Source organism: Tasmannia lanceolata, unplaced genomic scaffold (genome assembly GCF_043159265.1).
Source record: "Tasmannia lanceolata isolate RefF3 unplaced genomic scaffold, GAP_Taslan_0.1 ptg000019l, whole genome shotgun sequence".
NCBI lineage: Eukaryota > Viridiplantae > Streptophyta > Magnoliopsida > Canellales > Winteraceae > Tasmannia > Tasmannia lanceolata.
The window spans coordinates 8,178,181-8,452,287 of record NW_027518696.1 but is presented as its reverse complement, the minus strand read 5'-3'; the positions used below and the strand labels follow the sequence as shown (position 1 = coordinate 8,452,287).

Genomic DNA, 274,107 nt, shown 5'->3' with positions numbered 1-274,107 from the left:
GTTGGGTTCGGGTTGAGGGCTTGGGCAACCAGACCCGAGTTCAACCTGAAATTTTTAATAATTTTTTTAGTTTTTAAGCTTAAAATCTCGGGTTGGGTCCGGTTGAACTCGGGTTCAGGTTGGCAGAAAGGGCTGCTCAGGTCGGGTTCAGGTTGGCCTCAACCCGTACCCGACCTGCCCGAGTTGCACCACTAGGAAGAACCCAAACACGCCCCCTTCATCTGAATTTGTAAGCTAAATCCTCTTAGGCCACATTTGGATACCTCGTGTTTTTGTATTTGGATTTGGATTTGAGTTTTGGATACAAAATACATCAATCATCCTCATGCTCGTGTTGTACAAGAGAGGGAGGGAGGGAGGGAATTCTTGTTGTTGCTGCACCAAGGTTGTGGAGCAGCGAGGGTGAAGGTAATTGCCACAAATATGGATTTCAAACTAATGTCTCACGGAAAAGATTTGAAAATCAAATTTTTTTTTTTTTTTTTTCATTGTTGTAGCTGATTTGGTAATCGAAGGAGCCGATCTAGTTCCAAATCTCAACTGCAAATGTGAGAAATCCAAATCTAAATCTTGTGGGTATCCAAATGTGGCCTTATATTATAATGAAAAACACTTAAAAAACGGAAGAAGGTGAAAATGACAGCTGGTTTGGCCATTTTCACAGTTTTTTGGCATTGGTTGGGGATTAAGCTCTCTTCTTTGTTATCTTGGGTACACGCGATGATGGGGGTATTCTTCTTCTTGTTGTTTTTTTTTTTTTTTTTTGCAAAACTGATTTCCATTTTGTTTCTTTTTTTCTTTTTGTCTTTCCACAATCCTTTCGTGGCCTAGAAACCAACAATCGACTAGAGACCACCAGAAGCTGGCTTACCTCCTCCCCAGCTCCCGTCCCTTCCCCTTCCAATCACCCTGAAACCAGGCTATCGCTCACTACTCTAGGATGGCGCTATCAATGAATAGCAATACCCATATCGAACAACCCAATTAATGTTGCCATAGGTACTAAAGTAAGGGTATGTTTGTCATTTATTGAGAAAAAGATGGATGTTCTTGTCATAATAAATGGTTATTAATATATACTTAGACATTGCCATAAGCACCAAAATAGGGGTATGTCTTGTTGGAGAAATTGTGTGGTGATGACGGTGGGAAATGAAAACGAATGAGATGCATCAACCCGTATTTTTGCTTTCCTTAAGACGATATTCACCCCCACCAATACAAAACTCGATAGCCCTGTTTCAAAACTAAGCACTACGACATGCACCTTTTAAGTTATAAATTGCAAGAAATACAAAAACACCTAATAAATTTCTGTACATTAATAGGAAAATATCCTTAAGTTACCCAGTTTTGAACAATATTTTTACTAAGCATGGAAGCAACTAATAGCTGTGAAATTGCCTTCATTTTTTCATGGAGTTGAAGAACCCAAAAACCTTCCTTTATCTAAGTTTGTAAACTAAAATCCCCTTATATTTTAAAGGAAAACACTACCAAGCTGGAACTCCGTTCTGAAAATAAAGAAGAAGGTGAAACTGACGGCGCGGTTTGGTCATTTTCATGGTGTTTTTGGCATTGGTTGGGAATTCAAGCTCTCATTGTTTTCCACTTGTTGCATGGCCAACGCCATCCCTGTCTCTACTCACCACATGAATATTGTACTTTTAGCTCAGCCCCAAGATTTCAATATCCCCTTCCACTGTCTTTCCGCTATCCTTCATGTTGAAGTGTAAATGATTAAGTAACACCTACTCTTGGGAGCTTTAGTGTTTGGAGTTATTGGTTGTTTTTACGTGGTATCAGAGTTGTTGCCTTATGGCATGTCTTGGATTCAAAATCCAACAATTCCTTGATATTAAAAATCCACGTGTACAGCCAACCCAAAAGAAGGGCCACATGTACCACGCGTACAGTCAACCCAAAAAAATGAGGGGCCACATGTGAGGGGAAAGTTGATGAAGAGAGCTTCGAGCGGCAACACAAGATGGAGATAAACACAAGCCAGCGATGGAGCTAGGAATTAGTTCGAGAAGGGGCAGAGAATGGTTATTATATAGTAGCCAATCTATCCAAACCCATGCATGAGGAGGAACCTATAATTTGCAACTCATATTTTGGAGTTTTATATGGCTTATGCATGTATAGTCCATTATTTTTCAGAAAGTATAGTACTGTATGACCCACACCATAGGATGATCGAAACCTTCCATTTGATGGTCCACAAAGTAAATAGGTTGTGCCCAAAAAGTCATTCCCATGGGATGATCCTAGCCCTTCAATATAAGAGGAATTGTATGTTTTGGAAACCTCTATAAATTGGAGGTTTGAATCATCCTATGCAAACAATTTTTTGGGCACAACCTATTTACTTTGTGACCCATCAAACAAGCAGCAACTAAAATAATCTCGTGGAGATTTGAAAACCCATGCTACGGTTTGGAGAAAACTCCAATATAACAGGAGAAAGGAGAGAACCTCCTTCACCCACATAAAAGAGCCAATTTCACAAGTGATATCTCAAAAATAAACTGTATTCGATCTCTTTTTTTCCTTTCCAGCCATTACAATATATAGATAGCCAAAAACAAAAATAGAAACCCTAAAAGCTTGCTTAACAATTGTTCTTGTTAACTTACCAACTTCTCCAAAAGCTTAAGCTGTTGGAGAAAGGTGTTATTTATCTTTTATACTTTAACACTCCCCCGCACGTGTGGCCTACTTGGCAAACACTTGGCACATGTGGTCCCACTTTGGGCCGACCATCGCATGTGAATTTTTGCTATCCGGGAGGTTTGAACTCGAGACCTTTTGTAATAACCGACCCTACCATAAAAGGTCGATTATTTTAAGATGTCTAATGGTAGCCTCGGATCCTATGATCAATGGTTAGATCTTGAGGATCTTATTTATCCATGATCAAAGGCCTTTATTAAATCTAGGAATTTCTAGGTTATGTACAAAAGATTTCCTAGAAAATATTTCCTTAAATACGTTTTTTTTCAAAACACCCTAATGGGTGGTCAAAATTCCATAAAGGGAAAGTGGACCACACATGTGATCTTACTAGAATGTCTAATTTAAATTAAGGCAACTTTTATTTGAAATCTGTAAAGGAGGGAATATAAATATAGCAAGATCTAAATTTAATCTTCAGTAAATTAGAAAGACAATAAATCAGTTCTAAATTAGGAGGGGAAAAAGGGAAGTAAAATTCAAAATTTAGGAGAGAGGGAATATTGAGCCCAACACACCCTCTCTCTCTCTCTCCCACTCCCTCTTCCTCTATATCATTGCCCAAGTTGTGTTCTTCCTTTCTCCCCTCACACACACATCAACAGTCGTTGGAAAGATAAAGAGAAGCGGAGAAAAGTGAAGACAAGACGTGAACCTTGGTCTCCTTGTTTCAAATACATTCCAAGTAAGTATATGATACTTTTAATAGATTTATTTCTCAACAGTGGAAGCCCACTAAATTTTAAATAAATAAAAAAATGATAATAGAGATTCACTATTCAACAGTTAGTGTGTTTATCAAATGAAATTTATTATTGTTTGTATGGTTTTGATTTCAAATAGTTGAGTGATCATATGTTAATCGAATAAAACCTTTATATGTTTATTTATTTTTCCAACAGTTGAAGGGTCACAAAAGACATTTTTTTTGTATGATCAAATTTGATCTATGGGTTCGATTTTTCTCAACAGTATGTGGACCCATTTATTTAGGATAGAGTCTATTGATAAAAATAAAATAAAATAAAAAATTTTGTATATGCAAAGGATTTTTACATAAAACTTAGACCCAAAAGTACATATACATGTTATTAGTGTTTTGAATTTAATAACATATAAATATAAAATTTCGAATGAAATATTGACCAATCAGTATATATATATATATATATATATATATATATATAGTATTTTGATTCGTCCCAAAACGGGACAGCATCATAGTGTTTCCGTGTGTGTGTTTTTGTCCCAAACGGGGACAGCAACATAATGGTTTGTAGAGTGTGCTTTGGGTCCCAAAACGGGACAGCAAAATGGTATTTATTGTGCGTATTTTCTGCCCAAAAACAGGGCAGTAATAGAGTCTTTCATGACCGTATTTTAATGCCCAAAACTGGGCAGCAATATAAGATTTTGAATGTATAGAATTATGGCCAAAACTAGGCAGCAGTTAAGTGTTCTAAATGTGTGCTTTTGATGCCCCAAACAAGGCAGAACCGTAGTGAAATAGGTGCAATTTCGCTCGAACAGGGCAGCAACTTTGTGTGCAGTGCCAAATCAAATAATTTTCACACAAGTTAATTTATTACATCAATACCTTAAATTAATTAAGTACTCATTGCATAAATAAGCTGAGAAATATATATATATATATATATATATATATATATATATATATGTAAATATGTAAATAAATAAATAAAATTCTAACATCCGAGTAAGACGTAATTAATTTGAAAGACAAACATAGTAGTAGGAAGAAAATGGTTAACGTTGTTGATATGAAATTTATGCAGGGCGTCTCTCTCATTTATTTCTAGAGACTTCGGATTTGTCTCTTAAAAACTTCCTCACACCGTCGGTTGGAAAAGGCAGGTGATAGCTAAACTTTGCTCGTATGGTTTTCAAGTTATACAACAAGAATGGTGAAGTATCTAATTCTTTATGTTTTTCTAAACTAGTCTGTGATAAATAAAATTTTGTCTCTTGTATTCTAATGGAATCTAATTTCTAATAAAGATTTATCAGTTTAATTGTATTTGTCAAATACATGAAGCAGTTTTGAAATATAAGAAATATCCAAAGAGGAAATGGGAAAGGGTGATGGGAAACCTTGAGTTATCCCCGTAATAAAAGTTATACAACTTGGGAGAACCGCGCAACTCCCAGTTGATGTCGGAATCCTACGGAGACCAAGAGTCCCTAGGCGGTATGATCTATCGTAATAAGTCCCCACGGAATCGACCGTGTTGGCAAGGGCAACAAGCAAGTGGGAGCTGGAGTGCCCTGGGTTTAAATGAAATTGTTATGATAAGAATGTGGTAAATTTATCATTGTTCTAAATATTCTCTTTCAGTTATTAGTACATCTGATCATCATAAATGACTTTTCTATTCAGTTGCTGAAGATTTTGGTAAATTATTATTTTGAAAAATTCATATTGTCTTATCTATAATATGGATCTTGAAATGTTGTTTTAAATTGAATTCTCCTACTGGTTCAGTTTCTATCATCCTGCTGACTCTATTTTCTCCCAGGGCTAGAGAATTCTAATGAGGGTGCGTTTGCGCACGAGGACGTCTAGGAGCATAGGATGGTGGGAGCAAATAATTAAGGAAGACGATACCCTTCGTCAACCCCTTTGATTTTATTTTAGATTGACTAGTTCGAGACTTTACTTCATTGAATAAATTGGTTGTAAATTCAAGTTATTGTAAGGAGATATTTTGAAATGGAATAAGAATGGCAGTTGTTTAAGTTTCATAGATGGTTTGTTTTAAAAAAAAAAATATTGTGAGTATTTTGACTGATGTTGCTTGTAGCGATCCGGTCACGGGAATCGGGTCGTTACAGTTGTGGTATCAGAGCCCGGGTTTACGGAGAACCTGGTGCTTGTGGGTTGAGTCGTTAATTTGGGTTAGATAGTTAATAGGTGACATATGATATGTCACACCTTTAAGTTAACCGAGAATTTGAACGAGATAGGAGAACTATCCTAAAAACTTTAGTAAGTAAACATATGATTAGAGACTTCATGGTTCCTAGAAATTTTAGTGGAGAAATAAAGAGATTTCATTCTGACCCATAGTTTCCTCCTCATTCCATGTTATTTTATATTTATAGATGTATCCAAGGAGGAAGCGAACTGGCAGGAATGGCAACACTAACCAAGCTCCTGCACCTGACAACAATACCCAGGGCCCAACTCAGACTCAGAATCATGATGGTCTACAATTACTGGCTGAAATCCTCAAGACAAATCAAGAGGCTAATCAAGCTGCCCTTCAGGCTATTGCAGCCAGCCTTGGGACTCGTCAGGAGCCGAGACCCCGTGACAATGCCTCGCAGGTGCACCGTCAGTTCCGAGATTACCAACCATCCGAGTTCAATGGGACAGGTGACCCCTTAACTGCAGACCATTGGCTTACAGAAATAGAAGGGATCTTTACAGTAATTGAGTGCACCGATGTGCAGAGGATCCGTCTTGCTTCCTTCCTATTAAAAGGAGAGGCGGGTGTCTGGTGGCGGACTGTAGTTCAGAACTATCCCGCAATCTTGTCTGGAACATGGGGACAATTCAAATCCCGTTTCAACGAGCAATTCTTTCCTACGCGCATCAAGGATCATTTGGCGGGACAATTCGCTGATCTAAAACAGGGAGTCTTGTCCGTGGCTCAGTATGGAGCCAAATTTAGAGAACTTTCACGTTTTGCACCCGGCTACGCAGCCACTGAATCTGACAGAGTTCGAAAATTTATTAACGGCCTTCGCCCTTCCATCAGGGCGAGTATTATTAACCTTGGATCACGGACGATGGCCGAGGCATGTGAGAAGGCAGAAGTGGCAGAAGACTGCGAAAAATCTATGCAAGTAGCTAGATCTCAGTCGATTGCTAGCAGAAGCCAACAACCTCCACCCAAAAAGCCGAGAACGGATAGTGGTCCACCATCAAAGAACTTGTGCCCTCACTGTGGAAAGATCCACGCTGGGCAATGTTGGAGAACCATGGCAGTATGTTTTAACTGCGGAGACCCTAACCACAGAAGAAGGGATTGCCCTAAGTCACCAGCCTACATCCAAAACCGCCCACCTCCGCCACAATATCAACCGGTACAAACAAATCAACAGAACCAGGGAAGAAGAAATCAGTACCGCCCTTTGACCCAAGATAAGAACGCACAGCCAGGAACTGAGAAGCGTTTCTTCGCCCTAATCAACGATGACAACGAGGTACAGGATGGGGCAACAGAAGGTCAGAAAACTTATTTATAAATTATTATTTTTATTTTTATTTATCATGTTGGTTACTATCTAAAGTTATAATTGGTTTAGAAATTTCGTTAATGGTATGGATTATGGAAAACAAGGGAAATCATAGGAGTAAAATGTCTGCCTAGAATAGAAGATTAGTAGCGTTTAAGAGGCAGTGCAGGTATGTCAGAAATTGGGATCAGTAAAAGCATACGATCTACAGAGTTAAGGAGCCTAGAGGTGATTTTATCGATCTCGGGAGAAATAGTTAAAACCTGTTGCGCCTTAGATCGCCTAAAAGGGAAAATTTTGAGAATAACTTGAGGAGATCGAAGGTTAGATGGATTTCACAAGACGTTGATTTCTAATCAAAATTAGGACTTACAGAGTAACGGAGATGATCTTAAATTATCATGTGTCGAGATTCTGATTATCAAGATATCTATAACTATCACCATACTATAAAGCAAACCTTGACAAGAAAGTTCTATGTGATGAATCGTAAAGAAAATTTTTATGATTGATTTTAGTTAGTGATTTCAAGATGATGATCATGATGAACAAATATGTGTGAAAATTGATGATTTTGGAGAATGGAAATGCATTAAGATCTTATCGACAAAAATATTTATGGAATTGTGAAGATTTTTCCCTTGCATATGGTGATATTGTGTTTGTATGCTGCGATCTCTGATACTATTGTTATAAAATTCTTGAAATTTCAGGATGGCACGTACCAAACTAACAACCAGGAAATGTATGTTGAAACCAAGACTCTGGGAAAGGCGAAGAAATCAGGAATTGGAAGAAATAGCAAGGAATGAAAGGATTGCAGAAAATGAGTTAGAATTTATTGAGATTTCCTCTGACTCCGAGGAAGAACTGGAAGAACAAAAATCAGAAGAAGAGGAGCCTGAAGAAGAGGAAGACCCGGAAGAAGAGGAGCTTGAAGGAGAAAACCCAGAAGAAGAGGAACCTGAAGAAGAGGATTTAGAAGAGGAGGACCCAGAGGAAGATCCTGAGGAAGAACCTGCTCATATCGAACAAGACATCATCAACATATCATCTTACTCATTCGGCGACCATACGCCCCTACATTCTGAAGATGAGGTCACAAGCAAACGTCGCAGATTGTCAGCCTTCGGTAATGTACTAGATGTATATGAGGACGACGATTACGACAGTGGTAGTAATTGAAAGGTAGGTATGTACCATTATTACCATTCCATTTTGATGCTTAGACACTATGATATCTAGATTATGGGCGTAAGAATTTCGGGACGAAATCCATTTTAAGGGGGGTAGATTGTAATAACCGACCCTACCATAAAGGGTCGATTATTTTAAGATGTCTAATGGTAGCCTCGGATCCTATGATCAATGGTTAGATCTTGAGGATCTTATTTATCCATGATCAAAGGCCTTTATTAAATCTAGGAATTTCTAGGTTATGTACAAAAGATTTCCTAGAAAATATTTCCTTAAATACGTTTTTTTTCAAAACACCCTAATGGGTGGTCAAAATTCCATAAAGGGAAAGTGGACCACACATGTGATCTTACTAGAATGTCTAATTTAAATTAAGGCAACTTTTATTTGAAATCTGTAAAGGAGGGAATATAAATATAGCAAGATCTAAATTTAATCTTCAGTAAATTAGAAAGACAATAAATCAGTTCTAAATTAGGAGGGGAAAAAGGGAAGTAAAATTCGAAATTTAGGAGAGAGGGAATATTGAGCCCAACACACCCTCTCTCTCTCTCTCCCACTCCCTCTTCCTCTATATCATTGCCCAAGTTGTGTTCTTCCTTTCTCCCCTCACACACACATCAACAGTCGTTGGAAAGATAAAGAGAAGCGGAGAAAAGTGAAGACAAGACGTGAACCTTGGCCTCCTTGTTTCAAATACATTCCAAGTAAGTATATGATACTTTTAATAGATTTATTTCTCAACAGTGGAAGCCCACTAAATTTTAAATAAATAAAAAAATGATAATAGAGATTCACTATTCAACAGTTAGTGTGTTTATCAAATGAAATTTATTATTGTTTGTATGGTTTTGATTTCAAATAGTTGAGTGATCATATGTTAATCGAATAAAACCTTTATATGTTTATTTATTTTTCCAACAGTTGAAGGGTCACAAAAGACATTTTTTTTGTATGATCAAATTTGATCTATGGGTTCGATTTTTCTCAACAGTATGTGGACCCATTTATTTAGGATAGAGTCTATTGATAAAAATAAAATAAAATAAAAAATTTTGTATATGCAAAGGATTTTTACATAAAACTTAGACCCAAAAGTACATATACATGTTATTAGTGTTTTGAATTTAATAACATATAAATATAAAATTTCGAATGAAATATTGACCAATCAGTATATATATATATATATATATATATATATATATATATATATATAGTATTTTGATTCGTCCCAAAACGGGACAGCATCATAGTGTTTCCGTGTGTGTTTTTTTGTCCCAAACGGGGACAGCAACATAATGGTTTGTAGAGTGTGCTTTGGGTCCCAAAACGGGACAGCAAAATGGTATTTATTGTGCGTATTTTCTGCCCAAAAACAGGGCAGTAATAGAGTCTTTCATGACCGTATTTTAATGCCCAAAACTGGGCAGCAATATAAGATTTTGAATGTATAGAATTATGGCCAAAACTAGGCAGCAGTTAAGTGTTCTAAATGTGTGCTTTTGATGCCCCAAACAAGGCAGAACCGTAGTGAAATAGGTGCAATTTCGCTCGAACAGGGCAGCAACTTTGTGTGCAGTGCCAAATCAAATAATTTTCACACAAGTTAATTTATTACATCAATACCTTAAATTAATTAAGTACTCATTGCATAAATAAGCTGAGAAATATATATATATATATATATATATATATATATATGTAAATATGTAAATAAATAAATAAAATTCTAACATCCGAGTAAGACGTAATTAATTTGAAAGACAAACATAGTAGTAGGAAGAAAATGGTTAACGTTGTTGATATGAAATTTATGCAGGGCGTCTCTCTCATTTATTTCTAGAGACTTCGGATTTGTCTCTTAAAAACTTCCTCACACCGTCGGTTGGAAAAGGCAGGTGATAGCTAAACTTTGCTCGTATGGTTTTCAAGTTATACAACAAGAATGGTGAAGTATCTAATTCTTTATGTTTTTCTAAACTAGTCTGTGATAAATAAAATTTTGTCTCTTGTATTCTAATGGAATCTAATTTCTAATAAAGATTTATCAGTTTAATTGTATTTGTCAAATACATGAAGCAGTTTTGAAATATAAGAAATATCCAAAGAGGAAATGGGAAAGGGTGATGGGAAACCTTGAGTTATCCCCGTAATAAAAGTTATACAACTTGGGAGAACCGCGCAACTCCCAGTTGATGTCGGAATCCTACGGAGACCAAGAGTCCCTAGGCGGTATGATCTATCGTAATAAGTCCCCACGGAATCGACCGTGTTGGCAAGGGCAACAAGCAAGTGGGAGCTGGAGTGCCCTGGGTTTAAATGAAATTGTTATGATAAGAATGTGGTAAATTTATCATTGTTCTAAATATTCTCTTTCAGTTATTAGTACATCTGATCATCATAAATGACTTTTCTATTCAGTTGCTGAAGATTTTGGTAAATTATTATTTTGAAAAATTCATATTGTCTTATCTATAATATGGATCTTGAAATGTTGTTTTAAATTGAATTCTCCTACTGGTTCAGTTTCTATCATCCTGCTGACTCTATTTTCTCCCAGGGCTAGAGAATTCTAATGAGGGTGCGTTTGCGCACGAGGACGTCTAGGAGCATAGGATGGTGGGAGCAAATAATTAAGGAAGACGATACCCTTCGTCAACCCCTTTGATTTTATTTTAGATTGACTAGTTCGAGACTTTACTTCATTGAATAAATTGGTTGTAAATTCAAGTTATTGTAAGGAGATATTTTGAAATGGAATAAGAATGGCAGTTGTTTAAGTTTCATAGATGGTTTGTTTTAAAAAAAAAAATATTGTGAGTATTTTGACTGATGTTGCTTGTAGCGATCCGGTCACGGGAATCGGGTCGTTACAGTTGTGGTATCAGAGCCCGGGTTTACGGAGAACCTGGTGCTTGTGGGTTGAGTCGTTAATTTGGGTTAGATAGTTAATAGGTGACATATGATATGTCACACCTTTAAGTTAACCGAGAATTTGAACGAGATAGGAGAACTATCCTAAAAACTTTAGTAAGTAAACATATGATTAGAGACTTCATGGTTCCTAGAAATTTTAGTGGAGAAATAAAGAGATTTCATTCTGACCCATAGTTTCCTCCTCATTCCATGTTATTTTATATTTATAGATGTATCCAAGGAGGAAGCGAACTGGCAGGAATGGCAACACTAACCAAGCTCCTGCACCTGACAACAATACCCAGGGCCCAACTCAGACTCAGAATCATGATGGTCTACAATTACTGGCTGAAATCCTCAAGACAAATCAAGACGCTAATCAAGCTGCCCTTCAGGCTATTGCAGCCAGCCTTGGGACTCGTCAGGAGCCGAGACCCCGTGACAATGCCTCGCAGGTGCACCGTCAGTTCCGAGATTACCAACCATCCGAGTTCAATGGGACAGGTGACCCCTTAACTGCAGACCATTGGCTTACAGAAATAGAAGGGATCTTTACAGTAATTGAGTGCACCGATGTGCAGAGGATCCGTCTTGCTTCCTTCCTATTAAAAGGAGAGGCGGGTGTCTGGTGGCGGACTGTAGTTCAGAACTATCCCGCAATCTTGTCTGGAACATGGGGACAATTCAAATCCCGTTTCAACGAGCAATTCTTTCCTACGCGCATCAAGGATCATTTGGCGGGACAATTCGCTGATCTAAAACAGGGAGTCTTGTCCGTGGCTCAGTATGGAGCCAAATTTAGAGAACTTTCACGTTTTGCACCCGGCTACGCAGCCACTGAATCTGACAGAGTTCGAAAATTTATTAACGGCCTTCGCCCTTCCATCAGGGCGAGTATTATTAACCTTGGATCACGGACGATGGCCGAGGCATGTGAGAAGGCAGAAGTGGCAGAAGACTGCGAAAAATCTATGCAAGTAGCTAGATCTCAGTCGATTGCTAGCAGAAGCCAACAACCTCCACCCAAAAAGCCGAGAACGGATAGTGGTCCACCATCAAAGAACTTGTGCCCTCACTGTGGAAAGATCCACGCTGGGCAATGTTGGAGAACCATGGCAGTATGTTTTAACTGCGGAGACCCTAACCACAGAAGAAGGGATTGCCCTAAGTCACCAGCCTACATCCAAAACCGCCCACCTCCGCCACAATATCAACCGGTACAAACAAATCAACAGAACCAGGGAAGAAGAAATCAGTACCGCCCTTTGACCCAAGATAAGAACGCACAGCCAGGAACTGAGAAGCGTTTCTTCGCCCTAATCAACGATGACAACGAGGTACAGGATGGGGCAACAGAAGGTCAGAAAACTTATTTATAAATTATTATTTTTATTTTTATTTATCATGTTGGTTACTATCTAAAGTTATAATTGGTTTAGAAATTTCGTTAATGGTATGGATTATGGAAAACAAGGGAAATCATAGGAGTAAAATGTCTGCCTAGAATAGAAGATTAGTAGCGTTTAAGAGGCAGTGCAGGTATGTCAGAAATTGGGATCAGTAAAAGCATACGATCTACAGAGTTAAGGAGCCTAGAGGTGATTTTATCGATCTCGGGAGAAATAGTTAAAACCTGTTGCGCCTTAGATCGCCTAAAAGGGAAAATTTTGAGAATAACTTGAGGAGATCGAAGGTTAGATGGATTTCACAAGACGTTGATTTCTAATCAAAATTAGGACTTACAGAGTAACGGAGATGATCTTAAATTATCATGTGTCGAGATTCTGATTATCAAGATATCTATAACTATCACCATACTATAAAGCAAACCTTGACAAGAAAGTTCTATGTGATGAATCGTAAAGAAAATTTTTATGATTGATTTTAGTTAGTGATTTCAAGATGATGATCATGATGAACAAATATGTGTGAAAATTGATGATTTTGGAGAATGGAAATGCATTAAGATCTTATCGACAAAAATATTTATGGAATTGTGAAGATTTTTCCCTTGCATATGGTGATATTGTGTTTGTATGCTGCGATCTCTGATACTATTGTTATAAAATTCTTGAAATTTCAGGATGGCACGTACCAAACTAACAGCCAGGAAATGTATGTTGAAACCAAGACTCTGGGAAAGGCGAAGAAATCAGGAATTGGAAGAAATAGCAAGGAATGAAAGGATTGCAGAAAATGAGTTAGAATTTATTGAGATTTCCTCTGACTCCGAGGAAGAACTGGAAGAACAAAAATCAGAAGAAGAGGAGCCTGAAGAAGAGGAAGACCCGGAAGAAGAGGAGCTTGAAGGAGAAAACCCAGAAGAAGAGGAACCTGAAGAAGAGGATTTAGAAGAGGAGGACCCAGAGGAAGATCCTGAGGAAGAACCTGCTCATATCGAACAAGACATCATCAACATATCATCTTACTCATTCGGCGACCATACGCCCCTACATTCTGAAGATGAGGTCACAAGCAAACGTCGCAGATTGTCAGCCTTCGGTAATGTACTAGATGTATATGAGGACGACGATTACGACAGTGGTAGTAATTGAAAGGTAGGTATGTACCATTATTACCATTCCATTTTGATGCTTAGACACTATGATATCTAGATTATGGGCGTAAGAATTTCGGGACGAAATCCATTTTAAGGGGGGTAGATTGTAATAACCGACCCTACCATAAAGGGTCGATTATTTTAAGATGTCTAATGGTAGCCTCGGATCCTATGATCAATGGTTAGATCTTGAGGATCTTATTTATCCATGATCAAAGGCCTTTATTAAATCTAGGAATTTCTAGGTTATGTACAAAAGATTTCCTAGAAAATATTTCCTTAAATACGTTTTTTTTCAAAACACCCTAATGGGTGGTCAAAATTCCATAAAGGGAAAGTGGACCACACATGTGATCTTACTAGAATGTCTAATTTAAATTAAGGCAACTTTTATTTGAAATCTGTAAAGGAGGGAATATAAATATAGCAAGATCTAAATTTAATCTTCAGTAAATTAGAAAGACAATAAATCAGTTCTAAATTAGGAGGGGAAAAAGGGAAGTAAAATTCGAAATTTAGGAGAGAGGGAATATTGAGCCCAACACACCCTCTCTCTCTCTCTCCCACTCCCTCTTCCTCTATATCATTGCCCAAGTTGTGTTCTTCCTTTCTCCCCTCACACACACATCAACAGTCGTTGGAAAGATAAAGAGAAGCGGAGAAAAGTGAAGACAAGACGTGAACCTTGGCCTCCTTGTTTCAAATACATTCCAAGTAAGTATATGATACTTTTAATAGATTTATTTCTCAACAGTGGAAGCCCACTAAATTTTAAATAAATAAAAAAATGATAATAGAGATTCACTATTCAACAGTTAGTGTGTTTATCAAATGAAATTTATTATTGTTTGTATGGTTTTGATTTCAAATAGTTGAGTGATCATATGTTAATCGAATAAAACCTTTATATGTTTATTTATTTTTCCAACAGTTGAAGGGTCACAAAAGACATTTTTTTTGTATGATCAAATTTGATCTATGGGTTCGATTTTTCTCAACAGTATGTGGACCCATTTATTTAGGATAGAGTCTATTGATAAAAATAAAATAAAATAAAAAATTTTGTATATGCAAAGGATTTTTACATAAAACTTAGACCCAAAAGTACATATACATGTTATTAGTGTTTTGAATTTAATAACATATAAATATAAAATTTCGAATGAAATATTGACCAATCAGTATATATATATATATACATAGTATTTTGATTCGTCCCAAAACGGGACAGCATCATAGTGTTTCCGTGTGTGTGTTTTTGTCCCAAACGGGGACAGCAACATAATGGTTTGTAGAGTGTGCTTTGGGTCCCAAAACGGGACAGCAAAATGGTATTTATTGTGCGTATTTTCTGCCCAAAAACAGGGCAGTAATAGAGTCTTTCATGACCGTATTTTAATGCCCAAAACTGGGCAGCAATATAAGATTTTGAATGTATAGAATTATGGCCAAAACTAGGCAGCAGTTAAGTGTTCTAAATGTGTGCTTTTGATGCCCCAAACAAGGCAGAACCGTAGTGAAATAGGTGCAATTTCGCTCGAACAGGGCAGCAACTTTGTGTGCAGTGCCAAATCAAATAATTTTCACACAAGTTAATTTATTACATCAATACCTTAAATTAATTAAGTACTCATTGCATAAATAAGCTGAGAAATATATATATATATATATATATATATATATATATATATATATATGTAAATATGTAAATAAATAAATAAAATTCTAACATCCGAGTAAGACGTAATTAATTTGAAAGACAAACATAGTAGTAGGAAGAAAATGGTTAACGTTGTTGATATGAAATTTATGCAGGGCGTCTCTCTCGTTTATTTCTAGAGACTTCGGATTTGTCTCTTAAAAACTTCCTCACACCGTCGGTTGGAAAAGGCAGGTGATAGCTAAACTTTGCTCGTATGGTTTTCAAGTTATACAACAAGAATGGTGAAGTATCTAATTCTTTATGTTTTTCTAAACTAGTCTGTGATAAATGAAATTTTGTCTCTTGTATTCTAATGGAATCTAATTTCTAATAAAGATTTATCAGTTTAATTGTATTTGTCAAATACATGAAGCAGTTTTGAAATATAAGAAATATCCAAAGAGGAAATGGGAAAGGGTGATGGGAAACCTTGAGTTATCCCCGTAATAAAAGTTATACAACTTGGGAGAACCGCGCAACTCCCAGTTGATGTCGGAATCCTACGGAGACCAAGAGTCCCTAGGCGGTATGATCTATCGTAATAAGTCCCCACGGAATCGACCGTGTTGGCAAGGGCAACAAGCAAGTGGGAGCTGGAGTGCCCTGGGTTTAAATGAAATTGTTATGATAAGAATGTGGTAAATTTATCATTGTTCTAAATATTCTCTTTCAGTTATTAGTACATCTGATCATCATAAATGACTTTTCTATTCAGTTGCTGAAGATTTTGGTAAATTATTATTTTGAAAAATTCATATTGTCTTATCTATAATATGGATCTTGAAATGTTGTTTTAAATTGAATTCTCCTACTGGTTCAGTTTCTATCATCCTGCTGACTCTATTTTCTCCCAGGGCTAGAGAATTCTAATGAGGGTGCGTTTGCGCACGAGGACGTCTAGGAGCATAGGATGGTGGGAGCAAATAATTTAGGAAGACGATACCCTTCGTCAACCCCTTTGATTTTATTTTAGATTGACTAGTTCGAGACTTTACTTCATTGAATAAATTGGTTTTAAATTCAAGTTATTGTAAGGAGATATTTTGAAATGGAATAAGAATGGCAGTTGTTTAAGTTTCATAGATGGTTTGTTTTAAAAAAAAAAATATTGTGAGTATTTTGACTGATGTTGCTTGTAGCGATCCGGTCACGGGAATCGGGTCGTTACACCTTTGGCTCTGATACCATGTTAACTTACCAACTTCTCCAAAAGCTTAAGCTGTTGGAGAAAGGCGTTATTTATCTTTTATACTTTAACAGTTCTCAATCTTCTACCTAAAGCAGTAAAAATAAAAATTAGAAACATGACTAAAATATTCCTAAAATAGTAATCCTGTAATCTACCTATACCTATAACTTAACCAAATCAAGTCCAAATCGTGTAATCTTGGGCTCTTTAGATAGGTAATGGAAAAAACCTTCTAAAAATACCAAAATCAAGCGAAACGGATAAATTTTGATGCCCCAAAAAGGTACGACAAATAAAATGACGAAAATAGAAAATAAAAAGTAAAAGACTTGTTTAATGCTACACGTTCTACGACTGCACATGGTTCGGTCCGGTTCGGTTTTGGGCGGTTTCTTGAACCGAACCGATGCCATCGGTTTGGAAAATTTCCAAACCTTAACCGAACCGTTTGGGGGTCAAACCGAATCGAACCAAACCGATCTTGACCGGATCGGTTCGGTTCACGGTTTATCCGATTTCCTTGAGTTGGATTGCTGCTACTTTTATGCCCTGTTTGGATTACAAGAAAAAACATTTTTGACGAAATTTTACTTCAGTTTACACGATTTAGGGGGTAATGATATATTCAAGCATATCGAATGCAGAAAAAGGGATGCATATTCAAGCATACCTCAAAGAGTAGAGATTTGAGAGAAAAATCCGAATCAAATGCTAGGGTTTTGCCGTTTCGCAGATCGAATGTGCAGCTACCGAATCAAATGCACAAAATCCTTCTTTCGCGAATCAAAAGCACAAAATCCTTCTTAGGCTAGGGTTTTTCCGTTTTGGTCGAGAGAGAGTGGAGATAGAGTAGAGATTTGAGAGAAAAATCCGTCAGCTAGGGTTATGAGGTTATCCCTTTTCAGTTTTCAGCATGTAATAAGTTATTCTTTTGGTCTTTGGTGTTATATTTCCGCCCATTTATTTACTTGGAACCACCCATTTTGGTCGGTCTCTTCTCTTTCCAGTTAAATACATTAGATTTGGGTGTGCCAACTAAAGAAAATTGATACATATATGATTTATAACAAAAAATAAAAAAATGGCAAAAATACCATCGATCCATCGGTTCGGTTCGGTTTTTCCGGTTGAAATTTTTCCTAGACCGTGACCGAACCGATCCAAACGGTTTATGAAAAACCGAAACCGTGACCGAACCAATGCCACTAAAAACCGAACCGAAAGGCCCTGTTCGGTTCGGTTTAGGCGGTTAAATGTGCAGCCCTAACACGTTCTGCATCAAAAGTTTAAGTATAAATGACAATACACACATAAACCATATAAAAACTCCAAAATATGAGTTGAAATTTTAGGTTCCTCCTTATATCTTTCAAAAAAAAAAAAAAAAGTTTGAGCATAAATGATTCAACAACACCTAATCCAAACAAGAGTTTAAGCTCTTGGAGTAATTTGTTGTTTTCCAAGCATCATCACCCAGAAACCAGCTATCATTCACTACTCTAGAATAGTGGTAGCGAGGAATAGCTATCCCCATACCGAACGGCCCTATTAATGTTGCCATATGTACCAAAATAGGGTATGTTTGACATTTATTGAAAAAGACATGGATATTCTTTTTTTTTAATGAAAATATCGTTATTTTAGGACAGGAATAGACCATTTACATAAAGATAGCAGTTAATTTCAAAATTTTTAATGAGCACTTGACCCTGTTCTAATAGAAATAATGAATCCATGAAGCCCCATCATCGGCCATACATGAAGACATGAAGTTATTCAAACTAAATTCCCTACATTCTATTAAGAACAGTAGAATTTACCGTATACATAAGCATTTGCAGATTTATACCATTGATAATTATCTCTTTTCTTCTTCTAATGCCTGCTTAGTTCTAATTTCGAGATTGACAAAGAACTGTTCACAATAGTGGCATCCTTCATGTATCACTGTAGGGGAAAAAATAGGATATTCCATGCCCTCAGGCATCCCATAAACCGTGCCAAATGGCAATTTTTATTTCTTTGCTGACAGTAAAACAACCAATTATGTTTCATCACTCTAGATTACAAAGCAGAAAATTTTATAAAATAGTATTTGAACAGAAAGGTTAATAAGCATGGAGACAACTATTAGCTGTGAAATTGCCTTCATTTTTTCGTGCTGTGGTGGAACCCAATTTAGTTTTAATAACTAACATTGTACAGAAAGCAAAGCATAATAAAAACAATCAATCAAAAAGCTGTTCCGAAAAGTAGTACAATTACTAACACATTATCTAAACTAACACCAGATTGACCTGAGGTTAATAGATATGAAGTTTAAACTCTTTATTACAAGTTGATATCAGTTTTAATACCCTGCCTGGTATAAAATATTTAAGGGGAGTAATTAACAGTAAATCCATCATCTGAAGTAACTAAACAAACCTGGCTTTTCTGCTCGTATTCCATTGCCATCATCAACCTATCTCAAAGAGAAGGCCCGGACTACCCTCGTTTTACGAGTGTTCTTTCATTCACCAATGCAGGAGAATAGAAAACATCCCGACTGTCCATTCAGACTGATGGTCGTTTTACCAGTGTTCTTTCACCAAAACAAGCACTTGCTGTGACCACTCAAATTTCTATCATTAACTGTCCTCGGAGCTGTTAATAACTTCATTTACATCAGTCCCACATCAGAATTCTACTCTAATAAGAGCGCAAATTCAAGATTCTGCAACACATCTCTCATTGTAGGTCTGTCAATGCCATAGTCAGACACACATTTCTCAGCTGTCTCTACAAACTTTGTGAGGCTCTTGGGATTGATCTTTCCTTTGAGATAAGGATCGATAATATTCTCAATGGTTCCTTCATTTTTGTTATGCACAGCCCACTCTGCAAGACTAACCTGTTTGTTATGAAGGGTTGGATCAATCGCAGGCCGTGCACACAAGACCTCGAAAAGAACGACACCAAACGAATAAACATCAGATTTCACTGTCAACTGCTGTCTTCTGAAATACTCTGGATCCAGATATCCAAAAGTACCTTTGACAACTGTACTAACATGGGTATTACTGAAATCTACATGCTTTTTTTACAGCTTCGACAGCCCGAAATCACAAAGTTTAGCAACCAAGTTCTCATCCAGGAGAATGTTAGTAGTCTTCACATCCCTGTGAATGATTGTGTACTCTGTACCCGTATGGAGGTAGTGTAGCCCCCTTGCAGCTCCAATGCAAATGTCCAACCTCTGCTTCCATGAGAGAGGAGGCTTCTTGTTCTTATACAGATGCTGCCTTAGATTTCCGCACATCATGTACTCATAAACCAAGATCATCTCATTCCTTTCATTACAGTATCCAATCAACGAAACCAAATTCTTGTGTCTTAGAATATGAAGTGCTTCAATTTCTGACAGGAACTCAAGACGACCTTGTTCTGAAGATGCTTGTAATCTTTTCATAGCTACTGTAGTCCCTCCAATAACTCCTTTATAGACCGTTCCAAAACCTCCACGTCCAATAACAAAGGCACTGTTGAAGTTATTCGTACCCTGTTTTATCTCAGCAAATGAGATGGCAATACCAAGATATCTTGGATTCACATGTAGTTCCTCCACGGTTTGATCGCCCACTGCTATTGCCTCAATAAATTGTGTATTCTTTGTTTTCTTCTTCCAAAAGAAGATTGACTTGTTGAATAACCATTTCCTGCATAGAATGAACAAGATCAGAACCCTTTGTCCATTCGAAGAGAACTTTCAGTAACCAATGCCTATGTAAGCAATAAAGTAGGAGAGTGAATTAAGAGTGGCTTGAACGTAAATTCAGCCCTGGGCATCTTTGAAAGAATTTGATAGGTTCTTTCTAAAGAAGATGGAATCAAAACCTGCTTTTAGCAAGGTCAAATGTGATGCACAGGTAAAATAAATAAATCAACAGCTACTTGACATGCTAATAAAAGAGCACGGATATTAGAGGTGGACAAATAAAATGCTCTGGTTTCAAAACGTATAGAATTTTCTTCTTTTCATTTTTGTTTGAGGATAAAAATCTATTAAAAACATAAAAAAAATTATGCGGGTCAGAGATTGCCCCTCCATAAGAAGGGTTCTACAGACATGCACCTTTTGAGTTATAAATTGCAAGAAATACAAAAACTCCTAATAAATTTCTGTACATTAATAGGAAAATATCCTTGAGTTACCCAGTTTTGAACAATATTTTTACTAAGCATGGAAGCAACTAATAGCTGTGAAATTGCCTTCATTTTTTCATGGAGTTGAAGAACCCAAAAACCTTCCTTTATCTAAGTTTGTAAACTAAAATCCCCTTATATTTTAAAGGAAAACACTACCAAGCTGGAACTCCGTTCTGAAAATAAAGAAGAAGGTGAAAATGACGGCGCGGTTTGGTCATTTTCATGGTGTTTTTGGCATTGGTTGGGAATTCAAGCTCTCTTTGTTTTCCACTTGTTGCATGGCCAACGCCATCCCTGTCTCTACTCACCACATGAATATTGTACTTTTAGCTCAGCCCCAAGATTTCAATATCCCCTTCCACTGTCTTTCCGCTGTCCTTCATGTTGAAGTGTAAATGATTAAGTAACACCTACTCTTGAGAGCTTTAGTGTTTGGAGTTATTGGTTGTTTTTACGTGGTATCAGAGTTGTTGCCTTATGGCATGTCTTGGATTCAAAATCCAACAATTCCTTGATATTAAAAATCCACGAGTACAGCCAACCCAAAAGAAGGGCCACATGTGCCACGTGTAGGGTCAACCCAAAAAAATGAGGGGCCACACGTGAGGGGGAAGTTGATGAAGAGAGCTTCGAGCGGCAACACAAGATGGAGATAAACACAAGCCAGCGATGGAGCTAGGAATTAGTTCGAGAAGGGGCAGAGAATGGTTATTATATAGTAGCCAATCTATCCAAACCCATGCATGAGGAGGAACCTATAATTTGCAACTCATATTTTGAAGTTTTATATGGTTTATGCGTGTATAGTCCATTATTTTTCAGAAAGTACTGTATGACCCACATCATAGGATGATCGAAACCTTCCATTTGATGGTCCACAAAGTAAATAGGTTGTGCCCAAAAAGTCATTCCCATGGGATGATCCTAGCCCTTCAATATAAGAGGAATTGTATGTTTTGAAAACCTCTATAAATTGGAGGTTTGAATCATCCTATGCAAACAATTTTTTGGGCACAACCTATTTACTTTGTGACCCATCAAACAAGCAGCAACTAAAATAATCTCGTAGAGAATTGAAAACCCATGCTACGGTTTGGAGAAAACTCCAATATAACAGGAGAAAGGAGAGAATCTCCTTCACCCACATAAAAGAGCCAATTTCACAAGTGATATCTCAAAAATAAACTGTATTCGATCTTTTTTTTTCCTTTCCGGCCATTACAATATATAGATAGCCAAAAACAAAAATAGAAACCCTAAAAGCTTGCTTAACAATTGTTCTTGTTAACTTACCAACTTCTCCAAAAGCTTAAGCTGTTGGAGAAAGGCGTTATTTATCTTTTATACTTCAACAGTTCTCAATCTTCTACCTAAAGCAGTGAAAATAAAAATTAGAAACATGACTAAAATATTCCTAAAATAGTAATCATGTAGTCTACCTATACCTATAACTTAACCAAATCAAGTTCAAATCGTGTAATCTTGGGCTCTTTAGATAGGTAATGGAAAAAACCTTCTAAAAATACCAAAATCAAGCGAAACGGATAAGTTTTGACGCCCCAAAAAAGTACAACAAATAAAATGACGAAAATAGAAAATAAAAAGTAAAAGACTTGTTCAATGCTACACGTTCTACGGCTGCACATGGTTTGGTCCGGTTCGGTTTTGGGGGATTTCTTGAACCGAACCGATGCCATCGGTTTGGAAAATTTCCAAACCGTAACCGAACCGTTTGGGGGTCAAACCGAACCGAACCAAACCGATCTTGACCCAATCGGTTCGGTTCGGTTCACGGTTTATCCGATTTCCTTGAGTTGGATTGCTGCTACTTTTATGCCCTGTTTGGATTACAAGAAAAAACATTTTTGACGAAATTTTACTTCAGTTTACACGATTTAGGGGGTAATGATATATTCAAGCATATCGAATGCAGAAAAAGGGATGCATATTCAAGCATACCTCAAAGAAAAAGGGATGCATATTCAAGCATACCTCAAAGAGTAGAGATTTGAGAGAAAAATCTGAATCAAATGCTAGGGTTTTGCCGTTTCGCAGATCGAATGTGCAGCTACCGAATCAAATGCACAAAATCCTTCTTAGGCTAGGGTTTTTCCGTTTTGGTCGAGAGAGAGAGTGGAGATAGAGTAGAGATTTGAGAGAAAAATCCGTCAGCTAGGGTTATGAGGTTATCCCTTTTCAGTTTTCAGCATGTAATAAGTTATTCTTTTGGTCTTTGGTGTTATATTTCCGCCCATTTATTTACTTGGAACCACCCATTTTGGTTGGTCTCTTCTCTTTCCGGTTAAATACATTAGATTTGGGTGTGCCAAGTAAAGAAATTGATATATATATATATGATTTATAACAAAAAAATAAAAAAAATGGCAAAAATACCATCGGTCCATCGGTTCGGTTCGGTTTTTCCGGTTGAAATTTTTCCTAGACCGTGACCGAACCGATCCAAACGGTTTATGGAAACCGAAACCGTGACCGAACCAATGCCACTAAAAACCGAACCGAACCAAACCGAAAGGCCCGGTTCGGTTCGGTTTATCGGTTTAGGCGGTTAAATGTGCAGCCCTAACACGTTCTGCATCAAAAGTTTAAGTATAAATGACAATACACGCATAAACCATATAAAAACTCCAAAATATGAGTTGAAATTTTAGGTTCCTCCTAATATCTTTCAAAAAAAAAAAAAAAAGTTTAAGCATAAATGATTCAACAACACCTAGTCCAACCAAGAGTTTAAGCTCTTGGAGTAATTTGTTGTTTTCCAAGCATCACCCAGAAACCAGCTATCATTCACTACTCTAGAATAGTGGTAGCGAGGAATAGCTATCCCCATACCGAACGGCCCTATTAATGTTGCCATATGTACCAAAATAGGGTATGTTTGACATTTATTGAAAAAGACATGGATATTCTTTTTTTTTAATGAAAATATCGTTATCTTAGGACAGGAATAGACCATTTACATAAAGATAGCAGTTAATTTCAAAACTTTTAATGAGCACTTGACCCTGTTCTAATAGAAATAATGAATCCATGAAGTTATTCCAACTAAATTCCCTACATGCTATTAAGAACAGTAGAATTTACAGTATACATAAGCATTTGCAGATTTATACCATTGATAATTATCTCTTTTCTTCTTCTAATGCCTCCTTAGTTCTAATTTCGAGATTGACAAAGAACTGTTCACAATAGTAAACCGTGCCAAATGGCAATTTTTATTTCTTTGCTGACAGTAAAACAACCAATTATGTTTCATCACTCTAGATTACAAAGCAGAAAAATTTATAAAATAGTATTTGAACAGAAAGGTTAATAAGCATGGAGGCAACTATTAGCTGTGAAATTGCCTTTATTTTTTCGTGCTGTGGTGGAACCCAATTTAGTTTTAATAACTAACATTGTACAGAAAGCAAAGCATAATAAAAACAATCAATCAAAAAGCTGTTCCGAAAAGTAGTACAATTACTAACACATTATCTAAACTAACACCAGATTGACCCGAGGTTAATAGATATGAAGTTTAAACTCTTTATTACAAGTTGATATCAGTTTTAATACCCTGCCTGGTATAAAATATTTAAGGGGAGTAATTAACAGTAAATCCATCATCTGAAGTAACTAAACAAACCTGGCTTTTCTGCTCGTATTCCATTGCCATCATCAACCTATCTCAAAGAGAAGGCTCGGACTACCCTCGTTTTACGAGTGTTCTTTCATTCACCAATGCAGGAGAATAGAAAACATCCCGACTGTCCATTCAGACTGATGGTCGTTTTACCAGTGTTCTTTCACCAAAACAAGCACTTGCTGTGACCACTCAAATTTCTATCATTAAGTGTCCTCGGAGCTGTTAATAACTTCATTTACATCAGTCCCACATCAGAATTCTACTCTAATAAGAGCGCAAATTCAAGATTCTGCAACACATCTCTCATTGTAGGTCTGTCAATGCCATAGTCAGGCACACATTTCTCAGCTGTCTCTACAAAATTTGTGAGGCTCTTGGGATTGATCTTTCCTTTGAGATAAGGATCGATAATATTCTCAATGGTTCCTTCATTTTTGTTATGCACAGCCCACTCTGCAAGACTAACCTGTTTGCTATGAAGGGTTGGATCAATCACAGGCCGTGCACACAAGACCTCGAAAAGAACGAGACCAAACGAATAAACATCAGATTTCACTGTCAACTGCTGTCTTCTGAAATACTCTGGATCCAGATATCCAAAAGTACCTTTGACAACTGTACTAACATGGGTATTACTGAAATCTACATGCTTTTTTGACAGCTTCGACAGCCCGAAATCACAAAGTTTAGCAACCAAGTTCTCATCCAGGAGAATGTTAGTAGTCTTCACATCCAAAGAAATTCCCTCTTCCGGGGAAAGGCGAAAAAAATCAAGGAAAAGAGAACCGTTTGAGGCTTGTTTCACTCCTTTTTATTATTATGAACTTAGTTTCTTCCGTCACGGGAAGAAGCCCTTAAAATATTTCTAAGGTTTGATCTGAATTGGGTTTTTCATGCCAAGCTGGCAGACCTTATTAGTGCTTGGTCTCTCTCCCCTTGGAGGAAGAAAGGAAAGATCCTTTGGAATTTGTCGACATTGGCACTGATCTAGACAACTTTGAAGGAAAGAAATGCTAGACTATTTAAAGGTAACCATTTCTTGGGCTAGATCTCTTCCTAAGTTTAGATTCATCTCGGCTTATGACCTGTGGTATAGTTGGAGGGAGATTAGTGGTGATTGTTCTAACATGAGTGGGCCCCAATGGAGCCTACCTCATGGATTTCTTAAATTCAACTTTGACGGATCCTTCCTGAGCATCCCGGGCCTCTCATGGATTGGTCTTCTTAGAAATGAAGAGTGGGAGACAATTTGGGCCTTCTAAGGATTTATCTAAGGTTATTGTGTAGGGTGACTCGCTTAATGCTATCGGGTGGTGGGTAGCAAGGTCCTCCCTTGGAGATTCACCTGTTGGATTGATGAGATTATGGACCATATTGGAGGATCAAAGGTTTATTTTCACCATGTTAAAATATCCACTAATAAATATGTAGATAAACTTGCTAGGGACGGAGTAGTGAGGCATGATCTAGATTTTTTTTTTCTACCCCCTGAGAGGCTTGTTTTGATCGTCTCTTTTCTTTCACTGCTCATGTGATTTTTTCTCTTTCGATGACTAACTCGGTCGGCATTGTATTCTCTTCTCTTCTTATTAATGATAACTTTGCCATTCAAAAAAAAAAAACATGGGGCACCCAAGAAGAAATGGCTCAAAAATAATAGAAAGTGAAAGGAATGGTTGGTAGGCAAAGTTAATAGAGTGAAAATGAAATGAAAAGGGTATGGGGCAACAACATCTACCAGTATCCGATGAATTGTGATCTTCAGCTGATTTGACAAGCATTAAAGGTAAGAACAATTATGAGAATTGTCTCGTTCTTTTGTACTTGCATTGTAAATGCCATAATGATAATGAGAGAAATGAATCGGAAAAGTATATGATAATGAGAAAAATGAATTGCAAAAGTAAAATATATGGAGTAGAAGAACTTTGAGTATGCAAAGGCAAACTTATCACTTGATGGAAAGTTTCATAAGTGTACAAGTGAAAGAAGGAGTTGAATTGACGAAAGAATGCAAGTACATAGTGAGAACAAGTAAAAAAATGTGAAAATTTATAGGAAAGGGAAAAAAATTAAAAGCAGATTGCCCCAAATTACACGGGAGGTGAAAATTATGAGTAATGAGATTAGAAGTACAGAAGAGCAAATGTTTGCATGGTGGTGTATTCTATATTATCTAAAAGTTAATAAGACAAAAGTGTGCAATGTAAAGATAAAAGGAGAGGAAGAATTATATATGTGAGAAAGCTTTAAAGAAAAAGAAGATTAAGATTAAAGTTTAGATAGTATGGCATTAATGTTTGCGGCAATGTGGTACTTAAGGTAGTACCAGACCATATCGAAGGCAACATGGTAGTTAGGGTCGTACCAGTAAATGAACGGTTTGGATCATCCCATGAAGTGGGCCCACTTCACGTCCTAAAAAATGTTGGATCCCGTGCGCACGAACCCTATAAAATCTCCCTACACAAGCCAATTCTGGCTCATATGTCAGGCCCTAGTGCACTGCATGATCCATTCAAATCAGAAATAAGAGTATAAAATTATCTAACAAATGCAGTGGCTGGGGAATTTTAGTTGTATAAGTTACAGGTTCTGAATACGTGCACTTGTTTTCAAATTTATATGCCAAGAATGGTGACTTAATGTATCCTGATTTTCTTATGAATAACAAACAAAGCACATTTGGTTCATGAGCTTTACCATTTTATTGGCTTTAACTATAATTGATGATATTATTAGTTTTATATTATTTGGTTTTGGCCACTTCCAAAAGGCATGAGGTGCTTGACCTCACTGTCCATTTTGGTCGAAGATTGGTACTTTTTTATTTGTTAAAGTTATGGAATGCATTGCCCAAAAAATTTACTATACAACAAAAGTCAACATTTGAACCATCTTTACTATTCAATTGTTGCACATGCCCACTGATCCAAATTGGGGTTGTAATTTATGCATTTTGATGCTTTGGAAGTTACAAGTAGGTTACTTGGTACATTTGTGATTTTAAACCATCATCTATTTTCTATTAGAAATTGGTGGGTAATTGGCCATACTCTTGTTTAAGAGCACATTGTTTCAATGGAGATCATTTTAGAGGAGACACAGATTGCTTCACCTTTGCAGGTGCCAACAGAGCAGTGGCTTGTTGAAGTTGACTCGAATCAGCCCACTTGCAGGTCTAGTTGATGAACAATATTTTTAGGGAAATGATATATTCACCCCTTTTCGTACTTGGGACAGCCCCCTCTACCGTAAAAGAGTACTTATAAATACAATAGAGGGTATCACGGCTCACCCAAGTAAGAAAAGGGGGTGAATATATCACTTAATAAGCATGGAATGGAAGCAACTAATAGCTGTGAAATTGCCTTCATTTTTTCATGCCGTTTAAAGAACCCAAAAACCTCCCCTTTATCTAAGTTTGTAAACTCAATCCCCTTGTATTTTAAAGGAAAACACTTCCAAAATGGAACCCCATTTTGAACATACAAAAAAAGTGATAGCTCTCTTCTTTGTTTTCTTGCACATGTGTCACCATGGAGGATCCCGTTTTTTTTTTCTACAAAAGGGATTTCAATTTTGCTACCTCCTTGCCCCTTCCTTTCCCTGCCCTTTTCCTCTCTGTCCTGGATATCGCTAAGTGGTCACCTTGAAACCAGCAATCTTTCACTACTCTAGGATACTGCTATCGAGGAATATGTAAGCCCAAGGGTTCCCATGGGTTCAAACATTTACCTTACCTTCTTGTTTTGATGCTAGCAAACCCAAATTAATTAGCATTAATGGACTAATGTGTTGCTTTGAGATGTCGTGCTCTATACAGGAATTTCAAGTGTCATATCGCCATTACACAACTCATATCAACACATAGCTTGCGGATCCACATACACAATGATCAAGAGCTTGCACTCACATTGAAGACATCGTCATTTGAAGATGTTCAAGTCAAGGAGCTCAAGATAAAGATCCCACAAGCATACCTAGCAAGTGTGAAGAAGAAGCTTGGAGATGAACCAACATGGTGACAACTCATGCACCTTTCAACATGCATTGAAGATTGGAGGAAGTCACAAGAGCCAAATCAAGTTGAAGATGTTCACTCACAAGCTGAAGAAGTCCAAGAAAGTGCTAAGGAGCCAAGACATTCCAAGACGACTCAAGGTTCTTATTTTTAGAATGTATTTAGAGTCCTTTTGATTTTATGTTAAATGCACTTTCAAAAGGTTTTCATACTTAAGTTTTTATATCTTTAAAAACCATACACACACTAAAAAATGTGTTTGAAAACCTAGAACTAAAGCCCAAAGACCATGGCCCAAAGCCCATGATTGTTATATGTTAAAAAGGATTTTTAAACATGACCGGTCAACCGGGGTGTCCCGGGCGACCGCGGAAGCAATCCTGGAAATCCAGCATTTGTATTCCAAAGGCGGGCCGGTTGACCGGGATGAGCAGGGCGACTGCGGAAATGGTTCTTTCAAAACAGAACCATTTCAGCATGGTTTGGGTGGGCGACCGCGGATAAGTTTTTGCGCATAATGTTTAAACAAATAGGTAGCCCTCGCCGAGCAACCGCCATAGGCCGGTCGACCGCTACGGTTTGAATTTTGAATTTACAATAGTGAGCCCGATAAGGGCGGGCGACTGCCGTACCTCGGTCGACCGCCGCGGCATGGAGAAATAGCCGTTGGGGCTTGCGGGGCTTGACTTTTTCAACCAAGTTTTTTTCTGTTTTACCCCCAAACGGTCATATTTCCACATGGGCTATATATACACTATCTAAACTTATCTAAGCAAGCTTTTGAACATTTTGAAAGATCAAATCCCATAGTTTTGAGCTAAAACCTTCACATCAAAAGCTAAACCTCTTTGAACTTGTATTTTGACATTCTATCAAGAGGAACTCCATAGGCTTTACATTTGTATCTTTCCTTGGAGCGTTTGTGAGCTTACAAAGTTGTAATCCGCCTGTCAAGAGGCAAAGAGAGAGTTTTATTTTTAGTTTTTCATTTTTTAGGGTCTCCGATTCGGCCCTTTAAGAAAGGCAAATCTTGGAGTTGTTGAGGGTCTCCGATTCGGCCCGGTAAGAAAGGAGAATAGATTGTAAGAGGGAGTGCCCCTCGCTAGGGTTCGTGCAGAAAGGGTTTGTCCCCTTTGGAGATTGAAGAAGGCGTTTGTACGGCTTAGAGGTTTGCCACTGAAAAACCTCATTTTTAGTGGAGAAACCCAAGGAGATAAACTTGGAAGAGTGGAGTAGGTCTTGTGATAGACCGAACCACTATAAAAATTGTGTGTTCTTGTGGTGTGCCTTCGCCTTCTTCTCTTGCACATTTGGTGATTGGTAATCTCTTCCCTTTATTTGCATTTATGTTTTATTGAATAAGGTTAGAGCATAAAAGCATAAAGGAATATCTAAACCCTAGCTTTCATTATATTTGATTATTTGAACAAGGGATAGACTAATTAATACTTAATTAGAAAATTAATTTTATTAATCCACCTAATTAAGCCAAGAAGTTTTAATTTACCAATTCACCCCCCCCCCCCCCCTCTAGGGTTATCACACTTGTATTTCAGAATAGCTATCCCCGTGTGGAACAGCCCTATTAATCTTGTCATATGTACCAAAATAGGGATATGTTTATCATTTATTGAGAAAGACATGGATATTCTTGTCATAATAAATGGTTATTAATGTATACTAGACATTGCTATATGTATCAAAATAGGGGTATGATTTGCATTTATTGAGAAAGACAGGGAGATTCTTGTCATAGTAAATGGTTATTTTAGTAGAGAAATAGATCATTTACATACAGATAGCAGTAGTAGTTACTTTCAAAACTTTGAATGAGCACATGACCTTTTTTCTGATAGAAAAAATGAATCCATGAAGACCCATCATTGCCAATACATGAAGTCATTCAAGCGAAGGTTTCAGATTTTGGTTTCTTAATGTGTTTCAGTCCTCACCGAAACCGAAATTTCGGCCGAAATCCGATGAAATCTATTCCACGACTATTTTTTCTCTGACTTTATTTCAATCGAAAATTTTCGAAATTTCGGTAATTTCGGGATAATCTTTTCTTTTCTTTTTTTTGAAACGGCAAAGAGATATCATTAAAAGAAGGGGGGGGCTGAGATGGACCACAGCCAGATGTACAGGGGAGAAACAGGATAGAAAAATACAAAATACAAAAAATACAAAATAAACTACGGAGGGAGAAAATCAAACAACTCCAACACCGTACGACCAACCCCACTTCTAGGTCTAGCAAACACATCCGCCTCCCCGTTAGCATTCCTTCGCACGTGGTTGAAGGCAATACCCGATCCCGAGATTAAATCCTCAATTTCATCAAAAAAGGATAAGAATCTCCAAGGAGGCAACACCACCCTTTTCAACCAACGAATCACATTGAGTGGATCGCCCTCTATAATGGTGTTATCCAAGCACTCTCTATCTAATCTCTTGATACCATGATATACAGCCTTCACTTCTGCCTCCGAAGCATCACATCTCTCCAAAGGACCAGAATAGGCCCACACAACTACACCCCGGTCATCACGGAACAACCCGCCAATCCTAGTCGGACCCGGATTTCCAAAACTCGAGCCATTAAAATTCAATTTCCACTTCCCATAAGGTGGAGCCTCCCAACGCTGATTAATCCGAGGCATATATTTCCCTACTGAAGCAAACTACCAAGGGCGGAGCCAGGAATTTATGCAAATATGAAAGGGATTTTGCAAGTCTTGGGGGGGCCATGGCCCCCCTCATGCTATATGTGCCTCCGCCCCTGCAAACTACCCTCCACCCCTCCCATAGATCGAATCCCGATACAAAGCGGAAGGACGGAAGACATTGCAGCCAAGATATCGATAGTGCAATAATTTTCATGTAAAGCCAATGAGGCGATTTGGCAATCCCTAAAAAAGTCTAGAATTTCTTTCTTTCTAAATCACCCACCATGTCGCAAGCAAACATATATTCCACAAAGTTTTTCCTTTCTTGCTCCATGGCACTAATTGCCATTGTAGCAGCAAACTTGGAATAGATAATGGAAACACCCAAGCAATACCAAACCTCAGAAAAATGTAAGTCCATATCCGACGGGTGAAAGAGCAATACATGAAAAGATGATCAACAGATTCCCCATCATCCAAGCATAGAGGGTAATGGTCAATAAGCAACATACCACGCTTTCGAATAAAGTTAACCGTTTGGATCCCATCACGACATACTGCCCACCTGAAGAAACAAACTCTAGGCGGACAATGAAATTTCCATACCTTGGTTGAAATGGAGGATACACCATTAGGCATTAAGATAGAATAAAAAGATTTGACAGAAAATATGCCCGAAGATTCCGCGGTCCATATTCTTTTATCCAAACCATTTCTCTTAATGTAACACCCATCGAGAAGCTCAAGAAAACGGGATGCCGACTCTAACTCCCAATCAAAGAGATTCCTCCTGAAAACCGGTGCCCATACTGATACACCCCCAATAAGGTCAAGATAGTCCCCAACTAAAGCCTCTTTATCGGCAGCAACTCTATAAAGGTCCGGGAACAATTCCTTAAGAGGCTTCTCCGCACACCACCCATCATTCCAAAATTTTATCCTGTCCCCCAAATAGATTCTAAACATAATATTTCGGGATAATATTAAATAATTATCAAAACTTCAGATTTTTGGGTGAAATCCCTAAAATTTAGGATGAAATTTTGGGATAAAGTCAAAATTTCGGCCGAAATAAACTACAGTTTTGGGTTTAGTGAATTTCGGTTTCGTTATCGACCGAAACCCGAAATTTCAGATTTCGGTTGAAATTTTAAAACCTTGATTCAAACTAGATTCCCTACACACTATTAAGAATAGTAGAATTTACAGTATACATAAGCATTTGCAGATTATTACCATTGAAAATTATCTCTTCTTCTAGTGAAAATATTAAATTTCACATATCTCCATCCCAAAATTCTTCGGCAGGTTTGAACATAACATCTACAAACACAAAACTCTGGTGCAATTGCTATCCTCTTCTGTAGAATGTGACTAATTTTCTCCAACTCCTCAGTCAACTGCCAGTAAAATATATCAAAGTTTTCTTTCAACTCTTGGGAATCAGTCATCCCTTGCTCTTGGACTGCTCACTGACGCTAGAGACGGCGGAACCACCTGGATGCCTTCTATGTCTTCCCATAGAAGGAAAACTTTAGTTCTATGTCCAAACAAGATTGTGTGAAACCCAATGATTGTTGGCGACAGAAAGAGGCAACCCTACAGGGGCAATTTTTGCTTCAACTGACAAGTAAAATCATTTATAAGGAATTCCTCTGGTGGAAGCCCAAATAATTTCTGGAAATCTGAATTTGCTTGAGGCGACCTCAAATTTATCTTCTTCCCGACCACCTCCTCCATCTTTGTCAAGTAATCTTTAACAATATCAATACCTCTTGCATTATTCAAACAAATTCACAAGTGCTACTTAGATTGGCATGCTTGAGCTAATTTCCTTTGAAGAGGAATCCATATGACTGCTACTTCTGATGAATTAGATTTTACAAAATTGATTTCAGCATGACCAAGGGATGTACCTTCATCAAAAGGTCAAGACTTCCACATCCATTGTAGATTGAGTCTCATCCATTGCATCAAATTCAAATATTTCATTCCATTGGGGATCTAAATATCTGGAACTTTATTGAACTGGTTCTTGTTTTAACATTGCACGTGAACACCACATAAAGATCAGATAAACCAGTTGACTTGAGTCCACAACTGCTAAGCTTCTTCCTTCTATCAAGGCGCAGTTAGCAACCACACATCCCCCTGTGCTTTGACTCAATGATCACAGCCTCTTTGTAATCTAGCTTGCATAAAATGTGATATCATCTGTAGAACACGTTCACCCTGAATAACAAGAATCCCACGCACAACCACTTCCCCAATTGAATCTGGCACGCCCAATCCAACAAATTTAAGGCCTTGGATCGTACTAGGCATGGCTAGAAGGATATGTGCAAGCACATACAATCGACCCCCCCCCCCCCCACCCCCCCAGAAAAAATGAGACTACTGTGAAATTCCCAAAATATCAAAGCTTTTAATCCGACTCATGTTCCATCTACAAAGAAGCCCAAATTTGCTCCTTGCTGGACCCCAGCGCTTTCAAATGAACTGACTTAACATTCTAAGAAACGAATCTGCAAACTGCGCATAGATATCCATAACACCTTGTCGGGCCCCACCTTTGATCATACCTTTCATTATGGTGCTCTGTAGGAAATTCATGCGCCATGATAAAACCAGACGCGAGGATTGATCTCCTGAAGTTAATTCAGGTCCTGGCATTATAAAGAAGAGCAATTCCGTCTTGAAAAAGCTCCCATAAGGAACATCCGGGGTGCTCGTCCCAACTAAAACTGCAAAAACCTTCCCATCGGCTTTCAAATATATGTGCTCCTCTGTAGCTTTCACAGCCTTAATTAATTTAGTTGCACCCTTTGTATAAGTAACCCCTCTTTTTAATCTTGGGTGAAAAGAGAAGAGAATTCAGGTCAGCTGGTGAAATCGGATAGGATTGGTCAAGAATTACTCCTCCGGCTAAATTGCTAGGCACTTTCCCTCCTTGATCTTTTGATTTCATGGTTCGCAATGCTTCATCCAATGTAATGCAAGTGGATGGGTCTCCTGATCGGTTCTTGGAAGCCTTGGGGTTGGGTACATCTGATGGAACAGAGCTCACATTGGTACTGAATATTGTTTCCCTTGATTTTCTAAGAAAAATTTGACAAAGGAGGCCATCAAGATTGCGTGGCCTCATTGATGGGAATTTCATTCTGTAGAGAGAGAAAAATTAGAAGTATTTTTCCACTACAATTGAATGGCCAGGAATTAATTTCAGCATTAGGAGCCTATGTAAGTATTTGATACACTCATTCTAAAGAAGATTGTGTCTAAGAGTGCAATGGCAAGTTGACATGCGACGGATTATGAGTAAAAAATGACAATAGAGCTTCTTGATATGTTACTTAAAGAGCTGCATTAAAAATGAACATTAAAGGTCGAGAAATAAAAAGCTTTGTTTTTCATAACTAGAGATTCATTGGATAGAACTGAAAACACATTGTACCCGGGATAATCAGAAAGAAAATCAAAATTCATATGCACATTTTCTTTAAATTTCAGTTGCAAAATACAAATATAGATAATAGCCTAAATTAAGAAAGATATAAAAACAATGGGTGTGCAAACCAAGTACAAGAAAATAACATCACCTGCTTGCACTTTCTTGTAAACCAGTAAGGGGACTAGAAAACAAATAGCATTCCCTTAACAATTATGAAAAGAGTGCCTGACTACAATATAACTGTACTTCTCTTTTATATGATGGTTAATTGAGGAAATCGAGGATAATTATATAAATTAACATTAGAAGTCTTTGTAAGAATTTGACAGAATCTTTCTAAAGAAGATTACATCTAAGAGTGCAGTAGCAAGTTGACATGTGATGGATTATGAGTAAAAAAATGACAATAGAGAGCTTCTTGATATGTTACTTAAAGAGCTGCATTAAAAATGAACATTGAAAATCAGAAAGAAAATCAGAAAGAATTAAAATTCATATACACATTTTCTTTAAATTTCGGGGGCAGAATACAAATATAGATAATATCCTAACTTAGCAATGAAATAGAAATAATGGGTGTGAAAACTAAGTACAGCAAAATAACTTCACTTCCTTTCTTCCTTGCACTTTCCTGTTTATCAGTGAGGGGAAAGAAACTAGAAATCAAATGGCATTCCCTTAACTACTACCTACCAGAATTTATGCAAGGAGTGCATGACAACAATAAAACTGTACTTCTCTTCTGTAAGATGGTTAATTGAAGAAATCAAGAATAATTATCTATAATAAAGTTCACTAAGAACTATAGTAACTGATTCAAGAACTTGTGAACAAAACCACACACTTCTAGGAATCTGATCTAGATTATGGATGCTGCAGAAACTAAGATCACCAGAACTAAATTGAAATTCTAGAAAACTGTACATTCATTGTCACAATATCGAGTTGAAATCCTTGGTGTGTTACTTTGACTATTCATGTGTTTTAATTGATGATGCTAGGACAAGTTCGCATTGAAGTGAAAAACATGCAGCCAAGAATGACAAGGAGGGCCTTGCCATAGCTAATGTGCGAACAACGATGTCGGAAACACTGGATCTCTAGGCTTCACAGTCGATGATGCCATAGCGATCATATTCCATTCAAGGTGTGTAATGATGTTTTCATAAGCAACATAAGGACATCAGTAATAATTTCTAGACTCATAAATGATATCAATAATCCTTCGTTTAATAATTGTGCTCCTCTCTTCATCTTACACTTTTCTAGGGAGCTGTTAACAGTTGGTATAATTCCAACAAAAAAAAATCTACCAAAAGCCAATCAGATTCATGTTTGATAAACTGAAGAGTGTCATTATTAAAACAAGAATCTAGTTTTCTTTTAGATTTGTTTTTTTATCATGGGTTCCAGCAGTCATTTTTTTGGTAGTCATATCATATCAATATTCTACAACTTCTACTGCCAATACCAAAAGTATTTTAAAAATTCAGTTTCAAAGTCATAGCATACCTGCTGGGAGTTCTTTTTCCCTGGATTTTCTTATTTATTGTGTCCATCATCTGCAGATCCATCTGACAGTTTTCAATTTTTTTCTCTTTCAAATCATCATCTTCTTCTGCAGCTTCTTCTTTTTCTGAAAGGTCTTTCATTGCCTGGGGACTATCTTCATCTAAAACCACTTTGACTCTTCCTAATTTTGGGAGATGCTTCACTTCTTTCAAAAATAAATCTACTTTGTTTCCACCATCCATGGTTTGCATGCCTGAGATCCTTGTAAATGGTACAGTCTCCTCCATTCTTTGAATAAACATTTCATTCATTATCGATGAACATGAAAAGGTTGCAGCAGAACCCTGCTTACCTACCAAAAGAAAGAGAAAACAAACAAAAGCTAAGAGACTATTATTTTCAGTAGTGAACACATATGCTTTCAATGCTGCTTTTAGTTACTTCCTTACCTTTATTCATCCCTAAATTCAGTTTTTCACTATTTTCTATACTTCTGGATATTGCTTTGACGAAGCTAACCCGATTTGATGGTAGCTGAGAAGAAGCCATAATGATTGCCTGATTACTCCCATCTTTATGTTGAATTGCAGGATCTATTTCAACACCCTTTGCCTGACATCTTTCTCCCTCAACATAATTCGGGACAATAGCCTTAGATATCCCACATTTCTCTTGGAAGTGGCAATGTTTTGCCAAGTTACTAGAAAACTTTAAGTCTACTGAATTGGCTAAGATCACGTTACCAAATGACTGTTGACCTCTTAAGTTTTTGGAACATGGCTTTACAACTGGGGAATTCACTTTTGAGATGCACTCCTCAGGGTTGTGGATCTCTATTTGAGTCTTCTGAAGATGTTTGGCATTTGAATGTTGAATTTTTGTATTAAGATGATTGCAGCAAGGCTCTTCCTTGACTGCAGTTTGGGAAGCAGCTTTGTGTCCTTTATTTGCCTCGAGCATTTCAGAATTTTTCCTTTTATTGGGGCTGTTTATTTCTGCATTGTAATTATCCAGTATAGAGCGCTTATCATGAGAATTGCCTGTTATGGCATCATCTTTATTGAACTTGCAGACCACGGCAGAATGCCCTTGCTGGTTACAGTTCAAACAGAATGAAGGTAACTTCTCATAGCGTACAAGTTGCCAAAAGCAACTTCCTCCTCTTCCTCCAATTCCAATCCAAACTCGACGAGGAAGCTTTTTTAGAAGATTGACTTCCACGCATATTTGTGCAACTAGGGGTATAAACGGATCGAATTCGGAGCGGATATGGCTATATCCGAATTCGATTACAGTTTAAACTATCCGAATTCGGATTCGGATTCGACGGATATTTAATATCTATTACCGAATTCGTATCCGCCGGATATTGTTCGAATTCGGATATTATCCGTATCCGTTTATCCGGTAAATTCGAACATTTTATTGCAGCACTTTATCTTTTTTCTCTTTACTCGAATGAATTTTCCAAACTCTAAAACTAGACATCTACATTCTCTTCACAAAATTAGCTCCCAAACCCTAAAATATATGAGATCCTCTTCTTCATTTTAAAACAAAGGCAGAGAGAGGGAGGCGGTGGGGATGGATGATAGTGTTGGTAGTGGTCTTTGGGTATTTCCCTTTTTTTTTTGTATATGATGGAATGGGTTTGGGCTATTTTTGTTTTTCTTTTTCTTTTCTAAAAAGAAAATTCACTTTTCTTTTAGAAACAAAAGATAGTGTGTCATTACTAAAAATAAATATTAATGATGTTATTAATAATAAATAAAAAGGATTTACTTCTCAGATTCGGATGTTAAACGGATCGGATATACCATTTACCAGATTCGCATCCGCTAAGAGCCGGATATCTCATAAACGGATTCGGATAATATCCGCTTGAAACGGATTCGGATAATATTCGCTTTAAACGGATACGGATGCGGACGGTAATCGAATTTCCGAATATCCATTTACACTCCTACGTGCAACATTGGTTCGAGATAGAATTCTTGTTGGAGTATCAATAGCAAGGGCATGCATTCCCAACTAAAGATGCTATAGAGAACAAGGCATCTTCTTCAAAGAAAACTAAAGGGAGTAAAGGGAGCACAATCCAAACAGCAGCCAAAGAGGGTTCTCCTTGTGCCCATTGGAATTCAGGAGTCCATTTAAAAACCTTCATCAGATGGCCATCAATCCACCATCTATTCCTGACCCAAATTCGGAGCATGTCCGAGATGTTATCTAATCTAATGAAAACATGGTGAAGATCTAGTAACGTAACGGAGCAGTTGCCTTTGAGTTTCCATTTCCTACTAACCCATTCTCTAATATGGGCTAAGCTTGGCCATGAATATGGGAACTTCCCAACAAGACAATACTTGAATTTCTCGGCATTTGAAGTGAGCACAGATTCATCAAAGTAAATTGCGGGCTCACCTCTACAAACTGAAACCTGTGCAGGAAACCGAAGTATATGGTTCCCATCCTCCATCTTTTCCTGATATATGTTGCTTTGATTCCTCTGGAGGAAGGATTCTGCACTGGAGATGGAGGGTGATTTAACTGAAGACTTCTGATCATTAGCTACAGAGGAGAAATCTTCGGATGCAGAACTCATCTGACATTCGATGCTTTGGTTTCTTTGGAGCTCCTCCATGTGGGTTTCTTCATGGATTTTGAAGTCCCTGTGCTTGAACCTGTAACTGAGGAAGCAATCTCTGTTTTCCCTTTGCTTGCTGAAATATGAATAGAAAGAAAAATGGTCTTTAATGGCAAAAGGTAGAATCGGTTAGGATATAAGCAAGGTTTTAAATTTCAAGACCAAAACCCAAATGCACCGAAACTGAAATGACGAAATGTACAAACGGAAATTTCGGCCAAAATTTAGGAAATTTCACCCGAATTTCTGAAATTTCGTCAATTTCGGCGAAGTATTAAAAAAAATTAATTTTTTAATGCTTTACCAAATTTCAACAGAAATAGCTGAAATTTCGGCCAAAAAAATGAAATTTTGAGCGCCGTTACCAAATTTCGGTAACGGCCGAAATTCGGTATTTCGCCTGAAATTTCGGTTTCGGTCGGGTTAAATTAACCCCGAAACCGAAGGACTTAGGACACGGTTAGCCATTAATATGGAGATTGAATTTTGTAACATGAAATTTGCTAGGGACTTTCACAGAAAGCCATTTCGCAGCTGACAGTTGCATGAGAGAGCTGCAAACTCAGATGAACAAATGAATGAGACAAAACCTTTAAGCTTGTTCGAATTAAACCGAATCAACCCACTTTAAGTCTAGTTGAGTTAACCCAGTTTTGAACACTATTGACCCCTTTCTTAGATTGGCATGCTTGAGCTAATTTCCCTTGAAGAGGAATCCATATGTCTGCTAGTTCTGACAAATTAGATTTTACAAAATTGATTTCAGCATGGCCAAGGGATGTAGCTTCGTCAAAAGGTCAATCAAAATCAAAACCCTCCACATCCATTGTAGATGGAGGCTCATCCATTGCATAGAATTCAAATATATCATTCCATTGAGGATCTAATATCTGAAACTTTATCGAACTGGTTCTTGTTTTACCATTGCAGGTGAACACCGCACAAAACTGCATAAAACGTGCTATCATCTCTAGAACAAGTTCACCTTGAAGAACAAGAATCCCACACAACCACTTCCTCAATTGAGTCTGACAAGTCCAGCCCAATAAATTCAAGGCCTTGGATCATGCGAGGCATGGCTCGCAGGATACGTGCAGCTGTGCAAGTACATACAATCCCAAAAAAATAGCAGAAACTACTGTAAAATTCCCAAAATATCGAACCACCAGCTTCCAATCCGACTCATGTTCCATCTGCAAAGAAGCCAAAATTTGCTCCTTGCTGTACCCCAGCTCTTTCAAATCAACTGGCCTAATAATCAAAGAAACAAATATGCAAACTACGCACAATTATCCTTGAGAACTTCTTGGGCCCCACGTTCGATCATACCATTCATCGTGGTGCTCTGTAGGAAATTCATGCGCCATGACATAACTAGACGTGAGGATTGATCTCCCGATGGCAATTCAGGTCCCGGCGTTACACAGAAGAGCATTTGTGTCTTCTAAAAGCTCCCGTAAGGAACATCTGGGGTGCTCACCCTAATTAAAACTGCAAAAACCTTCCCATCGGCTTTCAAATATATCTGCTCCTCTGTAGCTTTCACAGCCTTAATTAATTTAGTTGCACCTTCTGTATAGGTAACCACTCTTTTTAATCTATCCCCACCATTTTCAAGTTCCCAAGTTCCCGCTTGCGGATCTGTCCTTCCTTTCAGCTCCAAAGACTTCATAATTTTTGAATTGGATGAAAAGAGAAGAGAATTCAGGTCAGCTGGTGAGATAGGATAGGATTGGTCAAAAAGTACTCCTCCGGATAAACTGCTAGGCACTTCCCCTCCTTGATCTTTTGATTTCATGGTTCGCAATGCTTCATCCAAAGTAATGCAAGTGGATGGGTCTCCTGATCGGTTCTTGGAAGCCTCGGGGTTGGGTACATCTGATGGAACAGAACTCACATTGGTACTGAATATTGTTTCCCTTGATTTCCCAAGAAAAAATTGAAAAAGGAGGCCACCAAGATTGCGTGGCTTCATCGATGGGAATTTCATTCTGTAGAGAGAGAAAAATTAGAGTATTTTTCCACTACAATTGAATGGGCAGGAATTAATTTCAGCATTAGGAGTCTTTGTAAGTATTAGATACATTCATTCTAAAGAAGAATGTGTCTAAGAGTGCAGTAGCAAGTTGACATGCGATGGATTATGAGTAAAATGTGACAATAGAGCTTCTTGATATGTTCCTTAAAGAGCTGCATTAAAACTGAACATTAAAGGTCGATAAATAAAAAGCTTTGTTTTCCATAACTAGAGATTCATTGGATAGAACTGCAAACACAATGTACCGAGGTAATCATAATGAAAATTAAAATTCATATATATTAATACATTTTCTTTGAATCTTGGGGGAAACATACAAATATATATATATATATATATATATATATATATATATATATATATATAGCATAAATTAGCAAAGAAATAGAAATAATGGGTTTGCAAACCAAGTACAAGGAAATAAATTCACTTCCTTACTTGCACTTTCTTGTAAATCAACAAGGGGAAAGGAACAAGAAAACAAATGGCATTCCCTTAACTACTAGATACCAGAATTCATGTAATGAGTGCATGACTACAATACAACTGCGCTTCTCCATTGTATGATGGTTAATTGAGGAAATCAAGGATAATTATCTAAATTAAATCTCCCTTCCTCCAAAAAGGGAACTAAAGGTAAGATCCATACTAACTGATTCAAGAATAATGAACAAAACCACACACTTCTAGGAATCTGATCTAGATTATGGTCGCAGGAGAAACTAAGATCACCGAAACTAAATTCAAATTTTAGATGTCTCAACATTCAGTGTCACAAGATTGAGTGGAAATCCTGGTGTGGTTCTTTGACTAATTCATGTGTAGGGCAGGTTCCCACTGAAGTGAAAAAGAGGCAGCCAAGAATGACAAGGAGGGCCTTGCCAAAGCTAATGTGTGCACAACAGCGTTTGAAACTGTGAAACCACCAATTACTGCAAAAGCTTAAGCTGTTAGAGAAGGCGTTATTTAATCTTTTATACTTTAACACTCACCCTCACATGTGGCCCCTCTTTATAGGTTTGGCCTACACGTGGCACATGTGGCCCCTCCTTTTTTGGGTTGTCATTTACATGTGGATTTATAATATCCAGGAGGTTTGAACTCAGAAGCTTTGCTCTGATACCATGTGAAACAACCAATTACTCCAAAAGTTTAAGCTATTGGAGATGGGCGTTATTTAATCTTTTATACTTTATCAGAAACAGTGGATAGTTTACAACTTCACAGAGATCATATTCCATCCAAGGTGTGTAAAATACTCAATGAGATTTTGTACTATTTGTAATGAACCGGTCTTTAGCTCTGTAACGATGTTTTGCTCAGCAACAGAAATACATCAGTAGTAATTTCTAGACTGAGAAATGATATCACTAATCCTTGTTCTAACAAGTGTTCTCCTCTCTCCACCTTACACTTTTCCAAGGTGCTGCTAAATGTTGTTATAAATCCCAAAAGAGTACCAATATCCCAATCAAGTGCTTGATAAAGTGAAGAGTGTCATTATCACAACAAGATACTGGTTTTCTTTTAGATCTGTCTTCGTGTCATGGGTTCCAGTAGTCTTTGTTTTTTGGTAGGCAGGATCACAACAATCTTCTACAAAAACCATTGCTAATGCCTAAAGTATTTTAAGAATAAAGTTTCAAAGTCATAGAATACCTGTTTCGATGGTTTCTCTTATTTATTGTATTCATCATTTGCTGCTGCCCTTGCTTCTTCTGTTGATCCATCTGACGGCTTTCAAATTCTTTTTCTTCCAAGTAATCATCATCATCTTTTTTTTCTTCGTCGCCTTCTCCTTTTTCTTCTTAAAAAAATAAGTGTACTTTATTTCCAGCATCCATGGTTTGCCTGCGTGAGGTCTTTGTAAATGGTACAGCCTCCTCCATTCTTAGGATAAATGTTTCATTCATTATTGCTTCACATGAAAAGATGGCAGAAGAACCATGCTTACCTGCCACAAGAAAGAGAAAACAATGAGACGCTAAGAGACTATTATTTTAAATGGTGAGCGAAAGTGAGCTTTCAATGCTGCTTTTAGTTACTTCCTTACCTTTATTCATCCCTGAATTCAGTTTTTCACTATTTTCTATACTTCTGGATATTGCTTCAACGAAACTAAACCCATTTAATGGTAGCTGAGAAGAAGCCATAATGATTGCCTGATCATTACAATCTATATTTTGAATTGCAGGATGTATTTTCAGCATGCTTTGCCTGACTACTTTCTCCGCTGGCAGAATTCTGGAGAAAACACCTAGATATCCCACATTTCTCCTTGGAGTGACAATCTTTTACCAAGTTGCTAGAAAACTTTTAAGTCTACTGAATTGGGCAAGATCACTTCACCAAATGATTGTTTACCTCTTAAGTTGTTGGAACATGGACTTACGACTGGGGAATCAACTTCTGATGGGTTGTGAATCTCTAGATGGGTCCTTCGAAGATTTTCAGGTTTCTTAATTCAGCATTTGAGTTACCTTGGATAGAGCTTGTTGCCCTACTATGAGAATTGCGTGGTATGGCATTACGATTATTTAACTTGCAGACCATGGCAGAATGCCCTTGCCTGTTGCAGTTCAAACAGAATGAAGGTAAGCTCTCATAGCGTATATCTTGCCAAAAGCCTCTTCCTCCTCTTCCTCCAATTCCAATCCACACACGACGAGGAAAGTTTTTAAGAAGATTTATTTCCACACAGACTCGTGCGACATTGGTTCGAGATAGAATTCTTGTTGGAACATCAATAGCAAGGGCATTCCCAACTAAAGATGCTATGGAGAACAAGACATCCTCTTCAAAGAAAACGAGAGGGAGGAAAGGGAACGCAATCCAAACAGCAGCCAAAGAGGGTTCTCCTTGCGCCCATTGGAATTCAGGAGTCCATTTAAAAACCTTCATTAGATGGCCATCAATCCACCATCTATTCCTGACCCAAATTCGGAGCATGTCTGAGATGTTATCTAATCTAATGAAAACATGGTGAAGATCTAGTAACGTAACGGAGCAGTTGCCTTTGAGTTTCCATTTCCTACTAACCCATTCTCTAATATGGGCTAAGCTTGGCCATGAATATGGGAACTTCCCAACAAGACAATACTTGAATTTCTCGGCATTTGAAGTGAGCATAGATTCATCAAAGTAAATTGCGGGCTCACCTCTACAAACTGAAATCTTTGCAGGAAACCGAGGTATATGCTTCCCATCCTCCATCTTTTCCGGATATATGTTGCTTTGATTCATTTGGAGGAAGTATTCTACACCGGAGAGGGAGGGTGATTTAACTGAAGACTTCTGATCATTAGCTACAGAGGAGAAATCTTCGGATGCAGAACTAATCTGACATTCAATGCTTTGGTTTCTTTGGAGCTCTTCGAGAAGAGTAATATCTCTTGAATTAGGATGTGCAGTAACAGAAGGATCATGTGAGCTTGCATCTTGATGATAAATTGCAGCATGTTTTGGGTGATTGTTATCAGCAGTTTGGTTGGTGGAATAAAAAGTTCGTAGGACCCACTGCTTAGTTGGCTCCTTTTCATTCTCATCAGTAACGTGTGTCCATTGTTGTCTCTGCTTTTTTCTCCAAATGTGTTTCTTCATGGATTTTGATGTCCCCGTGCTTGAACCTGTAACTGAGGGAGCAATCACTGTTTTCCTGGGACAGCCCCCTCTACTTTAAAAGAGTAATCATGAATACACTAGAGTCCCAAGTAAGAAAAGGGGGCAAATATGTCTCACCTCATTAGAATAGAAGCAACTAACAGCTGTGAAATTGCCTACATGTTTTTCAGGCCGTGGAAGAACACAAAAACCTCCCCGTTGTCTAAGTTAAACTAACATCCACTTATATTTTAAACGAAAAAACTTCCAAACTGGAGCCCCATTATTATGAAAATAAAGTAGAAAGTGAAAATAACCGCCTATGTGGCCATTTTCAGTGTTTTTGGCATTGGTTTGAGATTGGAGCTCTCTTATTTGTTTTCTTGTGCATGTGTCATGTCACGTACAATCTTTTTATTTTTTATTTTTTTACAAAACCGATTTCAATTTTGCTAGCAGCCCTCTATTTTCCGCTTGTGGCATTGCAATAGCCATCCTTGTAACCCACCACATGAATATTGAAATCTTAGTTCAGCCCTGAGATTTCAATATCCCATTCCCTTCCCTTCTTATCTCTCCCTCCTTGTTATTGCCGAGCGATCAACTTGAAACCAGCTATCATTCACTACTCTAGGATAGTGCTAACGAGGAATAACTATCCCCACATCGAACAGACCCATTAATGTTGACATATGTACCAAAATAGGGGCCTGTTTGTCATTTATTGGGAAAGACATGGATCTTCTTGATATAAATAATGGTTTTTTTTTGTTTGATGGGTAATAATGGTTATTAATGAATACCTGGACATTGCCATATGTATCAAAATAGGGGTATGCGTGATATGTATTGAGAAAGGCATGGATATTTTTTTCATAATAAATGGTTATTTTCGTCCAGAAATAGATCATTTACATACAGATAGCAGTAGCAGTTAATTTCAAAACTTTGAATGAGAAATGACCTTTTTTCTGATAGAAAAAAATGAATCCATGAAGACCCATCATTGCCAATACATGAAGTTTTTCGAACTAGATTCCTTACATGCTATTCAGAACAGTAGAATTTACAGTATACATTAGCATTTGCAGATTACTACTACTGACAATTATCTCTCTTCTTCTGGTGAAAATATCACATATCTCCATCCCAAAATTCTTCAGTGGGTTTGAACATAACATCAATGAACACAAAACTCTGCCGCAGTTGCAATCCTCTTCGGCAGAATGTGGCTAATTTTCTCCAACTCCTCAGTCAGCTGCCAGTCAAATATCTCAAAGTTTTCTTTCATTCTACTCTTGTTGTAGCTCTTGAGAATCAGCTATCCCTTGCTCTTGGACTGCTCACTGATGCTAGAGACGGAGGAACCGCCTGGATGTCTTCTATGTCTTCCCATATAAGGAAAAATTTAGTTCTGTGTCTAAACAAGTTTGTGTGAAACCCAATGATTCTTGGCGACAGAAAGAGGCGACCCTACAGAGGCAATTTGTGCTTCAAGGGACAAGTAAAATCATTTATAAAGAATTCCTCTGGTGGAATCTCTGGAATGCTGAATTTGGTTGAGGCGACCACAAATTTATCATCTTCCCAACCTCCTCCATATTTGTGAAGTACTCTTTAACAATATCAGTACCTCTTGTATTATTCAAAAAAATTATCAAGTGCAACTTAGATTGGCATGCTTGAGCTAATTTCCCTTGAAGAGGAATCCATATGTCTGCTAGTTCTGACAAATTAGATTTTACAAAATTGATTTCAGCATGGCCAAGGGATGTAGTTTCGTCAAAAGGTCAATCAATATAAAAAACTCCAACATCCATTGTAGATGGAGGCTCATCCATTGCATATAATTCAAATAATTAATTCCATTGAGGATCTAATATCTGGAACTTAATCGAACTGGTTCTTGTTTTACCATTGCAGGCGAACACCACATAAAATTGCATAAAACGTGCTATCATCTCTAGAACAAGATCACCTTGAAGAACAAGAATCCAACACACAACCACTTCCCCAATTGAGTCTGAAAGTCCAGCCCAATAAATTCAAGGCCTAGGATCATGCTCGGCGTGGCTCGCATACGTGCAACTGTGCAAGTACAAACAATCCCAAAAAAATAGCAGAAACTACTGGAAAATTCCTAAAATATAGAACAAAAAGCTTCCAATCCGACTCGTGTTCCATCCGCAAAGAAGCCAAAATTTGCTCCTTGCTGTACCCCGGCTCTTTCAAATCAACTGGCCTAATATTCTAAGAAACAAATCTGCAAACTGCGCACAGTTATCCTTGAGAACTTCTTGGGCTCCACGTTCGATCATACCATTCATCATGGTGCTCTGTAGGAAATTCATGCGCCATGACATAACTAGACGTGAGGATTGATCTCCCGATGGCAATTCAGGTCCCGGCGTTATACAGAAGAGCATTTGTGTCTTGTAAAAGCTCCCGTAAGGAACATCTGGGGTGCTCACCCTAATTAAAACTGCAAAAACCTTCCCATCGGCTTTCAAATATATCTGCTCCTCTGTAGCTTTCACAGCCTTAATTAATTTAGTTGCACCTTCTGTATAGGTAACCACTCTTTTTAATCTATCCCCACCATTTTCAAGTTCCCAAGTTCCTGCTTGCCGATCTGTCCTTCCTTTCAGCTCCACCAAAGACTTAATAATTTTTGAATTGGGTGAAAAGAGAAGAGAATTCAGGTCAGCTGGTGAGATAGGATAGGATTGGTCAAGAAGTACTCCACCGGATAAATTGCTAGGCACTTCCCCTCCTTGATCTTTTGATTTCATGGTTCGCAATGCTTCATCCAATGTAATGCAAGTGGATGGGTCTCCTGATCGGTTCTTGGAAGCCTCGGGGTTGGGTACATCTGATGGAACAGAACTCACATTGGTACTGAATATTGTTTCCCTTGATTTCCCAAGAAAAAATTGAAAAAGAAGGCCACCAAGTTTGCGTGGCTTCATTGATGGGAATTTCATTCTGTAGAGAGAGAAAAATTAGAAGTATTTTTCCACTACAATTGAATGGCCAGGAATTAATTTCAGCATTAGGAGTCTTTGTAAGTATTTTATACATTCATTCTAAAGAAGATTGTGTCTAAGAGTGCAGTAGCAAGTTGACATGCGACGGATGATGAGTAAAAAATGACAATAGAGCTTCTTGATATGTTACTTAAAGAGCTGCATTAAAAAGGAACATTAACGGTCGAGAAATAAAAAGGTTTGTTTTCCATAACTAGAGATTCATTGGATAGAACCGAAAACACATTGTACCCGGGATAATCAGAAAGAAAATCAAAATTCATATACACATTTTCTTTAAATTTCACCTGCAAAATACAAATATAGATAATAGCCTAAATTAAGAAAGAAATAAAAACAATGGGTGTGCAAACCAAGTACAAGAAAATAACTTCACTTGCTTGCACTTTTTTGTAAACCAGTAGGGGGAAAGGAACTAGAAAACAAATGGCATTCCCTTAACAATTATGAAAAGAGTGCATGACTACAATATAACTGTACTTCTCTTTTATATGATGGTTAATTGAGGAAATCGAGGATAATTATCTAAATTAACATTAGAAGTCTTTGTAAGAATTTGAAAGAATCTTTCTAAAGAAGATTACATCTAAGAGTGCAGTAGCAAGTTGACATTAGATGGATTATGAGTAAAAAAATGACAATAGAGCTTCTTGATATGTTACTTAAAGAGCTGCATTCAAAATGAACATTGAAAATCAGAAACAAAATCAGAAAGAATTAAAATTCATATACACATTTTCTTTAAATTTCGGGGGCAGAATACAAATATAGACAATAGCCTAAATTAGCAATGAAATAGAAATAATGGGTGTGAAAACTAAGTACAACAAAATAACTTCACTTCCTTTCTTCCTTGCACTTTCCTGTTAATCAGTGAGGGGAAAGAAACTAGAAAACAAATGGCATTCCCTTAACTACTACCTACCAGAATTTATGCAAGGAGTGCATGACAACAATAAAACTGTACTTCTCTTCTGTAAGATGGTTAATTGAGGAAATCAAGAATAATTATCTATATTAAAGTTCACTAAGAACTATAGTAACTAATTCAAGAACTTGTGAACAAAACCACACACTTCTAGGAATCTGATCTAGATTATGGATGCTGCAGAAACTAAGATCACCAGAACTAAATTGAAATTCTAGAAAACTGTACATTCATTGTCACAATATCGAGTTGAAATCCTTGGTGTGTTACTTTGACTATTCATGTGTTTTAATTGATGATGCTAGGACAAGTTCGCATTGAAGTGAAAAACATGCAGCCAAGAATGACAAGGAGGGGCCTTGCCATCGCTAATGTGCGAACAACGATGTCGGAAACACTGGATCTCTAGGCTCCACAGTCGATGATGCCATAGCGATCATATTCCATTCAAGGTGTGTAACGATGTTTTCATAAGCAACATAAAGATATCAGTAATAATTTCTAGACTCATAAATGATATCAATAATCCTTGTTTTAATAATTGTGCTCCTCTCTTCATCTTACACTTTTCTAGGGAGCTGTTAACAGTTGGTATAATTCCAACAAAAAAAAATCTACCAAAAACCAATCAGATTCATGTTTGATAAACTGAAGAGTGTCATTATTAAAACAAGAATCTAGTTTTCTTTTAGATTTGTTTTTTTAATCATGGGTTCCTGCACTCATTTTTTTGGTAGTCATATCACAACAATATTCTACAACATCTACTGCCAATACCAAAAGTATTTTTAAAATTCAGTTTCAAAGTCATAGCATACCTGCTGGGAGTTCTTTTTCCCTGGATTTTCTTATTTATTTTGTCCATCATCTGCAGATCCATCTGACAGTTTTCAATTTTTTTCTTTTTCAAATCATCATCTTCTTCTGCAGCTTCTTCTTTTTCTGAAAGGTCTTTCAAGGCCTGGGGACTATCTTCATCTAAAACCACTTTGACTCTTCCTAATTTTGGGAGATGCTTCACTTCTTTCAAAAATAAATCTACTTTGTTTCCACCATCCATGGTTTGCATGCCTGAGATCCTCGTAAATGGTACAGTCTCCTCCATTCTTTGAATAAACATTTCGTTCATTATCGATGAACATGAAAAGGTCGCACCAGAACCCTGCTTACCTTCCAAAAGAAAGAGAAAACAAACAAAAGCTAAGAGACTATTATTTTCAGTAGTGAACACATATGCTTTCAATGCTGCTTTTAGTTACTTCCTTACCTTTATTCATCCCTAAATTCAGTTTTTCACTATTTTCTATACTTCTGGATATTGCTTTGACGAAACTAACCCGATTTGATGGTAGCTGAGAAGAAGCCAAAATGATTGCCTGATTATTCCCATCTTTATGTTGAATTGCAGGATCTATTTCAACACGCTTTGCCTGACTACTTTCTCCCTCAACATAATTCGGGACAATAGCCTTAGATATCCCACATTTCTCTTGGAAGTGGCAATGTTTTGCCAAGTTGCTAGAAAACTTTAAGTCTACTGAATTGGCTAAGATCACTTTACCAAATGATTGTTGACCTCTTAAGTTGTTGGAACATGGCTTTACAACTGGGGACTTTACTTTTGAGATGCACTCCTCAGGGTTGTGGATCTCAATTTGAGTCTTCTGAAGATGTTTGGCATTTGAATGTTGAATTTTTGTATTAAGATGATTGCAGCAAGGCTCTTCCTTGACTGCAGTTTGGGAAGCAGCTTTGTGTCCTTTATTTGCCTCGAGCATTTCAGAATTTTTCCATTTATTGGGGCTATTTATTTCTGCATTGGAATTATCCAGTATAGAGCGCTTGTCATGAGAATTGCCTGTTATGGCATCATCTTTATTGAACTTGCAGACCACGGCAGAATGCCCTTGCTGGTTACAGTTCAAACAGAATGAAGGTACCTTCTCATAGCGTACATGTTGCCAAAAGCCCCTTCCTCCTCTTCCTCCAATTCCAATCCAAACTCGACGAGGAAGCTTTTTCAGAAGATTGACTTCCACGCATATTCGTGCAACATTGGTTCGAGATAGAATTCTTGTTGGAGTATCAATAGCAAGGGCATTCCCAACTAAAGATGCTATAGAGAACAAGGCATCTTCTTCAAAGAAAACTACAGGGAGTAAAGGGAGCACAATCCAAACAGCAGCCAAAGAGGGTTCTCCTTGTGCCCATTGGAATTCAGGAGTCCATTTAAAAACCTTCATCAGATGGCCATCAATCCACCATCTATTCCTGACCCAAATTCGGAGCATGTCCGAGATGTTATCTAATCTAATGAAAACATGGTGAAGATCTAGTAACGTAACGGAGCAGTTGCCTTTGAGTTTCCATTTCCTACTAACCCATTCTCTAATATGGGCTAAGCTTGGCCATGAATATGGGAACTTCCCAACAAGACAATACTTGAATTTCTCCGCATTTGAAGTGAGCACAGATTCATCAAAGTAAATTGCGGGCTCACCTCTACAAACTGAAACCTTTGCAGTAAACCGAGGTATATGCTTCCCATCCTCCATCTTTTCCCGATATATGTTGCTTTGATTCATCTGGAGGAAGGATTCTGCACTGGAGATGGAGGGTGATTTAACTGAAGACTTCTGATCATTAGCTACAGAGGAGAAATCTTCGGATGCAGAACTCATCTGACATTCAATGCTTTGGTTTCTTTGGAGCTCTTTGAGAAGAGTAATATCTCTTGAATTAGGATGTGCAGTAACAGAAGGATCACGTGAGCTTGCATCTTGATGATAAATTGCAGCATGTTTTGGGTGATTGTTATCAGCAGTTTGGTTGGTGGAATAAAAAGTTCGAAGGACCCAGTGCTTACTTGGCTCCTTTTCATTCTCATCAGTAACGTGCCTCCATTGTTGTCTCTGCTTCTTTCTCCAAATGGGTTTCTTCATGGATTTTGATGTCCCTGTGCTTGAACCTGTAGCTGAGGAAACAATCTCTGTTTTCCCTTTGCTTGCCGAAATATGAATAGAAAGAGAAATGGTCTTTAATGGCAAAAGGTCGAATCGTGTCGGTAAGGACACGGTTAGCCATTCACTTGGAGATTGAATTTTGTAACATGGAACTTGCTAGGAACTTGGTAAGGACATGGCTTGCTACGGAAGTCCCTAGCAAATCCCATTTGCCCATTTCATTAGATATTTTGACCACTTATTAGAATAGCTGACCACTTATTTAAGTATAATTTGACCCGACACTAGGAAAATGTCCTTGACTTTTTATGGAGTGAACAGTAGCTTGTTTGAATTGACTGAATCAACCCACTTAAAGTCTAGTTGAGTTAACCCAGTTTTGAACAATATTAACCCCTTTTTTTGTACCCGGGACAGCCCCCTCTATTGTAAAAGAGTAATCATGAATGCACTAGAGTCCCAAGTAAGAAAAGAGGGCAAATATGTCTCACTTCATTAGAATGGAAGCAACTAACAGCTGTGAAATTGCCTTTATTTTTTCAGGCTGTGGAAGAACCAAGGTTTAAAATTTTGGTTTCGGTACCATTTTCAGACCGTGAAATTTTGAAATTTCGGTCGAAATCTGGTACTTGACCCTAAACTAATATTTTATTCAATATTAAATTTCGGTGAAATATTAAATTAATATTAAAAAAAACATATTTTTTGGGTCAAATTTTGGAAAAACCGAATTTCGGCCGAAATAAATGACCGTTTCGGTTTTGATGGATTTTGGTGTCGGTCTCCACCGAAATCCGAAATCCGAAATCTCAGATTTCGGTCGAAATTTAAAAGAAGAAGAGAGAGATGGAGAGACAAAATGTCTTTTGATATTACTCTATAATTAATTTTCTCTCACATACATGCTCTCATATTTATAGAAAAGCAAGACGCTAAATCAACAATATCTCTTTCCCACTTAAGAGATCAACAAAATAGGTAACTAATGCTAGAAAAAGATAAACATCCTAAAAAATAAGATATTAATCCTAGTAGAAAGAAAATAAGGAAATATGCTAATCTAAGTGTCCTACGTCACTTCTTCTCACTGGAGCATCCAAAGACCTACATTGGATATGCCCAAACCATCTTAAGCTGTGCTCTCTCATCTTCTCTTCAATTGGTGCCAACCCCACCTTTTTATTGATGTCTTCATTTTTAATTCGATCTAACCTTATGTGGCTGCACATCCATCTAAGCATTCACATATGTGCTATACTCATCTTATGCACATGCTGCTTCTTGGTGGCCCACAATTCTGAGCCGTACAGCATGGCTGGCCTCATAGCTGTCTTATAAAACTTTTCCTTCAACTTGGTAGGTATTTTACGATCACACAAAACTCCTGAAGCATGCTTCCACTTCAACCAACGTGCTCTTATTCTGTGGTTAACATTCTCTTCAATCTCTCCTTCCTTATGTAGGATTGAACCAAGGATAATTATCTAAATTAAAGATCCCTTCCCCCAAGAAGGGAACTAGAGGTAAGATCCATGCTAACTGATTCAAGAACTTGTGAACAAAACCACAAACTTATATGAATCTGATCTAGATTATGGTGGCTGCAGAAACCAATATCACTAAAACTAAATTCAAATTCTATGTCTCTAAATTCATTGTCACAATATTGAGTGGAAATCCCAGTGTGATTCTTTGACTAATTCATGTGTTAACTGATGATGCTAGGACAAGTGCCTCCTGAAGTGAAAAGAGGCATCCAAGAATGCCAAGGAGGGCCTTGCCAAAGCTAATGTGTGGACAACAGTGTTCGAAACAATGGATCTCTAGGCTCCATAGTTGACAACATCACAGAGATCATATTCCACTCAAGGTGTGGAAAATACTCAGAGTGAGATTTTGTTCCTCACCAACAGAAATACATCAGTAATAATTTCTAGACTGAGAAATGATATCAGTAATCCTGGTTTTAATAAGTGTGCTCCTCTCTTCATCTTACACTTCTCCAGGGTGCTGTTAAAGATTGTTATAATTCCCAAAAAAGCTATCAAAATCCAATCAAGTAAGTGCTTGATAAAGTGAATTGTGTCATTATCACGACAAGATACCGGTTTTCTTTTAGATTTGTTTTCTTATCATGGATTCCAATAGTCTTTCTTTTTTGTAGACAGAGTACGACAATCTTCTACAAAAACCATTGCGAATGCTGTTTCAAAGTCATAGAATACATGTTTGTATGGTTTCTCTTATTTATTGTGTTCATCATCTGGTGCTGCCCTTGCTGCTTCTGTTGATCCATCTCACTGCTGTCAAATTCTTTTTCTTCCAAGTCATCATCATCATCTTTTCCTTCTTCTCCTTTTTCTTCTTTAAAAAATAAGTCTACTTTATTTCCAGTATCCATGGTTTGCTTGCGTGGGATCTTTGTAAATGGTACAGTCTCCTCCATCCTTGGGATAAATGTTTCATTCAGTATTGCTTCACATGAAAAGGTGGCAGAAGAACCATGCTTACCTACCAAAAGAAAGACAAAACAATGAGAAGCTAAGAGACCATTGTTTTAAGTGGGGAGCGTAGGAGCTTTCAATGCTGCTTTTAGTTACTTCCTTACCTTTATTCATATCTGATTTCAGTTTTTCACTAATTTCTATACTTATGGATATTGCTTCAACGAAACTAAACCCATTTGATGGTAGCTGAGAAGAAGCCATAATGATTGCCTGATCATTCCCATCTATATGTTGAATTGCAGGATGTATTTCAGCATGCTTTGCCTGACTACTTTCTCCGCTAGGAGAATTCTGGAGAAAAGACCTAGATATCCCACATTTCTCCTTGGAGTGGCAATCTTTTACCAAGTTGCTAGAAAACTTTAAGTCTACTGAATTGGGCAAGATCACTTCACCAAATGATTGTTTACCTCTTAAGTTGTTGGAACATGGACTTACGACTGGGGAATCAACTTCTGATCTGCACTCCTCAGGGTTGTGAATCTCTAGATAGGTCTGTAGACACCCCATTTTGGCCGTACCTTGAGCCTCCCTTATTTGAACAAAAACCCAACCAAATCAATCAACTAGGGTCCCAGATTTCACCCCGAGCTAGCTTAAGGTTCCGCTAAGGCCCCTGCAAAATTTCATTGAATTCCGAGTGCGTTTGCCCTGCGAACAAGCCGAGAAAAGACCGTTGTGTAAATCAGAAAAGGGGGCGAATTTATCCGAGATGGGGGCGAATTTATTTTGGAAAATGCAATTTAGGCCGAAAAAGACGCGCAATTTCGCGCGCCTATCAAAGTCCGCGCGCTTCATCAAGTAGTAGTGCCATTATCAGCAGATATATTTTTCTATATATACAAAAAAAATCAGAATTACAAAGAGAAAAAAAAATTTCGCAAGAGAAAGAGGAGAGATCCCCAAATTCGCCGAAACCCCTTTCTTCTCCGATCTTCTCCGGCTCATGCTCCGGCTAACCCCGATCTTCTTCTCCGAGTAGTTCATACCATATCTTTCACCCTCCTTTCATTTACAGCCAACGAGCTTAGAGAAAAATACCCCAAAGTTCTGAAACCCTAGTTTAATCATCTTCTCCAAGTAGATCTGACGGATTCCGGTAGGTTTTTTTGGCCGAATTGATTTCTCCGACAAGCTTGAATATCAGTCAACTTTGTTTCTTATTGTATTAAGTGGATCTGCCATTTTTCTCCATTAGAAACCCCCAAATTCCTCAAGCCTTAACTTCATCATCTCCGGCGAGCTAGCCGGAGCTCCGGCCGATTCACATTCTCCGGTAAGAATAATCAATCATAGGCATATCTCTTTCATCTGTTCATTTAGAAACTCCTATTTTCCTCTGTAGATCTTAGAAAACCTAATTTTGTTCATCTTTTCCAATCTGCTCTGGTGAATGTCTACCAGAATCTGGTCATTTCTTCAGCCTTGTCATTATCTGATTAATTCCTTTTGCCTTGCTTTCGTTTATCATTTCTGATCTCCGATCCAAGCTTCATTTTCTCCAATCGTTTTCTTCCAGCAATACTCCGGTTGAGAGAAGAATTTCATATCTAAAAAAAAATGGATATTAGATCTAAGAGATGAAAAATTAAAAAGAGATAAAAATTGAGTAGATCTGGTTCATTATTACTTTTCCTCAGATTTAGATCCCCTATTTTCTCTTCTTCTCTGATAACCTCTGCAAGTTTCGGCAACGCCGTGACTCTGATCGTGCTCCGATCTGTAAAATCCTAACTCTTTTCGGCAGTTTTCGAGAAAGAAGCAGAGGATTTGTTCTCTTCTGCAACTAGAATTTGTGTGAATAAAGAAAAAGAAGATAAAAGAAGGGAGATAGATTCATTGTAGCAGGTATTCTTCATAACTTCTTATTAATTTTTTATATATATGCTTTGAAATATTTGAATGATTCCTTAATTCTTTTTCCTTGATAAATATTCAATTTTCTTCTTGGATTATATAATATGAATGTGATTATTCATTTAAAAAGCAATTCATGTTTTGGATAATATCGGTTCCCCATTCCATTTTCCAAGTTCTGAAATCTTGAACATATCATTTTTATGTCTTGAATTCATTAGAATGGAATACTTCTAATTAGGCTAGAGACATTGCTGTTTAGGCTCATTTCATTTCATATATCTCTTCCTCTCGCCCACTTATTTGAATTTTATAGGCTGTGTCTATTGTGCAAATATGAGGTTGTAATTCTGATCTTTTCATGCATCAAGTTGGTCTTGATTTTTCTCAGTACATAGATATCTCTTCAGTTTAGTGCTGCTATAACCCTGGTCAAACTGTTACATAGGATTAAGTTTTTTTTTTTTAGTTTACTCCAACCAGATTATAGGTTCAGTGGAATTATTTGAATAAAGTTATGTCTTAATATTTACATGTTCATTGGTTATTAATTGCGCAAATTAAATCTGCTGGAGATGTTCTTTTGGTCATCTCATGTTTGAATAAGGGATGGTGTTATTATTATAAAAATGTTTCAGTATTTGTAAACCCATATATTGTCTTTCCATTGAGCAGGTTCATGAGGGCCTTTTGAAAATTGTAATAATATTCTGGATGTTCTATGCAAGGTAGTAGGAGATAATTAATCAAAATCATGATTTTTTATATATGACAGCAATGGTTGTTAGGGGTAATAGTTGGTCTTGACAAATTGAGTAAGAAAAGAAGATGAGGAGTTTTTGAATTATTGCCCAGTCATGGTCACATTTGTAATAACAAGTTAAAAGGGTGTTTATTTTTATTTTACGAATGTTCTCCTTGCAACTTGTCACGTATCTTCAAATCATATTCAGAATCATGTATTGCATGATTTTACTCTAGCATTCATATTGGATAAAAGGTATTTTTTTTTATGATCAAATGTTTTAAAAAAAAAAGACATACTATTAATAGATGTGTAAGACTAGTTATTGTCAAGATGAGCCCATTTGGAATTGTCCCATAGGTTCTATTTTCTAAGATGATTAGAATGATAGTTTGATTTTTTTTTTAGGGTATGTAATATTGAGCTGAACCTATTCCCATTATGTTGTACATTCTAATTATCGAATATTTGTCTCATTGTGCTCTTGTGTTATTTTGATTGTATTACGCAAAGCTGAATAATGTTTCCAATACATTGTGTATTTTAAATAATCAATGAATGCCTTATTGTATAATTTTAAGCACATAACTGCTGTAATTTAGTGTGTATATCTGCTGTCCATTGTTATATAAAACTGCTGTACACTGATTGGTTCACTGCTTGTTGCTCATTGCTTTGTGTAAAAGTGATGTCCATTGTTATATAAAACTGCTGTACACTGATTGGTTCACTGCTTGTTGCCCATTGCTTTGTGTAAAAGTGCTGTCCATTGTTATATAAAACTGCTGTACATTGATTGGTTCACTGCTTGTTGTCCATTACTTTGTGTAAAAGTGTTGTCCATTGTTATATAAAACTGCTGTACATCGATTGGTTCACTGCTTGTTGTCCATTACTTTGTATAAAAGTGCTGTCCATTAATAGTTCACTACTTGCTACACATTATTCTATAATAAATGCTGCCCATTGATTGTTTTCACAAATATATAGCTACTATCTATTGATAGTTCATTATTTGTTGCACATTATTTTATAATAAATGATGCCCCTTGTTTGTTTTTACAAATATATAGCTGCTGTTCATTATGGATCATTGCTTGCTATCTTTTAGAATAGGGCGATGAAGGCGCTAGCTTAAGCCCATTTTTAGATGTTTTTATTTAAATAAATTGTTTAAATAGGAAGAAGGAGATCAGATGACTACTCTATTCGATATTATCGACATGAGTACTGTCTGATTTCAAGGCGGGATGTGGAAATATTATCATGTGTATTATGATATCAGATGATTACTTTAGCATCATCTGATTTCATCCCCATATTGGGGTGGTGTGTGTGGTTGGGAATAGAAGTGTTTGCTATTGTTTACTTTTATTTTATTAGGCTATCCAGCGGCTGGTCTGGACTAATTAATGTTGTTTACCATCTTATGATTACTATGTTCTTAAAAATTCTTCTTTGATTAACACTTGATTTATTTTTATAAGAATAGAATAAAATTTGCGATTATCTGGTAGCCTCTTCTTCTCTTTTTTGATAGACTAACACAGTCTTATAGATTTCTGTTAAATTTCTTTAGATATTAGAATTCCCTCTCGCTGAAAGGGCGATGAAGGCGCTAGCCCAAGCCCATCCTTAGGGGACTTGCTCAGTCCAAGTTGCATACCTCTCCTTTGTATATAGGAGACTTGCCTAGTCTCATTCTCTTACTAACCCTCCTCTTTGTGCGTCGTTTGGTTTTGGGAGAACACCCTACTCGGCTTGGCTTCATACCCCTATCCTATATGGGTATCTGGTTGCACATTTGTTGCACCCTAGGGCTAGGTAGCTGTCCGGCCCGGCTGGGTGTTTTACCTTTGCCAAATATGCACAGGGTCTTTTATTCCTTTTTTACGTCATTTGTGTCTCGGAGACAAGCCTTGTCTCATGTAGAGAGTTTCCCCTTTAGGAGGCTTACCTAGCCTCATGTTAGAGTGGCCTCCTCTTTTAGAGTGAGTCTTTGACTCGGTAGTGTTATTAGAGAGTCTCTGACTCATTTGTTCCTCCTCTCTAGTGTTATTAGTTAGGAGTTTTTCCATTAGAGACTAACTCAGTCATATAGAGCCTTCCCTGCTTAGGATCTTAGATTATTTTCTCTGTTCTTGGGGCACTATCTTTCTTGTTGTGGTTTGTCTCTTTGAGACGCCAGTTTCTTGTTGTGGATCGTCTCTTTGAGGCGTTAGTTTCTTGTTCGGGGTTTCCCCTTTGGATTTAGGGCTTTGCCCTAGTTTGTGGTTGTTCTTGTGTGTTCCCTGGAAGATTGAAAACATTTAAAGGTCCTGAGCATTGGAAAAGCTTTAAAATCCAAAAACATTAGAAATTTAAAACCCAAAAACATTTGAAAACTTTAAAAATATCAAAAACATTTAAAAATATAAAAAACCTTAAAAAAATATAAAGTGTTGAGTGTTTCTTTTAGAAGCGTAGTTTGAGAGTTCGTTTCGAACTACGTTGGCTTGATCCTCTTCCACGAGGTACGTAGTGCAGCTTGAGATTCTTATCTCAGATCCAGCCAAACCTTTGTAAATAAATCATTTACCCATTTTAAGAAAAAATACCCAAAATCTTCAAAACCTTGTTTTCAACAAGATCTTCCTCTAGAGTTAGTAGTTTGTCCTAGATAAAGAGTTTTAGAGTTTTGAGTTTGTCTTTGATGTGTTGTGTGGTTTGTTTGTGTTTGTGTTAGAGTTAGGAGTTTGTCCTAGAGTTATAGGAGCGCCTCCGTCCGGTCAGTTGGCGATCCACATCGCCAATTGATGACTAGGTCTAAGATGCGATAGATCCTACTGTTTTCCTTAGGATATACAGCCTAGCTACACATAGATTATAGGAACCACCTGCATTAGCTTAGGGCTAACCTGCATTTAGTTAAGGCATATAGGGTGTCCTAAAATCTACAATCCATTGGAATTTAAATAATCACATAAGAAGCTTTAAGAACTAGTCCGGTCTTTTAGATCGAGTCTAGGATAGAGGTCTAGATGTCTTAGGCATCATAGCTTAGAATAGGTGCGAAGAACTACGTTGCCTTGATTCTCGTGGAGGCGGGGATACGTAGGCTTCTTTGGATGAACGTCAGATCATCTAAAGACTCGGGCCTAGGTATAGATTAGAGTCTTAGGGTTGTATAGTATCGAGTCATTTTTCTATGTTTTGCAGTGTTTTCTTACTTTATTGCGCAGACCTTATACTTTTTGGTGTGTCGTGCATGTGTTTGTTCATCAGAACTTAGACACCCATTAGGCATGTCACTTATAAACTAGCTATGCTTAGGTGACACATGTTTCTTTTATTTTATCTTGTGTGCCTTTGATTTCATCTCCGAGACATGCATGATTAGATAGACGTCTTCTCGGAGATATTCATTCCCATTCCATATGATTTTCGCCCAAAGCTCTTCAAAATTATTAAGTAAATGGCATAAGAGACCAGGTGTTTGCACTTGGGCGGATGAGGTGCTCTTTAGACCTTCCGAATTCGTAACCAGGCACGAACCTTATTTTATATCTCTGGTTATCCGTTGCAACAGAGCATAGTATGGGATCCAGGGCCCATTTGCCTTTTCCTTGGATGGCGACTCTTCTTTGTTTAAGGTACGCCTCGAATCTGGGTTAGTCCCCGAATCGAGAGGTATCTCACCTTTCATATCGCCACTCATGCTGTGAGAGGCACTTCTTTCGAGAGTTCCTTGGTAGAGCTCTCCATTCACGTGGATGATCCTGAGACTTAGTGTGGGGCCCGTTCCCCGCCTCTCTCTCGGATCGGGGTCCACAAGGTCCTTTGAAGATTTTCAGGTTTCAGGTGATTTAATTCAGCATTTGAGTTACCTTGGATACAGCTTGTTTCCCTACTATGAGAATTGTGTGTTATGGCATTGCGATTATTGAACTTGCAGACCATGGCAGAATGCCCTTGCCTGTTGCAGTTCAAACATAATAAAGGTAACCTCTCATAGTGTATATCTTGCCAAAAGCCTCTCCCTCCTCTTCCTCCAATTCCAATCCATACATGACGAGGAAGGTTTTTGAGACGATTGATTTCCACACAGACTCGTACAACATTGGTTCGAGATAGAATTCTTGTTGGAACATCAATAGCAAGGGCGTTCCCAACTAAAGATGCTATAGAGAACAATACATCTTTTTCGAAGAAAACCGGAGGGGAGAAAGGGAATGCAATCCAAACAGCAACCGAAGAGGGTTCTCCTTGCGCACAATGGATTTCAGGAGTCCATTTAAAAACCTTCATCAGATGGCCTTCAATTCACCATCTGTTTCTGACCCAAATTCGGAGCATGTCCGATATGTTATCTAATCTAATGAAAACATGGTGAAGATCTAGTAACGTAACGGAGCAGTTGCCTTTGAGTTTCCATTTCCTACTAACCCATTCTCTAATATGGGCTAAGCTTGGCCATGAATATGGGAACTTCCCAACAAGACAATACTTGAATTTCTCGGCATTTGAAGTGAGCACAGATTCGTCAAAGTAAATTGCGGGCTCACCTCTACAAACTGAAATCTTTGGAGGAAACCGAGGTATATGCTTCCCATCCTCCATCTTTTCTTGATATATGTTGCTTTGATTCATCTGGAGGAAGGATTCTGCACTGGAGATGGAGGGTGATTTAACTGAAGACTTCTCATCATTAGCTACAGAGGAGAAATCTTCGGATGCAGAACTAATCTGACATTCAATGCTTTGGTTTCTTTGGAGCTCTTCGAGAAGAGGAATATCTCTTGAATTAGGATGTGCAGTAACAGAAGAATCATGTGAGCTTGCATCTTGATGATAAATTGCAGCATGTTTTAGGTGATTGTTATCAGCAGTTTGCTTGGTGGAATAAAAAGTTCGAAGGACCCACTGCTTACTTGGCTCCTTTTCATTCTCATCAGTAACGTGAATCCATTGTTGTATCTGGTTCTTCCTCCATATGGGTTTCTTCATGGATTTTGAAGTCCCTGTGCTTGAACCTGTAACTGAGGAAACAATTGTCACGCCCCAAGCCCCTCACAAACATATTAATTTACAATCACAAGGCCTAGGGGTGCGATAGCGCCACATACCTGCAAAGTCGCCTTCACAAGCATGCAGGGCTAGCAATAACAGAACCATGCTCAAATAAACTAAATCCAAATGACCATCCAACCTCAAAATAAATAAATCCATTACAATCCATATTCAATTTCTCTCATCCCCATGCCCAAAAAAAAATAAAATTAAATGAGTCTAAAGCTCTCTAATACTCACTAGTAACCTAAGAAAGCAAATAAAGAAATCTCCAGATAATCCTCTCTCGCTGCTCTAACGTCAAGCTGGAAATCATGCCTCGGGATCTGAAATTGTTAAATAAGGGTGAGCTAAACGCGCTCATGTTAAGTAATAAGAAAGCTACACTAATAGATATGGCATCAAAAGCAAAAGCAATCAAAAGACGGTAAGGCATTCAATGGTAACAATAATCAGTAATTCAATGGGCATCAATTTCAGAAGTAAGGCATTATTCAATTTCAATATTCGATAAGGGGTCAGAGTTTCTTGAGACATCGATAGTGCTATGTTTATTGATTCGATATCTGTCTACTATATGACAGTAATTACACTGGCCAGTGGTATCTAAGTGCCAAAGGTATTATGCATTCCCCCATTGGCTAAGGGTCCGGAAATAAAATAGCATCTCAAGAAAACTGATTCGATATTCAAAAGGATTAGGTATTCAATAGCATGTAGTTCAAAGAGGTTAATGGGTACATCTCAATCTATAATGTATCATGGTTTTCAATATTCAATAGGGTGCAATAATCAATAATTTGAATGGGTTTTCAAACAGTAAAGCATGCGAACAAAAGAATATTGTCAAAAAGGGTTTGGGGTAACCCATTAGTATAATCCCTTCTTACTCACCTCGATTGTAGTTCGAAATCCTTTTCACAGAACACCTTGGTCACTTACAATCAATATTATCCATATTCCCCATAAGTTCTATTATTAATATCAGTCCTACAAGGCATATATATATGTCCTTTCACTAACACAAGACACCCTTTGGTGCTCGATCGGAAAAGAATCAGTAACCCATCCTATGGTTATTTTTAGTATTTTGGTGATATCATTATTGTAAAGTTTCCAAAACTTATTAAAACTATTTTTAACAGAAAGATGATGTTTTTCGGCTTATCCGTAAAGTACAAGAGCGTCGAAAACGGACAAGAAACGAATAGGTTATGAATTTCCGAAGTTTTGAACTACCAGGGGGAAAAACCGTCGCGCCAGACGTCCAGGAATTCCGGACGTCCGGGAGTCTATCTGTTTGCCAAACTTGGTACATACGGACGTCTGCCATTTTTGCCGGACGTCCGCCCCATGCGCTGACCCAGTTTTCTCCGAAACACGATTTTTCACCGTTTTTGTCACTAAAACGGCCATATCTCCTTCGTTTGACATCTGATTCGTTCGTGGTTGGATCCGTTGGAATCGTATCGACGAGAGGAATCCATCTAATTCCATTCCACGCTCGAAAATTCTCAGATCTAATTACAAAAAATTAATCAAAGCTTTTAGGGCATCCTTTAGATCATCATATATCATCCCGACGTCTTAATCTTATTCTCAATCCTTCGATTTCTTGTTTTAGTTTTCTTTCATTACACCTACGGATTATAAACGTGGGTTTAATTTCTTACCTCGATTCGCATGTCCAATTTCTTGACCTCGATCTTCGTCTCCTTTGATTTGCTGCTCTCTCTCTTCTATGGCTGCAGAAACGATTAGGGTTGGAGTTATGTTCTGCAGAACCATAAATGATGTATTTATAGCTTTCTTATTAGAAGTCCTAACCCTAATGGGTTTTCAAAAGACAAAAACACCCTCCTCTTTCAAAGGGTATGAAATTTTAAGTAGAGGTATTTTTGGGATAAAAATTTCGGGCGTTCACAACAATCTCTGTTTTCCCTTTACTTGCTGAATATGAATAGAAAAGGAAATGGTCTTTAATGTCAGAAGGTAGAATCGGTTGGGACACGGTTAGCCATTCATATGGAAATTTTAAGTAGGGGTATTTTTGTAACATAGAATTTGCTAGGGACTTTCTCATAAAGCCTTTGCATGAGAGAGCAGCAACCTCAGATGAACAAATGAATAAGACAAAATCTGCTGAAAGTAAGCCTATGTGGCTGCTGTCATGCAACAGCCACCCCGCGAAATGCCTTGCTAAGGAAGACCCTAGCAAATCCCATTTCATTAGATATTTTGACTTGAGGGAGTATAATTTTACCCGGCACAAGGACTTGCACCTTTTAAGCTTGAAAATGCAAGAAATATAAAAATATTTATTAAATTTCTGTACATTTATAGGAAAACACTTCCAAACTGGAACGCCATTTTCAGTGTTTTTGGCATTGGTTTGGGATTCGAGCTCTCGTATTTGTTTTCTTGTGCATGTGTCATGTCATGGACGATCCTTGTACCTCACCACATGAATATTGAGATCTTAATTCAGCCCTGAGATTTCAATATCCCATTCCCTTCCCTTCTTATCTCTGCCCTCCTTGTTATTGCCTTGCGATCACCTTGAAACCAGCTATCATTCACTACTCTAGGATAGCGCTAACAAGGAATAGCTATTTCCATATCGAACAGACCCATTAATGTTGACATGTGTACCAAAATAGGGGTATGTTTGTCATTTATTGGGAAAGACATGGATCTTCTTGATATAATAAATGGTTATTAATTTATCAAAATATGGGTATGTGTGATAGGTATTGAGAAAGACATGGATATTTTTGTCATAACAAATGGTTATTTTCGTCCAGAAATAGATCATTTACATACAGATAGCAGTAGCAGTTAATTATTCAGAACAGTAGAATTTACAGTATACATAAGCATTTGCAGATTATTACCACTCACCATTATCTCTCTTCTTCTGGTGAAAATATCACATATCTCCATCCCAAAATTCTTCAGCAGGTTTGAACATAACATCTAGGAACACAAAACTCTGGCACAGTTGCTATCCTCTTCTGTAGAATGTGGCTAATTTTCTCCAACTCCTCAGTCAGCTGCCAGTCAAATATTCTTGGCGACGGAAGGAGGCGACCCTGCCAAGGCAATTTGCGCTTCAAGGGACAAGTAAAATCATTTATAACCAATTCCTCTGGTGGAATCCCAAATAATTTCTCGAATGCTGAATTTGCTTGAGGCGACCACAAATTTATCATCTTCCCGACCACCTCCTCCATCTTTGTGAAGTACTCTTTAACAATATCAGTACCTCTTGTATTATTCAAAAAAATTCTCAAGTGCAACTTAGATTGGCATGCTTGGGCTAATTTCCCTTTAAGAGGAATCCATATGTCTGCTAGTTCTGACAAATTAGATTTTACAAAATTGATTTCAGCATGGCCTAGGGATGTAGCTTCGTCAAAAGATCCATCAAAATAAAAAACTTCCACATCCATTGTAGATGGAAGGTTATCCATTGCACCAAATTCAAATATATCTGGAACATTATCGAACTGGTTCGTCTTTTACCATTGCAGATGAATACCACATAAAGATCAGAGAACCCAGTTGAGTCCACAGCTTCTAAGCTTCTTCCTTCAATCAAGGAGACACTTAGCAACCACGCATCCCCCTTATACTTTGACTCCATGACCACTGTCTCTTGCAATCTAGCTTGCATAAAACATGATATCATCTCTAGAACACGTTCACCTTGAAGAACAAGAATCCCAGACATGACCACTTCCCCAATTGAGTCTGGCAAGTCCAGCCCAATAAATTCAAGGCCTTGGATCGTGCTAGGCATGGTGAGCAGGATATGTGCAAGTGTAACACCCCGACCATCCATGTAGATATTGTCCTGTTCTAGGCTGCAGCCTCCCCCCCCCCCCCCCCCCCCCCCCCCCCCCGCCCACACACACACACACACACACAAACACACACACAAAAAGAGAGTACTGGAAAATCCCCAAAATATCAAAATGCGAGCTTTTAATCCGACTCGTGTTCCATCTACAAAGAAGCCCAAATTTGCTCCTTTCTGGACTGGACCCCAGCACTTTCAAATCAACTGGCTTAACATTCTAAGAAACAAATCTGCAAAACTGCGTGTAGCTATCCATGAGACCTTGCCGGACCCCACCTTTGATCATACCTTTCATTATGGTGCTCTGTAGGAAATTCATGCGCCATGATATAACCAGATGCGATGATTGATCTCCTGATGTTAATTCAGGTCCTGGCATTATACAGAAGAGCACTTGTGTCTTGAAAAAGCTCCCATATGCTTCGTTTGGTTGCACAAAAGCTCGGCAGACGCCGGAATTTGGATTGGATTTGGCATTCCATTCCATGTTTGGTTGCCAAAATAGCATTGGACTCCCTTGGGTCTCTCCCATGTAATGATTACTTGTCCCTCCTTAAAGAAAATCCTTCTAAAAGCAAAGAATTTTTTATTTATTTTTTTGATGGGTAAGCTACTAAGCTGGGGTTAGGCAGGACCCCGACCAGATATACTAAAAGCAAAGAATTTTGATTTAATTCTCCAGGGAATGATGCTCTCTCTTTCTCTCTCTTCCCTCTCTCCCTCTATTGGTAATGCAACCCTACTTATTCTCCTACTCTCAAAGAATTTGTCATGCAACCAAACACTACTTCACTGTTCTCCGAGGCAATTCTAGACAAATCAAAATGCTTGTCTTCTCCATTTGACTCCTTTTGACTCCTTATTCCACTACTCTCTGAGCCAGTCCCGAGCAACCAAACGGACCAATGAGGAACATCCGGGGTGCTCACCCTAACTAAAACTGCAAAAACCTTCCCATCGGTTTTCAAATATATCTGCTCCTCTGTAGCTTCCACGGCCTTCTAATCAATATTCTTATTCTCGTTCCTTCCCTTATATCCCACGAATCGAATTCCCTCTTGATTGCTCCCCACTTCTTTTGAAGAGCGAATCGAATTCCCTCTTGATTGCTCCCCGCTTCTTTTGAAGAGCTTAAATGCATTATCTTTTTTTTTTTTTTGAAAAGCTAGTAGAATAGCAAACCATCATCATCAGAACAGCATTATCTTTAGCTCCAAGTATGAAATCTCAAGTGAGCCGCATGGTTTCCTTGCTTCTTTCTAAATGGCTTGTTGGCACATTATTCATTGTGAGCTTCTCACAGATGAAAAGTTTTGTTACCCACCGTTCCCTCTTAAAGTCCTAAAACATGAGCTTCATCAACCTTATTCCAAAGTCTTCCTCCCCCAAAATCTTTGATGGTTTTAGGCCAATCAGTCTTTGCAACTTCTATAAAATTGTAGACAAAATAATCTCGATCTGCTGCCCCCCATGATTTCTCCTTATCACCAGCCTTTGTTAAAGTTAAGATTGTTATCCGACAACATTTTTTTGGTTCAAGAATTAGCTTATCAATGAAGCATTCTGCATTAAGGTTGACAACACCAAGGCTTCTGACAACATAAATTTTCGTTTATTGTTCGCGGTCCTAAGTAAATGTGGATTTAGTGCCCTTATGGTCAAAGGATCGTAAAATTGTTCTTTCATCAACTCGAAGGCTGGCCTTAAGACTCACCCCAAAGGCCCCAAGAATAATTCAGGTTTTTTGTTAGCTCCGCCACGAACTGGATCGAGCTTAATGTTGATGGAGTTTGTATTCTCAAGAGTGCATGTTGTGGATGCCAATTTTGTGACTATTCAACTAATTCCTTTGGAGGATTTTGTGCAAGGCTTGGCCTTGTCAGCATCATGGTGGGAGAGGTTTTTTCTTGTTAAATGATGGACTTTTATTTAAAAGACGGGGTCACGATCGAGAAGAGGTTTTTTTCTTTTTAAATGATGGACTTTTATTAAAAAGACGGGGTCACGACTGAGAAAGTAATAAACACTTTGGGGCCATTTGGATACGCGAATTTTAGAATCCAGGTTTTAGTTTGAAAACAGTGTAAGAGAGGGTTCATGATCAAGCTGTTGTTTGCTGTCCTGACAGCGTTTCTTGGATTTTGAAGAAATCTAGGTTTTAGAAATCTCTCCCCCATCCTGAGATTTCTAAAACCTGGAAACATGGGACGATCTCCTGCCCTCTTGCTGTCAGGAAGAAGGGCTGGAAATCAGAAAACGACGGCTGGTCTCTTTCTTCTCTCGTCTCCTATCTACAATTTTGAGGAAATCCAAGATTCTAAAATCCGCGTATCCAAACGGCCCCAAAGAGTACAAGAGAAATGGCACAATACTACAAGAACATCCAAGTCAAGCGGTGGGAGGGTTGAACATTTTTTTCCGGCGTTAAAGGTATCTCATTTAGGGGCAAGGATATCTCCTTCAGTTGCTTTTCCTTCCACCGCCGGAAATCATCTAATTATTCGACGAGATGTATCCAACTTCAGTCAATTTCATTTAAAGTAATTATGTACCTAATTGCTTCTTTCATTGAAGCGTCTACTTTTTCCCTCTTAATCTTTTTTGAGGGTAGGTGTCTCTGTTTTTTCCCCTCTCCTTGCCCATTGTTTGGTATCCTATTTGTTTTTATTTTAAATTTAATACTTACCTAGCAAAAAATAGATAAAGCTCCAGTATAGTATGATGGTCAGCATCATCATGTTTGACCCACTTTTGAACTTGAGCCTTCAATTCATCATTTACTTTCACATCCCAGCAACAAAAATGCAATAGTAAGTTGGTGTCTCAAAGTAGTACATACAAGCAATGTTCAAGACATCACCATTCTTAAGTTGCTTGAGAAGATATATAAACTTCTGTTCCCATCTTCGGAACTTCAATCGATTCTCAAAAACCAAAACAAACGGGGCCTTAAACGTAAATTTGAGTCCAATACTTTTGGCCACATATAGAGTGGGACTCGCTTAAAATATGAGCGTCATAGAAATAGCGATTCACATCTGTGGCCAAAGGAATTTTAGCAATGGCCGCTAACAATGGACTACATGTACCATTTTACAAAGCACAGATATATGCCAAATCATTAATTCTCTGTCTAAGGGAATCACTGATTACTAATGAATATTGCATAGAACATTTGCATCTGTTGAATACGAACTTTCTTATGGTCTTCAAGTAGATGGAACTGGCCTAGGAGGCACTTGTAAATCTTCAATGCTTCCTTCCAACATTTTCACCACATCACACATCGAAGGTCGCTTTGCCGCATCCAGCTGTATACACCATAGACCCACTAAGATCATCTTTCTTGCGGTCTCGTCCTCAGCCTCCATCGGAAATTCTCCAGTTCCAATGTCACCTTGTTGATTGTTGCGATCATAAATCCAATGCGGAAAATATATGTCACCAGCATTATCTACCCCTTCATCACAGTTCTTTCTTCCTCCAACCATTTCTAACACCATCATTCCGTAGCTATAAACATCCGACTTATATGAAACTCCTCCATAGTTCTGACAGATAAATTCTGGCTCGATATAACCAGCCGTCCCTCTAATACAAATTGGGTTGATATTTTCCATTGTTGGGCATCTCTTGGCTTGTCCAAAGTCAGAGATCTTTGGAAAAAGTTCTTGGTCTAGAAGAATATTGTGAGGCTTAATGTCAAAATGTATAATGTGTGCACTACATCCACGGTGTAAGTAATCGAGCCCTCGAGCAACACCAAGCACGATTTGGTATAGCTTTTCCCACCCCAAAGGTTGCAATGTTCTTGGTTTGATGAAATTTTCAAGAGACCCATTGGGCATGAACTCGTAGATGAGAGCACTTTTGGACTCTTCAAAACATAAGCCCAACAGACTAACAATATTAACATGGTCAGTCCTGCTGATGCTGGTGACTTCATTAAGGAATGCAACTCCATTACCCTTGCGTTCGCTCATGACCTTAACAGCGACCAGCCGGCCATCGGGAAGCTTACTCTTGAACACACGACCAAAACTTCCTTCCTCCATTTTATCTTCGAAGGAGTTGGTCATTTTTTGGAGTTCTGAATATCTGTATCTTTTGAGAGCAAGGGACTCATAATTCTCTATAAAGGCCTCAACGTCTTGAGTCTTTCTTTTCTTCTTCCAGAAGATGATTAATGAGAATACCCTTCTGCAGAAAAATGGAAACATCTCATTTTCAATTGGAAAATAAGGTGGAAATCCTGTAAAATCACAGAACACATATAGAAATATATGAAAATGATGGACCATTAAGATGAAACTTCTGAAAATGCTAAAATAGGCACAAATACACACTCGAAAACCTTCATAAAAGCAAAAAAACACTACCTAGTGGTATGTGTGATAATTCAATCTATACCACATTTCATATGTAATTCACATACACACATAATACATACACCACATTTTGCTTCCAGTTCATATAAATATAATATGTATGAAACGTTCTAATCTAGTCTGCCATCAATACACTAAATGGAAAGGAAAGATATTTTTCTTTTTTAAAATTCTTTTAACATTTTATAAAAAATTAAAATAAAAACAGGGAGAAAATATAACATAAATTTTATGCATAACATGTCATTTTGCACATGCCTTCATTTTGTTTTGGTTTTTCTTAAAGTTTAATAATTTTTTATTTTTATAATAAAAATACAAATATTAGTCAAGATAAAAGACTACAACAGTATGATTTTTATTATTTAAAAAAATTCTTGTTTATTCTATTTTTTATAAGTTGTAAATATTATTTAATATAAAAAAAAATATTTATTCTCTGATTTTTAAATAAAATAATTAACTTTCTAGGATTTAGGTTGGAGACTAAGTTCTGTTACAATATTTTCCTTTCCAAGATAAACAGGTTAGTAATAATAAGTATCTCTAATCTAGGAAATGATATCAGCAATCCTTGTTTTAATAATTGTGATCCTCTCTTCATCTTACCCTTTTCTAGGTAGCTATTATAGGTTGTTATAATTCCCAAAAGCTACCAAAAACCTCCAGTTTCCTTCCACCTTAAGACCTAACGGCTATTTTTCTTGTATTTGTTCTTTATTTTTGTTTTGTTTTGACCATCCGGTCATGGTTACAGTCTTGGTTTCTTTTTAATAGAATCCTTTTGCCATTCAAAAGAAAATTACTAAAAAGCTACCAAAAGCTAATCAAGTAAGTGTTTGATAAAGTGAAGAGTATAATTATCAAAACAAGATACTAGTTTTCTTCTAGATTTGCTTTCTTATCGTGAATTCTAGCAGTCTTTTTTATGGCAAGCAGAATTCAGTTTCAAAGCCATAGCATACCTGTTTGGATGGTTTCTCTTATTAATTGTGTTCATCATCTGCTTCTGCCATTGCTTCTTCTGCTGATCCATCTGACGGCTTTCAAATTCATTTTCTTCCAAGTCGTCGTCGACATCATCATCATCTTCTTCGTCATCTTTTTCTTCCTCTTCTTTCAAAACTAAATCTACTTCACTTCCACCATCCATGGTTTGCATGCCTGAGATCCTTGTAAATGGTAGAGTCTCCTCCATTGTTAGAAGAAATGTTTCATTCATTATCGATAAACATGAAAATGTTGCAACAGAACCCTGCTTAGCTACCAAAGAAAGAGAAAAGAAAGAAAAGCCAAGAGACTATTATTTTCAATAGTGAGCACATAAGCTTTCAATGCTGCTTTTAGTTACTTACCTTTATTCATCCCTGAATTCAGCCTTTCACTATTTTCTGTACTTCTGGATATTGCTTCGACGAAACTAACCCGATTTGATGGTAGCTGAGAAGAAGCCATAATGATTGCTTCCTTATTCCCATCTTGATATTGAATTGTAGGATTTCTTTCAACGCACTTTGCCTGACTACATTCTCCCCCGACAGAATTCTGGAACATAGCCTTAGATATCCCACATTTCTCTTGGTAGGGGCAATCTTTTGCCAACTTGCTAGAAAACTTTAAGTCTACTGAATTGGCCAAGATCACTTCACAAACTGATTGTTGACCTCTTACGTTGGTAGAATGTGCAGTTTCGACTGGGGAATCAAGTTCTGATCTGCATTCCTCGGAGTAGTGGATCTCTATTTGAGTCTTCCAAATATGTTTGGCATTTGTATCTTGAACTTTTGCATAAAGATGATTGTAGCAAGGCTCTTCCTTGACTGAGGTTTGGGAAGCATCTTTGCATCCTCTATTTGCCTCGAGCAATTCAGAATTTTCCTTTTTATTGGGCCTGTTTATTTCAGCATTTGAGTTAATCAGTATAGAGCTTGTTGCATTATTATGAGAATTGCCTGTTATGGCATCGCATGTATTGAACTTGCAGACCATGGTTGAATGCCCTTGCTTGCTGCAGTTCAAACAGTATGAAGGTAACTTCTCATAGTATATATTTTGCCAAAAGCATCTTCCTCCAATTCCGATCCATACTCGACGAGGGAGCTTTTTTGAGAAGATTGACTTCCATGCAGACTCGTGCAACATTGGTTTGAGATAGAATTCTCGTCGGACCATCAATAGCAAGGGCGTTCCCAACTAAAGATGCTATAGAAAACAAGGCATCTTCTTGGAAGAAAACCAGAGGGAGAAAAGGGAGCGCAATCCAAACAGCAGCCGAAGAGGGTTCTCCTTGCGCCCATTGGAATTCAGTTTTAAATTTCAGTTTCGGTACCTATTTCGGACCCCACTGAAATCCAAAATTTTGGTCCGAAATTTAAAACCATGCTTGAGAGTTTAGTTTCTTTGAAATAAGAGAAGTCTGTTTCAAAGCAAAGTCTACAACGCTGTAAGCAATTCCCGCGAAACTACATAAGCTCTCTCTCTCTCTCTCTCTCAAATGAACGTTTGGAACATCCTATGGAGCGGACCCCACTGTATTTTCTTGAAAATGCATACATGTCCATGCAGAGACCATATAAGAACTCTTGTTTTGTATACTTAAAACACTCATGCCATGGCCTTCACCATTGAGATGCTATTTTTTAATATTACTAAAAGTTAAAGTCATTTTCAGCAAATAATTATTGATTTTAATCTCGTAAACCTTTGTAAAGGAACTCTGGTTTATTTATTAACAACGTGATATCCAAAGAACTCTTATAAAACTCTGGTTTTATGAGTTCCACTTTTTGCTTCTAAACCAAAGAACTCTTATAAAACTCTGGTTTTATGACCGCGATAAGCACTGCGACATGCACCTTTTAAGTTATAATTACAAGTTTAAATTTCTATACATTAATAGATGAAGAGGAATGATAGAATGAAGGGCGCCCTTGCAAGAATAGCTCTAAGGGCCCCCATTGGTGGATTTTTGCAAAGTGAAGTACCAAAAAAGTGGAAAACGTGTTGACTTTGCAAAATTCCATCAATAGGGGCGCTCTTGGAGCTGGGCGCCCTTCATTCTATCATTTTTCTAATAGGAAAATATCCTGGTGTTTTTATTAAGTGACCAATTGCTCGTTCGAGTTGACTCAAGCCGACCCACTTTCAAGTCTAGTTGAGTTATCGAGTTTTGAACAATATAATAGGAAAACACTTCTAAAACGGAATCCCTTCACGAAAATAAAGACAGAATAGTATGCCCCATCGATTTGGTTGCTTTCTGTATGTCTCGCGCCTCAATATTTTTGGGGTATGCACACGTGTCACGATAGAGGATCCCCTGCTTTTTTTTCAGCACTTCCCTTCTTCTCTCTGCCCTCCTTGTTATTGCCAAGCAGTCACCTTGAAAACCTATCATTGACTACTCTAGGCTAGCGCCATCGAGGAATAGCTATCCCCATATCGAACAGACCTATTAATGTTGCCATATGTACCAAAATAGGGGTGTGTTTGGCATTTATTAAGAAAGACATGGATAATCTTCTTCTGTTTTTTTTTGGAAAATGTTATCAGCAGTTCAGCACTACTGTATTTTGATGAGGGCACTCCTCACTTTATTCAAAGTACGGTATGGCCCGCACCATAGGATGATCTAAACCGTCCATTAGATGGGACACAGTCTAAATACGTTGTGCCCTAAAAATCATTTCCATAGGTTGATCCTAACCCTCTGATCTATAGAGGGTTAGGATCAACCCTCTAACATACAGATCGGAGGGTTGGGATCAACCTATGGAAATGATTTTTGGGGCACAACCTATTTAGGCTGTAGCCCATCTAATTGACGGTTTGATCATCCTATAGTGCGGGCCATACCGTACTTTTAATAAAGTGAGGAGTACCCTCATCAAAATACAGCAGTGCTGATAACATTTCCCTTTTTTTTAATGAAAAAATGGCAATTTTAGTACAGAAATATATCATTTACATACACATAGCAGTAGCAGTTAATTTCAAAACTTTGAATGAGCACTTGGCCTTTTTTTGAAAGAAAAAATGAATCCACAAAGCCCCGTCATAGGCCGATACAAGAAGTTATTCAAACTAAATCCCCTACATTCTACTAAGAACAGTAGAATTTACAGTATACATGAGCATTTGCAGATTATTACCATCGATAATTATCTCTTCTCTTCGTCAACTGCCTGATTAGTTCTTATGTCGAGATTTAAAAAGAACTGTTTACAATCGTGGCATCGTTCATGTATCACTGTATGAAAAAATAGGATATTCCATGTTCTCAGTCTCAGGCATCCTATAGACCATACCAAATGGCCATTTTTTCTTTGCTGACAAACAACCAATCATGTTTCATCACTCTAGATTACAAAGCAGAAAAATTCCTAAAATAATACTTGAACAGTATCGTTAATAAGCATGGAGGCAACTATTAGCTGTGGAATTGCCTTTATTTTTTTGTGCTGTGGTGGAACCCAATTTAGTTTTAATAACTGACATTTTTTAGAAAGCATTTTTATCAAGCAGAATTAAAACAATCAATCAAAAAGTTGTTCCGGATAGTACAATTACTAACACATTAACTAAACTAACACTAGATTCACCCGAGGTTAATAGATATGAAGTTTAAAATATCACAAGTTGCTATCAATTGTAATACCCTGCCTGGTATAAAATATTTAAGCGGAGTAATAACAGTAAATCCATCATCTGAAGTAATGAGACAAACCTGGCTTTATTGCTCGTATTCCGTTGCCATCATCAACCTATCAAAGAGAAGGCCCGGGCTACCGTAGTTTTACCAGTGTTCTTTGATTCATCAATGCAGGAGAATAGAAAACATCCCAACTGTCCATTCAGACTGATGGTCGTTTTACCAATGTTCTTTCACCAAAACAAGCGCTTTCTGTGACCACTCAAATTGCTTTCTGTGACCACTCAAATTGCTATGATTAAATGTCCTCGGAGCTGTTGGTAAATTCATTTACCTCAGTCCCATCATCACAATGCTCCTGTAATTGGAGCACAAATTCAAGCTTCCACAACACTTCTCCCATTGCAGGTCTATCAATGCCACAGTCGGACAAACATTTCTCAGCTGTGTCTACAAACTTCCTGAGGCTCCTGGGATTGATCTTTCCTTTGAGACAAGGATCGATAATATTCTCAATGGTTCCTACATTTTTGTTATACACAGCCCAATCTGCAAGATTAACCTGTCCACTATCTAGTTTTGGATCAACCGCAGGCCGTGCACACAAGACCTCGAAAAGAACAACACCAAACGAATAAACATCAGATTTCACTGTCAGCTGCTGTCTTTTGAAATACTCAGGATCCAGATATCCAAAACTCCCTTTGACGGCTGTACTAACATGGCTATAACTGCAATCTCCATGCATTTTTGACAGCCCTAAATCACAAAGTTTAGCAACCCAGTTCTCATCCAGGAGAATGTTCGTAGTCTTCACATCCCTGTGAATGATTGGATACCTAATACCCATATGGAGGTAGTGTAGACCCCTTGCAGCTTCAATGCAAATCTCCAACCTCTGCTTCCATGAGAGAGAAGGCTTGTTGCAGTTATACAGATGCTGCTTTAGATTTCCACACGCCATGTACTCATAAACCAAGATCATCTCATTCCTTTCATCACAGTAGCCAATCAGCGGAACCAAATTCTTGTGCCTTAGCATACAAAGCATTTCAATTTCCGTCCGGAACTCTTGAAGACCTTGTTGTGAAGATGGGTTTCCTCTTTTAATAGCAACTGTAGTCCCTCCAATAACTCCTTTATACACCGTCCCAAAGCCTCCATGTCCAATAACAAAGGCACTGTCGAAGTTATTTGTACCTTGTTTTATCTTAGCAAATGAGATGGCAAAACCAAGATATCTTGGATTCTCATGAAATGCCTCCACGGTTTGATCGTCCACTGCTATTGCCTCAAGAAATTGTGTATTCTCTGCTTTCTTCTTCCAAAAGAAGATTGACTTGTTGAACAACCCTTTCCTGCGTAGAATGAACAAGGTCAGAACCCTTTGTCCATTCGAACAAAACTTTCAGTAACTTATACCTATGTAAGCATACCTTCTAGGAGTTTTCTTTCCCTGGTTTCGCTTATTTGTGATGTTCATCATCTCCGTGAAAACCCGTGTGGATTCTTGTGACTGCTCAAGCAGCTGTGGACAGCTTTTAAATTCCTTCTCGCCCAAGTCTTCCTCTTCTCCTTCTTCTAAAAGGCATTGAGTATTTTCTTCATTTCTGTCGTTCCCAGTCTGCTTATTCAAGGTTTTTGAAAACCTTGGATCGTCTTTTGTTATTTGAATGAATGTTTCATTCATTATCGATAAACTGGTAAAGGTCCCGCCAAACTGCACTTTGCCTGCTAAAGGGCAAAAAAAGAGAGAGGAAAAACTAGTGAATCTGAAAAACTTGGTCCAGTGGTCAGAACAAATGAACATACTATGCTGATCTCATTTACTTTCTTACCCTTCTTCTTGTGTGATTCAACTTTCTTACAATCTTCATAATATTTTTCTATTGCTGCTGCAAGAGTGACTCGATTTGATGGTGGTTGAGAAGAAGCCTCTATGATAGGCTGCATGTTTCCTTCATTATCTGAAATTGTTTGACAAGCTTGAGCAAGCTTAGCCTGGCTATTTTCTCTCTCCGTAGAAGAGACAAAAGCCTCTGATTCCCTGCATTCCCCTTCTGAGTGCCCATCTTCTTTATTTTCAGAATTTGTTGTCATTTCTTCATAATTAGCTGTCACACCATCCGCATCTGAAGCCTCTATGATATGCTTCGTGTTTCCTTCATTATCTGAAATTGTTTGGGAAGCTTGAGCATGCTTAGACAGGCTATTTTCTACCTCCGTAGGAGAGACAAAAGCCTTTAATTCCTTGTAATCCTCTTCAGAGTGCCCATCTTTTTTATTTTCAGACTTTTTTGTTTTTTCTTGATAATTAGCTGTCACACCATCTCTTGTATTGAAGCTACAAATCTTTGCGGAATGTCCTCGCTGATGACAATTCGAACAGTACGAAGGCAGCTTCTCATAGTGTATATCTTGCCAGAATCCTCTTCCTCCCACTACAATCCATATTCGATGAGGTAGCTCCTTCAAAAGATCGACTTCCACACAGACTCGTGCAACATTGGTTCGGGATAGAATTCTTGTTGGAAGATCAATTGTGAGGACTCTTCCAACTAGAGATGCTATATCAGTCAACAAATCTTCTTGGAAGAAAACCACACGAAGGTAAGGGAGTGCAATCCAAACAGGGGCCAAAGAGGGTTCTCCTTGTCCTTGCGCTGGATGGAAATCAGGAGTCCATTTAAAAACCTTCATCAGATGGCCTTTAATAAACCATCTACCTCTCATCCATATATAAAGCATATCAGATACATTGTCTAACCTAATGAAAACATGGCGATGATCTAGTAAGGTAACGGAGCAACTGCCTATGAGTTTCCATTCCTTACCTAACCATTCTCTGATCTGGATCAATCCTGGCCATGAGCGAGGAAACCTCCCCACAAGGCAATATTTGAATTTCTCAGCATTTTCATTGATAGCAGACTCATCGAAATAAATTGCGGGCTCACCTTTGTAAACAGAAATATTCCTCGGTGGAATCTTAAACGCATTCCTCTGATCCTCTGTTTCCTTCCTATAACATTCATTACTTCGATTTCCTCTGACAGCATCCGCATAGGATAAGGGTGGTCGAGTTTCTGAAGGCTTTGGATGGTTTAATACAGAAGAAAATTCAGATGCAGAATTCTGCTGATCCTCTATTCGTTTTTGACACCCATTGCTTGAATTCCTCTTTTGAGTTTTAAGAATCCGCTGATTTGATGAAGGTTTTGAATCATTGCCGAAAGGAGGAATATTTTTAGGATCTGGGTTTCTAGATCTTGTATTTTCATGATGAGATATGGTGGCGTTTTTGTTATCTGAATAGAAGGATCGAATCACCCACTTTTTAGTGGACTCATTTCCATTTTGACTGACTGGTTTCCACTGTAAGTCCTTCTCCATAGAGCGCTTCTTCTGGAATTTCCCAGCCCCACCCCTAATTCCATGAATCTCTTCCATGGCGTGAAAATCAAAACATCCTATTTGAAACAAACAAAAAATTAAGATGTAAGATTTGAGATTTAAAGATGATCAAACACAAAGTTAACTAATGGATATAATATAGATTAATGCATAAACAAGATATAAAGGATTAAATGAATATTCAATAAAATAAAATAAAAAAATATGAAGGAATATGTAAAAGAAAAGTAAGAACTTCTGCGGTCCTTGTGATTCTGACATTCGATCGTTCATCACGAACCAGACGCAAACGAAGGAGAAGCAGATGAGGGTGTGCCACGAAGGCTCTGTGCGGAGATCGTGGGAAGATGCCGAAAATGCCAGCAATTGATGTGATGTCCCGGCCTAAAAGTAAGTGCAAGATGACGAAATTGTAAAGAAAATATGGAACTTTGCCTTTGCGAGAAATGAAAAAACAAAAAATAATAAAGGGAGTGTGGTGAGAGAGGAGTAGTGACTTTTTTTTTAATTTGTTGTAGGAGAGTGTGGAAGGGAAAAAGAAACTACTTCTTGTCGTCTTTTTTTATAGAGAAAGTGGGAGCTTGAGGAGAAGATTTTGTGTTGTAGTAATTGAATGAGAGAGAGAGAGAGAGAGAGAGAGAGAGAGAGAGAGTAGTCTTGAGGGAAGAAACTTTTCTCTCTTTTTGTAGAAGATTGAGAGAGAAAGTGGTGGTTACTGGTTAGAAAGTGAAAAAAGTAGAAGTTTTTCCTTTTTTGGCATTTTTGTCGAAGATGGGAAATAGATGGATGCAACAAAGGGAAAGATTCCTATACCTTTTTTTATTATTATTTGTGTGTCTTTTTCATTTAGGCCTGTTTGGATTGCAGGAAAAGTATTTCTTGAGGGAAAAAAATTCTAGGGATTTTTTTATTCCCACAATTTAGAGGAAACTTATAAAGGGATATCGTTATAAATTAAAAGTCCCCGTAAATAAAACTTCTACTGTGGAGGTTCATGTTACTTTTTTCATGTGTATTCAAACAGTGGACAAGCATGTAATTTTAGAAAAGTTTTCTTCTTCAAACTTTTCCAGAAAATTCCGCGTATCCAAACAGGGCACTCGGAAGAGATAAAGATATTTTTGCTGCTAAAAATGGGGAAGAGAGAAAGAAAAGAAGGATTTGTTGCTAATAGAAGAGAGACATTTGAATGAAAATGGAGAAAGAAAAACATGATTGTCTTCTAACAATGTAAGAAGATTTTGAATGTAACTTAGGTATAAAAGGGGAAAAGGATATCTTTAATATAATTTAATATATGTAAGATTTTTATTTTATTTAAATAAACTCTCTTTTTAAAAAAATAAAATTAGGTGTTTACATTTGCCCGTCTTTGTCACTTGTTATATGCAATAAGGGGCAACGAAGTAAACACATGAATAAAATGGAGGTTTTAGTTTTGAATAAGATGGGGTTAGAAGAAAGGACGCCTAAAGGATGCCCCTCTTGGATGCCCCATGTGGAAACATGGGGTACCCAAGAGGCAAGTAAGACAATGGAGCATCTTCTTTTACGTTTCAAGAGTGCTCCGAAGGTCAAGGGAGAGACTGCATCATAGTTACCGGATTCGCCATTCACCCTTCGACCCGCGATCCGGGGTCGCACGATCCCAAACGTGGTTCGCTAGCGACCCGGATCGCCAAAAATGACGACCCGCGGGAGAGAAAGAGATAGATGCATATGGAGTAAGGGAGAGATGGAGAGAGAGCTACGAATTTTATATATTTTGGGTTGGATTGGAACTAGAGCTTTCTTTTTGAAAAAAAATATGTTGGGCATACATGAGGTTTTTTATTTTGTTTATTAAATGGATGTAGTATGGACTATGGAAGGATATTCATATATTCCAACAGGAACTTTCTTTTTGAAAAATATATACGACATAAATGAGGATTTTATATTTTGTGTATTAAATGTATGTAGTATGTACTATGGAATGATATTCTTGTAAAAATATATACAATTATATGTGTGTGTAGAGAGAGAGTGTGTGTGAGTCCGAATTAGCGCTCCAAACTGACTGCGACCTCGAATAGTGAACCAACATAGCATACCCTCATCGTACCGCATACCGGGCTACCATCGTACCACGTATCCGTTCCCGTACCACATACCTGAACGAACCGCGTTCCAGGTAACATTGGACTGCATCCCTTTCCTTCGGTGGCTCTTTTTGTTTCCCAAGGATAGCAGTAGCTGGGGAAAAGCCCGCTTTCTTCGCTCCGCGAATAAGAGATAAACTCAGAGGAAAAAACATGTTCTCTCTTTGTGAGGTCTGGAAGTGGAGAACTCACTTTTCCGGTTCGGCCATAAGGATCGAGCACCCATATTCTCGGACCATACAAGCCTATTACATGAAATGCGCCAAACCCAAAGCAAGCCACCTCTATTAGTAAGTAGAGGAGCTTAGTACGCGGTTGGTCCAAAGAAATTCCCTCTTCCAGGGAAGGGCAAAAAAAATCAAGGAAAAGAGAATTGTTTGAGGCTTGTTTCACTCCTTTTATCATTATGAACCTAGTTTCTTCCGTCAAGGGAAGAAGCCCTTAAAATCTTTCTAAGGTTTGATATGAGTTGGGTTTTCCATGCCAAGCTGGCAGACCTTATTAGTGCTTGGTCTCTCTCCCCCTGGAGGAAGAAAGGAAAGATCCTTTGGAATTTGTCGACGTTGGCACCGATCTAGACGTTGTGGAAGGAAAGAAATGCTAGACTATTTAAAGGTAACCATTTCTTGGGCTGGATCTCTTCCTAAGTTTAGATTTATCTCGGCTTATGACCTGTGGTACAGTTGGAGGGAGATTTGCTTCAGTGGTGATATTTCTAACATGGGTGGGCCCCAATGAAGCCCACCTCCCCATGGATTTCTTAAATCCAATTTTGACGGATCCTATCTAGGCATCCCTGGCCTCTCATGGATTGGTCTTCTTAGAAATGAAGAGGGGGTGACGATTTGGGCCTTCTAGGGATTTATCTAAGGGACTCACTTAATGCTATCGGGTGGTGGGTAGCAAGTTCTTCCCTTGGAGATTCACCTGTTGGATTGATGAGATTAGGGACCGTATTGGAGGAACAAAGGTTTATTTTCACCATGTTAAAAGATCCGCTAATAACTATGTAGATAAACTAGCTAGGGACGGAGCAGTGAGGCATGATCTAGATTTTTATTTTATTTTTTACCCCTGAGAGGCTTTTTTTTATTGTCTCTTTTCTTTCACTGCTCAAGTGATTTTTTCTCTTTCGCTGACTAACTCGGTCGGCATTGTATTCTCTTCTCTTCTTATTAATGATAACTTTGCCAATAAAAAAAACATGGGGTACACAAGAAGAATAGGCTAAAAAATAATAGAAAGTGAAAGGAATGGTTGATAGGCAATGTTAATAGAGTGACAATGAAATGAAAAGGGTATGGGGCAACAACATCTACCAGTATCCGATGAATTTTGATCTTCAACTGATTTGACAAGCATTAAAGGTGAGAACAATTATGAGAATTGTCTCGTTCTTTTGTACTTGCATTGTAAATGCCATAATGATAATGAGAGAAATGAATCGGAAAAGTATATGATAATGAGAAAAATGAATTGCAAAAGTAAAATATATGGAGTAGAAGAACTTTGAGTATGCAAAGGCAAACTTATCACTTGATGGAAAGTTTCATAAGTGTACAAGTGAAAGAAGGAGTTGAATTGACGAAAGAATGCAAGTACATAGTGAGAACAAGTAAAAACATGTGAAAATTTATAGGAAAGGGAAAAAAATTAAAAGCAGACTGCCCCAAATTACACGGGAGGTGAAAATTATGAGTAATGAGATTAGAAGTACAGAAGAGCAAATGTTTGCATGGTGGTGTATTCTATATTATCTAAAAGTTAATAAGACAAAAGTGTGCAATGTAAAGATAAAAGGAGAGGAAGAATTATGTATGTGAGAAAGCTTTAAAGAAAAAGAAGATTAAGATTAAAGTTTAGATAGTATGGCATTAATGTTTGCGGCAATGTGGTACTTAAGGTCGTACCAGACCATATCGAAGGCAACATGGTAGTTAGGGTCGTACCAGACCATATCGAGGAACAAAAAGTGTGTGCATTATGGTCGCACGAGACCGTTGCATGGTATTTTAGAGTCACCCTTGACTGTAAGTGGAGGATTTAAGGACCCTCTGAACCGTTTATCGTGCAACATAATAGTGTACAGTCATAATAGAATGTAAACATTGCAAATTATCTAGCTAGTAAGTGTGGCAAGTATTTCAAAGCAATCTAACATGGAAATTGCCCCTAGCATAGATCATATGATTATGCAATAAAAAATGTCATAATAAAAAATACAAAAAAGACTATAGTGGTGGTACATAAAGATGGCCCATATGACTTTGTGGATGCACATGTAATGTGTGAGAAGAAAAGTGAGGAAATAAAAATGGAGATACAATTTGATGTAATATGAATGAAATACTAGGCGAATGATATTGTGGATGCACAAACAACAGGAAGTGATGGCTTGTTGTTGCATTGTGCTAGTTGTGTTTTATTGTTGTTCTTTGAATCTTATTAGTATTATGAGAGTTAGCTTTTAGAGATATAGAGTTGATCATATTGGATGGATTTGTTCTTGAAGCTTGTGTACAGATGGATTGAAAATGTTTGTGTGAAATGTGACGGTAGGATATGGATATAGAATATGTGATTGATGTATTTTCTTATGTTGGTGTAATTTATGATATTGTTTAGTATGAAAGAGAGGAGTGCGTATAGTGGTGATGAAGGTGTTGAAATTGGAGGGATGGATTTCAGAATAGGTGTACGGGTGTGTGGCTGCGACCTAACATGGATGCTATTAATTGTAGGGCTAATAGTAAAATTAATCGAAAAATGTGTAATAATTTTTAAATGAGATGGTGTGTTTGTGAGTGAAACCAAAGTGTTTTAAGAGTATGTGGGAAGGTGGAGGAGAGGAATCTTATGAGTTGGTCATTGATTATGCTGGGTAGCTTGTGTGTGGGAAGGTTGTGAAGTAAGCGAGGATGTGATGGTAAAGGATGAGAGGAGGGTGAAGGCATTGTTGACGAGTGATGGTAGTAGGGTTGGGTTGTGATATTATGGATGGAGTGATGCCTATTGTGAGATCCCACATCGGAAAGGGAGGGAAAGAAATTGGGCTTTATATGTGGTTTCCTCTCTCAATGTGCACACGTGTTTTCTGCGAGGAAAACAAAACTGAGGGATGGGTTGCAACCCCGAACTAGACAATATATGCACGGTGTGGGGCCGGGGCATTACATATTGGTATCAAAGCCATACCCACCATCTAGTACGGTGTGCCAACGGGTAAGCTGGGCCCTAAGGGGTGCATCCCAGCAAGGACGATGTACCCTAAGCGGGTGGATTGGGAGATCCCACATTGGAAAGGGAGGGAAAGAAACTGGGCTATATGTGGTTTCCTCTCTCCATGTGTAGACACGTTTTCTGCGCTGGGGCGGGTTGCAACCCGGAACCGGACAATATCTGCATGATGTGGGGCCGGGACGTTACACCTATGTGGTTGGGGCAATTAAGAGTTGATTTTGAGCTTGTGTGGGTGCGAGAGAGGTCCCACCCGACGTGCCAGATAAATATAAATGGATGGTCGTGCAGTAACATTAAGGCCTAATTGTAGGCCCCACCCATATTTTTCAAAATGAAGTGTATCGCCCATACCATAGGATGATCCAAGCCGTCCATTTGATGGGGCCACAACGTAGATAGGTTGTGCCCCCAAAATCATTTCCATAGGATGATCGCAACCCTCAGATCTATAGAGGTTTCCATAATATGCAGTTTCTCTTTAGATCGGAGGGTTAGGATCATCTTGTGGAAATGATTTTTTCGGAAGTAACCTATTTATGATGTGGCCCATCAAATGGACGGTTTGGATAATCATATGGTGTGGGTGGTACTGTTCATTTTGAAAATCATTGGTGGGGCCTACCTTGCTCAAAGTTTTAAACAAATTAATTGTTGATCCCACCAACCTCTCTGAGGAACCAAACCTCATATTTTGTTTTGGTTTGTTTTCGGATCATATGGCAAGATTGTTTGCAAATATCCCATACCAAGCACAAAACAAAATCTCCATAGAAACTCTAAAGGATATCAGGATCACTTACTTGAGATCTTGATGCTAGCTTTTCCGAATTACTATTTCTCCAATCTCTTCTCCTAAGCTCTAAATTCTCCGAACCCCAAGTGGAGTTTCGCCTCTATATCATCTTCTTCCATGTTAAAAAGGCTTCTGTATCAATTAGAAAGAAATTAAAGTCCTGAGAAATCGACCAGAAATGGAGATGAAGGAGAAAGGAAAGCAGATTATAACATAAGAAAAATACCAAAAGTCATTAGCCTGTCGACAAAGAAAGCAGATTATAACGTATAAAAATTAAAGGTGGTTTGAAAGAAAGAAGGATCTCGAATAAAACGAAGTTGTTCCTATAATTGGTGGAAACGAACATAAAAAAAGATTCTGGTCCCACTGTTTCACCAATGGGAAGGGACCAAATTATCCATATGTGGAGCTCTATCACTGGCCTTCATAGTTAGGACTTATAGATTGTCTGCCATGAACTTGGGGAAGTGATATATTCTCCCCCTTTTCTTCCCCGGGCCACCCCCTTAGTGTATTTATGACTACTTTTTTACACTATAAGGGGGTGTTAGTGAAGAAAAGGGATTGAATATATCACTTCTCTAGAACGGGTTCAGTCCAAATCATACAATGGAACCTGGTCTTATACTAAATGGAGTTCCCATCATCTCGATCAGGGCTCACGACCATGATCGACTAGCGGTGCCCAACAAGATGAATGGTCTTGATGGGAATCATGGATCAGGGACCATATAGAAAAAAACCCTAATTATGGTCCTCTCTCTTTTAATGTCTTGCTCCCATTTATATAAATGGGATCTGGATTAGGTCTCCCAATGCATCACACTCCTAATTATCCTTAAGCACGATAATTTGGAATGAATACTGTCAGCAAATGAGCAGTAACATTTTCTTGATCTCCTGAATTTTATTTAAATCACCATCGTTAATCTAGGAATTCTGAGATCAAGAATCGGGGAAAACTTTTATTTCTATAGTTTCTACCGCCACTTCCACTGAGCTTGGATCCCTAGTTCGACTAAAAAGTAGTAGTAGAGCAAACTAGATTGCTGAAGATGTCAGCCAAATGCGTGGACGAATACACGCGCAAACTGCTAACGAGCCATTTTGTACATAACACATCCAGGTCTTTTCACAAATATCCCACACCCATCATATCTGCAATCATTATAAGAAGTTTTAAACACACATCATAATTGATCACTATACCAATATAATAAGAAATTCCAACACTTGCCACTTTACTTGCTTGGGGCAATCTTCATGGACAGCCGTTTCCCATGATGTGGATTCTGCTGCCCCCATCTGCATCTAAGTAATTGACCCAAAAATCAATATGCAAGTAAGTTGCAATGTCTGTTTCCCTTCTTCTTCTTCTTCTTCTTTTTTGAATGGCAATGTCTGTTTTTCGTTACTTGCTGAAACTGAATACAAAGGGAAATGATGTTGAATGACTGATTTCTATTATGTCTAAATGTCGGTCCGACGCAGTAGGTCGGCGCAACTGTGTCCGCGCTCACGGAGCGTGTAATGCGAGTGTAAACAGGCGTGCCACTTCTCTTGAGGTAAGAAATCGAAAATTCAGTTCAAGGGGTTCGAAGACCGAAACATTTTTATCCCCTGGGATTGGATTGGATTTCAGGCGATTGAGAAGAAGTGGGGAACGCCGCTTCTTCCTTAGGCTCATTTGCCTTTGCACAGGTGGAAAGGACTTTTTAGGTGCAAGACGTGTCATGTAGGGGAGGTAGACATGCAAAGGATAAGTGAATTAAAGAGACAGACTCAACTGGGAAGGTGAATTCTGCTTCCTTAATCCGAGTATAGCTATAGCTATGGAAAGTAAAATTACAACTGCTAGAAAAGTGAAGACAAAATGCTAATACATATTTGGATTTGGTTTTGGGACTTCTTCCTTGGAGACAGACGCCTCCTTGTATAGCTTTATTCGGGTAATCGTTCCTCATTAGGCATCACCCTATGTTCTTCTAGGATTGAAACTTTTTGGTAACCACCCATAATGTGTTCCCTTATTCTCACGTCCTCTATTGTCCAGGTAGTTATCATCGACCTTCCCACGATTGGCAACGATGGTTGTGCCACATCCTTGAATCGGCCCAACCAAATGGTGCCTTGATAATTCTATCGCACTTGACCTATTGGCTCTTTAAAGGTAAACATGCTCTGATAAGATCTTCAATAATTGCCCACCTTTATAGGTTCCCATATATGGACATTCCTTCATTTGTATGTTAAATGCCAACATGGCGAGCCCGGACGGGTGTGGCTCTTCGGCATAAGTCTCGGGTTTGCTCCCTGGAGACGTGTGATCGAATCCCACCCGGGCTTACCTGATGCGCGTGGTTTACGGGCTATTGCGCGCATCCGTAGGGAATAGTCCTACTTCCAAAGGGCGTGGGGACACCCCACGTCACCAAAAAAAAAAAAAAAAATGCCAACATGGCACATAACTTTGTTAACCCAGTCCAAGTGGACTACCACTTAATAATTTGGTCATTTATGACCGATTAAACCCCAAAATGGTTGTAAACAATTTCGCCAACCTTTGTTTTGGATTTTGAGAATGATTGTGAGTCCAAAATTGATAATTGGACTCAAATCATTGTTTAAATGACCAAAATACCCGTGACACTTAATGATATGTTTTGATAGGGTGGGTTCCACCAACTCAACTATAACCACTCATAGGGTGGGGCCTACCTTTTTACACTTCATGTTTTGATGGGGTGCGGCCATTTAATGTTTTGATAGGGTGGGGCCCACCATTTTACCTCCAAGTTTTGATGTGGTAGGTCCCACGATATCCACCCAACCCGATGCATATGGTGGGGCCCACTAGTTTACACATCATACTTTGATGGGAGCGTCACGGGTATTTTGAACTTTTTACAAGGTTATTTTCACCTATGTGTGTGTGTGGACATTTTGTTCTTTTTACGCCTAAAAAAATCTACCATATTTTGGTCACAAGTTTATGGCGCGACTTGATTTGCAAAATTCTCTCAAACGTGATGACTCTATTTGCAAATTGTCAAACTACTAGAGGACTCTTTTAGCAAATATATCAGAGTAGGAAGGCTTCTTTTGCAAAAACCCCTATTTTTAATGAGCGCATAGGCAACTAATAGCTGTGAAATTGCCTTCATTTTTTTCATGACGTGGAACTGTGGAAGAACTAGGGGTGCAACTCGGGCAGGTTCAACCCGGGAAAAACTCGGGTTGGGTTAACTTCAAGTCGGGTTGGGTTTTCTCAACCCTGGTTGAGTTTGGGTTGGGTTCGGGTTGAGGGCTTGGGCAACCAGACCCGAGTTCAACCTGAAATTTTTAATAATTTTTTTAGTTTTTAAGCTTAAAATCTCGGGTTGGGTCCGGTTGAACTCGGGTTCAGGTTGGCAGAAAGGGCTGCTCAGGTCGGGTTCAGGTTGGCCTCAACCCGTACCCGACCTGCCCGAGTTGCACCACTAGGAAGAACCCAAACACGCCCCCTTCATCTGAATTTGTAAGCTAAATCCTCTTAGGCCACATTTGGATACCTCGTGTTTTTGTATTTGGATTTGGATTTGAGTTTTGGATACAAAATACATCAATCATCCTCATGCTCGTGTTGTACAAGAGAGGGAGGGAGGGAGGGAATTCTTGTTGTTGCTGCACCAAGGTTGTGGAGCAGCGAGGGTGAAGGTAATTGCCACAAATATGGATTTCAAACTAATGTCTCACGGAAAAGATTTGAAAATCAAATTTTTTTTTTTTTTTTTTTCATTGTTGTAGCTGATTTGGAAATCGAAGGAGCCGATCTAGTTCCAAATCTCAACTGCAAATGTGAGAAATCCAAATCTAAATCTTGTGGGTATCCAAATGTGGCCTTATATTATAATGAAAAACACTTAAAAAACGGAAGAAGGTGAAAATGACAGCTGGTTTGGCCATTTTCACAGTTTTTTGGCATTGGTTGGGGATTAACCTCTCTTCTTTGTTATCTTGGGTACACGCGATGATGGGGGTATTCTTCTTCTTGTTGTTTTTTTTTTTTTTTTTTGCAAAACTGATTTCCATTTTGTTTCTTTTTTTCTTTTTGTCTTTCCACAATCCTTTCGTGGCCTAGAAACCAACAATCGACTAGAGACCACCAGAAGCTGGCTTACCTCCTCCCCAGCTCCCGTCCCTTCCCCTTCCAATCACCCTGAAACCAGCTATCGCTCACTACTCTAGGATGGCGCTATCAATGAATAGCAATACCCATATCGAACAACCCAATTAATGTTGCCATAGGTACTAAAATAAGGGTATGTTTGTCATTTATTGAGAAAAAGATGGATGTTCTTGTCATAATAAATGGTTATTAATATATACTTAGACATTGCCATAAGCACCAAAATAGGGATATGTCTTGTTGGAGAAATTGTGTGGTGATGGCGGTGGGAAATGAAAAGGAATGAGATGCATCAACCCGCATTTTCGCTTTCCTTAAGATGATATTCACCCCCACCAATACAAAACTCGATAGCCCTGTTTCGAAACTAAGCACCACGACATGCACCTTTTAAGTTATAAATTGCAAGAAATACAAAAACTCCTAATAAATTTCTGTACATTAATAGGAAAATATCCTTGAGTTACCCAGTTTTGAACAATATTTTTACTAAGCATGGAAGCAACTAATAGCTGTGAAATTGCCTTCATTTTTTCATGGAGTTGAAGAACCCAAAAACCTTCCTTTATCTAAGTTTGTAAACTAAAATCCCCTCATATTTAAAGGAAAACACTACCAAGCTGGAACTCCATTCTGAAAATAAAGAAGAAGGTGAAACTGACGGCGCGGTTTGGTCATTTTCATGGTGTTTTTGGCATTGGTTGGGAATTCAAGCTCTCATCGTTTTCCACTTGTTGCATGGCCAACGCCATCCCTGTCTCTACTCACCACATGAATATTGTACTTTTAGCTCAGCCCCAAGATTTCAATATCCCCTTCCACTGTCTTTCCGCTATCCTTCATGTTGAAGTGTAAATGATTAAGTAACACCTACTCTTGAGAGCTTTAGTGTTTGGAGTTATTGGTTGTTTTTACGTGGTATCAGAGTTGTTGCCTTATGGCATGTCTTGGATTCAAAATCCAACGATTCCTTGATATTAAAAATCCACGTGTACAGCCAACCCAAAGAAGGGCCACATGTGCCACGCGTACAGTCAACCCAAAAAAATGAGGGGCCACATGTGAGGGGAAAGTTGATGAAGAGAGCTTCGAGGGCAACACAAGATGGAGATAAACACAAGCCAGCGATGGAGCTAGGAATTAGTTCGAGAAGGGGCAAAGAATGGTTATTATATAGTAGCCAATCTATCCAAACCCATGCATGAGGAGGAACCTATAATTTGCAACTCATATTTTGGAGTTTTATATGGTTTCTGCATGTATAGTCCATTATTTTTCAAAAAGTATAGTACTGTATGACCCACACCATAGGATGATCGAAACCTTCCATTTGATGGTCCACAAAGTAAATAGGTTGTGCCCAAAAAGCCATTCCCATGGGATGATCCTAGCCCTTCAATATAAGAGGAATTGTATGTTTTGGAAACCTCTATAAATTGGAGGTTTGAATCATCCTATGCAAACAATTTTTTGGGCACAACCTATTTACTTTGTGACCCATCAAACAAGCAGCAACTAAAATAATCTCGTGGAGATTTGAAAACCCATGCTACGGTTTGGAGAAAACTCCAATATAACAGGAGAAAGGAGAGAACCTCCTTCACCCACATAAAAGAGCCAATTTCACAAGTGATATCTCAAAAATAAACTGTATTCGATCTTTTTTTTTCCTTTCCAGCCATTACAATATATAGATAGCCAAAAACAAAAATAGAAACCCTAAAAGCTTGCTTAACAATTGTTCTTGTTAACTTACCAACTTCTCCAAAAGCTTAAGCTGTTGGAGAAAGGTGTTATTTATCTTTTATACTTTAACACTCCCCCGCACGTGTGGCCTACTTGGCAAACACTTGGCACATGTGGTCCCACTTTGGGCCGACCATCGCATGTGAATTTTTGCTATCCGGGAGGTTTGAACTCGAGACCTTTGGCTCTGATACCATGTTAACTTACCAACTTCTCCAAAAGCTTAAGCTGTTGGAGAAAGGCGTTATTTATCTTTTATACTTTAACAGTTCTCAATCTTCTACCTAAAGCAATAAAAATAAAAATTAGAAACATGACTAAAATATTCCTAAAATAGTAATCCTGTAATCTACCTATACCTATAACTTAACCAAATCAAGTCCAAATCGTGTAATCTTGGGCTCTTTAGATAGGTAATGGAAAAAACCTTCTAAAAATACCAAAATCAAGCGAAACGGATAAATTTTGATGCCCCAAAAAAGTACGACAAATAAAATGAAGAAAATAGAAAATAAAAAGTAAAAGACTTGTTCAATGCTACACGTTCTACGACTGCACATGGTTCGGTCCGGTTCGGTTTTGGGGGGTTTCTTGAACCGAACCGATGCCATCGGTTTCGAAAATTTCCAAACCTTAACCGAACCGTTTGGGGGTCAAACCAAACCGATCTTGACCGGATCGGTTCGGTTCACGGTTTATCCGATTTCCTTGAGTTGGATTGCTGCTATTTTTATGCCCTGTTTGGATTACAAGAAAAAACATTTTTGACGAAATTTTACTTCAGTTTACACGATTTAGGGGGTAATGATATATTCAAGCATATCAAATGCAGAAAAAGGGATGCATATTCAAGCATACCTCAAAGAAAAAGGGATGCATATTCAAGCATACCTCAAAGAGTAGAGATTTGAGAGAAAAATCCGAATCAAATGCTAGGGTTTTGCCGTTTCGCAGATCGAATGTGCAGCTACCGAATCAAATGCACAAAATCCTTCTTTCGCGAATCAAAAGCACAAAATCCTTCTTAGGCTAGGGTTTTTCCGTTTTGGTCGAGAGAGAGTGGAGATAGAGTAGAGATTTGAGAGAAAAATCCGTCAGCTAGGGTTATGAGGTTATCCCTTTTCAGTTTTCAGCATGTAATAAGTTATTCTTTTGGTCTTTGGTGTTATATTTCCGCCCATTTATTTACTTGGAACCACCCATTTTGGTCGGTCTCTTCTCTTTCCAGTTAAATACATTAGATTTGGATGTGCCAAGTAAAGAAAATTGATACATATATGATTTATAACAAAAAATAAAAAAATGGCAAAAATACCATCGATCCATCGGTTCGGTTCGGTTTTTCCGGTTGAAATTTTTCCTAGACCGTGACCGAACCGATCCAAACGGTTTATGGAAAACCGAAACCGTGACCGAACCAATGCCACTAAAAACCGAACCGAACCAAACCGAAAGGCCCTGTTCGGTTCGGTTCATCAGTTTAGGCGGTTAAATGTGCAGCCCTAACACGTTCTGCATCAAAAGTTTAAGTATAAATGACAATACACACATAAACCATATAAAAACTCCAAAATATGAGTTGAAATTTTAGGTTCCTCCTTATATCTTTCAAAAAAAAAAAAAAGTTTAACCATAAATGATTCAACAACACCTAATCCAACCAAGAGTTTAAGCTCTTGGAGTAATTTGTTGTTTTCCAAGCATCACCCAGAAACCAGCTATCATTCACTACTCTAGAATAGTGGTAGCGAGGAATAGCTATCCCCATACCGAACGGCCCTATTAATGTTGCCATATGTACCAAAATAGGGTATGTTTGACATTTATTGAAAAAGACATGGATATTCTTTTTTTTTAATGAAAATATCGTTATTTTAGGACAGGAATAGACCATTTCATAAAGATAGCAGTTAATTTCAAAACTTTTAATGAGCACTTGACCCTGTTCTAATAGAAATAATGAATCCATGAAGCCCCATCATCGGCAATACATGAAGACATGAAGTTATTCAAACTAAATTCCCTACATTCTATTAAGAACAGTAGAATTTACAGTATACATAAGCATTTGCAGATTTATAACATTGATAATTATCTCTTTTCTTCTTCTAATGCCTGCTTAGTTCTAATTTCGAGATTGACAAAGAACTGTTCACAATAGTGGCATCCTTCATGTATCACTGTAGGGAAAAAAATAGGATATTCCATGCCCTCAGGCATCCCATAAACCGTGCCAAATGGCAATTTTTATTTCTTTGCTGACAGTAAAACAACCAATTATGTTTCATCACTCTAGATTACAAAGTAGAAAAATTTATAAAATAGTATTTGAACAGAAAGGTTAATAAGCATGGAGACAACTATTAGCTGTGAAATTGCCTTTATTTTTTCGTGCTGTGGTGGAACCCAATTTAGTTTTAATAACTAACATTGTACAGAAAGCAAAGCATAATAAAAACAATCAATCAGAAAGCTGTTCCAAAAAGTAGTACAATTACTAACACATTATCTAAACTAACACCAGATTGACCCGAGGTTAATAGATATGAAGTTTAAACTCTTTATTACAAGTTGATATCAGTTTTAATACCCTGCCTGGTATAAAATATTTAAGGGGAGTAATTAACAGTAAATCCATCATCTGAAGTAACTAAACAAACTTGGCTTTACTGCTCGTATTGCATTGCCATCATCAACCTATCTCAAAGAGAAGGTCCGGACTACCCTCGTTTTACCAGTGTTCTTTCATTCACCAATGCAGGAGAATAGAAAACATCCCGACTGTCCATTCAGACTGATGGTCGTTTTACCAGTGTTCTTTCACCAAAACAAGCACTTGCTGTGACCACTCAAATTTCTATCATTAAGTGTCCTCGGAGGTGTTAATAACTTCATTTACATCAGTCCCACATCAGAATTCTACTCTAATAAGAGCGCAAATTCAAGATTCTGCAACACATCTCTCATTGTAGGTCTGTCAATGCCATAGTCAGACACACATTTCTCAGCTGTCTCTACAAACTTTGTGAGGCTCTTGGGATTGATCTTTCCTTTGAGATAAGGATCGATAATATTCTCAATGGTTCCTTCATTTTTGCTATGCACAGCCCACTCTGCAAGACTAACCTGTTTGTTATGAAGGGTTGGATCAATCGCAGGCCGTGCACACAAGACCTCGAAAAGAACGACACCAAACGAATAAACATCAGATTTCACTGTCAATTGCTGTCTTCTGACATACTCTGGATCCAGATATCCAAAAGTACCTTTGACAAGTGTACTAACATGGGTATTACTGAAATCTACATGCTTTTTTGACAGCTTCGACAGCCCGAAATCACAAAGTTTAGCAACCAAGTTCTCATCCAGGAGAATGTTAGTAGTCTTCACATCCCTGTGAATGATTGTGTACTCTGTACCCGTATGGAGGTAGTGTAGCCCCCTTGCAGCTCCAATGCAAATGTCCAACCTCTGCTTCCATGAGAGAGGAGGCTTCTTGTTCTTATACAGATGCTGCCTTAGATTTCCGCACATCATGTACTCATAAACCAAGATCATCTCATTCCTTTCATTACAGTATCCAATCAACGAAACCAAATTCTTCTGTCTTAGAATATGAAGTGCTTCAATTTCTGACAGGAACTCAAGACGACCTTGTTCTGAAGATGCTTGTAATCTTTTCATAGCTACTGTAGTCCCTCCAATAACTCCTTTATAGACCGTTCCAAAACCTCCACGTCCAATAACAAAGGCACTGTTGAAGTTATTCGTACCCTGTTTTATCTCAGCAAATGAGATGGCAATACCAAGATATCTTGGATTCACATGTAGTTCCTCCACGGTTTGATCGCCCACTGCTATTGCCTCAAGAAATTGTGTATTCTTTGTTTTCTTCTTCCAAAAGAAGATTGACTTGTTGAATAACCATTTCCTGCATAGAATGAACAAGATCAGAACCCTTTGTCCATTCGAACAGAACTTTCAGTAACCAATGCCTATGTAAGCAATAAAGTAGGAGAGTGAATTAAGAGTGGCTTGAACGTAAATTCAGCCCTGGGCATCTTTGAAAGAATTTGATAGGTTCTTTCTAAAGAAGATGGAATCAAAACCTGCTTTTAGCAAGGTCAAATGTGATGCACAGGTAAAATAAATAAATCAACAGCTACCTGACATGCTAATAAAAGAGCACGGATATTAGAGGTGGACAAATAAAATGCTCTGGTTTCAAAACGTATAGAATTTTCTTCTTTTCATTTTTGTTTGAGGATAAAAATCTATTAAAAACATAAAAAAAATTATGCGGGTCAGAGATTGCCCCTCCATAAGAAGGGTTCTACAGACCCCATCGTTGGCCAACAGTCAGGTACTTGGTTCGCCTCTCTATGAAGTAAAAACATGACCAAAAGTAAAATGACCGGCCCTTGCAAGCTTAACTATCACGTTAACAAGTAACCCAAATGCAATGGTCCCCTACTATTCCCAATCTCCAGCAAACTCTGTTCTGAGGATTGCCTTCAACCAGCAGGCGCCCATCAAACAGGAGTAGAAGGTCCTCAATCCCATCAATAGTGCCCTCACATCCACTTCATTAGAACCTGAACGTCTGAAAAGATTCATGTATTCCCACAAGCTTTCTCACTTATGTTACCTCTATTCCTGCTGATCTGGGTTCCCAATGAACGTCCATCTTTGATGGATTTGATTGGACCTCTCTCTCCATTTTCCTGCATATATATATATTTTTTGAATGGCAAAGGGGGACATCCATTTTCCTCCATTTTCCTGCATAAATTAAATATGAAGACACCCCAAAACTCCTTTCCGCAGGGCCCAGCTCATAATGAGATATTGATCTCCCAAATAAACCTCCTTAGAGACCTGCTTGCATCCTTGAACACACACCTATAAGAGTCGGGTCGGATTTCAGGTTTCAGTTTTCTTCTTTAAACCCGACCCCCGAGATTGGGTCAGATTTTTCAACTCAAACCGGACCCAACCCAAGACCCATGATTTCTAAACCTGACCCATGTTATTTTCAGGTCGGGTCGATGCGCGTCGGGTAAAACCCGACCCAAGTTGCAACTTTACATAATAGCACATCTTTTAAACAATGATCTATTCAAAACCTTATCCCCTCCCCCCTCCCTAACTGATACCTAATCTCAGAAAAGAAAAGTGCACTCCTAATAAAAAAAACAACCGCCATGATCTTGAACCTTTATTTTTATCGAGCGCTGGACACTCCCACCCCTCCCCACATATCCCTACTATAACTTTCGTCCTAAGGGGCATCTTTCTACTGTCCAAATCTCAAAAAACACTTTCCCAACTACGCTTTTTTTCTCAATACAATCCCTAAACATTCTTCCTTCGTCTTACAGACCTTCCACTTCACCACGTGCTAAGTCTTCTCCCATCTTCGTTACCTTTGGGTGACTACTTATTATGTGCTGGAATGTGATCCTGTTGAGCTGTAGTAGGAAGGAGTTTTTTTGGAATGTTATCCTGGATGAGGAAGCCCTCTTTGTCAGATTACAAATTGTCAATAAGATAAACAGGAAGCCCTCTTTGTTGGACAACAAATTGCCATCAATAACTTTGTTAATCTACAGATCGAGGGTGACTTAGCGAAGATGATCAGGTCCCCTATCAGCAAAGCCCGCACAGCGTGGGGCACTTATAACCGATCATGGTTGTGCTTCGGATTTTTCCCATCTATCTCGGTTGACGGCCATTCATACTTAACAGGAGGGAGTTCTCCAAAGAACTGGCCGGCAAGAAAAGCAACAACGTGAAAGGAAAACAGGTTCTGGTAAAATTATCTACGAAAGACGACCATTTTATTAGCTAAAAACAACATAATTCCTCTTTTTTGTATGCAGGGACCTCTTTTGCTGGTTAATAGATCCTTTTTTGTGACCAAAATGAAACACTTTTTGGCTACTAATACCCCATCCAAGATTTGTCTACCCTACACAAAAGCTCCTTGATTGATGGAATAGCCTCTCCTATCACCTTCTTCAACCTAAGGGCAAGAGTCCTGGATAAGATTTTGTATGAGCTACCACTCAAACTTAATTTTAAAGTCATTGACCTCCCCAACACCTTCCCTTTTGGAAATAATGACACAAAGGTCGTCCTGGCATCTCTGTAAATGTGCACTACTAAGAAAGTACATATCACATTCATAAGGACACCCTTACTTCATCCCAAATTTTCTTGATAAAACACCAAAGTGAAATTGTTTGGGCCAGAAGCTTTATAGGCATCCTTTTTTTTCAAAGATCTCATTCCTCACTCTCTCCTCAAAAGCATGCTCAAGCCAATCTGTCGACTTTTTTTCTTTTGAAGTGATAGGAATGATTTTATTAACGAGAAAAGTGGAAGAAACCCAGACGACAGATATGGTCAATACATGGAGAACCACAATACCAAGGGTACAATCCTCTCTAGGAGGGAGAAAAAAAACAATCTCAAGCCTCGCTCTAACAACCCCTTCTATGGCAAGCCTGTCTGCATCTGAATTGTCAACTCTTCTTTCATGCTCGAAGGAGATGGACGATCCTTCCATCCGATCCTTGATCACATTTATCAATGAGAAAACCTCCGGGTATGGGAAGGACCCTTGGAGCCATTTTATGACATTAAGGGAATCCCCTCTAATACTAGGTTATCCAAGAGCCTAGGTTCTATAAGCCTAAGCCCTTGAAGCACTTCTCTAATCTCCACCTCATTTGAGTCCACCGTAGCCATAGATGTCACCCCCTGACTATCTCTAATGAGACCTCCTATTCCAGCAGGCTCAGAATTGCCCAAACTTGGCACGTCGAAGTTTAGCTTTAATTTGGCTAGCTCCGGCGGAATCCACCTACTATTTAATACCTGCACCCATGGTTTCAAGTTTCGGTCCTCACGGAAACCAAAATTTCGGTAATTTCGGCCGAAATTTCAGGAAAATATTAAATAATGAATAAAATCCAGATTTTTGGTAAAATTCCTTAAATTTCGAACCGAAATTTCGAAAATTTGCAATGTTTCTGGTTTACCCGATTTCGGTTTCAACCAAAACCCCGAATTTCAGTTTTCGGTCAAAATTTAAAACCATGCCAGCCCCGCACCTGCTAATTGCTCATGCAAATTTCCTGCTTATCTGAGCTCTATGTAAAGGCCTTCCAAATGAATGCTTTGGATCACGCCAAAAAATATGGGACCCATGTGTTTGTGGCACTCTAGCTCATATATATATATAGAGAGAGAGAGAGAGAGGAAACTGTTGGTGCGCTTAAGCTCCCCAATCACATGGGTCCCACATTTTTTGTGGTGATCCAAACCATTCATTTGCAAGGCCTTATCATAGATAGGGTGTGTACCAAAAATCAGCTCCATAGGATCATCCTAACCCCTCCATTTGTGGAGGACAAAAATGGGCAGATTTGTAGACAAACACTGTCTGTCCATTTTGTCCTCCACAAATGGAGGGGTTAGGATGATCCTATGGAGCTGATTTTTGGTACACACCCTATCCATGATAAGGCCTTTCAAATGAATGCTTTGGATCATCCTAACAAAGTGGGCCCCCATGTGATTGGGCGCTTAAGCGCACCATAAGTTTGGTGAGCTTAAGCGCACCAACAGTTTCCTCATATATATATATATATATATATATAGAGAGAGAGAGAGAGAGAGAGTTAAGTGAAGCTACACATACGTGTAGCTAACTTAGCTACACCGACGGCTTAAAATACAGTGGGCCCACATTGTTTGGGTGATCCAAACCATTCATTTGATAGGCCCTCACATTGATAGGGTGTGCCCAAAAAATCAGCTCCATTGGATGATCCCAACCCTTCAAACTATAGAGGCAAAAATGGACAGATTTGTGAAGGTTTTTACACGTCCATTTTTGCCTCAACAAATCGTAGGGTTGGGATGATCCTATGGAGCTGATTTTTTAGGCACACCCTATCTATGTGAGGGCCCATCAAATGAATGGTTTGCATCACCGAAACAATGTGGGGCCCACTGTATTTTAAGGCGTCGGTGTAGCTAAGTTAGCTACACGTATGTGTAGCTACACTTTTCTCATATATATATATATATATATATACACACACACACACACACACACACACACACACACACACAAATGGAGGGGTTATATATATATACACACACATGTGTGTGTGTATATATGTGTGTGTGTATATACACACACACACACACATATGTATGTATATATCTGTGTGTGTGTGTGTGTGTGTATATATATATATATATATATATATATATATATATATATATATATATATGTGTGTGTGTGTGTGTGTGTGTGTGTGTGTGTGTGTGTATATACACATATATGTGTGTGTGTGTGTATATATATATATATATATACACACACATATATGTGTGTGTATATAAATATATATATACACACACACATACATATACACACTCCATGGAAAGTAATTGCAAAGTGATTCTAACAAAGTTAATCTTCAGCATACCTCCTATGAGTTTTCTTTCCCTGATTTCGCTTATTTGTAATGTTTATCATCTCCGTGAAAACCCGTGTGGATTCTTGTGAATGCTCAAGCAGCTGTGGACAGCTTTGAAATTCTTTCCTGCCCAAGACTTCCTCTTCTCCTCCTTTTTCTAAAAGGCATTGAGTCTTTTCTTCATTTCTGTCATCCGCAACCTGCTTACTCAAGGTTTTTGAAACCCATGGATAGTCTTTTGTTATTTGAATGAATGTTTCATTCATTATTAATGAACTGGTAAAGGTCCCGCCAAACTGCACTTTACCTGCTAAAGGGGAAAAAAGAGAGGAAAAACTAGTGAATCTGAAAAACATGGTCCAGTGGTCAGCACAATTAAACATGCTATGCTGCTCTCATTTAATTTCTTACCCTTGTTCTTGCGTGTTTGAACTTTCAGACAATCTTCATAATATTTTTCCATTGCTGCTGCAAGAGTAACTCGATTTGATGGTGGTTGAGAAGAAGCCTCTATGATAGGCTTTGTGTTTCCTTCATTACCTGGAATTGTTTGGCAAGCTTGAGCATGCTTAGACCGGCTATTTTCTACCTCCGTAGAAGAGACAGAAGACTTTACTTCCCTGCATTCCTCTTCAGAGTGCCCATCTTCTTTATTTTCGGAATTTGTTGTCTTTTCTAAATAATTAGCTGTCACAACATCGGAAGCCTCTATGATAGGCTCTGTGTTTCCTTCATTATCTGGAATTGTTTGGCAAGCTTGAGCATGCTTAGACCCGCTATTTTCTACCTCCATAGAAGAGACAGAAGATTTTACTTCCTTGCATTCCTCTTCAGAGTGCCCATCTTCTTTATTTTCAGAATTTGTCGTCTTTTCTTGATAATTAGCTGTCACACCATCCCTTGTATTGATGTTGCAGATCTTTGTGGAATGCCCTCGCTGATGGCAGTTCAAACAGTATGAAGGCAGCTTCTCATAGTGTATATATTGCCAGAATCCTCTTCGTCCCACTCCAATCCATATTCGATGAGGTAGCTCTTTCAAAAGATCGACTTCCACACAGACTCGTGCAACATTGGTTCGGGATAGAATTCTTGTAGGACGATCAATTGTGAGGACTCTTCCAACTAGAGATGCTATATCAGTCAACACATCTTCTTGGAAGAAAACCACACGAAGGTAAGGGAGTGCAATCCAAACTGGAGCCAAAGAGGGTTCGCCTTGTCCTTGCACTGGATGGAAAGCAGGAGTCCATTTAAAGACCTTCATCAGATGTCCATTAATCAACCATCTACCTCTCGTCCATATATAGAGCATATCAGATACATTGTCTAACCTAATGAAAACATGGTGACGATCTAGTAAGGTAACAGAACAACTGCCTCTGAGTTTCCATTTCTTACCCAACCATTCTCTTATCTGGGTCAATCCTGGCCATGAGTGAGGGAACTTCCCCACAAGGCAATATTTAAATTTCTCAGCATTTGCATTGATAACAGACTCATCGAAACAAATAGCAGGCTCACCACCGTAAACGGAAATATTCGGAGAAGGAATCTTAAACGCGTTCTTCTCATCCTTTGTTTCCTTCCTATAATACCCAGTGCTTCGATTTCTTCGGACAGCCTCCAAATAGGATATGGGTGATTGAGTGCCTGAAGGCTTTGGATGGTTGAAATCAGAAGAAATATCAGATGCAGAATCCTGCTGATCTTCAATTCCTTTCTGACACCCATTTCTTGGATTCCTCTTGTGAGCTTTAAGAATGGGCTGATTTACTGAAGGTTTTGAATCATTGCCCAAAGGAGGAAAATCTTCATGATGAGATATGGTGGGGTGTTTATTATCAGAATAGAAGGTTTGAATCACCCACTTTTTAGTAGACTCATTTCCATTTTGACCATTTTGACTAACTGGTTTCCACTGTAAGTTCTTCTCCTTCATGTTCATAGAGGGCTTCTTCTGGAATTTCCCATCCCCAACCTTAATTCCATGAAACTCTTCCATGGAATGAAAATCAAAACACCCTAATTAAGAACCACAAAAACCGACCCCCATATTTTTTTTATCGTTTGCAGATATCCCATACCAAACACGAAACAAAATTTTCTTGGAAGGTCTAAAGGGTATCAGGATCAATTACTTCAGAGCTCGATACTAGCTTTTCCGACTACTTGACGTGACTAATGGATTAGGGTTTCATCACCAATCTCTTTTCCAAACCCCAAGTGGGGTTTCAACTCTGTATCATATTCTTCCATGTTAAAGGCTTCTGTATCAATTAGAAAGTAACAAAAGACCTGAGCTTCTCCCAGAAGGAAATCGCCTGGAAATGGAGATGAAGGAGAAAGAAAGCAGATTATAGCATAAAAATGAAGTTGCCTGTACCCCTGAAACGTTTTTCTTTTCTTTGCCTTCAAAACTTAACGGGTCGTTGAAGGTAGGGGTGAGCATTATTCGGTTACAACCGAATTACCGCACAGAGCCGAACCGAACCGGTTCGATTTTTTTCCATTTCGGTTCGGTTTCGGTTAGTTTTTTTGGAAATTCAGTTATTTGGTTTCGGTTTCGGTTATCTAAAAAAAATTCGGTTAACCGAAATAATGGATGAAACCATTTTTTTTCCCCATAAAAAAATTGCTTTATGTGCACTCCGTGGGATGATCAAAACCATCCATTTGATTGATCACAACTTAATTAGGTTGTGCTCAAAAAATCATTCTGATCGGATGATCCTAGCCCTCCAATCCAAGCCAAAATTTAACTTTTTTCCCTCTTTTCTTCTCACAATTCGGTTATTCGGTTATAACCGAATTTGTAATCGGTTCGGTTTCGGTTCGAATTTTGGGAAACCGAAATAAATTCGGTTTTAACATTTCGGTTTTTGCGGTTCGGTTTTAACCGAATAACCACCCCTAGTTGAAGGGGGGATTTTATTCGTCAAAGATGGGAGGGGGGTGGAAATATCATTTCCCCAAAAGATTATGGTCCTACTGTTTCACCAATGGGAACGGACCAAATCATTCATATGTGGAGCTCTATGACTAGTCTCGATCGATTAGGACTTAGATTGTTGCCATGAAGTGATATATTCTCCCCCTTTTCTTCCCCGACCCACCCCTCTAGTGTATAACCTCGTTTTATATCAGATAGGGTTCCCAATATCTCGACGAAGGCCTGCAAAGAATCATAAGGTCCTAAGTGGGGGCCCGCCTAGGTATGTGACTAGGTGGGACCCAGCTTGGTATGGGACAAGTTTAAAGGACCTTGCCTAACCCGAACCTTTGGCATATTGGTAAGGTATGTGCGGCCACACAAGGTTAGATAGAATTAAAAATGAAGACATCCGTAAAAAGGTGGGGGTGGCAACAATTGAGGAGAAGATGAGAGAGCACCGCTTAAGATGGTTTGGGCATATCCAATATCGGCCTTTGGATGCTCCAGTGAGAAGAAGTGACTCATACCAAGTTGATGGAGTAAAAAGAGGTAGGGGCAGACCAAAAACGACTTAGGTAGAAACAGTGAAGAAAAACTTGATGGCTAAGAACATAACAGAGTACCTTGGATATATAGAAGAGAATAGAAGAAAATGATCCATGTAGACAAACCCAACTAGTGTCAGGATTAGACTAAGTCAATTTGAGCCGGATAGATTCTTTTACCTTCTTCATGAAAATTTTCTAAAGGATTCATTAGCTGACCCCAACTAATTTGGGGCAGAGGCTTAGTTGAGTTGAGTTTTTTGCTAGGCAGATGGGAATTTATTAACGATTTGTGGTACCCTACTTTTGCTTGTCGTTTCATGCTTTTTGGTTTCTTGAAACCCAAGGTCGATTAGAGACTTTTTTTTTGACAAGTTCATTGTGGGATTCTACCATACTTAATGCTGTTTTGCAATCTCACTTTCATCAAGCATCTTTCAAAACATTGTTCCTTTTTTATACCTTTTTCACATCAATGTAAATTAACTAAACATTAACACCTTCATCGCCTCAAAACTTACAGTGGAGAACTTTCAAACTACAACAAAATATATGAGTACAAACATCCCAGCCATAATAATTACTGGCCTGCAAAACGGCCAGTGGAAACATAAAATGGCTTTATCAAAGTCGTTCATTTTCAAGCCATGGGCACTTTGGACCAATCAATCAAAACAATTTTGGCCCACCGCATATTCACAATTACAACAGTTGAGTTCATTCAATAGGTTCACAACATTTCATCCTTCTTGTTGAATAATTGAGGATACATTGTCATCTGCTGGAGAAGAACCTTCATGTAGCACTAAAGGAGAAGATGGAAAAGGCTTAGGAGGGATTGGCAAGCCTTCAATGCTCCCTTCCAACAATTCCAACACTTTAAACATCGAAGGTCGATTCGTCGGCTCCATCTGTATGCACCATAAACCAACCAAGATCATCTTCTTTGCAACCTCTACCTCTTCACCAGTATCAAATTCTCCTAGTCCTATATCTCCCTGTTGGTCAATACGCCTATAAATCCAATGTGGGAAATATATTTCACTAGCATTCTCTACTGTCACATCAATGTTCTTTCTCCCCCCAACCATTTCTAAAATCATCATTCCATAGCTGTAAACATCTGACTTATAAGAGACACCCCCAAAGTTCCTACAGTATACTTCTGGCGCAATATAACCCGCCGTCCCTCTAGCACCAAGCATCGATACTGTACTGGCATTCGTCGGGCATAGCTTAGCTAGACCAAAGTCCGATATCTTTGGACAAAAATTTTGGTCTAGAAGAATGTTATGAGGTTTTATGTCAAAATGTAAAATCCTCATACTACATCCTCGGTGTAAGTAGTCGAGCCCTCGAGCAATTCCAAGCGCGATTTGGTATAGTTTTTCCCATCCCAAAGGTTGCAATGTTCTTGGTTTCTCATCATAGATGAACTTCTCAAGCGATCCATTAGGCATGAACTCATAGACAAGAGCTCTTTTGGAGCCTTCAAAACAGAAACCTAGAAGACTAACAATGTTAACATGGGAAGTCCGTCCGATACTGGCGACCTCGTTGATGAATTCTTCTCCAGTACACTTAGCCTCACTTAGGACCTTAACAGCGACTAGACGGCCGTCGGGGAGCTTGCCTTTGAACACGCCACCATAACCTCCTTGGCCTAATTTATCAGTGAAATTGTTGGTCATCTTCCTAAGATCTGAGTACTTGAATCTTTTTGGAGTGAGGGCTTCATAACTCTCTAAGAACTCTTTCACCATTCTAGTGTTCTGTCTTCCCTTCATCCATAAGGAGATTGGGTTCTGTAAAGAAAATCTCTTTAAGTAGAGGATAAAAAGGATTAGTAGTACTGCTGCCATTAGAGTGGAAGTGATGATCGCAATCAATGCACCTGTGAGTAAACAAGAGTGGGGATTAAACCTATGTGTGTTGGGAATCAATGAACAGTTTTAGAATGCAGGTTGCTGTGGGTTTGGAGATATACCAGTGGATAATTTTGCTGAAATTGAACCTTCATCTGTGCAAGATAGAGATAGGAAAAAATGAGAAACAATGGCTAGTATACTGCAGAAATGCTGCATGTGACATAAGTGATGACAAAAGAAACACAACATTTCTGTTATAAAAAAGGGTATTATGTAGAATAGAGGACTCTTTGTCACAAAATCAAAATTCCCACACCTCTAAGGGGCCGTTTGGATACTCGGATTTTAGAATCCGGGGTTTCTTCAAAATTGTAGCTAAGAGACGAGAGAAGAAGCGGACCAGCCGTCGTTTTTTACTTCTCGCCCTTCTTTCCATGATTCTCCCATATTTCCAGGTTTTAGAAATCTCAGGTTGCATGAGAGATTTTTAAAACGAGAAGTTCTCACTTAAAATCCAAGTAACGCTGTGAGGACAGCATACAACAGCTTGATCATAAACCCTCTTTTACACTGTTTTCAAACTAAAAACCTGGATTCTAAAATCCGCGTATCCAAACGGCCCTAAGTATTCGAACTTCTCCGTTTATTTTAAACTCCTCTATTTGGCTGTTGACAAAGTCTCACAGCTAAACAGCCACCAATAATTGGAAAGTTTAAGGGCCTCTTTACAAATCTTGAAAAATAATGTGCACATACACAAATGGCTTTGAAGTTGAATATTATATATTTGCAAATTAAGAATATGGTTATAATAGTTTTACAAATATATAATTAATGACATCCAAAGATAATTTAATGTGCCATTCGCCAATAAGGGGACTGATAAATCGACTCCCTAATATCTTAAATCAACTCCCTATGTGTCTTTCTCTCTCTACTGTTTCTCTCTCCACTTTCTCTCTCTAATCCAGAGGAGAGAGAAAGACACATGGGAGTCGATTTAAGATATTTGGGAGTCGATTTATCACTGCCCTAATATTAAATTAAAATCAGGTAAATGATATTTCCACCCATTTTTATTTTTCTTGAAAACGACTGCCTTCCTACTCGGTTTGGTTTGACTTTCCTAATATCTTAAATCGACTCCCCATGTGTCTTTCTCTCTCCACTGTTTCTCTCTCTAATCCAGAGGAGAGAGAAAGACACATGGAGTCGATTTAAGATATTTGGGAGTCGATTTATCACTGCCCTAATATTAAATTAAAATCAGGTAAATGATATTTCCACCCATTTTTATTTTTCTTGAAAACGACTGCCTTCCTACTCGGTTTGGTTTGACTTTCCTAATATCTTAAATCGACTCCCCATGTGTCTTTCTCTCTCCACTGTTTCTCTCTCCACTTTCTCTCTCTAATCCAGAGGAGAGAGAAAGACACATGGAGTCGATTTAAGATATTTGGGAGTCGATTTATCACTGCCCTAATATTAAATTAAAATCAGGTAAATGATATTTCCACCCATTTTTATTTTTCTTGAAAACGACTGCCTTCCTACTCGGTTTGGTTTGACTTTCGACTCATACTAAAGAGACAGACAAAGGAATGGGGTGCAAATAGTGGAAAACGGGGTGCAAAAAAGTAGTAGACATCTCCCTTAGTCTCGGTTTCTTACCACGTAACTGGGGTAAATTTTGTTTTAGGCTCATTTTTAAGTTTACGTAGAAAGAAACAGAAAGATAATCATAATTGCAATTAAGGACAAATAATATTAAATAACAAATTTAGATGATATTTGCACCCCTTTTATTTGTCTTGTCTTGGAAACAACTGCACTTCCACTCTTTTTCGTTTGACTTTTCCTGAAAGTTTGACTCGTATTAAATGAAAAGACAAAGACATTGGGTGCAAATGGTCGAAAAGGGGTGCAAATATCATCTCCCTTAAAATAATCTAAATTGACTAATCTTGATGGTATTCAGAGAGCCCTAATCCTCCATTCCTCCGCCATCTAGTTGTTTCAGGATCCATACATGACATTGCCATGAAAAGGAAATGGTACATTAATATAATAGGAGAAATTATAAGGTGCACGGCCTTGCATGGACGTGCAGCCCAACAATACATTGGTTCCCACATTTTTTGGGTGATCCAAACCGTTCATTTGCATGGGCACTGACATAGATAGGGTTAGCCCAGAAATTTTTTTGGGTGATCCAAATCTTCTCCATAGGATGATCCTAACATGGAGAAGATTTTCTGGGTAACCCCTTATCTATTATGTCAGGGCTTAAGAAATGAATGGTTTCGATCGCCCGAACAGTGTGGCCCCACTGTATATTTGGGCTGCACATGCATGGCCGGTCGGCTCATATAATAGAAGGATGGCAATATCAAAAGGGGAGTGATAAATCGACTCCCCAAATTGATAAATCGACTCCCCATGTGTCTTTTTCTCTCCTCTAGGTTAGAGAGAGAAAGAGGAGAGAGATAGACACATGGGGAGTCGATTTATCCATTGGGGGAGTCGATTTATCACTGCCCTATCAAAATAGTAGTTACCAAAGCTCATTCAGTAGTTCAGAGTTCAGACAACTTACTTGAGTCCAAATAAGGAGAGAGATCAGTAGACCGATTATTAGTAAAGAACGCCTTGTTGGAGTACCTCAAAAAACAACCCCAATCTGCCGCCCTCGCATCGGAATCCGGCAAACACCTCTGTATATTAACACAAGCACGGTTCAAGCAATCCTCACACCCCAATTCGCTCAGCGTCGGCACACACTGAGCCACCCCATACACACCGTTAGCTGGAGTGGCCGCAAAATACCGATTCATTCTTGGCGTGGCCGCACATAGATCGGTCACCAACCCACGAACTGTAGTACTAAAACTGGGTCCATCCAAAACCCTACGATTCCCACAATACGTAACATTTCCGTTCTTCGTAGTTTGGTCGAAGAAATCGTAGGTGTCGTATCTCATACAGCATCCATCGTAGATGACTCTACCGCCGTTGGCTGGAGAACAGGTTTGGAGGTTGGAAGCCGCGGTGTCGAAGCAGGAGAGACAGTCGGAGAAGGAGAGGTAACGTCGGCATTGTGCGAGGGCGTACACGGGATCGGAGGGGGAGAGAGCCTGGGCTGTGGCATAGTATAAGTTTTGGGTGAGTTGGGATCTGATCTTTGATAAGACTGTGGTGAGATTTGATGAGAGGATGGATGGGTTTGTGGAATTGTATTGGCTGCAGTTTCTTAGTACAAGATTTGTTTGGGGGTCAGATGTTGCGGGTTTTGAGAAGATGAAGATGGAAATTGAAGAGAAGAAGAAGAAGAAGATGAAGCAGGAACTGGTTGTTTTGATTTGCATCTTCCTAGTTTCTGGGTTTCTGTCTGAGAGAGGGGAGGAAGAAGAAGAAGAAGAAAATGAGGAATGTTAGACTTTTGGAGGGGGGAGAAGAGTAAGTATGTATTGTGTTTATTGACTGAGTTTGTAGGTCAGAAGTTTGCTTGCATTTATGTTAATCTTTCAACGATCAACTCTTTAGAATAGAAAATAGAGAATGACTAGGAAGATAGTAGAGTCAGGATCAACTGTGAGCATCTATTCCGTATCCAAACTTAACGGTAGCCAAATTCGGTCCATTGGATCAATGTCCTAAGGTCCATCTGGATACAAATTGTGTCCATTGGATCGATATCCTATGATCCGAAATTATTTTGGATCCTAATCGGGATGTGCTAGATCCAAATGAGGGCAACTATGTACGAAAGTACCCTTCATATTTTCGTTCATTTACGTCTCAGTAAATGGTTTTTTTTTTTCATACTTAGAAACCCTACTCAAATCAACAAACAATATTTTATTTCCTCCGCTTTTTTGTTTTAATGAAGATTTTTGTTTTCAGTATCTAGATTCTTTTAGGGCTGCAACTCGGGTCGGGCGGGTCGGGTTCTGGAGAACCCAACCCTACCCGAGAAATATCTCGGGTCGGGTCGGGTTTTTTTTCGGAAAACCCACGATTCCCAAACCCGGCCCTACCCATGATAAATCTCAGGTCGGGTCGGGTCGGGTCGGGTCAGGTCAGGTTTTTTCACGTTGACGCAATTTTTTAAGCAAAACTCTTGTTTGGCAAGGCAACTCAACTCATAGAAGCAGAAATTACACTCATATTACACTTGAATCAAACAATGATGTAATTACACTCACATTACACTTGAATCAAACAATGCTGTAATCAAACAATGTTGTAATTACAATCAAACAATGCTGAATCAAACACTTGAATCAACTCAACTCATAGAAGCAGAAATTACACTCACATACAATAACAGTGGGTGCGTGGGTTTTCACTTCTAACTTTTAACTAACAATAGAAAAAAATGTACATACTATAACTTATGTAACTCGGGTCGGGTCAGGTCGGGCCCCTTCAAACCCGGCTCGACTCGAGATTCATGCGGGCATTTGAATGCTCAACCCGGCTCGACCCGAAACCCATGAAATCTGAACCCAACCCAGGCTATTTTCGGGCCGGGTCGATGCGGGTCGGGTAAAACCCGGCTCGAGTTGCAGCCCTAGATTCTTTCCTCTTCCCTCCCTTTAAGCATAAGCTCTAACTATGTACAACATAAGTAGGACACTAGCAGTGGCGGAGCCAGGATTTATGCATAAGGGAGGCAAGCTTATACAGGCTTATACATAAGGGGGGGCAGGCCTTCAAATTTTAAAGGAGCTGGGGGGCCTATTAAGGATTTGGCCCAACTCAACCGGGGCTACATATAGCTCCGCCCCTGGACACTAGGACCTAGGAAACTCTGATGGATAGTTCGATTCAAAACAGACCCAGACTCAGGAAGTATGATGAAAAATCACTTCAAAATACAGACTCTGTCCAAGACATCGATGGATCCATTGAGACCTCCCACTCTCCATGGTGGTAAATTTTAAGCTTGATCGAGACCCAGAATAAAAACAGGGCCAAATGTTGAGTTGGAGGAGTCTACGGTGACCCTTGGGAGTTTCAATACTTTCCCTTGTATGATAATTTTTGGTTATTTTTCTGCTATTTTGTTAATATTTTCTCTTGATTGTAAATAATTAATGTCAATTGTATATAGTTTACCAACTACAAAAAAGAAACATGGTCAATTCCTTGGATCCTAAACTAGAAATTTTTCATGGGAATGGCCTGTCTTCTAATTGTCACCGAATATCCCACCAAACAAGTCCCACGTGAGTAGTTAATCTAGATATAGTTGATTATATAGACCATAATGACATAACCCAGATTGCCATGGTCCCATGCCGATCCGACGGTTTATCTTTACTTGGCAGGTAGAAACATTATTCATTTAAGTCCGATCAAGATAAGAAACTATAATGGACCGGGCTTATGATCATTGGTCAGATCAACGAATTCAATCCACTCAAATGGCACACACCGATCCAAATAGTGGCTGTTGATAGTCAGAGTTTTTTTTTTGCATTTTTCTTCAATTTTCCATGAGCTTCCATTCAAAGATTCCTTTTATTCAATGGCCCCCCTTCCAGCCATTGAATGAAATTTAGTTTTGGAAGAAAAAAATTGAAGAGTAGGGAAAGGTTCATTTTAGAAGACGTGACCAACCGTGGAATTGACCAAATTCCCACATGCCACCTAACCGCGAATGAATGTCAACAGTTCCTAGGAGAAAATAATAATTCATAGGGAAATGATAAATGCGCCCCTTTTCATTACATGGGACAGCCAATTGCAGTGTACGTGGTAATCAAATCAGTTGAATCCTTCCCATGTTGAGTACAACAGCCCCTTTGCAGTCATAGATACACTGGGTGTCCCAAGTAATGAAAATGGGCGGATATATCATTTCCCTAATTCATAAACCAAATCATTTCCTTCTAGATGGTGGAAAATATAAAATGAGTGACCATGGAAAAAGGGTTGTGAATAGAACGAAAGAATTGTAAGATGGGTGGACTCTGATCGTTTTGTTAGAAAACCTATTTCTCATTCTCTCTAATATAATTGCATAAAGTATCGTTTCAAAGAGATCTTTCTCATGGTTGTAGGAGCAAACGATAAAAACATTCTCATATCTTCTTTGTGGTTCTAATGTAATATGTGGACACCTCTATAGATCGGAGGGTTAGATCATCACATGGAAGTGATTTTTTGGGGCTCAACCTATTTACGTTGTGGCCCAACAAATGGACTGGTTGGATCATCCTATAGAGTGGGCTGCACAGCACTTTTTGAAAAATATTGGACCATATTACCACACTTTATAAATACTCCTTCTTCATAGAACTCATTTTATAAAGGGAATTGCTAGTGTCCATCGCAAAAGGCTTTTCGTGGCTGGTCTGTCACACCTCAGACCAGCCACCTCGTGAATGGAGACAACAGCTGTTATCAGACTAGCCAGCCGTGAATGGTTCACATTTTGTTCAAATGGGATTCCCATTTTCCTAGCAACCCTCTTTTCATTCATGGAGACCTAGAATCGAACCTAAAACGGGACTGCAATGAGAATACGCATGTGTTAAAGAAAAATTTACTTTTTGATGATTTCCCTAAACCTAAGGGATTGCTCACGTCACTAGTGACGTTGTGGCATGAAACAATTTATTTGGTCCCCTTTTTGCCCTGTTTGGTTCTCTTTTTTTGAGAAAAATAGCAGGGAATGTAATTCTACTAATTCGCTGAAGGGTGTTTGGTAGGGAATTTAGAGAAATTCGGAGTTTGACAGCCGGGGATGTCGGGCGCTTGTCGGTTACGTGGAACCCTCAAAATTCGCTGGATGAATTTCTCCGAATCGAAGAAAAAATGGGAGAAATTCTCAGGCAAATTCTTTTTTTCCGTAATTGTCATAAGTTTTTAATTTTGAATTCTTGAGTTTCATGTTTTGAACAGTCATCCTGCATTGGAACAAAATCAAACAGAGAAATCACAGAAGGAATTAAAGATAATAAATTCTAAATGATCAGAGAAGAATACGGTTGCACATCATGAACCAATTTCCAAATGCGGTAGAAAAAAAAGAGGAACGAACAAAAGTAGTTGTCTTTACCTCTACATCCTACATCTCAATCCTAACATCCAAATTACGTAACTTTCTTTTTGGAACATGTATAATAAACAACTACATATAAGCAACGGCTCAAGTCAACTACAAAAAAAATAGACAGTAACATACAAACCCAAGATCATGGTGGGTTTTTATTTTAAGGGACAGATATGAAAGAACCACTAAGATCGAAAGAAACAAAAACAATAAGAAAAAAATTAAAATTTTAGCGTATAACTTACCTCCCTGTCGAATAAACGGCTGAGCTCGCCGGGAATATGTGCAGAAAGTGAAGGGAGTCTAAAGGATATCCAAATGCTATCCAATCATCTAAAGAATACAAATGCTATGTAATTCTATTTTTTTGAAAGTAAACATATTAGTCTCCGCATTCTACAAATCAAAAGATCAAATCAGTTACATAAGTATAATGGAAATTTTACTCAACTACATTTTGAAAGGTAATGCAAGAGACAGTGACCATTAAAATATAGTAATGACCAGAGCAAAATCAACGAGAAAGGCCATATGCAAGAGACAGTAAAGATTAGAAAACAAGAGACAATGAAAGAATACAAATGCTATGGCTCACCAGACAAACCTTTTTATTATGGTTTTGTCAATGGGATCCTTAGGGATATAGGCTCCATGTCAACTTTTTCCTGCCATTGTAAGAAAAACAAATTAGTAGATTCATAGAGGAGAATAAATCTTGCGCTTTTGTGTTTATATAGCAAGCCTAAATAGAATAGCATGTGTAGAAGGTAAGCCTACCATGTGTAACGTTTGGGTTTGGAAAGGCGTGGAAAATAAAGCGTCATAAGAGGAAACGAATTGTTTGTGGGGCAGTTTTCGAATAAAGGCCGGAGATTTAATTGCTTTCTAGTATTTATCAATTACTATTTTATAGGGAGCATTCGATTTAGGTGTGTTTGGCGTACCGTTTGAAATAGCGTTTAAAACGCCGTTTTGTTTTGGTTCAAAACAGTGTTTTGCCAAACAGCATTTTCATGTTTGGTTGGCCAGATCAAAACGGCGTTTTAAACGGCAAACGAAGGTATTGTGTGTTTGGTTGCAAATACCCCAAAATGGAGTTTTAGTGGTAAAATGATCAAAAAGGGCATTGTTTGGTTAGCTTCAATGTAACTCCACTACTCTCTCATTAGGCCCAATATTAAAAGGTCATTAGGATCTCATTCAAACACTATTAAAATTTAAAATCATTGCCAAAAAAAAAAAATGGCTATACCTTTTGGGTTCTTCTCCTTCTTCTTCTCAACGGCCGGATTTGCTGGATTTGAAGGACGAGTGGAGGCGCTGAGGCAGTGAGGCGTGAGAGGGTTTGCAACTTTGCAAAGTAGATGAAGAAAGTAAGAAACTAGGGTTTCTTTTAATTCTTTTGTCTTTAAAAAATTAAAATTAAGAGATCATATAATGATATCAGCAGCCCCTTGTTTTGAATTAAATATGGGAATTGATATTTTCGCTCCCCTTTTAGACCAATCCACTCCAACTTGGAGTGGATTGGTCTAAAAGTGGAGCGGAAATATCAGCTCCCTTAAATATTAACAATTTAACAAATTTGTGTCCTCAAGAATGATATTAACACCCCCACTTTTTTTATATTTGACGTAACGCATAAAATCCCGCGCATATACGTATAAATGGGTTTTGGTGAGGGCAAACATGTAAAAACCCATCGCCCAAAAACTCCGTTCAAAACGGCATTTTGCAAACGGACCTCCCCCCATTCGTTTTCAAAACGGTGTTTCAAACGGCATTTCAAACGGTGGCTGCGCACCCAAACACTCCCAAACGGCCGTTTGGCCCCAAAACGGTGTTTCAAACGCCAAACGGTGTTTTAAACGGTACGCCAAACACGCAGAATGAGATGCGTTGCCCAAGACCCCCTAATTGCGTGTTAATTGCGATTTTAAAACCTTTGGATAGAGAGGGGGCTGACACGTGGCACGACCACGGCTTAGAGGATTCCGCTTTACTTATATATATATATATATATATATATATATATATATATATATATATATATATATATATATATATATAGGATTTGGCCACTTTTACACTTAATCCTAAAAAGCAATTTTTAAATCCCATATTAAGGGGCACAGGGCAGATTTTTTTTTTGAGATCGAGGCTGTTGATCTTGTAGAACATCATGAATAGACCCAAATGGTCTCGGTCCCATTCGATTGAACATCCTCAGATCCTCTGTATAAGATAACTGACTAAATAAATCAACGGAGTAGAGTCTCTCAATCCAAGCATGATGGATCAAGGGCATACGATGATCAGATCAAGAACCCAAAAGAGATTTCCCATATTAGAAATGGGATATTTTGCAAACTTTAATTTAGGTCATTAATTCATATTGAAATATCTACAGTGCCAAGCACATAATTTTCATTATTTATTTCTCAATGGTATTTATTGTCTATACTAGATGATTCTGTTAATTAGTGAATTCGTTCGGTTAGTGTGTTTATATTGACTGAACAGAGTTGAGATTAGACATACATCTAAAATTTTGTCCGCTATGTGAGGTAAGTAAGTCTAAGTTATGACAAAATGCCCAAAAGATGATATCGATTACTCCCCTTTGGCCTTTAAAACCCCCCTTCAAATATTAAAATAGAAAATGCAGGTAACGCAAAGTTGAGACCAATTTTCAGTCCAAAGTGAGGAACTGTTCAAATCAATGTTCAGCAAAGGATTCCGCTATATAATCAACTTAAGCATATATAAACTTCATTGTTTTCATCAACATTTGTAGTTCCAACAATAATTTCCATTAGAACTGAGTCATACATTTGTGGCTCCTCATATCTTATGCTTTTTCTGTGTCATACATTTCAAAAATTGTATTAGCACCATACTTGCCTTTGTTGCTTAAAGATTATTATTAAATTCATATGTCAATTGGAATAGTTCATTAAGACGCTGCACGTGCCGTTTTACCAGTCATATAAAAAGTGTGAATTGAAGTCCATAGAGAAAATCTCATCTCACCAACCTTATTTTGTCTCTTTTAAATCTTTGCCTTGTTTCCTCTTAATTTCTTTTGTAGCGTCTGTCTATTTTATGCTATGACCCATATAAAACCCCAAAAAATTGCGCAGTGGTATATTCGCCCCCTTTTCCTCTCCCGGTCACCCCATCAAGTGTATCTATGAGTCTACTACTGCTCTTTTTACAATGCAAAGGAGTAACCCATGGAAGAAAGGGGGCTAGTATATCATTTCCTCTCCCGGTCACCCCATCAAGTGTATCTATAATAAGTCTACGACTGCTCTTTTTACAAGGCAAAGGAGTAACCCATGGAAGAAAGGGGGCTAATATATCATTTCCTCAAAAATAAGGGAAATGATTTCAGCCCTCCAATGTTTTGATAAACATGCACTCTACTTGTTTGTGGCGTAGAATGTTAAGGGCTTTAAGAGCTTTTTGAGAACCTTAATATTCCTTGACAGCCTTTTAAATACCACACGACAAAAGTTGGAGTGCATATTTATCAAAATATTGCAGGGTAGAAATCATTTCCCAAAAATAAATTCATATGAAAAAGCTTAGTTTGACAACTAACTGAGGTGAAGAGTGGTCATAGAATGAAGAAAAGAAAAAATGGTAATGGCCAGTGCTAGTAAAGATCAACGAGTAAAAAGAAAAGAACCTTTTTACACCTCATTCCATGGCATGGGTGGGGCCCACCGTTCTTCAACAATTGGTAGGGCCCATCATTTTATAACTGATGTTTTCTGATAGGGACCCTCCATTGTACACCATTTTTTATGGGGTGGGCCCTCATTTTTTGAGGTCAACCAATCAAAATTTCTTTGCTTTTTGCCCAAATGGCAGACCCATTATTACTGTAGATAAATTATACTTCCACCTCATTTCTTGCTTTAGCGAGAAAACACCATTTTCCACATCATTTTTCCAATTTTCTACCTATGTAATGTTAGTCTCTCGGGAAAACAAGTGAACATCACTATTTTAGCTTTCTCGGGAAAAAGAGACGTGTTTTTCCGGGATTTGATTTCTTGAGAACATAAGTGAACAGAGCCAAAAGGGTTTTTTCTAACAACTGCCCTTAGGGCACCCCGTTAAGGTAGATTTGAAATGATATTTTACAATCATTTTACACGCTCTTTGATAAAAATACTCATATTGTGTGAATTTATTATCAAAAGATGTGTAAAATATCATTTCTAATGCACATTAACGGGTGCCCTTAGGGCAACGTTAGCAAAATCCATGCATTAAATATTAAATTATTAAATTAGTTACTGTAAAATTATATTTCTTACTGTAAAAAGCTTTTGCATAGGCTAACTTCAAGAACTAATAAAGAAAATCAATCCCAATTTCAAGCATTACAAGAAATAATTCTACTATTTCGTTGACTAATTGGAAGATAGTTCTACCATTAGCTTCTTTGGTGGTCTTGCAAGCGGAGATTTTACTTGTAGGGTGCATTTGGATTGCCGGAATCAGGCAGTATCGTTTTCTGATTCCTGCAGTTGGTTTGAGAAATGAATAGAATCAAGGGGCAGAAATGACACCTTGATGGAATTAAAAAGGGAAAAAACTGTTAGAATCCAGGGGTTAGACCTTTGTATCTCAACCTTGAGGTTGCAGGTTCAATCACACCTTTCCTACCAAAAATAAAAAATAAAAAATGCTGGAATCTGTTCCCTATCCCGAGAACTGGTATTCTGATTCCTCCTCGACCGGAATGAAATATTTATTGAATGTTATGTTTTGAATTAATCGGAATAGCATACCGATTCCGACGTTCTAAACACAGACGTAGCGCGTCGGCTAGAAGTTTTTTTTTTGATGGGTAAGCTGGGGTTAGGCAAGACCCCCACCAATTAAGGGAGAATGTATCTCTGTTTTGGATCTCCCTCGGGAGCTGCTTCGTACTGTGGCTTCTGATTCGGGAGTCCCCTATGTAAGGATGTAACCTTCTTTGATGGGTAAGCTGGGGTTAGGTAAGCTGGCGTCGGCTAGAAGTTAATAGGTTATATACAGAAAGCCTCTTTTTTTGATACGTACACCCTTCTTTATCTATTTTATAGCTTTTTTTTTTATTCGTCCCCGTTAAGCAACCGAATTTTGCAATTCCATCTCTCTCTCTCTCTCTCTCGTATTCGACGAGGTAATTACAGATATCTCCTTCAATAAAACCCTAGCCTTACTCAATCCCAGCTCGATCGATTCTATTACCGTTCGCAATCTTTGAAACCCTAGGCTCGATCTTAATCTTCAAGGCACGTTTCTTTTCGCCCAATTTTTTAGGTTTGTCATATAATTCTCAATTTCTTCCTCTCTTTGATAGATCTTTTGAAGAATTTCTTGCAATTCCTCCATTCAATATTAGGATTAGGTCTAGCGTTTCTGGGATCATTAGTTTCCTTTGTCTTATTGCAGAGGCGAGGATTTCAGCAGAGAGAATCATGTTTACGAGGCTTTTTGGAAAACCTAAACAGGAAACCAATGCCTTAGCTACTCTTGACAAGTTGAATGAGGTGTTGTGATTTTTTCCTTTTTTTTTTTTGTTTTTTTTGTTTTTTTCATTTTTTGATGTGGTATTTATTTAATGTTTTTGATGATTGGTTTACCTTTTGTGATTCACGATAGGATTTATGTTAGAATTTGGATTTTTTTCTGTCCTTAATTTTTATTATATGTACTTGGCGGCTATGATTTTGGTTCAATTTCTATGTGGATTGTGGACTGTTCACTCAAATTTAATTTATCCCATTATTTTGGCTTTGGGGTGGTGCGCTAGCATTCGTTAGAGGAATTTCCTTTTGAAATAATGGAAAAAAGGAGTAACTAGTCACTTATCATATTGGGTTGGAAACCCGTTTGCTCGACTTTAGATTGATAACATTCTTTCTCTACCATTAAAAAAACATGCTTTCTCAACTTCTCTATCTGCTTACCCTTCAACAATTTAACTCACAAGCAGTTCTTTTGAATGTGAAACAGAAAAATTATAGATGATTTCCTTTTCTTAAACCAGGAGTATTTTGGCTACCTATTACTCGTACTGACATCCAAACTGAAGCTCCCCGCTTGGTGATTGTGATAGCAGTAATGGTGATCATAACAAAAGTACAATACACACACATATTGTTCAAATTTTATAGTATTGGATTCATTGACCCCAACTGCTGCAACTTCTACTACTGCTTCATTCCTAGCGAGTGGTACGCATGCCTTCAAGTAGATTAGGGATTGGGACTATAGCACGCCCTCAAGTAGATTTTCTTATAATGATGGAAAAATGAATATTTCATGGCTTATGATAATTGGGCAACTCCTTTCTATGTGGATGGATTGTTCAAGTAGAAAACATGAAATTCAACTGAAAGTACTGTCGGTCTTTTAGGCCTCTTATTCAACAATAGTTTGTGGACCCTTTGATGGATATATTATTTCTCATTTCATTGTGTGTAGGTAACACGTAACCCTCAAACATCATTGAGGTTCAATTCAAATGAGTGGGACTTATTAGCAATGCATTCTATTTGTCTGAACCGAATATGTCTGATTCACCTTGATCCTTATTTTACAAGGGAAACATGATGCACCATTATTGGTGTAGATTCTATGTAAAACCAGAATAATTTTCTCCACTCATCGTACAATCTCGAGAATGTTAGATTCCTTTTTGTTATCTGTTTTCTTTGCGATGAAGATTTCAATTTCCTTGTACCCTTGCTCCCTCCCTCCCTGTGTGTGTGTGTGTGTGTACACACACACACATATCTATATGTATATGATACCATAACTTTAAATATTATGTATATATAATACCATAACTTCAAGTATTTAAGTTCACTCTGAAGTTGTCATATATTGTTTTTGGAAACACCTAAGGATTGTGGGAACCACATTTCCTACAGAAAACATTTCGGAAACAAAAACGAAACATGAAAATAATATTTGCTTTAACGTTTTGGAAATGTGTGGGATACAAATTGGAAACATTTGTTAAATACATAAGAAACATATATGAAACATTTGGGAAATGTACGGGCATGTGAGAAACATAAGAGAAACGCATGAGAAATGTTCGACAGATGCAGGATGAAACATGTGAGAAACATAAGAGTTAAGGCGGTTTCTAGAATGTACGGTTTCTAGAATGGACAAAGAGTTAGTGAGACTAGAACTCAACATTAACTGTGAGGGTTGTTATGGAATAAAACTGCCATGTGATAGTGCTAAGAGCTTTACTAGCCTAGTGAGGGGTGAGTGCTCCAGATCTGGTTCCTTATGAAGATGCAGTTGTGGAATGTAAGAGGGTTGGGCTCTGTTCACGAATGAGTCTATGTGGAGGAGGTGATAATCAAGAATAAATTGGTCATCATCATTCTCCAAGAAACTAAAATCCAAGATTTTTTGTCTGTTATCCTTCAGGATCTGGTGTGCTCATCCTCTTTTAAACTCTCAGACCTTGATGCCCAAGGCAACATTGGAGGAGTGGTAGTGGTTTGGGAGAGACTAAGTTTTCGGCAGTGGAGGAATTTGTGGACTCAAATCTCGGTATTGGTCAAATTGAGAAGTGTTTATGACAACTCCATGTGGACTTTTTTCAGGAGTCTATGACCCTTGTGATTCCTCCCTCAGGGATTGCACGTGGAGTGAATTAAATTCCATTCGTGATAGATGTGATACTCCATGCCATTCAGAAAAAGACAGATATGATACTTTATAGTCCCTCGGGGGTGATTTTAACATCACTAGGTTCTTGGGAGACCGAGTTGGGAGCTTACGTATAAGGTGGGATATGTTAGTTTTCTTGGACTTTGTGAGTAGGTACATGTTAGTTGATCTCTCGTTGACTGGTGCCAGATACACTTGGGAAAGGAATAACAACAGAAGCTAACTAGATAGATTCCTCATCTGCTTCCTTTGGAACACTGGGCTTCCTAGAACCATCCAGATCGGCCATCCTAGGCCGGTGTCTGATCATATCCGTATCGTCCTAGATCCGAATCAATGATCTTGGGGCCCTTACCCCTTTAGTTTCGAACTAACTTGGCTAGAGGAACCATCAGTAATCGATAATCTAAAAGCCTGGTTGTCTATAGTCTGCCGCGGGGGGGGGGGGGGGGGGGGAGGATTTGTTTTGGGCATGCACTATGATTTATAAAATTCTAATTGAGATCTTGGGCTAAGGAGACTTTTGTTGAAGTCTACCAGCGGAAAGCCTCTATCCTAAGTCGCATGGGTAGGCTTGAGTGCCCGAATGAAGAAAGACCGCATTTCCCTGACGAACAATTTAAGAAAAATCATCTACAACACCATTTAAAGAAAAAGAACACCGCATACTTCCACATCATTGTCAATGTAAGAAGACGCAGTAGTAAAATTCTGGCCCCGAGAGAATGACAAAAGAATTGAGTTCCGGGATTCGATTTCCTAAGAAGTCTTATCATTTTTTGAAAAACTATAATCCTTGAGAACCGTTTCCCCCCATAGATAAAAAAATTTAAGTTTCTCGGAGTTGAATGAGGAATCTAGATCTCAGTGAGAAAGCCCCTCTTCAGGGAGGGAAGTCAAAGATGCAATCTTCTTGAAAAAGAATATAGCTCCAAGCGCATATGGTTTCTGCATAGCGTTCTTTCATGTGGGCTGGGATTGGCTTAAATAAGACATTATAGAATCTTTTGAAGAATTCTATAGTGGTGGTGCTATCAATAGGTGCACTAGAGCTACTTTCATCACTTCGATTCCAGAAAAGGATGGAGCAAATTGGTCAGTCGATTTCAGGCCTATCAGCCTAATAGGGAATCTACAAAATATAAAGTCCTCGCTGACAGGTTAAGGCGCGTGTTGGGAGAAATTATTTCGAAGGCCTAGAGTGCTTTCATAAAAGGTGCATCAATTATTATGCAAAATGGGTGCAATAATAGCAAATGAGTGCATCAATTATTATTGCAAAATGTGCAAACTTGGACTCCTCTGTAAGGTATACATGGAAAATGCATGTGATGGAGGGGATTGGAATTGCATTGAACCTTTTCAATGGGATGGGCTTCAACAGCATTTGCGTAGGGTGGATGATGAAGTGCATATTGTCTACATGGTGCTCGATTTTATTTAATGGAACCCAAAAGATTTTTTCAAGACTTCGAGAGGCCTTCGTCAGGGAGATGCTTTTTCAATGTTCCTTTTTAGTTTTTACAATATTGGCAGAGGGTCTGAGCCGAATGATAGACAGTGCCAAGTTTAAAGGTGTAATCTGGGGTTGGAATATCACGCTTGGAAAATGTAGACAACACCCTCCTTTATCTCCTTATTTCTTTTTCCGACCTCGATAATGTATAGAATGGGACGACTACAAAAGAACTTTTTGTGAATCGATAAAGCAGACAGTAGATATACCATCTGGTGGGAGGCCTCAATTTAAGGAAACTGGACCTGGTGAATAAATCCTTGTTGGGAAAGTGGCTGTGGGAATATGGAGACGATAGAAAGCAAATTTGTAGGACCATGATAGACTCTGAATACAGATCAGATTGTGGAGTCTGGGAACTGCTGAACAGCTATAGTCTTAAGGGGCAACACTTTGGAGAGACATCATGAAATTAAAGGTATGCTTCCAGAAAGGAGTCCGATTTAGAGTGGTTTAGGGAGAGAAGATCCGATTTTGGTTGGATAGGTGGTGTGGAACGAGAACTCTTAAAGAGGATTAGCCATCGTTCTTTAGAATGGCTATACTTAAAGAGAATTGGGTTGGCCACAACTTTGAAAGATCCAATGGAAAACTGGTCTAGAACATTTGTTTCCGAAGGATGTTCTTTGATTGGGAAATAAACTATGTCACTTTGCCGACTTAATTTAACTTACTTTAAAAGGCAGATTAAGGACAATAATCTGGATATGGGTCACCTACTGGCTTTTTCTTGGTTAGAACATTCTTTAAGAGTCTGATCACTCCTTTTCCCCCATCCCTTGTTAGGCATTTTTGGTGGTTTTAATGCACCATTGCGAGTTATTGCCTTCTATCAGTCTGCCTGGTCAATAAATTTCTTACTGTTGACTAGTTGCGCATTCGCCAGAAGATCATTATCAATCATTGTGCCTTGTGTCTTGTGGATGGTGAATCTATAGATTGTCTACTTGTTCACTTCATATTTACTAGTAAGCTCTAGCAGTTCACATTTTTTTTTGAGAGTTTCTTGGGTTCTATTTGGTCACATTGATGGCCTTGTTGAGTCGTGGGTGTTCTCCCCTTGGACTCACCGAGGGAAGATTCTTTGGAGGTTTTTCTTTGCTGTTGTTTTTTTTTTTTTGGGGTAGATCTGAAAGGAAAGAAACACGTCTCTTTAAAGGCATATCTAAGAGCGAAGAATTTTTGCGGAGGAAGATCTTTTCGGGGTAGCCAATGATCTCCAGTCCTTCATGTTTTTATATGAACTTCAGTGATATCTTTCCATAGATCTCGAGAGGAAATCAGGAAGAGCAAATGCATTGAGGGCCCACAACCTAAATGGGAACCCCCTCCCTAGGGAAAGCTGAAATTGAACTTTGACGGCTCCAATTTCGGCAATCCTGGACTGACTGGTATTGGGGGTCTGCTGAGGGCAACTGACATGGGTTTGATTTGGGCTTACTCAGGACTGATCGGCATAAATGACTACTGAAGCCGAGATGCATGTTCTTCTACATTGGATCTGATTGTTGGATCCAATTCAGTTGGACTAACTTACTATCGAGGGATATTCTTGGATTAGATGGTTGAGAGATGGTGCTAGTTTACCTTTGGAGATTAGCAGATGCTACTGAGGAGACACACGATACCTTGGAGGGCTACTGTATGGGGGTTCAACATCTTTATTGATTTGCCAAATCAGAGGGTGACACTAGCACTTGCTGGGCCTTAAGCGAGATAGCTATTTTGCTTAACCAGTTCTTATGAGTTTGTTTCAATCTTTGATTTTTCGGGCTTTAGTTATTTTCTTGACAACCCTCAACCCTCTGTTGTCTCTTTGCTGTTTTTGTTGTACCTGACCACCTTGATGATTTGTGTACGCCCTTTTTAAATAAAATTTAGATCATTCAAAAAATTAAATAAAATGCCATTAAAAATAAAATTCACAAAACTTAAGAAAATAACCGTTGCATGCTTATCATTGACCATTGTGCTCTATGAGTGGTCAGGAGAGACCATGGACCATATGTTCCTTCATTGTAAGCTGGCTAGAGTGATGTGGATCCGGGTTATCAGTAGAATTGGTTTGGTACGGGTGTTCTCCTGCTTGGTTTATTAATCTATTGGAGTTCTAGTTTTACATCCCTTGCCGGAAGAAGGGGATGACCCTTTGGAATGTGGTTATGTTAGCCACCATTTGGGTTCTATGGAAGGAATGGAATGCTCGGGTCTTCAAAGTCAGAAAAGTACTCGCAATTCATCTTTTCGAAGGTGATTGCCTTGACCATATCTTGGGGAAAGATCCTTCCTAGATTTAGGTTCGTCTCTGCCTCTGACCTTTGGTATGGTTGGAGAGAGATCTCTGTTAGCAGTATGCATGTAGAGTTACCTTCCTTTGGGCGGAGTCCTCTTGAGCCAGGTCAGCTGAAGCTGAACTCTGCTGGATCTAGCATGGGCAACCTAGGTCCAGCAGGAGTAGGGTGGTCCTCACTCCTCAGAGACGAAAATGGCTTCGACCAAATTTGTGCATTCCCGGGCCCAATTGGGTTCACTCATTCTAACAAAGCGGATGTGAGGGTGGTTCTTCTGGGAATCATGACAGACGAGTGACGTGGGTAGGCTGATAGTGGAGGGAGACTCTCTCAATGTTACAGGTGGTTGGGGGGATGTTACCCCGGTGAACCAACCAGTTACTCCAAAAGCTTAAGCTGTTGGAGATGGCGTTATTTAATCTTTTATATTTTAACACTTCCCCTCACATGTGGCCCCTCGTTTTAGGGTTAGCCTACACATGGCACATGTGGCCCCTCTTTTGGGTTGGCCATTGCATGTGAAGTTTTGAACCCAGGACCTTTGCTCTGATACCTTGTGAAACAATCAATTACTCTGAAAGCTTAAGCTGTTGGAGATGGCGTTATTTAATCTTTTGTACTTTAACAACCCTCATCCTTGGAGATCGACTCACTTTATCGACGAGATCAAGGACCGTCTGGCCGGTTTCTGCAGTTCTTTCCAACATGTTAGAAGATCGACTAATAGTGACGCCGATAGGTTAGCCCGATTGGGTGTAAGCAGAGATGGTCCAGAGATTTTTTTTCCTTCCTCCTTGAGGGCATCTATTGCTTTGCCTCTTCCCTTGTATTTTTATCCTGTTGTATGTACCATCTCTTTCCGTTATCTTCTTGATAAAATCTTTCATCATTCAAAAAAAAAAAAAAAAACAGGAACAAATTCAAACGGAAAAGAAAATAATCATTCTAGGATGTTCTTGTAGTTGATCCTAACTTGAACAATCGAGAGTGTTCTAATGGTGGCCACACATTTTAGGTGCATTTTCCACACACCACGTGTGTTTCCCTCAATTTTCGTAAACATTTCCCTCTCATTTCATATGTGCTTCCCTTGATGCTTCTCTATCACTTTCTAAACATCTTAAGATGTCTCTCAATGCATCTCTCAGACAATTTTTTTATTGCTTTATTGTTTCCCATTTCTCCTTTAGCTTTTCCCCATGTTTTCCACTTCTGTTTCAAGTTTTGAATCCCGAAGCCATTTTCTAATCTGGTAACGATGTAAGAAAAACAAAGGGGTGTGCCAGCTAGGCTGCTATATGTGCATGGGGCTTAGCTTCAAATATGCGCATGAATTAAATTACTTTATTTAGCATGTATCATCCACCCTACAAATGCTTTTATTCTGATATGTATTGGAGATTATTATGTGAACCTTTGCAGTGGAAAAAAATTAAAAAATAACTAAAACTGTGTTATGATAATATTATTTTTATATCATAATTATTGCAATATGTAGTTAGCTACTTATATGTAAAAATCCATTAAGAAACATGTGATCATCCATGGAGAGATTTGATACTTACTACCTGGTACGAATACAGAGAATTTTTTAATCCATGTACATGCATTTTGATGTTTTTTATTGTAAAGTATGCGGATTATGCGGCTGTTACTGGTACTGTTAATGTTATTGTTTAATTTTCTACTTGGCAATACCCCTCTGCTACATGAAATTTGCAGACACTTGAAATGCTGGAGAAAAAGGAGCACGTCCTTCTAAAGAAGGCCGCTGCTGAGGTTGAAAAGGCCAAAGAGTATTCCAGAGCAAAGAACAAAAGGGGTATGCTTCGTAACTGTGCTTCCAATTCTGTGCATTATTATTCATAGAGTAAGCATTTCTTTCAGGGTAACTATTCATTTTTTTATTAGTTACATAGAATCCATTTCTTTCTCTTCCACCAATAAAATTACATTTCAATCTTTTGTTCTTGTCACCAAATTCTTGACGGTGATGTCTATATATTATATGAGCTTGAAATCTGGCATATCTGCACGACTGCACCATATGGCTTTGTAGTACATACAACTGGCATATTTCTATTTCTTACTGTTTTACATACTAGAAGTTCCTGCTACTGTTAGAAACTGTTACTTGGATGGTTCTCAGTAAGTGTGCCCATTTCAGAGTTAACAAACAGGTCCACATCTGTCGAGCTGGGCTAACACAAATGGAACCTGTTAAGAAGCTTTATGTGCCTCTTAGTTGGCTACAGTAACCTTATTATTCTACAAGTTGAATACCGGTTCCTTGTGTCTAGCACATATTTAACACATGGTCCTTGAGCTATGTCATTCGAAAGGCGGCATTGGAGAAACTGTTTTTGCACCCTCACCCATTCCATTTGAAAATGATCATGATTCTCCTCTAAGTTCTTGGCATTTGCCTGGATTGAAAATCGTCATCTTTCAAAATAAAAAATAAAAAAAAAATCTCTTTGAATATAATTATGATTCTCCCTATAGGCTTCTGCAGTATGCTGAAGAGCGTTTGATCTTTAACATGGTTGGTGAAGGTAAAATTATGAAACCTTTTTTTAAAATGGGAAGATATTTTATTAGAACCCCACAACTGAGGTGGTCGAATACGAAGAGCAACACAACAAGAAAAAAAGGAACAACAAACAAAACTTATCAAGGAGGAAGAATGTCAAACAACTCCAATCTCAATCGGACGAGCCGATCTGCCTCAACATTAGCCAATCTTAACACATGTTGAAACCGAGCTGTGTGATCCTGCACCCAATCCTAAATCTTATCAACAAAATCTGCAAACCTCCACAAATGTGGTCGCCTGCCATCCATCCACCTAATGACATTGAGGGAATCGTCTTTTACTATAAGTCTATCCATGTCTCTGCTATCAGTGGTCTTGAGTCTTGACTCATTGGAATCATTGACCCCAATGGGTCCCGAAAAAAAAGCCCCCCTGGTGGACCTCGTTTCATCCTCTGAGGAACCCCCCGCTATTCCTGCGGGGCCAGGATTGCCAATCCTAGATCTGTCGAAATTTAGCTTCAGCTACCTTGGATCTGGAGGGGTCCATCTGTGGGAGACTGACTCCACCCTATCCCTGCTAGAGCAAATCTCCTAGCATCTTCAGAGGTCTCTGTTAGAGTAAAACTGGAAGCAAGGTAGAATCCCCACCCAAAAGATAATAATCGAAAGAGTCTTCTTATAAATAATTATAAATAAAAAATAAACCTTTGGAAGGATTTTTGAAAATACGAGCATCCCTCTACTTATGTAGAATCCATATAGTGGCTAGCATCTCAACCCTCCAACCAGCTGTCCAGCAGATCAGATGACCGGTGAGGGTAACCCCACACCATCCCAAACCTCCCAAAAATACGGCACCACACTTCTCTAGCGACCCTACAATGAAGAAATAATTGGTCTACCGATTCACCCGCCTCCACACAGAGCGCAATGATCCACAATAAGAATCTTATGGATTCGCAAGTGATCAACCGTCAGAGTTTTTTCCTAGAAGGCTGTTCACCTGAAAGTGCAAACTCTAGGCGGTGTAGGGATACTCCAAACTCTGGATAGGTGCGAGGAAGACAGACTAGATACAATCGATGTAGGACTTTACTTTACAGTAAAAGTCCCAAAGAAGTTCCGGATTCAAACCCTTTTATCGCTGCCGATGGGATCATAAACTGTTCCCCTGCCCTCTTCCAAAGCAATTAGTTTGGGCTTTATCATTTCCTCTTTGCTCAGAAGTGAAAATCGTTCATATGGATGTCACCAGAATCACAATACAATACATTTGCATGAAGCGATATTTCAGTGGTCATGTGATGTGAACTGATATATCATTTATCTATTTAATAATTTGGATTTTTTTTGCTGAAAACTTCGTGTTGTGTTATTTAGCTGCAATACAATGTTTGAAGAGGAAGAAGCTTTATGAACAGCAAGTTGAGCAACTTGGAAATTTCCAATTGCGTATTCATGATCAGGTAAGATTCAAATGTTAATTTTTCCAATAATGCTAGTAATGGCTTTAGGAGTATCTGGTGACTTTCTTGAGCATTGGCCATGTGTTGCTTTCTCTATATTAAAATGCCTTTTTGGGTTTACGCTGCAGATGATAATGCTAGAGGGGGCAAAAGCTACAACAGAAACTGTTGATGCATTGAGAACTGGAGCATCTGCAATGAAAGCTATGCAGAAAGCAACGTGAGTAGCTGCCTGCTTTATTTAGGGCCTGTTTGTTTGCGATTACGACAACAGATTGTCGACTCCCCAACCAATTATTATTATTATTTTGAATGGTAGTCCCCAACCGATTATTGGAATCAAATTTAGTGCAATTTTCGGTCCAATAATCGGTTGGGGACTCCACAATCGGTTGTCATAATCTAAAACAAACAGGGCCTTGCTTCAGCAAGATTATCATGCTTCGACTGCGGTAACAGTCAGTCTGGTTAACCGCTCAGTCTGGTTAACCGAGTAACATGCTACATGAATTATTAGCAGACATCTTTAAACACTTTATGGACCTCTTTGTATGCCTCTAAAATTTAATTGCATACTATCGTATATGCCTATACAGTCTTATTTGCATATAATCTTAGTCAATGGCTTCCAATGTGTCCTTAATGTCCCATGTGCAAAAAAGAAGATTAACTTAAAGTAAATCTTATTTGAAAATAAGGACTGATTTTGGTGGTATCCAAATAGGCCCTAAATTTTCACACACACACACATGCATTTGTGCACATATGTGTACACACACATATGCATGTATTTACTGATGTGTATATTATCTTTAGTTTTTGAAAGTGAACAGAACCGGCAGCTTACCAGAACGAAATGACTTAAAACAGCTGTCTTTATGCATTTTTTTTTCATTTCTACGTCATTATGTATGTAATATCTGAAATTTCCCCTCTCTCTAATGCAAAAGATGATGTTTGGGCATCACTTTTTTAATCATAATCGGAGGGCTTACAAGATCTCCTTACTGTACTTGATTCTGGAACATAACTTGGGCAGCATATATGGAAACTTGGTGCTTCTATTTGCTGCTATGCTGTCACACACTAACGTGTAAAGAACATATCACTGAAGTTATGTATCCTGGAGTTGAAGTTTGAGACTTTGAGACCATCAACCTAATCTCGACATTTTGGTATTCGTTTTGCTGCCACAATCCCCTGGGATTTAGTCCTATGTCGCATCAATTCATCAAGAATTAATGTTAAAAGAAAACGTCAAACCACAAATTTAGACATTTACTCCATTGTTTGGGTAGAAGACTTTTGTTTAAATACCCAATCTTGGACTACATTATTCAATATCAAATTCTGAGGCAGCTCTAATTGTGAAAACTGCCCGCACCCTTAGAAATCAAGTATTTATCGAGCACACCAGTGAGAACTCTAACTTCATTGCGTAGATGAACACTTAATGAAAACTAAATGGAAAAATTCAGAAAACATTGCCCTTGTTTGTATTAGTAAGGATATATTTGGATACTCAACTCAACTTAACTAAGCCATTGTCCCAAACTAGGTGGGGTTGGCTAAGAATATTGTTGGAAGAAATTTAAATTTATTTTCTGAACCAATCTTGGGGAAATGAAGCTTGTCATTTTTGCTTTACCAAAACGTGTCTTGGCCTATAAGTAAGCAAACTAGTTGGCTTTGTTGACTAATTAGCTGGATCTGCTCTGACATGGCAGTACACCATCCATTTCTAATCTAAAGATGGTGATTTGTCAGTAGTGCTTTATGCCCTTGGTAGCATTAGTTCTCAGCAAACTTCTTAGTGGCTCATGCATATCCTTATGGTATTTATTTTACAGAAACATTGACGATGTGGACAAGACGATGGATGAGATCAATGAGCAGACCGAGAATATGAAACAGATTCAGGAAGCATTATCCGCTCCTATTGGTTCCGCGGCTGATTTTGATGAAGTACTCGCCCCTCTTAGCAATTTTCATTTCTGTCATATGCTCTCTTGCTCAAGTTTCTAAACTTTTTTTTTTTGTCATGGTAGGATGAATTGGAAGCAGAACTTGAAGAGTTGGAGGGAGCTGAGTTGGAGGAACAACTTCTACAGCCTGCCACAACAGCTCCTGCGGCTCCGGTGCAATATGTTCCAGCCGGCAGGCAGCCGGCTCGCCCTGCCCCTCGGAAAAATACTGCCGAGGAAGACGAACTGGCAGCATTACAGGCAGAGATGGCACTCTAGTCAGGTCTTTTTATGATTCCTTATTACATATCGTTGTCATAGACCTTAAGGCCCCTCCTGCACTTGTTATTTCAAATCAGGTAATGTGTGCGATTGTATTGATTTAGTTTGTGCAGATCCTCAGTGCCCAGAGAGTGAGTTGGAAGGTATTCTGTAAAGATTGGCTGTGCTGTATGTATGATGGAGATGTTGCGTTTTCTCCATGCGCATATTACTTTTTTTTTAGTGTGTATACATTGGTAAGGCAAAAGAAAGCGACCTCGGCCTTTTAAACTGGTTATTTTTTTTGTTTTGAAAGGTAATTTATGGCCAGATGTTTCTCGAAAATTGTGTTTGTTGATGTATTGGGGCATTTTGTGTTGTTGGAACAAGCTTTTTGATTTATCTAAATCACCGTGCAATTTGGGTGGGATGTAGTCGAGCTTTTGCTAAAAAATGAATTAGAATCAAACCAAACCTAACCTTATTTTATGGTAAAAGCTCAACCCGAATTTCAAAAAATCGACCCAACTTAGACCTGGTGTTTGGCAAATCCGATCTGTTTCTCCCAATTCTGATTCAGTGGTTTTTCGAGTGGATTTCCCCCGTTTCCTAGAAAGCTGAAAAATGAAAATCCTTGAAGAATGCAACTGTATTCACGTTTGAATGAATTTGAATAGGTTTGAGTCCCTCGTTTGATAAATAATTCGAATGGTTCCTATCAACGCAGGCCCACAGAAGATGCCCGATTAGATTCAATCATAACCCCACAATGCTTTATTCAACGTATGCCCCACCAGGTCGAGAGTGATCAAAGTTTGGTTCCTCATTCATTGCCTCGATGTCATTAGTGTAGGTGATGGGACCCACAAGATGATGGTTTCCATCACAACACGCGTCCCTGCCGTGTATAGTGGTCCCAGTCAAATCAAGATTGGCAGTTAGGAAGTGAAATATTTGCCCCCTTTTCTTTCCCCGGCCACCCTTCTAGTTTATTCTTGGCCACTTTCTGATCTACTTTCTAAGTCTGGTTAACGAGTCCAGGTCCAACCGACCATTGAACTGTCCTGAGTCCTTCTTATCCCCACTTAAATGCTTTGTCGAAGTTGCCACCCAACTTCCTAGTTTTATTTCAGGGATGTTATCAGTACTACCATATTTTGATGATCGCACTCCTTTATTAAAAAAGAACAGTATAGTCCGCACCATAGGATGATCCAAACTGTCCATTAGATGGGCCACAGCATAAATAGGTTGTGCCCAAAAAATCATTTCCATAGGTCGATCCTAACCCTCTATAGAGATAGAGGGTTAGGATCAACCATCTAAGATTCAGTCCCTCTATAGATCGGAGGGTTAAGATCAACCTATGGAAAGGAAATGATTTTTTGGGGCACAACCTATTTAGGCTGTGGCCCAATGGACGGTTTGGATCATCTGATAACATTTCCCTTTAAAAAACAAAAGACAGTGAAGAAGAGCCTATTCTCTTTTATGAATTCAAAACGGTACTTCGAGGTAAACGTTTTCAACTACAGCTAGTTTCCTCTGCAACATCTTCTCCCTTTCCACCCAGAAAACTAGCCCAGAAAACAAATGGGTTTTGTGTACTAGGTGTCTTTGAATATGATGGTGGGGGTTTTACTCTATGGGGGAAGTTCATGGAGGTGAGGAATCCCCAAACACCACACTGCTGCTGCTGAAGAAGAGATTGCAGTGGAAATCCTTTTGAAATGATGAGAATGAAAAAGGATTCCACAAAGGATTGGGTGATTGGAACCTTTTATTCCCAAAACAACAATAACCTCAAGGTCCCCAACTTCTTATCTGGTGCTGAACATCTTCACATGGCAAGTTTAAGTTCCAATGATACTGTTGCTAAACGTATTCCTTCTGTTGCCAATTATCCAAATTCTTCAACAAATCTACCAATTCTCAAAACCCACCAGAAGAAATGGAGAAATGGGTGTCAGAAAAGAATGAATTGTACATCCAATATTCCTGGAGAGATTTCTTCTCTAGCCAATAATGATAAACTGTCTTCATCAAATGGACCAATTCTCAAAACCCATCAGAGAAATTGGGAAAATCGGCGTCAGAGAAGAATGGAGGACCAGACGAATTGTACGTCAGATATTGGTGGAGACATTTCTTCTTTAGCCAATGAAACAAAGTCTTCAATGAATCAATCAATTCCCAAAACCCAGCAGAGGAATTGGGGAAATGGTTGGCAGAGAAGAATGGAGGATCAGACAAATTCTTCATTCTGTATTTCTAGAGACATTTCTTCTCTAGCCAATGATCCAAAGCCTTCAGTTAATCGACTCCGTTTCTCTTATGCTGAAGCTCTCCTCCAGAGAAATCAAAGTCATGGATATAGGAAAACAAGACAGGATCAGATGAATGGACCCCACAGTTCTCCGAAGGTTTCTCTTTACAGAGGTAAGCCTGCCATTTACTTTGAAGAATCTGTTATTGAGTCAAATGCTGAGAAACTCAAATATTGCCTTGTGGGGAAGTTTCCCCGCTCAAAGCTGAGCTTGGCCCAAATCAGAGAATGGGCTTCTAGGAGATGGAATCTCAGAGGCAATTGCTCCATCACTTTACTTGATCTTCACCATGTTTTCATTAGATTAGACAATGAACTAGACATGATACGAATATGGGTCCGAAATAAATGGTGGATTAAAGGCCGTTTGATGAAGGTTTTTAAATGGACTCCTCAGTTTCGACCTGCAAGAGAAGAACCTTCTTCGGCTGCTGTTTGGATTGCGCTCCCTTTCCTCCCTGTGGTTTTCTTCCAAGAAGATGTCTTGTTCTCCATAGCATCTTTAGTTGGAAGAGCCCTCGCAATTGATGATCCGACAAGAATTCTATCTCGAACCAATGTTGCACGAGTCTGTGTGGAAGTCAGTCTTTTGATGAAGCTCCCTCATCGAGTGTGGATTGGAATTGGAGGAAGAGGTTTTTGGCAAGATATACACTATGAGAATCTACCTTCGTACTGTGCAAACTGTTGCCAGCAAGGGCATTCAACAAGGATATGCAAGTTTAAAATGAGTGACATCGTAACAAGTGATTCTGAACAGAAGACAACAGATTGTAGCACTGAAAATTCGAATTCTGCAGGCCATTTTAAAAAGCGAACAGAATCTAGCCCTGAGAATTTGAATTCTGCAATTCAAGGAGATAGGCATGTGCAAGAGCAACGTGCGGTATCTGAAGCTTCTCTCCAAAATTCTGTGAATGGTGAAACTAGTAGTGGATATCATGCTCAAATTCGTCCTGCAATTCAGTATGAAGATGCAATTAATAAGCTTGCCACAGAGGCTTCTTCTCAGTCACCATCACCCCGAGTTACTCTTCTAGAAGCACTAACTGAACATTTCGAAAGTAGCCAGAAAATGAGATCAAGCAAGAACGAGGGTAAGAAGAAACTGACAGCAGCAGAAACTGCTCATTTGTTCTGACAACTGAACTGAATAAAATCTTTCAGATTCTCACATGTTCTTTTCATTTTTTTTTCCTTAGGCAATCTGGGTTTTGGAGGAGCCTTCACAAGTTTATCAATAATGAATGAAACATTTAAAGAAATGGAAGATGAGCGGGATACAATGACCTTGAGAAAGCAGACACTTAATGGCAAACACAAAAAAGATCTTCTGGAGAAAGAAGAGCATGTGCTGGAAATTGAAACAGAGAATCAGCAACAGCAGCAGAAGCACGTGAAAGATTCCACTCGGGTAATGATGATGAATGATGAGAATAAGAAAAGCCAGGAAAAGAGAGCCCCTCCTACTAGGTATGCTGCATTTACTCTGTTTACATAACTTTTCAAGTAGTTTTCTTTTAGCATCATAGGAATTGACAATGACCCCTATATAAGATATCTGGAGTTAATGCATAAAGAATATAACATAAATAGAACAAACTCTTGCACTGGACTATTATACACACCTTAAATGACATATGATCTGTGTGATGCATATAAAAAATTAGAGATCCCAAGTATTCCACATCCTTGCTCACTCATTACCTTTGGTTAGGACTCCTGTCTTAGTTGGTTCCCTGTTTTGCACTTCAATAAGGATTTATGCCAGAATGCATTATTTACACTTGAGTTTTGGCGAGAGGAGTCAAAACAACACCTCTGCTACTTCCACCCATTAGATGGCATACACAGAGACTCATCTAGAACTGAAATTTGGTTATCATAATCCTAGTTTCTGCACCCGCCTAACCTATAGAAAATGGAATTTTGTTGGATCGAATTTGGAGAACTTTCACAAGTTCTGAAATTAGTTAAGCATAGATATTTGGAATTTTGGTCAATCCACTTTAACGCCAAGGTGAGTTTCCAAATCCAGTACATAATTGTTGAGGAAGACATTTCTATCAGGATTTTTATCCTTGATTTCGTCAATTAAACATGATACATAAGAAATTACATTTTTATTGTAGTTGTTACTCCTTTTGTAATTTCAGAACCATAGATCTTTCCATTAATTGGCACTTTTAGAGAATTGCATTTGCTTTCTAGTTCTATTTCCAATGTTGCTTTGCAAAGAAGTGTAAGGAAGAAGTATAGAAGTGAACTTATTTTTTTATACTATGTCTTCAGATCGTTTATTTTTATTTTTTGGTAATATAATTTCTTTAAAAATTGGCAATAATCAATTCATTTTCATGAATATTGATGTTTTACCCAATTGTCCCAAACTCCCAATACATTGAATTTGCATCCCTATTGAGATTCTTTGATTGTGGAAATCAAAGCATTTCATTTGTCTACATCTAGTATCCTTCTCTGATGGATCTCTTTATGTAGAGCATGTCAACTACCTGTCAATTTTTTGCTTTTCATTCATAAATATATCTCATTTGAACTTGCTAGTGCAGGATTAGGTTCCATCTTCTTTAGAGAGAACCAGTCAAGCACTTACAGAAACTCGCACTATTGAAACAGCCATTTCTAACACTTATGATTTAGTCACTTGCTTTCTTTTCTTAGATAGGGATAAATTCATGGACGGTTGATTATAGGGGAAAAGCGGTTCTAATCTTATTCTTTTTTTACAGAAGGAGTTTCTTAGCAAACAAGCCAATCTTCTTTTGGAGGAAGAAAACAAAGAGTAGTCCAACTGTGGATGCATTTCTAAGGAATAATGGATACCCCGGTCTGAACAGATATAAGTACTTAGATGTCGAGACCATGACCCGTTCATTTAGGTATAAAATAGGTGAAGGAGGTTTTGGTCCTGTGTTTAAAGGGATGCTCCCTGACAGACGTTTGGTTGCCATTAAGGTTCTGAGAGACTCCAAGAATGGTGAAAAAGAATTCATTACCGAGATTGCAAGTATCGGGAGGACTAACCATCTTAATGTCATTAGTCTCCTTGGTTTCTGTTCAGACGGATCCAAAAGAGCCCTCATCTATGAGTATGTGCACAATGGATCTCTTGATAAGTTCATCTATACCAGTGAGCTAAGACCTATTTTGGTGTGGGAGAAACTATGCCAAATCGCGGTCGGCATTGCTCGAGGGCTTGAGTACCTACACCATGGGAACAGCATTAGCATTTTGCATTTTGACATAAAACCATCCAACATTCTTCTAGACGAAGACTTTTGTCCTAAGATATCCGACTTCGGGCTATCTAAGCTATGTCCAACAAGAGATTTTAGCTCGCTGAAGATGAGTTGTCCCAGAGGAACAATTGGTTATATTGCACCCGAACTAGTTTTATTGGGAAGCGCCTCTGATAAGTCAGATGTGTTTAGCTATGGAATAATGCTGTTAGAAATGGTTTCAGGGAGAAAGACTATGGATCTAAGAGCAGAAAGCTATAGCGAAACACATATACATGACTGGATTTATCAGCGTCTCAGTGACCCTCAAGATATTGGACTGGGAGGATCTGCATGTCTTGATGAGGAAGAAACCGAAAAGAAGATGACCTTGGTCGGTTTGTGGTGCACACAGCTAAACCCCGATTGTCGGCCTTCTATGAGTATGGTGTTGGAGATGTTGGAAGGAAGCATTGAAAGCTTGAAACTCCCTCCTAGACTTTCTATATAATCCTTTTATATCAACAATTTCAGTTTCAGAAGCCTCAGGTGCGGATCCTTTAGTTTCTATTACAAATTCATTATAAGGAGAATGATCTTAGAAATGTTGTGGTGTGTACAGACTGGTGACAGATCAACATTAGACGTTGGAAGGAAGCATTAGACATATAGATACCTCTGAAGCCTTTTCTATGTACTCCTTCAAGGTCCTTTGTTAATGTCCTCAGGAGTGCCGATGATCTAGCAGATTGGTTGGCTGGCCAAGTCATGGGCTTTGAGGGATTCAGTTTAAACCGGGCCCTCTCTCCCCACAGATGCGAATATGTGCTCTTTTTCTGCTTTGAATACAGTTATCTTTCTCATGTATTTAACTGTGTGTGTGTGTGTGTTGCTATGCAATTCTGTGGAAAGCTCTTTCGCGGATAACTTTTGCCGGAGGGAACAGCTACAGAGGCTTATTTTTGGAAGATTTTGTCTTATTCAGAAGCTGCATCTTCAGTACGCGGGGACGTGAATAAACTAAGCTACCATTTGTGTAAGATGTCATAATTTATAGCAATCTGTTTTCCTGTATGTACTGTCCTATATTGAGTATTATATTGAGCTTTAGTCCTCCATTTGGTTTATGAGAAAAAATTTAAGACCCAAATTTCTGCCTTTATTTAAGAGTTGGAGTCTTGTTTTAGTGTATTGGAATGAAGTACACAACTCTTCTTGTGCTGACATCCTGTGTAAGAAATATTCATTGCTCAATTGACTGGTCTATTAGCAAAAACAGGCACTGACACAGAATTTTCATGGAAGAATATTAGTGCGCTCAATATGCAAGAAGTCATGATAAATTGGTGTCTCCAAGTGGAGATGAGGGTGAAGTCGCTAAAAATCAGGAAACAAAAAAAAGAAAAGAAACTAGTGTCTCCGGTGATGAGAAGTGGCAAAAAATCAAGAAAGAAAAACCTCTACTTAAAATCCTATCGGCTGTTTTTAGCCACTTCAACCACTTGGAGACACTAGTTTCTTGTATTTTGTTTCCTGATTTTTAGCCACTTCACCCACTCAACCCCTCTCTCACTACTTGGAGACACTGGTTTATCATGAAAATAAATAAATCATGGTAGCCAAATGTGCACTTAACAGCTAATTAGAAATTGTGAAGAACAAAGATTAAAAAACCTGTTTTTAAGTTGGACTAATCTCAGCCATTGCTGAAACAGCATCTAGAAAGATTGAAGCCACAAATTCAGCGATCAATGGGGCCTGCTAATGAAGGATTTGTACGAGCCCCTTGTTAGGCCCCACGGATCACAATCAAGTTCCCAGAATCTTACAATTTTTCATGGCTCTAATCGGTGGGGTTTCAACAACTCAACAGTCATTAGGCTTTGAAGACAATCTAAGGCCCTGTTGTTTGTTTGGGACATACACATGCTTTGCTCCCCTTGTCTTTTCATACAATCCCTTGGCTCGTTTATGATTTTAAACTCCAAGAGATTCTCCTTCAAAGTCCCATTGCTCTCCTAATTGTGGAGATGCTAGTGGGGTATCTGCCCACTATTTCTATTGTCTTTCATTGGTTTTACAAGGTTTGCATCTACATTTTTTCAACATTTCTTGTTATGATGTCATTTCTTCATAGAAAATAAACGGAAAAAGAAAAAAATACCAATACCCTTGTTTCCATTAAAGAGGGTATATTTGGATGAAATTTAAATTTATTTTCCGAACCAGGCTTGGAGAAATGGCTGAGCATTTTTGCTTCACCAGAAGGGATCTGCTATGACATAGCTGTATGCAAAGTCCATTTCTAATGTACAGATGGTGATTTGTTAGCAGTGCTTTATGCCCTCGGCAGCATTAGTTCTCAGCAAAATTCTTACTCATATAGATAGCAGAATGTGGCTCTCATGCATATCCTAATGGTATTTATTTTTACAGAAACATTGACGACGTGGACAGGACGATGGATGTGATCAATGAGCAGACCGAGAATATAAAACAAATTCAAGAAGCATTGTCCACTCCTATTTAGGGGTGCAACTCGGGTCGGGTTTTCCAAAACCCTACCCTACTCGAGAATTATCTCTGGTCGGGTTGGGTCTAATCCGAGATTCGTAAACCCGACCCTACCCAAGATAGTTTCTCGGGTGCTCAGGTTTTCATTTTTTTAGCGTAGGATAGTGACTAATTTTAAAAATTTTAGAGATAAAAACAAATCTTCACACCAAAAATCTCTAAATTTATGTTATCGAGTGTATAAAATTAAGAAGGACAATATATTTTCACATAACAGACATAATCACCTCAACGAAAACAATTGTAATCCAAAACCCAACCCTACCCAAAACCCATGATTTCTAAACTGACCTATGTTATTTTCGGATCGGGTCGATGCAGCAGCTGTACTCCTATTGGTGCAGCAGCTGATTTTGGTGAAGTTGGTGAAGTACCCAGTCCTCTTAGCAATTTTCACTTCCTTTCGTACACCCTCTTGCTGAAGTTTCTAAACATTTTTTTTTTCACATCTCCTTTTATTGTAAAACAAATAACAATAGCTTCCTTTAAATAAACTCTCATCACATTTTCACACTTCCCAATTCCTACGAACAAACTTTACAAGATAAATTCTAGAAAAGAACAAAACAAACACAGATAAGAAACTAAAAGATAAAGCTAGCTTAGTGGGCCCAGTTTGTATGACATATTTCAACAAAGGTTGGCTGTGCTGTATGATGGAGATGTTGCTTAGGTAGCTTTTCTCCATGCACGTATTACATTTCTAAGAAATTGAGGTTGAGCTTTCTCCATGTTGCTTAGGCAAAGAAAACGACCTACGCCTTTTATATTGGTAATTTAACTTTTTTGAAAGCTAATTTATGTCCAGATGTTTCTCGGAAATTCTGTTTGTGGATGTATCACGACATTTTGTGTTGACGGGCTTTTTGACTTACCTAACTCACGGTTGGGCCTGGTCGGGTTGAGCATATGCTAAGAAATGAATTAGAATAAACCCTATCCTCACCCCATTTTATGGTAAAAGCTCAACCTCAATTCCCAAAATTCTTAAATGTGTAATGCCCACAAAAAATGCCACCGCAGCAAATTCGACCCGGTTCGCCGGTTTCTTCCAATTCTGACTCTTGAGTGGCTTTTCGAGTGGATTTTGGCTGATTTTTTCTGCCCGTTTCCGCTTTTCCCCCGCTCGTTTCCGCGCTCTGGAAAGTCGAAAAGGAGAAGCCTTGAAGTAGGGGTTGCAACTCGGGTCAATTTTTCAGAATTCAGGTTGAGCTTTTACCTTAAAATCGAGTCTGGTTCGGGTTGATTCCAATTCATTTTTTCGCTAAAGCTCAACCCTGCCGGACCCAAGTTGCACCCCTGCCTTCCTTGAAGAATGCAATTGTAATCACTTCAATGAATTTCAAAAGTTGAATGAGTCACATTTGATCAAGAGCCCACCTTTGATCTCCATGGCCCACAAAAGATGACTGATTAGATTCAGTCATATACCCACAAATGCCAGATGAAAGGTGGGCTTCACCAAGTCCAGAGTATCAAAGTTTTGGTTCCCCATTGCCTCAGCGTCGGTGATGGGGCCCACAAGATGATGGTTTCCAACTTTCCATGACCACTCGTGTCCCTCCTGTGTATGGTGGGACCAGATAAATGCAGGAGTCACCCAACTGACCATTTATTTGACTGTCCTGACTCCTCCCACTTTTGCCGAAGTTGCTTAGCAACATCCTAGTTTTTTTTTCAAAAAGCGTTAGAGCGGGGAAGAGTTTCTTCTCTTTTAGGGCGCTGACCACCCCCCTGGGACGGCTGGCTAACGTTTTCCCACCATTTGACCGGTCTCTCTCTCTCTCCACACACACACACACAACAATAACAGTTGGTGGGCCCAATGGAAACCGTTGGTAGAATGGTGGGCCCATCTTTGTACAACGTAGGCCCCGTCCATACCACACCATAGGATAATCCAAACCGTCCATTTCGAGTGAATAACCCCCGGGTTAGAGCTAGCCCTACCCTAGCCTATTGGAGTAGAGGCCTTCCCCTTCGGTGGAAGACTCCGTTACTCAGAAAGACTAGCCTGGGAATGAGAAATGATCCGCACGATTGTGAAAGCTAATAGATATCGATCCACTTATGACCGATAGATTAAGTAGTCAACTGTAAGCCATGGGCTTTTTTCCATCCATTGAGTCATTGATAAACATACAGACTCACGATCGTTCGAATCAAGAGTGCTCGTAGAAGCCTCCGTTGTTGACGGAAGAAATGATGGTATACTAGATGGAAGCATCCAATGGAGACACTCGCGATCGATAGATTGTGTACGGTTTTATAAGTGGACGGAAAAAAGGGCGGTCAGTCTAATTAGAAGAAATATAAAAGTGATGTAAGATACGCGGAAGGACGAAGAGAAGAACACAGAGGGAAGGAAGCGGAAGCGACTCGTCCTATAGAATGAATAGTTAAGCGAGGAGAGGAAGCTAGGGTATCCAGGGATTCAGGTATGTCGCCCGGTTTTTCTTGTGTTGTGAAGATGCCGGAAAAATTAAGGACGCCTGTTTTGGCAGGCGGGCCTTCAATGAGGTTCTCCGGGGGCGTTCCCGTTCGAGGGGCCCGTCTGGACGGGGAAACAAGGGTCCTGGTAAACTCCTCCCAAAGCAACTATCGGATAATCAAAAGGCAATCGTAAGAGGTCGAGGACGGCGTCATAATAACCCATGAGCTAATTCATTCGATGAAGAGAAGAAAAGCGGGGGGGGGGGGGGGGGGCTGGTGTCTTAAGCTCAAGCTCGACATGCTAAAGGCGTATGCGTATGACTTACTAATATAGGGCTAGAATGGGGCTTCCTGGAGAAAGTGCTCAGTCTGTATGGATTCAACCAGACATGGAGAAACTGGATCTGGCAATGTATATCCACTGCCCCTTTCTCACTTCTAGTTAAAGGCCAGCCGAAGGGTCGCCAGCTCTCGAGGTCTGCGCCAAGGTGATCCCCCTAGTATATGAAAGAATGAAAAAGTGCTTTCGTTGTTGTGGAATAAGAAGCCTTCGTATCTTAATGCATGTATTTAATTTATTCAGAGCTATTAGAGCGGGATCCACTTTTTGGGGAATATGAGTCGAAGCAATAACAAGAATATTTCTAGTGGAACATCTTTCACAATCTCTGGAGAGATAGTTCACTAATAGACCGAGGGATAAGTAATTCGACTCATTCACATACAGATCATGAATGTTTGGAATCCATATTATGCAAGGGGACATTGCTTTTGCTAATTCTAATTGAGGGGTGATATCAAATCGGTCTATTTTCGGCGTCATATACATAGTTAGCCATAAACGTAAATAGGTTGCATCCCAAAATATTATTTCCATAGGCTGATCCTAGCCCTCCGATCTAAATAGAAACTACATCTTATGCAACCTCTATAGATTGTAGGGTTGTGATCATCCTACGGAAACGATTTTTGGGGCACAACCTATTTACATTGTGGCCCATCAAATGGACAGCTCGGATCATCCTATGGTCTGGACAGTACACTTCATTTTCAAAAATATGGGTGGGGCCTAAATTGGTACGAACCACACCATAGGATGATCCAAACCATGAACGGTTGGATCATCCTATGTTGTGGACGGTACGCTTCAATTTGAAAAAATATCGGTGGGGCCTACGATTGGGCCTCAATGTTACTGTACGACCAACTCCATAGGATTATCCAAACCATGGACGGCTTGGATCGTCCTATGTTGTGGACGGGCCTTAATGTTACTTTACGACCAACTCCATAGAATGATCCAAACCATTCATATGATGGGCCACAATGTAAATAGGTTGTGCCCCAAAAATCATTTCCATAAGATAATCACAACCCTACAATCTATAGAGGTTGCATAAGATGTAGTTTCTATTTAGATTGGAGGGTTAGGATCAGCTTATGGAAATGATATTTTGGGATGCAACCTATTTACATTTATGGCCCATCAAATAGACGGTTTGGATTATCCTATGGTGTGGTATGGGCGGGGCCTACGTTGTTCAAAGATGGGCCCACCATTCCACCAACGGTTTCTGTTGGGCCCACCAACTGTTCCTGTTGTGTGTGTGGAGAGAGAGAGAGAGAGAGAGAGGTCAAATGGTGGGAAAGTGACGTATACGTTAGATCCTAACGTTTAACGTTAGGAAGCCGTGGGGGAATATCAGCGCCCCTCTTTTATTTCAAAAGAGAAACTTCGATGGGAACGTTATCAAAGTATCGCTAGTTTCCACTGCAACATCTTCTCACCTTTAAACTGCAACTGACCAGTATACTGGTTCTTTTGAAAAGAACAAATGGGCTTTGTGTATTAGGTGTCTGTCTTGAAGAGGATGTTGGAGGTTTTATACTATGAGGAAAGTTCACGGAGGCGACTCCCCAAACACAACACTGCGGCAGAAGAAGTGATTGAAGTGGAAACACTTTTTCGATGAGAATGAAAAAGAATTCCACAAAGGATTGGGTGATCGGAACCTTTTATTCCAAAAACAACAAAAATCCCAATGTCCCCAACTTTCTATCTGGTGCTGAACATCAACAAATTGTTAGTGATTTTGCATTTTCAAAATCATGTATATTACATGTTATAGTGTTTTGGAAAATGTTTTATCAAAAGCGTTTGGGAAAAAGAAAATGTTTTCTTGGAAATATTTGCTTTTACAAAAGGATGAAGAAGTGTAGCTGAAAAGATAGTTCCACATCGGATGAGAGAAAAGAAAGAGAAGGGCTTATAAAGCACTACCTTTTCTAACTCTTGTTGATTGCACATTGGGTTGAACCCATGGTTGGACCCGCGGGACGGTGCAACGCACCGTTTGCGCACGCGCGCGCGCGGCGTGGGCAATGGGCTATAGGGCGCATAGTGGCGCTTTTTTAGGCGCACTTTGCACTTCGTGATCAAATGGGTTGTGTCCCTTCCCCCAACGGTCATGTGCCAAGGGGGTGCGATCCACACCATAGATGGTTGATCTAACGATGACTGGGTTGGAGAGAGGATTTACTCAAACCAACAGTCACCTCTAGAATCGATCAGGGCCATTCAATATCAATGGGTGCGATCTAACGGTCAGATTTCAAACATTCTGGAAAGGTGCCCTGTAGAGGTGTTTTTCACACTGAAAAGACACCAGATGGTCTATAAAAAATGTGCAAACTTCTTATTTCAGATAGAAATCGAATTGGCAATTCTGACTGATTTTACACTCTCTTCTACACTCCTACAAAAATCCCCAAGTATTTCTACATACTGTTTTTTCTTTTGTTTACTGTTCTAGATACTGTTTTTCTGCAGAAACAGAATCTAGAGATTTCTCTAAGGCTTGAAATTTCGGAAGGGCATTTCGGGTTTGATTCCGCTAGTGCTACGCGTCATCAAACATTAGTAGGGCTTCCCTACTAGGCTTCATTGTATCTTGGAGGCAATTCGCGGATCCCCTTTGCACACTACTAGTGGGGGCGAATCTTGTCTTAAGGAAAGTGATATCACGCCTTGAAGCAACAAGTTTCTGTTTTCTATCATCAACAGTACCCTCAACAAATTTTCCAACAATCTTAAGACAAGATTTTACTACTGTTGTTTCAATGGCACTTTATTCAGTTCGTCAAATGACCCAAGACTTTGTCAAACTCGAACGTTTCGACAAAGGAAATTTCAAGCGCTGGCAGAAGAAGTTGCACTTCATTTTGACATCACTCAAAGTGGTCCATGTTCTCACTACTCTAAAGCCGTCAGCAAATGAAAATGAAACTTTGGCGGAGGCTCGTGCAAGGATGAAGTGGGAACAGGATGACTACATTTGCAAAGGGCACATCCTAAATGCTATGTCAGATACACTATTTGACATATATCAAGGCATGGGATCAGCAAGTGAAATCTGGAATGCACTTGAAGCCAAATACTTGGCGGAAGATGCCAGTAGCAAGAAATTCACTGTGAGTCCATTTTTAAATTTTAAAATGGTAGATGATAAGTCTGTTATTGATTCATTACATGAAATACAACATGTAATTAATCAAATTCATTTGCAAGGCATCCTTCTTGATGATTCCTTTATTGTCCCGTCAATTATTGACAAACTTCCACTAAATTGGAAAGACTTTAGAAAAAGTCTAAAACACAAGAAAGAGGAAATGTCTATTGAAGACTTGGCTCAATGCCTCATGATTGAGGAAGAGTCAAGAATCAGAGACAAGAAAGAAAATGAAACTGTATCCTCTAAGATCCATTTGGTGGAAAATGTCAAGAATTCGAACCAACAAAGAAAAGGCAATTGAAAGAGAAACAAACACCCTGAAAAGAATACTAATAAGAATAAGAAAAGAAATGGTGCTTGTTTCAACTGTGGCAAACCAGGCCATTACAAGAGTGAGTGCCGACTTCTTAAGGATAAGAAGTCGGGTGCACCAACAGACAAAGAAAAGTTTGTCGCCAATCAGAGGCAAATATGCTTGAAGATGGCAATGATTGGTGGATTGACTCTGGTGCGACGATGCATGTCTGTAAAGACAGGAACCTGTTTTCAACTTATGAAACAGTTGAAGATGGAAGCGTGTTATACATGGGAAATTCGTCGACAGCAGAAGTAAAAGGGAAAGGCAAGGTGGAACTTGAGTTCACATCCGGCAAGCGACTCACTCTAACCGGTGTCTACCATGTACCAGAAGTTAGAAAGAACTTAGTGTCTGGAAGCATTCTCAACAAGAATGGCTTCAAACTTGTATTTGAATCTGACAAGTTCATTCTTTCTAAGGGGGGTACTTTTGTTGGGAAGGGATATATGTATGAAGGGATGTTCAAACTTAATATCAATAAAGTGAATGTCTTTGCTTATGTTTTGGATTCTTCTTTATCTTTATGGCATAATCGTTTAGGACATGTAAATACTAGGAAAATGAATGATATGGTTAAGTTAACCTTAATTCCTAAATATGAAAATGACTTAGTAGATAGATGTAAAACATGCATGCAAACCAAGATAATCACTAAGTCATTTCCTAAAGTAGATAGAACTTCTAACTTGTTAGATTTAATTCATAGTGATGTATGTGACATACATAGTGTTCCCACAAAGGGAGGTAAAAAGTATTTTGTTACATTTATTGATGATTATTCTAAGTACTGTTATGTTTATCTACTTAGTCATAAAGATGAGGTTTTAGAAAAATTTAAGATTTATAAAACTGAAGTAGAAAACCAATGTATAACAAGTATTAAATGTCTCAGATCAGATAGAGGTGGTGAATATCACTTTCCTCATTTCTGTGAATCAGTAGGCATAGTCCATGAAACTTCTGCCCCTTATACACCACAACAAAATGGTGTAGCAGAAAGGAAGAATAGGACACTTACTGAAATGATTAATGCTATGCTTGTTAATTCTGGTTTAAATAAAAGTTTTTGGGGTGAAGCCTTACTTACAGCTTGTCACATTTTGAATAGAGTACCAAGTAAGAAATCTGATATAACCCCTTATGAATTGTGGAAGAAAAGGAAACCAAACTTAAGTTACCTTAAAGTTTGGGGTTGTAGATCTATAGTTAAAGTCCCTAAACCTAAGTTAAGGAAATTAAGTGAAAAGGGTATTGAGTGTATCTTTTTGGGATATGCTAGTCACAGTAAGGCCTATAGGTTCTTAGTTATAGAACCCAATGATTTTATAGATGTCAATACCATAATTGAATCTAGAGATGCCTTTTTCTATGAAAATAGGTTCACTGCAATTCCTAAAGAAATTGAACCTACAACTTCTGTAGATCATCCTTTAGAATCACAAACAGAAGTTGGTGAACCTAGTGTACAACCTAGTAAAATAAGAAGAAGTTCAAGAGATAGAAGGGATAGGAGTTTTAGCCCTGACTTTGTAACCTACCTGGTAGAAGGGACAAGGGAAAAACTCCAAGGTTCTGTCTTGTTAAACTTAAGCATAGAAAGTGACCCTCAAACCTATGGAGAAGCCATAAAGTCACAAGATGTTGCTTTTTGGAAAGAAGCAATTAATGACGAAATGGATTCTATCATGGGTAATAAAACTTGGATTTTGGTTGATCTACCACCTGGGTCTAAACCTATAGGATGTAAATGGATCTTCAAGAAGAAGATCAATGTAGATGGGACCATAGAAAAGTTTAAGGCAAGGTTAGTTGCCAAAGGGTTTACTCAAAAACCCGGTATTGATTATTTTGACACATATGCACCTGTTGCTAGGATTTCTACCATTAGAGTGTTGATTGCCCTTGCTTCCATATACAAACTTCACATTCACCAGATGGATGTTAAAACCACATTCTTAAATGGTGAACTTGATGAAGAAGTGTATATGGAACAACCTGAGGGATTTATTCTGCCAGGCCAAGAGCATAAAGTATGTAAGCTTATCAAATCTTTGTATGGGCTTAAGCAAGCCCCTAAACAATGGCATGAAAGATTTGATAAAGTCTTAGTGTCAAATGGTTATAAGATACATGAATCAGATAAATGTATATACAGTAAATTTAAGGGCAGCAAAGGTGTTGTTATTTGTTTATATGTTGATGACATGTTAATTTTTTGTACTGATATTGTAAGCATTCAAAGTACTAAATCATATCTTTCTCAAAACTTTGATATGAAAGATATGGGTGAAGCTGATGTGATTTTGGGTATTAGAATCATAAGACAGGACAATGGTCTTATTCTAACACAATCACATTATATTGAGAAAGTTCTTAAAAAGTTTAACCATTTTGAATGTTCACCCATTTCAACACCTTTTGACCCAACTATAAAGTTGTATCTTAATACTGGCAGGACTATCTCTCAACTAGGGTATGCTAGTGTAATTGGTAGTCTTATGTATGCTATGACTTGTACTAGGCCAGACATAGCATATGCTGTAGGTAAACTTAGTAGGTTTACCAGTAATCCTAGTTTTTCTCATTGGAATGCAGTCTATAGAGTTTTAAAATATTTAAAGAAAACTATAGACTATGGTTTATGTTATAGTGGGTATCCAACTGTAATAGAAGGATACTCTGATGCTAGTTGGATAACTGAGCGTATAGACCATTTATCAACCAGTGGGTGGATTTTCACCCTTGGTGGGGGAGCAGTCTCCTGGGCCTCTAAGAAACAGACATGCATAACAACTTCAACTATGGAAGCAGAGTTTATAGCTCTGGCAGCATGCTGTAAAGAGGCGGAATGGCTTCGGAATTTGTTATTGGAAATTCCGTTATGGTCTAAACCAATGCCATCGATTTATGTCCATTGTGATAGTCAGGCCACACTATCAAGGGCATATAATCATGTTTATAATGGTAAGTCCAGACATATAGGACTTAGACATAGTGCTATAAGAGAGTTACTTACTAATGGAGTAGTAACTATTGATTTTGTGAGATCGAGCCAAAACTTGGCCGATCCATTCACTAAAGCTCTTGCAAGAGATCTGATGTGTAAAACATCATTAGGGATGGGGTTAAAGCCATTAACCAATAGTCACCAATGATGGAACATCAACTCAACACTTGAATAAACATCAAGTCTTGAGTTCAATGAGTCCAAGTACATCATATGGAGTGATCGCAAGCACTATAATCTGTTTTATTTGCCATCCCAAGGTAAAGTGCTTGGTACCTGTAATGTTTAAAATGAGAAGGCTGAGTATTTAAACTCTTAATAGGCTTATAACATAGTGTTGGAGTGTTTTAGTTACAGGGGCACTCTTGATAAGCCTACCTATGTGAGTGTGGAAGTGGTGCCGCTTCCTATGAGACCTGGCTAGTCTCTAGAGCGCTCATGAAACCAAGATATAGACACAAGGCCAGTACATGTGTCGGTTTTAGAAATTGCCCAAAGAGGTGAAATCTTGTGTGTGAGACGTATCCGGTTAACCAAATAGAATAGCTAGTTCAAAGATACGTCTACTATGCAATTCTGGTTAACTTTGATATGTCCTCACTAAGTGAAGGTTCAAATCGAGAGATACCTTCATCTATGCATAAGATTTCCAAGCCTGATGAGAAAATTTTCTTTGATTTTGAAAATGGTGGGGGATTGTTAGTGATTTTGCATTTTCAAAATCATGTATATTACATGTTTTAGTGTTTTGGAAAATGTTTTATCAAAAGCGTTTGGGAAAAAGAAAATGTTTTCTTGGAAATATTTGCTTTTACAAAAGGATGAAGAAGTGTAGCTGAAAAGATAGTTCCACATCGGATGAGAGAAAAGAAAGAGAAGGGCTTATAAAGCACTACCTTTTCTAACTCTTGTTGATTGCACATTGGGTTGAACCCATGGTTGGACCCGCGGGACGGTGCAACGCACCGTTCGCACACGCGCGCGCGCGGCGTGGGCAATGGGCTATAGGGCGCATAGTGGCGCTTTATTGGCGCTTTTTTAGGCGCACTTTGCACTTCGCACGTACGCAACGTCGCGAGGAGCGATTGGAGCCTTTAATTTTTCCAGATTTGATCTGCACCGTTGGATCAAGATGAAGGTGGACCGGTCAAATGGTTCCCAGGCCCATCAAGCCGAATGGTTCAGTTGGGTTGGGCTTCGGTTCGGGCCTAACGGTCGGCCCAACGGGCCCATGACTCCAACGGTCAAAGGGTGTGATCAAATGGGTTGTGTCCCTTCCCCCAACGGTCATGTGCCAAGGGGGTGCGATCCACACCATAGATGGTTGATCTAACGATGACTGGGTTGGAGAGAGGATTTACTCAAACCAACAGTCACCTCTAGAATCGATCAGGACCATTCAATATCAATGGGTGCGATCTAACGGTCAGATTTCAAACATTCTGGAAAGGTGCCCTGTAGAGGTGTTTTTCACACTGAAAAGACACCAGATGGTCTATAAAAAATGTGCAAACTTCTTATTTCAGATAGAAATCGAATTGGCAATTCTGACTGATTTTACACTCTCTTCTACACTCCTACAAAAATCCCCAAGTATTTCTACATACTGTTTTTTCTTTTGTTTACTGTTCTAGATACTGTTTTTCTGCAGAAACAGAATCTAGAGATTTCTCTAAGGCTTGAAATTTCGGAAGGGCATTTCGGGTTTGATTCCGCTAGTGCTACGCGTCATCAAACATTAGTAGGGCTTCCCTACTAGGCTTCATTGTATCTTGGAGGCAATTCGCGGATCCCCTTTGCACACTACTAGTGGGGGCGAATCTTGTCTTAAGGAAAGTGATATCACGCCTTGAAGCAACAAGTTTCTGTTTTCTATCATCAACAGTACCCTCAACAAATTTTCCAACACAAATATCAAGCTCCATTGATCCTATTGCTAAACGTGTTCCTTCTCTATCCAATTATCCAAATTCTTCATCAAATCGGCCACTTCTCAAAACCCACCAGAGGAAATGGAGAAATAAGTGTCAGAATAGGATGGAGGATCATACGAATTATACATCAGATATTGGTGGAGACATTTCTTCTCTAGCCAGTGACACAAATTCTTCAACCAATCAACCAATTCCCAAAAGCCAACAGAGGGATTGGGGAAATGAATGGCAGAAAAGAATGGAGGATCAGACCAATGCTTCATCCTGCATTTCTAGAGACATTTCTTCTCTAGGCAATGATCCAAAGCCTTCAGTTAATCGACCCCGTTTTTCTCATGCAGAAGCTCACCGCCAGAGAAATCAAAGACATGGATACAGGAAAACAAGACAGGATCAGATGAATGGACCCCACAGTTCTCCGAAGGTTTCTGTTTACAGAGGTAAGCCTGCAATTCACTTTGCAGAGTCTGTTATTAACTCAAACGCTGAGAAATTCAAATATTGCCTTGTGGGGAAGTTCCCCCTCTCAAGGCTGAGCTTGGCCCAGATAAGAGAATGGGTTGCTAGAAAATGGAAACTCAAAGGCAATTGGTCTATTACCTTACTAGATCTTCACCATGTTTTCATTAGATTAGACACTGAACGGGACATGCTATGAATATGGGTCAGAAATCGATGGTGGATTAAGGGTCATCTAATGAAGGTTTTTAAATGGACTCCTCAATTTCGACTAGCACGAGAAGAACCTTCTTCAGCTGCTGTTTGGATTGCGCTCCTTTCCTCCCCGTGGTTTTCTTCCAAGAGGATGTCTTGTTCTCCATAGCATCTTTAGTTGGAAGGGCTCTCGCAATTGATGGTCCGACAAGAATTCTATCTCGAACCAATGTTGCACGAGTCTGGGTGGAAGTCGATCTTTTGATGGAGCTCCCTCGCCAAGTGTGGATTGGAATTGGAGGAAGAGGTTTTTGGCAATATATACACTATGAGAAACTACCTTCGTACTGTTCAAACTGTTGTCGGCAAGGGCATTCCACAAGGATCTGCAAGTTTAATACTAGTGATGTCGTAACAGGCTATTCTCAAGAGAAGACTCCAGAATGTAGCACAGAGAATTCGAGTTCTACAGGCCATTTTCAAGAGAAGACAACAGAATCTATCCCTGAGAATTTGAATTCCGCATTTCAAGAAGATGGGCATGTTGAAGAGCAATGTATGGTAACTGAAGCTTCTGTCCAAAATTCCGTGAAGGGTGAAAGTAGTAAGGGAAATCATGCTCAAATTTGTCCTCCAATTCAGTATTAAGAAGGAATTAATCAGCTTGCCACAGAGGCTTCTTCTCAGCTGCCATTTCCCCGAGTTACTCTTGTAGAAGCACTAACCAAACATTTCGAAAGTAGTGAGAAAATGAGATCAAGAACGAACGAGGGTAAGAAGCAACTGAGAGCAGCAGAGACTGCTTATTTGTGTTGACAAATGAATAGGATCATTCAGCTTCTGACATGTTTTTTTTTTTCCTTAGGTAATCTGGGGTTTGGAGGCACCTTTACCAGTTCATTAATATTAAATGAAGTGTTTCTTTAAGGAATGAAAGAGGATGATGTTTCTACATTGACATTTAGAAAGCAGACATCAGATGAGAAAAACAAAATAGATCTGTTGGAGAAAGAAGATGAGCTAGTGCTGGAAATTGAAACCGACAATCTTGTTTTGGATGACGAAAGGCCCCAGCCTGGTGATATTATTTTAGAAGTCACTAAAGAACATGAATATGAAAGCTATCACCAGGATCAGCAACGGCAGCAGGAGCAGGTGCATGATTTCACTCGGGTGGTGATGATGAATAACGAGGATATGAAAAGACAGGAAAAGAGAACCCCTCCTACTAGGTAAGCTGCAGTTACTTTGTTTATGTAACTTTTCAAGTAGTTTTCTTTTAGCATAGTGGGAACTGACAATGACCCCCTATAGAAGGTATCTGGAATTCATCCCGAGAGAATATAATATAAATATACTCATTGTAGAAGAAAATGACAATGACCCCTATGTAGAAGAAAGAGATCAAAACAAGAAGAAGAAAACTAGAAAATAATTCAAGAACACAACCCACAAAACCAAGAAAGGGAGAAAGATTTTCTATTGAATATACAAAGGAAGTTTTTTACAACAACTACATGCCTCTCATGTTTTGCACCTCTCCTCTATTAATAACAAAAAAGAGATAAAGTCCTACTCTAATTTGTCCACTTACTAACCAATCAAAACTAACCTATTAAAAGTAGATTTCCTATTTCTATTCAAAGTCATCCACATCCTAAAAGATAAACATAAACTTATCCCAAGATAAGATACATCCAAACCTAATCTTGTTGAAACCACAATGCCAATCCTAACTCTAATCTAACTAATCTAATGATCTAATGGGTCCCACCAGCCCAGCCCCTCTGATGGTAAACGTTAAGAGTCACGATGACTCTCAACACTCCCTCAGTGTTGACTCTTTAAGTTGCCATCGGAACTTGAAGAACTTTGGATAAGATAATCCTTTGGTGAAGATATGTGCCAGCTGCTCATCATTGTTAACTGGGAGAAGACTGATGTCCCCTTTCAGTACCTCCTCACGAATGAAGTGGTGATGCACTTCAATATGTTTTGTACGAGAGTGAAAGACTAGATTTTCTGTCAGTCGAATTGTGCTCTCGTTGTCGCAGTATAGCCCAACAAAATAGTTTGCCTGCTGCTTCATGTCTGACATAAGCTGCTTAAGCGACTCCCATTCTTATGCCGCCAAAGCTGTTGTGTTGTACTCGGCTTCAGTTGCAGAAAGCGAAACCATTGGTTGTCTTTTACTGCACCAAATTACCACTCCAGAACCTAAGCTGAACACAAACCTAGTATTTGATCGATGCGTTGATAGATCTCCTGCATAATCTGGGTCACAGAATCCCACTACCTCACATGAGATTCCCTTTTCATAGAGAATCCCAAACTCTGTTATGCCTTTTACGTACTGCAAGTGTGGCTTCCTCAGACTCTACATGAACCTGCTTACCACTCAAACTATACAAGCAATATCTGGTTATGACAATGCTAAGTAAATCAAGCTTCTGATCAACTGTCGGTACATGGTTCCATCCTCCAGTAGCTCACCAACTTCTTTTCTCAACTTCCCATTCACTTCCGTCAGAGTTGAGATTGGATTGCAGTCCTCCATGCCAATCTTGTTCAACAAGTCTTAGCATACTTCTTCTGACACAAAAATACTCCCTTATCACTCCGGTCTGCCTCCAGACCAAGGAAGTGGTTAAGCTCGCCGAGCTTCTTCATCTCAAACCTCACTGAGAGACTCTCTCGAGTTAGCATAACTTCATCATTGTCATCTCCAGTGACAATGAGATCATCGACGTAAATCAACACCATTGTGATTTGTTTGTCTTCTGCTTCAGAAACAAACTTGAGTCTGATGGTGCTACAGCATAACCATTGAACACCAAGAACTCCACAATCTTGTCGTACCATGCTCGTGGTGCTTGTGTTAGCCCATATAGCCCATTCGTAACTTACAGACATACTCTGACTTCTATTGATCTTCAAAACCATGTGGCTGCTCCATGCAAATTTCGTTATCAATTTCACCATGAAGAAATGCGTTTTTAACACCCATCTGCCAAAGCTTCCGTTCTTTCCTTGCTTCGATAGCAGTCAACACACGTACAAAGTGATCTTTGCAATTGGACTGAATGTGTCATCAAAATCAATTTCGTACTTTTGGCTAAACTCACACGCTACCAAACACACCTTATAACTATCAATTGTCCTGTCTGATCGTCTCTTCACCTTGTACACCCACTTGCATGTCATTGGCTTCACTTCTACCGAACATGGAACCAGGTCCCAAGTTTCATTCTTGATCAAGGTAACGATCTCCTCTCGCATTGCAACTTGCCACTCCTCAAGCCCTTATGCAGCTTTGAGTGAAGTCTGTTCTTCAATTGCATGGGTGACCGAGATATTGCATAGAATCTCCTTCCCCTCGTTCTCTTCTGCGAATGCTCCATCTATGTACTTAGGATTGGGTTTCCGTACACGCGAAGACCTTTGCGGATCTCTCTCTCTCTCTCTCTCTCTCTCAACAGGAACAGTTGATGGGCCCCCAAAATTCTCCTCCTTGGTTATGACAGTGTACCGTCCAGGCCATAGGATGATCCGAGCCGTCTGTAACTTCGTTCTCATCATCAAGCTGTGAAGGATGCTTCTCCTTCGGTGTATGCTCTTATGGTGAACTAACACTAGTCTTCCAAGGACTTTATGGTTGCCTTGGAGAACTTCCAGGTTGAGAAATATCGCCCTCCGACGATTTCCCTTAGTCTCTTTAGGACTTGATCCAGCCTTTAACCGATCATCTCCCCCCCTGCTTCGATTCCTCTTCTTTAAGACGGCCGTGCACCTCATCTTCAAGTTCAAATGAATCTGGTAGAACAACAACATCAGATGACCACCACAATGATGCTTCGTCGAAGACTACGTCACACGAGATGTGGATCTTCCCAGTAGTTGAATCACAATACCGTCAGCCTTTGCGTCGTTTTTCATAACCCACAAAAATGTATCTTAGTGCTCAAGTTTGCTTCTATGATTCTCTGTGAGAAACATGAAGCAGACACACCTGAAAACACGAAGATGCTTGACAGTCGGCTTGCCTCCATGTAACTTCTTGTATGGAGAAACAAATCCGAGTCGAGATTGGGGTGGCCAATTAATCACGTACGCTGTTGTCGCCATACTCTCGGCCTAAAACTATGGTCGCACATTTTTGGCGTGTAACATGCATCGACACGTATCCCCAGATGTCGATTCTTCCTTTCGGCAACTCTGTTCTATTGTGGTGTGCTGGGACAAATGAGTTGCCTCTTGATTTTTTCTCTTGCATATATTTGTCAAACTCCTGTGATGTATGTTCTCCTCTGTTGTCTGACAATGCACTATAGATTTCTTCTGACCAACGTCTGATTTCTTCTGACCAACGTCTGTGCTTGGGCATAAATTCTTTAAACTTCTCAAGTACTCTAATTTTTCCTTCATGAATTACACCCAAGACTCAAGAATACCTTGAGTCTTTACTCTCCTAAACATGTCAATGTGTGCTAATTCGAAGGGTTCCTTTGTCGAATTTTGATTCTTGGAGTGGTAGTCTATGTGCCTTGCCGATTAAACATCCCATGCATACCGCATCGGGATGAAACTCTATCTTGGGAAATCCGTTCACAACTTCACACTTTGCCATCCCGTAAAGCTTCTTGTATTCAGCATGTCATAGATGGGGATGCCAAAGATCTGGAGTTTCATTATTTCATGTCTTCTCCACGTACACTTATTCTGCAGACACCACGTATATGGACTTCACCCTCTTCCTGCCCATCACAAGAATCACATCAACTTTGATCTTCTGAAAAACCTTGACGTCGTCGGGTCCAAACAAGACATAATGTCATGTTTCTGTTATCCGTGAGACAATCACAAATTCTTCGCCATGCTGGGGACATGGACATGGTAGACTCCATGCAATATGCGGTCTTTGCTGAATCTCGCCATGATCTCCACCTCACCTATGCGCTTCACAGGGTGTTATGAGTTATTGGCTGTCACAACACTCCGGTTGCCACTATGTGAACGCATGCTTTGGAACTTCTTCTCATCTTTCGTCATGTGGTTTGAACAACCTGAATCAACAATCCATCCATTCGCGTAGTCAACAGTTGCTCCCCCTCCGATCATGCAACTTGTGAATGTTGTAGTCGCTTCATCGTGTAAGTACACATCGCAAACAGTGGTTGTCAAGGCTAGCTCTCCGAGCACCTTTGTCGTTTGCATTGTGACATAAGCAATAGATGTATAATTGGCTTGCAGGTCCCAGTCCTCCTCCTCATCGGCTCCCCCTTGCTCACTAGCTCCAGCACGTCGTGACTCCTCCACAGCTGAATTACCTTCAACAAGAACAAGTTTCGCTTTGCAGTCGTGTGTGAAGTGACACGGCTTTGCACAACGACAGCATGCCTTCTTTATTTGCTTATCATGTGTTTTCTTGTTGTCTTTGTCTTTGCTGTTGTTGTCTTCCTTGGATCCGCCTTTCCCGTACCTTGGCTTGGACTTGCCTTGCCGCTTCCCTTTGGCTCTCTTAGAGAACATGATCTCCTCCTTATCTTCAATCTTCAAGGATCCAGTTTTGACGAGCACCATCTCGTATCTAATGAGTAGACTCTCTAACTCATCCTAGAAGGATGCGTCGCCCAACCGGCAATGGCTGCGTGCTTTGATTGTAGACTGTTGATCAAGAGTCTTCACTGCTCCGCTTCTGAAATCTTGCTCTCTGGATCCAACACGGACAACTCTCTGCAGGAGACCTTCATCTTTTGGAAATACTCAAATATCGAGGATTTCACTTGATCCAAGCTTCTCCAAGAGTTGAAGCTAATTTGTGTTCTTCTTCACGAACAAGCCAGCAAAAGTGTCACATGCCTCCTTTGGTGTCTTTGAATCTGAGATGCGAACAAGCATGTCATCCTCGACCGATTGCTTGAGTGCGTAGGGTTCTCTTCCGGCCTTGGCGTTCCACTTCATCTTCTATCCGGCATCAGCTGGTGGTTTCGTGCTTGCTCCACAAGTCATGTCCCACAACTCGTGCCCTTGCAAATACGACTCCATAAACGATTTCCATAAATCATAGTTGGAGCTGTTGAGCTTTCTTGAAAACGAGAAACCCGAATCACTGGCCATCTTATCCTTCTTTCAGGTCTCCTTTCGATGTGAAAAATCAAGATTGCCTAGTAGTGAATCCTTTATCAGATCTTCAACGAACGGTCCTCCCAAATTTTGCTTTGATACCAATTGTAGAAGAAAGAGATCAAAACAAGAATAAGAAAACTAAAAAATAATTCAAGAACACAAACCACAAAAGCAAGAAAGAGAGAGAGCTTTTCTATTGAATATACAAAAGAAGCTTTGTACACTTCCTACATGCCTCACATTTTGCACCTCTCCTCTATTTATAACAAAAAAGAGATAAAGTCCTACTCTAATTTGACCACAAATCCTATGAGATAAAGATAAACTTATCCTAAGACAAGATAAATCCAAACCTAATCTCCTAGGAACCACAATACCAATCCTAATTCTAATCTAACTAATCTAATGATCTAATGGGTCCCACCAGCCCAACCCCTCTGGTGGTAAACGTTAAGAGTCATGATGACTCTCAACACCCTGTAGAAGATATCTGGAGTTCATCCATAGCGAATATAACATTAAAATACTCATGATAGAAGAACCAAACTTTTCCTATTCTGCGGGAGAGGAAACATAGTTACAGAACTTGGGTTCAAGGGGTCAATTCCTTATAAATAGAACAAATTCTCGCACTGGACCATGATATGCACCTTAAATGGAGTATGATCAGTGTGATTTATATCAACAATTACAGTTCGCTAGTATTCCGCACCCTTGCTCTCTCATTACCTTTTGTAAGGACTCCTGTCTTTGTTGGCTGCCTGTTTTGCACTTCATTAAGGACTTGTGCCAGAATGCATTATCTTCACTCGAATTTTGGTGAGAGGAATCAGAAAAACACCTCTGCTACTTTCACCCATTAGATGATATATATATATATAAAGAGTCATCTAGAACTAGAATTTGGTTATCATAATCGTAGTTTCTGCAGCCACCTAACCTAGAGAAAATGGAATTTTGTTGGATCAAATTTGGAGAATTTTCACATGTTCTGAAATTAGTTAAACATGGATATTTGAAATTTTGTGAATCCACTTTAATGCCGAAGGCAACTTCCCTAGTCCAGTAGACAATCGGTAAGGAAGAAGCTTCTATAAGATTTCTTATCCTTGATTTCCTCAAATAACCATGATAACAAAAGAAATTGCATTCTTATTGTAGTTGTTACTCCATTTGTAATTTCAGATCCTTAGATCTTTCCATTATTTGGCACCTTAAGAGAATTGCATTTGCTTTCTAGTTCTATCTCCAATGTTGCTTTGCAAGGAAGTGCAAGGAAGAAGTATAGAAGTGAACTTATTTTCTTAGGGATTCTTTAATCATGGAAACCAAAGTATTTCGTTTCTCTACATATATTATCCTTCTTTGATGGATCTCTTTATGTAGAGCATGTCAGGTACCTCTATGTTTTGCTTTTCACTCATAAATCTATTACATTTGAACTTGTTAGTGCAGGATTATGCTCCATCTTCTTTAGAAAGAACCACTCAAGCACTCACAGAAACTCCCACTGTTGAAACTGAAATTTGTACACTTGTGATTTAGTCACTTGCTTTCGTTTCTTAGATATGGACAAATTCATTGAGGCTTGATTATAGGGGAAAAGTGGTGATGATCTTATTCTTTCTTTACAGGAGATTCTTAGCAAACACGCCATTCTTCTTTTGGAGGAAGAAAACAAAGAATAGTCCAACTGCTGATGCATTTCTTGGGAATAATGGATACCCCGGTCTGAAAAGATACAAGTACTTAGATATCGAGACCGTGACCCATTCATTTAGGTATAAAATGGGCGAAGGAGGTTTTGGTCCTGTATTTAAAGGGATGCTCCTTGACAGACGTTTGGTTGCCATTAAGGTTCTGAGAGACTCCAAGAATGGTGAAAAAGAATTCGTTAGAGAGATCGCAAGTATCGGGAGGACGAACCATCTTAATGTCATTAGTCTCCTTGGTTTCTGTTCAGAGGGGTCCAAAAGAGCTCTCATCTATGAGTATCTGCACAGTGGATCTCTTGATAAGTTCATCTATACCAGGGAGCTAAGACCTATTTTGGTGTGGGAGAAACTATTCCAAATAGCGGTTGGCATTGCTCGAGGGCTTGAGTACTTACACCGTGAGTGCAGCATTAGTATTTTGCATTTTGACATAAAACCATCCAACATTCTTCTGGATGAAGACTTTTGCCCAAAGGTACTAATGCTCGAGGGCTTGAGTACTTACACCGTGAGTGCAGCATTAGTATTTTGCATTTTGACATAAAACCATCCAACATTCTTCTGGATGAAGACTTTTGCCCAAAGGTACTAATGCTCGAGGGCTTGAGTACTTACACCGTGAGTGCAGCATTAGTATTTTGCATTTTGACATAAAACCATCCAACATTCTTCTGGATGAAGACTGTTGCCCAAAGATATCCGACTTCAGGCTATCTAAGCTATGCCCAACAAGAGATTTTAACTCTCTGAAGATGAGTTGGCCCATAGGGACACTTGGTTATATTGCACCCGAACTAGTTTTAATGGGAAGTGCCTCTGATAAGTCAGATGTGTTTAGCTACGGAATAATGCTGTTAGAAATGGTTTCAGGAAGAAAGAATATGGATCTCAGAGCAGAAAGCTATCGTGAAAAACATATACATGACTGGATTTATAACCGTCTCAACGACCCACAAGATATTGGTCTGGGAGGATTTGCATTTGTTGATGAGGAAGAGACCAAAAAGAAGATAACCTTGGTTGGTTTGTGGTGTACACTGCTAAACCCCGCTCGTCGGCCTTCAATGAGTACGGTGTTGGAGATGTTGGAAGGAAGCATTGAAAGCTTGCAACTTCCTCCAAGACTTTCTATATAATCTTTTTATATCAACAAATTCAGTTTCAGAAGCTTCGGATGTGGATCCTTTACTACTCTTTTATTTCTGCCCTGTTCGTTTGAGATTATGATAACTGATGTTGAGGCCCCTAACCGATTATTGGACATAAAATTAGGCCCTGTCTGTTTTAGATTATGAGAACCGATTGTGGAGTCCCCAACCGATTATTGGATAGAAAATTGCACGAAATTTGAGTCCAAAATCGGTTGGGGACTCCACAATAGGTTGTCATAATCTAAAACAAACAGGTCCTTAAAGTAATTTGAGTCCAATAATAGGTTGGGGGCCTCAACATCTGTTAGCATAATCTCAACCGAACAAGGCCTTAGTTTCTATTACAAACTCATTATAAGGAGGATGATCTTACAAATGTTGTGGTGTGTACAGACTGGTCACAGATCAACATTAAGTGGGTCGGGTGGTGAAGATGTTGGAAGGAGACATTAGAGACTTACAGGTACCTCTTATGCCTTTTCTATGTACTCCTTCAAGGTCCTTTGTACAGTCCTTAGGAGTGCTGATGATCTAGCGGATTGGTTGGCTGGCCAAGTACCAGGCTTTGAGGGTCTCAATTTACGCCGGGCCCTCTCTCGCCACTGATGTGAATCTGTAATCTTTTTCTGCCTTGAATACAGTTGTCTTTCACACACACACACAGAGGCTAATTTTTGCAGGAGAGAACGGCCACAGAGGCTTACTTTTTAGCAGATTTTGTCTTATTCAGAAGATACATCTTCAATACATGGAGACGTGAATAAACTATAAACTAAGCTACCATTTGTGTAAGATGTCATAATTTCTAGCAATCTGTTTTCCTGTATGTACTGTCCTATATTGAGTATTATATTGTAGGTTTAGCCACTCATTGATTTATGAGAACCCAAACTCCTGCCTTTATAGAATAGTTGAAGTCCTTGTTTTAGTGTATTGGAATGAAGTCCACAACTTCTCTTGTGCTTACATCCTCTGTAAGAAATACTCATTGTTCAATTGAATGGTCTATTAGCAAAAAGAGACACTGAAACAGAATTTTCGTGGAAGAAGATGAGTGGGTTCAATATGCACGAAGTCGTTTTTTCTTCAGGCCACACATCCCAATGTTGCTCTTATCTGATTCACTGTCAATCAATCCGGACAATCGAGCCAAATCAACAGACATTAGGCTTTGAATGACAATCTAAGGCCCTGTTGTGAATTTAGTACACGTTCTGCCTTGATAAGCTCGAAATTTTCAACTATTTGGGTTCAACGTATGTATTTTGCTAATTTCAGTTCATTTGTTTTCCCAAAATTGAAATTAACAAATACGAGATTTCATACGGTGTAAGCCCTTATAGTCCCGTATTTTTCAAAAAGTACTGTAAGGACGAAATCATAGGATGATCCAAACCGTCCATCTGATGGAACACAATGTAAATATGCTGTTCCCCCAAAATTATTTCCATACGATGATCCTAGCCCTCCGATCTATAGAGATTTCCATAATATGCAATTCCTCTATAGATTGGAGGGTTAGGATGATCCTATAGAAATGATTTTTTGGGCACAACTTATTTACGTTGTGGCCCATCACATTGGACAGTTTGGATCATCCTAAAGTGTGGTCCATACAGCACTTTTTGAAAAATACGGGACTATAAGGGCTTACACCATATAAAATCTCAACAAATATATGAATTTAAAATTTCATACCGTTTTTCTTCTATTTCTACCCGTATTTCAACTTCCTGCATATTTCAAATTTTCAACATAACAGGGGTACTGTGTGTTTTTGCCCCTCAATTACACTCATGTCCTTGATAAATACTTTTCTGATGGCCATATTTACCCTCCTTTATTTTCAGAAAAGGGATTCCGTTTTAACCATAACATCCAATCAGAAGTGTAAATTGAAGAAATAATTGCTATTGTAAAAAGAGAAAAGTGCGCTGCAGCAGCGCAGGAACACTTTCCTCTTATGAAAAATGGAGGTGAGGATATTAGAGATTTTATATGGTTATAGTCCCTTATTTTTCAAAAAGTACTGTACAGACCACACTATAGGATGATCCAAACCGTCCTTAATGTGCCCGAAAAATCATTTCTATTGGATGATCCCAGCCCTATAGATTTGAGGGTTGGATCATCATATAGTGTGGTCCGTACACCATATAAAATCTCGGGATATCAATCCCATTTTAGCCGGTCACAGCCTTTTCCATCTGCATTAGTCAGTCAATGGTCAGTCAAGTCAAGACATCACTGCGGAACTTTCTATCTAATAATAAACGCGTGAGGTGATTGGGATACATTGCCACCTGAATTCAAAACAAAACTTCCAAGAGGACCAAGAGATTATCCTTCATTGACCATGGGTGAGACGAGTTTTCTACTTCTCTGATCTGGGTCATGGAGTTGTGATGAAAACCTCGACAACCACTTGACATTTCCTGCGCCATACCTTCACGACTCTCCGGGTTCTTGAAAAGAGCAGATGGGATTTGTGTACAGTGTGTATTGAAGTTTAATGCTATGAAGGAAGTTAATGGAGCTGAGAAATCCCCAAAGAGAACCCCACTACGGGAGAAGAAGAGGCTGCAGGCTGAGTCCACCAAGGATTGGGCGATTCAAACCTTCTATTCCAAAAACAACACTGCTGATAGCAACAATTACAGCTACAATCCCAACTTCATCTCTGCCTCTGAACATCAACAAATAACAAGCTCCAATGATCCTATTGCTAACCCCATTCCTTTTCTACCCAATGATACAAAGTGTTCAACCAATCGACCAATTCTCAAAACCCAGCACAGCAATTGGAGAATTGGGTGTCAGAAAAGAATAGAGGATCAGACGAATAATGCAGCCCATATTCCCAAGGACGTTTCTCCTCTCGCCAATGATCCAAAGCCTTCAGTTAATCGACCTCGTTTCTCCTATGCAGAAGCCATCAGTAATCAAAGCAATGGATATCGAAAAACAACAGAGGATCTGAGGAATTCACCCCACAATTCTCCAAAGGTGTCTGTTTACAAAGGTGATAAAATATTTTTTAACTCAATTTTGAAGGGAAGATTCAAAATTGTTGTGAAAACCCCAATAGCAATATGTGATTTCATTGGCAAAGTAAAACAAAAGAATAAACACAAGCAATCACACAAAGACACAAAGATTTACATGGTTCGGCAAAAGCCTACTCCACGGCAGAGGCGACGAGAAAATCCACTATAAGATTCAGAGATTACAAGAGAAGATCGGTCTCTCTCTCACCAAACCCTCTACAAACCCTAGCACACCCTTTTCCCCTTTCTTTAGAGCTCTCATCCCTCTTTACAAGACTTGCTCACGAAATAAGCCCTAAAAGCCCCTTTATATAAAGCATGCTATAAAGATTTGTATTCAAGACACCCAACTCAACAAAAATAAAGAATCTTCCTATTACTTTTTAAACTCTTTTAGTGTTGTCTTAAAACTTGAACCCAAGACCATGTGTGTTGTGGGACTGGGTTTGAAATCTAATGCAAGATTTGTTGTCCCACATTGGGAAGTTGAAGGAACTTTTGCCTCCATATATAAGAGGTGGTGTGGAAACAAAGGCTTGGCCCTTTCAAGGAGCATTGGATTTGTTTGGGTGAGCTTGTTTCAAAAAGAGCCAAAATACATAATAAACACATGGGTGCGCCGGGCCGGCCCGTGGTCCGAAGTCTGGGCTTGGGTTTGGGTTTTGGTTTTGGTTTGGGTTCAAACAAAAAATTATCTTTTTATTTAAGAAAATAGTTTTTATTTTCCATCTTAAATAGAGTGTTTACTGTTAGGCCTAAAATCGGTAACAGATACGGCAGTGACGTAAGAGCTGAGCTGGAACACCCGAGGAGCCGAAGTGAAGGAGCTGAGCCCTGCACAGGAGCACACGAGGTCAGAAGGCCAACCCGGAGTCGTTACTCCGGACAGGCCCTTCGACACACCGGATTGCCCCTGGGCCGACGCTGGATGCCTGGATTTGTGGTGGGCCATCCTGGGGCCACGTGTCGACAGCTAATTAGCTGCTGTTTTTCATACCCATCAGTTGCCCCCCAGTTTTCCAAGTCATTGTAGTGATTTGGGGAAGTGTGATGAGTTATATTCCTGAACGGGGGGAGTCTGTTCGGAAAATCTGTTCCGGCGAAGCCGTTTGTCCGGCCTATGGAGTCTGTCCGGCTAAGCCGTCTGTCCGGCCTGTGGAATCTGTTCGGAAAACTCTGTCTGTCCGGCCTGGGAAACAGTCCGGAAATTCTGTCTGTCCGGCCTAGAGATCAGTCCGGAAATTTTGTCTGTCCGGCCACGAAATCAGTCCGGAAATTCTGTCTGTCCGGTCTGGAAATCAGTCCGGAAATTTTGTCTGGTAAAGCCGTCTGTCCGGCCTGAGAAATCTCATTTTTGTCATCTAGCGGACGCGTCATATTCTGTTCGGCCAAGCCATCTGTCAGGCCAGGAAAATTTGTTCAACCAAGCCGTCTGTCCGGCCCGGAAAATCTGTTCGACCAAGCCGTCTGTCCGGCCAAGCTGTCTGTCCGGCCCGGAAAATCTGTTCGGCCAAGCCGTCTGTCCGGCTCGGAAAATCTGTCCAGCCAAGCCGTCTGTCCGGCTCGGAAAATCTGTTCGGCCAAGCAGTCTGTACGGCCAGGAAAATCTGTTCGGCCAAGCCGTCTGTCCAGCCCGGAAAATCTGTTCGGCCAAGCCGTCTGTCCGGCCTGGGGAATCTGTCCAGAAAATCTTTCCGGCTAAGCCGTCTGTCTGGCCTGGGAAATCTGATTTTTGTCGTCTAGCGGACGCGTCATATTCTGTCCGGCTTGGGCCGGACTGATTTTTGTCATCTAGCGGACGCGTCATATTCTGTCCGGCTTGGAAAATCTGTTCAGCCAAGCCGTCTGTCCGGCCCGGAAAATCTGTCCGGCCTGGGGAATCTGATTTTTGTCGTCTAGTGGACGCGTCATATTCTGTCGGGCAGGACTGATTTTTGTCATCTAGCGGACGCGTCATATTCTGTCCGGCCAAGCCGTCTGTCCGACCTGGGAAATCCGATTTTTGTCGTCTAGCGGACGCGTCATATTCTGTTCGGCCAAGCCGTCTGTTCGGCCTGGGGAATCTGATTTTTGTCGTCTAGTAGACGCGTCATATTCTGTCCGGCTTGGGCCAGACTGATTTTTGTCATCTAGCGGACGCGTCATATTCTGGTCAGCTTGAGATGACCAGATTTTGTTCCTGTAGCGCATTGCGCTATATCCTGGTCGGCTTGAGATGACCAGAATTTTGTCCTGTAGCGAATCACGCCTAGTCCTGGTCGGCTTCAGATGACTAGAGTTTTATCCTGTAGCGCATTGCGCTTAGTCCTGGTCGGCTTCAGATGACCAGAGTTTTTTCCTGTAGCGCATTGCGCTATATCCTGGTCGGCTTCAGATGACTAGAGTTTTGTCCTGTAGCGCATTGCGCTATATCCTGGTCGGCTTGAGATGACCAGAATTTTGTCCTGTAGCGAATCACACCTAGTCCTGGTCGGCTTCAAATGACCAGAGTTTTGTCCTGTAGCGCATTGCCCTTAGTCCTGGTCGGCTTCAGATGACTAGAGTTTTGTCCTATAGCGCATTGCGCTATATCCTGGTTGGCTTCAGATGACCAGAGTTTTGTCCTGTAGTGCATTGCGCTATATCCTGGTCGGCTTGAGGAACGGATGAACTGGAAACTGATTCAGGTCAACCATTTCAGGTCCTCCATCTGAGGTATGCTGAAAAACAGATGAGCTACAACTTACCCTTCTTCAGGTTAAGTTTTACCCACGCGTTATATCCAGTTTGGCTGGAGATGTTCTGAACAGCTTAGGATGACTAAGTTTTATTGAACTTGGGTTTTTGCAAGGGTTTGGTTTTCTGCCCGGGCCCGTTCCTGACTAGGAGTGCGCTCCCGGTCTTTGTGGAGACGAGCCGAAGCGAACCAAGCAGCGAGCACCTAAGTTTTAGTGAACTGGGTTTCTGCGACGGTTTGATTTTTCTGCGCGGGCCCGTTCCCGACCAGGAGTGCGCTCCCGGTCTTTGTGGAGACGAGCCGGGGGGAACCAAGCAGCGAGTACCCAAGTTTTAGTGAACTGGGTTTCTGAGAGAGTTTGGTTTTTCTGCGCGGGCCCGTTCCCGACCAGGAGTGCGCTCCCGGTCTTTGTGGAGACGAGCTCGGGCGAACCAAGCAGCGAGTACCAAAGTTTTAGTGAACTGGGTTTCTGAGATGGTTTGGTTTTTCTGCAAGAGCCCGTTCCCGACCAGGAGTGCGCTCCCGGTCTTTGTGGAGACGAGCCGGGGCGAACCAAGCAGCGAGTACCCAAGTTTTAGTGAACTGGGTTTCTGAGATGGTTTGGTTTTACTGCGCGGGCCCGTTCCCGACCAAGAGTGCGCTTCCAGTCTTTGTGGAGACTGTAGACACCCCATTTTGACCGAATCCTTTTACATTTTGTTTTAAGCAATTGCCCTAATAAACTAGTGTTCTAAGGTCCCAAATTGTGCCATAGGTTAGCTTAGGGTCCCACCAGGGTCCCTGTAAAATTTCGTCAAGATCCGTGCGCGTCTGCCTAATAAACAAGCTAAGACAGTGTCGTAGGGCAAGTTTAGAAGGGTGGCGATTTAGCCAGAAAAGGGGTTGTGCTGGAATCTGAAAAACCAGTTCAAATTTGCAATTTTGGGCTGTCCAGGAGGATATGTGGGTGCGTAGATTAGTGTACAACATAATTTAGGGGTGCATTATCCAGGAGCTGGGCAATTCTGTAAATAAGAAAGATTCTTTTCTTTCTTTTCAAGTAATGTTTAAAGCATAATCTAGATTAAGGGAGGTTAAGAGCTAGGATTAGTTGAGAGAGCATCTTAGGAAGCTTCATTGGAAGCTTCCTAGGTTGTTAAGAAACCCTCGATCCCAACCCTCCATCCATAAAGGTGATTTGGAGGGTTGAGATCATTTGTCAAGAGATATTTGTTGCAAATTTTTTCTCCTCTGCTTTTACCCCGGACCACCTTCCCCATGTTTGAAGAGTAGCCAAAATGCATAGGTGGGGGTTGCCCATGAAGCAGGAGGGGTTGAGTATATCATCTCTTTTTCTCACTCGAGCCACCCCTCAGCTGTGAAAAGGAGTATGGGTAGATACACTATAGGGGGCTGTCCAAAAGGGGGAAATGGGGGTAGAAAACATCATTTGTCTTTCCCTTCTTCTCTATAAACCCAACGAACAAGGGTTGGGAAGGGAGGAGATTTTTTTATTTTATTTACCAGAGAGCCGAGAGAGAGGAAGAAGGAGAGACCCTTAAAATCCAAACCCATCTACCCCTCTATCCATCATCAACGAACCCCACAACCAGTTCCGGTTCCAAACCTCACCATCTTCAACCTTTTTTTTATTTTAAGAAACCCATCTGCAGAAACAGAGAGAGAGAGGCTCAGCCATTTCTCTCTTCTCCCTTCTCCGGCGAGCCTCATCCCCATCACTGGTCAACCACCACCCCTTTTCTTCTTCTTCTTCTTCATTTTCAGTTTAGAACCCATTTTACCCAAACCTCTCTACCACCACCCTTCTTCTCCGGTGGGATGTTCACCGGAATCCGGCCAGCCACCTATCTTCTCCTCTATTTGGGCTCACATTAAACCCTCTTTTCAAGTCTCCCCAACAGCCACCACCACCATCATCTTCCCCTCTCCTTCTACTCAAGCCAAACCCACTTCAAAACCCAAACTCACAATCTCCGGCAAACCACATTAAATCCGACCTCCATTAATTCCACCTTCTTCTCCTCTGCAACTGCATCCATCCACCGAAACAAAAAAAAAGGGGGAAAAAGGGCAGAGAAGCAGAGAGAGGAGGGTGAGGTGTTGGTGCTTCTCCATCTCCCTATCTCCCCATCTCCGACCATCTCCTTCGGCCGGCAAGCCGGAGCTCCAGCCTCTTCTATCTTCTTCTTCTATCTTCTTCTTCTTATTTTTCTTCTTCCGGCCACAAACCCCATTTCCCTGCAACTTCGGCCGGCCACCTCTGTCACCTCCAACCGCCATCACCGAAATCCGAGCCACCTTCATCCTCCGGCCCTCTTGCCGGAGCTCCAGCCTTCTTCCAACCGCCACCATCTTCTATCTCTGTAACCCACAACCATCCGCAACCCCCTTCTCCGGCTCCATTACCACCTCCTCCACCTACCCCCTTTTCAGGCCGTATCTCAATCTCCATTTACTCCGTTTTTAACCCAAACCCATTTTTACCCAGCTTCTCCCCTATAGTCTAACCCATCTCTATCATCCTATCAAACCCGTTTTCACCAAAGCTTAACCCCAAACCATAATCCATTCTTCATCTTCCTTGGCTAAATTCCGGCTGAATTGCCGGAGCTCCGGTCAGGTAGCATTTCACAGCTTTAAGAGTTCTGGTCAGGTGAATTACATCGGCATATTCAATTTCATTGTTTATATTGGAAGAAAAGAAGGAGGCGTTAAATTCTGCAGTTTCAGGTATTTTTTATTTTTTTTATTTTTTTATTTTTTATATAATTAGCTTGATTATTTTGTTTGTGTTATAAGTGTTGATGTCCTGTTTTAGTTTGATCTTGAATAGGTTTTGGTTTCGATCATTGAAACCTAAATCTCGACTTTGCTTCATATTATAAACGGATCACAAGTTGGTCGATCTGTTATGGGAGATAAAAATTGATTGTAATGCTAATGTTTTCTGGTATCATAAGTTGATTTATGTGAATAGATCAGGTTTAATGCTGTGATTTGGACTCTGTTTTGGTCATTAGCCATTGAAAGCGAAAGGTTTTGGGTTTCCTGGATTAATTTAAATGTCTTATGGATAATGGATGATGAAATTGTCTGTGCCAAATGGAAAATGCTAATGTAATGACTATTTGGACCCATGTCATGCAAATATCTGGGTTATCAATTGACCCTATGTCACGGGTATGGAGATGTGAATCACATGATTTCTCATTGATCTTTTATTTTAGGAGTGATTTGATCTTCTTGGATATGTTTGTTGGTTGCATTCATAGTGAATTAACCAATTGTCCTCATGTGAAATCAGCATGTTTCGCTTAGCTGAAATATTTGTCCATCTTTAATGCTCGTGAATCCTACTGTATCAGTGGGGTTATAGTATAATGCTCTAATAATCGTACCTGCTCTTATAAGCTTTTCAATCAACTGTTCATATGCCTTGATATTGCTATTGCATGTTCTTTGGATTTTTAGTCTTGAACTCTACTGGATAGCAGTGAGTGGAAGTGAGGGTTCCTGGCTTTTTGAAATGGATGGTTACAATTTCACATTCAACCGGCTATTGATGAAATAACTCACAGTGATGGTCCGGCAAGTGTTTGATAAAAGGACAAGCTACATTGATTTTCCCTTGACCACCGTTGCGGTTGAAAAAGTGCGAAGAATTCAGATCTTGTCATAGTGAGCTGCTGCCGGTATAGTCTGAAACTTCTGGTATGTTCAATCAGTAATCTCTTGGGCTTTAGCTTTGTTCCATCAGTTCAGCTTTCCGACAACTTGGGGATGATATTTGGTTAGTTCAGTATACCTACTCTAGAACCATTTGCAGTACACTGCAACAAATCGCGTTTGCTGCCCAAAGTCATCCCAAGCCCATCCTTAGGGGACCTGCCCGGTCTGAGTAGCGCTCCCCTCTTATTTTAGTAGACTTTTCTAGTCTTTTAAGACACCTTTTAGATAGGGTCTTTCCCTCATTGCAGGGGCGATGAAGGCGCTAGCCCAAGCCCATCCTTAGGGGACTTGTTCAGTCCAAGTAGCATACCCCTCCTTTGTATATAGGAGACTTGCCCAGTCTTATCAGAACCCTTGTTTACGTCATTTGTGTCTCGGAGACAAGCATTGTCTCATATAGAGAGTTTCCCTTTAGGAGGCTTACCTAGCCTCATGTTAGAGTGGCCTTCTCTTTTAGAGCGAGTCTTTGACTTGGTAGTGTTATTAGAGAGTCTCTGACTCATTTGTACTCCCTCCCTAGTGTTATTAGTCAGGAGTTTTTCCATTAGAGACTGGCTCAGTCATATAGAGCCTTCCCTGCTTGGGGCCTTAGATTGTTTTCTCTGTTCTTGGGACATTTGTTTACTTCTTGTGGTTCGTCTCTTTGAGACGCTAGTTGCTTATTCGGGGTTTCCCCTTTTGCTTTAGGGCTTTGCCCTAGTTTGTGGTTATGTTTATGTGTTCTTGCGTGTTCCCTTTAAGATTGAAAACATTTAAAAAGGTTCAGAGCATTGGAAAAGCTTTAAAATCCAAAAAACATTAGAAATTTGAAACTCAAAAATATTTGAAAACTTTAAAAATATCAAAAACATTTGAAAAATATTAAAAAAAAAACCTTAAATCATTTGGAGTGTTAGGTTTTAGTTAGAAGAGTTCGTTTCGAACTACGTTGGCTTGATCCTCTTCCACGAGGTACGTAGTGCAGCTTGGGATTTTCATCCCAAGTCCAGCCAAACTTTGTAAATAAATGTTTTAATCATTTTTCTTCAAAACCTTATTTTCAACAAGATCTTCCTCTAGAGTTAGGAGTTTGTCCTAGATAGAGAGTTTTAGAGTTAGGAGTTTGACTTTGATTTGTTGCGTGTTTTGTTTGTGTTTGTGTTAGAGTTAGGAGTCTGTTACGCCTCCGTCCGGTCAGTTGGCGATTCAGATCGCCGACTGATGGCTAGGTCTAAGATGCGTGTGATCTCATTGTTTTCCTTAGGATGCACAGCCTAGTCACACATAGGCTGTAGGAACCACCTGCATTAGCTTAGGGCTAACCTGCATTTAGTTAGGGCATATAGGATGTCCTAAAATCTACAATTCACTGGAATTAAAATAAGCGTACAAGAAGCTTTAAGAACTAGTCCGGTCTTTTAGATCGAGTCTAAGATAGAGGTCTAAGTGTCTTAAGCATCATAGTTTATAATAGGTGCGAAGAACTACGTTGCCTTGATTCTTGTGGAGGCGGGGATACGTAGGCTTCTTTGGATGAACATCAGACCATCCGAGGACTCGGGCTAAATCGTTTGGAGTTTTAGGATTTGTTGTGTTGTTATTGTATGTTTTGATGTGTTTTCGTACTTCCTTGTACTGATCCTATACCTTTAGCTATAGCTTGTATGTGTTTGTCCATCAGAACTTAGACACCTATTAGCATGTCACTCATAACCTAGTTGTCATTAGGTGACACATCTTTTATCTTACTTTATGTGTGTTTATTATTTCATCCCCGAGTCATGCATGATTAGGTAGACGTTCACTCGAGGATATTTGTTCCCATTTCACATATTTTTACCCAAACTTCTTCGAAGTTAATGAAAAATGGCATAAGAGACCAAGTGTTCGCACTCGGGCGAATTGTGGGCGCTCTTCGGACCTTCTCCATTCGTCACCAGGCACGGACCTTCTGTATCTCTGGTTATCCATTGCAAACAGAGCATTTGTTTTGGTTCCATGGCGCATCCATGGATGGAGACTCTGAGTTATTTTAAGATATATCTTGGTTTCGAGCCCTGGCTCCGGATCAGGATGTATCTCTTTCTTTTTATATCGCCACTCATGCTATGCTGTGAGGGTGGCATCCGTTTCGAGAGTTCTTTAGCAGAGCTCTCCTTCACTTTGTGGAGATCTAGAGGATTGCAGGGACCCGTTCCCGCGCCGTCCTCGGATCGGGGTCCACAGAGACGAGCCGGGGCGAACCAAACAGTGAGTACCCAAGTTTTAGTGAACTGGGTTTCTGAGATGGTTTGGTTTTTCTGCGTGGGCCCGTTCCCGACTAGGAGTGCGCTCCCGGTCTTTGTGGAGACGAGCCGGGGCTAACCAAGCAGCGAGTACCCAAGTTTTAGTGAACTGGGTTTCTGAGATGGTTTGGTTTTTCTGGCAGGCCCGTTCCCGACCAGGAGTGCGCTTCCAGTCTTTGTGGAGACGAGCCGGGGCGACCCAAGCAGCGAGTACCCAAGTTTTAGTGAACTAGGTTTCTGAGATGGTTTGGTTTTTCTGCGCAGGCCCGTTCCCGACCAGGAGTGCACTCCTGGTCTTTGTGGAGACGAGCCGGGGCGAACCAAGCAACAAGTACCCAAGTTTTAGTGAACTGGGTTTCTAAGACGGTTTGGTTTTTCTACGTGGGCCCATTCCCGACAGAGTGCGCTCCCGGTCTTTGTGGAGACGAGCCGAAGCGAACCAAGCAGTGAGTACCCAAGTTTTAGTGAACTGGGTTTCTGAGATGGTTTGGTTTTTCTGCGTGGGCCCGTTCCCGACCAGGAGTGCGCTTCCAGTCTTTGTGGAGACGAGCCGGGGCGAACCAAGCAGTGAGTACCCAAGTTTTAGTGAACTGGGTTTCCGAGACGGTTTGGTTTTTCTGCGCGGGCCCGTTCCCGACCAGGAGTGCGCTCCCAGTCTTTGTGGAGACGAGCTGGGGCGAACCAAGTAGCGGCATGATCTGAGGAACTCGGAACTTTGCAAAGAAGCAGTAGCCTTTTTTCATTATCCACACAAGTGTAACTACAATGGCATCCGCTTTTGTGTCGGGCGGCAGGCTATTGATAGTATTTTCTGAGATCTTCGGCGGGTTCAGTCACCTGGCTTCGTCTCTCAGATCAAGTAGCTCAATCGGCAACGATTCCGATGCATTTTTGCCTTTGAGTGCCATGGCATAGCACTCTCTGGACTGTGGTTGATCTCCTCTGACCTCACCCACGCCGTTTGGCGTTATAAACTCCATCTTCTGGTGATACGCTGAAGCGACTGCGCGGATTAAGTTCTGGCCGGGTCGTCCCAAGATAGCGTTATAGACCGAAGAGGCCCTCACTACCAGGAAATTGACCATCGCGAAGGCTTGACAGGGCGGCTCTCCGAGGAGGACTGAGAGTTCAATCTGTCCTTCCACTTTCACGACCTCCCCTGAGAAACCGAACAGATCGGAGTTTGCCGGCCTCAAACGGTCATCACTTATCATCATTTTCTTGAAAGCATGATAGTACAGGATATCAGCGGAACTCTCGTTGTCGACAAGGATTTTCTTCAACTCCCAGTTTGCGACGAGCATGGTTATGACCAGTGCGTCGTCGTGAGGTTGTATCAAGTTGTCGAGATCCGCATCTGAAAAGGAGATCTCATTCTTCGTGTTCATCTTTTTGCTGCATGTGTGCACGGCATTGACTCGGCGTGCATATGCTTTTCGAGCAGCAGATGACGTGCCCCCAGCGGCCGGTCCACCCATAATCGTACCGATGACCCCCCTTGGCTGGGATCGGTGTGCCTCTGGTTGTGGACTGGATGGCAGGGGAGATCGATCCCGGGCAGGGGGCGGCTGTGACCGTCGAGGACTCTGGCCCTGGGGACTCTTCTCTCTGCGCTCTCTTCTGTTGCCGTCACTTCTGACATACTTTTTCAAATATCCCCGGCCGATCAGCAGCTCAATTTCTTCCTTGAGCTGCCAGCTCTCGTCTGTGTCGTGACCGTGGTCCCTGTGGAACCGACAGTACTTCGACTTGTCTCTCTTATTTCCCTTGGAGATCATTCTGGTCGGCCACCTTACGAACTCTTCACCTCTTATTGCGGCCAGTATGTGTCTCCGGGAGGTGTTGAGAAGGGTAAAGTTCTCTTCCCTCCTCTGGGGGGACCTCTCTCTTCTGGCGGCCTTATCATCCCTACGCTGCTTGGTAGGGTTCTTGTCTTCATAGGTTCTCCTCCGATTTGAGTCCAGGGCCGCCAGTGTTTCTTCCACTGCGATATATTCCTCCGCTCCGGCCATCAAATCTGCCAGTGAGTGTGGATTTTGGCGAGCCACTGACCGGCGGAAATTGTTGGATCTAGTGCCTGAGAGGAGCGCGTTCATGGCGGCTGAGAGATCCAAATTCGGCACTTGGAGTGCCTCCCTGTTGAAACGGCTGACGAACACCTTCAGAGGTTCGTTGTCCTCCTACCGCAAGGCCATTAAGGATGCTGTTGTTTTCCTTGGCCTACGGCTGCTCATGAAATGGCGAACCAGATCGTCCCCAAAGTCTTCAAAGTTGCTGATGGTGTTCGATTTGATCCTTGAGTACCAGTCCCGGGCCGCACCAGTTAGTGTGGTCGGGAATGCTCTGCAGAGGAAGCCATCAGACGCGCCGTGGAGGAGCATCATCGTTCTGAACGTTTCCAAATGGTCTACAGGTTAGTGGTCCCGTCATATTGCGGGACGGTTGGCATTTTAAACCCCCTGGGCGCCGGGGCGTTCATAACATCGTCGGTGAACGGCGTCCTGCTTGAGAACGCCCGCGCAGCAGGCCGGCTCTGATCTTTTGCGAGCTCTTCTATACGGTGGTCCATTTCTTCTATCCTTCGTAGCATTGGATCAGCTCTACGGTCTGGTCGGTCCAACGACCTATTTTTTTCCACCGATGGGCTCGCCGCAGAGCCGGACTGACTTTCCAGACTCCTTCGATGAGGCCAGAATTTTTTCTGCGGTGCGCAGTCTCCTTGGGCTCGGTGCTTTCGCGCAGAGCGGGACCGCGACCTCCGACGGTGGTGAGGTTCTGTATGGGCATGCCTGGTTATGGAGTGATGGACTCGCCTTGTGGAGTGGTGGGTCCGGTCTCCACTGGGGTGCGCTGGCTCTCCCCTGTGGGCATTCGACCTTTCCTGTACAGGTCGTGGAGCTTCTGGAGGATGTTGGGGAGGCGCTTGGATTAGTTGTTGGTATTGACCGACAAGGGCCGTCATCTGTTGAAAGAGAGCTTGAACTTGATCCAGAGTGGGTGTGGGATTGAGGTGTTCCGAACGAGCTGGGCTTTGTTCTGCTGTAGCAGAAGTAGCCACCACCTGTGAGGCGATTCGCTCGCTCCGGGTCCTGCGAGGTAGCACGGCTCTTGTAGTTCGTGCAGTTGGTACCCGAGCACTCTTCCGCCCTGCCATTTGGTATAGGTGATTCGAACAGCTTTTAGTTCGTGGTCCCACGGATGACGCCAATCTGTTAGGCCTAAAATCGGTAACAGATACGGCAGTGACGTAAGAACTGAGCTGGAAGACCCGAGGAGCTGAAGTGAAGGAGCTAAGCCCTGCACAGGAGCACACGAGGTCAGAAGACCAACCCGGAGTCGTTACTCCGGACAGGCCCTTCGACACTCAAGTCAGTATGAGCAGGAGTGCAGAGCGAGTTTGTAAGAGTTTTTATTGAGAAGTTATTATTCCTTGATCTGAACCTTGAGAGGCCTTTTATAGAGGGAGACCTGGGGTGGTTGGATTACCTACCCCAGGACAAGTGTCGACCTTTTACGGGTTTAGGTTTACCTACCCTTAGGTAATTACCGGATTGCCCCTGAGCCGACTTTGGATTTGTGGTGGGCCATCCTGGGGCCACGTGTCGACAGCTAATTAGCTGCTGTTTTTCATACCCATCATTTACCATTCTAAACTACAGTCAGTTTCCTAAAAGTTTTTTAATTGCGTCCTTTAATTTTTATTGCCGTTTTGTGACTGTTTTGGTGCGGTTCATCTTCTCTAAACAGCCATGAGAAGTGACTGTTGCAGCGAGACATTTTCTCTTCCAAGGGGCATCTCTCTCTATAAAGAAGAGAAGAGTTCCTCCGCCAGACACACAGAAACATACAGAAAAACGATTTCTCTCCTTAAGTATTGTTTTCCTCTTTGTTCCTCCGTTTTTGTTTCGACTCAGCACAGTTTCAAAGTGATTTGAAGTGGACTAGTCAGCTAGTGCGCATCTACTGGAGCCCGTGAGCTGTTTTATCTTGGAGCATCGATTCGTTGATCCCGATTGCACCTAGGGGGCAAATATGATTCTTAAGGAGAGTGACCAAGTGGCACTACTCAGCCTTCTTTTTTGCATCTTCTTCAAAAATCAGCAAGTGGGTTTTTCACACAATTTTGTCTTTTCAAATCGATACATCTTCCTTAATTTAATTTGTATTCTGATCTACATACACCACTCTTAAAATCTCTAAGTAACCATCATCAGTTTATCTTTATCTCTAATTTTCCAACAGGTAAGCCTGCAATACACTTTGACGAATCTGTTATTAGTTCAAATGCTGAGAAGTTCAAATATTGTCTTGTGGGGAAGTTCCCCCGTTCATGGCCGGGACTAGCCCAGATCAGAGAATGGGTTGCTAGATGTTGGAAACTCAAAGGCAGTTGCTCCGTCACTTTACTAGATCATCACCATGTTTTCATTAAATTAGACAACGAATTTGACATGATACGAATATGGGTCAGAAACAGATGGTGGGTTAAAGGCCATCTGATGAAGGTTTTTAAATGGACTACTCAATTTCGACCCACACGAGAAGAACCTTCTTCGTCAGCTGTTTGGATTGCACTGCCTTCCCTCCCTGTGGTTTTCTTCCAAGAAGACATCTTGTTCTCCATAGCGTCTTTAGTTGGGAAAGCCCTCGCAATTGATGTTCCGACAAGAATTCTATCTCGAACCAATGTTGCACGAGTCTGTGTGGAAGTGAATCTTCTGATGGAGCTCCCTCGTCAAGTGTGGATTGGAACTGGAGGAAGAGGTTTTTGGCAAGATATACACTATGAGAATTTAACTTCGTACTGTTCAAACTGCTGCCATCAAGGGCATTCCACAAGGATCTGCAAATTTAATACAAATGATGTCGTAACAGGCAATTCTCAAGAGAAGACAACAGGATGTAGCACTGAGAATTTGAATTCTGCATTCCATTTTCAAGAGAAGACAACAGAATCCAGCCCTGAGAATTTGAATTCCGCAATTCAAGAAGATGGGCATGTGCAAGAGCAAAGTACGGTAACTGAAGCTTCTGTCCAAAATTCCGTGAAGGGTGAAAGTAGTAAGGGAAATCATGCTCAAATTTGTCCTCCAATTCAGTATAAAGATGGAATTAATCAGCTTGCCACAGAGGCTTCTTCTCAGCCGCCATCGCCCCGAGTTACTCTTGTAGAAGCACTAACCAAACGTTTCGAAAATAGTGAGAAAATGAAATCAAGAACGAACGAGGGTAAGAAGCAACTGAGAGCAGCAGAGATTGCTTATTTTTGTTGACAAATGAATAGAACCATTCAGCTTCTGACATGTTTTTTTTTCCTTAGGTAATCTGGGGTTTGGAGGCACCTTTAGCAGTTCATTAATATTAAATGAAGTGTTTCTTCAAGGAATGCAAGAGGAAGATCTTTCGACAATGACAATTAAGAAGCATACACCGGATGAGAAAAACAAAATAGGTCTGTTAGAGAAAGAAGAAGAGCTAGTGCTGGAAATTGCAACAGAGAATAATCTTGTTTTGGATGAAGAAAGCCCCCAGGCTGGTAATTTCATTTTAGAAGAAGTCCCTAAAAAATATGAACATGATTTCACTCACGTGGTGATGATGAATGATGAGAATAAGAAAAGCCAGGGAAAGAGAGCCCCTCCTACTAGGTATGCTGCATTTACTTTGTTTATATAACTTTTCAAGTAGTTTTCTTGTAGAAATGTAGGAATTGACAATGACCTCCTATAGAAGATGTCTGGAGTTCATCCATAGAGAATACTCAACTCAACTCAACTCAGCCTTTGTCCCAAACTAGTTGGGGTCGGCTAATGAATCGTTTAGAAAATTTTCATGAAGAAGGTGAAAGGATCTACCCGGTTCAAATTGACTAAGTCTAATCCTGACACTAGTTGGGTTCATGTACATGGATCATTTTCTTCCATTCTATCCTATCCAGGCTCATATTCTATACTATCCTGACACTAGTTCATCCATAGAGAATATAACATAAAATACTCATTATAGAAGAACCAAAGTTTTCCAATTCTGTGCCAGAGGACGGAAAACATAGTTACAGAACTTGGGTATGATCTGTATGATGCATACCAAAAAATACAGATCCCAAGTATGATCCGTGTGATGCATATAAAAAATTACAGATCCCAAGTATGATCCGTGTGATGCATATCAACAAACTCTCTCACTGGACCATTATACAAACCTTAAATGGAGCATGATCTGTGTGATCCATATCAACAATTTCGGATCCCAAGTATTCCACATCCTTGCTCACTCATTACCTTTGGTAAGGACTCCTGTCTTTGTTGGCTGCCTGTTTTGCACTTCAACATGGACTTACGCCAAAATGCATTATTTTCACTTGAATTTTTGCGAGAGGGGTCAAAACCACACCTCTGCTACGTTCACCCATTAGATGACATATAGAGAGTCATCTAGAACTGAAATTTGGTTATCATAATACTAGTTTTTCTAGCCATCTAACCTATAGAAAATAGAATTTTGTTGGATCAAATTTGTAGAACTTTCACGTATTCCGAAATTAGTTAAGCACGGATATTTGGAATTTTGGTCAATCCAATTTAACACCGAACGCGAGTTTCCTAGTCCAGTAGATAATTGGTGAGGAAGAAGCTTCTATAAGGATTTTTATCCTTGATTTCCTCAACTAACCATGATAGAAAAGAAATTACATTTTTATTATAGTTGTTACTCCTTTGTAATTTCAGAACCTTTAGATCTTTCCATTATTTGGCAATTTAAGAGAACTGCATTTGCTGTCTAGTTCTATTTCCAATGTTGCTTTGCAAGGAATTGCAAGGAAGAAGTATAGAAGTCAACTTATTTCTTATACTATGGCTTCAGACCCTTTATTTTTATGTTTTCAGTGATAAAATTTCTTTAAAAATTGACGATAGTCTATTGATCTTCATGAATATTGATGTTTTAAACATCAATTGTCCTAAACTCCCAGTACATTGATTTTGCATCCCTATTGAGATTATTTACTGTGGAAACCAAAGCATTTCATTTCTCTACATCTAGTATCCTTCTATGATGGATCTCTTTACGTAGAGGATGTCAAGTACCTGTCGATTTTTAGCCTTTCATTCATAAATCTATCACTTTTTAACTTGCTATAGCAGGGTTAGGTTCCATCTTCTTTAGAAAAAACCACTCAAAACACTTAACGGAAACTCCCACTGTTGAAACTGTCATTTCCGACACTAGTGATTTATTTACTAGCTTTCTTTTCTTAGATATGGATAAATTCTTGGAGGTTTGATTATAGGGGAGAAGTGTTTCTGTTCAAACTGCCATTTCTAACAGTTGTGATTTAGTCACTTGCTTTCTTTTGTTAGATATGGATAAATTCATGGAGGTTTGATTATAGGGGGAAAGTGGTTCTAATATTATTCTTTCTTTACAGAAGGAGATTCTTTGCAAACACGCCAATCTTCTTTTGGAGGAAGAAAACAAAGAGTACTCCAACTACTGATGCATTTCTAGAGAATTATGGATACCCCGGTCTGAAAAGATATAAGTACTTAGATATCGAGACCATGACCCGTTCATTTAGGTATAAAATAGGGGAAGGAGGTTTTGGTCCTGTGTTTAAAGGGATGCTCCCTGACAAAAGTTTGGTTGCCATTAAGATTCTGAGAGACTCTAAGAATGGTGAAAAAGAATTCATTAGCGAGATCACATGTATCGGGAGGACCAGCCATCATAATGTCATTATTCTCCTCGGTTTCTGTTCAGAGGGGTCCCACAGAGCACTCATCTATGAGTATCTGCACAATGGATCTCTTGATAAGTTCATATATACCAGGGAGCTAAGACCTATTTTGGGGTGGGAGAAACTATTCCAAATCGTAGTTGGCGTTGCTCGAGGGCTGGAGTACTTACACCGTGGGTGCAGCATTAGTATTTTGCATTTTGACATAAAACCATCCAACATTCTTTTAGACGAAGACTTGTGTCCAAAGATATCCGACTTCGGGCTATCTAAACTCTGCCCAACAAGAGATTTTAACTCGCTGAAGATGAGTTGGCCCAGAGGGACAATTGGTTATATTGCACCCGAACTAGTTTTATTGGGAAGTGCTTCTGATAAGTCAGATGTGTTTAGCTTTGGAATAATGCTGTTAGAAATGGTTTCAGGAAGAAAGAATATGGATCTAAGAGAAAAAAGCTATAGCGGAAGATATTTACATTATTGGATATATAAGCGCCTCAGCGACCAAGAAGATATAGGTCTGGGAGGATTTACATGTGTTAATAAGGATGAGAACGAAAAGAAGATGGCCTTGGTCGGTTTGTGGTGTACACAGCTAAACCCCGCTTATCGGCCTTCAATGAGTATGGTGTTGGAGATGTTGGAAGGAAGCATTGAAACCTTGCAACTGCCCCCTAGACTTTCTATATAATCCTTTGAAATCAACAATTTCAGTTTCAGAAGCTTCAGATGTGGATCCTTCAGTTTCTATTACAAACTCATTAGAAGGAAGATGATCTTAGAAATGCAGTGATGTGTACAGACTGCTGACGGATCAACGTTTAGTGGGCATGGTGGTGAAGATGGAAGGAAGGACGCATTGGAGGGTTGCAAATACCTCTTAAGCCTTTTCTATACACTCCTTCAAGGTCCTTTCTACATGTCCTTAGGAGTGTCAATGATCTAACGGATCGGTTGGCCTAGTCCGGGGCTTTAAGGACTCAGTTTGCGGAGGGTACTCTCTCTCTCTCTCTCTCTCTCTCTCTCTCTCTCTCTCTCTCTCTCTCTCTCTCTCTGTAGCCATGATTTTATTCTTGTTATTATATTATTATCATTACTATCATTCATGTTTGATAATTTTCTTCCCATGGAATCTGGTTTTTCTTGAGTCTTTTAGCCTACTGTTTAGATGACTGCATGGTGCATGGTAGGAGCAGACAGAGTTTTCCTCTCTCTCTCTCTCTCTCTCTCTCTCTCTCTCTCCACACTGATGTGAAACTGTAATCTTTTTTTGTTTTGAATAAAGTCTCTATTTCATTAAAAAAAAAAAAAAGGCTCCATCAGGGTCAGAAACTAAATCTTCAATAGATGGAGATGTGAAAAAACTAAGCTACCATTTGTCTAAGATGTCATAATTTCTAGCAATGTGTTTTCCTGTATGTACTATCCTATATTGAGTATTATTCCTTGTTTTATTGTATTGGAATGAAGTCATGATGTAAAATTTTCAGCACCCACTACTGTCGTGCTTACATCCTTATTGTGTACGAAATATGCATATTTCAATTGACTGGTCTATTACCAAAAAGTGGCATCGAAACAGAATTTTCATTAGTAGATGTTGAGTGTGCTCAATATGCAAGAACTCGATTTTTCTTCAGACCACACCCCATTGTTCTGATGAAACTCTTAACTTTATTAAGAACTTATCTCATTAGCTATTGGTAGTTTTTTTCCCCCTAGAATTGTAAGAGCCATTAGCAGCTAATTAGAAAAGTGTAATAAAGAGAATGAGGCACACCCTCTGAAACTACCAATTACTCCAGAAGCTTAAGCTGTTAGTGTTGGCGTTATTTAACCATTTAGACTTAAACACTGCCCCTCATGTGTGGCCCCTCTTCAACACGTGGACTTTTAATGTCAAGGAGTTGTTTGGTTTTGAACCAAGACCTGCCTTGAGGCAATAAAGTATAGATTGCAGGAAAGTAAGGAGAAAACCCAGTGCAATCTTGGGTGACCTATGCATATATTTATTTTCTCCCCATTTTCCTACAATCTTAAATACTTTTAGACCATAGACCAAAGACAAGCTAAGGCCGATGACCACTAGAACTCTAGTGTCCATAGGTGCGGTGTTGTATAGATACCTCCATGTTTTGCCTCTCTATGTTCGGCATTATTTTTCAGAATAAGTTGCTTTAGGGAAGGCGGCCAACATAGACAGACCAGGCTATGGTAGACTTCGCTCTGATTTAGCAGAGAAGCTAGTCCGCAGGCGGTGGATTGAATGAACACTCAACTGCGTCATCCTTTCAGCAACTCCATTCTGTTCTGGAGTTGCTAAGCTTGATCATATGATCAGAAGGATCGAGAGGCATAGGATTAAATCCGTTCGAAAAACACTTTTCGATCGCCGCTTCTGGCGGTGAAGCTGTTTTTAAGAGTCCTTCGGAAGGTGGTAAACGTAGGGCTGCAACAGGGTCAGGTTGGACTGGGTTTTTCAAAACCCTAGCCCAACTCTGGATCCCATTATTTGGGCCCTGACCCTGAGTCAGGGCCAACAAACCTCAGCCCAATGCCCGCCCTACAGGGCTCAGCGCGGCCCTAGCCCGGCCCAATCAGGGCCAATAGGGCGGGCCAGGCCGGCCCTAACTGACCCTAGTACAAATACTTGTTAAGAGTGCAAAAATAAAGCAGCAACATATCATACAGAACACAATGATCAATAAACAAAGAAAGGGAACAAAATAAGACAATATGAATTCAACAGCATGAAGGGCCAGCAGAGACAATTAATAATAATAATAATAATAATAATCTAAAGGAACATTCAAAGTAATAGAAAACATTAACAAAAGAAATACGCACAAATGGTTCAATTCTATATTATAAAACAGGGTCGGGCTGACCCGAGGTATCAACCCTGAACCCGACCCTGAGTCAGGGCCTAAAAAATGAACCCTGACCCACCCTCAGGGTTGGAAAATCCAATCCAGACCCTGTTCGGACTCAGGGTGAGTTAGGGCTCACAGGGCCAAAGTTGCACCCCTAGGTAAATGTCATGCTGCGAAGTGGAATTCATTTTATGAACTTCTCGAGAGGCGGAAGTCTAACTACAACGGGCAAGTGGATTTCAACTCCAGCAGAGAGATTGAAGCCACAAAGGGAAGTGATATATATTCTTTTTTTTTTACTTGGGACAACCCTCTCTAGTGTATTTATAAATCTTCTTTTAGACTAGGGAGAGCTGTACTTACTGAGTTTAAAAAGGGGCTAATATGTCATTTCTCGTCGTGGGTCCGGGCATGAAGGAGTTGTAAGAGAGCCATGTTGGGCCCCACCGATCACAATCAACTAATCAAGTGCCTGATTCTTACCCGGTGGGGTCCCGGAGTCAAAAGAGGGTCATAAGAGAAAACCCAAGAACAGAAGGCAGAGCCCATGTCCTAAATCAAAAGGACATCGGATCTTATCTCATTCACTGTCAAGTGTCAACAAACGAGGATAATCAAGCCAAGTCAACAGTAATCAAGCTCTGAATTACAATCTAAGGCCCTCTTTGTTTTGGATTTTTAGAACCGATTGTGAGTCCAAAACCGATTATTAGACTCAAATAGGTTCTCAACATACAAAACAAACAGGGCCCAAGTAAAAGAAGGGATGGGGGAGAAGAAGAAGAAGATGAAGTTGATTAAAAAGACGAATAATTTCGAATTTTTGCATATAACGTTGAGCAAGGGAGGTTCCTTGTAGCTTCGCGCCATTTTTTTTGTCGTCCTTTGAATGAAAAAGACTCCTTTTTTTTTTAATCAAGCCGTTGTGAATTTAGTACGTGTTTTGCCTTGATAATCTCGAAATTTTCAACAATTTGGATTCAACGTTTAAAACAACGAGAGTTCATCTGTTTCCCCGAATTGACATTATCAAATCCTAATGAATTTAAAATTTCATAGCGTTTTTCTTCTATTTCTATGTGTATTTCTCCTGTACAACATCCTCATCACCAAGGCAGGCTCTGATTCTTGAAAATAGCAAATGGGTTTTGTGTACAGGGAATATTGAAGAGGATGGTAGGAGTTTGATGCTATGGAGGAAGTTAATGGAGCTGAGAAATCCCCCAAGAGAGCCCTGCGAGAGAAGAAGAGACTACACTGGAAACCCGTTACTGCTGGGAATAGAAAGGAGTCCACAAAGGAGTGGGTGATTCGAACCTTCTATTCCAAAAAATACACTGCTGATAGCAACACCAACACCAACAATCTCAACTTCTTCTCTGCCTCTGAACATCAACAGATAACAAGCTTCAATGATCCTGTTGCAAAACACATTTCTTCTCTAGCCAATAATACACACTGTTCAACCAATCGACCAATTCTCAAAACCCACCAGAGCAATTGGAGATATGGGTGTCAGAAAAAAATGGAGGATCGGAGGAATGTTGCAGCCCATATTCCTAAGGTTGTTTCTCCTCTCACCAATGATCCAAAGCCTTCAGTTAATCGACCCCGTTTCTCCTATGCAGAAGCACTCCGTAATCAAAGCAATGGATATCAGAAAACAACAGAGCAACAGATGAATGAACCCCACAATTCTCCAAAGGTCTCTGTTTACAGAGGTGAGCCTGCCATATACTTCAATGAATCTGTTATTAGTTCAAATGCTGAGAAGTTCAAATATTGCCTTGTGGGGAAGTTCCCCCGTTCATGGCCGGGCTTGGCCCAGATCAGAGAATGGGTTTCTAGGTGTTGGAAACTCAAAGGCAGTTGCTCCATTACCTTACTAGATCCTCACCATGTTTTCATTAGATTAGACAACGAATTTGACATGATACGAATATGGGTCAGAAACACATGGTGGGTTAAAGGTCATCTGATGAAGGTTTTTAAATGGACTCCTCAATTTCGACCATCACGAGAAGATCCTTCTTCGGCTGCTGTTTGGATTTCGCTCCCTTTCCTCAACTTGGTTTTCTTCCAAGAGGTTGTCTTGTTCTCCATATCATCTTTAGTTGGAAGAGCTCTCGCAATTGATGATCCGACACGGATCCTATCTCGAACCAATGTTGCACGAGTCTGTGTGGAAGTCACTCTTTTGACGGAACTCCCTCATCGAGTGTGGATTGGAATTGGAAGAGGAGGGTTTTGGCAAGATCTACACTATGAGAATCTACCTTCGTACTGCTTGAACTGCTGCCGGCAAGGGCATTCAACAAAGATCTGCAAGTTCAATACAAGTGACATAGTAACAAGTGATTCTCAAGGGACGACAATTAAATCTAGCCCGGAGAATTCAAATTCCACAATTAAAGAGGGACATCCGCAAGAGCAACATATGGTATCAGAGACTTTTGTCCAAAATTTTGTAGAGGGTGAAAGTAGTCAGGCAAAGCATGTTCACAGTTGTCCTGCAATTGAAGATAAAGATGGAAGTAATCAGCTTGTCACAGAGGATTCCTCTCACCAACCATTGAGGCGGGTTACCATTGTAGAAGCAGTGACCAAAAGTTTAGAAAATAGTGAGAAAATCAGATCGAGGAAGAATAAAAGTAAGGCGGCAACTTAGAGCAGCGTAGAATGTTCTTTTGTGCTGACAACTTAACAGGATCATTCAGCTTCTCATTTTTATTTTCTTTATTTTCTTTTTTTTTAGGTAATCCGCGGTTTGGAGGCACCTTTACCAGTTCATCAATAATGAATGAAATGTTTCTTCAACGAATGCAAGAGAACAATCATTTTACATCGAGCTTTAGTAAGCAGACACTGAATGAAATAAACAAAATAGATCTGTTGGAGAAAGAAGCAGAGCAAGGTCTGGAAATTGAAACAGAGAATTTTGTTTTGGATGAAGAAAGCCACCATGTTGGTAATTTCACTTTAGAAGAAGTCATTGAGGAAAATGGATTTAGAAGCAATCATCAAGATGGGCAGTACCAGCAGCCACAGCAGCTGGTGCAAGATTTCGCGCAGATGTTGGAGATGAACGAAGAAATTATCAGCATCCAGGGACAGAGAGCTCCTCCTGCTAGGTATGCTGCACTTATCCTTGATATTACTTTTTAAAGTACTTTTCCTTAGCATCAAAAGAATTAGCGATGACCCCATAGAAGATCTCTGGAGTCCATGCTCTGAGAATATAACCTTGAAATACTTATTTTAGCAGAACCAAATACTTCCTCTTCTGCTGCCTAGTAAAACATAATTACAGCCTTATTCAAGGATCAGTCCATTATAAATAGAACAGACTTTGAATCTGAAGAATTTTGCACTCATTGAATGGAATATGATCTTTGTGATGCAAATCAACAATGGAGCCTTCAAATCCAAATTATTCCACATTGTTGCTCAATGATTAACTTTGGCGAGGACCCCTGTCACCGTTGGCTGCCTGGTTTGCCCTGCAATGGAAACTTGTCCCAGAATCCACTACTGTGCTATGAATTTTGGTGATAAGAGTCAAAACAACACCTCAGGGACTTTCACCCACTGACAGACGTAAAGAGTAATCTATTACTGGAATTTGGTTTTCATAATCCTAGTTTCTTCAGCTACTTAATCTAGAAAAAATGGAATTTAGTTCATCGGATTCCAATAACTTTTACATATTCAGAAATTAATTAGCATAAATCTTCAAGTGTTTGGTTAATTCACTTTAATGCCCAAAGCAAGTTTCCTAATTCAACAGACGCTTTACGTGGGAGAATGAAGCTTCAACAAGAATTGTTGTCCTTGATTTCCTCAAATAGCCATCATGCAAAAGAATTCAATTAATATTAAAGTTTTTACTCCCTTTGGAAGTTCGATTAATTAGAATTTTAAAAGAATATCATTTGAATTCTAGTTCTATTTCATTCGTTTGTTTGTTAGGAAGTGCATTAAAGTATAGAAGTGAATTTGTTTTCTTGTACTATGGCTTCAGACCCCATCATTTTAATTTTTTGGTACCATATTTAGTTAAACTTATTGGGTATTATTATGCAACTTTATAGTTTCTCTAAAATTTAAAGAGAATCCATTCATTTTCATGAGGAATAATTTTTTTTACCCAAATGCCCCTGTATATTAAATTTGCAAATCTATCTAGATTTTTTTAATGGTGGAAACCAAAGCAATTTGTTCTCTGGTTTTAATATCCTTCCCTGATGGAGGTCTTTACATAGAGCATGTCAACTACTTGTCAATTTTCACCTCTGTACTCATAATTTATCACCTTTTATAGCAAAAAACCTCTCTTACATTTACAGACACTCTTTGCTGATATTGTCATTCCTGCCACTCATGATCAATCACTTGCCCTTTTTTTTGTTTTTGGTTTTGCTTAGACGTTGACTAATTCACAGTTGTTTGATTATAGATGAAAAAAGTCTAATCTTATTCTCTCTACAGAAAGAAATTCTTAGCAATCAAGCCAATCTTCTTTTGGCGGAAGAAAACAAAGAGTACTCCTCAAGTGGATGTATTTCCAGAGAATTATGGATACTTCGGTCCAAAAAGATATAAGTATTCAGATATCGAAACCATGACCAGTTCCTTTAGTCATAAAATAGGTGATGGAGGTTTTGGTAGTGTGTTCAGAGGTGTGCTCCATGATGAAAGTTTGGTTGCCGTTAAGGTCCTAAGAGACTCCAAGAATGGTGAAAATGAATTCATTACCGAGGTTGCAAGCATCGGGAAGACTAGCCATGTTAATATCATTCGTCTCCTTGGTTTCTGTTCAGAGGGGCCCAGCAGAGCTCTCGTCTATGAGTTTATGCCCAACAGATCTCTTGATAAGCTCATCTACAACAGGGAGCTAAGACATATTCTTGGGTGGAGAAAACCATTCGAAGTTGCTGTTGGCATTGCTCGAGGGCTTGAGTACTTACAACCATGGGTGCAGCATTAGTATTTTGCATCTCGATGTAAAACCAGCTAACATTCTTTTAGATGGAAATTATTTTCCAAGGATCTCCGATTTCGGGATAGCTAAGATATGTGTAACAAGAGATATTGATTTCGTGATAAGTTGCCCCAGAGGGACACCAGGTTATACTGCACCCGAAATTTGGTGGGGAAGAGTCTCTAAGAAGTCGGATGTTTTTAGCTATGGGATGATGTTGTTAGAAATGGCTTCAGGAAGAAAGATCATGTCTTTTGGATCAGTAAACTCCAGTACAAGATATTTGCCAGACTGGATTTATAAGCGTCTCAATCAACAAGAAGATATTGGCCTGGGCGATTTTGAATGGGTTGAAGAGGAGACTTTAAGGAAGATGGTCTTGGTTGGTTTGTGGTGTACACAGATGATGCCGATGCATCGGCCTTCAATGAGTATGGTGTTGGAGATGTTGGAAGGAAGCATTGAAGGCCTGCAAATGCCTCCTAACCCTTCTCTATATAATAATTTTACGTCGACAAGTCCAATTTCAGAAGCTGGAGATGTTGGTTCTATTACAAGCTTAGTGGAAGGAAGATGATCATAGACAGGTTGCTGTGCTTATAGGCTGCTGGAAAATCTGCTGTGTGAGTAGGGGTGATCATGATGTTGGATGGAAGCACTGGAGGCTTTCAATTGCTCTCCTTTTTACTCCATGGTCAGAAGCTTCTACTTTTAAAAGATGGAGATGTGGGCAAAGTAAACTACCATTTGGGTAAGACACATCAATGTCTAGCAGTGTGTTTTTCTTGTATGTGCTGTCATTTATTGTAGTATTACTGCTTAGGTTTACTCCCACATTGGTTAGTGGGATCAGTGTATTGAAATTGGAAGTGGAAAGGCTGTTTGTGGTGATTGTAAGGGGACTGGGTGCTCTTTCCGGGTGTCCCCAGTATTGTAATATGCTTTACAGATTGAATACATTTTTTTTTTTGAATGATAAATGAAATTTGTAATTTAAAAAAATGAAAAAAATTCGAAGGCCCCAAACCCATGCCTGTATAGAAGTGTAGGAATAACAGTTTTTATGTATTGAATTGAGTTCAACTCCGTGTGGTGCGATCAAGTACTGAGTTGGCCAAGTTATGTCAAAACACGGACTCGAACAAGAATTTGGCCTAGGTAAAAAGTCGGCCACCCAAGCAAGTTGGTGATGACACAGGAGAGTTTTGAAATTACAGTCAAGATATAACTTTTGTAGCACATAGATCTCATGCTGCTTGTGTAGTCCCTGTCTGTGATATTTCCAAAGTTCAATTGGCTCTTCTTCTTTGCAAACGTATAGGTTTTAAAATGGAAAGTGTTCCTTGGAGCTAATGTTGGAAGAGCTTTGCACCCACCCTTGATTAAGGGCATGTTTGGCAACCAAGAAAAATTATTCCATGGAATCTTAGTGGACCCATTTGTAGAAGACGAGTTGAGAAGGAGGGTGGGGGAGAGACTTCAAATTGGGTTTTGCCCCTGTGAGTATGATCCAGATCATTCATCTAACTGGGTCTACCGTTCAGATGTCATAATCTGAAAATCCTTACCATCTAATTGTAGGACTTACTGTGTAAACGTGTCTCTCAATTTTTGTCAAGAGTCTATTCGTAGCCCATGGTTATGGTTAGAATTGTGGGTTGAATTGATTTTAAATCTATGGCATCTTCATGATCGGATATCCCAGATGAAAGTTTCAAGATCCATGCTAAATGAACTTTTTGGATCATAGTGATGTCACAGTGGTGGGTCCATTCTGCTTCTCATTGTATCATCTTCCTTTATCAAAAAGAACAGTCAATGCAAGTTAATCGCATTTAATTTCAAATGACAGCATTACCATGAATTGTTTTTCATGATAAATATCTCCGAGTAGAGATAGGGTGAAAGTGGCTAAAAATTAGGAAGCAAAAAACAGGATGCTGGTCTCTCTGTGATGGGAAGCAGCTAAAACTCAAGAAATAAAAATCTGATCAAGTTTTTCCTGATTTTTAGCTACTTCCCATCACGGCGACTAGCATCCTGTTTTTTGCTTCCTAATTTTTAGCCACTTCACCCTCATCTCCACTCGGAGACATTTACCATGAAAAAAATTCATGGTAGCCAAACTATGGCTGCAACAGGGTCGGGTTGGGCTGAGCTTTTGAAAACCCTAGTTCCACCCTGGGTCCCACTATCTTAGCCTTGGCCCGCCCTGACCTTGGGTCAAGGCCTAAGAAATCTAAACCCAAGCCCACTCTGCCAGGCTCAGCCCAACCTTGGCTTGCCCTGATTGGCCATGATTGGGCCGGGGCGGGGCGAGCTGCCCTGATTGACACTTACCCAAAAGTTTGATCTTGGCCATCCATTTGAGGTGAACCTCAATGGCCTAGATCGATTCACCCAAAGAAAATGTTATCAGCACCAAAGTTTTTATAACGGCACAAACCAAGCTGTCTTTTCTTCTTTAATTAGCTTGTAAGAGCATTTTGGAAAATGTAATAGGTTTTTCATGTACTAAAAGCCAAGATGGGTTGGTGTAAATATCAAAATATGGCATATAGTGTAAACAGAGTCGGGCTGGGCCGAGGTATCATCCCTGAGCTTGACCTGACCCGGCTCGAGCCTACAAAAGTAAACCCAAGCCCGCCCTTAGGGTTGGAAAATCCAGCCCAGAACCTGTTCGGGCTCCAGAAGGGCCCGGGCTCACAGGGCCAAAGTTGCACCCCTAAGCCAAACTGCCATAATATGGCATATAGTGTAAACAGAGTCGGGCTGGGCCGAGGTATCATCCCTGAGCCTGACCTGACCCGGCTCGAGCCTACAAAAGTAAACCCAAGCCCGCCCTTAGGGTTGGAAAATCCAGCCCAGAACCTGTTCGGGCTCCGGGAGGGCCCGGGCTCACAGGGCCAAAGTTGCACCCCTAAGCCAAACTGCCATAATAACCACCTAATATTTAATTGGAGGATGATAATGTCTGTGGCCACTTTTAATAGCACCTGTTCCAATAATCAGTTTTTGGACACAGTCGGCATGTGAAGCATTCTCTTTTAAAAAGTTGTATAGAAGGTCCTAAGAGAGAAGTACTGACAGAATCAGAAATAAGGGTCCTGCAGAGCATATTTGCAAGCAAGCTAGTGGTTATCTTAAGAGCAAACAGAACCCATAGAAACCAGTGAGGAGAGCTTTAATTCTTGAAATTACGCGTCTTGATACTTTTGGATATGGAGGTCTGATCAAGACAGCTTTGACAACCAATGGCCAAAGACGTGTGTAAATGGCTCACTGAGAAATCCACTAGGGACCCACTAGGTGTCGTTCTTCATCACCCAACGTACTCTTTTTCAAAGTTCTTTCCTGTCCTTTTGTATAAGTTGGAATTCTACAGCTGTTTGCATTCGATCCATCTTCCTAATCCTATTATTTTATTTCAAATATATAAAATAGCACCAGGTTCAATGAAATCGATGGCGAAATGCGAAACTTCTGCGTAAAATAGATAAGACTTTTCACCACTTTCATTACGTTTTTCTTCTTTCTTTTTTTAATGCTGTTCTACTTGTTTCTTCCACTCCAGTTTTTTTTTTTTCTCAATATCATCACACCTTTTCATCCCAAAGCCGAGTCTGGTTCTTGTAAAGAGCAAATGGGTTTTTAAAGGGTGTCTTGAAGAGGATGCTGGGAATTTCATGCAATGGAGGAAATTCATAGAGCTGAGAAATCCCCCAAGAGAATCCCACTACGGGAGAAGAAGTAACTGCAGTGGAAACCCATCACTGCTGAGAATGGAAAGGAGTCCACCAAGGATTGGGTGATTCGAACCTTCTATTCTCAAAACAACACTGCTTATAATACCAACAACAACAATAATCTCAATTTCCTCTCTGCCTCTGAACATCAGCAAAAAATAAAGTCCAATGATCCTATTGCTAAACCTATTGCTTCTCTACCCAATGATACAAAGTGTTCAACCAGTCGACCAAGTCTCAAAACCCACCAACGCAATTGGAGAAATGGGTCACACAAAAGAATGGAGGATCAGATGAATTCTGCAATCCATATTCCTAAGGAAGTTTCTCCTCTCACCAATGTTCCAAAGCCCTCTGTTAATCATCCCTGTTTCTCCTATGCAGAAGCCCTTATGAATAAGAGCAATGGATATCAGAAAACAACAGAGGAGAATGTGGTTCACAATTCTCCAAACGTTTCTGTTTACAGAGGTGAGCCTGCTATATACTTCAAGGAATCTATTATTAGTTCAAATGCTGAGAAGTTCAAATATTGCCTTGTGGGGAAGTTTCCCTGTTCATGGCCGGGGTTGACCCATATCAGAGAATGGGTTGCTAGGTGTTGGAAACTCAGAGGCAGTTGCTCTGTCACCTTACTAGATCATCACCATGTTTTCATTAGATTAGACAACGAATTTGACATGATACGAATATGGGTCAGAAACAGATGGTGGGTTAAAGGCCATCTGATGAAGGTTTTTAAATGGACTCCTCAATTTCGACCCGCACGAGAAGAACCTTCTTCGGCTGCTGTTTGGATTGCACTTCCTTTCCTCCCCGTGGTTTTGTTCCAAGAGGATGTCTTGTTCTCAATAGCATCTTTATTTGGAAGAGCTCTCGCAATTGATAAACCGACACGAATTCTATCTCGAACCAATGTTGCACGAGTCTGTGTGGAAGTCAATCTTTTGATGGAGCTCCCTTGTCGAGTGTGGATTGGAATTGAAGGAGAAGGGTTTTGGCAAGATATACATTATGAGAGTGTACCGTCGTACTGCTTGAACTGCTGCAAGCAAGGGCATTCCACAAGGATCTGCAAGCTCAATACAAGTGAGGTAGTCGCATGTGCTTCTCAACGGAATGAAATTAAATCTAGCCCTGAGAATTCGAGTTCCGCAATTAAGGAAGATGCACATCCACAAGAGCAATGTAGGGTATCTAAGACTTTTGTCGAAAATTATGTAGAGGGTGAAACTAGTCAGGCAAAGCATGTTCACAGTTGTCCTGCAATTCAAGATAAAGATGAAAGTAATCAGCTTGTCATAGAGGCATCCTCTCACCAACGACCGAGGCGAGTTACTATTGTAGAAGCAATGGCCAAAAGGTTAGAAAATAGCAAGAAAATCAGACCGAGGAAGAATAATGGTAAGTCAGCTACTCAGAGCAGTGTAGAATGCTAATTTGTACTGACATGTGACCAGGATCTTTCAGCTTCTCAAATGTTGTTTCTTCTTCTTTTGCTTAGGTGATATGGAGTTTGGAGGCATCCTTACTAGATCATTAATAATGAATGAAACTAGTTCATTAATAATGAATGCAACGTTTCTTCAAGGAATGGAAGAGGAGGAGCTGTCTACAGTGGTGAAAGAAGAAGAGCAAGTGCTGGAAATTGAAACAGAGAATCTTATTTTGGATGAAGAAAGGCCTCAAGCTAGTAATATTATTTTAGGAGAAGACGTCGTCGAGGAAAATGAATTTAGAAGCTATCACCAGGATCGGCAGAACCAGCAGCATCAGCAGCCGGAGCAAGATTTCACACAGATGATGGAGATGAATGTTGAAAATAGGAACCAGGGACAGAAAGCCCCTACTAGGTATGCTGCACTTGCGTCGTTGATTTAAGTTTTGAAGTACCGTTCTTCAGCATCATAAGAATTAGCAGTGACCCCAGGCCTGACCCGGAATTTATTTAAAAAGGAAAAAATAGATGAAAAGGCTGAAGACAAGAAACTACTGAAAAAATAGATGAAAAGGCTAAAGACATACTAGAGAAATCCATGCAACTAAAAACCCCCAACGAACCAGAAAGCCCCGATTATTGTGAAGACTTAAAAACCCGAAATTTTTTCGGATCGGGTTTTGACCCCACGAATTTCGTTTCTTCTCTTCTGCCTAGAGGTATTGCTGTCATTCCTCATATTCTTCATTGCTCAAACCTGGTCGCGACTTTGAATTTTCATCCTCTGTATTTAAATCTTGTCGCCATTCAATATAGCCATTGCCTAGTTATAATTGAGCTTTATTTTCATAACTATTCCCACTTTTTTTTTTAACATCTTCTGGAAAAACTATTTTTTATTCTCCTTCGACGAAACCCCGTTATCCTCTACTATAAAGGGCCACCAGAATTTCTAAGACGGTCCACGAAATCCTTTATGCAAATGGGTAATGTAAGAGTGTGGTCGAGAAATTCACCAGCTTGCCATATAAAATTTTCTTCTTGTGAGGTGGTTACATGTGTTGAACTTTTTTTTCACCATCGTCCATGCAAATGACGTCACATGAGGCCCTGCCACCAATTGCCAAATGTTAGAACAGTTAGATCTGCTTCGAAGCTTGATAAACTGTTAAATAAAGAGCCAGCAAAAAAGGAGCCGGAAGTGATAGGGGTCCAAACTCGATGGTCTAAATAAGAGGGTGAATAATAATGGGCTGAAAGGAGACCTAGCAATGAGGAGAGGGTGAATAATAATATGCCGAAAGGAGACCTAACAATGAGGAGAAGCTAACTACCTCGTTATATTTAAGTTTTCTCGTAAGTCTAATATCCCATACCACCTCACCAAGTCCCTTTCTCTCCATGCAGTTGCTCATCTTTGCCTCTCTATAGGTAGCTAATTGAAATAGATCCAGAAAAGCATGGCACAACAAGGACTCACCTAATCAGAGATCTACCCAAAAATGAATCCCCTCTCCTCTCCCCACTCTAAATATGATGAAAGGTTTAAGAAAGGGTTAGACATACGAATAGACTTTCATGCGCCCGAACCATTTCCTAACCCAAGGTTCTTACATTCCCAATCACCTCAACCCTACCTGTATGAAAACTACTAAATTTGAAATTTTAATATTTGATTTAAATTCAATCTTATCTTAGGAGTTTGGGATAATTTTGAGGCTTGAGGCTTCAGTTACTTTCTGCGAGATTTAAGGTTCGGAGTACTAACCTGTTGTGGAGTGCTCAACTTGTCCGTCGAGTTGTGAGGCCAACGATTAATGAGTAGATTTATGTAGCTGTCTTAGCGAGCGTAAAATCGGATTGCACCGTCAACGGGTAGTAGGCTGAAATGTTGCGGCACGGAGAGCTTGTTGGCTGTCGTGACTCGTGAGAGGTTTTATGACAATTCGGCAATGAACCGATGTGACAAATTGCTTTATGGTGCTATGCAAATTTAGAAGCAAACTGAGTTGAAAAGTAACGTTGGTAAATAAAACAAATCTAAAGTAAAAGTTCAGGCCTTCCCTGTTTTGAGAGATGACAGCCAAAATACGCCTTGTGTCCGACCTAGGAGAAGAAGGGATTTAGATGGAGGTTTTGTGGGGATGTATGAAGACTTTGAAGGCGAAGTCCAAGCCGCTGCCCGGCGTAAATGGAGAAGAAAGAAAAATGCAGAAAGTGTAAAATAGAGAAAATGCTAAAATAAAGTGAAGAAATGGAGGAAAATTGAAGCAAAGAGAGAAGGATGCTTGATAGCTTGATAGCTTGAGGTTGTATTTGAGTGGGTTTTCTCTTGTGAATTTCGTGTCTTTGAAGGCTGTAGAGTAGGGTATTTATAGGTAAAAATGAGGGAAAAATACCATTTTTGAGGGGTCAATTATGATCTTTTTGAAATCTGATTTGATTGAATTTTGGGTGAAATTTTGAAATGAAATCAGCATAAAAGGTTGCTTGAAAGGTATTTGGCAAGGTGATGGATCATTTGGGTGGGAGTTAGGGATTTGAAAGAGATTTAGTCATTTGGGGAAGGTTTTTGAATGGAAGAAGATCGGATTTTTTGTGAAAATGAAAGTTTAAAGGCAAGCTTTGAGATTTTGAGTAGATTTGGCTTTTTTTGGGAATGGCTTTGTGTTTGATTAGGAAGGAAATAGCTGACTTTTAGATTTTGGGGAGAAAAATCACATTTTGAATGGAGATTTCGTTTTCTAGGGTTGATGGCATAGTTTTGTAAATTCAATGGATTTTGTGACTATTTGGATATTTAAATGAGGGAGGGCATGGCTTGTAAATAACGGGAGAAGCAAGGGTGCTTTGGGATTTGCTTTTCTTTTTTTAAAAAAAAGTCACGTGCTTACACTGTACTTATTCGCGATGACTTCATGCCATAGTGCCTTCTCCTCCCCATATATCTAGAACCATTTCCCTAACAAGGATTTATTCCTCAATCCTATTCTTCCAATTCCAAGCGCCCCCCCCCCTGCTTTTTATATCTGCGGTCTTTTTTTTTTGAATGGTAAAGAAATCTTTATTGCAAGAAAGAAAGAGAAGGAATACACTGACCAACTGAGATGCTCGAAACAAAGAAAAAACAGAAAGTAAAAATGGAAAAAATAAAGAAACAATGTCCTCAGGGGGGGAAGATTATCAAAGGTCTCCATGGCTTTTCTACAAACACCTGCCGGGGCCAACCTGTTTGCATCACGATTCGTCACTGTCTTCACGTGCTGGAAGCATACATAAAGATCTGTCACTCGTTCGTGGATCTCATCTAATGTGTCTGCAAATCTCCATGGGTGGGGGTGGCTACCATCCATCCATCTGATAACATTGAGCGAATCTCCCTCAACAATCAACCTACACAAATCCTCTTCCTCAGTGGTTCTAATACCTTGTAAGCAACTCCCAATTTCGAAGCTTTTCAATTCAGAGTTTTTTTTTATCTGGAGTTCTACACATCTTCTATGAATTCATAAGATGTTTGAACTTATGGGTCTTTCCCACCTTCCCATAAGAAATCCCTATGGAGCTTGTTAGATGAAGTAGTGTAATTTACATACCCAATCAGTGGTATTCTTGACATTTCACCCTAGCAACACATATATATTATGTTTTATGAGAGGGAGAGCTATTCAACTCTCTCTTCTCTTCTCTCAACTTCTTATGTTCTTCTCTCTTTCCTCTATCCAATGGAGCTTTGAACATCGAACTTGGTATCAGAGCTGCAGGTTCTGATCAGGGTTGAAGAAGCGAAGAATAAAAAAAAAGAGGGGAAAATCAAAAACCCTATTTCGGTTTTCCCTCGTGTGAAGCTACCTCCCTCCATGTTCTTCTTCCATTGGCCGTCGCCCCCCTCCCCACCTTCTTTCATTGGCCGCCACCCTCTCTTCCCCTTGTGAAACCTCCGCACACCCCCTCCCTTGGAGTTGAAGTTGCTCATTCACGTGGCGGAGTATCACTATCTCAGAAAAATATATGTCTTTGATATATAAGAGATAGGATCATTGGGGGTGAAACTAGCTGAGGTCCCCATGGATCCTAATGTTAAGTTCCACCTTGATCAAGGGGATTTGTTAGAGGATCCAGAAAGATACAGATACAGGATATTAGTTGGCAATTGATCTATTTGACCGTGACTCATCCAGATATCTTATTTGTAGTTGGTGTAGCGAGTCAATTCATGAGCTCCCCACATACCTCCCATTGAGCAGCAATTCTTCAGATTGTGAGATACTTAAAGAAGGCTCATGGTAACCCTTTGTTCTTCAAACGGAACAATCATATGAACTTGGAAGGATTCACTGATGCAAACTGGTCTGGCTCTTCTGCAAACAAGAGGTCGGTTCACTCATTTTCATCTATTACTCACTCTCTCTCCCAGCAGTAAGGAAAACAAAGAAGAAAAAACAAAGAAAGAAAGAGAAGAAAAGTTATCAGACCGAGCGTCGGTGGGATTTTTTGGATTTTTCGGTTCTTAGATTCGGCGAGGATCTCCATCACAGGTAGGTGCACTATTCTCAGATTTTTCCAGGATTATTTGGTATTTTTTTATATATTTTTGCATGGTTTTTAACATTTAATTGAATATAATTCAATATTAAATGTGTGTGCTCAAATCATGATCTACATGAGTGTTTTATTTCCGATTCGTCTTGAAATTTAATGCACTGATCTATCTAAATAGAGTAAAATAACCATCAGATCGGATCGGACATTGAATCAAAGGATTTCAAAAATTTGAGTGAAGAGTGGAATTTCATTTAAAATAATGGCTGAGAAATTACAAAATTTTAAAAAATAGCTATCTCAGGATGATTTATTTTGTGGAATTTTAAATTTTCTTGTGTTCATCACATCAGAACAAGGTTAAAGGACATTTTCCGGAGTCGTAATTTTCTCAAAAATCATGTTTTAAAAATAGAAAACTCTTCAAAAATGTCTTTTTGACGAAGAAAAATCAAATATATAATAAATAGATTCCAAAATTAATGAAATTTCGTGGGAAAATAATATGATGCTGATACATTCTATCATGAATTTTTAAGAATATTTGGATTTTGTTTGGTATATTATTTGATGCTTTCTTTGAAAAAAATCAGATTTCAATTCATTTCGAATTCGTTTGCAAGAATCATAAATAGGAGCTTAATGTAGAAATCTGCAAAACTCTTCCAATAAGCTACATACATTTTGATCTTGTTGCTGTAGAAATTTCAATTCATTTCGAATTCGTTTGCAATAATTTCACTTGTAAAATCACTCATATGGTTTAAAATTGATAAAATCCATTGAAAAATTGAAATTAATTAAAAATCATCATAAAGTTTCTAAAGAACCTTAAATTTCTATCACATATTCATTCTTTAATCCATTGAAACAGAAATCTTAGGATCCTTAGATTTCCCTGGTAAAATGGCCAGTGCATCCATGAACGTATCCCAATTGCAATCGATCTTAGACAATTTGAATATTTAAGCTATAGCATGTTATTGGCTCCGAGGTCACTGTCCAAGGAAATCCTGAGATATGCCAGGCAATAAGGTGCTATAACCTAAGTATTAAATTGTACAAGGAAAGAGCGCACGATTCCCTTCCGGGGATACCATCCTAGGCCGAAATTAGTGAACCCTAGAACCTTTGGTATTCCTTAAAGGTCCAGAAACCGAAAATCCTTGAAATCGGAAATTCATTAACTTCAAGAACTTAAATCGATTCATCTCGTGTCTTTCGAAACTGTTGGATTACAGTTTCCATCATAAGAACCATTAGAGCCCAATTTAGGAACACTTACATCAGGTCGTGTCCTAGGTTTCGGAGTCTTAGGTATTGTACTTTTGCTGGGGGGAACTTAGTCTCTTGGAAAAGTAAAGAAAAAAATGTAGGATGTGGTGGCTAGGTCCAGCGCCGAAGCAGAATATCGTGGTATGGCTGATAAATGTGGGGAGTTGACCTGGTTTAGGTCATTTCTCTCTAATATTGGCTTGCCGTCCTCATCTCTAGCATTATTATATCGTGATAACAAGGCCACTGTTTATATTGCTTCCAATCCAGTCTTTCATGAGAGGATGAAGTATATTGAGGCGGATTGCCACTTCATTCGTGAGAAGATTCAAAATGGAGTACGTATTGTTTTCACTAGATCAAGAGACCAGACAGCTGACATATTTACCAAACCACTTTTTTTTTTTTTTTAGAGGTAACTGAATAGCTTTATTAATAATCAGAATAGGGGGACAAGATGTCCCACCAGAAGTTGAATAATATGTGTGCCAAGCTGGGGTTGTATGACATATACACTCCAACTTGAGGGGGAGTATTAGATCAAGCAGTGTAATTTAAATACCCAATTAGGAGTATTATTGATATTTCACATGTAACCCTAGCAAAACACAACACACACACACACACACACACACAATATTTAAATAAGAGTGACCTTCTCTGCTCTTCTTTCTACTCCTCTCTTTCCTCTCTCCAATGGAGCTTCGAATACGGCGGACAGTGCTTTTGGGTTTTCTTCGTTACCTTGCCCAATATTTTGTAGACATAATATACTAGAAAATTTGCAAGAGCTGCCTTAATAAGAGTGACCTTCTTTTCCCCTCCTTTCCATGCTTCAAGAGTGCAACGTAGAAATGCTTATCTTAGCAGAACCAGAGACTTCCTTTTCTGCTACAGAGTAAAACATGATTTCAACCTTGGGTTCAAGGATCAGTCAATTCTAATTTTACAAAGTTTTAAATCGGAGCATTATTCATGCATTGAAGGAAATATGATCTGTATGGTGCAAATCAACAATGAAGCCTACAGATCTAAAGTATTCCACATGTTTGCTCATTCATTAACTTTGTTTTGGACCCTTTTCCATGTTGGCTGCCTGTTTTGCTCTCCAATGGAATTTGTCCCAGAGGCCAGAATGCACAGCTGTGGCATGAAATTTGGCGATAAGAGTCAAAACAACACTTCAGGACTTTCACTCGATGACATCTAGAGTCCTCTAGCAATGGAATTTGGTTTTCACAATCCTAGTTTCTGCAGCTACTAAATCTAGTAAAAATGAAATTTTGTTGATCGTAATCCCAGACTTTTCATATGTTCTGAAATCAATTTGCATAAATCTTCAAATTTCTTGTTAATTCACTTTAATGCGCAGAGCAAGTTTTTTAATCCAGAAGATACTGCTTCAGAGCTATAAGGATAGTTGTCCTTGATTTCTTCAGATAGCCATCATACAAAAATAACTAATTGATGTTAAAGTCATTACTCCCTTTGTAATTTCCCTTATTTAGTACTTTAAAAGTATATCATTTGTTTTCTATTTCTATTTCCTTCGTTCATTTTCAAGGGAGTGCAATGAAGTATATAAGTGAATCTATGGCTTCAGACCCTATAATTTTAATTTTGTGGTAGTATAATTACTGAATCTTTTTTGGTATTATTATGCAAATTTATATTTTTTCCCAAAATTTAAAGTGAATCCATTCATTTCATGAAGATTAATTTTTTTAACCAACTGTCCCTGTACATTAAATTTGCAACTCTATCAAGATTCTTTAATTGTGGAAACCAAAGCATTTGTTCTATGGTTATAATATCCTTATCTTATGGAGCCCTTTACATGAGTTTGTCAAGTAATTGTCAAATTTCTCATTTTTACTCCTAAATCACATTCGATAGCAAAGAACCTCTGAAACACTTGGAGACTATCACAGCTTAAACTTTCATTCCTGCCACTAATGACTGATCACTTGCTGTTTTTTTTTTGCTTAGACGTGGATTAATTCAAGGCCGTTTGATTATAAAGGAAAGTGGTTATAATCTTGTTCTTTCCCTGCAGAAGGAAATTCTTTGCAAACATGCCAATTTTCTTTTGGAGGAAGAAAACAAAGAATGCTCATGGGGTGGATGCATTTCTAGAAAATTATCAATGCCTTGGTCCAAAAAGATATAAGTATTCAGAGATCAAAACCATGACCAGTTCCTTTAGGAATAAAATAGGTGAAGGAGGTTTTGGTAGTGTGTTCAAAGGGATACTCCCTGACCGCAGTTTGGTTGCTGTTAAGGTCCTGAGAGACTCCAGGAAGGGTGAAAATGAATTCATTACAGAGGTTGCCAGCTTAGGGAGGACTAGCCATGTTAATATCATTCGTCTCCTTGGTTTCTGTTCAGAGGGGTCCAGAAGAGCACTCATTTATGAGTTTATGCATAAAGGATTTCTTGATAAGTTCATCTACACCAGGGAGCTAAGAAATATTTTTGGGTGGAGTAAACTATTCCAAGTTGCAGTTGCCATTGCTCGAGGACTCGAGTACATACACCGCGGGTGTAGCATTAGTATTTTTCATCTTGACATTAAACCATCAAACATTCTTCTAGACAAAGAATTCTGTCCGAGGATCTCCGATTTCGGGCTAGCTAAGATATGCCAAACAAGTTACAGTGTTTCTCTGAGTTGTGTCAGAGGGACTATGGGTTATTTGGCACCTGAACTTATGTGGGGAAAAGTTTCTGATAAGTCGGATGTCTTTAGCTTTGGAATAATGTTGTTAGAAATGGCCTCAGGAAGAAAGAACATGTCTTTAGGATCAGTAAACTCCGATGCATATTATTTACCAGACTGGATTTATATGCGTCTCAGTCAAGAAGAAGATATGGGACTGGGAGTATTTGAATGGGTTGAAGAGGAGGAGACTGCAAAGAAGATGATCTTGGTTGGTTTGTGGTGTACACAGAGAGATCCAATGGTTCGGCCTTCAGTGAGCAGGGTGTTGGAGATGTTGGAAGGAGGCCTTAAAGACTTAAAAATGCCGCCTAACCCTTCTCTTCATAATTATCTTATATCGACAAGTCCAATTTCAGAAGCTGGGCATGTTGATTCGTTTTCAAACTCATTGCAAGGAAGATGATCGTGGACAGGTTGTGGTGCATATATGAGATGTGAACAAACTAAACTACCATGTGGTTAAGAAATGACGACGTCTAGCAAAGTGTTTTTCTTGTTTATGCTGCCTTATGTTTTAGTATCATTACTTAGGTTTAGTCCCACATTGTTCAATGAGAAAAATCTTAGGACCCCAAACTCCCTCTCTAAGTTGAAGAATAGGAATCCTTGTTTCTATGTATTTCAATGATTAGTAGTGAAGATGTAACTTTTGTATTACCTGGATTTCACATGGTGCTTTTGTACTCTTCTCTCTGAAATTTCAAAAGTTCAATTGGCTGGAGAGGAAATTGTTCCATGAATGGAAAGGGCTCAGTACCCACCCTTCTGATAAAATATTTTCATGGAGGAAGATTAGATTGGGAGTCCTCCGGTATCGTAAAAAGGGGAATGTTACTGAAATTAGAATCAATCTTTGGGCCTAAGGATGTCAGCCCTGTGTCCTAAAAACTTTCTCGGTGCCTAAATGAAAGTTTTGGATCATGGTGATGTTGTAGGGGTGGGCCCACTCAGTGCTTCTTATCTTACAAAACCATTTCCCTTTAGAAAAAGAGTAATCAATGCAACTTAATTGCACCTAATTTCAAGTGACGAAAAATAATCGCCACCATGTGTCTGGGTTGTCTCAAACAATGTTTCCAATAGGGAAATGATAAATGCAAAGAATGAGGAAACCAAAGAGAGGACGATTGTACTGTAAAGAGCCCAGGAGGAGGAAGTGCAGCTGAGTTGGAGTTGGTGAAGCATCAGCTTAGCTTCTTTTTGGCAGTGCAGTAGAGGTCGACTATGAAGGAGTGAGGGAAGGAGTCAATTACGATAGGGAGGAAGACTCTTTGACAACACAACCTAAGCGGCATATACGGGCAGACGACGAGGAGATGCAATTTCCTCAACTGCTAAGGAGGGACGTGAAGTACATCAGCCCCTCCAGACAGGGGCCTATCCTCCTAGCCTCTCTCAAAGAATTATATGGGCGGGCCCACATTTCATTTCAGGCACACCTCTTTGTACTACATTGAGGTCCGTGAACTGGTTTATTGCAGTAATCCAAAGATAGAGGTTTGTTTGCTAGTGAAAAGAAAGGAGTGTCACTGTTTGTGAGCTTGAAAATGTTTAAGAAAGGAGTGTCACTTATGGTCCAAAGTGTCCAAAGTGTATTTATAATGAGGAAAAACATCATGGCTAAGAACATAATAGAGAACATGACCTTGGATAAGAAAGAATGGAAGAAAATGATATATGTAGACGAATCCAACTAGTGTTAAGATTAGGCTTAGTCATTTTGAGCCGCGTAGATTCTTTCACCTTTTCATGAAAATTTTCTAAAAGATTCATTAGCCGACCCCAACTAGTTTGAGACAACGGCTTAGTTGAGTTGAGTTGAGTTGTTGAGATGGTCCAATGGGGGCATCCTTGTAGCTGGTTCTTCCAAGGGCACCCTTCAGTTTAGAATTTCTATTACTTTTATGGAGAATGATAGACTGAAGGGACCCTAGCAAAACCCAGCTTCAAGGGTGGCCCTATTGGTTAATTTCAGCAAAGTGCACTGAAAGTGGCACAAAAAAAAGTGGATGGCATAGAAAAAAGTGGAAATCAATTATTGACATTGCTGAAATCAACCAATAGGGATGCCCTTGAAGCTGATTTTTGCAAGGGTGCCCTTCATTCCATCATTCCTCTACTTTTATAAACAAAAAATTATTGAGCTACTGATATTTCCACTACCATGTTTTGATAATAAGACGAGCACACGTTGTCTTTTATTATTCGTTAGAATGCCAAACAGAAATTATCCTCCATTGACCATCAGTGAGGAGTTGAGTTCCTGAACATGGAGGTTTGTTCCAAGGTTTAAAATTTCGGTTTCGGTACCTGTTTCGGACTGTGAAATTTCAAAATTTCGGTCGAAATCTGGTGCTTGACCCGAAACTAATATTTTATTCAATATTAAATTTCGGCCGAAATTACCGAAATTTCGCTGAAATATTAAATTAATATTTAAAAAACATATTTTTTGGGTCAAATTTCGGAAAAACTGAAATTTCAACCGAAGGTTTTGATGCATTTCGGTGTCGGTCGGTGGAAATTTAAAACCATGGCTCGTTCTTTATCAAAAATCTTCATTTTTTATTTGGATTTTACGAGAGAAAGTGGCATCTTTTTGTGTTAGTTACAATTTTTCAACGGTTTGTATTCGACGAAATCAACGGTTAGCAGTTTCAGCGAAATGAAATCAACGGCGAAAGACGAAAACTCAGTGTAAAAGGCATCAAAAGTCCTAATGAAAGCTTCTTACCGTTATCCTTGGGCTTGTAGCCTTCTACGCGTAGGTTTTCCACCCCCTTTGAACCACCACCAGTTTCTACCTACAAAACGGGATTTGCTTCTTTAAAAGAGCAAATGGGTTTTGTAAACAGGGTGTCTTTTAAGAGGATGGTGGTAGTTTTTTTTTGCAATGGAGGAAGTTCATGGAGCTGAGAAATCCCCCAAGAGAATCCCACAAAGAGAGAATAAGAGATTGCAGTGGAAACCCGTTACTGCTGAGAATAGAAAGGTGTCCACCAAGGATTGGGTGAATCGAACCTTCTATTCCCAAAACAACACTGTTCATACCAACAACAATCCCAACTCCTCTATCTCTGAACAACAACAGACTACAAGCTCCAATGATCCCATTGCAAAACCTATTCATTCTCTACCCAATCATACAAAGTGTTCAACAAGCTCCAATAATCCTATTGCAAAATCTATTCCTTCTTTAGCCACTGATTCAAGGCGTTCAACAAATCAACCAATTCTCAATACCCACAAGAGCAATTCAAGAAATGGGTGTCAGAAAAGAATGCATGATCAGAAGAATACTGCATCCCATATCCCCAAGAATGTTTCTCCTCTTCCCAATGATCCAAAGCCTTCAGTTAATCGACCCCGTTTCTCCTATGCAGAAGCCCTTGTGAATCAAAGCAATGCGTATCAGAAAACAACAGAGGGGGATCCAGCCCAAAATTCTCCAAATGTTTCTGTTTACAGAGGTGAGCCTGCCATATACTTCAAGGAATCTGTTATTACTTCAAATGCTGAGAAATTCAGATATTGCCTTGTGGGGAAGTTTCCCCGTTCATGGCCGGGCTTGGCCCATATCAGAGAATGGGTTGCTAGGTGTTGGAAACTCAAAGGCAGTTGCTCCATTACCTTACTAGATCATCACCATGTTTTAATTAGATTAGACAACGAATTTGACATGATACGAATATGGGTCAAAAATAGATGGTGGGTTAAAGGCCATCTGATGAAGGTTTTTAAATGGACTCCTCAATTTCGACCCGCACGAGAAGAACCTTCTTCGGCTGCTGTTTGGATTGCACTCCCTTTCCTCAACGTGGTTTTCTTCCAAGAGGATGTCTTGTTCTCCATAGCATCTTTAGTTGGAAGAGCTCTCGCAGTTGATGATCCGACACGGATCCTATCTCGAACCAATGTTGCACGAGTTTGTGTGGAAGTCAGTCTTTTGATGCAGCTCCCTCATCGAGTGTGGATTGGAATTGAAGGAGAAGGGTTTTGGCAAGATATACACTATGAGAATCTACCTTCGTACTGCTCGAACTGCTGCCAGCAAGGGCATTCCACAAGAATCTGTAAGTTCAATCCAAGTAACATAGTAACAGATGATTCTCAGGGGAAGACAGTAAAATCTCGGCCTGAGAATTCGAATTCCACAACTAAAGAAGATAGGCATGCACCACAGGGGAGGACACTAAAATCTAGCCCCGAGAATTCGAATTCCACAGCTAAAGAAGATAGACATGCACTAAAGGGAAAGACAATAAAATCAAGCTCCAAGAATTCGAATTCCACCCCTAAAGAAGATGGACATACACAAAAGCAACATGTGGTATCTGAGACTTTTGTCCATAATTGTGTAGACAGTGAAAGTAGTCAAGCAAAGCATGTTCACAGTTGTCCAGCAATTCAAGATGAAAGGAATCAGCTTGTCGTTGAAGCTTCCACTCATCTACCACCAAGGCGGGTTACTATTGTAGAAGCAATGACGAAAAGTTTAGAAAATAGTGAGAAAATCAGATCAAGCATGAATAATGGTAAGGAAGCAACTCAGAGCAGCATAGAATGCTCATTTGTGCTGACAAGTGAACATGATAATATTTCAACTTCTCACATGTTTATTTCTTTTTCTTTTTTTCATCTTAGGTAATCTGGGATTTGGAGGCATCCTTACGCATTCATCAATAATGAATGCAATGTTTCTTCAACGAATGGAAGAGGAGGATCTGTTGGAGAAAGAAGAAGAGCAACTGTTGGAAATTGAAACAGAGAATATTGTTTTAGGTGAAGAATGCCCCCAGGCTGGTAATATCGCTTTAGAAGAAGTCACTGTTGAAAATGAATTTAGAAGCTATCACCAGCATCAGCAGCACCAGCGGCCGCTGCAGGTGCAAGATTTCTCGCAGGTGATCGCCGTGAATGAAGAAAATAGGAACAGCCAGGGACAGAGGGTTCCTCAAGCTCCTCCTACTAGGTATGCTACATGTACCTGGTTTATTATAACTTTTGAATTCTTTTCTTTAGGATCACAAGAATTAGCAGTGACCCCATATAGAAGATATCTATCTAGAGTTCATGCTTAGAGATTTTTTTGATGAGACCCAGGGCCATACCCAGAATATATTTTAAATGGATAAAAAACACACGGATGACAAAACCTCCCTAGCCCCAAAACCTACAACAAGAAACTACTGAAAAGGCTAAAGATTTACTAGAAAAATTCATCCAACTAAACACCCAAGCAAACCAGAAAGCTCTGATCATTATGTACACTTAAAACCGGAAGTTTTTTAGATCGGAATACAACCCCTATGATTTTGTTTATTCTTGTCTGCTTATAATTGATGTAGGGCTGTCTTTCCTCATGTTCTTCATTGTTCAGACCTGGTCACGACCTTGAATTTCCCTCCTCTTCATTGAAGATATCCTTGTCTTTCAATATAGCCATTAGCTAGTTCATTGAGCGACATTTTTATACAATATGCCACTCTTTTTTTAACATGTTTTGCTATTTTTCCTTTTTGATTTCTAGTACTCATATTTACAAGCATTTCCATTCGTGAAACCTCTTGTCGTCTACCATGAGAGTTTCTTTGTGGCTTGACTCTATACCACCATGTTATAAGATAATAAATTCACGTACTGTTACTGTATATACTTCATTGCAATTCCTTTCAAATCAACGAAGGAAATAGCACTAGAAAGCAAGTGATGTTTTTTAAAGTGCTAAATAATGGAAATTATAAAGGGAGTAACAACTTTAACATCAATTAACTTCTTTTGTAGTGCCCGCCTGGGTTCCTAAATAAATTCCAGATTAAAAAATTAACTTCTTTTGTATGATGGTTTGGACATATCCAAAGTAGGCCTTTGGATGCTCCAGTGAGAAGAAGCAACTCGTGCCAAATTGATGGAGCAAAAAGTGGTAGGGGCAGACCGAAAACAACTTGGGTAGAAACATTGAGGAAAGACTTGATAGCTAGGAACATAACAGAGAACATGACCTTGGATAGGATAGAATGAAAGAAAATGATCCACGTAGAAGAACCCAACTAGAGCCGGGTAGATTCCTTCCTTCTTCATGAAATTTTTCTAAAGGATTCATTTAGCCGACCCCAACTAGTTTGGGACAAAGGCTTTTTTGAGTTGAGCTGAGTTGAGTATGATGGTTATTTGAGGAAATTAAGGACAGAAATCCTTATTGAAGCTTCATTCTCTCAAGTGCATCTATTGGATTAGGAAACTTGCTTTGGGAAATAAAGTGAATTAAATTAACCCAAAATTTGATGATTTATGCTAATTAATTTCATACCACATGAATGTTCTTGGAATACGATCAACAAAATTCCGTTTTTTCTATATTTGTTCACCTGAAGCTCATGTAGAGGCACCTACAGCAGGATCCGCATCTTGGAAGGAATTCCTTCAAAATTGGGAACCCACAGTTTTTTTAAGATTGTCAATACCCATGTTTCTCGAAGTGACACATCACTCCACTACTTTCATTTATACCCCAAGCGTGGTTACTATAATACATACTTCCTCATCCGCTTCAAGACATATCGATCTTATGAAGATCACTGCCCACTCCCCAGTAGCCCATATGAATCTGGTGACTATGGGTATGTCTAGTTAGGCGGTGGCCACATATTTTGAGTTATGGACACACAAGGCCAAAACATGGGCGTCCGGCATGCGACCTATCAACCTATTAGATATGGGGAAGAAAACATAGAATATCGCAACAAATGCTTGATTTGAGGGTCAGCAAAACACTGCCGTCTGTTCTAAAAACAATACCCCATTAGCACCTTGGGATGGGAGTAGGGGTGGTCCTATGCACAGGCATCAGCAACACCTAAGAAATTTTATTTTTATTTTTTTGACAATTACACCAGCTCTAAGAAATTAAAATCAAATATATCTGTTGGTTTTCTCAATGCATTCATGAATCAAAATTCAAGGGCTCGAAGCGAGTGGTTACAGCTGCTTCACATGCATCTTATTACTGCAACTATTATGGCATGGCAGAAATGAACAAAAGTGAGATGAATGTGCTATTTTCAAATCGATTGATAAATTTTGTCTGGTGAAAGTCTCGGGAGTTTTGTGTTGACTCCTATCACCAAAATTCATGTCATAGTAATGCATTGTGGGACAATTCCATTGAAATGCAAAACAGGCAGCCAGCAAGGAGAGGGATCCTCAACAAAGATGAGTGTGCAAGGATGTGGAATAGTCTAGATTTGTACGCTTTATTGTTGTTTTGCCTCATAAATATCAAACTCCAATGCGTGCATAATGCTCCAATTTGAAAGTTTCTCCAAATTGTAATCGACCGATCCTTGAACCCATGTTTGTAAGTAGGTTTTACTCTGCAGTAGAACTTTGGTTGTGCTAAAATAAGCATTTTCTAGGTTATATTTTCTAACCATGGAAAGGAGCGAAATGGAGAGAGTTCAGCAGTAAACTCTTCCATGCTATATAAGCTTTCCTGCATTGTCTCTTTTCTGGAGAGAGAGAGAAATCAGGGGAGAGAATATAGGGATTTGTGGAGAGATTTTCTAAGAGGGTTTCACAATCGCATGTTGAGGTTGGTGCGATTAACTTTATTGCAAGATATCTTGCGATTAAGGCGTGTGATTACTTATAATCGCAAGATCTGGAAAGGTGTGTTAATCGCAAGATCTGAAAGTCATTTATGTGATTACATATAACATGCGATTAAAAAGTAAGTGGAGACAATGAGAGAAGAAAAGGCCATGAAAAGGTTAATCGCAAGTGTTTGGGAGTGGCGTGCGATTAGGAGGTGAATACATAATCGCAAGGAAAGAGTTGTGCACAACACAGACACAATACAGAGAGAGAAAAAGAGGATAAGAGGGTTAGGGTTTTGGCAACCCCAAAAAAGATATGCGCGAGAGAGATGGATGGCTAGGATAAACTCATATTCGTCAAGGATCACCCCTTTGGCTCTGATACCATTTTAGAAATGGAGTCTAGGGTTAGAAGAGAGGAAGAAGAAGAGGAGTAGAGATATGGAGAGTCTCCACTAGGGAGCTCCTCATGTAAATGATGTATATATAGGCCCAAATAGGGAGACCATGGTACAATGACTGCAATACCCTCTAACTTTCATGAAATGACTAAACTAACCTAATATATTATTCAACACTAGATATAGCTGAGTCCGGGGCTAATGCTACTGATAATATGAAACAGCATATGTGGAAGCTGCAATCCTAAACAAGTTCGTTGCTAGACCCAAATAAAGAGAAAAGGCAAGTACTGCAATCCCGAACAAACTAGCATGGTCAAAAGGAAAAAAATGAAAAAAAAAAAAAAAAAAAAAAAAGGACCAACAAAAGGGGTGGCTTGATATAATTACTCAAGCTTATTGAGTATTATTATGCAATTTTTTTTCCTCCAAAATTTAGAGAATCCATTCCTTTTCACGAAGATTTTTTTTTTTACACCCATTTGTCCCAGTGCATTAAATTTGCAATTCTATCAAGATTCTTTAATTGTGGAAACCAAATTATTTGTTCTCTAGTTATAATATCCTTCTCTGATGGAGCTCTTTACAGAGATGTCTATTTCTGCCTCTTTACTTATAAATTTATCACATTTGATAGTAAAGAACCTCTCAAACATTTACAAAGTCTCATTGCTGAAACTCTCATTCCTGCTACTCATGCATGATTAAGCATGTGCTTCTATTTTGCTTAGACGTGGATTAGTTCTAGGTCCTTTGATTATAGAAGAAAAGTGGTTCTAATCTTATTCTTTCTCTGCAGAAGGAAATTCTTAGCAAACAAGCCAATCTTCTTTTGGCGAAAGAAACCGAAGAATACTCCAAGGATGGATGCATTTCTAGAGAATTATGAATACCTTGGACCAAAAAGATACAAGTATTCAGACATCAAGAAGATGACCAGTTCCTTTAGGGATAAAATAGGTGAAGGAGGTTTTGGTGGTGTGTTCAAAGGGATGCTCCCTGACGGCAGTTTGGTTGCCGTTAAGGTCCTAAGGGACTGTAGGAATGGTGAAAACGAATTCATTACCGAGGTTGCAACCAGTGGGAAGACTAGCCATGTTAATATCATTCGTCTCTTTGGTTTCTGTTCAGAGGGGACCACAAGAGCTCTTGTCTATGAGTTTGTGGCCAACGGGTCTCTGGATAAGTTCATCTATGTCAGGGAGATAAGAAGTAATATTGGGTGGAGAAAACTGTGTGAAGTTGCGGTTGGCATTGCTCGAGGACTCGAGTACTTACACCATGGGTGCAGCATTAGTATTTTTCATCTTGACGTAAAACCATCCAACATTCTTCTGGACGAAGAATTGTGTCCAAGGATCTCTGATTTCGGGCTAGCCAAGCTATGCCCAAGAAGAGATCCAGATAGCAACGCGGTGACTTGTGCCAGAGGGACTATGGGTTATATTGCACCTGAACTATTTTTCTCTGGAAACGTGTCTAATAAGACGGACGTTTATAGCTACGGTGTAACGTTGTTAGAAATGGCCTCAGGAAGAAAGGTCGTGTCAGTAGGATCAGTTTCCTGCAGTTTACATTATTTACCGGACTGGATTTATAAACGTTTTATTCTAGGGGAAGATATAGAAGTGGGAGTATTTGAGTCGGTTGAAGAGGAGGAGATTGCAAAGAAGATGATGTTGGTTGGTTTGTGGTGTACACAGCAAGAGCCGAGGCATCGGCCTTCAATGAGTACGGTGTTGGAGATGTTGGAAGGAAGCATTGAAGGCTTGCAAATGCCTCCTAACCCTTCTTTTCATAATTTTATGTTGGAAGGAAGGATCGAAGCCTTGCAAATGTCTCCTAACCCTTCTTTTACTGATTCTCTTATATGGACAAGTCCAATTTCAGAAGCTGTAGGTATTGTTTCGAATACAAACTCATTGCAAGGAAGATGATCTTAGACAGTTTGTGGTGCATATAGGCCTCTGACTCATCAGCTTTCACTGAGTAGGGGTGATCATCATGTTATTATATTGAAGCACTGGAGCTTTCAAATGCTCTCCTATGTACTGCTCCAAGGTCAGAAGCTTGATCTTCAAAAGAAAAGAGATTTGAACAAACTAAACTACCATTTGGGTGAGAGATTTGAACAAACTCTCTCTCTCTCTCTCTCTCTCTCTCTCTCTCTCTCTCTCTCAAACATTCTTATGTACTGAAATGGAAAATGTTTCATGGTGCTGAAGTTGAAAATGAATTCATTACAGAGGTTGCCAGCATAAGGAGGACTAGCCATGTTAATATCATTCGTCTCCTTGGTTTCTGTTCAGAGGGGCCCAGAAGAGCACTCATTTATGAGCTTATGCCTAACGGATCTCTTGATAAGTTCATATACACCAGGGAGCTAAGAAATATTTTTGGGTGGAGTAAACTATGCCAAGTTGCAGTTGGCATTGCTCGAGGACTCGAGTACTTACACCGTGGTTGTAGCATCAGTATTTTTCATCTTGACATAAAACCATCAAACATTCTTCTAGATGAAAAATTTTGTCCAAGGATCTCCGATTTCGGGCTAGCTAAGATATGTCAAACAAGTTATAATGTCTCTCTGAGTTGTGTCAGAGGGACTATGGGTTATTTGGCACCTGAACTTATGTGGGGAAAAGTTTCTGATAAGTCAGATGTTTTTAGCTTTGGAATAATGTTGTTAGAAATGGCCTCAGGAAGAAAGAACATGTCTGTAGGATCAGTAAATCCAATGCATATTATTTACCGGACTGGATTTATAGACGTTTTATTCTAGGGGAAGATATAGAAGTGGGAGTATTTGAATCGGTTGAAGAGGAGGAGATTGCAAAGAAGATGATGTTGGTTGGTTTGTGGTGTGCACAGAAAGAGCCGAGGCATCGGCCTTCAATGAGTAGGGTGTTGGAGATGTTGGAAGGAAGCATTGAAGGCTTGCAAATGCCTCCTAACCCTTATTTTAATAATTTTAGGTTGGAAGATTGCATCGAAGCCTTGCAAATGTCTCCTGACCCTTCTTTTACTGATTCTCTTATATCGACTAGTCCAATTTCAGAAGCTGGAGGTGTTGTTTCAAATGCAAACTCATTGCAAGGAAGATGATCTTAGACAGTTTGTGGTCCATATAGGCCTCTGTACATCTCTCTCTCTCTCTCTCTCTCTCTCTCTCTCTCTCTCTCTCTCTCTCTCAAACATTCTTATGATGGAAAATGTTTCATGGTGCTGAAGTTGAAAGGGCTCAATACCTACATGGTTGAGAAATTCATTTTATAGGTTGATTCTTCAGTCTAGAAAGCATATAATTACAACATCAAAGCATGTCTACAAAGTTTTTAAAAATAACAAATAAACAAATAATGACAACTTAGTTACCTAAATAGGAGTTTATAATGACAACTTAGTTACCATAATCATTTTTCCAGTCGCCTCTTGTGCCTTTTGCGCACAAGGTTCCGAAGAGTGTTTAAATTAAAAGAAAGTGAACCATAGTTTACCTAGTGTAAGATACCATCGTATGCTCTCCTCACTCACAGCCTTCTCAAGTCTCTCTGGCTAGCCCTCTCTAGTCGTCTTTCACTTTGGGTAAACAAATATTCCTTGAATTTTATTTTCATTGTTGCCAAACAGGCCCTGACTAAGTCAAAATGGGGGTTTTCATTGATTTCTAACAAAAATTTACATGTAAACAATTTACAACAGCAAACACTTTGAACAAAACAAAGAATTATATGTAAAAACTGCAATTACCTCTCCAAAAACTGAACTTTAAACGCCCTGAGTGGGAATTCTTACACCATTTGGAAGTCTTCTTCTTGTAAAAGGCATTTCGCGGCTGGTCTGTTGCACGTCAGACCAGCCACCTCATGAATGGATTGTTGTCTCCATTCACGAGGTGGCTGGTCTGACGTGTGACAGACCAGCCGAGAAATGTCTTGTGATGGACCGTAGCAAATCCCATTCTTTGATTTTATTTTTTATTTTTTTATTTTTTTACTTCAATCCCAAGGGAGAAATTTTTAGAGAATTTCCCAAGGTTGCTTTGTGAGAGAATTTTTGAATTCTTAAAAAAAAACGAGACGAGTATTTTGGGATTTGAGGAATGATAGTCAACATAATTGTGCAACAGAATTGACTTTTGCAACAGATTTTAGAGGGAAATGATAAATATGCCCCTTTTCATCACTTGGGACACCTAGCTATAGTGTATCTAAGGCTGCAATGGGGCTGATGTATTTCACATTTGATGGAATGAAGTGACCTGATTGCCACATACAATGCAGCTGGGTGTCCCAAGTGATGAAAAGGGGCGCATTTATCATTTCCCATTTTAAAAGGCTGTAAAAAGTGACGACATCCAATCAAGGGCCCTTTTAGGCCTCTTTATGCAAGGGCGCCCTTGCATCTGCCATTCGTCTTTAGATTTATGCGTGAGGTAGCCTAGTGCAGTGTAGCTGTGTATATTGGCACCAGTTCACGATGTGTGCTCCCTTATTTTGATTGTAGTGCATGTGTCACGATGAGGAACCGGTGCTTTTTATCAGCACGGGACCCCCATTTTCCTCGCAGACCTCTTCTTTAGTTTCACGCATAGGTCATAAAAAAAAAGGAAATTTGGTGAAACGGTCCCAAAAAATATCTAAAATAGTGAGACGGTACCACCGAATTTCAAACTTGTGAAAGGGTATCATTTTGCTTTTTCTGACAAGATTTTTTACCGAAATACCCTTCACCTTCAAAATGTACATGTTAAGTCAAAAAAACAGGGAGAAAAAAGTGTTGCCTTCTTTTTCTACCTACCCTTTACCTTCGCCAATCTCATTAACGCCTGCAACAAAAAGGAGAAAAAGTTGAGTTTTATTTTTATCCTCTTAGGGTTTGTGATTTTAACCCATAATATCTTATTTAATGTGTTTGATTACTCTCTTATTATGATGGTGTATAAGGGTGTCTTAAGGGTGTATTAAGGGTGTATTAAAGGTTTATAAGGGTTCATAAGTGTTATTAATGTTTGATGGCCCTACCAATGAGTTGAACCCTTGCTATTTATTTCATAACTGTCGTGATTAGGGTTGTCTAAAGGTTTATAAGGGTCCCACATTTTAGTATAACTCGGCCTGATATGGTTCAGTAATAATAGAGGTCCCCTCCATCCCTGGTAACTTCTAAATTTTCATATGTAATACCCCCATTTCATATCTCGGTCACCCCATTTTCATATGTGGTACCCCCATTTTCCTTGTGCTAGTAACCCCTTACAGGCCCAACAGACATCAACCAAAAATTTTCTAGGTGTGATACCCCCATTTTCTCTTTTGGTCACTCCATTTTCATATGTGGTACCCCCATTTTCCTTGTGCTGGTAACTCCTTTCAGGCTCAACAGACATCAACCCAAAATTTTCTAGGTGTGATACCTCCATTTTCTCTTTTGGTCACCCCATTTTCATATGTGGTACTCCTATTTTCCTTGTGCTGGTAACCCCTTCCAGGCCAGACAGACATCAACCAAAAATTTTTCAGGTGTGATACCCCATTTCATCTTTTAGTCACCCCATTTCATATGTGGTACCCCCATTTTCATATCTGGTCACCCTATTTTCATATGTGATACCCCCATTTTCTTTGAGCTGGGGGTATCACACCTGGAAAATGGGGTGACCAAGAGATGAAATGGGGGTATCACACCTGAAAATTTTTGGGTTGATGTCTGTTAGGCCTGGAAGGGGTTACCAGCACAAGGAAAATGGGGGTACCACATATGAAAATGGGATGACCAAAAGAGAAAATTGGGGTATCACACCTAGAAAATTTTGGGTTGATGTCTGTTGGGCCTGGAAGGGGTTACCATCAAAAGAAAAATGGGGGTACGGTACCACATATGAAAATGGGGTGACCAAAAGAGAAAATGGAGGTATCACACCTAGAAAATTTTTGGTTGATGTCTGTTGGGCCTGGAAGGGGTTACCAGCACAAGAAAAATGGGGGTACCACATATAAAAATGGGGTGACCAAAAGATGAAATGGGGGTATCACATATGAAAATGGGGTGACCAAAAGATGAAATGAGGGTATCACACCTAGAAAATTTTTGGTTGATGTCTGTCTGGCCTGGAAGGGGCTATCAGCACAAGGAAAATAGGGGTTCCACATATGAAAATGGGGTGACCAAGAGATGAAATGAGGGTATCACACCTGGAAAATTTTCGTATTTTGTATACAAAACTCAAATCCAAATCCAAATGAGGTATCCAAACGTGGCATAAAGGTACATGAAGATCTTATTGTTGTTTTCATACTCTTGGAATTCACTTTCTGACATCCAATCCAAAATCCTTTTCCACATGAATTATGTTTTTCATGTATTTGAGTTCAGAGATTTGTTTCTCTACCCCCATTATGGATTGCAATGGCCAAGAAATCTTTATGAGCAGTCCTAACCATTGGATCCATTGCTTGCAACTGAAGAGTTAAAACAAATAAATATTCTTTTTTCCTAACTATTGGATCCATTGAGATTTCACATGGTGCAAGTTCCTACAGTTCAATATTTTGCCAAAAGGAATGCATGGCCTAGACCATAGATAATCAAAGCCGTCCATTTGATGGGCAACAATGTAAATTGGTTGTGCCCCCAAAATCACTTCCATAGGATGATCCCAACCCTCCAATCTATATAGGTTTCCATAATATACAGTTCCTCTATAGATTGGAGGGATCAGATGATCCTATGGAAATGATATCTCGTGAGTGTGAGCGCGCGTGAGGGGCAGGGGGTGTTCTTGGTTTTGATTTATTATTCTAACATCCATTGTTTGTGTGACATCCCCAATGTCATTACAAGTACATTAACCGACTTTATAAATTTAAAGTAAGCAATTACACTTTAACATAACATAAAATGAGCAAACTTAAAAACATTTCACATTTTATATAAGAACTTGTCTAGGATAATATAATAACTATACGAGTCAAGCTTTTACATCCCACATAACTATCGTTCTTTTACTTTATACAATAGTCCTTCAACATAAGGACTTTACAAACCAAAAGAAAACTATAAATACTAAGAAAATACAAACAATCTGACTCATCCCTGCAATCCCCAAAAATGGCTCTCACGTGCAATGCTCCTCAATATCACTGATCTGTAAAATAGTCATAAGACATGGAATGAGCAACACAACTCAATATATAATCAACTTACCCGAAGAGTGAAACACACCTTTGAGGTTGAGTGAAAAATCAGTATTGCACGGTCAAAAGCATGAATTCAATTAATCAATAGCAATTTAAAGGTTCAATAATAAAATACTAAGAAGTAAGATCATAAGACAATAGTATCACTCAAGCGTTTAAACACTTTCATATTTAACCTGACAATACTTCAATATTTTATCCTCCTACACACCCGCCAGCCAACATTCCAAGCAATTGAGCAAAGCCCTTTTTCATACATAACCCTGCAACACTTCATAATAAGCACTTCAATATTTCTATCCTCCACACACCCGCCAGCCAACACTCCAGTAAACACTTCAATAATATTATCCTCCTACACACCCGCCAGCCAACACTCCAAGCAATCAAAATACCACAACTAGGATCCCCACTATCAAGTTCAAAGAACTCCGGGATCAAGGAAGGAAAAAACTCATCTACGACCCCCACTATCAAGTTCAAATGAACCCCGGGATCAAGAAGAGGCCAACACTTCAATAAATACTTCAATATATAACTATTAGACCAATACACATGTCAATATTTATACAAAAATTCCAACACTTCAACCCCAGTCACTTTAATTTGATACATGCAAATTTCAAGAGAGAATAACGAAACAGAAATATAGCAAATGACATTCAAAATATATGAAACCAGGTCCATCTTAAGGATAATTGAGTGCACATTAAAATATATGAAGACATCATTCTCAGATAATAACTACATGAGTAGTAATGACGGTAAAACTATACAAAAGTCAAATTCAAGTTCAGCACAGGGAGTTTCTGACCACTAGCTACATCTGAAATGTTTCAGAAACATATAGAAGTCAAAATGACCTCAAATATTAACCACAAGTATATTACATATTGATAATACAGACATAAAAATTTGGGATTCAAATTCACTGCACAAAGATACCAGAAATTCAATGAATTCGGACAAAATTTTAGCACTGTACAGTAAAATAGATTCTGTCTTTAAACTTGAGTTGAGTCAAAACTTTAGCAAGTAGTGTCCAAAAGTTATAAAATTGGTGTCATTTCAAAGATATTTTCGTGTACTAAAAATGTTGTGAAGACATTATTTTCATTTAACAATCATAGAATTTACTATAATAGAAATACTACACAGATATCAAATTTGAATGAATTCTGAGGATCGATCATAACAAAATTTCTACAGAAACATTCTATTATCCAAATACTGTGAAATTTTTACCACATGTCTAAATCTCATGTATTAAATTCTGTTAAAATTTTCAGAGTAAAATTCATACGAAAACTATTTTTCCAATATTTTAAAAAAAGGGGTAAAAACAAGAATCTTTGTAAAGTAGTTTTGGAGTAAGGGAAACCATAGGACTTCAAGATTAAAATCATACAAAATTTTCATTTCTATTCAAAAATATACTCAAATCTAAGAGGAAGTTAAGAACCTACCTTAATCCCAGAGATTCCCTCTCCCTTTTCTTATTTCTTTATTTTCTTCTCTTTTTCTCTTGTTTTTTCTTTCTTTCACTTGTTTTTAGCCTATCGCTAAAGCAACATCACTGGGAGTAAAAGGAACTCATACTCTCCCTAGTCTGAAAGATCTAGTGGCGGGATCCCACTTCCCTTGTAGTGTTCTAATGAGAGGCTTGTGCATCACAATCTCCTTTAGGTATGTGCGGATTTCCATTACTAAATGGAGTTTTCTTTAGACCTTCATAATGCCATTCCCGCAATACCAAACTACCCATAGCCTTGGTAAAGCACAACGGCGACGTAAGGAGCCTGCAAAATAAATTACATAATTAAACTATAAAAGTAGAAAATAAGCTTACCATATTTGAAAAAGACATATACACTTACATGTTGCTTCCCGCTCGCTTTCTTTTTCCCCTTCTCCTTCTTTCCCTTCTTTAAACCAACTGTCGACTTCCTTAAAACCTTCTGTGTCATTTTTCCCTTCGTCTTCTTTAAAGACTTTGCCATGTTAGCAATCACTTGTAGTCCTAGTTTGAATTGCCTTCTCTCTGTTAACAAAATCATTTCGTTAATTATGATGATATGACATTGAAAAAAGGATTGAAGGCAATTCAAACTGTATGATTCAAGCCATTGAAAAAAATGTGTTATCATTTCATATATATGAAGCATTTTAAAATATCTCACTGTTAAGTGATAAAATAATGAAGAAATGTCATTTTTAAAACACGATAAGTTGAAGTCTCCACCATAAACAATAAAAAAACAGAGTATGACACCAAATCCAACGGCCATGTCTACAAACTTTTAGACCACAAGACCTTCATGACCCTTATACAATTACAAAATGCCAGAAAATCACTCGAACCTCCATGAAGATCTCAAGGACAGCAAGAAGTTCTAAGAGTTAGAAACAGAATCCAGACATTAGCCTAAAACCCTAAAGAGAAAGAAGGATAAAGAGAGAATGGACAGGAATAGAAACTAAGTTCTAATTATGAAAGTATCCATAGCCTCAACCAAAATATTCAATCCTGTCTCTATGCTACCCAAATGCACAACATGAAGATTTGAAAAATGATCATGTATGGTTTTCTCTTAGTGACATTTGAGACTCAGAAAAATTAGGCTTTCTAAAGGCTTACCATGGGTTTGGTATCCGAAGGAACAAAGAATCTGGATCAATAATTCATAGGAACAAGTAATCAGAATCAATAACTATCAATTCTTACCTTTTTTTTGTGAAAGAACTAAAGAAATATTAAACATGCCAGTGATATGAATAAGAATCACTTCGTCCAGCTGATGAATATGAAACATTATACACATGCCAATTTGCCTTTTGTCATTCAAATAATCATACCTTGTTCACACACTTATGCTAAGAGCTGCATTCTCAAAATCATCTCAAAATAAAGAACATGTCAATTGCATAAGATGAAAAAATTATTTGATTCACATATCTTTTACACAGTAGAAGTATAGCATTCAGGAAGAGCGGAATGTATACAAATGAGGTATTATGAACCCATAAATGATGTAGAATCTGACAATGAAAATGTTCCCTCAAAATGAGGGCATATGTTCAAATGAATAAGAATGCATTAATTTGACCCAACCATTCAAAAACAATGAAGCATTTATCTCTACTTACGTATACAAAATCAGTTAGGTTAGCACCAAGATCAATCTATGCAATTCTCAGAATTTATCTATACCAACATCATTGCTAATTGAGTACGAACACAAATTACCCTGTTTTGATAAACCAGTTCTCTCAAAGAACATTACCTGACCTCATTTGGAAATTAACATTTGAGCCTATTCGCAGAATTGAATGAAGTTAGTCACTATCAATTTAATATCTTACGCATAGAGACAACATGCTATGAATAAGATGAATTGAGTAAATGACATCTCAAATATCCTTATAAGAATATGCCCACCAAATTTAAAGGAAATCGATCAAAGCTTTAATCTACGGAGCATAATTCTGTTCCAACAAGAATATTATTTGCAGCATGAGAATCAATCAAAGCTTATTAAAGCTTATCAAAGTTTTGCAACATGAATATTATTCGTAACATGTACGTACTCATTTGAATTCTTTTGATTAAGATGAATTCTCTCAACAACAGTGATCTACACCTTTGAGAATTTAGCCTAGAAATTCGAGATTACTACCGGTCCAACAAAAGAACTAAAAGAAAATATACTAGGCAAAAGTGCAAGCTATGCTCATGCAATGGAGAAAAGAGTAATAAAATGAAGGCATCTAACAAGGAAATTGAGAAAGACAGAAGAGATTACCTAGTCGAGATGGTTGCGAACTTCCTTGGCTGAAATTCCGAGGTGAAGACAGATATATGAAGCGAGAATATGGTTGATGGCCAGTGGCGACAAGGTGCTTCAGATCTTGAAGGTGAGTATTACAATTTGCATAGGGATGGTTTGCGATGACGAGGCCAGCGAAATGATTAAGTTCTCATCTTCTTTTCTTCTTCATCAACTAATTATCAAAACCCTAATTAAAATAGCATTTGCAGACCCTATTTTCACATCAACGACATCCCTTTGTAAACCCCAAGTAAATCCAATTCAAAGGATATAGATAGATTCGGAGAAAAAAAAAATCGGAAAACGGCGAGGTTGCCCGGATTTGATGAATATCTATTAGATCTGGGAACAAGGAGGGTGAAAATAGTGGTGATGGGGTTTCAGAGAGTGGTGGTGCTGATGTGGGTTTTCAGATCTTAAAAGAGGATTTGCAAAAACGGGGCCAAAGATGGGGCGACGGATGGGCAGAGGAAGACGACCGTCGTCTCTCTCTCTCTCTCTCTCTCTCTCTCTCTCTCTCTCTCTCTCTCTCTCTTACAGTATAAACCTGTAAAAGGGGTTTTTTTTTTTTCATAGAAACTTTCCTACAAAAATATTACCAATAAAAATCAGAGCAAAGCAGAGGAGTGAAACCCATACCAGTTTCTTCGCAGACGATGGGAGGGAAAAATGCCCTCATTTCTCACGATGTAGGCGATGAAGACGACCTCTCTCTATTCTCGCTGTAAACGGTGAAAAAGGGCTGCAATTTTTTAGTTTTGAAGAAAACAGCCTGAGGGGTATTTCTGTCAAAAACACTGTCAGGAAAAGCAAAATGGCCCCCTTTTACAAGTTTCAAATTCGGTGGTACCGTCTCACTATTTCAGATATTTTTTGGGACCATTTCACCAAATACCCTAAAAAAAAGGGAAGTGATATTTACGCCCCTTTTCATTACTAGGGACACCCAGCTACACTGTATCTATGACTGAAAAGGTGCTGATTTTGAATTTCACTCATTGTGCACGGTTTGCTTGTGATTTCTAAAATGAATCTCGAGCATTCGTGTTGAGATGCTTGATTTGATCCCTCCAAGCGTGATATCAATTTACCAGAACCTTCTGTAAAAATGCTGATCTTGAGAAGGGACTACTTGAACGGTCAGATTTTTCTAATTTTATAGAAATTAAGCCACCATGAAAAAATATTCCATGGAATATTTGTGGGGCCCGATGATCTCGATCCTTCATTCCTTTGGTGTTTGATGGAAGCACCAAATGCTTGATTTGGACAAATTTGTACATCTCCTTTGATAATTGCATCCTTTCACCTGTACTTGCGAGACAGTTTAAGCCATCGATGATGATTTCTGATCGATTAGGGCCTCAAATCGGCAATCAGCTTGTTAGGGCAATGTCCCAGGTTGATTAGAGTACTCGTAAGTGCTCATAAATGATTTTAATGCATGGTGACTGGTGAGCCCTTAGATATGGTTGAGTAATCAGAATTTTGGTGATTTTTCATTGATCTGCCTTTCAATATAATGGTTTGTATATGCGGGCCCGTCAAACTCTAATTATATTATAGACGGGCTGCAAAATGGGGGTGTCTACAGTTGTCCCTCTTTTCTGTAAAGCCTCTACAATGAGGTCACCGAGCAATCAACTGGTAAAGTCTAAGAAAGACACCCGATAAGGCTATTTTTCTTATTTTATAAGGCTATTTTTCTTATTTTTTATTTGTCATTTTCATGATATAAGGACATATTGGTCATTTTCTATAAGATATGGGGCATTTTTTATTATTTTCTTAGGGTTGCCCTAGTCGCAGTGAGTGACACGAATCAATTGGGTCTAGCGTCCATCGCAAAAGGGATTTCGTGGATGGTTTGTTGCATGAGAGAGCAGCCACCCGGCTCATTTTTCAGCAGATTTTGTCTTCATTCATGAGGTGGCTGCTCTCAAATGCTACAACCATCCGCGAAATGCCTTTTGCGATGGACGCAAGCAAATCCCCAGCCGGTAATTTTAATTATCCGCATAAAAGTTGTTTTTTACTGTTGCTGATAGTCCATTTGTCGAGTTTTTACATGGTGTAAGCCCTTGTAGTTCAGTATTTTTCAAAAGTACTGTCCATAAGATGATCCAAACCGTCCATTTGGTGGGCCAACACGTAAATAGGATGTAATCCAAAAATCATTTTCGTAGGATGATCCCAGCCCTCTAGTCTAAAGCGGATTCCATAATATGCAGATCCTCAATAAATTGAATGGCTAGGATCATCCTACGCAAATTTGTTTTTGGAAACAGCCTATCCCAGCCCTCCGATCTAAAGCGGTTTCCATAATATGCAGATCCTCAATAAATCGAATGGCTAGGATCATCCTCCACATATGATTTTTTTGGAAACAACCTATTTACCCTGTGGCCTATCAAATGGAGGGTTTGGATCATCCTACGGTGTAATCGGTGTAGTACTTTTTGAAAAAAATTGCTGGACCATAGGCACTCAGAATTGCTAGGGTCCAGCTGTTGTCTTCATTCACAAGGTGGCTAGTCTGACATGCGACAGACAAGCCGGGAAATGCCTTATGCATGGACCCTAGCAAACCTTAAATACATCATATGGGAGAGGGAGAATCTGGTCCGTAGATCTTAGAACCAAGATGCCGCTAGCAAACCTTGAATACATCATATGGGAGAGGGAGAATCTGGCCCGTAGATCTTAGAACCAAGATGCCCTCAGGCCCCTCAATGCATCGCTTCAAATGGTCTCCGAAACATCCTTGGGGAAATTAGTACCGACATCGGGAGAATCTGGTCCGTAGATCTGACAAAATCAGATCTTGTTCGTCTCATCTCCCAAGATCTGCGAATCATCATCCATTCTCGACCGTCCGCCGCCGCGAATTAAATTCCATCCAGACCACCATTTTCTATTTTAGGTAATTACTGAAACGTCTTTCTGTAATCTGAAACGATGAGACGTAAAGAAACCGATTGAATGACCATATTACCCTTAATTTGACACGACATATTTTACTAGGACGGTGGTAGTTTCTGAACATCAACATGGCATTTTGGGGTCATGGAAAAATGAAAATGTACTGTTTAGGGAAGGCATTTCGCGCTTGGGTCGTTGCATGTGAGAGCAGCCACACAGGCTCAGATTTTTGTCTTATTTATTTAATTCATCTAAGGTGGCTACTCTCACATGCTTGCCCAGGCGCGGAATGCCTTCTGCGATGGTCCCTAGCAAATCCCACTTTTTAATATAGATTTAAAGAAAGAATATTCATACTCGCTTGTTTTGATAATGACACTTCATCTTATGTTTATTGTCTAATTGTGTGTGTTGATGTCAAAATTAGACCCCGCAAAAGCCACCCGTGCCCACGGGTCGACCCGACCCGCCCACAAATTTGCGGGCACGGGTCTAAGTTTTAGTGACCCGTTAAAACTAACCCGCGGGTGACCCAACCCCCGAAAACAAGGGTCGGGTCGGGTCAACTCGCGTGCACCCGCAAGTCACTTGGCTTTTTAAAGGGTGGTGATTTTGTTATGCTAATCTAGTTAGATGGCTTTTTTTTCTAATGCAAAAGATGGTGATTTTGTCATGCTAATCTATTCTTTAAGGGTTTGATGCCTAAATAGGTTATGACTGGCACCATAGAATATAAATAGGTTGTGGCTAGCACCATAGGTTGATCCCAACCCTCCGATTTGAATGTTAGAGGGTTGATCACTTGATCCTAACCCTTTATAGATCGGAGGGTTAGGATCAACCTATTGAAATGATTTTTGGGGCACAACCTATTTAAGCAGTGGGCCATCTAATGGACGGTTTGGATCATTCCACGGTGCCGGCCATACCCCCCTCATCAAAATCCAGTGATAATATTTTCCAAAATAAACTACTGTTGGAATTTGCGGGTGACCCGCGGGTTGACCCGCGGCCCGCGCGGGTCACCAAAATTCTGACCCGCAAAAATGCGGGTCATCTCCTGACCCGACCCGTGTGACCCACACCCACATACCCGCGAGTTGACCTGGCCCGACCCACCCGTTTGCCAGGTCTAGTCAAAATAGAGAATAAACTAGGCTACTGCAATTGGCCCCACCATGTTTTAATAATGACACAAACTCAGCTTGTCTTTTCTTTTTTTAATTGGCTTATGAGAGCTTTTTGGGAAGTGTAATAACTTTTGACATCTAGGGGTGTCAATGGATCCAGACAGTCCGATGGATCCGGATCTGAACATTAATGAACAGGATCTAGACATATCAATAGGATCCATGGGCCTATTTTGGATCTGAAAATGTGGGATCTGAAAATTTTCGGATTGGATAAGGGCTTGCAACAGATATCCATTGGTGCAAGCGTTCGTCGTTGTAGCTTGGCATCCTTTGTAGTCTTTTTGAGTTGGTTGGAATTCTTCAACGGTTTGTACTCGATGCATCTTCCTAATCGTATTATTTTATTTTATTTGCAACGGTTGACAGTTTCCTCGAAATGAAATCAATGGCGAAAGACCAAACCTCTGTGTAAAAGTTATCCAAAGTCCTCATGGAAACTTCTTAGCGCTGTCCTTGGGCTTCTACGCGTAGGTTTTTCACCCACTTTGAACCATCACCAGTTTTTACCTATAAAACGGGATCTCATCTGCTTCTTTAAAAGAGCAAATGGGTTTTGTAAACAGAGTATGGTGCTAGTATTTTGCTATGGAGGAAGTTCATGGAACTCGTAAATCCCCCAAGAGAATCCCACAAAGAGAGAATAAGAGATTGCAGTGGAAACCCATCGCCGTTGAGAATAGAAAGGAGTCCACCAAGGATTGGGTGAATCGAACCTTCTATTCCCAAAACAACACTGCTCATACCTACAACAATCCCAACCCCTCTATCTCTGAACAACAACAGATTACAAGCTCCAATCATCCTATTGCAAAACCTATTCATTCTCTACCCAATCATACAAAGTGTTCAACAAGCTCCAATAATCCTATTGCAAAATCTATTCCTTCTATAGCCAGTGATACAAAGCGTTCAACAAATCGACCAATTCTCAATACCCACCACAGCAATTCAAGAAATGGGTATCAGAAAAGAATGCAGGATCAGATGAAAACTGCAGCCCATATCCCCAAGAATGTTTCTCATCTTCCTAATGATCCAAATCCTTCAGTTAATCGACTCCGTTTCTCCTATGCAGAAGCCCTTATGAATCAAAGCAATGCATATCAGAAAACAACAGAGGGGAATGCAGCCCACAATCCTCCAAATGTTTCTGTTTACAGAGGTGAGCCTGCCATATACTTCAAGGAATCTGTTATTACTTCAAATGCTGAGAAGTTCAAATACTGCCTTGTGGGGAAGTTTCCCCGTTCACGGCCGGGCTTGGCCCGTATCAGAGAATGGGTTGCTAGGTGTTGGAAACTCAAAGGCAGTTGTTCCATTACCTTACTAGATCATCACCATGTTTTCATTAGATTAGACAACGAATTTGACATGATACGAATATGGGTCAGAAATAGATGGTGGGTTAAAGGTCAGCTGATGAAGATTTTTAAATGGACTCCTCAATTTCGACCCAAACAAGAAGAACCTTCTTCGGCTGCTGTTTGGATTGCGCTCCCTTTCCTCAACGTGGTTTTCTTCCAAGAGGATGTCTTGTTCTCCATAGCATCTGTAGTTGGAAGAGCTCTCGCAATTGATGGTCCGACGCGGATACTATCTCGAACCAATGTTGCACGAGTTTGTGTGGAAGTCAGTCTTTTGATGGAGCTCCCTCATCGAGTGTGGATTGGAATTGAAGGAGAAGGGTTTTGGCAAGATATACACTATGAGAATCTACCTTCGTACTGCTCGAACTGCTGCCAGCAAGGGCATTCCACAAGAATCTGTAAGTTCAATCCAAGTAACGTAGTAACAGATGATTCTCAGGAGAAGACAGTAAAATCTAGCCCGGAGAATTCGAATTCCGCAATTAAGGGAGATGGACATCCACAAGAGCAATGTATGGGATCTAAGACTTCTGTTGAAAATTATGTAGAGGGTGAGAGTAGTCAAGCAAAGCATGTTCACAGCTGTCCTGCAATTCATGTGAAAGATGGAACCAATCAGCTTGTCATAGAGGCTTCCTCTCACCTACGACCAAGGCGAGTTACTATTGTAGAAGCAATGAACAAAAGGCTAGAAAATAGCGAGAAAATCAGATCGAGCAAGAATAATGGTAAGTCAGCAACTCAAAGCAGCTTAGAATGCTCATTTGTACAGGCACATGAACAGGATCTTTCAGCTTCTCACATGTTATTTTTCTTCTTCTTTTGCTTAGGTAATTTGGAGTTTGGAGGCATGCTCACTAGATCATTAATAATGAATGCAACTAGTTCATTAATAATGAATGCAACGTTTCTTCAAGGAGTGGAGGAGGAGGAGCTGTCGACAGTGGTGAAAGAAGAAGAGCAAGTGCTGGAAATTGAAACAGAAAATCTTATTTTGGATGAAGAAAGGCCCCAAGCTAGTAATATCATTTTAGGAGAAGACGTCGTCGAGGAAAATGAATTTAGAAGCTATCACCAGGATCGGCAGAACCAGCGGCACCAGCAGCCGGTGCAAGATTTCACACAGGCGATGGAGATTAACGAAGGAAATAGGAACCAGGAACAGAGAGCTCCTACTAGGTATGCTGCACTTGCGTCGTTGATTTAAGTTTTGAAGTACCTTTCTTTAGCATCATGAGAATTAGCAGTAACCCCAGGCCAGAGCCATAATTTATTTAAAACGGAAAAAATTAGACCAAAAGGCTAAAGAAAAGAAGCTACTGAAAAGGCTAAAGACATACTAGATAAAGCCATCCAACTAAAAACCCCCAACGAACTAGACAGCCCCGATCATTGTGAAGACTTAAAAACCCAAAGGTTTTTCGGATTGGGTTTCCACCCCACTGATTTTGTTTCTTCTCATCTGCCTAGAGGTGATGTATTGCTGTCATTCGTCATATTCTTCATTGGTCAAACCTGGTCGCGACTTTGAATTTTCCTCCTCTTTATTTAAATCTCCTCGTCATTCAATATAGCCATTGCCTAGTCACATGAGGCGCTGCCACTGATTGCCAAATGTTAGAATAGTTAGATCTGCTTTGAAGCTTGATAAACTGTTAAATAAAGAGCCAACAAAAAAGGAGCCGGAAGTGATAGGGGTCCAAACTCGAAGGTCTAAATATGAAGGTGAATAATAATGGGCCGAAAGGAGACCTAACAATGAAGAGAATCTAACTACCTCATTATATTTAAGTTTTCTCATAAGTCTAATATCCCATACCACCTCACCAAGCCCCTCTCTCTCCATGCAGTTGCTCATCTTTGCCTCTCTATCGGTAGCTAACTGAAATAGATCCGGAAAAGCATGGCACAACAAGGACTCGCCTAACCATAGATCTACCCAAAAATGAATCCCCTCTCCTCTCCCCACTCTAAATATAATGAAAGGTTTAAGAAAGGGTTTAGACATACAAATAGACTTTCATGCGCCCGAACCTTTTCCTAACCCAAGGTTCCTACATTCTCAATCGCCTCAACCCTACCTATACTTATTTGTGATGACTTCATGCCATAGTGCCTTCTCGTCCTCGTATATCTAGAACCATTTCCCTAACAAGGATTTATACCTCAATCCTATTCTTCCAATTCCAAGGCCCCCTTGCTTTTTTTAGGGTGATGATATTTTCACCCCCCCTGCATTACTTGCACGGTCCCCTTATAACGTGATTTGACATAAAGTTTCACACTTTTCACATCAAATCAGGTTATAAGGGGGGGGTGCACGTAATGCAGGGGGGAGTGAAAATATCATCTCCCTTTTTTTTATCTGCGGTCTTTTTTTTTAATGGTAAAGAAATCTTTATTGCAACAAAGAAAGAGAAGGGATACACTGACCAACTGAGATACTCGAAACAAAGAAAAATCAGAAAGCAAAAATGGAAAAAATAAAGAAACAATGTCCTCACGGGGAAGATTATCAAAGGTCTCCATAGTTTTTCTACAAACATCTGTCGGGGCCAACCTGTTTGCATCACTATTCATCACTGTCTTCACGTGCTGGAAGCATACATAAAAATCTGTCACTCGTTCGTGGATCTCATCTGATGTGTCTGCAAATCTCCATGGGTGGGGGTGGCTACCATCCATCCATCTGATAACATTGAGCGAATCTCCCTCAACAATCAACCTACACAAATCCTCTTCCTCAGTGGTTCTTATACCTTGTAAGCAGCTTCTAATTTTGAAGCTTTTCAATTCAGAGTTTTTTAATCTGGAGTTCTACACAAGGTTGCCAGAGCGGGAATCGAAGGCTCCCAGAATGGTCAGAAGCGGGAAACTTGAAGTCGCAGGAGAGTCACCGGAGATTCGTCGAGGAATCGCTGGGGAGTTGGGAATCGCCAAAGAATCTCCGGAGAATCATCGGGGAGTCGCAGGAAAATTTCATTTCACATAACATTAAACCGTGGTTCCCAAAACTAAGAATCGCGTTTCCGGAGAATCATAAAGAATCGGATTTTCCGGCGAATCCGAACCTGGATTCCCTGTTTTTGGGGATTCGAAAAGATTCCCTTTTCGGATTCGCAAACCGGGGAATCGCGGTTCCCCACTCCCAGGGAAGAATCCGGCTTCCTTAGTTCTACACACTGAATTCATAAGATGTTTGAACTTATGGCCTCTTTCCCACCTTCCCATAACAAATCCCTATGGAGCTTGTTAGATGAAGCCGTGTAATTTACATACCCAATTAGCGGTATTCTTGACATTTCATATGTAACAAGCTATTTAACTCTCTCTTCTGTTCTCTTTTTCCTCTCTCCAATGAATCTGTGAACTGTGAACGCGGTATCAGAGCTACAGCTCTGATCAGGGTTGAAGAAGCGAAGAATAAAAAAAAAAGAGGGGAAAATCGAAAACCCTATTTCAGTTTTCCCTGGTGTAGAGCTACCCTTACCCCCCCCCCCCCCCCCTCCCTCGATCTTCTTCTTCAATTGGCCTTCGCCCCCCTCCCCACCTTCTTTCATTGGCTGCCACCCTCTCTTCCCCCTGTGAAACCTCCGCCCACCCCCTCCCTTGGAGTTGAAGTTGCTTATTCACGTGGTGGATTATCACTATCTCAGAAAAATATGTCTTGGATATATTAGAGATAGGATCATTGGGGTTGAAACTAGCTGAGGTCCCCATGGATCCTAATGTTAAGTTCCACCTTGATTAAGGGGATTTGTTAGAGGATCCAAGAAGATAAGGATACAAGATATTACTTGGCAATTGATCTATTTGACCGTGACTCGTCCAGATATCTTATTTGTAGTTGGTGTAGCGAGTCCGTTCATGAACTCCCCATGTACCTCCCATTAGGCAGCAGTTCTTCAGATTCTGAGATATTTAAAGAAAGCTCATGGTAGAGGTTTATTCTTCAAACGGTACAATCATATGAGGACAGAACTTAGTCTCTTGGAAAAGTAAAAAAAAGCAAGGTTGCCAAGGCGGGAATCGAAAGCGGGATTCGATTCGGGATTCGAAAGCGGGAATCGCTCCTGGGATGGTTGGAAGCGGGAATGGTGGGTTTGCCAGAGAGTCGACGGGGAATCGCCGGAGATTCGCCGGGGAATCACTGAGAGTCGTTGGGGAGTTGGGATTCAATAGGGATTCGCAGGGAATCGCCTGGGAATTGGGGTTCCTATAAAGTCGGAATCAGGGTTTTCATAAATTGGGAATCGGGGTTCCCCAGAATCGGGGATTCAAATCGAATCACGGTTCGGATTCGCGATTCGGGGATTCGCGAATCCCCAACTCCAGGTACGAATCCTGCTTCTCTGAAAAAAAGTTAGGATGTGGTGGCTAGGTCCAGTGCCGAAACATAATATCGTGCTCTGGCTCATAAATGTGGGGAACTGACCTGGTTTAGGTCGTTTCTATCTAATATTGGCTTGCCGTCCTCATCTCCAGCATCATTATATCGTGATAACAAGGGCACTGTTCGTATTGCTTCCAATCCAGTCTTTCATGAGAGGATGAAGCATATTGAGGTGGATTGCCACTTCATTCGTGAGAAGATTAAAAAAGGAGTACGTATTGTTTTCACTAGATCAAGAGACCAGACGACATATTTACCAAACCATTTTTTTTTAAAAGGTAACTGAATAACTTTATTAATAATCAGAATAGGGGGACAAGATGTCCCACAAGAAGTTGAAGGATATGTGTGTCAAGCTGGGGTTGTATGACATATACACTCCGAGGGGGAGTGTTAGATGAAGTAGTGTGTTACGCCCGAAATTGGTAACAGATGAGACCGTGACGGGAGAGCTGAGCTGGCGAGTTCCGGTCCTTAACTGGTTAGGAGAATATACCCTGCACGGATGAGCACCAGGTCAGAAGACCAACCCGGATTCATAACTCCGGACGGGCCCTTCGACACTCAAGTCAGTATTGAGCACAAATAAGGAAATCAAAGCTATAAATAGTGATTTTTTTGGGATGCCGTCCCTTACCTTGTCTTTATGAGGGCTATTTATAGTGAATGTTTGGGCATCAGATTACCCTTTTACCCCTTGGGACAGGTGTCAGTCTATGGTTAGGCAGGGTTTATTTCTGGAAGCTTCTTTGGAGAGGAGATTACATTTTAACCCCTAGTCTCCTTTGAGGGATGATTGCCCTATTTGCCCCCTCCAACTGTCGCTTTATGAATGGGTAGTTCATTTTCTCCCCTATCAGGTGCCCCCCGATTCCTCAGGTTGATTTTTAAGCTGGGGAAGGAAGCTCATAATAATAAAATAAAAGATTTGGAGTGGCAGCTCGGCTCGTTTGAGATCGGTTATGTCCGATCTAAATTCGGACGAACGATGATGTTCTGGTGGTTTTGTCATTTTCTGAAATGCAAGGCGCTTAGATCGGTTATAACCGACTTGGACACAGACGAACTACCATCCCCGGTAGTTTTTGTCGTTTCCTGAAACGTGAGGCGTTTAGATCGGTTATGGCCGATCTGGACGCGAACGAACTACCATCGCTGGTAGTTTTTGTCATTTTCTGAAACGTGAGGCATTTAGATCGGTTATGGCCGATTTGGACGCGGACGAACTACCATCGTTGGTAGTTTTTGTCGTTTCCTGAAACGTGAGGCGTTTAGATCAGTTATGGCTGATCTGGACGCGAACGAACTACCATCGCTGGTAGTTTTCATCGTTTTGTGAAACGTGAGGCGCTAAGATCGGTTATGGCCTATCTGGACGCGGAAGAACTAGCATCGCTGGTAGTTTTGTCGTTTTTCGAGACGCAAAGCGCTAAGATCGGTTTTGGTCGATCTGGACACAGACGAACTACCATCGCTGGTAGTTTTTGTCATTTTTTGAAACGCAAGGCGCTAAGATCGGTTATATCCGATCTGGGCGCGAACAAACTACCATCCTTGATAGCTTTTGTCGTTTTCTGAAATGCAAGGCGCTAAGATCGGTTATGGCCGATCTGGACGCGGACGAACTACCATCCTTAGTAGTTTTTGTCGCTTTTCGAAATGCAAGGCGCTAAGATCGGTTATATCCGATCTGGACACGGACGAACTACCATCCTTGGTAGTTTTTGTTGTTTTTTGAAATGCAAGGCGCTTAAATCGGTTATGACCGATCTGGACGCGAACGAACTACCATCCTTGGTAGTTTTTGTCATTTTTCGAAACGCAAGGTGCTAAGATCGGTTATATCTGTGGGACCCGATCCCACGAGAGGGGTGGGGCGCGAGCCGCCACGCTCTCTCTTGGTCTCTCGTACCCACGCGAATGGCGTGTGCTTTTTATTATTGATTTTAATTACCCAATCAAGCAGGCAGCAACCAAGCCATATGGTGCAAACAAACGTGCAACCAAGTACCCATAAGGGTAGGGGTAAGCCGCCGAACCTAGCAAGGTGTGGTTTAATTCATCTTTTCCGTGAACTTGGGATCACTAAGGCAATCCGAATTCCACACAAAAGAGAGTGACAGAGTCGCCACCTAGATGAGGGATCTAGGACCCATAATTGACCAGAAATCTAGACTCGTTACCTGGTTACGAGAATGGAAGGTATGTGGAGTTACCACCACATGCACCATTCCTGCCCAATAATCGGTCTTCAATTCCAAAAGTTAACTCTTTTGAATTTCTTTTAAATGGCTCATTTAACTCTATATTAATGTGCGAACTACGTGACATGCATCCTAAGATCTAATTTCAGTGTAATTCCTAAATGTGTATCTTTATTTTCTTAATTTGTTTGAATTCAATCTAAGTGAAAGTTCTCCTAAAATTCTAATTTCATGGAAAGTCCTAAGTGATTTAATTACTTTTAATTTAAGGATTAATGTACAAAATCCCACTTATGTGTGGAGCCGACTCGTGATTGGTATGCCATCAAGCATCCAAGCTGCCTACGTACCCAAGCCTCACTGGGATCAGAGTCGACGTAGTTCGGTGCACCTGAACTAAGCTACTTATGCCTAACTCATCTAGGACACCGATCTAGACTGGATTGACTGTTTCAACAGTTTTAAGAGAAATTATTTAATTCAAGTTGAAGATTTTATTATCCTAGGACTTCATCTAAGATGCTATATGGTCCTATCTAAGTGCAAGACATCCCTTTGACTAATGCAGGTGAACCTACATCCTAGGTAACTAGGCTTGTCCTATGAGAAAAGTGAGGTGACTAGTGTAACTAGATCTATGGCACGGTTGCTATCCATAGCAAACGCACGTGATGAGGCTGGACTCCTAACTCTAGGACTCCCTAAAACCTAGGACACGACATGACGTAAGTGTTCCTAAATAGGGCTCTAATGGTTCTTACGATGGAAACCGCAATCCAACGGTTCCGAAAGACATGAGGTAAATTGATTCGATTTGTTGAAGTTAATTATTTTCAGATTTCAAGGATTTTCGGTTCCTAAACATCTAAGGAATACCAAAGGCTCTATGGTTCGCAAGCTTCAGCCTTGAATCGCAACCATGGAAGGGAATTGTGCTCTCAACCCTTGTATAATTTAGCACGTAAATTATAGTATCTTATTGCCTGGCATATTTCTCAGGATTTCTGTGGACAGTGGACCTCGGAGCCAATATCATACTATAATTTACGCACTCCAATTATGCAGGATTAATCGCAATTAGTATACGATTACGGTTGCGATCTCGGCAGTTAAATTGTCACAGAATAGCCAATTTACAAAGGCAATCTATGAACCCTAAGGTTTCTGTTTCAAAAAAGTTAGGGATTGCATTTATGATGAAAACTTAAGGTTTTTGAAGATTTTTACTGACTTTTGTATTGATTTGCTATTAAATTGTGATTTAATATCATTAAGACCAGATTGTTATGAATACACAGTAACCCTAAACAATCGAACTCCAAATTAGTTGACAATTCTCCAGTAACAAGATATGGATGATTGTGGCTTAGTGGAAAATTTTCATGAATTATCATTAAGATTTGATATCAATTCCCGATTTTTCAAAATCCAAATCAGATTATAGATTAACACAGCAACCTATAGCATATCAATTTCAAATCAACTTAAACACTTACAGTATAAATATAATCATGAGATTAAACTATTGTATGACTTTCATGGATTTTTATGACGATTTGATGCCCATTTAAATTCACACAAAAATCAGATGAAACCAAAGAATTACTTAAAAAGCAAACCTAATGGTATCCTAAAATCAAATGAAAAATTCCAGTAGATATATAATAGATTATAGAATTTATTACCAAAATTTTAAAACTTAAAACTTAAAACTTAAATCTCCTCCATAAAATTGGTTTTTAAATATAAGAGATCAATTTGTTTTCTAGGCGTTAAAACCCGTTTATTAAAATAAATTGTAAAACCTTATCAAATCTTTGTAAAATTAATTGAAAATATTTCTCTAACATTCCAGTAACCAAAGTTACTAGTTTGTAAAGAAAGTTTTTGAAAATATATTAATTTAATAAGAAAAAGAATTATGGCACGTAAAATGGGGAAGCGATTAGAAAACAGTAAAAACCATATTTTTTTAAAAATATTTTTCAATGGAAACTATCATTTATTATTAGGCTTTAATTCTGGAAAGTTTCATCAATTTTTAAAATGATTTGGTATTTATTAAAAATAGCCGAAATTTAAAATAATTAATAATCCGATTAAATAAACTCCAAAAAATATAAAAATTTTTGGGTGATCTAAAAACCTTGTAAAACTACTGGAAACAAACTTTCACTAAATTTGGACATGATTTGATATACTTTTGGCTCCATTCATCACGAAATAACCCTTTTCGAGGTTATTCTTTGAAAAATAGAATGAAAAATAAAACGGCTGAACCGCGGTTGGAAATTAAGTTTCCAGTAGTTTTGTATTTTATATAAAACCCAAAAAATATCATATTTTAAAAAGAACCATGTTTTCAAACACTTGCTTTGATAATCTAATTTAAATCCATATTGAATAAAAACAAAAGAAAACCATTTTTAAATGGAGGAAAATTAATTTTTGGATCAAATTTTGGATTTTGAAAACTCATAATCTATACTATAACATACTGGAATTTCAAAGAAAAACTCGTTTATTTGATCCATCAAAATTAAAACCCTAGCATGCTTTTTCTACTTCACAAAGATGAGGAATCCTTACCGTTGATCGCGATCCTTGTCTCTAGAGTTGGTGATCCAAGATATACGCTTTGTCCAACCCTTTTATACGCTAAAAAAAAAGGTAGAAAGAACACTCCAATAATTCTTGATTGTGTGATGCCTTGGAGAAAAAGAAGAAATTCTTGAATTCTTTTTGTGTGAAGAACACTTGATAGAGAGATCACACTTAAAGAGAGAGAAAAAAAATTTCTTGGGAGGAGAGAGAAAAATGACGAATTTGGATTTTTTTCCATCTTTTCTAGGATTGTTTGCTTTGATTTTTATATAAAAAAGCTAGGGTTAAGAGAGAAATAGTAATTTCCAATGTGAGGGCTCCCTTTTTGGCTTGTTTCCAATTTTCCCCTCTTGCTTTCTTTCTTTCTTGTTTCCAAATTGGTTTTTATTCCAATCTTAATCTCTTTGCAATCAAGACATGCTATTCTCATTCCACATTGCTTCTTTGGAAGAAAACTTTTTTAAGCAATCATTCCTCTTTTCCTTCTTTCCTTCTTTTCATTTTTTATTCTTTTTTTATTCTTTTAACAAATATGATGTCACAAGATGTCACCATTGTGACATCATCAAGGTTGGGTGCTCAACTCATGTGGGTCAACCATATGGGCCGCCTACCATGGTGGTTGACCCATATGGGTGAACCCATATGAGCTCTATCTTTGCGGGCTTTAGCCCAATGGGCCACTTCACACGGGTTTCGGGTTTTTCCGTAAAAAATCAATAAAATCTTTCTAAATTCAACATTCTATATATGGACCCAACCCATTTGACATTTATGATGCATCCCTCACACATGATCGGACCATCTTTTTTGAAAAACAACTTTTCGGACCAAAATTCCCCAATTTGACTGTTAGACATCCAAATGCGACCAAAATACCCTCAGATTTGTTCACCCCTAAAGGGAAAAATTAAAAATGGAAAGTCTTTGTGGTCAAACTTCAAAAATAAAAACTTTTAAAATTGGGTCCTTTCGGTGAGCAATATTAAACAGGATCATTTGGTATCCCCTGAAAATACCCAAAATGCCCTCAACACTTAAAATTTTCAAATTAAGCGAAACTCCTGAGAAATTCTAAATTTAGCAGGTTTTCCAAAATTCAGGAAATCATTCATAATCTCTCAGACATATTTCGGGGATCAAAAGAATTACACAGGAAAATACCAAATTACCCCGAGGTGCTAGAATTTGGCGAGACTAGGGAAAACCTTGAGAAATTCTAAAAATAGCAGATTTTCGAAAATTTATGAACGGACTCAAGATTTCTTAGACACAACTTAGGGACTAAATATGATATGTTTGAAAATGTCTAAAATAACCCCGAAGTGCAAGACTAAGAGAAAATCTTGAGAGATCTAAATTTAGCAGGTTTCCCAAATCTTACGAAATTACTCCTAATCCATCAGCCGTACCCTCGAGATGGTTTTGGACATATGAGAAATGATTGAAATATCCATAAGATGATGAAAATGAGGAAGCCCCATGAGTTTCTAAAAATAGCAGCTTTTTCAAAATTTCTAAAATCACTCAAGATTTCTCAAATATAACTCGGGGGTCAAATGCGACACATCGGGAATGACCAAAATACCCCTACAGTTCAAAATAGGCAAAAATGAGGGAAACCCTGAAAATTCTAAAAATAGCAGGTTTTTTTCATTTGCTTGGAAACTTAAACTTTCATCTTCCAGAGGCCAAAGGAACCCCCTAGAAACCTTCAGGATCGCGAATCAACTTCAAAACTCCCATAATGAGGTGAAATTTACCCTAAAATGCATAGATGCCTAATCTAATGCTGAATACGGACTCAAGACTCGATGATACTACCGAATCTTTCACTTTTTAAAGCGCAGCAAAATGGGGGTGTCTACAATATCCGATCTGGACGCAGACGAACTACCATCATTGGTAGTTTTTGTCGTTTTGTGAAATTTTGGGGGCAAGGAGGTGAAGGACGTGCCGTTTCGTACTTCGTGCTTATTTAATGCGGGCGCCATGGTGATGACACATGGCTAAATTATGTCCAAGGAATCGAAGCGGTGCGATCGGGTTTTGTGTATAAATGGGAGGAAATCCCTTCCTTCCTTTCACTCTCCTTCATTTCACCTTTTTTCTTCTTGTTGGGATTCTACTACCTCTACCGATTTGGAGGGCCGCTTTGAGTTTGGGGTTTTCCTTTTCTTCAAAACTTGGTAAATTTTCTCAATTAGATCTCTTTTTTACTGTTTTTGCTTGGTAATTTAAGTTTGTGCACTTCGTCCGTAGGTAAAATCTTCTTTTAATTCTTCCTTTTACTTTTCCTTCTAGTAGCGAGCCCCCCTCGCACGAGTTGCCATTTAGGAAGTCATGGACCGCAGTCCCGATCTAAGAATCATTCTTTACGTAGAGGTCGAGGAGGAAATCCTAGATTTAGGCGAAGAGGGTGTGCGGCCGGATGCACTCGACGGAGCTGAGCTTCTTGACAACCCTGAAGAAATTGAAGGTGATGACGACAAAGACAATGACGATCATGACGATCATGAGGAACGTCCAGAAGGAAGAGCTCGGGAGGTTCGCGCTCAAGCTTTCATGGAAGCTGACCCTACTTACAACATAGTTTCCATCAACGAGCCTAGTACATTGGACGAGAATAGGCTTGCTTACATTAGAGTAAAATTTTGTATCCCTAATGAGTTCATCATGAGGATTGCTATAGAAGGAGATCGGGCGTGCAACCCTAGCACTGATCGATGCATCTACGAGGAGACTCTGAAGGTCGGCTTTCGCTTGCCCATCCACCCTTTTGTTGCCGAAGTCTTGACCTTTTACAATCTTGCTCCTGCTCAGGTGGCTCCGAACTCTTGGAGGATTTTGATTGGCTTTATGTATATAGTGATGGTGAAGCTCGGGCGGAATCCAACCTTGAGGTTGTTCCGAAGATGTGCCACTTTGAAGCACCACAAGTCGGGATGGGTATATCTGAGTGGGAGAAACCGCGGTGAACCACTTCCGAAGATGTTCCAATGTACTTTCTTTTTTGAAATTTAGGAATGAAATGGAGATCTTTTGAAGTGTTTGAGCCCGTCCTTATTCACTTATTCTGCTGTCACTTTCGGTTTTAGATCCCAATCGAAAGTTTATCCTGGTCTCAGGTGGGAGAAACCACGGTGAACCAGGTTGGCATTACCCGGTCTGAAAGACTCAGATATACTTTCGCCAGAGATTTTGGTTATCTACCTCGGTTTTTTATCCCTGACCGGGAGTTTATCCCAGTCTCATGTGGGAGAAACCGCGATGAACCAGGTTGGTATTACCCAGTCTGAAAGACTCGGATATACTTTCGCTAGAGATTTTGGTTATCTACCTCGGTTTTTTATCCCTGATCGGGAGATTATCCCAGTCTCAGGTGGGAGAAACCGCGGTGAACCAGGTTGGCATTACCCAGTCTGAAAGACTCGGATATGCTTTTGCCAGAGATTTTGGTTATCTACCTCAGTTTTTTATCTTTGACCGGGAGATTATCCCAGTCTCAGGTGGGAGAAACCGCGGTGAACCAAGTTGTCCATACGTATGATTAGAGAGATAAATGTCTGCAAAACAGGTCAATTGGAAAAGTGATAATTTCATTAATTGTAAAGATCGAAACGATTACAATGTTCATTTCACAATCCTTGTTTACAACTCGTTCAGTGGCTTTTCGAGGAGAATGGTGTCCGCTACTAGTAGTATCTCCTCAGATTCTTGGAGTTCCATGCGTGAGGGAGAGGGTTTTCTTCCAGGGTTTCCATCTTGTAGTTGCCCGGCCTGATGATCTGAGTGACGCGGTAGGCCTCCCAAGTTGGAGAGAGTTTGCATGTGCTCCGGGGATGTGAAACCGCTGCCTTTCTTAGAACTAGATCCCCCACGCGGTGCCCCTTGGGGCGGATCTTCGAGTCGTGATAGTTGGACATCCTCTGCTTATAGGCCGCAACTCGGATATGGGAATTTTTGCTGATTTCTTCCAGTAAATCAAGATTTGCGCAGAGTTCGTCTCTGTTAAGTTGTTCATCGAAGCCGCTCACTCGTGGGATCGGGACGCCGATGTCTACCGGAATTACGGCCTCCGTCCCAAAGGTCAAGTTGAAGGGGGATTCCCCAGTAGTGGTAAGCGGCGTTGTGCGGTACGCCCATAGGACTTGGTATAACTCTTCTGCCCACTGCCCTCCTTTCCCATCTAATCTTTTCTTAATCCCCTGCAAGAGGATCATGTTGGTTACTTCCATTTGACCGTTTGTTTGTGGGTGAGCCACCGAGGTAAATCGATGTTCGATTTTGAGATCCGAACAGAATTTGCAGAACTTCTTGTTGTCGAATTGCTTCCCATTGTCGGTGATCAAGACTCGGGGAATTCCAAACCGGCAAACTATCGATTTCCAAAAGAACGTTTGTATGTTGTGCTCGGTAATTTTGGCCAAAGGTCCGGTGTCGACCCATTCTGTAAAGTAGTCTATCGATATTACTACAAATTCACGCCCGCTCGGAGCCGGTGAGAAAGGTCCCAGAATATCCATACCCCAAACCGCAAAGGGTAGGGGACTGATGACAGGCACAGCCGGTATGGTGGCTGCCCTTGGGCATTTTATCTCCAAGTGGGCAGAAAGGTGCCTCCCCTTCTTCAACGCAATTAAAGGTATCAAAACGACTCCCTGGACTCCAGAATGACAAACGGCATTCGAAGAGCTGAAACGATACCTCACATCGCCCCCGTTATTGTCAAAACTCGAGCCTGGGGAAGAGCTAGTCCTATATCTGTCGGTAAGTCCGTGCTCATCAGCTCATCAACTTAAAAATCAACCGGAGGTATCGGGGGGCACCTGATAGGGGAGAAAATGAACTACCCATTCATAAAGCGACAGCTGGCGAGGGCAAATAGGGCAATCATCCCTCATAGGAGACTAGGGGTAAAAATGTAATTTCCTCTCCAAAGAAGCTTCCAGAAACAAACCCTGCATAACCACAGACTGACACTTGTCCCAAGGGGTAAAAGGGTAATCTGATGCCCAAACATTCACTATAAATAGCCCTCATAAAGACAAGGTAAGGGACGGAATCCCAAAAAATCATTATTCATAGCTTTGATTTCCTTATTTGTGCCCAATACTGACTTGAGTGTCGAAGGGCCCGTCCGGAGTTACGACTCCGGGTTGGTCTTTTGACCGGGTGCTCATCCGTGCAGAGTATATTCTCCTAACCAGTTTAGCGACCGGAACTCGCCAGCTCAGCTCTCCCGTCACTGTCTCATATGTTACCGATTTTGGGCGTAACACAGTCTAATTTAAATACCCAATTAGGAGTATTATTGACATTCACATGTAACCCTAGCAACACACACACACACACACTGTGTGTGTCTGTGTGTGTGTGTGTTATGTTTTATGAGTGGGAGAGCTATTCAACTCTTTCATGTCTTCTCTCTACTCTCTTTCCTCTCTCTCCAATGAAGCTTCGAATACGGCAAACAGAGCTTTCCGGTTTTGTTCGTTACCTTGCCCGATATTTTGTAGAGACATAATATACTGTCAAATTTGCAAGAGCTGCCTTAATAAGAGTGACCTCCTTTTCCCCTCCTTTCCATGCTTAGAGAGTACAACCTAGAAATGCTTATTTTAGCAGAACCAAAGACTTCCTTTTCAGCTACAGAGTAAAACATAATTTCAACCTTGGGTTCAAGGATCAGTCATTCTAATTTACAAAGTTTTAAATCGGAGCATTATGCACGCATTGAATGAAATATGATCTGTATGGTGCAAATCAACAATGAAGCCTACAGATCAGAGTATTCCACATGTTTGCTCATTCATTAACTTTGTTTTGGACCCTTTTCCGTGTTGGCTGCCTGTTTTGTTCTCCAATGGAATTTGTCCCAGAATGCACAACTGTGGTATGAAATTTGGCGATAAGAGTCAAAAAAACACTTCAGGACTTTCACTCGATGACATCTAGAGTCCTCTAGCAATGGAATTTGGTTTTCACAATCCTAGTTTCTGCAGCTACTTAATCTAGAAAAAATGAAATTTTGTTGATCGTAATCCCAGAATTTTCACATGTTCTGAAATCAATTAGCATAAATCTTCAAATTTCTTGTTAATTCACTTTAATGCGCAGAGCAAGCTTTTTAATCCAGAAGATACTGCTTCAGAGCTATAAGCATTGTTGTCCTTGATTTCTTCAGATAGCCATCATACAAAAATAAGTAATTGATGTTAAAGTCGTTACTCCCTTTGTTATTTCCTTTATTTAGCACTTAAAAAGAATATCATTTGTTTTCTATTTCTATTTCCTTGTTGAATTTCAAGGAAGTCCAATGAAGTATATAAGTGAATCTATGGCTTCGGACCCTATAATTTTTATTTTGAGGTAGTATAATTACTGAATCTTATTCGGTATTATTATGCAAATTTATATTTTTTTCCCAAAATTTAAAGAGAATCCATTCATTTCATGAAGATTAATTTTTTTAACCAACTGTCCCTGTACATTAAATTTGCAACCCTATCAAGATTCTTTAATTGTGGAAACCAAAGCATTTGTTCACTGGTTATAATATCCTTATCTTATGGAGCCCTTTACATGAGTTTGTCAAGTAATTGTCAATTTTCTCATTTTTACTCCTAAATCACATTTGATAACAAAGAACCTCTGAAACACTTGGAGACTATCACGGCTTAACCTTTCATTCCTGCCACTAATGACTGATCACTTGCTCTTTTTTTTGCTTAGATGTGGATTAATTCAAGGCCGTTTGATTATAAAGGAAAGTGGTTATAATCTTGTTCTTTTTCTACAGAAGGAAATTCTTTGCAAACACGCCAATTTTCTTTTGGAGGAAGAAAACAAAGAACGCTCATGGTGTGGATGCATTTCTAGAGAATTATCAATGCCTTGGTCCAAAAAGATATAAGCATTCAGAGATCAAAACCATGACCAGTTCCTTTAGGAATAAAATAGGTGAAGGAGGTTTTGGTAGTGTGTTCAAAGGGATACTCCCCGGCAGCAGTTTGGTTGCTGTTAAGGTCCTGAGAGACTCCAAGAAGGGTGAAAATGAATTCATTACAGAGGTTGCCAGCATAGGGAGGACTAGCCATGCTAATATCATTCGTCTCCTTGGTTTCTGTTCAGAGGGGCCCAGAAGAGCACTCATTTATGAGTTTATGCCTAACGGATCTCTTGATAAGTTCATATACACCAGGGAGCTAAGAAATATTTTTGGGTGGAGTAAACTATGCCAAGTTGCAGTTGGCATTGCTCGAGGACTCGAGTACTTACACCGTGGTTGTAGCATCAGTATTTTTCATCTTGACATAAAACCATCAAACATTCTTCTAGATGAAAAATTTTGTCCAAGAATCTCCGATTTCGGGCTAGCTAAGATATGCCAAACAAGTTATAATGTCTCTCTGAGTTGTGTCAGAGGGACTATGGGTTATTTGGCACCTGAACTTATGTTGGGAAAAGTTTCTGATAAGTCGGATGTTTTTAGCTTTGGAATAATGTTGTTAGAAATGGCCTCAGGAAGAAAGGTCGTGTCAGCAGGAACAGTTTCCTGCAGTTTACATTATTTACCGGACTGGATTTATAAACGTTTTATTCTAGGGGAAGATATAGAAGTGGGAGTATTTGAATCGGTTGAAGAGGAGGAGATTGCAAAGAAGATGATGTTGGTTGGTTTGTGGTGTACACAGCAAGAGCCGAGGCATCGGCCTTCAATGAGTAGGGTGTTGGAGATGTTGGAAGGAAGCATTGAAGGCTTGCAAATGCCTCCTAACCCTTCTTTTCATAATTTTATGTTGGAAGGAAGGATCGAAGCCTTGCATATGTCTCCTAACCCTTCTTTTACTGATTCTCTTATACGGACAAGTCCAATTTCAGAAGCTGGAGGTGTTGTTTCAATTACAAACTCATTGCAAGGAAGATGATCTTAGACAGTTTGTGGTGCATATAGGCCTCTGACTCATCTGCTTTCACTGAGTAGGAGTGATCATCATGTTATTATATTGAAGCACTGGAGCTTTCAAATGCTCTCCTATGTACTCCTCCGAGGACAGAAGCTTGATCTTCAAAAGAAAAGAGACTTGAACAAACTAAACTTCCATTTGGGTAAGAGATTTGAACTCTCTCTCTCTCTCTCTCTCTCTCTCTCTCTCTCTCAAACATTCTTATGTACTGAAATGGAAAATGTTTCATGGTGCTGAAGTTGAAAGGGCTCAATACCTACATGGTTGAGAAATTCATTTCATAGGTTGATTCTTCGGTCTAGAAACCATATAATTACAACATCAAAGCATGTCTACAAAGTTTTTAAAAATAACAAATAAGCAAATAATGACAACTTAGTTACCTAAATAGGAGTGCATAATGACAACTTAGTTACCATAATCATTTTTCCAGTCGCCTCTTGTGCCTTTTGCGCACAAGGTTCCGAAGAGTGTTTAAATTAAAAGAAAGTGAACCATAGTGTCTGTGAGCTTCTTCGGTTCCGCGTGCCCTCAGGGGTAAAAAATCAGCAATTAGAGGCGTGTTTGGCAAACATGAAAAACTATTTCATGGAATATTTGGTTAGCTAGTGTAAGATACCATCGTATGCTCTCCTTACTCACAGCCTTCTCAAGTCTCTCTGGCCAGCCCTCTCTAGTCGTCTTTCACTTTGGGTAAACAAATATTGCTTGAATTTTATTTTCATTGTTGCCAAACAGGCCCTGACTAAGTCAAAATGGGGGTTTTCATTGATTTCTAACAAAAATTTACATGTAAACAATTTACAACAGCAAACACTTTGAACAAAACAAAGAATTTTATGTAAAAACTGCAATTAAAACCATTGACATCCTCTCCAAAAACTGAACTTTAAATGCCCTGAGTGGGAATTCTTACACCATTTGGAAGTCTTCTTCTTGCTTTGGTGTGGAATGACAGCGCGTAGTAGCATCAAAATGTAGTCTAATACCAAATTTGTTGGACTTAGGAAGGGGTGTTTTGGCTAAGTTATTTACAAGGATGCCAAAATCTAACTCTTGTTTTTTTTCTACTAGGGAGTCATGAGGTTAAAAATCAAGTGTAATTCATGGAAATAAGGGGTAAAATTAGAAATCTACTTGTTTCACCTAATCGGATAATAATGAGGGTGAAACTGTCATTTTTCTCAAGGTGAATATGAACAGTTAGATCAAAAGGGATTAATGGTTCATATTCATGAGATTAAATAGGATTTGATGTGCAAATATCATGATGGAATTTTAACTTTTAATTTTAAGAAAACCAATTTAAAAATATTTTTGTTTTCTCCTTAAAATCAGTGGAATTTGATTAAAAAAAAAAAACTTATATATTCTTTGAGGGAATTGCTAGCGTCCATCCCAAAAGGCATTTCACGGCTGGTCTGTCGCACATCAGACCAGCCACCTTGTGAATGGACTGTTGTCTCCATTCACAAGGTGGCTGGTCTGACGTGCGAGAGACCAGCCGAGAAATGTCTTGTGATGGACAGTAGCAAATCCCATTCTTTGATTTTATTTTTTATTTTATTTTTGGATTTAGAGAAGGTTTTCCCCAGGGAGAAATTTTTAGAAAATTTTGAGAGAATTTCCCAAGGTTGCTTTGTGAGAGAATTTTTTGAATTCTTCAAAAAAAATGAGACGAGTATTTTGGGATTTTAGATTTGAGGAATGATAATCTACATAATTAAGTGCAACAGAATTGACTTTTGCAACAGATTTTAGAGGGAAATGATAAATATGCCCCTTTTCATCACTTGGGACACCCAGCTATAGTGTATCTAAGGCTGCAATTAGACCTGGCAAACGGGTGGATCGGGCCAGGTCAACCCGCGGGTGATGTGGGTGCGGGTCACACGGGTCGGGTGAGGAAATGACCCGCATTTTTGCAGGTCAGAATTTAGGTGACCCGCGCGGCCCGCGGGTGGGCAGGGTCAACCCGCAGGTCACCCGCAAATTCAAACAGTTTCTTATTTTGGGAAATGTTATCACTGGATTTTGATGAGGGCGCTATGGCCGGCACCGTGGGATGATCTCAAATGCACAACCATCCGCGAAATGCCTTTTGCGATGGACGCAAGCAAATCCCCAGCCGGTAATTTTAATTATCCGCATAAAAGTTTTTTTTTACTGTTGCTAATACTCCATTTGTCGAGTTTTTACATGGTGTAAGCCCTTGTAGTTCAGTATTTTTCAAAAGTACGACCCATACCATAAGATGATCCAAACCGTCCATTTGGTGGGCCACAACGTAAATAGGGTGTAATCCAAAAATCATTTTCGTATGATGATCCCAGCCCTCCGGTCTAAAGCGGATTCCATAATATGCAAATCCTCAATAAATCGAATGGCTAGGATCATCCTACGTAAATTTGTAAACAGCCTATCCCAGCCCTCCAATCTAAGGCGGTTTCCATAATATGCAGATCCTCAATAAATCGAAAGGCTAGGGTCATCCTCCACATATGATTTTTTTGGAAACAGCCTATTTACCCTGTGGCCTATCAAATGGAGGGTTTGGATCATCCTATGATGTAATCGGTGTAGTAGAATTGCTAAGGTCCAGATGTTGTCTTCATTCATGAGGTGGCTAGTCTGACATGCGACAGACAAGCCGGGAAATGCCTTCTGCATGGACCCTAGCAAACCTTCAATACATCGTATGGGAGAGGGAGAATCTGGTCCGTAGATCTTAGAACCAAGATGCCGCTAGCAAACCTTGAATACATCATATGGGAGAGGGAGAATCTGGTCCGTAGATCTTAGAACCAAGATGCCCTCATGCCCCTCAATGCATCACTTCAAAAGGTCTCTGACACATCCTTGGGGAAATTAGTACCGACATCGGGAGAATCTGGTTCGTAGATCTGACAAAATCAGATGTTGTTCGTCTCATCTCCCAAGATCTGTGAATCATCATCCATTCTCGACCGTCCGCCGCCGAGATTAAATTCCATCCAGACAACCTTTTCTATTTTAGGTAAAAGGGTTATTTACCGTTACATGCTGGACATTTGAAAAAATGAAGACAAAATGTTAACTTTTGAAAAAACTCTAAGAAATGCTATTTTATTAAAAAAAATGACTTTTAGGACGAAAATACCCCTAACCTTAATTTATCTTTCTCTTCTTTATTTTTACACTTTTTTACTTTTACTTTCAAGTTTTACAATTTCATTTCTAGGTTTTACTCCGACCCTTTTTGTGTGAAACGACTTATTTTCCGGCGATAGAAGCTTTCTTCTCCGGCGAAACATCTTCATTTCTCCGGCATATGCTCATTTGTCTTGAGAGGGTAGAAGGAGTTCTCTAGAGACGCCCCTTTCTCGTTTTCTTTTTCCTCCTCCAAATATCCAAAATCTCATTATCTTTGTAAGTATTTCCCCTTTTCTAGTGGTTGTAGCCAAAATCAGTTGCCCAAAGAGCTCTCACTAGGCAAAAGGGTAGTGGAAGCCAAAATGGTACTCGCACGAGTTATTCATAGCCAAAAAATAGGTTACTTGAAGCTAAAAAAATGTAACTCGAATCCAAAATCGATAGCTCAAACCCACAAAGTGATAGTCGAAGCCAAAATAAAAAGCAAGGCACTCGAAGCAAAATGTAAGTTATTTGAAGGCAAAAATGATAGTTGAAGCCCAAAAAATGCTAGTTGAAGCAAAAAAAAAAGTTATTCGAAGCCAAAAATGATAGTCGAATCCAAAAAATGATAGTCTAGTCGAAGCCAAAAAATTTTTTACTTAAGCCAAAAAACTAGTCGATGCCAATAAACAAATTACTCAAAGCCAGAAAAAGTTAGTTGAAGCAAAAAAAAAGTTAGTTGAAGCCAAAAAAAGAAGTCAAAGATAATAAAAAATTAGTTGAAGCCAAAACGTGTTAGTCAAAGCGAAAAAAGAAGTTTGTCGAAGCCCAAAACGTAATAGTCGAAGCCAACAAATATTTCTCGAAGCTAAAATTTATTACTGGAATTCAAAGACGAAAAAAGTTCCAAATGTTACTATAATTCAAAAGTTTTAGTCTTAGTCAAAAACATGTTAGTCGAAGCAAAAAAACCAGTTATTCGAAGCCTAAAAAAATTTAGTCGAAACGAAAAACACAACGGCGAATGTTACAGGAAATACATTTTTCACTTCGACCAAGTAATTTTTGGCTTCGACCAAGTAAATTTTGGCTTCAAATATCCTGTTTTGGCTTCGAGTACCTGTTTTTGCGTTGAGAAGAAGAGGGGGAGATCTCGAAACCCTTTTTGAGAAAGATTTGACGAGGCAGAAGGCTGATGGGTCCAATTTTGTGCATTTCAAGCAAAAAAAACCTTTGAATACCCTAAAAAATGAGAGAGAGAGAGAGAGAGAGAGAGAGAGAGAGAGAGAGAAGGAGATGATGTTAGATGGAGTTTCGAAAAAAAAAATAGAAATATAGAGAGAGAGGGAGAATGAGATTTCAGGCTTACCTTCTTACGTATTGCCGAAGAAAATAGTAGGTTTCGCCGGAGAAGAAGCACTTCAACTAGGTTAAAAACAGGGTAAAAGTAGAACTGTAAAAAGAAGAAGGGAAGCAGAATAAATGTACTGAGAGGTATTTTGGTCCTAAAATTTTGATTTTTTATAAATCAGCATTTATTCGTTTTTTCTCAACAAGTGGTAAAGAAACCGATTGAATGACCATATTACCCTTAATTTGACACGACATATTTTACGAGGACGGTGGTAGTTTCTGAACATCAACATGGCATTTTGGGGTCATCGAAAAATGAAAATTTATTGTTTAGGGAAGCTTCTGTATTTGCTGGGGATCATCGCAGAAGGCATTTCGCGCTTGGGTCGTTGCATGTGAGAGCAGCCACACAGGCCTAGATTTTTGTCTTATTCATTTAATTCATCTAAGGTGGCTGCTCTCACATGCTTGCCCAGACGCGAAATGCCTTCTGCGATGGTCCCTAGCAAATCCCACTTTTTAATATAGATTTAAAGAAAGAATATTCATACTCGCTTGTTTTGATAATGACACTTCATCTTATGTTTATTGTCTAATTGTGTGTGTTGATGTCAAAATAGAGAATAAACTAGGCTACTGAAATTGGCCCCACCATGTTTTAATAATCGCACAAACTCAGCTTGTCTTTTCTTTTTTAATTGGCTTATGAGAGCTTTTTGGGAAGTATAATAACTTTTGACATCTAGGGGTGTCAATGGATCCAGACAGTCCGATGGATCCTCCGGATCTGAACGTTAATGAACATGATCTAGACATATCAATAGGATCTATGGTTCTATTTTGGATCATCAAATGTGGGATCTGAAAATTTTCGGATTGGATATGGGCTTGCAACAGATATCGATTGGATAGTCACGATCCGTATTGTTTTACCAAAATACCCTCCAAAATTTAATAACGTTTATAATTCTCTGAAGGGTATTTTCGTCAAAACCCTCTAATTAATGAAGTGGAGTGCGATTTCATGACTCAAAAGTGACTTCTCACCTCTTGTGTTTTAGGGTTTTTTTTTCTTCTGCTGTGAGATTTCAAAAAGAGCGTGGAGAAGAAGAAATTTCGAACTCCTCCTCTGACCATCGATTCCCTCCACGATCTCCCCCCATTCGCCATTTCCACCACCTCTTCTAAGTCCCGGCCACCACTCCATAATCACCTCAAAATCGTAGCACCACCATTATGCTTTCATTATGCTAGTCTATTGAATATATATGCTGTCATGAATGTCATATTAGTTCATCTTTTTCTTATTACTAAATGTTATTGTTATACATCATATTCTTTGATAATAGTTATACATTATATTCGTGTATGTAATTTAGAATAATTTTATTGTTTACAAGCATTATTTTACTCATAGATTAAACCTTAATAAATTTTGAATTTATTAGAAAAAAATGCATACAGACACACTAAAAGTCGATTGGCATTCTAACTCTTTTTATAAAAAAATTAATTGTGTACTTAGCTTAATTAGTGGGGCATAATAGGACACTCCGATGGCCGGTCCGAATTAGAATGGATCGTGATCGTGACGTGGAAAGTAGGATCCGAAGAACAATCCAAAGTCGATCCGACTGATAAGGAATTTGATAAGGAATTTGAATGGATCGTGACTCTGACATAGGTAGATCCTATCCGGAGTGGATCCGTTGACGCCCCTGTTGACATCTGTTTAAATAATAAAAGACAATATGTGAGTCGTGTGGCTTAATTTTGACCTCCCCCACCTCGTCAAAAGAACTCCATACTTTCTTCTCTATCAAAATTCTTCATTTTTTATTTGATTTCTATCAGAAAAAGTGGCATGGTTTCACCTTTCCTTGAAAAGAACCCGCACACGCAGAGAGAGAGAGAGAGAGAGAGAGAGAGAGAGATGTTGATGCGAGGGTTCGTTGTAGCTTCGCATCTTTTGTCGTCTTTTTGAGTTGGGTGGAATTTTTCTACAGTTTGTATTCGATGTATCTTCCTAATCGTATTATTTTATTTTATTTTATTTTCAACGGGGTTTTCCATCCCCTTTGAACCACAGCCAGTTTCCACCTACAAAACAGGATTTACTTCTTTAAAAGAGCAAATGGGTTTTGTAAAGAGGGTGTCTTTTAAGAGGATGGTGGTAGTTTTTTGCAATGGAGGAAGTTCATGGAGCTGAGAAATCCCCCAAGAGAATCCCTCTACGGGAGAATAAGATACCACAGTGGAAACCCATCACTGTTGAGAATAGAAAGGAGTCCACCAAGGATTGGGTGAATCGAACCTTCTTTTCCCAAAACAATACTGCTCTTACCAACAACAATCCCAACTCCTCTATCTCTGAACAAGAACAGATTACAAGCTCCAATCATCCTATTGCAAAACCTATTCATTCTCTACCCAATCATACAAAGTGTTCACCAAGCTCCAATAATCCTATTGCAAATTCTATTCCTTCTTTAGCCACTGATTCAAGGCGTTCAACAAATCAACCAATTCTCAAAAACCACCTGAGCAATTCAAGAAATGGGTGTCAGAAAAGAATGCAGGATCAGAAAAATACTGCAGCCCATATCCCCAAGAACTTTTCTCCTCTTCCTAATGATCCAAAGTCCTCAGTTAATCGACTCCGTTTCTCCTATGCAGAAGTCCTTATGAACCAGAGGTGAGCCTGCCATATACTTCAAGGAATCTGTTATTACTTCAAATGCTGAGAAGTTCAAATATTGCGTTGTGGGGAAGTTTCCCCGTTCATGGCCGGGCCTGGCCCATGTCAGAGAATGGGTTGCTAGGTGTTGGAAACTCAAAGGCAGTTGCTCCATTACCTTACTAGATCATCACCATGTTTTCATTAGATTAGACAACGAATTTGACATGATACGAATATGGGTCAGAAACAGATGGTGGGTTAAAGGCCATTTGATGAAGGTTTTTAAATGGACTCCTCAATTTCGACCCGCACGAGAAGAACCTTCTTTGGCTGCTGTTTGGATTGCGCTTCCTTTCCTCAACGTGGTTTTCTTCCAAGAGGATGTCTTGTTCTCCATAGCATCTTTAGTTGGAAGAGCCCTCGCAATTGATGGTCCAACACGGATCCTATCTCGAACCAATGTTGCACGAGTTTGTGTGGAAGTCAGTCTTTTGATGCAGTTCCCTCAGCGAGTGTGGATTGGAATTGAAGGAGAAGGGTTTTGGCAAGATATACACTATGAGAATCTACCTTCGTACTGCTCGAACTGCTGCCAGCAAGGGCATTCCACAAGAATCTGTAAGTTCAATGCAAGTGGTGTAGTAACCGCTGATTCTCAAGGGAAGGCAATCAAATCTAGCCCTAAGAATTCGAATTCCACAATTATGGTATCTAAGACTTCTGTCCAAAATTCTGTAGAGGTTGAAGGTAGTGAGCCAAAGCATGTTCAGAGTTGTCCTGCAATCCAAGACAAAGATGGAAACAATCAACTTGTCATAGAGGCTTCTTCTCACCTACAATCAACGAGGCGTGTTACTATTGTAGAAGCAGTGACTAAAAGTTTAGCAAATAGTGAGAAAATCAGATCAAGGAAGAATAAGGGTAAGGAAGCAACTGAGAGCAGCATACAATGCTCAATTGTGCTGGCAACTGAACAGAATCTTTCAGCTTCTCACATGTGTTTTTCTTCCTTAGGTAATCTGAGGTTTGGAGGCACCGTTACCAGCTCATCAATAATGAATGCAACGTTTCTTCGAGAAATTGAAGAGGAGGAGCAGACACTGGATGGCAAAAAAAAAAGATCTGTTGGAGAAAGAAGAAGAGCAAGTCCTGGAAATTAAAACAGAGAATCTCATTTTAGATAAAGGATGCCCCCAGGCTGGTAATATTGTTATAGAGGAAGATGTCATTGACGAAAATGAATTTAGAAGCCATCATCGGTGTCAGCAGATGCAAGATTTCACACAGGCGATGTTCAACAACCAGGGACAGAGAGCTCCTCCTTATAGGTATGAATGTATGATGCATTTACCTGGTTGATATTTACTTTTGAATTACTTTTCATTAGCATCACAAGGATTAGTAGTACCGCATAAGAAGATATCTATCTGGAATCCATGCTTGGAGATTTTTTTTTATACCCAGAATGATGAAACCCTGGGTAGTGTTTAATTGTAGAATGATTAAACCCTTTGTTCGTGCTTAATTGTAAGTGTTGTTTGGTTGTCAGCCTCTTAGAGTAGTGGCAGGGGATTTCCTTACCTATATATAGAGAGAAGAGAGAAACCGGCAAGAGAGAGAAAGAGAAAATGAGAAAAAGGCATCATTCCCAAGAAATCCAAACAAAATTCCACAATTTTTGTGGTTTGGGCTTCGATTTCTTTAGGGAGGGGACTAGGGTGACACGTCAGCTGGCATACAATGATTAGCCAGGAGACATCCCTGTTAGTCTCCAGGTATTTCAATACTATTTTGGCAACCAAGAAAGGAGTTTTGCTGATGTGGCACCCAAATGCCAAGAAAAATCTCTAAGCCATCCTGGCTTTTGTACAACCAAACACTAGTGACCAGAAGACTCCGATTATTATGAAGACTTACAACCTCAAGATTTTTCAGATAGAAATTCAACCCCACTGATTTTGTTTCTTCTCTTTTGTTGTTTAAACCCTCTAAGTATGACTGGCTCTCCTTTTCTGTATTTTATTCCTTCATCACAAAGGATGTGAGCTCCTGGTCAGTTAACTTGGTCTTGCTCATATTTTCCCTTGGGTCTAGCAACAATATCATCTATTTGACGATCAATGTAGCAGCAATATCGTCTATTTGATTATTAAGGTTGTCAAGCCAAACAATCCACCCTTTTTGGTGGTCATTTTTTTCAGGTCTTTTCCCCTTTTAGGCATTCTAATCTGTTAAATGAAGTAGTTGATTTTTCTCATGATTCGGATCTAGGACCTAACTTGTTTGGGATGCCTTGGAATTCCATATTCTATTTTGTATTATCAATAGCATGAGCCTCAGGCTCAGCTAGATCTATGACAACCCTTGTCACTCCTCCAACCCGAGGGCCGTGACAGGCTCCACACACTCGCAAGGCAGAGCCTCACAGGCGTGCCAGGAAGGGGTGGAACTAGGAATTTACACTGGGGGGCGGGGGGACTAATTTACACTTGCCTGCATTGGTCATTGTGGGGTGCATGGCCACTAAACTAGTTAAACATGCATGTACAGCCAAGCACCATAAAAGGGATTTTGCAAGTCATTTGGGGGGGTTGCATGGCCCCCCCTCACGCTATATGTGCCTCCGCCCCTGATGCCATGCCTCTTTCTTCAGATCCCACATGTGGATAATCAGAGTTAATTTCACTAACCATTTGCATCTAAAGATAACTACAAAGTATATATATATATATATATATATATATATATATATTAGGAAAAGGTTTCCGAGCTCGAGCTCATAAACCATATCTCCTATAGTTGTTTGAGTGATCCAACCCATTCATTCTATAGGTTATAGTTAGTGTTATGGTTATGGTTAGGTTTAGGGTTATGGGTTATGGGTTATGGTTAGGGTTATGATTTGTGGAGGTTTAAAATGCATGGCTAGAAATTAGGCTCCTATAGATCGAATGGTTAGGATTATGGTATGGAGATGGTTTCTTAGGAACATCCTATCTATGTGATGGGCTATAGAATGAATGGGTTGGATGAGTGAAACAACTATGGGAGATGGTGTATTATGAGCTATAGTTCAGGCTGAGCTAGAGCTCAGAAACCTCGGCCTATATATATATATATGTGTGTGTGTGTGTGTGTGTGTGTGTGTGTGTGTGTGAGAAAAGAGTTCCTACTCCCTAGAGTAGATAACTTATCTACTCCCTAGGCTTAAAAAACAGTAGAGGCCACATTGTTTGGGTGGTGCAACCATTCATTTGATGGGCCCTCACATGGATAGGTTGTGCCCAAAAAATCAGCTCCATAGAAGATGAGAGACCACTACTCATGATCGTAGTAGAAACCTTAAGTAGAATGATTATAGTAGAAACCTTAAGTAGAATGATTGACGAAGGAATAAGAGAAAATTATTGGGTATTATTATGCAAATTTATATTGTTTCCAAACTTTAAAGAGAACCCATTCATTTTCATGAAGATTAATTTGTTTACACAGCTGTCCCAATACATTAAGTTTGCAACTCTATCGAGATTTTTGTATTGTGGAAACCAAAGCATTTGTTCTCTAGCGATAACATCCTTCTCTGATGTAGGTCTTTGCATAGAGCATATCAAGTTCTTGTCAATTGTCGCCTCTATACTTATAAATTTATGACATTTGATAGCAGAGAATCTCTCGAACATTTTGCAGAGACTCGCTTCTGAAACTGCCATTCCTGCCACTCATCGTTAATCACTTGTTTTTTGTTTTTTGCTTAGCCGTAGATTAATTCAAGTCAGTTGATTATAGAGTAAAAAGGTTCTAATCTCATTCTTTCTCTACAGAAGGAAATTCTTAGCAAACAAGCCAATCGTCTTTTGGCGGAAGAAAACAAAGAGTACTCCTTGGGTGGATGCATTTCTAGAGAATTTTGGATACCTTGGTCAAAAAAGATACAAGTATTTAGATATCAAAACCATGACCAGTTCCTTTAGGTATAAAATAGGTGAAGGAGGTTGTGGTACTGTGTTCAAAGGGATGCTCCCTGACCACAGTTTGATTGCTGTTAAGGTCCTAAAAGACTCCAAGGATGGTGAAAATGGATTCATTACTGAGGTTGCAAGCATCGGGAGGGCTAGCCATGCTAATATCATCCGTCTCCTTGGTTTCTGTTCTGAGGGGCCTAGCAGAGCTCTCGTGTATGAGTATTTGCCCAACGGATCTCTTGATAAGTTCATCTACACAAGGGAGCTAAGTCATATTTTTGGGTGGAAAAAGCTATTTGAAATTGCGGTTGGCATTGCTCGAGGGCTTGAGTACTTACATCATGCGTGCAGAATTAATATTTTGCATCTTGACATAAAAACAAGTAACATACTTCTAGATGAAGATTTTTTTCCAAGGATCTCCGATTTCGGGTTAGCTATGCTGTGTGTAACAAGAGATATTAACTCGCTGACAATAAGTTGTCCTAGAGGGACTTGGGGTTATATTGCACCCGAAATTTTATGGGGAAGAGCCTCTGATAAGGCGGATGTTTTTAGCTATGGAATAATGTTGTTAGAAATGGCTTCAGGAAGAAAAGCTTTTAAACCAGTAAAGTCCAGTGCGAGATATTTGCGAGACTGGATTTATAAGCGTCTCAGTCAACAAGAAGATATAGGACTGGGAGATTTTGAATGCATTGAAGAGGAGGAGACAGCAAAGAAGATGATCTTGGTCGGTTTGTGGTGTTCACAGAAAGAGCTGATGCATCGGCCTTCAATGAGTATGGTGTTGGAGATGTTGGAAGGAAGCTTTGAAGGCTTGCAAATGCCTCCTAACCCTTCTCCTCCTTAATCCTTTATGCTGACGAGTCCAAGGAAGATGATTGTGGAGAGGTTGTGATGCATATAGGCCGCCGGCAAATCAGCTTTAAGTGTGTCGGGGTGACCATGATTTTGGATGTAAGCACTGGAGGCTTTCAAATGCTCTCCTATATGTCAGAAGCTTGATCTTCAAAATATGAGATGTGAACAAACTAAACATCCATGTGGGTAAGAAATGACAACGTCTAGCAACATGTTTCTCTTGTATTTGCTGCCTTATATTGTAGTATTATTGGTTAGGTTTAGGCCCACATTGTTTAATGACAAAATCTCTCTCTCTCTCTCTCTCTCTCTCTCTCTCTCAAGGTAACCGAGCTTTTACTCCAAAATCAAGAGATTACGAGCAGGGGACAAGCGGTCCCCCAGAGGCAATACATTAAAGAGAACAAACAAAAATGCGCATCTCCGGGATATTGACACCCCCTCTGCCAAGCTCGTCAGCCTGAACATTTGCTGAACGCCGACGGTGACATATCTGAGGGTGGATCTCCAGGATAAGGTCGCAATTTCGTCGAGCACATTATACAGTTTCCAGGGTCCACACGAGCGCCCCGAAGCCCAGGAGATTGCATTTGAGGAATCCCCCTCCACAATAAGCGGGCCCAAATTGTTTTTAGAAAACCAGCGCAAACCGACGAGAAGAGCTTTGGCCTACGCTTCATTCGTATCGCAGACCACAAAAGGGCCAGAATAGGACATAATGATGATCCGCCTAGAGTCGTGGATTAACCCCACGATTCCAGCCCTACCCGGATTACCCAAAGAACTCCCATCGAAATTGAGTTTGAGCCATCCATCCGGAGGAGGTTCCCATCTAGCCACGATACGAGAAGCAGGTTTTCGCTCAGAAATCACCACATTCTATTGACGTAGAGCCTCCCCCAGTACATAAGGAATACCAACTTTGGCACGAGACCAAGCAATAATGGAAATTCTAATATCCAACACCAGATGTTGCCATGTTTTGGATCTGTTCTGGAATATTCTTCGGTTGCGTTCAGCCCATAAATGCCAAATAACAGCAAATGGGATTGCCTTCCACATAGGTTGACCAATACATCCGTTGAACTCCCTCTCTATATTGAAGAATAGGAATCCTTGTTTCTATGTATTTCAATGATTAGCAGTGAAGATGTAACTATTGTATTACCTGGATTTCACATGGTGCTTGTATACTCTCTTATCTGTGAAATTTCAGAAGTTCAATTGGCTGAAATGGAAATTGTTCCATGAAGTTTAAGATGGGAAGGGCTCAGTACCCACCCTTCCTTCTGATAAAATATTTTCATGGAAGAAGAAGATTAGATTGTGAGTCTGGTATCGTAAAAAGTTACTGAAGTTAGGATCAATCTTTGGGCCTAAGCATGTCAGTCCTGTATCCTAAAATCTTTCTTGGTGCCTAAATGAAAGTTTTGGATCATGGTGATGATGTAGGTGTGGGCCCACTAAGTGCTTCTTACAGCACCATCTCCCTTTAGGAAAAGCGAAATCAATGCGAGTTAATCTCACCTAATTGCAAATGGTGAAAACTAATCACTACCTTGTCTCTAGGTTGTCGCAAATGGTGCTTCCAAACGAACACACTTTGGTAATCCAATATGAATCATGTAATTTCGTCAACCGACTTTCCCTCAAATGCCATGTACGTCCCACTTTATATTTTGCTAAACTATCTCCTATCTCCTATCTCCTATCTCAAGGCTTTTTCATCATTTTCGTTTGTGCCTTGCCCACGGGGATAAGTCCAAAAATCCCACTAGATGTCTCTAATTTTTAATGCAAATTTTACTACACGTATAATCCCATTCCACCACCTGTCTGCCATTTTAATGCAATGCATTCCATTTTACTACAAGTATGAAGTATCATATCTCACACCGACTGGTTTCCCAAAATCTCCCTCGTTTTTGGTCTTTCCAGTCTCCAGATATCGTCAGCCCTCTTCTATTCTTAGAGACGGAGAAGGATTATCAAGCATGGTAAGTAGATTGTGGTTTATTAATTTTTGTCTTTTTTATTCAAAACGCATATGCAAATGTGTATTTCAAGGTTGGTTCTTTTTAGGAAAATGATATGGAGACCTAGACCTGAAACGGGAACTGCAATGATAATAATATGCTATGTGTTAAAAGAAAATTTTACTTTTTGCTGATGAGTCGTGGTTTCACCTTTCCTTGAAAAGAATACAAAAGCACCTTGTCAAAAGAACTCCATACTTTCTTCTTTATCAAAACTCTGTTCGATTTTTATGAGAAACCACACCCCCCACCCCCCCCCCCCCCCCCCCCCCCCCCAGAGAGAGAGAGAGAGAGAGAGAGATTAATTGGTGCAAGCGTTCGTCGTTGTAGCTTCGCATCTTTTGTAGTCTTTTTGAGTTGGTTGGAATTTTTCAACGGTTTGTATTCGATGCATCTTCCTAATCGTATTATTTTATTTTATTTGCAACGGTTGGCAGTTTCCTCGAAATGAAATCAATGGCGAAAGACGAAACGTCTGTGTAAAAGTTATCCAAAGTCCTCATGGAAACTTCTTAGCGCTTTCCTTGGGCTTCTACGCGTAGGTTTTTCACCCACTTTGAACCATCACCAGTTTTACCTACAAAACGGGATCTCATCTGCTTCTTTAAAAGAGCAAATGGGTTTTGTAAACAGGGTGTCTTTAAGAGTATGGTGCTAGTATTTTGCTATGGAGGAAGTTCATGGAACTCGTAAATCCCCCAAGAGAATCCCACAAAGAGAGAATAAGAGATTGCAGTGGAAACCCATCACCGTTGAGAATAGAAAGGAGTCCACCAAGGATTGGGTCAATCGAACCTTCTATTCCCAAAACAACACTGCTCATACCTACAACAATCCCAACTCCTCTATCTCTGAACAACAACAGATTACAAGCTCCAATCATCCTATTGCAAAACCTATTCATTCTCTACCCAATCATACAAAGTGTTCAACAAGCTCCAATAATCCTATTGCAAAATCTATTCCTTCTTTAGCCACTGATTCAAGGCGTTCAACAAATCAACCAATTCTCAATACCCACAAGAGCAATTCAAGAAATGGGTGTCAGAAAAGAATGCATGATCAGAAGAATACTGCATCCCATATCCCCAAGAATGTTTCTCCTCTTCCCAATGATCCAAATCCTTCAGTTAATCGACCCCGTTTCTCCTATGCAGAAGCCCTTGTGAATCAAAGTAATGCGTATCAGAAAACAACAGAGGGGGATGCAGCCCAAAATCCTCCAAATGTTTCTGTTTACAGAGGTGAGCCTGCCATATACTTCAAGGAATCTGTTATTACTTCAAATGCTGAGAAATTCAAATATTGCCTTGTGGGGAAGTTTCCCCGTTCATGGCCGGGCTTGGCCCATATCAGAAAATGGGTTGCTAGGTGTTGGAAACTCAAAGGCAGTTGCTCCATTACCTTACTAGATCCCCACCATGTTTTCATTAGATTAGACAACGAATTTGACATGATACGAATATGGGTCAGAAATAGATGGTGGGTTAAAGGCCATCTGATGAAGATTTTTAAATGGACTCCTCAATTTCGACCCGCACGAGAAGAACCTTCTTCGGCTGCTGTTTGGATTGCGCTCCCTTTCCTCAACGTGGTTTTCTTCCAAGAGGATGTCTTGTTCTCCATAGCATCTGTAGTTGGAAGAGCTCTCGCAATTGATGGTCCGACGCGGATACTATCTCGAACCAATGTTGCACGAGTTTGTGTGGAAGTCAGTCTTTTGATGGAGCTCCCTCATCGAGTGTGGATTGGAATTGAAGGAGAAGGGTTTTGGCAAGATATACACTATGAGAATCTACCTTTGTACTGCTCGAACTGCTTCCAGCAAGGGCATTCCACAAGAATCTGTAAGTTCAATCCAAGTAACGTAGTAACAGATGATTCTCAGGAGAAGACAGTAAAATCTAGCCCGGAGAATTCGAATTCCGCAATTAAGGGAGATGGACATCCACAAGAGCAATGTATGGTATCTAAGACTTCTGTTGAAAATTATGTAGAGGGGGAGAGTAGTCAAGCAAAGCATGTTCACAGCTGTCCTGCAATTCATGTGAAAGATGGAAGCAATCAGCTTGTCATAGAGGCTTCCTCTCACCTACGACCAAGGCGAGTTACTATTGTAGAAGCAATGACCAAAAGGCTAGAAAATAGCGAGAAAATCAGATCGAGCAAGAATAATGGTAAGTCAGCAACTCAAAGCAGCTTAGAATGCTCATTTGTACAGGCACATGTACAGGATCTTTCAGCTTCTCACATGTTATTTTTCTTCTTCTTTCGCTTAGGTAATTTGGAGTTTGGAGGTATGCTCACTAGATCATTAATAATGAATGCAACTAGTTCATTAATAATGAATGCAACGTTTCTTCAAGGAGTGGAGGAGGAGGAGCTGTCGACAGTGGTGAAAGAAGAAGAGCAAGTGCTGGAAATTGAAACAGAAAATCTTATTTTGGATGAAGAAAGGCCCCAAGCTAGTAATATCATTTTAGGAGAAGACGTCGTCGAGGAAAATGAATTTAGAAGCTATCACCAGGATCGGCAGAACCAGCGGCACCAGCAGCCGATGCAAGATTTCACACAGGCGATGGAGATTAACGAAGGAAATAGGAACCAGGAACAGAGAGCTCCTACTAGGTATGCTGCACTTGCGTCGTTGATTTAAGTTTTGAAGTACCTTTCTTTAGCATCATGAGAATTAGCAGTGACCCCAGGCCAGACCCATAATTTATTTAAAACGGAAAAAAATAGACGAAAAGGCTAAAGAAAAGAAGCTACTGAAAAGGCTAAAGACATACTAGATAAAGCCATCCAACTAAAAACCCCCAACGAACTAGACAGCCCCGATCATTGTGAAGACTTAAAAACCCAAAGGTTTTTCGGATTGGGTTTCGACCCCACTGATTTTGTTTCTTCTCATCTGCCTAGAGGTGATGTATTGCTGTCATTCGTCATATTCTTCATTGCTCAAACCTGGTCGCGACTTTGAATTTTCCTCCTCTTTATTTAAATCTCCTCGTCATTCAATATAGCCATTGCCCACTTATAATTGAGCGGCATTTTTATATCATTTCCCACTTTTTTTTAACATCTTCTGGAAAAACTATTTTTCCCTCCGATTTTTAGCATCCAACGGAGAAACATTTTTTATCCTCCATCTACGAAACCTCGTTATCCTCTACTATAAAGGGCCACCAGAATTTTCTAAGACTGTCCATGAAATCCTTTATGCAAATGGGTAATGTAAGAGTGTGGTCGAGAAATTCACCAGCTTGCCATATGAAATTGTCTTCTTGTGAGGTGGTTACATGTGTTGAACTTCTTTTTCACCATCGTCCATGCAAATGACGTCACATGAGGCGCTGCCACCGATTGCCAAATGTTAGAATAGTTAGATCTGCTTTGAAGCTTGATAAACTGTTAAATAAAGAGCCAACAAAAAAGGAGCCGTAAGTGATAGGGGTCCAAACTCGATGGTCTAAATATGAAGGTGAATAATAATGGGCCGAAAGGAGACCTAACAATGAGGAGAATCTAACTACCTCATTATATTTAAGTTTTCTCATAAGTCTAATATCCCATACCACCTCACCAAGCCCCTTTCTCTCCATGCAGTTGCTCATCTTTGCCTCTCTATCGGTAGCTAACTGAAATAGATCCGGAAAAGCATGGCACAACAAGGACTCGCCTAACCATAGATCTACCCAAAAATGAATCCCCTCTCCTCTCCCCACTCAAAATATAATGAAAGGTTTAAGCAAGGGTTTAGACATACAAATAGACTTTCATGCGCCCGAACCTTTTCCTAACCCAAGTTCCTACATTCCCAATCGCCTCAACCCTACCTATACTTATTCATGATGACTTCATGCCATAGTGCCTTCTCCTCCCCATATATCTAGAACCATTTCCCTAACAAGGATTTATTCCTCAATCCTATTCTTCCAATTCCAAGGCCCCCTTGCTTTTTTTAGGGTGATGATATTTTCACCCCCCTGCATTACTTGCACGGTCCCCTTATAACGTGATTTGACATAAAGTTTCACACTTTTCACATCAAATCAGGTTATAAGGGGGGTGTGCACGTAATGCAGGGGGGTGAAAATATCATCTCCCTTTTTTTTTATCTGTGGTCTTTTTTTTTAATGGTAAAGAAATCTTTATTGCAAGAAAGAAAGAGAAGGGATACACTGACCAACTGAGATACTCGAAACAAAGAAAAATCAGAAAGCAAAAATGGAAAAAATAAAGAAACAATGTCCTCAGGGGGGAGATTATCAAAGGTCTCCATAGTTTTTCTACAAACATCTGCCGGGGCCAACCTGTTTGCATCACTATTCGTCACTGTCTTCACGTGCTGGAAGCATACATAAAAATCTGTCACTCGTTCGTGGATCTCATCTGATGTGTCTGCAAATCTCCATGGGTGGGGGTGGCTACCATCAATCCATCTGATAACATTGAGCGAATCTCCCTCAACAATCAACCTACACAAATCCTCTTCCTCAGTGGTTCTTATACCTTGTAAGCAGCTCCCAATTTTGAAGCTTTTCAATTCAGAGTTTTTTAATCTGGAGTTCTACACAAGGTTGCCAGAGTGGGAATCGAAAGCGGGAATCGAAGGCTCCCAGAATGGTCAAAAGCGGGAAACTTGAAGTCGTAGGAGAGTCACCGGAGATTCGCCAGGGAATCGCTGGGGAGTTGGGAATCGCCAAAGAATCTCCGGGGAATCATCGGGGAGTCGCAGGAAAATTTTATTTCACATAACATTAAACCGCGGTTCCCAAAACTAAGAATCGTGTTTCCGGGGAATCATAAAGAATCGGATTTTCCGGCGAATCCGAACCTGGTTTCCCAGTTTTTGGGGATTCGAAAAGATTCCCTTTTCGGATTCGCAAACCGGGGAATCGCGGTTCCCCACTCCCAGGGAAGAATCCGGCTTCCTTAGTTCTACACACTGAATTCATAAGATGTTTGAACTTATGGCCTCTTTCCCACCTTCCCATAACAAAATCCCTATGGAGCTTGTTAGATGAAGCCGTGTAATTTACATACCCAATTAGCGGTATTCTTGACATCTCATATGTAACCTAGCAACACACACACATAAATATATATATATATATATATATATATATATATATATATATAGAGAGAGAGAGAGAGAGAGAGAGAGAGAAATGTTGGTGAGCTTAAGCGCACCATATTTTGGGTGCGCTTAAGTTGTTATAACACCTCCTATTGGTGCGCTTAAGCGGGACCCAAACATTTAAATGAATGGGAGGCGTTATAACAACTTAAGCGCACCAAAAAAATGGTGAGCTTAAGCACACCAACAGTTCTCTCTCATATATATATATAATGTTTTATGAGAGGGAAAGCTATTTAACTCTCTCTTCTCTTCTCTCAACTTCTTCTCTTCTCTTTTTCCTCTCTCCGATGGATCTTTGAACTGTGAACGTGGTATCAGAGCTACAGCTCTGATCAGGGTTGAAGAAGCGAAGAATAAAAAAAAGAGGGGAAAATCGAAAACCCTATTTCAGTTTTCCCTTGTGTGGAGCTACCCTTCCACACCCCCCCCCCCCCCCCCCCCCCTCTATCTTCTTCTTCAATTGGCCTTCGCTCCCCTCCCCACCTTCTTTCATTGGCTGCCATCCTCTCTTCCCCTTGTGAAACCTCCGCCCACCCCCTCCCTTGGAGTTGAAGTTGCTTATTCACGTGGTGGATTATCACTATCTCAGAAAAATATGTCTTGGATATATTAGAGATAGGATCATTGGGGTTGAAACTAGCTGAGGTCCCCATGGATACTAATGTTAAGTTCCACCTTGATTAAGGGGATTTATTAGAGGATCCAAGAAGATAAGGATACAAGATATTACTTGGCAATTGATCTATTTGACCGTGACTCGTCCAGCTATCTTATTTGTAGTTGGTGTACGAGTCAGTTCATGAGCTCCCCATGTACCTCCCATTAGGCAGCAGTTCTTCAGATTGTGAGATATTTAAAGAGAGCTCATGGTAAAGGTTTATTCTTCAAACAGTACAATCATATGAACCTAGAAGGATTCACTGATGTAGACTGGTCTGGCTCTTCTGCAAACAGGAGGTCGATCACAAGGTATTGTACTTTTGCTGGACGGAACTTAGTCTCTTGGAAAAGTAGGATGTGGCGGCTAGGTCCAGTGCCGAAGCATAATATCGTGCTATGGCTCATAAATGTGGGGAACTGACCTGGTTTAGGTCGTTTCTGTCTAATATTGGCTTGCCGTCCTCATCTCCAGCATCATTATATCGTGATAACAAGGGCACTGTTCGTATTGCTTCCAATCCAGTCTTTCATGAGAGGATGAAGCATATTGAGGTGGATTGCCACTTCATTCGTGAGAAGATTAAAAAAGGAGTACGTATTGTTTTCACTAGATCAAGAGACCAGACGACATATTTACCAAACCATTTTTTTTTTAAAGGTAACTGAATAACTTTATTAATAATCAGAATAGGGGGACAAGATGTCCCACAAGAAGTTGAAGGATATGTGTGTCAAGCTGGGGTTGTATGACATATACACTCCGAGGGGGAGTGTTAGATGAAGTAGTGTGTTACGCCCGAAATTGGTAACAGATGAGACCGTGACGGGAGAGCTGAGCTGGCGAGTTCCGGTCCTTAACTGGTTAGGAGAATATACCCTGCACGGATGAGCACCAGGTCAGAAGACCAACCCGGAGTCATAACTCCGGACGGGTCCTTCGACACTCAAGTCAGTATTGAGCACAAATAAGGAAATCAAAGCTATAAATAGTGATTTTTTTGGGATGCCGTCCCTTACCTTATCTTTATGAGGGATATTTATAGTGAATGTTTGGGCATCAGATTACCCTTTTACCCCTTGGGACAAGTGTCAGTCTCTGGTTAGGCAGGGTTTGTTTCTGGAAGCTTCTTTGGAGAGGAGATTACATTTTAACCCCTAGTCTCCTTTGAGGGATGATTGCCCTATTTGCCCCCGCCAGCTGTCGCTTTATGAATGGCTAGTTCATTTTCTCCCCTATCAGGTGCCCCCCGATTCCTCAGGTTGATTTTTAAGCTGGGGAAGGAAGCTCATAATAATAAAATAAAAAATTTGGAGTGGCAGCTCGGCTCGTTTGAGATCGGTTATGTTCGATCTGAATTCGGACGAACGACGATGTTCTGGTGGTTTTGTCGTTTTCTGAAATGCAAGGCGCTTAGATCGGTTATAACCGACTTGGACACAGACGAACTACCATCCCCGGTAGTTTTTGTCGTTTCCTGAAACATGAGGCGTTTAGATCGGTTATGGCCGATCTGGACGCGAACGAACTACCATCGCTGGCAGTTTTTGTCGTTTCCTGAAACGTGAGGCGTTTAGATCAGTTATGGCCGATCTGGACGCGAACGAACTACCATCGCTGGTAGTTTTCATCGTTTTGTGAAACGTGAGGCGCTAAGATCGGTTATGGCCTATCTGGACGCGGAAGAACTACCATCGCTGGTAGTTTTGTCGTTTTCCGAGACGCAAAGCGCTAAGATCGGTTTTGATCGATCTGGACACGGACGAACTACCATCGCTGGTAGTTTTGTCGTTTTCCGAGACGCAAAGCGCTAAGATCGGTTTTGATCGATCTGGACACGGACGAACTACCATCGCTGGTAGTTTTTGTCGTTTTTTGAAACGCAAGGCGCTAAGATCGGTTATATCCGATCTGGACGCGGACGAACTACCATCCTTGATAGTTTTTGTCGTTTTCTGAAATGCAAGGCGCTAAGATCGGTTATGGCCGATCTGGACGCGAACGAACTACCATCCTTGTAGTTTTTGTCGCTTTTCGAAATGCAAGGCGCTAAGATCGGTTATATCCGATCTGGACACGGACGAACTACCATCCTTGGTAGTTTTTGTTGTTTTTTGAAATACAAGGCGCTTAAATCAGTTATGGCCGATCTGGACGCGGACGAACTACCATCCTTGGTAGTTTTTGTCGTTTTTCGAAACGCAAGGCGCTAAGTTTGGTTATATCCGATCTGGACGCAAACGAACTACCATCCTTGGTAGTTTTTGTCTTTTTTTGTGAATTTTTGGGGGGAAGGAGGTGAAGGACGTGCCGTTTCGTACTTCCTGCTTATTTAATGCGGGCGCCATGGTGATGACACATGGCTAAATTATGTCCAAGGAATCGAAGCAGTGCGATCGGGTTTTGTGTATAAATAGGGGGAAATCCCTTCCTTCCTTTCGCTCTCCTTCATTTCACCTTTTTCTTCTTGTTGGGATTCTACTGCCTTTGCCGATTTGGAGAGCCGCTTTGAGTTTGGGGCTTTCCTTTTCTTCAAAACTTGGTAAATTTTCTCAATTAGATCTCTTTTTTACTGTTTTTGCTTGGTTTTTAAGTTTGTGCACTTCGTCCGTAGGTAAAATCTTCTTTTAATTCTTCCTTTTACTTTTCCTTCTAGTAGCGAGCCCCCCTCGCACGAGTTGCCATTTAGGAAGTCATGGACCGCAGTCCCGATCTAAGAATCGATCTTTACGTAGAGGTCGAGGAGGAAATCCTAGATTTAGGCGAAGAGGGTGTGCGGCCGGATGCACTCGACGGAGCTGAGCTTCTTGATTACGGGGACGGCCCTGAAGAAATTGAAGGTGATGACGACGAAGACAATGACGATGATGACGATCTTGAGGAACGTCCAGAAGGAAGAGCTCGGGAAGTTCGCGCTCAAGCTTCCATGGAAGCTGACCCTACTTACAACATAGTTTCCATCAACGAGCCTAGTACATTGGACGAGAATAGGCTTGCTTACATTAGAGTAAAATTTTGTATCCCTAATGAGTTCATCATGAGGATTGCTATAGAAGGAGATCGGGCGTGCAACCCTAGAACTGATCTATGCATCTACGAGGAGACCCTGAAGGCGGCTTTCGCTTGCCCATCCACCCTTTTGTTGCCGAAGTCTTGACCTTTTACAATCTTGCTCCCGCTCAGGTGGCTCCGAACTCTTGGAGGATTTTGATTGGCTTTATGTATATAGTGATGGTGAAGCTCGGGCGGAATCCGACCTTGAGGTTGTTCCGAAGATGTGCCACTTTGAAGCACCACAAGTCGGGATGGGTATATCTGAGTGGGAGAAACCGCGGTGAACCACTTCCGAAGATGTTCCAATGTACTTTCTTTTTTGAAATTTAGGAATGAAATGGAGATCTTTTGAAGTGTTTGAGCCCGTCCTTATTCACTTATTCTGCTGTCACTCTCGGTTTTAGATCCCAATCGGAAGTTTATCCTGGTCTCAGGTGGGAGAAACCGCGGTGAACCAGGTTGGCATTGCGCGGTCTGAAAGACTCAGATATCCTTTCGCCAGAGATTTTGGTTATCTACCTCGGTTTTTTATCCCTGACCGGGAGTTTATCCCAGTCTCATGTGGGAGAAACCGCGGTGAACCAGGTTGGCATTACCCAGTCTGAAAGACTCGGATATACTTTCGCCAGAGATTTTGGTTATCTACCTCGGTTTTTTATCCCTGACCGGGAGTTTATCCCAGTCTCAAGTGGGAGAAACCGCGGTGAACCAGGTTGGCATTACCTAGTCTAAAAGACTCGGATATGCTTTTGCCAGAGATTTTGGTTATCTACCTCGGTTTTTTATCCCTGAATGGAGATTATCCCAGTCTCAGGTGGGAGAAACCGCGGTGAACCAGGTTAGCATTACCCAGTCTGAAAGCCTCGGATATGCTTTTGCCAGAGATTTTGGTTATCTACCTCGGTTTTTTATCTTTGACCGGGAGATTATCCCAGTCTCAGGTGGGAGAAACCGCGGTGAACCATGTTGTCCGTACGTATGATTAGAGAGATAAATGTCGGCAAAACAGGTCAATTGGAAAAGTGATAATTTCATTAATTGTAAAGATCAAAACGATTACAATGTTCATTTCACAATCCTTGTTTACAACTCGTTCACTGGCTTTTCGAGGAGAATGGTGTCCGCTACTAGTAGTATCTCCTCAGATTCTTGGAGTTCCATGCGTGAGGGAGAGGGTTTTCTTCCAGGGTTTCCAGCTTGCAGTTGCCCGGCCTGATGATCTGAGTGATGCGGTAGGCCCCCCAAGTTGGAGAGAGTTTGCCTGTGCTCCGGGGATGTGAAACCGCTGCCTTTCTTAGGACTAGATCCCCCACGCGGTGCCCCTTGGGATGGATCTTCGAGTCGTGATAGTTGGACATCCTCTGCTTATAGGCCGCGACTCGGATATGGGAAGTTTCGCGGATTTCTTCCAGTAAATCAAGATTTCCGCAGAGTTCATCTCCGTTACGTTGTTCATCGAAGCCGCTCACTCGTGGGATCGGGATGCCGATGTCTACCGGAATTACGGCCTCCGTCCCAAAGGTCAAGTTGAAGGGGGATTCCCCAGTAGTGGTACGCGGCGTGGTGCGGTACGCCCATAGGACATGGTATAACTCTTTTGCCCATTGCCCTCCTTTCCCATCTAATCTTTTCTTAATCCCCTGCAAGAGGATCATGTTGGTTACTTCCGTTTGACCGTTTGTTTGTGGGTGAGCCACCGAGGTAAATCGATGTTCGATTTTGAGATCCGAACAGAATTTGCGGAACTTCTTGTTGTCGAATTGCTTCCCATTGTCGGTGATCAAGACTCGGGGAATTCCAAACCGGCAAACTATCGATTTCCAAAAGAACGTTTGTATGTTCTGCTCGGTAATTTTGGCCAAAGGTCCGGCTTCGACCCATTCTGTAAAGTAGTCTATCGATATTACTACAAATTCACGCCCGCCCGGAGCCGGTGGGAAAGGTCCCAGAATATCCATACCCCAAACCGCAAAGGGTAGGGGACTGATGGCAGGCACAGCCGGTATGGTGGCTGCCCTTAGGCATTTTATCTCCAAGTGGGCAGAAAGGTGCCTCCCCTTCTTCAACGCGATTAAAGGTATCAAAACGACTCCCTGGACTCTAGAATGACAAACGGCATTCGAAGAGCTGAAACGATACCTCACATCGTCCCCGTTATTGTCAAAACTCGAGCCTGGCGAAGAGCTAGCCCTATATCTGTCGGTAAGTCCGTGCTCATCAGCTCATCAGCTTAAAAATCAACCTGAGGAATCGGGGGGCACCTGATAGGGGAGAAAATGAACTACCCATTCATAAAGCGACAGCTGGCGGGGGCAAATAGGGCAATCATCCCTCATAGGAGACTAGGGGTAAAAATGTAATTTCCTCTCCAAAGAAGCTTCGAGAAACAAACCCTGCATAACCACAGACTGACACTTGTACCAAGGGGTAAAAGGGTAATCTGATGCCCAAACATTCACTATAAATAGCCCTCATAAAGACGAGGTAAGGGACGGAATCCCAAAAAATCATTATTCATAGCTTTGATTTCCTTATTTGTGCCCAATACTGACTTGAGTGTCGAAGGGCCCGTCCGGAGTTACGACTCCGGGTTGGTCTTTTCACCGGGTGCTCATCCGTGCAGGGTATATTCTCCTAACCAGTTTAGCGACCGGAACTCGCCAGCTTAGCTCTCCCGTCAGTTATGTTACCGATTTTGGGCGTAACACAGTCTAATTTAAATACCCAATTAGGAGTATTATTGACATTCACATGTAACCCTAGCAACACACACACACACACACACACACACACACACACACACACACACACGTGTGTGTGTATTATGGTTTATGAGAGGGAGAGCTATTCAACTCTTTCATGTCTTCTCTCTACTCTCTTTCCTCTCTCTCCAATGAAGCTTCGAATACGGCAAACAGAGCTTTCCGGTTTTGTTCGTTACCTTGCCCGATATTTTGTAGAGACATAATATACTGTCAAATTTGCAAGAGCTGCCTTAATAAGAGTGACCTCCTTTTCCCCTCCTTTCCATGCTTAGAGAGTACAACCTAGAAATGCTTATTTTAGCAGAACCAAAGACTTCCTTTTCAGCTACAGAGTAAAACATAATTTCAACCTTGGGTTCAAGGATCAGTCATTCTAATTTTACAAAGTTTTAAATCGGAGCATTATGCACGCATTGAATGAAATATGATCTGTATGGTGCAAATCAACAATGAAGCCTACAGATCCAGAGTATTCCACATGTTTGCTCATTCATTAACTTTGTTTTGGACCCTTTTCCGTGTTGGCTGCCTGTTTTGTTCTCCAATGGAATTTGTCCCAGAATGCACAACTGTGGTATGAAATTTGGCGAAAAGAGTCAAAACAACACTTCAGGACTTGCACTCGATGACATCTAGAGTCCTCTAGCAATGGAATTTGGTTTTCACAATCCTAGTTTCTGCAGCTACTTAATCTAGAAAAAATGAAATTTTGTTGATCGTAATCCCAGAATTTTCACATGTTCTGAAATCAATTAGCATAAATCTTCAAATTTCTTGTTAATTCACTTTAATGCGCAGAGCAAGCTTTTTAATCCAGAAGATACTGCTTCAGAGCTATAAGCATTGTTGTCCTTGATTTCTTCAGATAGCCATCATACAAAAATAAGTAATTGATGTTAAAGTCGTTACTCCCTTTGTTATTTCCTTTATTTAGCACTTAAAAAGAATATCATTTGTTTTCTATTTCTATTTCCTTGTTGATTTTCAAGGAAGTCCAATGAAGTCTATAAGTGAATCCATGGCTTCGGACCCTATAATTTTTATTTGAGGTAGTATAATTACTGAATCTTATTCGGTATTATTATGCAAATTTATATTTTTTTCCCAAAATTTAAAGAGAATCCATGCATTTCATGAAGATTAATTTTTTTAACCAACTGTCCCTGTACATTAAATTTGCAACCATATCAAGATTCTTTAATTGTGGAAACCAAAGCATTTGTTCACTGGTTATAATATCCTTATCTTATGGAGCCCTTTACATGAGTTTGTCAAGTAATTGTCAATTTTCTCATTTTTACTCCTAAATCACATTTGATAGCAAAGAACCTCTGAAACACTTGGAGACTATCACGGCTTAACCTTTCATTCCTGCCACTAATGACTGATCACTTGCTCTCTTTTTTGCTTAGATGTGGATTAATTCAAGGCCGTTTGATTATAAAGGAAAGTGGTTATAATCTTGTTCTTTTTCTACAGAAGGAAATTCTTTGCAAACACGCCAATTTTCTTTTGGAGGAAGAAAACAAAGAATGCTCATGGTGTGGATGCATTTCTAGAGAATTATCAATGCCTTGGTCCAAAAAGATATAAACATTCAGAGATCAAAACCATGACCAGTTCCTTTAGGAATAAAATAGGTGAAGGAGGTTTTGGTAGTGTGTTCAAAGGGATACTCCCCGACAGCAGTTTGGTTGGTGTTAAGGTTTTGAGAGACTCCAAGAAGGGTGAAAATGAATTCATTACAGAGGTTGCCAGCATAGGGAGGACTAGCCATGTTAATATCATTCGTCTCCTTGGTTTCTGTTCAGAGGGGCCCAGAAGAGCACTCATTTATGAGTTTATGCCTAACGGACCTCTTGATAGGTTCATATACACCAGGGAGCTAAGAAATATTTTTGGGTGGAGTAAACTATGCCAAGTTGCAGTTGGCGTTGCTCGAGGACTCGAGTACTTACACCGTGGTTGTAGCGTCAGTATTTTTCATCTTGACATAAAACCATCAAACATTCTTCTAGATGAAAAATTTTGTCCAAGGATCTCCGATTTCGGGCTAGCTAAGATATGCCAAACAAGTTATAATGTCTCTCTGAGTTGTGTCAGAGGGACTATGGGTTATTTGGCACCTGAACTTATGTGGGGAAAAGTTTCTGATAAGTCGGATGTTTTTAGCTTTGGAATAATGTTGTTAGAAATGGCCTCAGGAAGAAAGAACATGTCTGTAGGATCAGTAAACTCCGATGCATATTATTTACCGGACTGGATTTATAGACGTTTTATTCTAGGGGAAGATATAGAAGTGGGAGTATTTGAATCTGTTGAAGAGGAGGAGATTGCAAAGAAGATGATGTTGGTTGGTTTGTGGTGTGCACAGAAAGAGCCGAGGCATCGGCCTTCAATGAGTAGGGTGTTGGAGATGTTGGAAGGAAGCATTGAAGGCTTGCAAATGCCTCCTAACCCTTCTTTTAATAATTCTAGGTTGGAAGATTGCATCGAAGCCTTGCAAATGTCTCCTGACCCTTCTTTTACTGATTCTCTTATATCGACAAATCCAATTTCAGAAGCTGGAGGTGTTGTTTCAAATACAAACTCATTGCAAGGAAGATGATCTTAGACAGTTTGTGGTCCATATAGGCCTCTGACTCGTCAGCTTTCACTGAGTGGGGGTGATCATGATGTTATTATATTGAAGCACTGGAGCTTTCAAATGCTCTCCTATATACTCCTCCAAGGTCAGAAGCTTGATCTTCAAAAGAAAAGAGATTTGAACAAACTAAAAAGAGGTCGGCAAACGAAAAGGCGGATGTGTTAGCCAAGCAGGGTGTTGGGGGGAGAGTATTCTCTGGTTCGATCATCTTCCCCGTAGTATAATATTGTAATTTTTGTTGTTTTTTCTCCTTTCCTTGTATCTTTCTTGTTTTTTTTTCTCTGGGTTGCCCCTTCTCGGGTGCTCCCTTTTCATTTTATACAAATTGCTATTTCAAAAAAAAAAAAAAAAACTAAACTACCATTGGTTTAAGAGATTTTAACTCTCTCTCTCTCTCTATCTCTCTCTCTCTCTCTCAAACATTCTTATGTACTGAAATGGAAAATGTTTCATGGTGCTGAAGTTGAAAGGGCTCAATACCTACATGGTTGAGAAATTCATTTTGTAAGTTGATTCTTCAGTCTAGAAACCATATAATTACAACATCAAAGCATGTCTACAAAGTTTTTAAAAATAACAAATAATGACAACTTAGTTACCTAAATAGGAGTTTATAGTGACAACTTAGTCACCATAATCATTTTTCCAGTCGCCTCTTGTGCCTTCTGCGCACAAGGCTCCGAAGGGTGTTTAAATTAAAAGAAAGTGAACCATAGTGTCTGTGAGCTTCTTCGGTTCCTCGTGCCCTCCGGGGTAAAAAATCAGCAATTAGAGGCGTGTTTGGCAACCATGAAAAACTATTTCATGGAATCTTTGTTTACCTAGTGTAAGATACCATCGTATGCTCTCCTCACTCACAGCCTTCTCAAGTCTCTCTGGCCAGCCCTCTCTACTCGCCTCTCACTTTGGGTAAACAAATATTCATGAATTTTATTTTCATTGTTGCCAAACATGCCCTGACTAAAGTCAAAATGGGGGTTTTCATTGATTTCTAACAAAAATTTACATGTAAACAATTTACAACAGCAAACACTTTGAACAAAACAAAGAATTATATGTAAAAACTGCAATTACCTCTCCAAAAACTGAACTTTAAACGCCCTGAGTGGGAATTCTTACATCATTTGGAAGTCTTCTTCTTGTAAAAGGCATTTCGCGGCTGGTCTGTCGCACGTCAGACCAGCCACCTCATGAATGGACTGTTGTCTCCATTCACGAGGTGGCTGGTCTGACGTGCGACAGACCAGCTGCGAAATGCCCTGAGATAGACCCTAGCGAATCCCATTCTTTGATGGTGTTTTTTTTTTTTTTTTTTGGGAGACAGATTTAGGGAAGGCTTTCCCAAGGGCATTAAATACACTTGAGTTATGGGTGAAATTTTTAGAAAAATTTGAGAGAATTTACCGAGGTTGCTTTTTGAGAGAATTTTTTGAATTCTCCAAAAAAAATGAGAGGAGTATTTTGGGATTTTAGATTTGAGGAAAGATAGATGCAAAAGAGCCAGAAAAGGGCCCTTGATTGGATCAACATTAGTAAGTGCAACCGAATTTACTTTTGCAACATATTTTAGAGGGAAATGATAAATACGCCCCTTTTCATCACTTGGGACACCCAGCTATAGTGTATCTATGGCTGCAAATGGGCTGATGTACTTCACATTTGATGAAATGAAGTGACCTGATTGCCACGTACAATGCAGCTGGGTGTCCCAAGTGATGAAAAAGGTTGCATGTATCATTTCCCATTTTAAAAGGTTGCCGAAAATGACGCCGTCCAATCGAGGGCCCTTTTACGGCTCTTTATGCAAGGGCGCCTTTGCATCTATCATTCCTCTTTAGATTTATGGGTGAGGTAGTATGTTGGCACCGGTGCACGATGTGTGTCCCCTTTATTTTGATTGTAGTGCACGTGTCACAATGGAGGATCCGTTGCTTTTTTTCAGCACGGGATCCCGTTTTCCTTAGCAAACCTCTTTCTTTAGTTTCACGATAAAAAGTGTGTTTCAGTGACACAAAGCAATTCTGGAATCATTCAACGATCGCATTGATCTGTACCGTTGGATTGTATTAATTTGGTACCAGTTATTTTGAATTTCACTCATTGATAGTTGTTAAATCGAGCATCACGTGATGAGATGCTTGATTTGATCCCTCCAAGCGTGATATCAATTTACCAGAACCTTCTGTAAAAATGCTGATCTTGAGATGGGACTACTTGAACGGTCAGATTTTCCTAATTTCTAGTTGGGCAGTGATAAATTCACCCCTTCTATGTATGAATTCACCCCCTATTTTTCAAAATGGATGGTGCGGCCCACTGCATAGGATGATCCAAACTGTCCATTTAATGGGCCACAATGTAAATAGGTTGTGCCCAAGAAATCATTACCATAGGATGATTCTAACCCTCCGATCTAAAGAGGGACTGACATTATGGAAACTCATAGAGTTCGGATAGTTGGGATCATCCTATGAAAATGATTTTTGGGGCATAACCTATTTACATTGTGGCCCATCAAATGGACGGTTTAGATCATCCTATGGTGTAATCCGTACGGATCAATTGGGGCTCCCTTGTTAGGCTCTTCCAATGGTTGCCCCAAATGGTAAGATTCAAAATTTTAAACTAATTATTCATTTCCTAGCCCGATTGTAGATATGTTGGTTTCCCATAAATAATGCCCATGGGATGATTTGGATGCTTCAAATTGTAGACGTTCTATCATATTGTAACCCTCTCCTGTTAGCAGGAGAGGGTTAAAGATCATCACAGCCGGTAATTTTAATTACCCGCATAAATGATTTTTACTGTCTCTAATGCTTTTTGAGCTATCCATTTGACGAGATTTTATATGGGGAAGTGATATTTACGCCCCTTTTGATCACAGGGACACCCAACGTCAGTGTATCAATGGCAAAAAGGGAGATGATGTACTTTATGTCAAAAAAATCCAGTGGCTTTGATTGCAAAGTACGCTGGCAAATGGGTGTCGCTGGTGATGAAAGGGGCGTAAATATCATTTCCCTTTATATGGTGTAACCCCTTGTAGTTAAGTAGTTTTCAAAAAGTACTATACGGCGCGTGCCCCCACCATAAGATGACCCAAACTGTCCATTAGATGTGCCACAACATAAATCGGATGTTCCCAAAAAAAATCATGTCCGTAGGATGATCCCAGCCCTCCGATCTAAAAGCGGTTTCCATAATATGCAGATCAATAAATCGGATAGCTAGGATCATCCTATGGTAATGATTTTTTTGGGAAACAACCTATTTAAGCTGTGGCTCATCAAATGGACGGTTTGGATCATCCTAATGGTGTAATCCGTACAGTACTATTAGAAAAATTCAGGACCATAGGCACCCATTACTTGTTTTTGCAACGGATAACCCTATTTTTTCACTATGAATACATAGCCGCTACCATATAATTTTGGGAAAAATACACTTAGGCCTCCCGTGGTTTTTGACAGAGTCAACTTAACCCCTAATGTTTAAAAAGTTACAGGTAGACCCCTGTGGTTTCAATTTGTATAAGGTAGGCCTCCTAAGTTGACAGCTCGTCCACAAATTGAAGGGTTAGGATGATCCGATGGAGCTGATTTTTTGGGCACACCCTATCTATGTCGGGGCCCATCAAATGAACGCTTTAGATCATCCAAACAATATGGGCCCACTGTGTTTTTGGGAGTGTTTGGATTCGGGTACGAGGTTTAGAGGGGTGTATGGGTCTTCATTAGTATTGATAGTGTTTCAAAAGAGGGGGCTCCCTCATACAAATTGAAACCACAGGGGTCTACTTGTAACTTTGTAAACATTAGGGGTTAAGTTGAACCGCAGGGGGTCTAAGTGTATTTTTCCCTTGAAGAAGGGCTACATCATATGGAAGAGGGAGAATCTGGTCCGTAGATCTTAGAGCCAAAGATGCCCTAACCTCACCCCTTCAAATGGTTTCCGACACATCGTTGGGGGAAATCAGTACCGACATCGGGAGAATCTGGTCCGTAGATCTGACAACTCAGCTCTTTTCGTCTCGTCTTCCAAGATCTGCGAATCATCATCCATCCTCGGCCGTCCGCCGCCGCGAATTAAATTCCATCCAGACTACTTTTTGTCTATTTTAGGTAAAATCACCTGAAACGATGAGACGTAAAGGAACTGATTGAATGACCATATTACCCTTGATTTGACACGACATATTTTACGAGGACGGTGGTAGTTTCTCAAAATCAACATGGCATTTTGGGGTGATGGAAAAATGAAAATTTACTGTTTTCGGAAGCTTCTGTATTTGCTAAAGACCATCCCAGAAGGCATTTCGCGCTTGGGTCGTTGCATGTGAGAGCAGCCACACAGGCTCAGATTTCGTCTTATTCCTTCATCTGAAGTGGCCGCTCTCACATGCTTGCCCAGGCGCGAAATGCATTCTGTGATGGTCCCTAGCAAATCCCTTTTTTTACTATAGATTTAAAAAAAGCAATATTCATACTCAATTGTTTTTTATAATGACACTTCAGCTTATGTTTCTTTCTAATTGTGTGCATTAATTGATATCGTCAAAATAAAGAATAAAATATGCTGCTGAAATTGCCACCACCATCTTTAACTTTTAATAAGCTCACAAACTCAGCTTGTCGTTTCCTTGTTAATTGGATTGTGAGAGCTTTTTGGGAAGTGTAATAACTTTTGACATCTGTTTACATAATAAAAGACAAGATGTGTTAGTACAACTATCAAAACATTGTACTGCAAATATCAATAGCCATAAAATAAACACGCTGAGTGATGTTATCAAAATAAGGGAGTGCAGATATAATTTCCATTTACATTTATAGAAGTCAAATACCATCAACCTGTTAAGTTAGGCACGGCCATTTTCATGAAGGTTGGCAATCACTCTCTCTCTCTCTCTCTCTCTTTCATGATTCCTTAAGCTTTTTCCATTGCATAAGTGGGTAATGATTTGATGGGTAAAACTTTCTGGCTGGTTTCTTCCATTTCCATAGCATGCTTTAGGCTCTCTGTCACTGTAAATGCCTACGAATTTATTAACCCTAGACATCTTTACACAGCACAAGGACAATGTTGCTGTTTTCATTTCTCAATACCGCTTAAACACCGACATACTCTCAAAAGCTCTTCTTTTCTAACTGAGGCAATGACCTTGACGGTTGGTCAAACAAGCTCCCTTTACCCTTCTAAAATCAAATCTTCTTGAAAAATCAAAGCATATCAAACCAAATCTTAATAAATGGGCATAGAAATAGAAAGCCAAGCAGAATCTTCCTTATAAAACGGGAATAGGGTCTTTGGGAGAAAGGAATTAGTTCTAAAATGGGAGACAAGAATGGGTTTTTAGTGGGAAATAAAAGAAGAAAAATGATAATGATGTTCACACTCTAGAGTATAACATACTTCTCTCAAGTTCAAGTACTCATGTGAAACATCATAAGTCTTTAACATACTTCTCTCAAGTGTCTTTGAGTTGAAACTCTTGTGAGACAACTATGCTGCACGGATGCATGACAGGCCATGCCACACACGTGAGTACCATGCCATCATGC

The 274,107-nt window shown here is 39.6% G+C and overlaps 14 protein-coding genes, 1 long non-coding RNA gene and 5 pseudogenes across 30 annotated transcripts; 11 read left to right on the top strand and 9 right to left on the bottom strand.

The window, feature by feature from the left end:
* Window positions 1-18,937: 18,937 nt before the first annotated feature.
* LOC143853267 (receptor-like protein kinase ANXUR2 pseudogene) lies at window positions 18,938-24,529 on the bottom strand (annotated as a pseudogene).
* Window positions 24,530-38,707: 14,178 nt separating this feature from the next.
* On the bottom strand, window positions 38,708-42,669 carry LOC143853266 (C2 and GRAM domain-containing protein At1g03370 pseudogene; annotated as a pseudogene). Its single transcript, XR_013237065.1, has 3 exons — window positions 42,398-42,669; window positions 39,327-40,691; window positions 38,708-38,776 (listed from the first exon to the last, which is right to left on the bottom strand). The product of XR_013237065.1 is annotated as a C2 and GRAM domain-containing protein At1g03370 pseudogene (transcript).
* A 2,622-nt stretch (window positions 42,670-45,291) lies between these two features.
* LOC143853538 (uncharacterized) lies at window positions 45,292-51,437 on the bottom strand. The gene is made up of 3 exons (XM_077363347.1): window positions 49,581-51,437; window positions 49,132-49,483; window positions 45,292-47,323 (listed from the first exon to the last, which is right to left on the bottom strand). Exons 1-3 carry the CDS (start codon window positions 51,253-51,255, stop codon window positions 46,567-46,569), a joined length of 2,784 nt encoding a protein of 927 aa, XP_077219462.1. The 5' UTR covers window positions 51,256-51,437; the 3' UTR covers window positions 45,292-46,566.
* Window positions 51,438-64,388: 12,951 nt separating this feature from the next.
* Window positions 64,389-65,783, bottom strand: LOC143853264 (C2 and GRAM domain-containing protein At1g03370 pseudogene; annotated as a pseudogene).
* A 2,375-nt stretch (window positions 65,784-68,158) lies between these two features.
* On the bottom strand, window positions 68,159-71,673 carry LOC143853263 (uncharacterized). Its single transcript, XM_077362988.1, has 3 exons — window positions 71,040-71,673; window positions 70,650-70,947; window positions 68,159-69,496 (listed from the first exon to the last, which is right to left on the bottom strand). The coding sequence occupies exons 1-3, from the start codon at window positions 71,671-71,673 to the stop codon at window positions 68,506-68,508; spliced, it is 1,923 nt and encodes a 640-aa protein (XP_077219103.1). The 3' UTR covers window positions 68,159-68,505.
* A 2,587-nt stretch (window positions 71,674-74,260) lies between these two features.
* LOC143853537 (uncharacterized) lies at window positions 74,261-84,054 on the bottom strand. 4 transcript variants are annotated; one of them, XM_077363343.1, is made up of 5 exons: window positions 78,247-78,385; window positions 77,985-78,133; window positions 76,174-77,805; window positions 75,772-76,069; window positions 74,261-75,693 (listed from the first exon to the last, which is right to left on the bottom strand). In XM_077363343.1, the coding sequence occupies exons 3-5, from the start codon at window positions 77,783-77,785 to the stop codon at window positions 74,634-74,636; spliced, it is 2,970 nt and encodes a 989-aa protein (XP_077219458.1). In that variant the 5' UTR covers window positions 77,786-77,805; window positions 77,985-78,133; window positions 78,247-78,385; the 3' UTR covers window positions 74,261-74,633. The 4 variants fall into 4 exon arrangements, with proteins under 4 accessions (XP_077219458.1, XP_077219461.1, XP_077219459.1 ...); XM_077363346.1 differs by having other exon boundaries at window positions 76,174-76,998; window positions 77,293-77,805; window positions 77,985-78,366; XM_077363344.1 differs by lacking the exons at window positions 77,985-78,133; window positions 78,247-78,385 and adding an exon at window positions 83,931-84,054.
* An 8,235-nt stretch (window positions 84,055-92,289) lies between these two features.
* Window positions 92,290-100,721, bottom strand: LOC143852771 (uncharacterized). Its single transcript, XM_077362363.1, has 3 exons — window positions 98,750-100,721; window positions 98,348-98,648; window positions 92,290-93,771 (listed from the first exon to the last, which is right to left on the bottom strand). The coding sequence occupies exons 1-3, from the start codon at window positions 100,341-100,343 to the stop codon at window positions 92,760-92,762; spliced, it is 2,907 nt and encodes a 968-aa protein (XP_077218478.1). The 5' UTR covers window positions 100,344-100,721; the 3' UTR covers window positions 92,290-92,759.
* Window positions 100,722-102,371: 1,650 nt separating this feature from the next.
* LOC143853487 (LEAF RUST 10 DISEASE-RESISTANCE LOCUS RECEPTOR-LIKE PROTEIN KINASE-like 2.2) lies at window positions 102,372-107,189 on the bottom strand. The gene is made up of 3 exons (XM_077363275.1): window positions 106,283-107,189; window positions 103,806-103,838; window positions 102,372-103,712 (listed from the first exon to the last, which is right to left on the bottom strand). Exons 1-3 carry the CDS (start codon window positions 107,049-107,051, stop codon window positions 102,559-102,561), a joined length of 1,956 nt encoding a protein of 651 aa, XP_077219390.1. The 5' UTR covers window positions 107,052-107,189; the 3' UTR covers window positions 102,372-102,558.
* An 8,649-nt stretch (window positions 107,190-115,838) lies between these two features.
* Window positions 115,839-128,919, top strand: LOC143852824 (vacuolar protein sorting-associated protein 32 homolog 2). Of its 4 annotated transcripts, none has more exons than XM_077362440.1 (8): window positions 115,839-116,074; window positions 116,207-116,304; window positions 123,983-124,082; window positions 126,179-126,264; window positions 126,393-126,484; window positions 128,115-128,229; window positions 128,313-128,511; window positions 128,624-128,919. In XM_077362440.1, exons 2-7 carry the CDS (start codon window positions 116,233-116,235, stop codon window positions 128,505-128,507), a joined length of 660 nt encoding a protein of 219 aa, XP_077218555.1. In that variant the 5' UTR covers window positions 115,839-116,074; window positions 116,207-116,232; the 3' UTR covers window positions 128,508-128,511; window positions 128,624-128,919. The 4 variants fall into 4 exon arrangements, with proteins under 4 accessions (XP_077218555.1, XP_077218553.1, XP_077218554.1 ...); XM_077362438.1 differs by having other exon boundaries at window positions 115,840-116,074; window positions 128,615-128,919; XM_077362439.1 differs by having other exon boundaries at window positions 115,840-116,046; window positions 128,313-128,919.
* Window positions 128,920-129,909: 990 nt separating this feature from the next.
* On the top strand, window positions 129,910-135,231 carry LOC143853231 (uncharacterized). Of its 3 annotated transcripts, XM_077362966.1 has the most exons (4): window positions 129,912-131,912; window positions 132,018-132,288; window positions 133,566-134,603; window positions 134,677-135,231. In XM_077362966.1, the coding sequence occupies exons 1-3, from the start codon at window positions 130,220-130,222 to the stop codon at window positions 134,563-134,565; spliced, it is 2,964 nt and encodes a 987-aa protein (XP_077219081.1). In that variant the 5' UTR covers window positions 129,912-130,219; the 3' UTR covers window positions 134,566-134,603; window positions 134,677-135,231. The 3 variants fall into 3 exon arrangements, with proteins under 3 accessions (XP_077219082.1, XP_077219081.1, XP_077219080.1); XM_077362967.1 differs by having other exon boundaries at window positions 129,910-131,912; window positions 133,569-135,231; XM_077362965.1 differs by having other exon boundaries at window positions 129,913-131,912; window positions 133,566-135,231.
* A 21,209-nt stretch (window positions 135,232-156,440) lies between these two features.
* On the top strand, window positions 156,441-157,503 carry LOC143853259 (LEAF RUST 10 DISEASE-RESISTANCE LOCUS RECEPTOR-LIKE PROTEIN KINASE-like 2.1 pseudogene; annotated as a pseudogene).
* A 2,286-nt stretch (window positions 157,504-159,789) lies between these two features.
* On the top strand, window positions 159,790-178,184 carry LOC143853482 (uncharacterized). The gene is made up of 4 exons (XM_077363269.1): window positions 159,790-160,540; window positions 173,517-174,503; window positions 174,595-174,922; window positions 176,704-178,184. Exons 1-4 carry the CDS (start codon window positions 160,036-160,038, stop codon window positions 177,701-177,703), a joined length of 2,820 nt encoding a protein of 939 aa, XP_077219384.1. The 5' UTR covers window positions 159,790-160,035; the 3' UTR covers window positions 177,704-178,184.
* On the top strand, window positions 177,874-185,858 carry LOC143853483 (uncharacterized). 3 transcript variants are annotated; one of them, XM_077363271.1, is made up of 4 exons: window positions 177,874-178,006; window positions 181,044-182,536; window positions 182,641-183,016; window positions 184,374-185,858. In XM_077363271.1, exons 2-4 carry the CDS (start codon window positions 181,078-181,080, stop codon window positions 184,870-184,872), a joined length of 2,334 nt encoding a protein of 777 aa, XP_077219386.1. In that variant the 5' UTR covers window positions 177,874-178,006; window positions 181,044-181,077; the 3' UTR covers window positions 184,873-185,858. The 3 variants fall into 3 exon arrangements, with proteins under 3 accessions (XP_077219386.1, XP_077219385.1, XP_077219387.1); XM_077363270.1 differs by lacking the exon at window positions 177,874-178,006 and having other exon boundaries at window positions 180,310-182,536; XM_077363272.1 differs by lacking the exon at window positions 177,874-178,006 and having other exon boundaries at window positions 180,311-181,606.
* A 2,424-nt stretch (window positions 185,859-188,282) lies between these two features.
* Window positions 188,283-199,310, top strand: LOC143852544 (uncharacterized). The gene is made up of 3 exons (XM_077361966.1): window positions 188,283-190,016; window positions 190,117-190,465; window positions 197,924-199,310. The coding sequence occupies exons 1-3, from the start codon at window positions 188,894-188,896 to the stop codon at window positions 198,990-198,992; spliced, it is 2,541 nt and encodes an 846-aa protein (XP_077218081.1). The 5' UTR covers window positions 188,283-188,893; the 3' UTR covers window positions 198,993-199,310.
* A 2,026-nt stretch (window positions 199,311-201,336) lies between these two features.
* Window positions 201,337-209,858, top strand: LOC143853056 (uncharacterized). Of its 2 annotated transcripts, XR_013236996.1 has the most exons (4): window positions 201,337-203,124; window positions 203,234-203,561; window positions 207,385-208,703; window positions 208,832-209,858. XR_013236996.1 is itself a non-coding variant. In XM_077362769.1 (3 exons), the coding sequence occupies exons 1-3, from the start codon at window positions 201,483-201,485 to the stop codon at window positions 208,520-208,522; spliced, it is 3,108 nt and encodes a 1,035-aa protein (XP_077218884.1). In that variant the 5' UTR covers window positions 201,337-201,482; the 3' UTR covers window positions 208,523-209,858. The 2 variants fall into 2 exon arrangements, 1 of the variants encoding a protein (XP_077218884.1); XM_077362769.1 differs by having other exon boundaries at window positions 207,385-209,858.
* Window positions 208,792-209,690, top strand: LOC143853258 (rust resistance kinase Lr10 pseudogene; annotated as a pseudogene).
* A 3,653-nt stretch (window positions 209,859-213,511) lies between the features above and the next one.
* LOC143853132 (uncharacterized) lies at window positions 213,512-218,461 on the bottom strand. 2 transcript variants are annotated; one of them, XR_013237026.1, is made up of 5 exons: window positions 218,254-218,461; window positions 217,588-217,786; window positions 215,662-215,825; window positions 215,251-215,583; window positions 213,512-213,732 (listed from the first exon to the last, which is right to left on the bottom strand). It is a non-coding gene; the product is annotated as an uncharacterized LOC143853132 (long non-coding RNA). The 2 variants fall into 2 exon arrangements; XR_013237027.1 differs by lacking the exons at window positions 213,512-213,732; window positions 217,588-217,786; window positions 218,254-218,461 and adding an exon at window positions 216,423-216,606 and having other exon boundaries at window positions 214,853-215,583.
* Window positions 218,462-221,955: 3,494 nt separating this feature from the next.
* Window positions 221,956-240,548, top strand: LOC143852845 (uncharacterized). Its single transcript, XM_077362468.1, has 3 exons — window positions 221,956-223,824; window positions 223,927-224,275; window positions 239,100-240,548. Exons 1-3 carry the CDS (start codon window positions 222,315-222,317, stop codon window positions 240,226-240,228), a joined length of 2,988 nt encoding a protein of 995 aa, XP_077218583.1. The 5' UTR covers window positions 221,956-222,314; the 3' UTR covers window positions 240,229-240,548.
* A 6,018-nt stretch (window positions 240,549-246,566) lies between these two features.
* LOC143852245 (LEAF RUST 10 DISEASE-RESISTANCE LOCUS RECEPTOR-LIKE PROTEIN KINASE-like 2.1) lies at window positions 246,567-253,407 on the top strand. 3 transcript variants are annotated; one of them, XR_013236762.1, is made up of 4 exons: window positions 246,567-248,335; window positions 248,429-248,742; window positions 251,236-252,422; window positions 252,565-253,407. XR_013236762.1 is itself a non-coding variant. In XM_077361643.1 (3 exons), exons 2-3 carry the CDS (start codon window positions 248,474-248,476, stop codon window positions 252,227-252,229), a joined length of 1,263 nt encoding a protein of 420 aa, XP_077217758.1. In that variant the 5' UTR covers window positions 246,567-248,335; window positions 248,429-248,473; the 3' UTR covers window positions 252,230-252,507. The 3 variants fall into 3 exon arrangements, 1 of the variants encoding a protein (XP_077217758.1); XR_013236761.1 differs by having other exon boundaries at window positions 251,236-252,426; XM_077361643.1 differs by lacking the exon at window positions 252,565-253,407 and having other exon boundaries at window positions 251,236-252,507.
* A 1,151-nt stretch (window positions 253,408-254,558) lies between these two features.
* LOC143852244 (uncharacterized) lies at window positions 254,559-268,794 on the top strand. The gene is made up of 3 exons (XM_077361642.1): window positions 254,559-256,453; window positions 256,556-256,904; window positions 267,376-268,794. Exons 1-3 carry the CDS (start codon window positions 254,944-254,946, stop codon window positions 268,502-268,504), a joined length of 2,988 nt encoding a protein of 995 aa, XP_077217757.1. The 5' UTR covers window positions 254,559-254,943; the 3' UTR covers window positions 268,505-268,794.
* The last annotated feature ends 5,313 nt before the right edge of the window (window positions 268,795-274,107 follow it).

Coding starts and splice junctions, on each gene's coding strand:
- LOC143853538 (XM_077363347.1), bottom strand. CDS start 51,255: ATGAAGAAACCCATTTGGAGAAAGAAGCAGAGACAACAATGGAGGCAC. Junction 49,484..49,580: donor GAATTTAGGGATGAATAAAG/GTAAGGAAGTAA, acceptor TTCTTTTGGAAG/GTAAGCAGGGTTCTGGTGCG. Junction 47,324..49,131: donor GGAAAAAGAACTCCCAGCAG/GTATGCTATGAC, acceptor CTCTCTCTACAG/AATGAAATTCCCATCAATGA.
- LOC143853263 (XM_077362988.1), bottom strand. CDS start 71,673: ATGGTCTGCAAGTTCAATACATGCGATGCCATAACAGGCAATTCTCAT. Junction 70,948..71,039: donor GAATTCAGGGATGAATAAAG/GTAAGTAACTAA, acceptor TTTCTTTGGTAG/CTAAGCAGGGTTCTGTTGCA. Junction 69,497..70,649: donor AAGAGAAACCATCCAAACAG/GTATGCTATGGC, acceptor ATTTTTCTGCAG/AAGGGTATTCTCATTAATCA.
- LOC143853537 (XM_077363344.1), bottom strand. CDS start 77,785: ATGGAAGAGATTCATGGAATTAGGGGTGGGGCTGGGAAATTCCAGAAG. Junction 76,070..76,173: donor TGAATCACACAAGAAGAAGG/GTAAGAAAGTAA, acceptor TTTGCCCTTTAG/CAGGCAAAGTGCAGTTTGGC. Junction 75,694..75,771: donor GGAAAGAAAACTCCTAGAAG/GTATGCTTACAT, acceptor CATTCTACGCAG/GAAAGGGTTGTTCAACAAGT.
- LOC143852771 (XM_077362363.1), bottom strand. CDS start 100,343: ATGGAAGAGTTTCATGGAATTAAGGTTGGGGATGGGAAATTCCAGAAG. Junction 98,649..98,749: donor TCAAACACGCAAGAACAAGG/GTAAGAAATTAA, acceptor TTTCCCCTTTAG/CAGGTAAAGTGCAGTTTGGC. Junction 93,772..98,347: donor GGAAAGAAAACTCATAGGAG/GTATGCTGAAGA, acceptor CATTCTATGCAG/GAAATGGTTATTCAACAAGT.
- LOC143853487 (XM_077363275.1), bottom strand. CDS start 107,051: ATGCAAATCAAAACAACCAGTTCCTGCTTCATCTTCTTCTTCTTCTTC. Junction 103,839..106,282: donor CTCTCCTTATTTGGACTCAA/GTAAGTTGTCTG, acceptor TATCTTGCACAG/ATGAAGGTTCAATTTCAGCA. Junction 103,713..103,805: donor TTCAGCAAAATTATCCACTG/GTATATCTCCAA, acceptor GTTTACTCACAG/GTGCATTGATTGCGATCATC.
- LOC143852824 (XM_077362440.1), top strand. CDS start 116,233: ATGTTTACGAGGCTTTTTGGAAAACCTAAACAGGAAACCAATGCCTTA. Junction 124,083..126,178: donor CAGAGCAAAGAACAAAAGGG/GTATGCTTCGTA, acceptor TGTGTTATTTAG/CTGCAATACAATGTTTGAAG. Junction 128,230..128,312: donor CCGCGGCTGATTTTGATGAA/GTACTCGCCCCT, acceptor TTGTCATGGTAG/GATGAATTGGAAGCAGAACT.
- LOC143853231 (XM_077362966.1), top strand. CDS start 130,220: ATGATGAGAATGAAAAAGGATTCCACAAAGGATTGGGTGATTGGAACC. Junction 131,913..132,017: donor GAGATCAAGCAAGAACGAGG/GTAAGAAGAAAC, acceptor TTTTTTCCTTAG/GCAATCTGGGTTTTGGAGGA. Junction 132,289..133,565: donor AAGAGAGCCCCTCCTACTAG/GTATGCTGCATT, acceptor CTTTTTTTACAG/AAGGAGTTTCTTAGCAAACA.
- LOC143853482 (XM_077363269.1), top strand. CDS start 160,036: ATGAAGGAAGTTAATGGAGCTGAGAAATCCCCAAAGAGAACCCCACTA. Junction 174,504..174,594: donor GAAATCAAGAACGAACGAGG/GTAAGAAGCAAC, acceptor TTTTTTCCTTAG/GTAATCTGGGGTTTGGAGGC. Junction 174,923..176,703: donor AAGAGAGCCCCTCCTACTAG/GTATGCTGCATT, acceptor CTTTCTTTACAG/AAGGAGATTCTTTGCAAACA.
- LOC143853483 (XM_077363271.1), top strand. CDS start 181,078: ATGGAGGAAGTTAATGGAGCTGAGAAATCCCCCAAGAGAGCCCTGCGA. Junction 182,537..182,640: donor CAGATCGAGGAAGAATAAAA/GTAAGGCGGCAA, acceptor CTTTTTTTTTAG/GTAATCCGCGGTTTGGAGGC. Junction 183,017..184,373: donor CAGAGAGCTCCTCCTGCTAG/GTATGCTGCACT, acceptor TTCTCTCTACAG/AAAGAAATTCTTAGCAATCA.
- LOC143852544 (XM_077361966.1), top strand. CDS start 188,894: ATGGAGGATCAGATGAATTCTGCAATCCATATTCCTAAGGAAGTTTCT. Junction 190,017..190,116: donor CAGACCGAGGAAGAATAATG/GTAAGTCAGCTA, acceptor TCTTTTGCTTAG/GTGATATGGAGTTTGGAGGC. Junction 190,466..197,923: donor GGACAGAAAGCCCCTACTAG/GTATGCTGCACT, acceptor CTTTCCCTGCAG/AAGGAAATTCTTTGCAAACA.
- LOC143853056 (XM_077362769.1), top strand. CDS start 201,483: ATGGAGGAAGTTCATGGAGCTGAGAAATCCCCCAAGAGAATCCCACAA. Junction 203,125..203,233: donor CAGATCAAGCATGAATAATG/GTAAGGAAGCAA, acceptor TTTTCATCTTAG/GTAATCTGGGATTTGGAGGC. Junction 203,562..207,384: donor CCTCAAGCTCCTCCTACTAG/GTATGCTACATG, acceptor CTTTCTCTGCAG/AAGGAAATTCTTAGCAAACA.
- LOC143852845 (XM_077362468.1), top strand. CDS start 222,315: ATGGAGGAAGTTCATGGAACTCGTAAATCCCCCAAGAGAATCCCACAA. Junction 223,825..223,926: donor CAGATCGAGCAAGAATAATG/GTAAGTCAGCAA, acceptor TCTTTTGCTTAG/GTAATTTGGAGTTTGGAGGC. Junction 224,276..239,099: donor GAACAGAGAGCTCCTACTAG/GTATGCTGCACT, acceptor CTTTTTCTACAG/AAGGAAATTCTTTGCAAACA.
- LOC143852245 (XM_077361643.1), top strand. CDS start 248,474: ATGCAACGTTTCTTCGAGAAATTGAAGAGGAGGAGCAGACACTGGATG. Junction 248,743..251,235: donor CAGAGAGCTCCTCCTTATAG/GTATGAATGTAT, acceptor CTTTCTCTACAG/AAGGAAATTCTTAGCAAACA.
- LOC143852244 (XM_077361642.1), top strand. CDS start 254,944: ATGGAGGAAGTTCATGGAACTCGTAAATCCCCCAAGAGAATCCCACAA. Junction 256,454..256,555: donor CAGATCGAGCAAGAATAATG/GTAAGTCAGCAA, acceptor TCTTTCGCTTAG/GTAATTTGGAGTTTGGAGGT. Junction 256,905..267,375: donor GAACAGAGAGCTCCTACTAG/GTATGCTGCACT, acceptor CTTTTTCTACAG/AAGGAAATTCTTTGCAAACA.